Here is a 277,312-nt window from a genome sequence, read left to right as displayed (position 1 = left end):
TATGCTTTTTCTAGGCACTGTGCCACTGCAGGCTGTCTCTCTCGAGGCCAAGCCTACAAGAAATCGTATTTTTCATGCTCTTCTTCCAGCCCCAAAACAGCCACTGGGAATTAAGGGACCTCAAGCACCTCAGGTTCTGGTGCATGTTGACTGGGAAATGGGTTCCTCCAATTTAGCCTGGTACTAAAAATATAGGAATCTATATATTTTCCTTGAAATAACACTGCAAACCTTCTTTGCAAATGTCTTTAACAAAGTTTTCCAAAGAAAAGTCTTTGGGAACATTTATTTTTGCATTTTCTATTGCCTTTTTCATGCATATGCATAGCTAGTTTACATGAGCAGAGGTTTTTGAGGGGAAAAAATAAAATAGACAACTTCCAGAGAGAATTCCTGTGGCAGTAACCTAGCAAGCTGATAAATCCTGCCCCTCCATAGCATGTTTTTCCAATGTTATCACTGCTACTACTGTATTACTGGCCAATGACCAGCAACAAACATGTGATTGCATCCAAATAAATAGCACTTCACTCATGCCCAAACTGGACCTTCCTGCACCAACATCATCCTGTGCTCTAATCATATCAGCATTTGTTCTCCATTCCCACAGTAGTCATGAGAATATTAATCATTTCTAACACTTACTACATCTATTGCTAGCTCCAGACATGGAGGAAAGCAGGTATCTTGTACAGCTTTTGGGAAATCAGTGGCTAGTGAGATGATATTGGCAATATCTGAGCAAAAAGCTTTTCTGTACAGAACTTCTCATTTTCTATCACTCCAAATATGACTATATAACAGAAGGTGCAAACCTCAGTCTGGTTTAATTAACAGTTACAAGGTTTTATACTGGGTGTAGCATATTTGGAATGGCTGCACTTTGGAAAAAAAAAAGCCTGGTAATAGGAAAGTGTTATTGATCTCATGGAAAGAAAGACTGCACAACCCTAAGGACTACTGCAGGCATGTCTGATAATATTATATCAAATATACATCCAATGTAGAGGGAACAAAAAAGGGTAGCTAGGAGCAAGGTATATGAAATTGTTAAGTTTGTCTGTGGAACCAAATCACCACATTATTTCTGTAATTAGCAGGCTTATTTATGGAAATCAATATCACATCCATGAAGTTTTACACTACCTTGACTTTTAATGTAATTGTTCCAGTTCTTCAGCAAGCTGAGGAGATTCTATGTGACTATTTCAACAGTACTGTCCAGGCTTACCCGAGACAAAAATTTTATGTGAAGTCAAGTCAATCCAGCTTTGCATCACACTGTCCTGCTTAGCAAAGAGCTGACCCAGCAACATAGGTTGGGCTAAGGCAGTATTTTCAGGCCTATCCCTATCACTTGGAAAGGACAGATTATCCTTAGGACTCAGGGAGAATAATTCCAGAAGCAAGCTCTTTCCCCTCTAGCAAGATGTACAAGGTGAGGATAACCCAAACAAGAGCACAACTTTACTGCAGAAAAAATGTCATGAAAACAAATATCTGGAGCCACTCAGAGGGCAGAGGTACCTGGAAGGAGATGGTTTAAACACAGGAAGCCTCTTCAGCTCTCACCTACCCAGGATGAAGTCTTTCACCCCAGAAGCAGCTAAGAACTGGCACAATTTGTGCAAGGATATTTGAGCATCCTTGTTGTGACAGACAGCACCTGCATACCAAAAGGAAAGAGGACTCCAAGTACTATTTGGCTTTGGGGCTCCAGAAGATGAATGAACAACTCATATAAAGGAAAGAACTGCTTGCAGATATTCCACTTGTGTCAGTCAGATTCTCACTCAACACACTGCCATCCAAACTGTAAAAGGCTGAAGCCATTCTGAAGATGTGTCTTGTACTCAGACTGTCTCTTGAACAAGGAACAGAACCTGATGCTCATTCAGCTTCCCAATGCCCATAACAAGGCAAGCCTATTGCTACCAGAGACTACAGCAGCAAAGCTATGAAGCCCAGAAAAGCTCTCAAACAGCTTTCTAGAAATTTACATCAGGCACATCACTTGCAGAGTTGTCCTCTTTTGCCATGCAACACAAAATCAGGACTAAATTTCACTCTCTAGGTGGGTAGATAGCCACAAGATAACATGTGGAGCTCAAAAACACACTCCACCCCTGTGCAACAAATAATCTGGGAAGGGCAGCAGAGTTTTCCTTGATTTAATTCTTACCAAAAGTCTGATTCCTTTCTATGGCCTCTACACTGGTTATCCAGTTAAATCTTTTTCACTTTCCTAGGTGCTCAGAGGCTCATCTTCAGTGTTATGTAAAATAACAAACTGGATGCTAGATAATAATTATGCTGTTATTATGTGAAAGCTTTTATTTTTCACTCAGCATCCAGAGGTGAGAACCAAGAGAAAATTCTCCTGCTGGAGCCCACAAAACAACAGAAAATTCTTACCAGGAAAGCACCTTGTGCAGGCAGTGAAAGCAGAAAAGATGAGAACAAACAAGGAGCAGAAATTGCCCAAGGTCATGTGAATGTTGCCCATTCATGTGAATGAAAGGTTTGCAGCTACATCTTGGGGCCACCACCTAAGTGGAAATTGTAAGTTCAAGAGTCTGCTATTGCCATCCTTTACAAACCCTGACGATTGCCACTCTTATTTCTAGGGGTTCTGATTCCTTCCTTCAAACACTGAAAAAAACCTCCCTGAGACACCTGGGAAAAGCCCTGTACAACCAAACCTTCCACAGAGAAGCCTCAAAGCTGACAAATTTAACCCAATGGAACCCCACATAACCCACTGTCCTGCACCAGCTCCCACTGCTGACCCAGTCCATCCACACGTGTGGAATAAGCCATAATATTGAACCAGCAGCTGCAAGGGTCACATTAATCAACCTTTATGGTTCCTACCCATTGGCAGAGGCCAATAGAATTTATTCCAGTTCATAAAACAAAATAGGATTGTTCTTCCAAGCCTGCTGTATGCAAGTTGAGATGACCAAGGCTACAGCATGCTGAGAACTTGGAATCTGACTCTTGGAATGTGTGGTGTGCAGCATGAGAGCCTGGAATGTCTCAGCAATTGTCAGAACAAGTGAGTTTTCATCTTCTGAACTAACCCTGCCCAAGGATTTTTATACTCTGCAATTACACAATCCCACTTCTCCTCAGACCCTAGGGATTTGACAGGATTTACATTAAGTTCAAGGAAATACTCTACCCAGAACAACTTGAAGTCCCACACAAACTAATAGGAACCCCAATTCAGACCTTGTCAGGTACATGTTCAGTGAGTCACAAGATTCCTCCCCCTTCCCATCCCCTCCACCAGTGCATGAGATCCTATTTCATTTAACAGTGCAGAACAAAGCCTCCGATCAGCAGGACATCAATTCCTGCTGTCCCCAGAAACTTCCTCCTTTCCTATAAGGAAATCAAAAGCACAAAGTATTTAAGCCTGGGAGGGTGAACTGTGCTCTCAGGGGGAAATATTCAAGGCTTTCTGTAACATACAGAGACCCAGACAAAGGTTTTGTTTTCCCTGCAACACAGCCTTGTGTCAGACAGAAGGTGACAGATCCATGAGCTCTTTTCAGTGGAATTCTGACACCAACTTCAAGAAGTGCAATCCTACCTGTATGTCAGCAGAAGGCTGCCAAGTGCTTCTGCATGACTCCATTTCATTAGGGGTGTCTATATCTGCCTGTCACTCAGCATCTCACCTGTTAAAATGTGTGACTTCCCAAGGAAACTTTGTCCTGTTTGTACTGGGGCTGCTCCAAAATTAGGTTGGGTTTGCTGGAGTGTTGTTTTTGAAGTTAGGATAATTTAAAGAAATATTAAAATCCTACCTTGAGTTGGTGGCACTGAGGCTGCATGACTTATGTCAGTAACACCAAGTTATACCCAAGTCTGAGCTGTGAGCCATGGAGTTATAAAGAAGAGCTTTCTGCTGATAATCTTCATATATTCCAGAAGATCATCTTCTTGACAGTGAGTGAATTCCTGGCTCAAGAAGATTATTTTCCATCAGCTCTGAAGGGCTCAGGTTACAGATCTACTCTGACAAGCAGCACAGCACAGTGGGACCAGATCTACAGAGGAAAAAAGGTGATGCTAAAAACCAAATATTTCCATCATGCACATTTCTGAGAGATTCCCCTTGAGACCAAACCTAGCTGCTCCCACAGATCAACACATCCATTGGTCTCTGGAGCACATTAGATGCAAACCTAATTTGTATTCTGCAGTTCAGTTTCATCCAAAAGAAATCCAGGCTACTTACTCCAAGGCTGCCCCAAAACACAAGCAAGGGAACTCTAAGTGAGGAGAGCTGGGAGGAATTTCAAACCCACATTGTTAATCCACACTAAAATGCCAATGGAGTGAGAACATTTGCTGTCCCTAATGCAAACTCCTACAAAATGTGCTGCCTACCTGAGATTTGGATGCCAATTCTTGCAAGAAGCAAAACAAGTAGACACCTAACAGGGTTCCTGAGCCCCCAAGGGAGGCACAGGTCTTGGCACTCCTAGCAAATATTCTTTTGGGTTACAGTAACTCAGTTTCTAGCAGAGGACATCCTGTTTCAGCTGACTGACAGCCAGGGAGATTGTGAAAATGGAGAGACCTGAGCAGGTTTGGTTGTAGGAGGTGCTGAATCACAACCATCTCTCACAGATGATTCACAAATGCAGAACAAATTCTTCGAGGCAAAGATGCTGCAGTTAGTGTTTTGGGATTGAAATATATCTCCCAGCAATGCAGTTGTCCCAGCAATGTCTTCACAAAGCAAAAATATCATTCCACAAGGTGCTCAAGTAGACAAGACTCTCAAGTTAAGGTTAAAATTAAATCTCAGCCCAACATGGAAAATTTGACACATGCTTCCGATAGGGAACAGGATCTCTAGAGGTCCAAAGCTTGGATATAGTCCAGAAAATCTTCCCAGAGGGAAACCTTTTTCTCATTATTCTCCTTGCTGTGAAGCATTTCCCCTGGGAGATGCTCTGCACAAAGCTCCAAGTCAGTTCTCAACTGAAACAGGCTCCCAGTGACAGCATCCTGGGGCAGGGAGAGCTCAGCACCCACATGCAGACAGCCCTCTCCCTGGGTAAAGCCACTCCAGTTTAATTTTTGGCAATTCATGGCATGGAAAGCCTCTGCAAAGTGTTAGAAGCCCATGGCTCTTGTCATGGTCCATTGTGAGAGAAAAGCATCTGCTCCAGAAATCCTTGTGCTGCCAATATTTAGACAGCAAGATTGGGCCCTACAAGTGTATTCTTTTATGAAAATATTTAGCTATGCAGGTATATAAATGATGAAAAATCTCCTCTGTTAAGAGATTCAATGAAGAGTTTTACATTAATAAAGCCTCAGGCTTTTACTGGTGTAAGTGGGAACTCCTAGCATGCATTTGAATAAGAAAGTGCAGAAAGAATAAGAATAAATCTTTGAAGAGGAGCAGCACAGTATGCTATAAAGCTTTTGATAAACTATGAAATCCAGCTTTTTTACATCCAGCTAGTACAGTGACATTTGAACTGACCTTAAAGGCTCTCTGAGACCAGCTAATCCAGCAAAGCCACCAACAGCTGCCTTCTCTAAGGAAATCTATAGACCTTTGCACGATAAGGAAACAGCCCTCAATAACCACTCTGGTCATGGGGAAAATGCATCTGCAGACTTCCCAAAGCATCCATTGGCCTCAGCTCATCTCACACACTCTCCTAGAAGGCCCTATTTAGGGCATCCCCAGTTCTTACCCAGGTTCACACACAGACTTCATTTTACAGATTGGGAATTGATTAGGAGAGGTGACAAAATAGGACTCCACTAAATACACCCATCCAACAGACACCAGATTCCATCAAGTCCCCAAGCCCAGTTCAGACTGACCAAGAGCTGAGCCTGTATATTGCCAAATCAATGCCTCATCTATTATTTCCAGCTTTACCCCAAAACTTTCCCATACTCCAGAAATCCCAATGAGTTGAAATTTAAATAGGAATATCAGGCTGCCATGGAGCTAACAAGGAAAAATCTTCCTGTTAAGAGATTCTGGAAAAACTACATGAACAAACACTCTGGTAAGTTATGTTGAAGCCCACAGATAGTAACAGAAACACGAGTACAGGGTCAAGTCATGAGACTGCTATTTATCAGAGCCTGGAAGGTCATTTTGCATCATAACCAGGCTGGCTAAAGTGATTGTCTGCTCTCTTCCCTTAAAACATGTTCTAAGGGATCATGAGACTATTCATTTATCAGTCCTTCACTGACTGATCACCAGCTTCAACACTGGGGTTCATCTCCCACCCCTCTCCCTGGCCAGGGGTGCCAGGGTCTTCACTTTCATGGCACAGGGATTTTTATCCCCTCACCCTCATGCCAGCAACAGCCTTCACTGGGAGCTAAGCTTTAGCTGGCCTCAGCTGGAGCCTTTTTCCTGCCTGATATTTATCTCCTTGATATATTTAAAGACAAACACATCCCCTCTTGGCCTTTGTTTTACCACGCCAAGCAACCAAGCCAACCTCTTCTGCTCTCCTCTCATCAAGCTCTCTATTTCCCTTATCACACTACCAAGCTTTCTTTCCACCAGTTTGTTCTGCTTGGACATGGCTCACCAGAACTGTACACAATATTCCTGAAGAGATCAATTTAGGTCCTGGTTAAGCAGCATTTATGCACCCTGGCTGACACACTCTACTTGGCTCTACTTCCAGCAGGCTTCTCCATTCCCATTTTTTTCACTTCTACCCCTCCTGTGCCTCCTGAATTCCAAGCCAGGAGCTGCTAATTCCACACACAAGGCAGAGTCTCTGGGGAGCAAAGTGATGCTCTCAGGTGAGGCAGGATCCATCCCACATTCCCTGCCCTGCAACAGCTCTACAAGACATGGGAGGCAGTGTCCTATCCCAGCTGATATTTCCCAGTCTTTGAGATCAGTCTGGCCAAATTTGGTCAAGTTTTACCCATCCACGAGCTTTGACACAGCATTTGCAACCAGATTTTTTAACCTTTTCCTCCTCCAATCATAGAAATATAGTTAAAAATGTGCTCTACCTGCCCCATCTATAACATTTCTAGAGTTTCTTACCCAGAAAACTATTTCTTTGACAAGATTTCTTCCCTTTGTTGTTATTTTTAATTGGAATTCCTCATTTTTTTATTACAACTGGAGCTGATATTATTCATCAGCATAAATTTTAAATAAAATGCTGAAGAATCATTCTAAAATGCCTATTAAGTAAGAAGCATTCTGCAGGCTTTGCTTCTGGCACTGGACAGTCAGAGCATGTTGAATTCACATCCTATTTGCAAATTGATATTTCAGATGAAAGATTTCAGGGGAAGCAGTTGCCTGCAAGCCTGAAAAATCAGACATGGGAGTGTAGATTATCTGTGTTTCATATTCTAATCCATGCAGCACACCTAATTGGGAAAAAATATGTATTTGTTATTAACATTTATTTTAAACAGTAGCCCTTACATAAGTTCAAGTTCACAGGTGAGCAGCTGCTCCAAAATTGGATAATTTTACCCTAGCTTCATCTTCAAAAGATATTTTGGGTTTGACAAAAGGGAGCCTAATGAAAAGGTTCAGTGCCCTTCAAATCAGAGTTAAAAAAAAAAAAAACCACAAATCAGGACTTTTAGATTATACAATTAAAGATTAAAAAACTGAAAAAACTGCACATATTGTGCAAAAATTGCCATGTTCTACCATTATAATCTCAATGCAACACTTCTCCCATTAAGAAACATATTATTTGAACTATACAAATCCTTGATAAAAATACCTATTTATAAACTCAAGAGATACTGAGAAGCATCCAGAACTATTCTATGCTTCTCATTAACAGAATTTGACAATACTGCATGGCACCCTGTCATATTAAAATAAATTAAAAGACAACAAACAAGCCCCCACCAAACAATACCACAGAGCTTCAAATCAATAACACCTATTTACAGGTCTGTAATTCAGATTTTATTCTTTCTGGAGGAAGATGCAAGGTCACAGAGGGAATTTCATCATGAATGAAGGAAAAAAAAAAAAAAAGGCTTTTAAATGAAGCACTGTTTCAGTGAAGAACATCCAGAGTCCCAGTTTGGAAAGCACATTTTTCCCATTGCAGTGAAATCAAATGTGAACTGAAATGAATGCAGCAGGGCAGACAGTAACATTGTGCTTGTTAAACACTGACATCTACAGTCGTGTCTTGGGAAAAAAATTATCTCTGGAGTAGGAACCAAGAGAGTCACCAGGAGTCTTTGGAAAGCACTGCCCATATTCACACTCAGCTGCCTCGTTTGTCATTAATTGGGGCAAAACTTACAGATTAGGGACTCTGCCATGACAAAGCTGCCACAATTAATACACATTAAGAAGAATAAAAGGGCAGACAGACACAGAACCACCCCTGCTGTCAGGAAGCAGAAAAACAAACACAGAATTCAAACCCAGGCCCATAGCTTGTTTGTTCAGTGCTCCTTGAACAGCCAAAATTTCCACTGAAGTTCACTCTGTGCTGACCCTCTGGCAAGAGAAGGAAACACCTTGCTGTTTCTACTGCTCCCAATGGGCAGTGGTTTGGTTTGGTTTTCAATTAATATATTCAAATAATTATATATTTCAAGCAATTTCAATTATTTGGCCAGTTAATGTAATTGAAAGGGAAAAAGTTTGACAACTTATAGAATACCCAAATCACATACTGCCAACAAATACTGGGTGGTGGTTAGAAGTTTAACAACATTTCAAGATAAAAAATAAAAACTAAACATTTACAGCCAAAGTGAATATTTAAATTTTATTCTTAGCACTATCTTGGCCTTCAATCTTCTTCAGGTGAAACCAGACACCCAGATCTGCACAAACCTTTCCCAGTTGCTTGCCTCTTGTTCTAACTGCTACAGAACCACCCCTTAACTTTTGAAAACTATGAGAAAAAAATAAAGTTCTAAGAAGTCCAGGGCAACAGCTACCCCCAGGCTGTGTTCATCTCCTGCAGTACCTTCACTCCACCATCAGTTCAGAGAATCATAGAAAGATCATAGAGGGGTTGGAAGAGACCTTAAAAGGACCCAAAGCAGGGTCCCAAGCTGTGCCCCATCACCCAACTGGAAGGATCACACACCTCAAACTCCCTTCTGCAAAACACCACCCTGTACTGCTGCTCATCCATGAGCTGCTTGCACTCCAGACATCTCCTCATCCCTTCAGTATAAGATTGATTTTATCAGTCAGTGCCCTCTCACACCAAAGGGATCAGCTACATGAAGTATAGTTTAAAGGTTCAGAGATCCCCATCCTTCAAAGTGACCTGATCTCACTTTGTTATGTTGTCTTCAATGCTCTCCTGAAAAGTGTCATAGAATGGCTTGGAAGGAACCTTAGAGATGATCCAGTTCCAACCCCCCTGCATGGGCAGGGACACCTCCCATCAGCCCAGGCTGCTCCAAGCCCCATCCAACCTGGCCTTGAACACTGCCAGGGATGAGGGAGCCACAATTTCCCTTGACAAACTGTGCCAGGGTCTCACCACCTTCACACTAAAGAATTTCTTCCTAATATCTAATCTAAATCTACCCTCTTTCATCTTAAAACCACTCCCCTCCATCCCATCATCACACATACTTATGACAAGTCCCTCTCCAGTCTGAATGCTCCCAATCCTTAGCAGCAGGGATCCAGCCAAACCAATGCCAGCACACACAGCAGGGACCAGGCAAGAGATCCCTGCCTGTAAACAGAGGGATATGATCACAAACAAAATATTCCAGCAGGGAAAGGGAACAAAACTCACCCCATGCATTAATCTGTATTTCCCACCTGAAAAGGATAAAGCTGTCATTTTCATGAGAAACCTCAACAAAAGAGATTGTAAAATAAGCATGAAAGCCAGAAGAAAAAAATGAATGGATGAACTAAGACAATTGAGTAAATTATAGTTCCAAGTGGCCTCTTACCATGAAGAGCTTAAGCCCTTAACTTCTGCTGAATTGGAGGGCACTCATCTACTCTCAGGTAATATTTGCCTCATTAAGGAAGGCTCTATTAAAAATTCAGCCCTCAGACCCTCAGCTTTGTTTTGTCTGCTAGTCAGAGGGGTTTTATTACCTTCATTTCCTCTCTGTTGGTGGACTGGATTTTCCAGACTACAGCAGCCAGGAAATCATCTTTTAAGCAGTCTCTTTTCATGCATGTAATCCCAGGCTACTCTACTGATGCTGTTGCACATTGCCCTTCTGATCACCAATTAGGGCAACTATTGCTCTCTGGGCAATTTGCACTCTCTTTAGTGGAGCAAATCATTCAGGCCAACCAACATCCAAAATATCTAAAGTGTTTCACCTTAGAGGCAGCTCTTTATTAAAACAGACTCCTGAGCTGGAGCCATCATTCAGGAGCAGAGATGAAGCACATGTGGATGATAGACACCCCTAGAGATTCACCTCTGCTCCACAGCAAGCAGGTTTCATTATCTGCCCCAAATATATTCATCAGTCTTCCTCTAACAAATCCTACAAGATGCATCAGCTGTGTCAGCCTCCCCATATTGGTTCCTTCAGTGTGCTCCTGGGGGTTACACTGTCACTCAGGCAACAGAAAAACCAAAATGCATAAGAAGGCTATCAGCATTTGTAATACTTTAGAAGAAACACATCAGACTTGGTCCCAGAAACCAAGTCCTAGGAAGAGTTACTAGGCAGTGCCTTGCTCAGGATATCTGTCCAAGAAGCACTCTCTGCCTGCACCTAAGTTAGGCAGCACATAAATCCAACACAAGGGTCTCATCTGTGGAGCCAAACTCATAACATATGTGGCAAAAACCAAGCCAGCCACCATATTAACACAATAACATCATCTGCCAGCAGGTGGATAACACTTCTATTAAGACTCAACAATATATCTCACATCCCACTGTTATTCTAGTAGTGTTTATTAAATCTGCAGCTCAACAACACTGACAAATAAATAAAATCCATCATTGCCTGGATGCTGTAGGATACATCAAGCCCAAATGTACCTACTGCAGTTATTCTGAAACAAAAGAGGGAAACAAGGATACAAGTGGAGCTCTAAGGCTGCCCAAGCCCTTCTCACTCTCCCTGGGAAGATGCCCCAGGGCTGGCTGGAGGAGCTGCCTGCAACAGGCACAAGTGCTAGAGCTCACCTCAACAAAAGCAACAATAACCCCCAAAATTTTGCTGACATGGGAGTCATAAGGTGGCCTAGTATAAGGGGAAAAAAAAAAAAAAAAAGACCAATTATTTTTAACAGTGCCATAAAAAGCCTATTCTTTTAATATACTCACATGGATCATTAATAGCTTCTGTATCTCAATTAAGCATTTAGTGTCAGTAAACCAATGCCACGATAATGGAAACTCAGCTGCTGATTTTTATGTGTATTTAAAAGACAGTAGCAGGCACATTTGGCTAGAATACTCCTTATTGCTACTATTACCATGATTGCTCAATAGACTCAAATGACATCTTTGAGGATGCATCAGATTTTAGCTTCCAGTGACTACAAGGGCAAGGGGTTAATCCTGGGACACAGGCAACCTGCCAGGCAGGCCTGAGCATCTTTCCTGACTCCAGTCACCAAACCTTCCTCACCACCTCCAAGCTCATTTTGCCCTTCCCTTTGTTCTATTCCCTCCTCACTGGTTGCCTTCTACACACCAGAGCTTTTCCTCTCTCCCCGTTGCCCTGGTTTGGGTCAGGACAGAAGTCATTTTCTGTCTTGTCCTTTTGCTGTCAGCTAAATCTCTAAGTGGCTGCACTTGCTGAAATGAACAGGAAGTTTCTCAGTCAGTGGCTGCTCCTGGGACTGATAAAGCTCCATGTTTCTGATTACAGCTACAGAATGGTCTGCAGAGCCAAGGGCACTGCTCAGCTCTGAGAAACACCTTAGGGTCTGAAAAGAAAAAGGGAGTAAAGGGATCACACCTACAACCCCCCTGTAGAGAGGAGCAGACAAGACAGGTGAGGAAAACTGACCAGAATACCCCATCCCATACACATCATACTCAGGGCAAATTTGAGGGGTCACAAGGAGAAACCCCTTCCTTCTTCACCCTTGGCACAGGGAAGATTCCATCCACTTTTCTGCCTCTGGTCCCAATCCCTGCCAGCCTGAATCTGGGTGTTCCTGCCCAGCCTGGGAGTTTCCCAGGGCTGCCCTGCAGCCTTGATGCTGATTGAGCATTACTTTGGGGGAAAAAAGGAGGAATGTGGTATCAATTTTGTGTATATTTGTACATATTTAGTAATTTTTCATCATTACTGCTTCATTGAAACTGTGTAGTTCAGTTTCCAACCTGTCTCTCTCCCTTATTGTCTCTCCTTTCTCTATCAATGGGAATTAATAGAGAGCATCTCTCATTTGGTTAATTGCCAGCCCAGCCTTAAACCATCTACTAAGAAAGTTCACTGACATTTTCCTTGGTTTCTCTTCATACTGCTATCTTATATAAATAAAACTCTTTTCACAACAGCCCTCACAGTAATGCAAAAGTAATAAAGTTTTGCTGTATAGATACATCAAATCCAATTAAATGTCATGCAGCTCTAACATTTTACAAGCATTAGTTTTTTAAAGTATGATTTGGAAATTTGTTATGAGCAGCCTTGCATCCCCAAATTCACCAAATGTTCCTGGAATATGTAATGACACAGACATTCATTTTAGCATCCATTTGAAAGATGTCTCCATCCCTTATATTTGAGCATGTTCCTTAATTTAATCGTGGCATGGATGAGATTTCTCAGACTATATACACACCAAAACACCTTTCTTTAGTTCAGAGGACTGACCACATCACCACCCAGACTGAATGACATCAGAAAACTGTAGTTTATGAAATAGAAGTCAGACAGAAATACAAAGACTCCTAAAACTCCTCCTCAAGCCCCATCCACCAATATGTTCTTTTTCTCAATGTCATTACTGAAGACTCAAAAAGTGTAAAAGTACTGCACAGTTCTAAGGTTATTGATTTTATGATTCTGCTTAGATTCTGAGCCATAATCAGGTCCTAAGTTTGTTATGAGCTGCAGCCATATCATCCAAAACCTGTGCAATACTGTAACCAATTTTAAGTATCTTTATTAAATATAACATGCAATATAACAAGCCTTGGCAGTAAAGAGACTGTACTACTCAAAATGCCTGTATTCCACAATACATACCAATTAATTTCTGTTATAAAATCCATTGACTGCTCTTCCCCATTTCACCATTTTGAGACCTTTAATCAACATTTTTCCTTGGATAATACATTGAATAAATTGCTACAAAACTGATGGTAAGAAGAAAATGAAGATATTAGAAATCCACTTGCAGCTCTCATAAAATAACACAAGACATTGACTCCCTCTCTCCCCTGGCAGAAGGACACCTCTCTCTCTAATCTGATGAATCAATTATTTATTTCTTTAAAATGCAGACGTTCCATTGCTTAGAGATTCATATCAACAAACTGCATAAATGCCAACTTCAGTGCCAACTGGCTACCAAATCACAAGATGGAATTATGCTTGAGTTCCCCCTTTAAAGCTATAAATCCATAACAAGCATTTTACATGCAGAGACACTCCCTGTTTTCCTCATTGCTCCTAAAATCCCAGTGCCTATCATTTGTTCTTTTGTTTATGGGCTTTTTAAATAATTCAGACTTTCAGCATGGAAGTGAATGTTCCCTCAACAATGCAGTGTGGGCTTCCCTCATTTTTTCTGCCATTTTATAATAATCAAGAGCCTGAAAAAGCCCTTTAAAAACTGAATATCCTACATTGTTCAGGTTGTCCATCAATCAGCAGCCTTTGCTTTCTGCCCCAAATGCTGGTAGGGATGGATGGAGCACAGAGCAGGGGACATGAGGAGGAGGTTTCTGACCTGAAGCTCGTGGATCAGTTCCCTGGAACCAAAATGGGAAAGCCTGAGAGTACAAGAGAAACCAGAGATTTCTAAGGTGAATTGTTTGGACATTAGACTTAGCACCCTGTAAAGCATGACCCAGTCTGTGCTCCTAAGAGTATGTGTGAAATATTCCCTTTTTTTTTCTGCAAAGGAGCCAAGCTTGTGTGCACACAGGACTATAGATGGTCCATGTACAATATTATGCCAATATTCAGAGAATTAGGAAGGCAGTCACAAAATTAGGGAGGAAAGCAGAGGGTAAGCTACTATCTGAAGACACCAAGTCATACTTCTCCCCATCCAAGTGCACTCAGCCAAGCAGTTTCACTCTACTGGAAGACTGACTTTTCTGGGAAGTCCTAAGCAGTGTAACATCCTCAGGTAAGACAACTTTTATCCCCTCCTCTAGCCAGCTTCTACTGCCTCTGTCTTCTCACTTCCTTCCAGTGATAGAAAGCAGCAGCTCTGGGCTTTTCAGGAGCATAGAGATCAGTGGAATGATTTGTATTGGAAGGGATTGTAAAGATCATCCATCACTACGTGTCTGTGTCAAAAGTCCCTCCCCAGCTTTTCTGTACCCCCTTCAGGCACTGGAAGGTGCTCCAAGGTCTCCCTGGAGCCTTCTCTGCTCCAGACTGAAGAACCCCAACTTTCTCAGCATGTTTTCATAGGAGAGATGCTCCTGACATCTTTGGGGCACTTCTGAACAGCTTTGAATCCTCAATCCTCATTTTGGGGGCTCCAGAACTGGACAGCAGGTGGGGTCTCAAGAGTAGAGTAGATTGATCACTGTGATCCACACAGGGAAAAAGTGAGAAATGCCCAAAAATTTTAAAAAAAGCAAAACTTACTCAAAACAGATTGGAAAAATATAAGAAAAACCAATATCACAACTAACATAGGATCCAGGGGAGTCAACCTCTACACTCTGAACAAATTTCCAGATGTACAAGGAGGCCAGGAAATGCTGTTACATTCTTGACTGATTTAATTGGTATGCACAGAGAAACCCCAAGACAAACTACAAGCAAACTTCTAATTGCCCTGATTACATATCTCTACAAGAAGCTTTCAGAGTAATATACAGCAGTTTTCCTTTATTTATTTCTGACACTGCAGAACACATGGACAATCCCTTTTTAAAACCTCCTCTAAAGAAGCTATTATCAGAAGGAATAATAAAAACAGGGGGTGGAAAAAACAGTGATTTATTCAGTACCTTGAAGTACACCCCATCTGCTTTAATGCCTCCATTTTGGTTTGTTTATGAAGGCTTAGATTTTTTTTTTAAAAATTGCCCAACAGTTTTAATGACAAAAATAGCAATTTATGATGTAATTTCTTGATGCCATAACGTAGCAGTGCAGATCTTTGTTTTTCAATAGATAAAAAAAATTGTTCTCTCACTAAACAGGCTCACAAGCAATTGTTCTCTCACTAAAGCAGGGCTTGCTGCACAAACATTATCCTCCAGCTTGAGCTGAATTTCTTTCACTACTGTTGACATAAATATCAACTTAATCAATAGGTTATACTCAGCTGTCAAAGCCTTTCCTCAACTTATATTTTAGCATGCTCCTCAACAGCTAGGGAGGAAGGAAAAATGAGCTAAATGAACATAAAGCCCAATGTTCCATGAAACCTCTCTTGCAGCCTGCAAAGCTGAACTTCTGTCCCAGCTGCTCCCCATGCTGGTGGAGAAAGGAGAGGTCCTTTCATCATATTCCCACATTTTTCCAAAGGCAGGAGACCACATCATTCCTCCAGCTCTTCTGCACTAAAGAAACTCTGGAGCACTGAAGAGGGCTTGCTTCACCTCTGGCTCAAGAGCTCTGTCTGCATGAAATAATTCATGCATGAGGACCAGAAGAGGTACATAGAAAACATACTGAAATCTTAGTTTTCAAAACTTTTATCAGGCTTCACCAAGGTGTTTCCCATTTGCCAAGCATCCTACACCTCAAACCCAGATGCAGGGTGCTAAGAATCAGCCCCTGCTGCTTTGGGAATTTACCAGCACAGGGTCTGACAGCTCCTCTTACTGATAAGATTGGGAAGACTCCTATTTCTTCCAGAGATCTTCATATTGAATCATGTCTCTTAATTGCAGTCTGCAATTAAATCCTGTATATTGCAGGCTGCACTATCTAGCCAATTTAATCAGTTTTCATTAAATACAATCACTTTTGCCACTTTAACAGACTCACCAGTGAAATACAGCCTGGTACAGGCTGACCATGTGGGAGTAAGTAAAAAAGCTAAACAAGACCTGGATCAATATGCAGATTCTGACCCCAGCTCAGGAAAGCAAAGCTGCACAGCCCTGGTGCACATGGAAAGCCAGATGGAAACTCCTGCTCCATCCCAGCTTCTGTGGGATTTGGAAAAGTACATTTAGGCCATGGATGGTTTTCCCAAATGGTACCCTGGTATTTATTAGATCTTCCAGGCAAACCTCAGAGGGCTGCTGACTCCCAAAGCCACTGGCAAGGAAACACAAGCTCCTGGGACATTTTTAATTCCTCCTGGGTACTGAGCTGCCTGTCTAAATACAGAGAGTCCTTAGTTTCTCCATCTTGATTCTTTACCATTGCAATGAAAAAAAAATATATAAATAGAGAGAAAAACTGAACTAGAAACTCTACAGGCATAAGTCTGCCACACATTTATTTGGCATAAATTTGGTCCAACAGATTTGCTGCCTCAAAGCTTGAAATAAACTAAAAACAAAGCTGCAGATTCAAAGCTTCACACTTCATCTTTGGAAGCCTGTGGCAGTTCTGGAGAATAGCTGTGAAAGCTACAAATGGCAATAATACATTTTTAATAAAATTACTGTTTTAAATCATTTGCTTTTAACGTTCTTTTGGCAAGTCTCAGAGGAAACCAAAAGCCATTTTGTGGCAGCCTCCTCATTCTTATATATTATGAAGAATCTCAAAGATCAGTCCAGCTATAAATACTTGTTATGAATGGTGTTTGGTATGGAGGACAATATGGTAAAATAATGCCTGGAGGAATGAAAATTTACTGAGGTTTTGATATAATGCTGACAGGGAGAGGCCAAGTGCATTATTTCTGCATCAACGTAACTTCTGTACAAGAACAGTATTTTACACTGTGATTGCTTGAAAAAATAGGCTATATTTCTTTTCTTATATTTGTCTGCATTTTTTCCCTACAACCACACGCTGAAATTGCTGTAAATCTTATTTGCTCAGGGCAACATTAACCATTTCATTTATTTGGGTGACATGCTTCTAAGCACACACTATTTTTTCCACATTATTTCCCAATTTTCCAGAAAACTCTGCATATTAGGTTGGTTTTAGCTAATTAAGGGACAAGGGGAAGAAATCAGGAGCTCTCAGCACAGCTCTTATGCTCATGACCCCCGAAGAGATGAAGAGCTGCACAGTACAGAAGATCAATACAGCCCTCAACTGCAGTCACAAATTCTGCATGCCATGTAGAACCTTTTGCAGCAAATTGCCAGCTGCAAACAGACAGGTTGTTATGCAGCACACACACAAGGCACAAGCAGGAATCCTTGTCCTTCAAGAGGCACTGAGTGGGGTGAAAAAAAAAAATAAATTACATAGACACACTGCTTGAGTTCACCAGCTCAGCAGTGCTGTGATTCCCAACTCTCTGTTCCAGCAGCAAACACTGACAGGCAACATGCAGAGAGCTCCAGCTTGGCCATCACTGAAGAGCTGCAGCAACAAATCCTTTTGGAAAAATTTCCAAACACAAAAGCCATTAAGGGACAGCGGGTCAGGACAGCAGAGAACACAAGGATGCACAACACCAACCCAAAAGCAGCAGCACCCTGCACACTCCAGCTGCACAGCAGAAAGCAGCTGAGCTCAAGCCAATTCTCCTTTTGCCCTCTCTCAGTGCAGGAGCCCCAGGTAACCTCAGAAAGCTTTCCTCTTGCCATCTTTCCACACAGGAGGCCTTCCCTGGCTGTGGGCATTGAGCATCACCTCATTTTCTCAGTTCCTCTTGCACTAATGCTGGAGCACACAGAGGTGAAGGACACGCAGCAGGTTCCAGGAACACTTTTAGAGCTATGGGTTTCCTGAAAAAATGACTGACAGGCTAGCTGGGAAGATGCAAAACTACCTGGACAGCCATAGAGGCAATTGTCACAGTACAGAGCTGGCTGCAGCCTGGTGCTGTGCTGCTGGGGAGCACTGGAGTTTGTGTTTGCAAAGGTTTGTTACAGCTCCAACTCTATTCCAAGCAGGGAGAATAAACAGGGTTTTGCAAAATTGCTGCATCTTGCATTTTAGTCACCAGTTCATTCCACTGTTTTCAGTCAGTCTCTGAGTCCAGGAGAAGCACAGCTCCTTCAGACAACTCCAAAGTACCCCTCTTTGCTCAGGAAAAAGGTTTTAATACACAGAGCCCTGTGGCACCCAGAGCCCAGGCACTGTTGTATGGAATTCCCAAAGGGAAATGGGCACAGACGTGCCAGAGCAGGGCACATGTGGAGCTCAAGAACCATCACCACCACCTCAGCATCCACTTTGGACCAGCACCAACACAGTGCTTTTCCTCCTGGCACAGTGTGGAGTGGGGCATTTCTGTCATCTGTCTTTTCAGCACCTGCACAGCAATGCCAGAAGTGATTGCTGCCCTGGTCACCCTCCCTGCATGCTGGCACTGACACAGGAGCCAATAAAATAAATTAGGAGAAGCAAGATGGATTGCTTTGTTTGATCAAATTATGAAAACAGTAGCTGAAGGGAACACAGGAGCTGCAATATCTTGAGTTTCATCAAATATCCACTACGGTGCCTCACAAAAATCACCAAAAAGTCTGAATCAAATTGGTTGGGACAGAGGCACTGTTGGATGGGCTGAAAGTTAACCAGAAATCATAAGCAGAGAGCAATGCTGGGCAGCAGTGTTTTGAACAAGAGCATCACCTGTGCTCCCCCAGGGATTCCCATGAGACTCCATTTTATGCCACATTTCTACCAAAGCATCTGGAAAAATAAATAAGTAGGATGTTAAATTTGGGAGGAGTAATTGCACAGAACAAAGAGGAGCCCGTTGGAAGTGGAAGCATGACCATGCAACCACTTACAATAAAACAAACCCACAGGATTTTTAAATGGTAGGAAAACATCATCACAAGGGAAATGGTAAAGCAGGAAAAGCAAGAGATGCCTTGCCACTTGTCCATATGTCTGAGTAACAGAACCATGACTTGAAGATGTTTTCCAAGCAAGTTTCCATTCTCCTGAGCAGACTAGATCAGATCACAGGGGACTTGATAGTTCTTCATCAAACATACCAGCACTTGGCAAGAGATGGACATCTGAATGCTAGACAGATCTCAGTAAAGTGAAAAGCTTTAAAGAAATATCTCTATTGCATCCTGGGAGGTTTTTATTAATTATTACCCAGTGACTTTCTCTGAGCAGCAAGGAAGGCAGAATTCAACAAAACCTGATGCTTACAAACATTTTGGTCAGCTGTCAGTATAGCTCAGGTCTTGCACATCAGAGGAATCTTCAGTCACAGCCTATGATCTCTTGCACAGCCAACCTCACAGCTGATTAAGTTGCTAGATAAAACAATTAGATTTCATTATTTTCCTTTATCAACTGCAAGAAAACACTCCACACTATACAGTAACAAGCCTTACTGTTAATCCTCAGTCACACCTACAAGGTACCAGATGTAGAGATTAAAGTAATTCCTACCTTCTGCTCTAAGGAAAGTGTCCAAGTGTACAAAGATGCCCTGCAACCTCTCCCTGGCAGGGTTTGGCTGCTCAAGGCTTGTTCTGACCTGGCACAAGGATAACCTGGGGTCCAACTGCTGGGAAGAGTGACAGGGGGCAAGACACAGGGAAGGGACCTCTCCTCCTTGGTTTATAAGCCCAGGGAGCTGAGCACTGCCTGGCTCACCATGGGCCTTGGCTCCCAACTGTCTTTGCAGAGCAATCTGCTCCCCAACACCTAACAACTTTGCCCAGCATCAGGGGAAGGCATCTGATACTCAGAGTTATGCTAAGTAACCTCCACCCAGGTGTAACTAGCCTGCATTATTGCCAGTAAAAACTCCCTAAAGCCATCCTTAGCAGCTGAAGTTGGGCAGAAGACAGTTAAAGCCATGAGGGATATGCTGGGTATTACTGTCAATATTCTGGGCACACTGCCTGCCTCACCCCCATCCACGGATGCTGAGCACCCAAGGAGGCAGCAGTGCAGTGACCCTTTCCTCCCCAACCTGGGAAATCTGCAAGTGCTGAGAATCCACTGCTCCACAAGCCATGGGGAGGATGGAACATTCTCCTTGCTACTCCCCAAGAGAGGAAAAGAACAAAAAATGGTCCCTGCAGGCTGTGGTCACTGAATTATACTGAAGTTTTGAAAAAAGTTTACGCTACTGTCACTTTACTGACCAGAAGATATTAGCTGACAGCAGAGGAAATCTAGCCAGGCACACTACCTCCAACACACTAAAAGGTTTAATCATCAGCTACTACCCTAAACACAGGTTTATGAAAATCCCAGTCTTGTGATCAGCGGCACCAAGTCCAACTGATGCCACTGGTAACATCTCTCAGAGACTGATTAAAGTCAGTGCTACTTAAGGTCTTATTTAAATTGCCTCTAAAACTTTCTCAGCAAGTTTGTAAACCCCACCAAGCTGACACCAGTGCCTGAAATTCTGATCAGATAGTTGCATTTTTTTTTCAGCTGTGCAGGGGATCAAACACCAAAGAAAGGGCCAAATGGGGGCAGAAGATTTATCCTTGCAGATATTCAAGTGTAAAAAACTCTGACCAGTGTGACCTAGGGCAGCCTTGTTTCAAACAGGGCATTTCTGAACAGAGGACCCCCAAGAGGTCTCTGCCAACATAAGTTATTTTACAGCAACATTTGTTAAGATATCAACCATGGGATCTGTGCTTTTGTACACCCTCTATGCAATATCACTACAACAGGGTTTGGAAACTGAACATCCTGAAAAACACCCCATCTTCAGCTTCCTTTTTTGTTACAGCGTTCAGCTTCTGACACAAACTAAATTAGATTTTTCTCAGTACTAAAAGGTGCAATGAACAGACTGTCTGATGCTTAAAGAAACTTCCTCAAGCCAGGTTGCTTCTCTTTGACAGCAATTGTGCCAGTGACATGTTTTGAGCTCAGCAGACACTATAGAGGTTCTCCTCAGAAGCAGGCACAAATATTAAGTCAGCTATTTGACAGATTAAAAAGCAAAACAATGCACAATAAAACTCCTGATGGCCAGTGTGAGGAATTACTTCACTAAAAGTACATTTTCCCCCTGTGTCCTGAAGGCTCTAGAGATGATCTGCCCATGGGTTTTGTAAGCAGACTCATTCTCTGCCTGCCATCCTTTGCCTACACCAGCTCCTTCTGTTGTGATAAATTGTTACCTGTAGATCCTCTAAATCAGCAGGAAAGGAAAAAAAAAAAACAAACAATGAATCTCTAACCTCTCTTGATGGCAATACTCTTAGAAAAGAACAAAATACAAAAACATCCATTTTACCCATAGTGCAATGGGCAATGCTGGAATAAATAAATTATAATTGCTTAAATTATTGATGTCTATCATTTAGGAATCTTCTTGTTCAGCAAGAGATGTTTTCCTCCTTCAGCTATTTACAACACACAGGTAAAGGGCAATATAATTGCAGCTGTATTTGGGCAAGAGTTCTGTACCCAAATGAGTATTCTGCTGAGAGCTGTTGGCCCTGCCAGCAAAAAGTAATTAGAAGTTCAGCAAGATCTGACTGTTCAAAAGCCTTACTTTAAAGGAAGCTTTCAGACTATTAACATGATACCAGCTTTCAAAATACAGAAAGGTTTCCTTGCTTATAAAGTAGCAGCTTTACACTCCTCAACAATCCAAGACCTGCAAAGTATTTTCCTGGTTAGTTGACATATTTCTTTATAAGTATTCTTGGTACTAATGATTCTATTAAAGCAAATAAGTACTTCAAAAGCACTAAATAAATTTATTCTATGTAATGGACCATTTCTCTTTAAGGATGAGGTTCTATGGAAATACAGAACCTTCCTTTTTGATAGAAAAATAGCATGCTTCTCAGGATCTTACAGCTTAAGTAGTTATCAAAAAAAAGAAATAGGGCTCAGCTAATTACAATCCCCTGTTCTTTCAGCACAGGACTGAAAGAAAATTTGAAAGAAAAAAAAACTGCAGCCACAACATGTCTCAGCAGCCTCGCCCTATTTCAGTGTTGTTCTGCCTCATGAAAATGTGTGATATCAAAATCACATTCCCAGGATCCCTATAAAAGGCCCATTCCCTAAACACTGAGCCCTTCATGAGCTTCAGCTGAAGCACAACCCAGTTGTCACCCACACTGGAACCAGTGGCACTACCCAACAGAGAGCCCAGAAGAACAATAACACCACCACTCCCTCCCCATGAGGTTTCTGGTTGTCTGATGTTCTGGATTCTCTGTTTTTGGGATTCCAGCTCCATGGGTAATCCATGGGCTTTTCCCAAGAACACAACAGGAGCCTCTTAAGGCTGGCAGCTTGAAGTGGGTTGTGCACAGAAAGCCCAGCTCCCCAAAGGGCTTTCTCCTTCAGCATCTCCTTCAGGGATGCACCTTCCCACATACCCCTGAAATTTTTGACCAAAAAGAAGTGTCTTTGAGCCACTATCTCTGTTTTAGGTTGTTTTGTTTTCCTTCTCTGTGCTAAATCAATACCTTTCCCCCAGCTGTCATTGCTTCCTACAATAGGTTTTCTACTGACACACACAAGCTGCTGAATTCACCAAGAAATAGTAATTAGAGACTCACTGAGAACATGCTGTAAGGAAGCCTAGCTGGCTCCAGGTTCCACTACAAAGAGAGTTCAGATCCCTCCTTGGCAGAGGAAACTCAAGGACACTGCTCCAAAGAGGGGGCTCTGGCACCAGCCCACCTGGGGCAAAGGAAAGCAATGCTTCCATCCTACAAACAGGCAGATCTACTCCAGGTGGAGTAGTTACACCAACAACAACCAGACAGAAGCACAGTACGCAGGGTATACCAGCAGAGAAAAACAAGAACACAGCCCTTCCCATCTTTCCACCCCCCCCATCCCAATTTATTACTATTTTATGTAACTTTGGAGTCCCATTTGCTCCCTCTCCCAATGTTCCCAAATCCCAAAGGAAAAGCATCATACTCACTCTTCTCTCAGCAGCAAGCTGTTCCTCTCTCCAAAGGACACAGAACACAACCCCCATTGTACCCACCCAGAAAATGGGTCAAACCTTCCTGAATACAGGAAGGAAATAATATTAATCCCCCCATAACAACAGTTGCCCCTTCTGCAGGGTGATAGAGAGCCTACACTCCTGCATAGGCCCTAAAAAATACCCACTAACTAGTATGTAAGTACTAACTAGTAGTCCCAGACAAGATAAGCAGAGGGAGAGATCCTTTGGAGAAGGATATCCCTGCAGCCCAAGCTGAGCCCTCTGCCACAGGTGTGATTTATATTCCTAAACAAGAGAATTTAAGGCACCTGTGGCACTTCAGTAACAAAGCCCAAATTAAGAGATTAATTTAGTTATAAGGATTTCAACTTTGGACTTGCAGGTCCAAAAAGTAGTAGCTTGTCCTACATCTGCCTACTTGGGGATCTAAGCCTAGTAAATTCAGAAAGAAAGGAATAAACCCTTGCTAGGTACAACTCTTCCCCTTCATTTTTTTAACTACTATTTATTTAGGGCTTGGTGTAAATGTAGGGGAAAGCCCAGCCCCCCAAGGAATACCCACCATGTGCCTTGTCCCACATGCAGTGACCTTGCCAACTTGACACCAGCAATTTTCAATCAGAGCTGATGGATTAATGAAGGCTGATGTGAACCAGCTGCACTCTGTCAGAGCCCCTGCTCTGATCTTCACGCTGCACTAACTTTCCATTTTCACTGATTTTGCTGGGGTGCAGCTGTTAAGACAGCAAAGTCCTCTTTGTCTCCCTTCTGCCACACACAAAAAAGGGGCAATTTTCTCTAATACTACTAAGGTGGGTTTTTTACAATAGTGAGAAGACTGGCATGACCCAGTTTTTTGTCAGCTGTTTGTGTGTGCACATGTCCTCATCAGTTCAGGCTTCAGAAACTGACCTTAAATTTTACAGTCAGCAGAACCCAGGCAACAGGAGGACAGGATTACACCACAAACTTGCAGCCATAGAAGATTATTCAGAAGTTTTCTAGGTTTTTCTCTGCAATTCAGAGCTTACTGCCGTACAGGGAAAAAAATCAGTACTGTCTCCAGTCCCTATCATGTCCCATCATAGTTGTCATATAAATGCATCTCAAGAAAAGCACCTTTTGTGGAGGCTTGTACATCCTTAAACTAAAAGCTAGTGTTGGATGGTTTATTGTTCAGGTCCCAGCATATACAAGCACACAAACACAAGCAGCTGTTTGCCTGTTGGTACCATTTTTAGAAGAACAGTCATTGACAGACTGCTCCAGGCACACTTTTGTGCAAAAGCTACCAGACCCAGGGAGGTGGAAGGGCAGTGAAATGATGTGAACCCACCTGGAAATCCAAGATCCAGGATGGGAGAGGCTGGCATCCCAGCCACTGGGCCACAGGCTATGGCCACTACCTGCACTTCCATCCCAGGACAGGGAACTGGGACCCTGCCATCAGCAGAGGGGGACAGATGGAAGTCATCATCAGCTGTCCCTCCTTGTCCCTCAGCAGACCATCCACCACTAGACAACTCCTCTTGCTGCCATGCTGGCTCTTTTTATTATGCTTTCATCTCTTACCCTGGGCTTCACACACACCAGAACATTGGGAATTACAATCCAGCCTCTCCTTCAACTGGTTGCTTCTGCCCACACAAGTATATCTGAGACACAGTTGAAGGTTCATCAGATAAAAAAGCTCACTAAATGATAAACTCCACCAGCTGAACTTGAATGATGGAGCACCACTGCTCAGCTCTGACAGCTCCTGCCTTTGTCGCTCAGGCACAGGTCAGAGTATAAAGAAATGGGGTTTCCCATCCAACCCCCCCAACATTCCCTCTGATGAGAGGACTGTGATGTGTAGTCTCTTCTAGCACCCACCCTGCTGTTTGTTGTCTCATTTGACCAGAGGAGAAACCCTTCATTGCCATCAGCCAAGTCTCCAGGATAGGCTTTTGAACTAACTCATCATGGGAGAAACACCTCCAGTTCATTTCTCTCCAGTAATTATTATTTCAGGCTGACTGCAGAATTGAGGCACTGGTTTCATGCAGTTCATGGGTTGAATACTAACTTCCCAAACATAAAGAGCAGAGACATTTTTAACTTTATACATGAGTTTAGCTTTTAGGACACAACATAGCAGTTTCCAGAGTAAAAAATAATACCACTTTACCAAGCCTGTGCTCTATCCCAGTTTGGCATTTGGGTCTAGTGCTGAAAGCCAACACCTGAGCAAATGCTGGAATCCCAGCAGCCATGTGAATTCAGAGAAGTCACTAAATCATGCTGTGCCTCCACCTTCTCAGAGGAATAATGTACAGCTACTGGGCTAATGCAATGCTGATTTCATTAGAATTCACAAACTGCTTTCTGCCCAGCAGAGGAAACTATTAGGGAAATACTAAGAATCTCTCCTGCTGGGCTTCTCTTCTAAACCAGCTCTTTTCATAAGTTATGTCCTAACAAGCAGGCAAAAATCTATTTGAACCCCCTTAATCAAGAAAGCAAACCTCCTCATTTGCCAAACACAGGTTTGCAATGATGTGGGAAGGAGGCAGAAGCAGCACATACCTGAATGAACAGTGCCATGGTCAAGAGATAACAGCACTATTAATATATCCTCTTGGAACTGACAGTTTTGCAGCCATACAAACAGTTGTAAAATCATAAGTGGGGCTCATTAAACATTTTCTTTAATTCTCTTGAATTCAATTAAGAAGAAGCATAAAGAATGCTGCAGTAACTCAAGGGAGAAAAGGGACAGTGGTGCTTAAGTGCACTAAATACACTCTGGAGTATTCATCCAAATGATCCCATGGACCTCAGGTACCCTGAGGAGGCTTTTAGTGGACTGCTGGACAGCTGTAAATCTGACCAGGAGACCCTTTACCTGCTTCAGACAAAAAAATCTGAGCCAGTAAAGATAAAAAAGCACGTGCTCCTCAGTAACTGATGTTAGCACTCAGAAATGGTTTAGGATGGATTAGGAAGGGAGCAGCAAAACTGAGAGAGGAACAGAGCAGTCCATAAAATGCTTGGCATTACAACACAGGTTACCTGAAGGAAAGCACAGGGAAAACACCTGGATCTGTGTTGGTAACCCAATGTCAAGTCAGGGTAAAACATATTCCACTGTCAGTCTGTAACATAAAAATCGTTCTAACTCTTGCCATAGCATTGACACATCAGCAAATTCATATCAGTTTCATATCCTGACTTAGTTTCTTGTTTTCTTCTTCTTTTTCCTTTTTTTTTTAAATTAGAACAGCTTTATCTTTCCAATTATAATTTTTCAGCATCCCCCATCAGCATTCCAACTCCCATTATTTTGATGATGTTGACAATGGGAAATACACAACCAATCCCATGGTTTATTTACTTCTAGACTCCATGAAAACCAGCCACACACACTGACCCAGGGGCAAATGATTTTGCTATAAATATTATCAAGTCCAGTGCCTCCAAGTCATTTCTGCTGCTACAGACAGTCAAGAGATTATACCTACATTAGTATTAGTAGAGACAAAAAACATTAGTTCAAGAGTTAAAGGTCCAGTTCCAGTCTCAAAAATCACAGTCACAGATTTATTTGAATTGGAAGGGTCCTCCTGAGGTCCTGCTCAGAACAGGTTGCTCCTCAGCTGAAGCTTGAACATAAAGATGCCAAACCTGTCCAGGCAGCATTGTAACAGAAGAAGTTTTCCTTATAATTAAACAGAAAATCTTATGTTCCAGCTTGCACCCATTGCCTCTCATCCCATCCCTCTGCACCTATAAGAAGAGTTGGGTTCTGTCTCCTCCATGTTCTTCCACCAAGCAATTGGTCCCACCAGAACCTTCTGTTCCCACAAGCATTTCAGCTACAGAACAGCTGTAAGACTGCCAGCACTTTTTAAACTTGAACCCACAGAAAGAGGGTGGTTGTCCCATTGTTCTGGTTACTATTGTAAACATGAGTACCCATTCCATTCCAAAAGGACCACATTGGGTGGATCTTTCTCTGTGTGACCTGCAAGACAGAGCCCTTTCATTTCAGCAGTGGCTGAGATTGGATTAGGTTAAACAAATGCAAAGCACTTGGATCTTTTTCTAAAGCAAATTAAGGATCCAATATATTTTATTAGATGTGGGAAATATGGGATATTGCTCTAGGATAAAAGCTATATTGCTTCGGTGATGCTGCTACAGTTAAGGTGCTCAGAATTTCTATCAGCACCTTCCAATATCTTTAAAGTTCCAACATGTTGGAGTTTTAATTATCTTCTTGCTATTTTACTGTTGTTCATGTGCTACCCATATCTCTGTATTAAGTCACAGAACAGAGATGTGACATGGGCAAATACTACTGATGGGAGATGCTGGCGAAAAAAAAATCACTTTAGTTACATTAATAAGCTTTCCCCTTAAGGCAACCTCAGCCTCAGCTGCTGCAGTCTTAATTTCAAATTTGTTTGGAATCTGGTTTGATTTTCTGTCTCCTGCTAAATATAATTCTCTTCTGGGCTCTGTTTTATGCACTGATTTTTGCAATTGCATCCATATTACATTGGGACCCAAATCCACAGTTGTTCAATTCAGGCTACACAGAAAAGTTTAGAGCCCTTTGTTTTTAATTAGAGGAATACTTTCCCTCTTTGAATAAGGATGGGACTCAGACTAGTCACAGCACCATTTGTTACCCCAATCAGGGATATAGATTGGTGAAACTTACAGATTCATGAAGTAATCAAACTGTAATTTTAGCTGGCTGGGCTATCAGCTCTGCACTGAGACAGAATCTCCTAAAAACCTCTTCCACACAGACCTCATCTCCAACGTGGCACGTGATGACTTTTTCCTGTTAAATAATCACAAGTGGGCCTGACATTTTTATTTCAAGTAGTGTGTTTATTAATGATTTTTATGGCTACTATATTAGTTTTAGCATGTATTCATCTCAAAAATATCCTCAGAGAGCAGGAAGATCATTGCCACCACACAGACATGGTTTCTATTCCTGGCAAGTCATTTAGGGCTTTCTGGAAAATGCAGGCAGTGAGAGGGGCAAAGTCTCCTACTCTGAGCTCAGTAACTCCCCTGCTGGAGCCTGAACCTGGGTCAGGACAGCACCAAACTTATGCCCCAACTTATCAGGTTGTATCCTCTCTTTTCAGAACATCCATTTCAGAACAGATCTGTGAAACATTTTGACTCCCTCCCCCTGAAAAATGGATGTTGGCTAGCTACAGAAGTCACCACTTTTTGGGTTTTTTGGGCATTTTCTAGATCTGTGTTGTGTTTATTGCATCCTCTTAAGTATTTCTGTTCATTTTCCCATTTCTTCTAACACCATGGATACTACAGCAACTGGGCAATAATCCCTCACACTGACTCCGAGATTTCATCAGCTCAGCACGTGCCCAATGAGCCAGAGCAATGCAAATGGAGGGGCCAGAGCTCAGCATGCAAATCCCCCTTGCAAGACCACTCCACCTTGCAGGATGGACACAACTCCCCATCTTTGGGTCCCCACTTTCAGCCTGAGGCCACTGTGCCATCTCCTCCCTCTATGCTGGGCTGACTGTACCAACAACACAGCCCTGGCACCTCCTAAGTAAATTTGCTTTGCTCTGCAAGTGCAGAAGAGCTTCTGCAGGTGAGGAAAACGTGGTGGGCTTGCTGCAGAGCTGGAGGGGTGCAGAGAGGCAGAAACTCTGTGGCTTCCTCCCAGCACACAGAATGGTGACTGCAAATGTCCTCCTACAGCCAAAGAGATACAGAGCCAAGGCAGAGAGAAGGAGCAGGATGGGACTGACAGAACCCATTTGATCTGAGAACAGAGGTCACAGAGGGACAGCTCAGCCACCACAGCCTGAGCAATCTGTCCTAAAAATCAGAGGTATGTATGTAGCACATCAGCATCCAAGGACACAGAGGCACCCAGCAGGCAAGGGAGCTCTCCTGTTAGCAACATGCTTCCTGATGCCAGTCAACATGAGAGCTCCTAAGATGAAAATCCAATTTTAATCCCTTTGCTGAATGAGTTCACCCAAGTTCAGAAGGGAGCTCTCTATCATTGTTACAGATCTCATCTCCTGAGGGCAGTAAATCAGCAGAGGTATTGCCACTAAACCATGGGAGAAATGGGTGGATGGGGTCTGAGCTGGTTTTCTAACCACAGCTTTGACTCACCTCTTTTTCTCCAGACTGTCTCATCTGTCAAGCTTTCTGAACTGGTACCATGTCAATGCCTACCTGAGCCATTAAGCTTCCACTATTCCTCAGTCAGCTTGAAGTAGCACTCAAGCCCCTACACTAAAAACTGTCACCACATGGAGAGAATAGATAGGTTTAAGTTTAATGCTCAGTACTGCTCACAGTCATTTATGTTAATAGACACTTTTGTTTCTTGGAATTAATCTTCTTCTGGGATTTCTTTCTTGTGGCATAAATCAGGAGAAATTACTCCCCTTACAATTTAGAATCCTCTTCTTTCTCAGATACTAAGAGCAGAGAAAGACAATCACAAGCCATCAAATTACCATATCCTAATGAGTAACCATTTGTCAGCTGAGCCAGAGTGACTATTTCCTTGCATGTAGCAGGTAAACATCAGGAAGACTTGAGGAAAGTGATTAAAACTGTAATTCTTAATTCTGCATTTTCACTGCTGACCACTTACAGCCACTCACCTTCAAACCTCCATCAGCTGCAATCTCTCCTCCTTACTCCACATTTCCATTTCAGCCTTTTCCAACTCTCCCAACACAGGCAGCTCCACCATTCCCTGCTGAATTTCCCTCTGACCTCTGAATGCTGGAGAGAGATGGATTCCTCAGCACTTTCTGGACCACTGGCACAGGGAAGTGACAAGGCTTGGCTGGTGTCCTAGGAAGCCAGAGGAAGGACAGCTCTCTTATGTCTGCAAGAGACATTTTGACATTTTTTGATGCCTCCTTTTCCTCCCATCTGAATTGAGTGTAACTTCACAAAACATCCTGAGATCCTTGGTGAGAAAATAAGACATGTAATGCACCAGGAGACAGAGATGCCTAAATGTGACAACTTGGATGTCTGGCATGAGGGAATGGCAGCATCTGTACATTTGAAACCTCAGCTACTAAAAGAAAACAAAATCATCCTCTCCTGTCCAATAAAGGGCCAAGGCTTCAAAAGAAATAGTTTTAGCAATTCCATGTGCAATGTTAGCTCAGATACAGGAGTTGAATCCATATGGCATATTAATGATTCCCAGCAGGGAAACAATTTCAGGAGCTATTCATTTAAGTAATAGTTTTTATTCCATCTAAATACTGGAAGGAAGAAAGGCTCCTACACACCCAGTGAAACAAATGAGGAAATGGCATAGTATGAAAATCAGAAACTAGGAAACAGACTTTCAAGGGATAGAAGGTACTATTTTTATTTTTTCTATTCCAGCTTTGGATGAAGGGGCACATCCAGAGCCTGCTTTGGTTTTCCACAAGGTATCCAAAGATAGAGAGTGATAATGATCAGAGGGCTGGAGCCCCTATTAGGACAGGCTGAAGAAGTTGGGGTTGTTCAAGTCTTGAGAAACTCAGTCCTGTCTAGATTTCTTTCTGATTTGAGTAATTTCTTAGAATTGTTATGTTATTTTATTTTATTTTTTTTAGCAATTGCCTTGCAGGAACCCTGGGTGTAAGTCTGGAGGGACCTCACTGAATCCAAGAGTTCTTGAAACTCTGATGTAATCTCACTCACAAGAGCTGCAAATTCAGGCTGTAAAGCAGCAAGGCAGCTTGTTCCCAGTGCTCTATGGATGCAGCTTTTCAACATAGTGCCCTGATGCTTAAGTGGTTCTGCTGCATTTTTAGCAAGTTTTATGTAATGGTTCCTCTCTTCACTGCTCCACCTGCAAAGTGCTTCAAAAGAGTCTCTGTTACGACTGCCATAGTAAACCTGCTGACTCCATAAGACAAATTCAAAGTAATTCCAGGTCAAACCTTTAATCAAAGAGACCTCTCTAAGCTTCTTCTCACCCTTATTAAAGAGATTTACAAAACCATGAAGGAGGTTGGAGAGTTAATGATGTGCCATTTAAAAAGGCTCCATTAAGATTTGGGTATTTTTATCTTTTAGGAAAAAAGCATTTGCAGATTATAACTCCAAGGAGACAATTACAAGAGCATTCTGAGTCTTTTCACTTGATCTATAAGGGGGAGAAATGGCACATCAGAATGTAGGAAAGAAAATACACTGCCTAAGCCTTTTTCTTGAATAGGATCCTAACTAGCCACGTTGCAGCTGCAGTGAAGTGTCTTATGTTCCTGTGATTTATTACTATAAGGGCCACATCATCTGCCAAAGTGGGCTTGTAAGAAATTAAATGGTTTCCAAAGGAAACATTACAATAAGACAGATTTTAGATTTGCATTTTTACCCTGATTAGTGTCTGAGAGGCTCCTTTGAAAACCTTTGTATCAAACACAAATATCAAATTATTGCCAAGTGCAGTTTGAATTTGGGAAGGCTTCAGGAAGGAAGCCCAGTTACCCACAGAAAGGGATGAAGAGGCTGTTTTCAGGAGGGAGAATGCAGAACAGAACTGGCAGAAAGGAAGTGGCAGCCCTCCAACATGCTGTGCCTTGGACCAAATTGCTTTCTGTCTAACATGATGAGTTGTTCACAGGCCTGAGTTATTCCCTTTCCCTTTTAGCTCAACCTTTAGACACTAAGCTTCAATCAAATGTTAGTAACAAATTAGGGGCTTGATCCCACACTCCAAATTCCCTTTCACTTCACATTGAGGAGGAGGGGGTGGTATTAAGGTCTGTACTAATGTTGGTCGTGGTGGTGTTCCTGAGGGACTTCCAACAAGAAAAACACCAGAGAAGAAAACTCTCACAATTAGCCAGATACAGAAAATTTGGGCTCAGAGCAGAAAAAGAAGCAGCAGTATTTCCTTTGATTGCAATAGCATCTGTGAACCTCAGTCAGACTTTCAAGATGTTTGTTTGCACACGAGCATTTCTGCCAACTCGTATTGACATCTCTATTTCAAAGGGAAAGAAATTCAACCTCACAGAGTATTTGGTCACAGTTGTAAGCACTGCTGGCCTGATCTAAGTCAGGGAAACTGAGTACAACTGTAAAGAAGTCCAAATTCTTCCCTCAGAAAGACTTGGGGAACACAAAGTTCAAGTCTGCTGCATTTTTTTAATTTGTCATTAAAGCCTGGAAAGAGGCAAAACAAAACACAAATACATGGGAAAGGAAAAATATGCAATAAACAGATTAGCAAACTGTAACCAGAGGAAGTTTTATGGAGTTTCTATAAGGTATTATTTCTGATTTTGAATTTTCAGTAGCAGTTTTAACCAACAGGAGCTCCCTATAAACCATGGGTACCTCCCTCCACATTCAAGGAGCACAAGTTACAGCATCTCAGTACCTCAGGACCTCAGCCCATTTGCTTCAGCACCAACCTACACAAGGATGTTCCTTCTATAAAATGTTCAGTCTTCAGCCTGCTTCCTTTTCTCAAACAAGCACCTAAACTACTGCAAAGTTCCTTAAGGAGTCAGGATCACATTTAATGAAGCCCATCATATTTGGTTTAGAACTAGAAAATGTCAGGATCAACTGATAGGAATCACTCTAAGTGCATGACATACTTCTCTTCCTATGAATTATTTCAAGAATCTCATTTCAATGGCCACATTCCAAAGGCTTTTCCTCACGCAGAGAAGCCAGGTAATACTTCAGAACCCACTGAAAATATTTCTGACTGCTTCTTTGACAGATGCTCAAGACACTCTGTTGACAGGAGATTTTTAACTGCTTAGGAGTAATAATTAAAACTGATTCAGCACTGAGAATCTTCTGACTTTCTTCTGATCAGAAAAAATAATGTTCAACTATGAGATGCCTGTATCATTAAAATTCTACTCCAGAGAACTGCTGTTAAGTGGTAATTTTGCTCTTCAAATTAGGAGAGAGGATAATAATTGAATCCAAAGATCTAGTTATGTATTTTGGTGGGATTGTTTTGCAGTAGGAAGAATGACTTGAGCAGAAATCCATTAAAATTTTTAGTATTCCCATGCTAGTCTGATCCTAAGCTTTTCCATTAAGTAGTACAGTCATAATGGCATTAAACCACTTAAGCAGCAAAAACAGCACATAATTATCACTTTCAATTCAATCTTTTAGTGTGTGAAAAGATACTGTACATCACTAACAACTCACATTCCTAAAGAGATTTTTCTATTCCTTCACAGCAGCTTCACAGCCTCTTGTATTGATTTAACTGACCCAAACATGTATAATTTTTTTCCTCAGAAAAATTCCTCCAAATACTGAGACAGCAAAATTAAGCTCAGATGACAGAAGGCATAACAGTCAGCTACTGTTTGATTCCACCTTAAGGTCAATGTTTAGGTATGAGTGGGAACTGGGACAACATTATCCCTGTATCAGCAAATCAACATTGGAAACTACAAGTGTGCTCTTAGAGTTATGAGCACATTAGGTACTGCACACAGTAAAAAAATAAAAAAAGAGTGCCACATAGTGAGTATAAAGTACAAGGAAGCTCTATAGGAATGCAGGGAGAATAAAGAAGATTATGAAGTACATAGCATCCCCTCCCTTGCCTCTCAACAGACCCCTGGTATTTACTCCCTGGGAATATCTGGAATTCCCAATTCCCTTGGGAATGAGGACGTGTGACATCTGTGCCTGCTGCCCCACAGAGTGACCCTGGTTTTCTCCCTGCCATCAAGGGACTGCTGGGAGGTTCAGATAGCGTGAACAGAACCAGTATTTTCTTCACACCACTGGCACCTTCGATGCCAGCACTGTAAGGAGCAACGCTCAGGGACAGGGAACCCCAGGGGTCTTTCTCCTGGTGCCCTCTCCCATACCATGAAGCCTCTGGCACACTGGAGATATCACACAGCACTAAGGAGCAGTGGCATCTTTGCTTTTTTTTTTTTATGTGAAAGGGAGCCATAAAGGGCAATAAAAGGGCAATAAAAGCAGGGGTGCTGTGTTGACTGCAGTGCCTGCCCTGAAGGCTGCAGCACAGGATCTGCAGTAACAGGATGTGCCGGTCAGAAATCTAAACACAGCCCCACTGTTGACAAACCAAAGGAAAGAAACCAGCCCTGGCCAAGCTGAGCCCCTGTAAGACAACATGACACTGTCAACATCTCTTTGAAAAAGGCCAAAATCTGACACGATTGACTGATCTCAAATGCAGCAATCTCAGACCCTCGGTGCTCTCCTCCTCTGCCTGCAGGCTTTGCTACACCCTGCTCACAGGCACTCAGTGTCACCACTGCCACATCCCTGCTTCCCCAGAGAGCAGAAAGTCCTCCATCTGATCACAGTGACAGCAGCCCCTCCTACACAGATCAACCCTGTCCTGGGGCCTCAGCCAGCAGGTCAGCATGAAGCAGTTCATTCCTCACCCCAGGACCAGGCAGATGATGTTGGTGTTACATTATGCTCTGTGATTATGCTAAATCACAGAGCTCCACTTGCAGTGCTGGGCCCTGGTCTGCTGCTCTAACCCAGTTAACAATCCCAATTCCTTACAAACAGGCCCTGGGCTGCTGCTCTAACCCAGTTAACAATCCCAGTTCCTTACAAACACTTATCTAGCAGGAGGGTTTTTTTGCTCGGGGGTCTCCTGTTCCAACATCAGTATAAGCAAGCAAATGTCTGCTTGTAGAATCTGACCTTTCAGAAGTTCACCTGGCTTGGCAAAATGAAGGGATGTCAACATTTGGTACAGGAAAGCATCCCATGGAAGCCACTGGCATTCAGGCCTGTTAAAGGCTCTGCTATTTCCATTTGTCCTCTTCCTCCTGCTCTCTCAGTGGGCTAACATCAGCAGAACTTCACAGGTCTTTCCATCTAGTAGCAGGAACTACTTATTCACCATAACCTCTTTTACAATAAATACCATGCCAGAAAGTTTTGCATATCCCAAGGTCACAGGTAACCAAACTGAGGCAAGGTCTAAGGAAGATTTTCTCAGGCACTGGACCAGAGTTCCTGCAAACCAAAACACAAACCTAGCCCCATGCTCAGGCTCCACAAACTGCCTGTAAATCATGTCAAGACAGCACCCAAAAAGCAAGTCTCCCCTTATGGCTTGCCTGTGTGCCACCAGGCTGTCTTTGTCACTGCTGCTGGCAATGGTACTTCTTACCCATTTAATCTGAGTCTGAAAGCCAGTACTTGAGATCACAATTTTCTGCAGAGGCCTTTTTTCAAAATAATCTCAGACTGACAAAAGCAAGGACCCTCAAGATGCAGCAAAATCACTTGATTGTTTCATGCATTTTATTTTAAAGGCTATTAAGAACCCATTCTTTCTGATAGAATTCTATTTTCATCTCCACTTTTTTTTTTTTCATTTGGGAGATTGAAAAATAAGATTTCTGTATCTCTGCTTTTTTTTTTTTTCCCGACTGTTTCTATTTGATCAATGATTACTCTTTTTTTCCTGTGTTTCTAAGAGATTTGATATTAAAATGTCTGGCTCCTATTCTCTTTCTGTTGTATTTGTGCATCAGAGCTGCTCACAGTGATGTCAGCTCAGCTCTGGGCATTGTTTCTTGCTAGTTCAATTCCAGCTGAATTGCAGGAGCTAGCAAGTCATTAGCATTCACTTGATTGATTTAGCACAGCCAGATAATAAGATGGGGTTTGCATTCAGCTACACGCTATTAAAAACTGAAGATATTATAAAGCAGTCCAAAGTTGGTAAGTTCTTTTTGGAGTCACACAACTTTTGCTTCTCATATATCTTCCTGTGCTTGAGGGCATCATTTAAATAATGGCTATTTTAATTCCAAGCCCTTCTTTGACAGTGCTTGTGGATGAAAGGGGAGAGAAAAGTGATTTAAAAGTATTGTTCAACACAGTAAAGTAATTTAACATATTTCAAGGCTAAAAGATCATATTATGCATTATCTCCTACAAAATGTGGGCTCTACAATTTTATCTTGTAGTTCCAGCATTTTGTTCAACAACAGGAGAGAACCCTTTTTCAGAGGTAAATACTGGAACCTGAGTTTTGAAATTAGTATTAAATTAAAATTCAGATTATGGTTTGGTGAGCACTTCTGCCACTCCTTTAGTACCCTCAGATGGGTCCCATCTGATCCCATAGACTTGTGCACATCCATGCAGCACAACAGGGCACTGATCATTTCCTCCTGGACTACGGGGGCTCCATTCTGCTCCCCATCTTGGTCATCCAGTTCAGGGAGCTGTACCCTCAGGGTACCCTCAGGGAGCAGTTGGCTTGGATGAAAAGGCAGAGGCAAAATGAGCGCTCAGCAGTTTGGCCTTTTCCACATCATCAGTCACAAGTTTCCCTCCCAGGTGAAGTGGAGGGGGGAGATTCTCCCTGGCTCTTCTTTTTTGCTATTTACATATTTATAAAAACTCTTTCTATTATCTTTAATGATACTGGCCAGATTTATTTCAAGTTCTCTAATTTTCTTTCTACATATCTTTGCAGTAACTTTCCAAGTTGCCTGCCCTTCCTTCCATAACTGATACATTTTCCTTTTTTTCCTGTGTTCTGCCCAAAGCTCCTTGTTCAGCCAGGCTGCTCTTGTACCACTCTGGCTCCTTTTAAAGTGCACAGGTACAGTTTGTAATGCCAGTTACTAGATGTGTAACTGAGCAGTAACCATTGGGCTCTTCAGAAAAGCCCTCTTCCCGCCCCACCTGTGCTGGCTTCAATGGGAGTTCAAGATAAGAGCTTGTAACTTTCAGCCCATAACCATGTTTGATCCACTCTTCTGATGGAGCCAGATGGACAAACAGAACTTGTGTGTTTTCCAGTAGCCTCAGCTTTATAAATATACAGCTGCTGTGACAACAAAGTCAACTGTCCCACTTCAACCATACCTCTGCATTTCTCATTATCTCAACAGTATCTTTTGATTAGGGGTTCTTCCTATAAGGCAAACAGCTTAACTGGTGTTTGAACTGCTCAGACACACCTGCAATGCCTCACCTCTACCTTCTGTAACCCCTCTTGAATGTCACTGCCCTGCTCCAGCCCACACTTGTGCAACAGGGACAGCTGAGTCTCCTTCCAGCAGAGGGGACAGACGTGTGTGATCATTAGCAAGCAGTCACTGTACAAGATGAGGATGCTTGTGTCAGCTGAAACATTCCTATCAAATATGTTTTGATAATAGCCAATCTCTCAGGGACATTTTGGACCACACAATGAGACCATAATGTTTGATGTCTTTCCTTAGAGGCAAGAAAGCATCAGAAGGAAAAGGCAGCTGCAGGCAGGAGGGAAAGACAAACAGAGCTCAGCAGGGGATCAGCTGCCTGTCAAGACAAGCAACAAGCAGTGGAGCTCCAGCTCTGTCAGCCCTTTAAATCCTGGCACAGGTCTGTGGGCTTTAAAAGCTGATATTGTTTGAGGGTCTAGGAGAGATACTATGAATGTTCAGGAGCACGAGATGAAGCTACAGCTAAGGAACATCTCAGTGAACTGTGGGTCTGTACTCAGAGCTGAAATCTGGCCAAAACCCTGGCCAATAAATACATGACTCGTGTTTTAGTACAGAGCTAATGCACAGCTATTTGTGGTGACTTAATGAGGAGCCAGATCTTCTGGTTCATTCCTACCATGTGAGTCAGCATCTCCCTTGGTTTTCCTCATTCAGCTTTCATCTTAGGGCTGGCCCTTTCTTAGTTGTGACATTTGACTTGTTCCCAGCCCAACACAGAATGACTTCACTTATCTCCTGCAGTTCTTGAAAACAGCTCCTTGTCGTAATTTGAGATTAATAGTTTACAGGAGCACATGTGTCCAAATGAGCTCTGAAATAGTTCCAGAACAGTTTAAAATGTCTGTTGTGAGATGTTATGTATCACTCTGCCATTTTAGTCCTTTTAACACCAAGCAACAGTTGAAAGCAACACAGAAGCCAGCAAAGTCTCTTCAGCATTATAGTGCACTTTACATGCTGCTTAAACTTTCTCTTCATTGATCTGCTGCTGGATAAAGGCAATGTTGAAAATATATTAAACTGACAGACAAGATCTGTAGCTACATTAGTCATTCTGTCAGAGCCTTCAGAAGAACCTCACTGAAGTCAAGCAGGAAAACAATTTGGTGAAGCATCACCAGAAGCAGTGAGTCGCAACACATCCCAATCTTTCTGAAGTACATGAGCAACCAACTGCTGAAGTTCTGAAAGCCACAACTGATCCTGCAAATAGGACAAACTTTAAACTGACCTCCAATCTCTGATAAGTGGTAACAACCTCAGTGTCCACCCATTACACATTAAAAGCAGCCAGGTGGGAAAAGAAGGATGAGTGAAGTTCCCCTAGTAAAGCAACAGCACTGCTCAAACACCAAAAGTGACAACATTTTCTATCACAGTGTGCAATTAGGGTTTAGTTCCACAGAACGGAGCCGTTCTGGACATACACTGATCCAACCAAAAACCACTGGTTTATAACATTTTTACCTGAACCACAGGCACTGGTTCCCAAGCAGTCCATGTTCTTACAGATCTTTTTGCCGAAAGTAACACCACGAAGCTTTGATGTCCACAGCCCAGACAACTGAGGCATCCTGGGAACCAAACCAGATGGCAGAGAATTCAGAGCAGCTGTAAATTGATTCAAACAAAGCCCATTAAGTTCAGCCAATCAGGTCATAGCTAACAGTATAGCAGAAACCTACATAGGAGTTTATCCTAACCACTATGTGGGCCTAAGAATACACTATTATCAGCTAATCAAGAAATAAAGCAGGCAAAAACTTTTTTTTTTTCCCCAAGAAGCTGGTAGAACAAGGGAGCAAGCTATTGTTCAGTGATACTCTGTCTCTTGAGAAATGATGTGTAGAAAGACATACTTCTTTCCATCTGGAGCTCAGGAATAGTCATCACTACAGGAATGAAAAATTTATGTTAGTAGGAAAATGTATACTCTTTAAATACTCTTTAAATATTAGCTAATCTTGCATGTATGTGATCGTGCTGTACACCCTGCCAAGGGAAAGGAAAACAAGTGATAGGTACAATGCTTCCAGCACAGTTTATCCTATTGGTTTGGGAATTCAGGGCAGTGTGGCCAGTCGGAGCTAAACTGAAGAAGTGTGGATGATTGGGCAGTGAGGTGGATCAGGAGTGGAAGGATGGAATCCAGAGAGTTGTAGTCAATGGGATGGAGTCCAGTTGGAAGTCTGTGTCTAGTGGAGTCCCTCAAGGGTCAGTACTGGGACCAGTACTATTCAATATATTTATTGATGGCCTGGATGAGGGAGTAGAGTGCACTATTAGCAAGTTTGCTGATGACACAAAATTGGGTGGAGTGGCTGACACCCCAGAAGGCTGTGCTGCCATTCAGAGGGACCTGGGCAGGCTGGAGAGTCAGGCAGGGAGAAATTTAATGTATTACAACAAGGCCAAGTGTAAAGTCTCACATCTGGGAAAGAAAAGCCCCAGGTACCAGTATAGGCTGGGGACTGAGCTGTTGAAGAGCAGCACAGGGGTAAGGGACCTGGGGGTGCTGGTGGCTGGAAGGATGACCATGAGCCAACAACGTGTCCTTGTGGCCAAGATGGCCAGTGGCATCCTGGGGGGCATCAGAAGGGGTGTGAGTAGGTCAGGAGAGTTTCTCCTCCCCTCTACTCTGCCCTGGTGAGGCCACATCTGGAATACTGTGTCCAGTTCTGGACCCCTCAGTTAAAGGACAGGGAACTGCTTGAAAGAGTCCGGCACAGAGCAACTGAGGTGATGAAGGGAGTGGAACATCTCCGTTGTGAGGAGAGGCTGAGAGATGGGTCTCTTCAGCTTGGAGGAGAATGAGGGGTCACCTCATCAATATTGATAAATATTTAAGGGGCGAGTGCCAGGAGGACAGAATAAAGCTCTTCTCAGGGATAATTAACAATAGGACAAGGGGCAGTGGTTATAAACTGGAGCACAGGTGGATCTGTATAAATATTAGGAAGAATTTTTTCACTGTGAGGGTGACAGGGCCCTGGCACAGGCTGCCCAGGGAGGGTGTGGAATCTCCTTCCCTGGAGATATGGAAAGCTCACCTGGATGTGTTCCTGTGGGACCTGCTGGAGGTGACCCTGCTTTGCCAGGTGGGGTTGGACTCAATCTTTCAAGGTCCCTTCCAACCCCAACTTTCCACGATTCTTTTGCCGTCAGTCAGTTTGATTCTGGACAAGATTTAAGGCCAATTTCCTTTGCCATCCCATTCTTACACCTTCTGATTTAAAAGCAGCGAGTTTGTGCCAGAAGCGTAAACTGCTTTCCTGGCTAATCGCCTAAATTCGTTCGCAAAGAAGGAAACGGAGATCAATACACTCAACCGGGAGCTACCCAGCCCGGTACGCGTCGGGGCAGCAGCGGAGCGGGGCCGGGCAGCCCCCTGCAGCCATCCCTTCCCCTCAGCTCCATCCGGCAGAACCCACACAGCTCCGGGCTGTCCCGGGGGCTCTGCCGGGGTTAAGCAGCCGGGAGCAGCCGTTCCCCGTCAGGCGGCAGCCCCCCTGCGGTGTCCGCCTGAGCCCCCGCTGCTCCGGGAAACCGCCGCACCGGGAGCCGGAGGCGGCCCGGGCCTTGCGAGGCTCCTGCCCCTCACCCGCCTCACGGCAGGAGCCCCCCCGGAGCCCTCCCGCCTCGAGGGGACCCCCCACCCGCGGTGAGGGGCAGCGCCGGGAAGATGAAGCGCTGAGGGAGGCTGTGGCGGGGCGGGGGTCGGTGAGGGCAGTGCGGGGTGGGTAAGGGCAGTGCGGGGTGGGTGAGGGCAGTGCGGGGTGGGTGAGGGCAGTGCAGGGTGGGTGAGGGCAGTGCGGGGTGGGTGAGGGCAGTGCGGGGTGAGTGAGGGGAGTGCGGGGTGGGTGAGGGCAGTGAGGGGTGGGTGAGGGCAGTGCGGGGTGGGTGAGGGCAGTGCGGGGTGGGTGAGGGCAGTGAGGGGTGGGTGAGGGCAGTGCGGGGTGAGTGAGGGGAGTGCGGGGTGGGTGAGGGCAGTGCGGGGTGGGTGAGGGCAGTGCGGGGTGGGTGAGGGCAGTGCGGGGTGGGTGAGGGCAGTGAGGGGTGGGTGAGGGCAGTGCGGGGTGAGTGAGGGGAGTGCGGGGTGGGTGAGGGCAGTGCAGCGTGGGTGTGAGCAGAGCGGGGTGGGTGGGGGCATTGCGGGGTGGGTGTGAACAGTGCGGGGTGGGTGTGAACAGTGCGGGGTGGGTGTGAAAAGAGCGGTGTGGGTGAGGGCAGTGCGGAGTGGGTGAGGGCAGTGCAGGGTGGGTGTGAGCAGAGCGGGGTGGGTGGGGGCATTGCGGGGTGGGTGTTAACAGTGCGGGGTGGGTGTGAACAGTGCGGGGTGGGTGAGGGCAGTGCGGAGTGGGTGAGGGCAGTGCAGGGTGGGTGTGAGCAGAGCGGGGTGGGTGGGGGCATTGCGGGGTGGGTGAGGGCAGTGCGGGGTGGGGGTGAGGGCAGTGCGGGGTGGGGGGGGCAGTGCGGGGGTCGGTGAGGGCAGTGCGGGGGTCGGTGAGGGCAGTGCGGGCGGCGGGACTCGCGGTGCCGCCCGGTGCGGTGAGGGGCGGCATCCCCGCCATACGGCGTCCGCGCCGGCAGGGGGCGCATCCGCATCATCGAGCGGGCGGTGCCTAGAAGGGCCGGGGTCGTGGTGCTTCCGGCGGGGCAGGGCCAGGGCCGGGGCTGGCAGAGCGGGTGTGCGCGGGTTCTGGTGCGAGGCGGTACTGGCGGTACCGGTAAGCGGCGGGCGGGTTCTGACAGCGGGATCGCACAGGGAAAGGGAAGCGGGAGCGGGCCCTGAGGTGATGCTGGGTGCGGGTCACGGTCCAACGGTTGTGGGGCTTCCCTTGTGCCCCGCGTGTCCTGGGGACCGGGCCGGGCCGGGCCGCCTCAGCGGGGATCACGGGCAAGGTCCCGGAGCGTGGCGGGGCCGCGGTGCATGGGGGGCTGCGGGTTGGGGGCTGCGGGGCCGGGGCGGAGCAGAGCCGGGGCGGGGGCCCTGCGGTGGAACGGAGCCGGGGTAGCGGGGTCTGAGCAGCGTTAGCGGTAACGAGAGGGAGCCGGTAACCTCCATCCAACAGTGTCCTGTGTAGGGCCAGGGAACTGCAGCTGGGTGTAGACACCGGGAAATGTGTTAAAACTGGAGTCAGAATCATTCTGGCTGGAAAGAGCTTGAAGATCATCAGGTCCATCAGGCCCAGCACTGCCAAGGCCACCACTAAACGGTGTCTCAGTCAGCACCACCCCAGCACAGCTTTTAAATGTCTCTGGGGATGGTGACTCCACCACCAATGTGTCCCCAGCTTGAGGCCATTTCCTCTTGTCCTGTAGCTTGTTATGTGGGAGCAGAAACTGACACCCCCCTCACTGCAGCCTTCTTTTCAGGTCTCCCCTCAGTCCCCTCTTCTCCAGGCTGACCACCCCTGTGCCCTCAGCTGCTCCTCCTAAGAGTTGTGCTCTAGATCCTTCACCAGCTGCACTGTCCATTTTTGGGGAATCTACAGTAGTAAACCTTTGCCAGTAAGTTCTCACAGCATGTCTCCTTTCTAGGAAAAATGATTTCTGAAGGCAGCTCTTTCATCAAGGGTGTGGTGCTCGGAGGAGCGTTCTGCATGTTGGTGACACTACTGGGACACATTAGGGTGGGCCACGGGACTAAGTCACATCACCACGAGCACCATCACATCCAGGCTCCCAAGAAAGAAGATGTCTTAAACTTTTCAGAAGCTGAACGCTTGGAACTGAGCAGAAGTATCCGGGTTTATTGTATCATCCTCGTGAAACCCAAAGACCTGGGGCACTGGGCTGCAGTGAAAGAGACGTGGAGCAAACACTGTGACAAGGCAGAATTTTACAGCTCTGAAAAAGTCAAAGTGTTTGATTCTGTAGCCCTCAACACAAACGATATGTGGGTGATGATGAGAAAAGCTTACAAGATAACTTATGAACAGTATAAAGATGAATTCAACTGGTTCTTCCTGGCGTATCCAACAACGTTTGCCATCATTGAAAATCTCAAGTATTTCTTACTGCAAAAAGACCCCTCTCAGCCTTTTTATTTAGGCCACACTGTGAAATCTGGTGACCTTGAGTATGTAGTTGGTGAGGGAGGAATTGTCCTGAGCATTGAATCACTCAGACGACTCTCCCGTGTTTTTGAAGACACCGACAAGTGCCCGGAGCAGGGAGGAATGATTTGGAAACTTGCAGAGGACAAGCAGCTGGCAATCTGCCTGAAGTACACGGGAGCATTTGCTGAAAACGCTGAAGATTCAGAAGGAAAAGATGTCTTTAATACTAAATCAGTCAATGCTCTCATCAAAGAAGCCATGTCCACTCACCCTCAGGAGGTGGTGGATGGCTGCTGCTCGGACATGGCCATCACCTTCAGCGGGCTGGCCCCCAACCACATGCACGTCATGATGTTTGGTGTTTACAGGCTGAGGCCCTACGGCCACTCCTACAACGATGCTCTCGTCTTCCTGCCCCCTGAAGGCTCTGACAACGACTGACAGCCCTGCAGGGGGGACCTGGAACCACGGAGTCAGTGCTCTCTGCGTCACACAGTTGCACTGACAGACTGGCTTTTCATACCTGGTGTTAATGGTGTACAATTGATTTTTTTTATTATTATTTTTTTTTGTTTGGTTTGCACATTGAGGTTTGCTAAAGGTCTCATTTTAAAAGTGGAAGGAGAATTATTTTCTAAATCTTTTATACAGAAATGCTTCTGGCTTTTGACAGTGCTGGAATGAAGTGAAAAAGGAGTTGCTAATGTTTATGATAAAGGGAAACAAAGTTTATATGGGGGGGTTATGTGTAAATATTTATTATTAATGAAAACCCAAATGAACTTTAGTCTATTGTTACAAATATATTTTTGCAAGATTTTGATTCTTTCAATTCCTCCAGGCATTTCTAGAATGTCTTTATATCTTTCTAAGCACCACCAATAAAACAGCTTCAAGTTAGCTTCCTTTGCTGTCCATTTCCTTCACACTGAATTACAGACCAGCTGGAGCTGTGCTGTTCATGCAGCAGCTGTTGTGTCAGGTGGAGCCTCCTCACCCAGGAAGCAATTTGCAGGAAGCAACCTGAAAAAAAAAAAAACAAAAGATGTGGAGAAGTTGCAGCATAGGCCAAAGGTCACTTATAATGTCACTGCCATTTCTAAGCCCAGGAAATGGATAACTGTATTTGAATAACTATTCAGATGGTCACATGCCCTGTCAGCACAAGAGTAATTCTCATTTAAAGCTTCACTTCGTATCTAAGTGTATTAACACAAAGGTTCTGTACGATTTTCCTTCCTGCAAGTGGTGCCAATAGCATTTATATGGAAGAAGTTGGTTACCTGTCAGTCCCTATGTGGTGTAGATGGATTTACAGGTATTTTTAGCAGCAAGATGCAGGAAGAGTGCACTTGCTTGCACTGCCAACCTTTCTCTGAATATTATGCAAAGAATGTCTGTACAGCAAAGCAATCTGCAGCATTCCCCAGTACTTGTGTCATGTTTTTTTATTTTGTTGCTTTTTGGTTTGGGGAAGGTATGTGGTGTTTTACCATCAGTTTTGTACCAGGTCACACTCTGTTGGACTCACAGCAACTGGGAATAATGGACTTTGATGCTTCCTCCATTTAGAACTCACTGACCTGACAATGTTTTTTTTAAAGACTGGAGGGAGGCACCATCACAGCCCTCAGGGGGACTCCAGTGTCCATCAGGGACCTGAGAACATGGTATGTTCTCTCACCTTCCTTTATAGCACCTCATCCTGCTGCTTCAGAGCTGAGAATCCCCACATCTTTTTTGGTTTAAGCATCAGCTCCTTTTGACAGGAGCTGTAAGATGCCTGCTCAGTTTCACTTCTGTTTCAAAAGTTGTGCCTTGTCTCACCTTTTCCACCTTCTCATCCCTCAAGCCACTTTGAGCTCATCTGATAAAACAAAACATGCACATGATAGCTGCCAAAACCTGGATAAACTTGGTATTTTTCACTTGTTTATGAATTAGACTGATTTAACTGGTATTTTCTTTACAGAATAATTCTTCAGAGGTTAGATCCACAGTTAGGAACATGACAAAGCCAGACAAAAAAAAAAAAAAGTTTTTTTATTTCAGTGGCGTTTTTGGTACTAAAAACAATTCTAACCCCACTGCAACAGCAGCAGTCATGGTGCAAGTCAAGGCAGAAGACTGGGAGTTACTAATTCAAACCAGAATAAATCTCATTCATCACCCATTTGAGAGGTACTGGAACACAACAGGAGTAAACAAGATGGAAGGGGAAAAAAGCAAGTCACAGAACTCCAGACTAACTCATTTTATGCAAAAAAAAGAACCACTGAAGCACAAACTGATTCTCCTTAGCACTAACATGAGGTCAGTACATACACAGCAGCCTTTAGGATGTATAAGAACATCCACTGGAGTCCTGAAGGGAAAGCTCTGAGGTTTGAATGGGTGTTTTTCTCCAACACCACTGCAATCACCTTAAGCTTTGTCTTCCTACATTAATAAATAGTTGTAATTTACCCCATCATTTTCAAATATATTTTAAATAAATTAATAAGAGAAAGTTTGAATTAGCATGTATCAGGTAACATATTACATCCCCCATGTCTTAACTTGACTTCAGAATTGGATGGAGACCTCTGCCACTATCTGCTGTAAAGGTCCCAGACCAGGGAAATCAAACATGCAGAACAGCACCAAGACAAGGCACTTGCATATAAAATCACAACGTGCCATTATAAAATGTGCTAGAACAGACCTGCAACATTAATAAATGCTTCCAGAGACACGAGTTAGGAGTGGTGGATCTGAAAGTTTCCATAGTTTATTAAATGATTCCATGGCACAGGCTGTTTTCCATAGGCATAGCTTTGGGTATGCAGTTGTTGAACAGAGTTGAATTATCCAGACAAATACACAGTGCTCTTTAACCCATTCTCTAGGTGTACATACATGTGGCAGTGTGCACAAGCCAAGATCTCTTTTGAAGTTCCACCTCAGGACGTTGCTTCTGGCTAAACAGATAACCATGTTTTGCTGTCGTGCCTTTCTTTAACAGTGATTTTATTTCTGCTCCTAAAGTAAGGCAGCAAACAGGGAGTAGAGGATCAGGCACTGGGCTGGCACACACTCCATTTGGAGCATGCCAACCATTACTATAAACTCCACTATAAGGAGAGTGATATCAAACAGTGTTGGCAGGTAGAAACTTGAACATGTATATATATATTCTTCAGATATGAAATAGCATAAAAGAATCTCTAGTCCACATACCAGTTTAGGTTCATAAATCCTATACAGATAAATGCATATTAAAAAGAGAAAATCCTGAAGTAAAATACTGAAGTTAATGCTGTTAATAAATTAAGTTAAAAAATAAATGTCAAAAAACCTGATTTCTCCACATTCAAGAAACAGGTAGACTAAGATGATGTTAACCAGAAGAAAAAAATCTGAAATGTTTCAGAGGCTTTATAAACCGTATTAATTATATTTCACATACACTTTATATTGCCCTTTTAGAAGAGCATAAAAATGTAAACATTTCTTGGCTTTTTCCTCCTTTTTGTTTGAAATAGTCTACTCCCAGTCAATGCAGGATCTTTCCATCAGACATCTTCAGTCACTGAAGACTTGGGTTTAAGACAAAACAAAAGAGCTGTAACAAAAAGAAATCTAGAAAACTATTGTAGCCTACCAGTACTTTCGCATTCACTTGGTTTATTTAGCGTAGCCACAGAACAAAATAATTTGTACATTCAGTCACATTAAAAACAAGGAATTACAAAGCAGTCCACATTTAATCTAAGTGCATTCCTTTGGAGTAACACGGTTCCTTGTGTTTCACTTGTATGTCTTCATATGCCAAAGGCCATCATTTAAATAGTGGATATTTTCAATACCAATCCCTTTGTTGACCTTCTCACTGCAGGAGGCAAAAGGTGCAGAAGTATTAGCTGGGTTAAATATTAGAGCAGAGCAAAATACAATATTTAAAGTAGAGACCACAGTAGCTGTCAGCTGGAAGGGGAGATGCTATCACACAGAGTCATCATCGACAGCAGGTGCACAGGAAACATTTCTTATTACACGTTGCTGAATGGTGACAATATTTGCCTTCCACATTTTGCCAACAGCCTTCCACAACGTTTAGTGGGAGGCAGTTCTTCAGACAACACTTCTGCTACTTTTCCTAATTTTAGTGTTTCCCTCTCAAAGCAGCACTGCAGTTGTGACTCTCCCACTCCTAGCCCAGGAGTTGGTGTAACGTGGCTGGAATGTGGAATTCAAGTGCACCAATGACACAGTGAAATGCAGGTGAGTGCTTTGCTGCTCACTGCAAGGCATCTACCCACTCAATAAAGAATTCTAAATGCTAAATTTACATGCCAGTGACCTGCAGTGTGTTAGACATACTGTCCTGCTGTATCTTTTGAGCCACATAATCTTTTTTAAAGGGTTGTTTTGTGCAGCTGCATTGGATTTGTGTTCAGCTTTTTTCCAGCATGTTATTCCACAGAGTAAGTTTTGTCACAATAGACAAGCAAATCTCCCCTGGAGAATATAATTTATTGTCTTTATATTTAGTGTTCCATTACTTATACAACTTGCCCAAAAGAAGGAAAATCCTGCTATGTGAATTGCATCAACAGACATGTACCACAATCACACCACGTGACTGAAACAAAGCTGTTTCACAAATTTGTTTTATACAATACATCACAAAACATCGTGTGAACAGTCTGCATGGATCACTTGTGTTTCATTTTCCTCTCTGGTTCATGTTGCTTCTCACAAGAACAGGATACCCAGCTCCAAAATTGCAGAAGTTAGGATTATCTTGGTTTGCAGTGATCACAGCAGGTCACTGCAGAGGGACTGGGACAGAAGCAGCTCTCCACCTGCTCTCTGAGCCTTTTGAAAGCACTTCAAAGAATCCTGAGGAATACAATTCCTCAGCAGCTACAGCCAGGGCAAACCCAGCTTGCTGCAGTCCCACTCTGTAGCATTCCCACCTCTCACCTTAGGATCACAGAGCAACCCAGTACAGAAGGTGATCCTGCTGAGAACTATCCCAAGAGTGAGTGGTTTTCACCAAAATCAGCTTCCTTGCCCACACAAGTGCCAGACAGGGCTGGAACCAAGACAGCCCAAACCTGCTGGGTGCATCTTGCATCCTACTGCAAGACCTTGAAAAACTTCAAGTGCCAAAGTGGTTTAGCTACTTACAGTTCAGCACTGAATGCTAAGAACAACCAGCATGCATTTGCATTTTCTCTTTTCAAAAGAGTTTTCAGCTGATGTTTATTCCCTGAACAGGCTTCTACACAAGAAGCTCAGCTAAGCACATCTAGCAGGAATGCTGCATGTGGGTACAAAGCAGCACCTCCTCCTTTTCCACACAGGAAAGCCCAACTGGTCAGCCAAGAACCAGCTGGACTTTATTCTATGCTATCCCTGCAAACAAAAATCACTTCAATGTTTTCAACCACCTCAAATCCAAATTACAGCTCTTGGCCAGCCCAGGTAGTAAGTACTCTGTACAAGTATTTCTTAGCTCAGCAAGATCTTTAAGTATGGTCAAAGAGCAAGAAATACATTCAGCCATAGCATTAACGTTGTACATCTTAAAATCCATATTCACAGGAAATGACCTATTTTGATTCTATTTGGTAAACAAGTAAGGAAGGTATCCCTGCCTTCCTCTTCCTCCCCTCAGTATTAATCAGCAAAATGAACTCTTAAAAAGCACTGTGCTTGGGTAAACTAAACTGTAACAGGAATGGAGTAAGCTTGATCATGGTACTTATATTCCAAACTAACATAGGAATAACATGGGACAGGTTATATTTCAATTTTTACAACACTTACATGTCCTCAGCTGACATCTTCATTACTCCCACACACAACGCGTGCTGCTTGCCCTCTGCCATTATTGCCTACAAGTTACTGCTAAGGAAAACATTTTTTTATAAACTATTTCAGAAAATTAAAAGCAATATTAGAAAACAGCTTTCCAAAAAAGTCAAAATCTCATGTTGAACTTTTAGCCTTTCAGTAATTCTGAAACTCTGGCTCTTAAAAATAAGCAAAACAATGCACTGCATTTAACACTTGAATCCCAGAGTTTAGAACAAAGAAAGGATTTATCTGCTTGGAACAGAAATTACAGAGAAAATCTTCAGTGCTGCACTGCACTCCACTTCTTCCTTTGTGCCTCAAACTGAGAAACAGTAAGTCTCACCCTTTCTGGAACAAAGCAGTGTTTGTGAGGCCATTTTAAATTCTATGGTACAGAAGAACTGAGACACGTATGTAAAAAGTAGAAATACTGAAATCAGATTTGTCCTTTTTAGAGCTCAGCAACATGTGATGCTAACTGCCCAGCTTTTCCTAAAGCACCTGATAGCAACAGCAGCACAGCTTGGAATTATTAATGTTGTATTGGCTCAGGGTTCCCTCCTCAGTAACATCATTAGCAGGAGGGAACTGGCATACTTATTTTATATTATTTTATATCTGCTTAACTTTAGACACAGAGCAAGTCTCAACTACAGCAAAACCAATTCCAAGCACCTTTCCAATTTTCCTAGGAAGAGGAGCAAATTCTTCTATAACTGAAGGAGATACAAGATTGATTAAAGAGACAGGGGACAAATTACACTGTACTTCATCTGTTTTTACAGTTCTGCACAGAATCAGAAAGGAGCTCCACTTACTAGTTAGATTAATGGGACAGTACCCCACCCAAAAGCAGAGCAGGAATAGTTATATGGTTGGGAACATCACTGTATGTAAAAAAAAAAAAAATTAAATAAATAAAAATCAGAATAATTTTAACCTTGCCAAATGACACCTGAACCTCTGCAGCTCTGTTCATAATAGTTACTCCATGAAACATCAATAAAACCAAAAGTAATTCAGATTATGACCATCTGGAAACACAAAACCAGAAGTTTAACTCCTCTCACAGCAAGCAGCAATTCCCAGAAGGATACAACAACAGTATCAACAGCAGCAGGGTACAGTTTTGCTCCAGGAGACGTCAGGCCAGGGCACATTATATTAGCTCCACTTAGTACAAATTTAATGGCTCCTTTATCAACCTGCTGGTGTGGTAGAATAAAGGGGTCTAGGAGTGGAAAGATAGAGGATTACAATAAATACAGAAAGATGACAACATGAATAATTCATTGTTAAGTCAGTTTAGAGGGAGCAATTATACACAGAGAGCTCTGTGTGTGGAGGAAGGTTAAGAAACAAGGAGCAGAGCTCCTGCTGGGCTGCAGTGTCACAAGTGCTGAGCTGACAGAGCAAATCTTTTTTTCCCTGATCCAAAGGGTCACCCAACACCAGGCCCATGCCTCCTGCTAGCTCAGACACCCAAACATCAAGGAAAAAACTGAACAAGTTCCCCCAGTGAAAGCAACCACCCAAGTGCCCATGGACTCACAGGTCTCAAAAGCAAAGGGTCGAAAATCCCTCAAATGACACATTTCATTCTTACATGAAAAACAAAACAGTTCAATGTTAACAGGACAAAAAAAAAAAAAAAAAAAAAAAACAAAGGCAAGATGGCCAAAATCCAGGAAGGCTGCCAGCTCTGCAAGCCATTCCTCAAGTACACACATTTTTCTGATGCATTTCAAACATCTGAGTGAACAACACTGCTAGGGACACCCAAATCAGAGGAACACAACCATGCAGAAAACAAGGAGGAGAGCAAGAAAAATAATGCAAGAGAGTTAAGTGTAAAAAGTAAAAAGCATGCAGCATCAGGTCTTACAAGAGACAAGTATACATTACATTATTAAATCACAATTAAAAACCATTTCTCTAGTAAGAACTTACAAGTATTGGAAAGATGCAAAGAGGGTTAGAAAGAAGACTTGGAAGAACAAAGACAGGGCCAAACAGCAACTCCAATCTCTGTCCTGGGCAAACCTCTCAAGAATTTTTTTGCAGAGCTCTGCACAATTTAATTCTCAGAAATCTAATTGCAGCTTGCTTAACACGTAGCACTACAATAGTTATGGGGAAAGCAACCCATATAAGCATCTGAAATAGCAAAGCAATAAATGGCAGTTGAGAAGATAGAGTATATCTATCTCCAGGATCTATTCTGGAATATAGATACACATTTAAGTAGTAAGTTCTTTTTTTTAATTTGGTTCTAAAGGAAGAAATCCTGTGGAATCACACACTCAGCACTCTCTCCCCACCACTACTATCCTCAGGAAACTTACATTTATGAAGCAACCTTAGTGTTGGGTAAAAAATCCCTTCTCTTTGTCTGAAGAACAGCAACTCCCCATTCACAGTGAGGATTTCTATATGTTCATGGCTGCAAGATTGAAAAAAAATTATTCCAATAGCTACTTAAGCCCTTTAGAGTTTAAATGAAATATTTTGCTTCACAGTCTGGTCTATCTTGGCATCTGAGAATTAAGACAGACAGCTAGGGAGAAATTATTTTTTTTATGGCTTCTTCAACAACAATGGACTCCTGCACACTTCTTCCCCCTGTAACAGAAAGGGGAAGGAAAAAAATCTACAAACATTCACCTGTTCCTAAGATGCATTTCTTTGGGTTCTTTTAAATGCCACACTAAGAGCAGACATAAAGAAGGAATCAGTAAAAATATACCACCTTCTATTAAAAAAAAAATTAAATCTAGTTAATACAAGAAATGCCCAAAATCATAAAAAATGCAATTCAAGCAAGTTGGAACTTCCATATCCCTGAAGCTGAATGCTTCCTTCCAACACCAGGCTGATCCCAGCAAGTCCCTGAACATTCTGCACACTCACTGATAAGCAGCATTTTTGTTTTCCTCAGGTGCCCCCCTTCCACCCTGTGATCACAGACAAACTTTCTGGTTTAGCCATAACATTCACTGTTATCTATAAGACATTAAATGTTTTCCAAAAACACTAAGTTCATGATTACACCAAAAAAAAAAAGCACATAAAGGAAACAATCCTCACTTTGGAAGCACAGGCTGAGTAAGAAAAAAAGAAACTTACCATCTTACTATTTTGACTGGATCTTTCTTTGGCATGATTTGGTTTAGCCATGGTTCAATAACAGGGAACTGGTCTATCAGTTGATTCTTAATACCTTTAATAACTGAAGTCTTCAGCTGAATGCAGTTTGATACATTCTCCTTTTCATCAAATCTGTCAAGAGAGTGAAAGTAGTTCAGAAATGCACAATTTGCTGCCCCACAGATGCTATATCTCAGCAACACTCTTCAGAAACGTTTATAGATTCCCCATAACACCTTAGCAGACCCACATCTGTCCAACCTTCAAATATCACAAGGTTTAAGTGTGACCCTGAGGACACGGAGCTCAGGGAAGGCAGGGGATCCCACTGGTTGCCTGGCTTTGTCCCTGAACTTTGTTCCCACCCATGAAGGTGTTTGTGGCCCCACAGACACCCCGGCACACGACACCCACCTCATTCTGCATAATTCACACCTACAGCCCTGTTCAGAGGCATTCCTAAGAACCCTTCACCTTTACCACAGGCTTATGAACAGCGCTTTGTACAACCCCAAAGTTCAGACCAGGTGATGACTCAGCTCACATTTTAGCTTTTTTTTTTTATTATTTTATTTTCTATTTAACACTCAAGTGCCCCGCAGCCCACGCCACCGCGCCCCAGGGCCCAGCTGAGGCTGCGGGGCGGCCTGTTCGCGGGATGATCCCGCCCGGGGAGGCCTGGGGGGGGGGGCCTGGGGGGTTAGCGGGGAACGCAGCCTCCCCCTCGCCCTCAGCAGCACGCGGCCGCGCCGCTCCCGCGGCCTCAGCACCGAACCCGGTCCGGCAGGGCCAAACCCCGAGGCAGAACGGACGCAGGGGCCCGTCCCGACCCCCCTTTCCCTCACCCTCATACCCTCCCCCTTCCCCCCCAGCACCGCCCGGGTGGGTGGGTGGGTGTCCCCCCCACTCACTCACTTCTTGAACATCCTGGGGGCGGTGGGCGCCGGGCGGGCGGGGCGTGGGGCCGGGGGCGGCGGCGCGGGCACCCGCGGCCTCGGCGCTCCCTCACACGAGGCTCCGGTACCGGACCCTCCCCTCCGCGCTCCGCCGGAAGCGCCGCGCGCTTTACGGCCTGCCGCGCGCCTCCATGGCAACGGAACGCGCGCAGCGTCCCTCCCCCCCCCCCCCTCCCGGCGCCGAGCCGGGACTACAACTCCAAGGGGGAAGCGCGGAACCGCCGCGCATGCGCGACAGAACCAACCGCGCAGCTCCGGAACCGCGGAGAGCCCATCAGAACCACCGAACCCGCCGGGGCGGGAAGTCACCTTCCGGTAAGGCTTTTTTGGTGCTCTGCGGATAAAGCGCTGCCCGGCATTCACAAGGAGCCGGTGTCCGGCACTCGCAGCCTTGGCGCGGTTTTCCCGGCTAATAGTTTGAGTTTTCTCGGCTAATAGTTGAGTTTTCCCGAAAATAAGGCTTCCCAAAGCAAACCGAAGTGCTGCTAATTACTAACAGCGTTTAAACGCAAAATATGTGCACGGGAAAAAAAATGCCCACCTGGCAAATCAGCACAGCAGGAGCTGCCCCGGCTCCAGGCTCAGAGCAGGACCCTGTGGGCACGACTCGAGAAAATAAAATTAAAAGAAAAAAAAAGGGTGTTTCTGTTCAAGGAGCGGATTCTGGAGAAGTCTAAGGAACCGGGAGCACAGGCTTCAGGGTGGAGAAGCAGAAGAAAAGCGGCTGGCAGGAGAGATCCGAATGGCAGGGAGGGAGATGTTCCGGGAAGCAGAGGAGGTGTTGGGATCGCTTTAGCTTGGCGATGGCTGCAAGGATTGGGAATATTCACTGATAGCAGGAATTTCCCATCCTGATTTTTAACTTTTGGAAGGACAGACAGGCAGGATTTGTCCTTCAGGCACACCGGGCACTGGAGCCAATGGAACCGGGAGGACAGGAACACTCGGTCGGTACCGGGTTTGGTTTTACATTCAAGACAAACTCATCAGCTGTGACACTGTAACAGCTAATTAAAACCTGCCATTAGTGGGTTCCATCAGTCAAAGTCAACTCAAGCTTTTGTAGATGGTATTGTTTATTCAAATGGTGAAATACCAGCCCAGGAACACACTAATAACTTTTAAAGGAACTCCACAGACTGGAGAGCTGGGCTGATTCCAACGGGATGAGGTTCAACACGGCCAAGTGCCGGGTCCTCCACTTTGGCCACAACAACCCCATGGGGAGCTCCAGGCTGGGCACAGAGTGGCAGAAAGGGACCTGGGAGTCTGGATTGACAGGAAGCTGAACATGAGCCAGCAGTGTGCCCAGGTGGCCAAGAAGGCCAATGACATCCTGGCCTGGATCAGGAACAGCGTGGCCAGCAGGTCCAGGGAGGGGATTCTGCCCCTGTACTCAGCCCTGGTGAGGCCACAGCTTGAGTCCTGTGTCCAGTTCTGGGCCCCTCAGTTCAGGAAGGATATCGAGGTCCTGGAGCAGGTCCAAAGGAGGGCAACCAGGCTGGTGAAGGGACTCAAGCACAGACCCTATGAGGAGAGGCTGAGGGAGCTGGGGCTGTTCAGCCTGGAGAAGAGGAGGCTCAGGGGAGACCTCATCACTCTCTCCAACTCCCTGAAAGGAGGTTGGAGCCGGGGGGGGTTGGTCTCTTTTGCCAGACGACTTTCAACAAGACAAGAGGGCACGGTCTTAAGTTGTGCCAGGGGAGGTTTAGGTTGGATATTAGAAAGAATTTCTTTACCGAGAGGGTGATCAGACATTGGAATGGGCTGCCCAGGGAAGTGGTGGATTCTCCATCCCTGGAGATATTTAAAAAGAGACTGGATGTGGCACTCAGTGCCATGGTCTGGTAACTGCAACGGTAGTGGATCAAGGGTTGGACTTGATGATCTCTGAGGTCCCTTCCAACCCAGCCAATTCTATGATTCTATGAACTGTTGTTGCATTAGATAATCATTCAGGCATCTAAAACTCATGGATGTCACCTCCACCCTCTTTGTAGCATGACTAAAAATACTATATTTATAATATATAAGCCATAATATATAAGCTATATAAATAATTGAACTGAAACACAGAGACACTGCTCATGCCCAGGGTAGCAGGTGAGGAGTTTATCACACCCACAAACTATTTATTCAGCACAGGGGGTTTTTTTGTGCCTCTGAGAATAATTTTTATTAAGTAATACTTTGCCAAGTAAACAACCTTTGCAGGTGTGCTCACATCTTTAAAAAATGTAGGGAAAAATTAACCAGACTCCCACCTCACGTGTTAGAAACAGCAGCTAAACTTCAAACCTCAATGACCCCTAACAAAAATGGCACTTTCTACTGAAACCACCCAAACTACTGGGCTCTTGCCAGCCTGAAACAGCAAGGTTAATTCCTATTTTTCAAAAATGGCTTTTGATAGCAGAAAGCTCTTTTGCTACCCCAAAGCACCTGGTCCACTGGCTCCCTTCGGAGCTGAGCTCCTCTCAGATCTGGTCTCAACATCTCAATCTCCTCTTCCAAATGCTTTTTGTTGGTGTAGCTGCCAGCCAACTGCTTGTACAACCACAATTTGCTTGTACAAAGGATTTGGGAAGAAGGTTGTGAGCACCCAGGCTGGAATGTTGTAGTGCAGCCCTCAGTGTTTAGCCTCACCCCCAGAAAGCTGGAAACTTCCACTCTGGTGCAGTGTGACTTCTACAGAACAAAGTTTTAACAGTCTGGTACCTGGACAGGACTGAAAGAGGAAGGGGCACACCCAGCAATGGCTTTACAGCTCCTCTAGCCCCTAAAGAAATCACCCTTCAGGGTCATATGTTGAAAATAAAGGATTTTTACTCCCTCACCCTACGTTTGAGTGAGAAAAGGGCAAAATCCATTGCACCTGGCTTCTCGGGTCCCCAGTACTTTACCTCTCCACTTTATCACGGGTCAGGAGCTGCTTACTCTGTCTGCAGGGCCATAGTCACAGACTCTTCCTACTTCTCCAGGAAATGAGATATTTATTGTCTCTTCTTTTATACATCCATTTGTCTTCACAAACCTGAAATATACAGAAATTTACAACCTCTTACACCTCTTAACCTAATTTGCCTGCAGTGAACAGTTACTGAGAAGAGAGGAAAACTTGACAGCATGATCAGAGTTGTTGTATTTACTTACCAAACCTGTTTGTTTCTGTTACATCCTACTCGGAATGTAACTTTTTAATACTGGGGAAACTATACAACCTGTTCTAAAGCCAGTCAAAAACCAGGCTGGAGCTTTGTGGGGGTTTTTTTTTTCTTAATCTGCAAGAAGAGTTTTTCTAGACATCACCAGCATTAGGTTTCAGGCCTCGGGAGCCGTCTGTCAGTTACTCAGACAGCAAACACGCACCAGAAAAACCTCAGGAAAATCACATTCCTGTCTCCATGAACCACAGGTCCTGTCAGGACAAGTCAAGGGCGTCTTTTCCTACCAAACCCAGGGCTGCCCAGAGCCTTCCCGCAGGCAGGCAGGGGGATTCTCACCTGGAGCCCCCGGAGAATTCCCTGCTGGGGAAAAAAACCCAAAAACCTGGGTGCTGCTTTTGCTTTTCCTGCAGCTGTTTCTCAGCAGCGCTCGATTCCCAGCTCGCGTTTCCTGTCTAAAAAATACACCAAAAAACGACACACGAAGGGACGAAAGGCACCGCTTCGATTTTTGCTTCCTAAAGTTTAAAAGAAACAAAAAAAAAAAAAAAAACCAAAAAAACCCAGCCCTCGGCGTTGGCCCCACGTAAACCCAAACACGTTAAAATCCCACGGAAAAGCGGACACCAGGCGATTGTTTATAGCTAAAAGCAGGGAAAAAAACCAAAGTCCTTTCAGGAGAAGCGGAGAGGCCGCAGCCTCCAGCCCGGGAACGCCTGGAGCCCCCGGGTCCCGCCTCACCCCGGGTCACCCCGGGACGGACGCAGAACTCCGGTTCCGGGCGCGTCCCTGCCCCGCAGCACCGGCACCACCCGGGGAACCCATCGGAGTATCCGAACCGAGCGGACCCGAACAGAGCGGACCCAGACCCTCGCCCCCGGCCCCTCCCGTTCCCGCCACGCGGAGAGCGGCGGCCACGCCCCCTTCCCGCGGGCGGTACCATGAGCGGTACCGGGGGGGGGTGGGAGGGGGAACGGGCAGCGCGCACTCGGGCGTGGGTTTACGCGGGTTTGCGTGAGTGTGCGTGAACCTGCGTGGGTTTGCGTGGGCCCGCAAGCAGCCGCGTTGCACCGCAGCGCTTCCGGGCGTGCGCGCCCCAGCATGCCCCGCGAGCGGATGTGCCGCCATCTTTAGGCTCCCTCTCTGCCGTGTATTGACAATAACAAGCCCCGGGCCGGGCCGTCCCCCCTCGGGAAGAGAGCAGCGGAGGCAGAGAGGGGGGAGGCGGGAGGCCGAGGAGAGAGAGAAAGAGGGGCGGCGGGGGAGAGCGGGAGGCGTGTGGGGCGAGGGGCTGGAGCCGAGGCGTGAGGGAGCCGCGCTCAGCCCTCCCCACTGGTGCTCGGCGGAGGCGAAGCGGCCGGAGCGGGAGGAGAGCGGAAGGAGAAGCGGGGGGAGCGGGGAGCCCCGGGGAGAGGCCGGTGCTGGAGAGAAGAGCTGAAAAGAAGCTGGTGGGTGGCGAAAGGCGGGAGTGAAGACGCTGTGCTGAGGAAAGAGGGGAAGCAGGAGAGCAGAGGCGAAAGGCGAGAAGAGGCAAAGTACTGAAGAAAAGGGAGAGAGCGAATCCTTCGAGAAAGAAGAAAGCGAAGGAGAGGGGACACCGAAGGACTCCACTGATGAGAGAGAGTTGAAGGACCCCCCTCCTCCCCTCCCGAGAGACCCCGAGCAGAGACTGACTCTCGAACTCTCTCTCTTTGCTCCTTGGTCACACCACAAGGATTTGATGCCCCTCAGCCTGTTCACTTCTGTGTGTTCATGTTTCCCACAGGTTTCTCTTCCCCCAACCCCCCAGCTGCAGCCCAGGAGGTCAGACCTGCCACTGATGGTAACACCAGCAGCAGTGCCTCCTGCAAGAAAAGAAAGTTAAATAACAGCAGCAACAGCAACTCTGAAAGAGAAGAATTCGATTCCATCTCTTCCTGTGCCTCTTCTCCTTCCAAAAACACCTCCTCGTCATCTTCCTCCATCATTACCACCTCCTCCTGCTCCTCCTCAGGGGTTGCCTCCTCCAACCATCACCTCCAGAAGAAGCTGCGCTTTGAGGACTCCGTGGATTTTATTGGACTCGATGTGAAGATGGCTGAAGAGTCGTCTTCTTCCTCCTCTCCTGCTGCTTCTTCTCAACAGCAGCACCAACAACAGCTCAAAAATAAAAGCCTTTTAATTTCCTCAGTGGCTGTGGGGCACCATGCAAATGGGCTGACCAAAGCTGCCTCCTCTACTGTTTCCAGTTTCGCCAACAGTAAACCTGGCTCTGCTAAGAAATTAGTGATCAAGAACTTTAAAGGTAACAGGCCATAATTTCTCACAACCCGATGCTCAGCTTAGTGTTTTGTTTTCAAGACTAAAGCTTTCAAATAGCTCCGAGTTTTTACAGGAAATGCTTTCCCGTGGTGAACGCTTCTCTGCTTTGGTAAAGAGGGAATAATGGGGTTTGGTGCATCTTTGCCCAGTTGTGTCGATATCCTGAGCTTACACTTTATTGCTTGGGGTTGTTTTTCCTACTTCTTTCACTCTTGTGTCTTGTGAAGGCCTTAATGTGTATGGTAGACAGAAGGTTTTGCTCTGGAGGTTTGTGAATTGCTTTTCTTCAAGCTTTTAATTTGTTCATCTCGGTTCAGGGCTTAGTAAATATTTTAACCCAGTTTATTGTAAGTCTTTGCATATCATGCATTTTATTTTTTTTTTTTACATTTGGCCTAAATCTATACCTCTTGCCTCTGTCCATGTTGTCTGTTTATAGGTTAATCTGCCTGTGCTTAGTTGTAGATGTTGAAACTAAGGTGATTATCAGGCTATTATCACAGATTTCCTTTCTAGCTTTTCCACTTGCCTTTAAAGCAGGTAGTTCAGATTTTTGCTGAGTGTTTTTCTTGTAATATCCTTCATGTGTTTTTTATTATTTAACTCTTAAATGTCTTTTCTCTGTCATAACATGCTCTCACTTTACAAGCTTACCTTATTTTACCAATAGTCTCAAAAGATGTGTTTGAGACTTGTGAGTATTGCCACCAGAGACCAATGGAAGCAGAGAAAGGAAACTTTTTGGTTGTGGTGCTGTTTCATTTTCTAGTAAACAAAAATACAGATTGGTGTTGGCAGAAAGCTTAGCTTAAAGTTCTGTCCTTTTTAATTTTTGCCCTATAAAGACAGGGAAATTGTGGACTTTTCTTATTCCTGGCTGTCTTCTAAAATAGTCAGATGGCTTTTCTTGAGGTTTTTGTTTTGTTTTGGGGGTTGGGAGGGGTTAAAAGTATTACTGACATGAAAATCAATTTCTAGATATACAGTTGATACAAATGTTCCGTAGAGAGAAAGCAGGATGTAAGGTCTAGGATTGGTTTAGGCACTGGAATATTTTATAGCAATTCATGGTCACGGTGTAACATTTGGCTTTCAAGTACTCCTACTTCTCAAAAATGTTCTCCACCCATCACTTCACCATTTCATTTGATTATTTCAACGTTTCTACATAGTGAGAAATAAGTGCCAATCTTGTGTTGCTTGTATACTGCTTTCTTTGAGGCAAACCAACTTTTCATGTTCCAGAGACTGGTGAGATGTCCTGGGTTGCATGGATCTGTGAATTTCTTTGCTTATGAATTGGTATTTGAATCACTTCCTCCAAAACAATGTCCCAAGACTCTGCCATGCTTTGCATTTATTCTCAGATGCTAAACTCTCTTAACAACCTGAAGATTATTTTCTTAACTTACTGTGATAACAATAACATCCTCTCCAACTTAAATAACTTCCTAAAATCCAGAACCCTGGCAGTTACCTCTGAGCAGTGCACTCAGGAGTTGCTGTTGGGAGCAGCCAAGTCCTTCTTGTCCTTAGTGGACTCTCCAGATTGTCATGATACAGCTTTTATGTCAGGATATTGCTGATATTTGAAGAGGAATGAATGATTTGGAGGGCAGAAAACTCCTGCTCCTCTTTGTTATTTCTAGAGAAATCATAAAACTTTACAATTTAATTTTTTTTTAACCTTTGGCTACATAGAAGTTAATTTTATTGGTGTACAAACTCTGGGCCAGTTTCAGCTGTTGGTGGCATGCATGTGACTTCCTCCCTGGATTTTCTCCTCCCTCCTTCTCCATTTGGGAATGTGCTTATTAGAACACAAGTAATCATTTTAGCTGGTTATGAGAAAACAGATTTTGGGGTTTTTAAATCCTGCTATTCTGAGGCTATGACTTGAGGAAGCTCTCTCAGACTTGTAAATGCAGACACTGCACAGCAGGGGCATCTGGGAAGAAAGGACTGAAAAAAATCATGTAGAGAGTCAAATCTGCAAAACTTGAGCTGTATGAACAGTAAAGGAGAGCTTAATTCTTAACAATCCATGGCCAAACCCAGGGGATACATAACTGGATTACTTTAAAATAGGAAGGTTTTCCTTGTGGCCTTAGAGCCTGTATTATCATTACAATATTTCTGTGCTTGTTTCTTGAGGGTTTTTCCCAAACTATTAATATATAGCATATTAATAACTATTAATATGGAGGAGAATTAATGAGCAGTAAATCTTTAAAAAAGTAAATTAAAAAAAAAAGTTGGACACAACTTATCTTTTAATCCATTATTTTCAGCTTCTATGTTCCCTTTCTTTTAGCTGTGTTGTCCTGGTAGTTAAAAAGAATGTAATGAAGACATAGATCATTCTTGCTGATTTTTAGCCTTTTATCCCTTCCTGAGCTCCTCAGGCAGCATGTTGTGCTTTATGTGAGTTGCACCTCATGGGCTGTAGATGCTGTGATGTGTACGTGGAGAGCAGTGCTGAATTTTTACAGATTTCAAACCTAAATAAGATAACTGCTTTTACACCAGTGCTTCCTTCTTGTCCAAGTATAAATTAAAGTCCAGAGCACCAGCCCATTCCTCTTTCCTCACAAAGCTGCAATTTAATTTCTGTGAAAGGTAAAGGTTTTGACTATTTTTAAATGCTTTCTCAATCTCTGTACCATTTCTTCTAAAGATAAACCCAAATTGCCTGAAAACTACACAGATGAAACCTGGCAAAAACTGAAAGAAGCTGTAGAAGCTATCCAGAACAGTACTTCAATTAAGTACAATCTAGAGGAGCTCTATCAGGTAAGTGCTTTAAGTAAAATCAGTGGGGTAAGTTTTTTGGTTTCCTTGTTGGTTTTCTTTTTGCTTAATAAGCTTTTGGTACAGTGATAAGGATGTGACATTTTGCTTGATAGCTGCATTGAAAAACACCTCATGGAATTGCAGTTTCTCAGATTTTGAAATCAGTGAAGATTTCACAAGGCCTAAAATTCAACCTATTTTTTTCTTTTTTTACTTTCTGAGACATAATCCAACATTATTCTTGCAACAGTTCACAGGAATTAAATAAGGCAAAGAGATGTAGTTCTTTACTGTTTGGGGTTTTATGGTGTACACCTGCTAAAGGAGAGATGTGAAATCCTAAAACATTGGTGTTTGAGTGATTAAAATATGCTGTATATGAAAATATAATCCCTTTTCTGGAGACAATATTTGTTTATGATTGAGGATCTTAAATAATTTAAAACCTGAAACTTTCTATTTGATTTCTTAAAACCAAATAGATTACAATTTTCCCTCATTTGTTGTCTTATTTTCATTTGAGAGCAGTTTTTCCATCACTCAGCATTCTTCCCTCTTCTAACAACAGAGAATCAAAGTTTAATCCCAGCAACAGCTCTGATTGTTTTCTGTAAATGTTTCAGGAAGTGATCAGACTGAACTGCATTTCCTAAGTTGCTTTATAATCTCCACATCTGCTTTTTCAGCTGAATGGGTTGGGGAGACCTTTCCCCCTTCTCACCTTTTCCCTACTGACATCGTGGTACTTGTGGTTTTAGAGGCCTAGCAACTGCACTGCTTAATATTAATAAGCACTTAGACTTTTTACTCTACTTTTAAAGCCTTTGTTACCTGTCTAGTTGCTTGATCTGTTAATCTGTGTGTATATATAGCCTTCTCTCCAACTGTTTTTCCTTTCTTTTTTTCCCTTGGTCTCCCCTTTTCAATAAAAGTAATTTTGGTATGGCTGATTTCTGAGAAAAACTGGAGAGAAAAATCCTGTGTGCACAGAGTTTGGGGACAGATTTAGGGAAATTGCCATTCCTTGTGGAACCAAGAACCTCATGGGACAAGTTCCTCAGTCCAGTGCAGTTTTAAGCTCATTATAGTCTTTTGTTATGTTCAATTACTCTAAAAATAGCTTTCTTTAGCAGTTTGTCATGATAATGTGTAGTATTGTTAAAGTAACAATAGTATTGTTACTCTATCAAAACTTAGTGAAACTAAACAAATTACAGTCCACTGTGTTGGCTGGGATTGTACATTACTTGAGACTGAACAGTAGTGCAAATAACTGTTAATTAAATACTTGAAGGATATCCAGAGCTATTTAATTATACAAAGTTCAGTTGAAAGAAAGCCTTGCTAGTGGTTCCCAGTTACCACTTAGATTTCTGCTCACTTTCAGCACGGGCTTAATTTAACAGTGCATGTGGTCAGAAAAAAAAACCATGTTTGTTTTCTTTAAAATATCAGTTTTAACATTGTAGCAACTTCTATACTTTTCAATGAAATAGATTGCAGTCAATTTTTTTTTTCTTCTTTTAAAAATCCAAAAATAAATTGCTTTAAAATAGGAATCCCTGGTGTTTTTAAATGCTAAAACTAATGTCATTTCTGAACAGCTGCTTGGTAAATGGATCTGATGCCAAACATGGCAGACACCTTTATCCAAGCATAGAGGGGAACTGCAAAAGAATCTGCAGAAGTTCTGTCACACACCTCAAATTAAGAGACTTCTTTTTTTAAATGGAGTTAAACCTCTGGAATTTGGTTTAGCTTTTGCCTGTGTTAGAAAATCTGACTGAGGACTCATTTTGAGCCTTTTTTTCTTGGTGTGACACTAGCTTTGTATTTTCTTTGTTCCTCCTCAGCAAGAGGAATGATGCATGTCTTTTGAGTAGCTGAAGTGCTACAGAATTAGAAGCTTCTCTATTAAGATAATTTTCCTTAGATTAGTACCAAAAAATAGAGATCTAGATCTTTGATACCAGCTCCTACTTTGTTTTTTTGTTAATCAGAGTTAAATACTTCTGGGAAGTTCTGGTTTTCTTTAATCAGGGCTGTGTTCAGTACTTTTTCCCCAGCACACAAACCCAGGTAGAGCTGCTGCAATTAAAAAAAAAACAAAAACACCCACCCCTGCAAGAATGTATGCTTCACAAAAGAGACCTGATGCTTTGCCTTCAGATGTTCTGACCATCTTTGGGTCACAGATTCCCTGATCAGAAAGCTTTATTCCCTTAATTCAGAAAAGGATAAATTGTGATCCCCTGAGGTTCTGGGAATTTTTGATACCATTCTCACTGTGTAACACCAGTAATTACATTTGCAGTAGTAGTGTTTTGCTCCAGAGAACAAATCTGAGGAAAAGCTTTTGTATTTGTGTGTGTAGAAAGTTCAACTGAGCAGAATTCCTAAATTAAAATTACAATATTCCTGTGGGTGTTTGCAGTAAAAATGCAGTTTAGGACTTGATGTTCAAACTTAATTACTAGCAAAGTGCTTAACACTTTGGAATTTGTGATACATGTGCACAGCTTGATAGGGACACTGTGTAAAAGTGTCAATACATTAACTTGTTTCAATAAGAGTTAATGGTATCTGTTTGTCTGCAGTGCAGAGGGTAATTCTTTTAAGGATCTGGAACAGCATGTTTGGATAGTACTTGTTTTGATAGACAGTAGTTATGAAAATGTTGGTGTTTGAGATGGATGAACTGACCAGAAATACATCAAAATGGCCCCTGCTCTCCTAGGCTGGAGGCTGCCTGTGTGATGCAGGTGCCTAACACGTTTTATTCAAAGCATTCATCTTCCCAGTTCTCAGTTTGGCTTCCCCAAAGTAAGTGGGAGAAAAGAAGGAATCAATTGATTGCACTTGCTGAAGGTCTGATAAGGCTCTTCAAGCTTAATGTTTTCCATCCCCTTTTTCTTCTGAAATCAAAGCAGCAGTTGTTGCCTGTTGTGCTGCAGTTTCAGTCTGAGCCTGACCTTGCAGGTGCAGAACTGAGTTGAACCTCCTCTGAATAGTGAACAGCAGAATATGTTTTCCTGTCACAGGATTCTGTTTGGTTGGGGTTTCTGTAGTGCTAAGGCAGAGACTTGAGTTTGTTGCCATTTCCAAATATTAAGATACATACTTAAGTGGTAGTTCTGGCTTTCTTAATAATCATCATTCAGGCCTGTTTTAGTTTTAATTTGCATACTCACTGTCTTGCTACATCTGTTGGTTTCTGACACTTTTGCAGGTTTGGTTTTCTTTTGTTGCTGTGTGGGGTGGTTTTGTTGTGGGGTTTTGGTGGTGGTGTGGGGTTTTTTTAACTCCTCTGTGTCCTAGAGCCTGCATTAGCTTCAGTGCACTTGCTCTGGAAGTTATTTACTGTTATACTGAGAATTATTACTGTTGATATTCTAGGATAAAAGGAGGAGCTCCTTGTTCAGCTGTTTTGATTGCTGCTGTGCTTTTAGTGGTGGCTGCTTACTGTTTGCCTTTGGCTTCTGTTTGGACTGTTGGGAAATACTCTGGGGGACTTCAGTGTGATGGAGATCTGCTTTTTGTACTTCTGAGCTGCATCATCCCTGCATGGTTCCCTGTGGTTGCTGGGAACACACTTTATCTTCCAGTCCTTTTTTCTTTTCTCTCCTATGAGTTGGTTGTACTGTCAACTGAAGTATTTCCCATTAAAAAAACAAACAAACCACAAAACTGAGAGGCATTAGTTGAAAATCATATATATATACCTCCCCTCTCTGGTTTCTACACATGTTTTACAGAAAAATCACATATTATATCTTCACCAATCTACCACAAGTTAAAGCTGTTCAGTTGCTTTCCAAGTCTGGGCAATGAGTTTAAATTTTGGAGAAGTCTTGAGTTACACTTGGGAATGTAAGGATGCTGTTTGTTTGATCAGTCTCCACAACTCATCACCATGAAGTTTGGCTTCTTTCTGTGAAGCACAGTAATGATGCTAACACTTGATTATGGTCTAGAAATCTGCAATTTGTTGCTGTAAACATTTGGAATGTACTCACACTACTAAAAACTCTTCAGGATTTATAACTGAAGTTATTCAGGCAAGAGGTTGATAGATGGAGATCCATGTAAATATGTATATGATGTGGATGTGTTTTAAGGGATGAGGGAAGCTACAAAAAGAGAACAACACTAGCTGTGCTTTTCTGCTAATATCAGTATGACTTGCAGAGCACAGCAGTTAATAAAATCAAGACCTTAAGTGGCTGCTTTGAAGTATGAAAGCCAGCAAGCTGCTGAAGCTTATTAAAGTAACATCCTTGTTCTGAGAGATGCAAGCCCTGCAGTTCAGGAGACATCAGTACTGCTCCTGAAACTGATAAACTGGTCAGGAGATGCCCTACCTTGGGCTATTGCTACCATTGTAGTGCCATATGTAGTGCTTGGTGATTCACATGCAGTTTTTAAGTGTTGCAATTAAAGTGATTTTTCAGTGAGAAGCAGAATTCCATGGTTAGGTTTTATGTTATGTTGTTGTAGGTTTTTTGGGTTTGGTTTGTTTTATTTTGGGGGGGTGGGGTCCTTTTCCTTGTAAAACCACATCAGAATATGAACAGATTTTTTTAGTATCTGTTTCTCTTCACTTCAGGCTGTTGAAAATCTCTGCTCCTACAAGATTTCTGCAAACTTGTACAAACAATTGAGACAGATCTGTGAAGACCACATTAAAGCACAAATCCACCAATTCAGAGAATATCCTTTTTTTAGCTGTTGACAAACCAAAATGTTTTACCTGCCAGTATGTAGTGATGGATTCCTTCAACCTGTTCATGACAGCAGGCCATGGTAATCTGAATTCCCAGTTTTTGCATAAGTTGGTCTGTTTTCATTTTTCATGGGGCCTCAGAAAACCCTACTACTTCTTTTATGGCTGTAATCATCTGAAAAGATTATGAGAAAGTTTCATTGTTACTTAGGAAGCACTTTGCCATCTTACAAAACCTTGTGTTAAACTTGCAGCAAGGTTTTAAAAAGCTGTGGTGTCTGAATCACTTCAGGCTTTTTTATACTCTGCTCCTGCCATGCTCAGGTAAACAGAAGAGTTTTCCAAAAAGTAGTTCTTGTTTTCTTATTGAAACATGCTAGTGGTCTGGCAGCATACAATGTAAGTGGCTCTGGGGATCAAAATGTTTTATTTTCATTAGTTTTGAGTTGCATTGGATAAAGATTCTGTTAGGTGAGTATTATGTGGTACTAAAAGTGTGCAGTGAACTGAATACAAGTTAAATTTCAAGAACAAAGTTTTTCTCTTAAGGTTATTTCATAACAGGAGCTGAAATTGTAGTATCTTTTGGGGAGTAGGTGAGTTTGTTGTGCTCTCTCCTAAGTGTTTTTTAAAAATAATAACGTTGGTTTGTTTCACTGCTAACACTACCTATTAATCATAATTTTCTTAACAATTTCTTCATGGATTCATTGGATAGTGTCCTTTTTCTAAAGAAAATAGACAAATGTTGGCAAGATCACTGCAGACAAATGGTAAGTTTTTTATCCTTTTAAAGAAAACCAGTTGTCTTCTTAGTCTGTGTCTTGCTTAACTTCATTCCTTTACAACATCCTGTGCTTCCAAGATGTTGTCCTAAATTTGTGAGGCTTTGCCATGAATTAAAATCCTATCATGTTTGTTAGAAAACAAGCCTTGAAAATACTTGTACATAGTGTGTTTCTTGACACATTGGTCAGATCTTGGACACCCTACCCCCCCCCCCCCCAACTGTTGTTTGTATGCAAAGCTTTCTCTTTACATCTATCATAAAAGGATGGATTCTTTTACACAGGGAGGTGTTAAATGTCCCAGTGATCATCTCACTGAGACTGGCAGAATATTTCAAATAAATCAACACTGTCCATGAAAGCACTGCCTGAAAGCTGTCAGTGGGATATTTTTGTTGTTTAACATTATTTGTGTTGCTCTTCAATTTCAAGAGTAAAATGATTGTGGCTTTTTTTATTCCTTCTCATAACAGATAATGATTAGAAGTATCTTTTTGTTCTTGGATCGAACTTACGTACTTCAGAATTCAATGCTGCCATCTATTTGGTAAGGGCACAAAGAATAAAATTATTAGGGGGTGTATTTGAATTATTGCCTATATCTGTGATTTTTTGGGGTTCTTTTAAATATAAATTTTATAGTGACCTGTCAAGTAGATGGTGAATGGACACATGCTTGCTGCAAAGGGAGATATCACTTTTGATTGCTGTGGATTTAGTGCTGATTTTTCTACAATAGCTGTGATAGCCAATTGCAGCTAATACCAATCTCCATTTTGCACAGTGAAAGGAAAGGGCCTGTTCAACAACTGAAGTGTGAGGGTTTGAGTTGCTCAGTTACTGGCTCTAACATGCATAGTATTCAATGTTCTGTAAGTATTTTAGGAAGAAAAAGTTGTTAAATAAAAGCAAGTTACTCTCTTTTGGGTTCAAGCACTCCACCACCACCTCCCCAATATTTTAATAATTTTTAGCAAGAGCCTTACAGTGTCTTTGGCTGTAGATGAACCACTTGGAAGGTCCTGGCTCTTCCTAAAAGCACTGAGAGATACACAGTTTCACATTCATGAAAGAATTTAACTGGGTTGCCCAAAACAGAGATCTTTCACATCACTGAGTTCTTATGCTCTGCCTAAGAATCAGAGATCAGAAAATCATGGACAAAAAAGAATATTAACTATGGAATTGGGACCCAGGCTGACATCTTTTTCTTGTGAAGGCTGCTATTCCATTTCCATCATCCTGCTAACCAAATGAAAAATAAAGTTGCTCCAAAAGTTGAGTGATTGCTTAGGAAAAAATAGGTGCCTTGGTCTTTAAAATCTCTAGTGCTGATGCTTTGTTCTGGCTTACTTTAGTGTTTGTGTTTGTTCATCTCAAGTGATTTGGGGGCAGAGGAATGAGGAATTTGAGGAATGCTGATTATTTATTGTCCTCTGTGCACTCTGGATCAAATTTAATTAATAGAGAATATTTGAGGTTGATTCTTACACAGTTTATTGAACTGTCTGTATTTTGTTTCTAGGGACATGGGGCTAGAATTGTTCAGAACTCATATAATCAGTGATCAGAAGGTTCAGAACAAAACCATTGATGGCATTCTGCTGCTGATTGAGAGAGAGAGAAACGGGGAGGCTATTGATAGGAGTTTACTGCGAAGCCTTCTAAGCATGCTCTCTGACTTGCAGGTGAGTCAACTTGTTTCACCTTTAAACCACTAAACAGCCCAGATTCTTATTTCATGCTCAGTAAGCTTTAGCCTGGGTTGTTGTTGCATTGTTTCCCCAGATTTATCAAGACTCTTTCGAGCACAGATTCTTGGAAGAGACAAACCGCCTGTATGCAGCAGAGGGACAGAGGCTTATGCAGGAACGAGAGGTATTTTAAATGTTTAACAATTGTCATTACACCTAATGGTGCAGCCAGGGAGAGGAACTATTTTCCTGCGTTGCTACAGGGCAATAATGTGACCTTGATGTTTTATAGTACTCTGAAAAAGCAAATTCATAAGCAGTTGCCTTCAGTCACCGTGCTAATGATTTCTGCTTAAAACTGGAGATGCTGCTGTCAAACCATTGCTGGCTTTGCTTTTTCCTTTTTTCCTCTCTTGTTTGCTTTTTGGGTTTTTTTCTTTTTTTGGTTGGTTTGTTTGGGGTTTTAACTTACAAACTACTCTGCCATTTTCAGGTTCCAGAATATCTTCACCATGTCAACAAACGCTTGGAAGAAGAAGCAGACAGGATAATCACATATTTAGATCAGAGCACACAGTAAGTGCAGTCTCTCTTTACTTGGTGTGGTTAGCTGTTTGCCTCTTGTTCTGTTGAGAACCATCTTATAGCTACAAGTTATTTCAGTCATTCACTCAAATGCTTTTCACTTCCCACAGTTTCTTGTTTACAGTGAAGCACTGACTTGGCTCACACAGCTAATATCCTTTTCTGCTAAGCCACTAGGTATTTTTGACAGAAATGTTGTTGGGCATTTGATTGGAGAAAAACAGGCTGCCATCCCAGTCCAAGCATCTTTCATGCTGAAATGCAATTAATTGCCTGTCATCCTACCTGAAAAAGACAGGACCTGTGACAGAGAACTCTCAAGCTAAAGGCTCTGAACATTTACCTTAAAATATTTGCCTGTTTTTTATGGGATCTGGGAAACTACTGAATAACATCAGTCCTCAATCTTTTCTACTTAGAGGCAGGATTTCCTCAAATGCAGTCAAGTGGAGCTATGGAGACTACAGCTGGTAGGGTGGGAGAAATGTTCTCCTCACATAAAGCCATGTCTCAGAGAAAATGTAGGTCACTGATAAAACAAAACTCTTTGAGCAAGTGGTATCAGCTTCTTGAAGAGCAGCTTATAGAGGATCTGTCTGAGAGGAAGGTGTTTTGTTGCCACTGTCATACATTTTTGGTTCCTTTCTGTTTCAGCTGTTAAAAACATTCAGCTTGTTTAGTGGCTTCCTTCTTCTGTGCCATTATTAATGGCCAACTCCCTATTTTATTTTAAAACCTCATAACTCATGTAGTGAGATTTTTCTTCTACCTAGTTTGTCTCCCAAAACATGAATCTCCTCTCACAAAGGCAGCAAAAGGTTTATTCCTTGACAAACCTTTGCCCAGTTTCTTCACTGTTGGAATCACTGTCTGTCTGCCTATAGGTCTTGTAGTACAGGCTTATTGTGTGAATTAAATCCTCAGTCAGCAAACAAAAAAAATGATTGCTTACTGAGGAGGAAAAAGGATAAATACCTGTATAATCATTTCAGGTCCTTGGCCACAGATAATTAGAGCACTCCAAATGACAATTGTTGTTACCATAATCTCGAGAAAAAAATAAAAATTAAACCTGTTAATAATGGAAAAAGGAAAAGTAATTCTAAATGTTTTTTCTATAGGAAGCCACTAATTGCTACTGTAGAAAAGCAACTTCTAGGTGAACATTTAACAGCCATTCTTCAGAAAGGTAATCTTGCTTCTTTATAGAAATGTTTCTAATTACTGCTACGGGGCTTTCAGTTCTTGTGCCAAAACAAAGTGAGAGGTTGAGGTGCTGGGGGAGGACACAAACTGCAGCAGTCTTTAACACCTTCTGCTACTCAGTTCATGAAATAGAATTGGCCATTTTGCAAGAGGGCAAGTACCATTCTCCTTGTCAGAGGTAAGGAGATGCAGCAAAGAAAAAGGGGAGACTAGAACAGAGAACTTAAGGTCAGTGTGTTAAATAACATTTTGAAGGCTTTTGAAGATTCAGAGGTAGAGGAGTAGCCTTTGAATTATGGCTGTACCAGAAAGTGGAAACATCACTCACAAAAAGAATTTTGTTTTAAAAATTTAGTACAATTTGAGCAACAAAATACATTGCCTCAGTTCTGCAGTAGTCACTAATGAGTCAGGTGATCCTCTGTTGCTCTGAGGGATAGCCTGGAAATAGGGATGGGTGCAGTAAGAGTTGAAAAATAAAATTATAAAGTTTTAACTAGCCAGATTCTGGGTGAAGCAGGTATATGAGCACCTTCCTGCACATCTGTGAGAAACTCTTCAGTATCAAGTTTGCAATATTTACCCATCTACTTTCTTAGAACTTTGCTGTGGAGCATCAGGCCTTCTCTGCCAGAAAGCTAAAAAAGTGAAAGATTATAAGTATTTCTTGAAGCTACTTGCCTTCAAACATCTCTAAAACTTATTTTACATCTGGAATTGAGACGTGGAGCTCTGTCTTGCCAAGCAACCTGCAGAACAGTCGAGTGTAAAGTGTCCAAATCTTTAGGGAAGAGTAAAGCAGAAGTGAGCAAAGGTGTTGTGATAAGTTCGTTATGTAAAGTACATGTAGCCTAAAATATCCAGTACAATACCAATTTTTTAAGGCTTGAGCCTGCTCAGATAGCCATTCTGTGTCTCACTGTTAAATTAAAGGTATTAGGGTTTAAATAAAGTATTAAATGAAGGTATTAAAAGTATTTAAAATAAAAATAAAAAATAAAAAACCAAACCGCTACTAATTGCTTGATGAAAAATAGCAGCTTTAAAGAGGTTTCTTTCTTGTTCTTTGAATTGTTTAGGTTTTAATTTCTATTGGAATTCTTTCATTGCAGGCTTAAACCACCTTCTGGATGAAAATCGAATTCAAGACCTTTCCCTTCTGTATCAGTTGTTCAGTCGTGTGCGAGGTGGAGTTCAGGTTCTCTTGCAACACTGGATTGAGTACATAAAGGTACTGTTTATAGAACTCTGGAACAGCTGCCATCATTGTACAGATGGGGTCACACACAGATATTTGAGCCATTTCTATAAACTGTTGGGGTTTTTTTAGAATTTAAAGACTGCTCACTGATAAACCTGTTTTTAATGGGCATCTTTTGACCCCAGACTAGTAAAAGTACAGTCACTGTACTAGCCCTAGAGAAGAAAGTACTGACAATTCAGTTGAAGTGCTGAACTCCAAATTAATGTGGAATTTATCTTCCTTATAGTTAGTTATTGGGGACAACTATATTTTTCTATCAGGCATTTAGGTAATGGCCAAACATTTCTGTCTTCTCTCTGATGAAATTTTCTGTCATAAAAAGTGGTAGCTTAAGTTACCAATCAACAGAAGTTCAAGGAGCACTCGAATATCACATAAGATGTTTCATCTTATTGCTCAGTGGAAATGCTGTCACAGAAATCATGGTTTTTGTGAAGGAAGGCTTTGTAATGGCATAGTACTGTTAAATAAAATGAAGTTGAGTGGGAGCTTTGCCTATGTAAAACTGGAGGATATAGGTGTGTAAAGAGAACATGGTAATTTTGTCATGCTTGAGTTGATTTCTTCAGACAAAACTTCTGAATTTGATAATTTATGCATAGATTGGTTTATTTACCAACATACAAGGTGCAGGAATTATCTAGTGAATCCTTTATAATGCTATTGCTTTTATTGTGTTAATGGAACTAATACCAATACCAGAAACAAGACATTTCATAACTAACTTAGGCCTTTAGAAGTCTCATTATTTAAATTTGCTATTCAGGCTAATTGAAAGTTATGTTTTATTTTGCAGGCATTTGGTAGCACCATAGTAATTAATCCTGAAAAAGACAAAACCATGGTCCAAGAACTACTTGATTTTAAAGACAAAGTTGACCATATTATTGACGTTTGTTTTCTCAAGAATGAGAAGTTTGTAAATGCCATGAAAGAAGCCTTTGAAACATTCATTAACAAAAGACCAAATAAGCCAGCTGAACTCATAGGTATTTTTCCCTGGTTTCTTCCCCTGTGAGAATTTGGGTGGGGGACAAGAGGGAGCTGCTGATGCAGCTTGCATGTGGGATATGTGGAATTGTGTGTCAAAAGACATTATTTACAAAGCATTTTCAAACAGAGGCTCCACAGTGAATTACTAAGCAACAAAATTGTTTGGTAGGATAGCATTAAACATGAAGAAGCAGCTCTGTTCATGGGTTCACTGGCCAGGCTGTAGAAAAGTGAGGAACTTCAGAATTTGGGCATATCAGCAACTGGCTGATGTCCAGAGGTGAGGCTACAGCTGATGGGCTTTTTCAGAAGCTCAGGTAACTCTGCCACCAGGATATCTTCACAGAGCTGTTGGGGGCTCTGTGTTAGTACCTGTATTTTAATATCTGAAAGTTGAGAGATCAGGATGTGCTGTAACTCTTGTTATGGGAACTGAGCCTCTCCAGTTTGCAAAGAATATTGTTTACAGATTGTATGTTACAGGCCTGGCTCTCTGAGCTTTGGAACACCTTAATCATTACCCCACACAGTAAATAATACCTGCTTGGCAATCTGTTGTGCTGTTGGGCTTGTGGGGTGATGCTTTCTGCCCTCCTATTTTTAAAATTAATTTACTAACTGTAGTGTGCTTACCAAACCATTTGAAATTAAATCAGAGTAATCTGCTAGAGAAAGTCAGCAGGGGAGTCAACACATTTAAATAACTGGTTTACATATTTTTCTTCTGATATTTTTGTCTCTATTATAGTACTGTAAATCTGTAGCAATAGTGACTTTTTACTTGGTGATCATGATGTGGACCAGGATTTTTTATATATTAATTTTTTTTAAAGTTGTGTATGCAAATCCAGTTAAGATTACAGTTAATTATGCAGCAGTTTCTTATCTGAAAAAAAGGGAGTGGGCTATAATGTTTTTATAACTTTAAAGCTTTTATGAGAATTGATCAAGCTAACTGTGATGGATCTGATTTGAAGGTAATTTCAGGATCCTTTACATTTCCAAAATGTATCACAATTTTAGATTTTAAAATATAAAGTTATTGTTTTGTTGTGATAACAAGCACAAGCTAAACTTTTAATTCCTCAACGCTCTTTTAGCTAAATATGTAGATTCAAAGCTTCGTGCAGGCAACAAAGAAGCTACTGATGAAGAACTTGAAAAAATGCTGGATAAAATTATGATCATATTTAGATTCATATATGGTAAGTATTGAGGGTTCTGTGGGGATACAGTTGTTTAATCAGTAGCATAAAGGTATTTTGAATTATTTTTTTCAGTCACATTTTCAAGTGTTCATTCTGTGTAGATGCATTTTGCTGGTGTAGTGCTGTTTAACTAATTTGTGTGTTAAAATGTAAGTAACAAGACCTGACTTGTAATCTGTGGGAATCTTGATGCAAAGGCCCTTGTTAGCTTCCTGAGCTTGGAGCTGGGCCTCTTGTAGGTAATGTTTCAACCAACAACCAACCAGTGATTTGTGATCATTGTCAAATCTCATCTCTTACAGGAAAAGATGTCTTTGAGGCCTTTTATAAGAAAGATCTAGCAAAGAGACTATTAGTTGGGAAGAGTGCATCAGTAGATGCTGAAAAATCTATGCTTTCCAAACTGAAACATGGTAAGTTTATTTCTTTTAAAAGTAGTCATTTTAACAGGCTTTCCCAGAAGTGCTCTGTGTATTTCCCCTTTTCCATGAGGAAAAAAACCTCATGTGCAAGTTTTGAATGACTTGTGGGTCTTGAAGGGAGTAATTTGCTTTTATTTTTGTAATTATAGCATCAATAGCCAAAAAACAAACCCAGAAGCATAAAGAGCACAGAGGATCTTGGCCTGTGGAATAGTTGAGGTTCCCTGCTGCATAGATCAGTGATGTGCTCAGAAAACTTGAGGATGATTTCTTGTTCATTCTGTGTAAGGTCTGAAATATGAAGCTGCCAGCCAGCAGTTGTCTGGTCTGGTCTTCAGTGTTTCTCAGGATGGAGTCTTTGGGTGGCAAAAGTAAAATTTTTAGAACTTGATCTTGTTCTGCCATTGAGACAGCTTGAAAGGACCCTGGTAGGGATTAGAATTTTCTGAGTCAGTGGAGTCCTACTCATGCTAGGCTGCTCAGTCACATCCACGAGGAAAAACAAGTGGGTTGCAAGAGAGCTGCCACATTAAATCTTGTGTCCCTTCTTGTTTACCTTATTCTGTATCTTAATTAGAATCCAGGCCTTTATGTAAGAAAACATGCTGAAATAGGTCATTTTGTTAATCTTGTTAATATCTTCTCTTTTATAGAATGTGGAGCTGCTTTTACTAGCAAACTTGAAGGAATGTTTAAAGATATGGAGCTTTCAAAAGACATAATGATACAATTTAAACAGGTACTGTGGGAAACCTCCATTTACTTGTTCTTTTAAATGTACTGTTCCTAGAAAGCCTGTGCCCCCTCCTCAGGCTATCTTCAGATGTTGAGCATTTGTATTGCAACTGAGTAAAGTGCAAACACTTTTTGAATTATTCCAGCTGTCTGCAACCTTCTTTTCAGTACAGAGAAAAAGACTTTGTAGATGGTTGCCTACAAAAGGAGTAGACAAATGCTCAGCTGGGAAAACAATACTGAAAGTCAGTCAAGAGTCTGGTTTTTAATTCTGTGCTGTTGGTGCTTTTGAAAATTTTACTCAATTTCTCATGAAGAGCAAAAACCTGAAACAAGAAGGCAATTAAAAACCAGCCCAAACACCCACAGTAATGAAAGAGCTTATAAACATTATAGCTTAATTAACATTGTAAACTTATAAAACATTTTAAGACTAGTTGTAAAACATTTTAACACCACAATATTCTGATGGGCTGGCTTGTAAGTTTTTGCCTGGTGGTTCTCTAATGTTTTGATTACAAGCAAATTTTACCTTTTTTTCCTCCATTCACAGATAGATACAGCTTCACATCAGCCTGCTTACAACACTTCTTTTCTGATTTTTTCCATTATGGAAGTGCCTTTAGAACTCCAGAAAGGTGTTTTTTCTTGTCCTAATTTTATTGTGCATAACAATTTATAGAGCAAAGTCATTGCAAAGTCATTTTTCTTCTGTGCTCTCGTAGTGCCTGTTCTAACTTCTCACTTCTACCTAAATTGTGTTTAGTAAACATGGCTTTATTTCAGTGTACTTTGTTTCTTTCTGCAGTATATGCAAAATCAGAATGTACCTGGCAACATTGAGCTAACAGTGAATATACTGACCATGGGTTATTGGCCAACCTACGTGCCTATGGAGGTCCATCTGCCCCCAGAGGTGAGGAATGTTCATGTGTTACACCAAGCATCAGGCTGTCAGTAATGCTTGCTCCTATCAAGTGCAGGTTGCTTTTAAATAGGCATATAATCTCTAGAAAAAAATCCAGAAGTGTCTTTTTTTAAATAAAATTTGTCTTCCTTTTTTGCAATCTCCCTTCATCTTCCAAGATTTTATTTAAGGCTTTTTTGACTGTGGAGGAGGTAAGGATGCTTTTCAAGTAGAAACTGTGATTGGGGTTTAATTTTTTTTTTTTTTTTTAGATGGTAAAGCTTCAGGAGATTTTCAAGACCTTTTATTTAGGGAAACACAGTGGTAGGAAACTCCAGTGGCAGTCAACACTGGGACACTGTGTGCTAAAAGCAGAATTCAAAGAGGTGAGTGTGTTGCTTCTCTTACCCTCTTGCTTTGCTGATTCCAAGTCTGGGTTTTACCTTAGGGATATACTGGGAAGCTTCTTTGTGCTGTGATGGAAAACCTAGGACTGTTTTTGCAATTACTTTTAACTTTTGACCTCTTGCTATCATTTCTGAGTTGGTAGTTTCTGAAACAGATGTATTAAAGTTGATGATTTATGTATTGGTGGGGGAGAAAAAAAAATTTTAGTTACTGCCTGGGGAAAATACCCAGTGGGTTTAGTTCCATGTTGAAAATGGGACTGATTTCTATAGTAAGATTTTAAAAAATTAGTATTAAAATTAGAAAATAAGATTTTAAAAATATATTTAAAAAAAAGGCAGGCCATGTTCCACTGATTACTTTATCTGACATCATTAAACCTCTTTACAGTAAACTTTTCACTAGTGAAATAAAGAAAAGTTTTGGATTGTACAAAAAAGTGGATTTTAAAGGGTTTCCAATTGTTCCCCTTCAGCATTTCCTCACAGGCACAAATATATTTCAAGAAAGTTTGTCTTGGATTATCAGTTCTATTTTTCAGGAAAATGTTAATGGTAGAACAAGTATTACTGGGCTTGGCTATTTCAAAGATTCTGTAGCTCATAATACCCCGTTTCTTAATATTTTTCTTACACTTAAAGTTCTTTCCAATTACAATTTTAAGCACTCATTGCTTTGAGATTCATCTGCAGTTTGTTGATGCATATATTGGATGATTTTTTGTCACTGGATATAACAGTTTCACCTTCTAACCTTTAGTATCTTTTGTATTTAATAGCAAACACAAGATGACCAGTAATTATTATTCTTTCATATTCCTAAATGAATAAAATAATTGCATCATAATTTACATACAAGAATGACTTGTTCCTTCCTCTCTGTCTCACCTCTACCCCAACCTACCCCCTCTCCAACCCCCCTAAAAAAAAATGACAAAAAAACCTTACTGATTTCTGTTTATTTCCCTTGTGACAGGGCAAAAAAGAACTTCAGGTCTCCTTGTTCCAGACACTGGTGCTGCTAATGTTTAATGAAGGAGAGGAGTTCAGTTTAGAGGAGATAAAGCAAGCCACTGGGATAGGTTGGTATTGAAAACAGCTGATTACTTCCAAGAGTTCTTACTAAAAAAAAAACCCAAACTTAAACAACTTGTTTCTGCTTCAGAGGATGGAGAGCTGAGAAGGACACTTCAATCTCTGGCTTGTGGCAAAGCCAGAGTACTGACTAAAAGCCCCAAAGGCAAAGATGTGGAAGACGGTGATAAATTCACATGTAATGATGATTTCAGACATAAACTCTTCAGGATAAAGATCAACCAAATTCAGATGAAAGAAACGGTATCTTGGTTTTTAATTCTCTGGGGTTTAAATCCATGTGTGTCTTGTTGCCTGCCCATTGACAATGTTTTTTAGCCTGCATTGTAACATACATACTGGTAACTTTTACAAAATTACACGTATCATTTGGGTGAGAGCACTTAATGCCTACCCTGCAGATTTAAATGTTTGCATCCCTACTAACTGGGACATCAGAGATGCAAAATGTCTCTAAATAAGGTTGGTGCAGAGAAGTTCCAGTTAGTGAATGTACTTTTTCACCCTTTATCACTCCCTGAAGCTTTAATGGTTGGTTTGTGAACACAGAACCAAGTTAACAGTGTGTTCCCCCTGACAGCCATCCAGTGTAAAATCTGTGCAAAGATTTAAATTCCTTTTTTAGAGAAAATCTTCAAATTTGCGAAGATTTCTATCAGGTGTTTGACAGCAGATAATTTAGACCAAGATTGGTCTTTAGAGATACAAAGAGCTGTTTTGACAGTTCTGTTGTTTTCATTAGAACTTTTCTAAATGGAACTTTAGGTGGAGGAACAGGCAAGCACTACAGAGAGGGTGTTCCAGGACAGGCAGTACCAGATCGACGCCGCCATCGTACGGATCATGAAGATGCGCAAGACACTGAGTCACAACCTGCTGGTGTCAGAGGTTTACAACCAGCTAAAATTCCCAGTAAAGGTATAGTACTGGGTTTATTTCTTCTAAACTTCATTCCTACCTTTGATATTCCCTGGCCTGTCCTCTGTTAAAACAGTGCTTCTGTCTAAACATGCCTGTTTTTTACTCTTAGGAAGGGCAAATACTCACTTTCAGGGATTTTTTAAAGTGCCAGTTGCATGAATTTATCTGAATGTTACCTTGGGGTTTTAGTAAGTTCATACAACCTATTCCTGAAGGTGTTCAAAACCAGGGGTTGTTAGCACAGTAACTGTGAAGCCAGCTCTCCTTTTGTGCTGTTCATCATGCATTTAAGTGTTCTGGTAATGTGTTCCCAGGGACAAAGTGAAAATGATCCACGTATAAGATGCATTATTGCTTTTTATTCTTAATTTGGTTGATATATTTTATAAAATTAGTAACTAAAAGGCGTACAGGTTTTTTCCCAGGTGTTATTTTAGTTAGTATACAGGTACACACATACTTATGGAATGAAAGTTAGATATTGGGGCATGTCTCAAAGTTTAAAAGCCCACAGTTGCAGTATGAAATGAGCAGCTTGCTTGTCATGTACAAAAGGAAATGGATTTTCCTTGGGTTCAAATAACACAGTGCTTACTGCCAGTGGAAATGTAAAAAAAAAAATAAAAAAGGTGCTGCCATCTCATTCTGATTTGTTGCAATGTTAAGTTCCTCCTCTTAAGTACTGCATAAACTGCAGCTGGGCTTTGCAGGTTTATAAAAGATTTTTTAAATGCTTTTTCTCACTCCTTACCATGAGGCATTTCTATGAAGTTCTTTTACCCAGCAAAATCACAAGGTACCCAAACTGTTGCAGACCTCACTGGCATTGAGGTGAAATGAAACTTGCACCATCTTTTACCAGATGAGGCAGAAATAGAAACAACTTGGTCCATAATGCAGGAATGGCAGAGTAGGATTCCGTTTAAAGAGCAGCAAATATCTTTCCCTGCTATAAAAATCTGTGTTTATCTGCAGGTGACAAGCTGATTTTATAACTTCTTTAGCCAGTTAATACATTGCAGATTTTAGCAGTTTGCATTAAGAGCTGTTGTTTTTTTCTCAAACTGTGATTTCTGTTTCCTCAGCTATCTGAAACAGCATAGATGTTTGCCTTCAGTAAAAGATCTGAGAAACCCTGCAAAGTAATAATGCTGTCATCTGCTTTATTTTACAGCCTGCTGACCTTAAGAAGAGAATAGAATCCTTAATTGACAGGGACTACATGGAAAGAGATAAAGAAAACCCGAATCAGTACAACTATATTGCATAAACATATGTTGGCCTTTGTTTTACTGCACAATTGGTGTCCTACACAGTTGCCAGTGGATAAGCTAGCCTGTTGATCCCATTAATTGACTTTTTATACTACCGATGATTGAATGAAACAGTGTAACAGAAAAGTATAGTAGAGTGGACTTCTTTCAGTGGTTAACATGCCCATTTAAAGAGCACTATTTACATTTTAAGAAGAATGCTGTTGAACTCTTTGCATGTTATTTAGTAAGATGTGCAGAAAACTGAAAGAAAGTTCCTGGTCTTTGTGATTCCATTTGTCTCTGGGTCTGGAGAGGAGTCCCTTGATACATGACAGATGTCGTTCACACCTTTAAATGGAAACAGAAGGTTAATTAATATAAGAAAATAGCCTTTAAAATGCTTAAACTGCATGCAAACTTTTAATTTACTGTACAGGATGCGTTTCAGTTAGTAACATACCATTGGTTTTGGTTGATGCCCACACTTGGATTTTTTCCCTTGAGGGAGGGAAAAAAGGGAATGAGCCAAGTTATTGCTGATCTAATGGAAAATATTCTTGGTTGCAGTTAAGACAAAAATGGTACCAGTGTATAATGATGTATAAAGTTTGCAGTGTGGGCATGTATACTGTATATACAAACACCATTCTTAAATAATTGCTACAACGAAACAAGTTCAGATTAGATTTATATGGCTTGCCTATAAGACTTAGTGCACACCTTTGGGAATTACAAGCATAAAAACAGCCATAATGGAAAAAGTGACAGTTTTTACTAGTCATGGGTAGGAGGCCTTCACCTCTTGGCAGCAATATTCTAGAGAAGAGAATCTATTTACAGATATCTATGAGAAGCCACACTGTTCTTGTGGTAAAGCTGTAAGAACAGAAATTACAAATGGATTTTAAATACTTGTTTTGCTTTGCAACACTCTAAACTTGAACTAACCTCAAGGTTTAGACAGGGCAACTCCTCTAAGACTGCCCTGCTTTGGATTGCTTTAACTTAAAGCTTTAAGAACTCAGCCCTAGATGTGGCAGGCCTCCTAGAACCCAGAAGCCTACCTCTCATACAGAAAGTTAAGTATTGCTACAAGGCATCTAAACTATATTTTCTTAGATGACCAGAGAGCATTCTTTGCATCTTTATAAGACATGGGAGAATAAGTCACTTGAATGTAGAGCTTTGTTTCAACAAAATGCATTTTTTATTGCTATAGCAGCATGTGCCAGGAATATATGGGAAAAAAAGTGACTGCAGAAAAGGCAAATCCTCCACATCAGTTCTTCCTTACCCAGCCAGGCTTTGGACCTGCCATCAGCTGTGTTGCAGAGCACAGTGAAAAACCTCATCCTCTTTCAGGCACTGGTAGTCCTGGGGAATACCAGATACTTCTTGAAAGCAAGATGTTTCTTTCCTTTAATGGCAGTGTAACTTAGCTCTCTATGATCTGTAACTGTTATCACTGTGATCCCTTATTCAGGGGTGTGCATGTGGGTGAGAGGGGGGGAGGGTGTCTTTTGTACTGGACACATCCCATCCTTACTGCTCTTTTGATCTACTGCTTTACTCCCCTATTTTTTCCAGCTGTGTTTTCTCTCAGGCTCTTTATATGCAGTCCTCAGCTGACAGATGGAGCAGATTTTTTTTTTTTCTCCTACATTACTTGCTGTCACCCTTTACTAACCATCAAACAGCTCTTTGTGATCAGCAGAAAATCTGCCTTATCCTTGACACTATTCTAGCATAACCACTGGTAGACATCCAGGACCACCCTTGCCTCTGTGAGAAAAATACTAACATAGAGTTTTCTGGTAAGAAGCTTGAAGACTGCTCCTACAAATCTTTAAATATTAGTTCAAATGGAGATCCACTGGGGAGGAAAGAATGCCCCCCCTAAAAAAAACTTCTGTATTTTGCATTCAGTGTTCTTTTTTCTGTTATGTTTTGTCTGTTTAGCCAATAAAAGATTCCTTTTTGAAAAAGTGTTTTGGAGAAGGAGCATAAAACTTTACTCTATGGGAGACAGGAGATGATGAGTGTCACACTGAGCTGGTTCCAGTCAGTCTGTTGTAGCATATAAATCTAACACCACTATGTCTTTAAAATACCTATTCTGGTAAAATCCTCCCTCATTAGACAAGTGTGTTGTATTCAGTCAAACTAACTGCAGAGGTCTGGAGTTCTGTTTAATTTCTCTCATCCATTTCAGTAACAGAAATGCAGAAACTACTCTATAGAGAAAATGTCCTTAAATCTCATCAGACTTCCACGATCTGAGGCAGACCCTAAGTGGCAATCTAGTTAAAGCAACCCAAAGAATGGACTTTGAGAACCCTGGCTAGGCCAAGACAGGGAGTGAGAGAGGGGAGGGGAGAAGAGAAGGCTGCTTCTTGTATCTTCATGAGTTTTCCCCAAGAACTTGCTCATCTCTTCTGCTAAGGTCTTGCTCATTCCTGGTTTATGACAAAGCTGCAGCCAAGATTTTTTGTCCAGCCGTACAACTCTGCAACTTCTTGCTGGGATCATGTGCCTGCCTATTGAGCCATATATATCTCTGTATGGAAAAAAAAAGTGGGCTTGGACCACAACTCATCTGGCTAGAACACAGCTTGTCTGTTTGGCCACACATTTTTAATCTTGACTCTTGCATGCAGTTTATAGCACCTTGTTCATAAGAAATTGCAGTTTATTCTTAGAAATATATATTTTAGGTTTTTTAATCTTTATACCCATAAATGGACTATTTTTTTGTCTTGGCTGGTTTAAAAAGTGACCATTTTGTTTAAATGCTGTAATTGCAAATGTGTTGTAAACGTTGTTTTGTTCTATAGTTTACACAAAGGTGCCAAAGTAAATAGTTAATAAAAAAAAAAACAAACCTTAGCAAATCGTTAAGTTGCGTTAGCTGTTCTTCAGATTTTGGTCTCTGCTCTTTTTTTTTCCCTTTTTTGTTTTTTTTTTCTTTTTTGTCAGTCTCTCATTTTTCCTAGACATATCATTTGCCCTAATGCTTTCTTAAAAAAAAAAAAAAAAGTGCATCTAAAGAAATGTTCAGATACCAATTTTTAGTGATTTCATATAGTAGAAAGAATTATTTTCTTTGAAACGTTACACTAAAATTGTAAGAGTACAGCAGCATTCAAAAATGTAATATACTTTTTGTACAACAGTTCTTCAGAGTATGTCTGGAGTGAAGGAAAAAACTAACCCTGTTACTTTTCAGAAGCCTCTTCACTTGGCTACCAGAATATGAAATTGTGCTTTTTCACTGCATCAAAAAGTTATAGTTTATGCAGACTTGCAAACAGGGCATGTATCACCCTTGCATCCTTCGATGCAAAAAGCAGCAAAATCTTTTTTATGTTTCATAAGTCTGATATGGGTACAGAGAGTCTTTCTTAAGTTGGTAAATAATGTAAATACATGTCCTTTCAGAGAGTGAGTCTGTTATCTAGGTATTTTGTGTCATTTAATAAATATTAAACAGTTTTGTGTTGATAAACTCTTGTGTGTAAAATGCCTTCTTACTCAAAAGTTCTGTATGTTGGGCTTACTGATGTTTGTTGCTTCTTTAAATTCTTTAGCTTGTGCTTTGATAGCAAAATACCTGTTTGCTACTTAAATATAAGTAGTTCCTTCTTCATTCAGTCATTAAAATCCCTTGAGTTTTCTAAGTGGCTTCCATTCCTGAATTATTATTTTTATTATTAAGTCTTCTACCAGGTTATTGGAGGGGAAGGAGATAAACATCCTCACAAACTCTGAATCAGGATTAGAAGGTAGAGAAGTGCCAGAAATGGTACAAGAACACCCAAGGTGGTGGCTTGTTACTCACAGAGGAGGCTCCTCTCTTGCTGTACAGTTATTCACTGCCTCCCACTATAGTCCAAGTTTTTGTGGCTCTGGTACAGTTACTGAGGAACAAAGGCATCTAAATGCATGGGTTGTTTTTTCTAATAACAATTCATCCTTAAAGAGAATGTTTCCTCCTCCTGTGTTCTCCACAGTCCTACAGAATTTTGCAGTAAAAAAAAAATTAAAAAATAATTAAATCTGACAGTGGAGCAGTAAATACTTCTGAGAGGAAGTGCAGTCTGCATTATCTCATGATAACAAGAGCAACTGGTGCTGAATTTAAGATGGTGGCTTTAGATTTGAGAGGGGGGGATGTCCCTTAAAGAGGCAAGGGGTTGTGGATGTACCTTTTGGTATATAGAAAATAACACCTCAACACTTGAGTTGAGAGACATTGGACTTAGTGCGGAGGATACCTTGTAAAACATGGAGTTAACTGGGAAGAGATACACTGGATGCTGATCAACCTAGAATGGAGCAGGGATTTATTTTTTTTCCTGGTTAAGCAACTGCTTCCTGATACATGATCATCTTTAAAATGACTCCAACATCTTGTCCTGCTGCTGCCAATGGGAAATAAGCATTAGGATATGAGCAAAAGTAAGTTGAAAGTTTTTTTTTTTTTTTAATCACTAAGGCACTGCAGCACATAAACCCCTTTGCTTGAGCTTAGGAAAAGTAGGTCACATCAGCAAATACTGAGTTGTTCTTGTTGCAGATTTTTGTGTCCTGACCACCATAACAGGTCCTGACCTTAGGATCATGCTGAGAATGCCAAGTCTGAAGAAGGTTTCCAATTAGCCTTTTAGTTCTGTGGTTACAGCTCAAGCTGGATGCCTCGGGACCCCCAGCCCAGTCCACACCTCTCAATGACATCTGTTCCACGCAGCACCCCATCCCCAGGTCTCATCTCTTAATTCTGGTCAGAAGTCTCCATTTCTTACCAAGTTTCACCTTCTGAAGTCACCTGATTCTCTTGGAGTTGTCTCCTTTGTCCTTATCTTCATTCCAGTTGTACCTGCTGGATTCAGAGAGCTCTGTGTTAAGCAGCATCAGTTTTACCAGTTTATGCTTGGTCAACCCTTGTGTCCCAAGGCTTCAGTTCCTTTAGCTGCTAACACCACTGATCCTAAATGTTCAGACAAACAGTTAGTCAAATGTTTCCTGTAACACTGGTGATAGTTCTTTTAGCTTAGTCCTTAAAATAATCAGTTGTTTGTCAGCTTGGAACACTTGTATTTTGGAGCTGGAGGAGAATACTACTGTCACTAGGTGCTTCTGTATTTAAATGCTTATGTAATCTTAAATTGTTTTTGCTATAAAATTTTGCCTTTTCAAATAAGTGTTAGTCTAGAGGTCCTGCTCAATCTAATTATTATCAGTATTAAGGAAGTTGCAGTAGCTGCTTTTCCAGTGGCTCCATCATTAGGATGCTTTATACCGTTTAGGCAATTAGAGAGCCAGGCATCAGGCTTGTAATGCTCAGGCCATTGCAGGGCTCAAGGGTTGCTTTGCAAAGCTTAGTCACTGTGACTTTGCAAATAGAGAGGAGTGAGTATGCATGTGAGATTCTGTGGAATGGATTTCTTTTTTGCCATTTGGAGTGCAGGTAATTTCAATACAGTATGAAATAATACAGTGTTGGGTCATACACAAGATGTTCACTTAATACATAGCTTCCTCTTCCAGACCAAACCTCATATGAAATTCTCACTTGTGGTGTCTCTGAAGTGGGAAGTGTATCCGAGAACACTTTGTTACCAACAGATACCATTTTCAAAAGCATTCCTTTAATTATGGCAAGAAAACCTTTCAGTCAGTGCCAGTCTGAGGCTCAAGCTGCTGTTCTGATTTTTCCTAAAGGCTGTGCAGGGCAGCACGCAAACCCAGCTCTGCCAGGTGCCTGCTGGGGAGGAGGCAAAGCTGTCAGGCATGAGATGGGAACAAAGATTACACAACAGCCTCTGCAGAGGCGAGCTGGAACCTCCTCACCGTGCAGGTAAAGCTTGCTGCTAGGTTGGGACCCAGGGAAGGTCAGAACCAGAGAACTGGTTCTGCAGGCAAAGGGCTGCGATTCTGCTGCCTGCAGAAATGGCACCGCCTGCCTCTCCCTTCAGCTGCTTCCTTTTTATTCCTCCAGCAGCAGCTGCTGCTTCAAATCCTGGCTCCAAAAGCACCAAGCAGACGAGTGAAGCCCAAAAAGGCCAAGCAAAACTGTTTAGAGACAGAGTTTTGAGCCTTTAAAGAGCAAAGGTATTTATTTTCGGATCCGGGGAACTCCCAGCTCCCGCTGGACAAAGAGTTCCAAGGGTTAAGGGAAAGGGTTAGGGTATATATACAGTAAAAGGGGAGGTTACATACATATTCATAAGTTTGCAGCATATAGTATTCATGAAAGGCGGAGCCTGGGCGGAGATGTCGGGGGGGGGTCTTTGGATGAAGAAATCTTTATCTCTCCTGTTTTCGATGACTTCATCCTCTTAATTGGACCCTTGCAATTATTTCTCCCTTATCTGCTGGTTGTGGCTGCCTCATCCTGTCTCCGTGCAGATGTTCCCACTCCCCCAGTGCCCAGCTAGCACCTAAATGGCCTTGACAGTGTCTTGTTTTAAGAGCAAGATTTACACTTAATTATCTCCGAGACAGAAGTTAATCCCGTTAGGGTCTTGTATAGGTTACATTGTTCTAGTGGAAAATGCCATGTCTCAGCTGCTTTGTTCACTTCTTTCTCAGTTTAACCCTGAATTTTACTGGTTATGGATACAAAGTCATTAACATATATTACAAGTTTTAATTCTACATAAAGTAAATTGACACAAACAAACAGCCTGGCCTGATCTCCTCTCCTTGCAGGAGTTAGTTCTGTCAGGATCTTTCTCTTTTTCACGAGCAATCTCAAACTGGAGAGCCAAACATTCCCTGGGAGAGTTCCATTGCTTGGGACAGTGGAGTGAACAGGAGTCAGCTCAGGGTTTTCCAGACTTGGTTTCCCACCTGGGTCAGAGCTGGACAGTGTAGATGAGTTACAGACACCATTATTACATGTACCACCTCCTCTGATGTACACTCTGTAACAGGGAAGTGGTATTATTCTTGGTCATGAGGGATCCTGTAGCACTGAACTCCTGCAGTTAAAATATCCAGATATGAAAATGACAGTATAATGGATATTCTCCCTTCTAACCCTGTATTTTTAGATACAGTTTCCTGCTGAAGTGTGACATTTCCTGCTGAAATCTCTCAGAAAAAGTTACAGCCAAAACATCTTTCATAAGAGTTGGGAGTGGGAGGTGCCTTGTGCAAGAGCCACTTTCACAAAGTAACTCTGCTCTGAAGCTGACAGATTTATCTCCAGCAAGTTAGCAATGTAGGCTTGATAGAAACATAAAATTAAGAGTATTGACATTCTTCTACTCTGCTGTTACAAGCCCAAAGAGTATGCTGAGTTGTCAGTCAAACAAGTGTTTTCCACATTGCAGAGCTCTAGATCTGTAAGAACTCTGGCGTGACTCACAAAATGCATCAATCTCATCTCCTGCCACACGTTTGTCCCATCTGCTGTGTGCTCTGGGACACATCACATCCAGCAGGAGCTGGGAATGCTCCAGAGCACCTTCAGGAGCACCACCTGGCCCTGCATCCCACACCACAGAGGATGCCCCCGATGGGACAGCCAAGGACCAGCACCCCGACACCCCCTGCTCCTGCACCCCCTCTCCGCTCCGCAGGCAGCCAGCTCACGATGAGACCATTTTCAGGTAGACGAGCGATGTTTGTGTCACAAGCTTGTCACAGGATGCCACCGCCTGTGCCTTTGCTCCTTCCCACTAGGCTGGGGATGTGTTTTTCCAGCTGTGTCCCACAGAGGGATTCAGAGGGCTTTTGCAGGAAGTTTTGCAGCTCTCTGTTGCAACCTGCTCTCCCATCTCCTCACCTCCCCGCTGAGGTTTCTTTTTCTGGTATTTCACATGATTGCCCCACTCTTGACTCAGCAGTTTCCTGCAGCAGCCTTTAGTGGTTTGGTTTCCTACCATCACCTCCCGCAGAAAGGCAGCAGCTCAGAAACGCTGCCATCTGCTCGGAGCAGGAGTGAACTACAGCGTTACAGCCTTCGCATCGTTTTTCTGGATAACAAACCTTTTTTTTGTTTTTTTGGTTTTTTTTCAGAGCTAGCAAAGCAGAACTGTCGGGAGTCATCCCTGTCCTACTACCGAGCAGGCAGCGGTGGCAGTGCAGATGTCACGCTGGGATGTGACACTGGGATGTCTTCGTTCTGGGGTCCGAATCCCAGCAAATCTTAATTCCCCAGGCTACAAACTGGGGCTGAGTGAGGAGGAAAACACTGGTGAACAGCTGTAACCCTCGCAGTTGTTGACACAGCCCCAAGAAGATCCCTGCGGTTCATACCCAGCTGCCAAGTGAATCTGTGTCCTCCCCGGCCAGCATTAATCTCTTCCTCTTTCCGTCCCTCCCTTGTAAAATGGTGCCAAATCCTTTCTCTGCCTCCTGGAAGGCAACAATTGGTTCTGCTGTAATCTTGTCCCCTGAAAAAAACACAGAAAATGTCCTGGTGTTTAAAGAGACATCTCAAAGAATGAATAAGATTGCATTAGAATAAAGTAGGATTTACTGCATGTCCTTAAGGTATTCTCTCCTTCCTCTTTTTATCACAGGCTGCACCAGAGATGAGAAACATTGTTACTCAGTGCATCATTAAACTGGACACTTTCCTTCTGACCACACATCCATCAATTTTTGCAAGTCCCTGGATTAAGAAAAGTTTGATCACAAACACCATATCCAACCAGCTGAAACTGCTGAAGGATTCTCAAAGATCTAAGCATACAATGGCTATAAAGAACATGATGTGAATGAAAGTCACAGAACAGCCTGTGCATTTGAAATTAGGCAGGAATTTATATTCGTTGGTGAACTAAAGCTTTAAAAAGAAATCAGAAGGGTTTGCATATTTCTTCTCAGTACATGTCAATGTCCTTAACACTACTGACATCAGACTAAGTATAACACAGAGTACAAATGTGCCTTGCAGAATTCTGCCTTACAGAAACATTACAGTCCTCATTTGCACAGCCAGGAATAAACATAAGGAATGTCTTAGAAAACCAGGATCATCTTGCCATCCACCAGTGGCTCCCTAAATCACACCAAATGCAAAATCATTTATCTCTAGTAAGCAGAAGGGTAAGGCATTTTCCCTGCATTGTGGTAACAGTAATTCTCACTTCTATCATTAAAAGAAAACAGCTGATCATGTGAGTTAGATCTTATGTTACTGAGCTCCAACTATCACATAAATCCTACCATTCTTCAGGACTGCCACAGCCAATAAAGAAATCACACATGATAAGATGCAGTGGATATTTGTAGAGGCTGACTCCTACAAGTGACCCCAAACACTTCATTTTTTTTTCCAAGGAAAGCCAGAAGATTTGTTAAACAAGAGAGGAACAGAGTTTCATTTTACTACCACCAGAGCACATTGCTTTTAACAACCTTATCCTTTGACACTATTCTAGCATAACCACTGGTAGACATCCAGAACCACCCTTACCTCTGTGAGAAAAATACTAACAATAGAGTTTTCTGGTAAGAAGCTTGAAGACTGACCTTTCAACACATTCAGATGGATGGAGAATGTGGGCTTTGCTGGGCAAACTTCATCCCATATGTGAATGTGAGGTGCCTGCAGGTGGCACGTGATCCTTGGCTCTCCCCAGGGGCTCCATCCAAGGGCAGAAACACTTTGGGCAACTTTGGTGGTTCCCACGTTGTCCCTGTGGTCAGCCTCGATGTACACAAACCACAGGGATTTCAGCCTCTCTTGTGATAATTCTGTGACACTGAAAAGCCTCTGAAGTCACACAGCTTCATCTTTCTGTTAAGCTGCTCCCAAAGACAGTTTGGCATGGAGTTAACCAAAAGCAGGATTCACTCATACATTCTTTTTCCATAGCCCCAAGGGAGGAGCAGTCCTCTCCTTCATCCTCCCTGATATACCAAGCAAGAAGTAAAACTCTGAATAAAAAGCACACCTGGTAAGATTATGTTTAAATGATTTAATGCCACAAAGATCCTATGAAAGGCAGTTACATGGCAGGGATGGAGATACAGGGAAGGCAAAGACATGAGGTGCAAAGAGAGAAAGAGGCAAATCAGTGCTTCTGATGTTAATGAGGATATTTCTGGTGCAAAACACTATATTTTTTAATTATGCTAAATTATATAAAAATATAAATTATATAAACTCTTCTTCTAACCTCACACCAGTGAGATTAACTGGCAGATTAATTGGCATAAAAGAATCATGGTAACCAGTCTTCCTTTTTATGTTTTCAGATCCCCTCATGATTTCACAGTCTACATCCTATCTGCAAGCAAGAGATACTCAGAACTCTCCACTTGGAACAAGGGGGTGTTTGCACATACCAGTGTTTATACATAAAGCTACGTGTCCTGAAGTAAAGGTGCCAGCTGACACAAAAGGTGACATTGCACCACGCAAACTGCCAGGAACACACCGACCATTTTCTCCTCCTCCAGTTAATTAGAGCCTAATTCAAAAATCTCTCCTCAAACAGTCAAATCCTCTTAATGTAATTTCTCCTAACTCCCTGAGAGATGCCTTTTTAAAAACAGGACTTTGAAATGAAACAGTGAGGCCTGAGGAAATGTAAAAGCCCCAGCAGCGTGACTCTCCCTTGCCTCTGAAATGCCCCGATCTTTGCGGTGGAGCTGAGGGAGATGAAAGACTTGCTGCCTTCAGAATTTGTGGTTTTGTCTCTGCTGCTCTTACTGGACACTCCCCCACAGCCTACAGCAAGAACTGGCTTAGTTATTAAATACAAAGTTTATTTCTTCAGATAGGTTTTCAGTAAACGAAGCACAAAGTCTAAGTAAAAAATACATATATATTTTAAGCATTTTGAAGCTACATGAATTTTGATATTCACAAACAATGATGCTTAGACATGCATTTGCAGGTATGTAGTACACATGGTTAGTCAGTTCTAGGTGCAGTTATGAAGCACAAAAATTAACACATGGAAGCAGTGAACGCGTCTGACCACCCAAGCATCTGTGTGTATGATGCATTGGTTTCAGAGGCCATCCTGACTTGACAGGTTTAGTTACTTTGGAAAAGTAGGGTATTGCAAGTATACATCCAAAAGTATTTAACTGACATTTGATCATAAATTGCACTGTTTAACTTCCACAGGGCTTCTTAACAGCTTTCCTACCAACACCATCTGCACTCCCACTGTCTTACTGTATCGGGTCAATGTGTTTTATTGTCTTCTTCATACCTTTTTCTTCCCCAGTGACTGGGCATGTCTCTTAGTCCCTGATGATTCAAAATACTATTTGCAGGTCTCCCACAGGAATACTCCATTCCGGGAAGGCCTCTCCTCTCTGAGCCTAGAGCTCCTGCCTCCTCCTTCCTGCCATTTTCCTTACTTTCTCCCAGACCCAATCTCTTCTTCCCCAACTCCCTTCTCTTCCCAAGCCTTTCTTTTCATAACTCCTTCCAGCCTCAAACCCACCAGGTTTCTTGTCCACTCCCATCCTCTCCCCCTCACACTCACACACCCCCGTTGGCTTTTTTCTCTCACATTAACACCAGGCAGATGCTTTCCCCAACCTATTTTCTGCCCCATGTTTTGCACTCCAGCATCAGCCAACCCCTTCCCCGTGTTCCAGAGGCCAATACTGGGAAGGTTTCTGCCCGGTCACGGCGGAGCAGCCCCTACAGAACCCGAGTGTTTGGCCCTGGGTGACCTAGGAGGATGTGACAGTGACAGCCGTGTCCTCCTGCAGGGATGGGACAGCTCAGGCCACCCTGTCCCCGGAGCAGATCCTGGGATGGCAACCCCAGAACTCCTGCATCTCCTCACGGCTGCCCCGGGTGTTGAAGTCACCGTAGCCCGTTCCAACCCCTCGCTGTTTATTGTAAATAGTGAACAACACCTTTTTTTTTTTTTTTTTTTTTCAGTCAAAGCCTCTGTACTCATCTCATATGAGTACAAGGGGTAATGGCTTTGACCTGGAAAGGGGAAAGGTAGGTGAGACATGAGGAAGAAATTCCTGACTGTGAGGCTGCCGAGACACAGCCCGGGGAAGCTGTGGCTGCCCCATCCCTGGCAGTGTTCGGGTCCAGGTTGGATGGGGCAGGGAGCAGCCTGGGCTGGTGGGAGGTGTCCCTGCCCATGCAGGGGGGTTGGAACTGGATGAGCTTCGAGGTCTCTTCGACACAGCCCGGTCTGTGACTCCGTCACCCTGCGAACTCACATCTACCCTCAGTTTTCTCTTCCCCAGCCACAGCAGCAGCAGCAGAACCCGCCGAGGGCCGAAGCCGAGACCCTGCTCCTACCGAGCCCCGTGGTAGCCGCACAGGGCAGGGACGGACCGATCCCGATTCCCGATCCCGGCTCGTCCGCACATCCGCCCTCCCTCCCGCCCGCCCGAGGCGCCGCGCCCCGCTCTCGCTGTCCGCGATCCATCGAATCGAGGCCCCGGCGCGGGGATTGGCGGCGTGCGGGCGGCCCCGCCCCGCCCCTCACATGACCGCTGGCCCGGCCGCCACAGCGCCCGCTCGCCTCGCCGCGCCCGCTCGCCCCTCGCTGCCGCCCCGCACACCACCGGCAGCATGAAGCCGCGCACCCTCCTCCTCCTCATCATGATCGCCAGCTCCGGTAAGCGCGCCGGCCTCCGGTACCGGGCGGGTACCGGGCCTGGGATGGGGCGGGGGGGGTGTGTGTGGAAAACAGCCCCCCCTCTTATGCCTCCCCCCCCGTTCCGCCAAGCCCGGTCGCGCACGTGACGCGGCGGTGGGGCGCGCGGGGGTGGGGCGCGCGCTGCCGGGGCCTGCGGCCGCCTCAGCCCCGGGGCGGCTGTCCCCGGGTTGGGCCCCGCTCCGGCCCCGCCGCTGTCCCCACCCCCCCTCGCCGCGCTGCCAGCACTCCGGGAGGGCTGCGGGGGTCCTGGCGGGACCTTGTGGGTGGTTGGTGAGGGGTGGGACAGGCGTGTGGCGGAGGTGAGGGCCTCACGGCCCCGGTTGCCCACCCGAACGGGCCCGCGGGGCCTTTGGCTGCTTGCCCCGGCGGGTCTGGGCAGCGCTGCTCGCCCGCGGCCAGCTCGGAGCTGGGGGGTCAGCGGTCACAAGTGCTGGTCAGAAACTGACTGGGAGGGGGAACTGGGTTAAAAATCCAACGGCTGCAAAAAGTTACCAAAAAAGATAATAATAAAAAAAAAAACGTAAAGGGAATTCAGCATCCGTGTCTTTTGAGGCAGAAATTGTGGAAGCGCCATGAAGGAACCCTGGTCTCATCTCTTAGAGGTCAACTTGTGTTGTAGCACTGAGGAAACACGATAGGAAGACCCTGGTCTACAAGGCATACACTGTTTAAAGGCTGTCTTCGAGCACCTGAGTTTAGTCTGTCACCAGAAAGCTGATGTTTATGTTGGTATTAGTCTTTGTTAGGTCAATAGATGATGAAACATTATCCTAATTTTTATGCAGCAATGAGAACTTCATGGTGTGCTTCCCAGTTTTAATACTTTTTTAGAAACCAAGCTTCTCTCTCAGGACCTGGCAAGGTACTGAAATGAGTCTCTGAAATAATTTTCTGCTTTGTAATGAGCTGTCCTCTGCAGAGGTTCTAGAAAATTAAGTAAAAGCAATGTCTTAATAGCTAGTAATTGTATCTTATAGGTTTTTTCCAGTCCTATGCAGTGGAAATAGAGCTAAAGGATTCCTCTAATGCCACGTGCCTGTATGCAAAATGGATGATGAAATTCTTGATAAAATATGAAACAAACAGTAGTGATTATGTAAGTATTTGGCTGTAACTTTTGAGAACTGTATTTCCTCCTGGGTAAAAGCTTAAGTATTCTCTTTTTTACCTAGGGTGTTTGGTGGTTTTACTTTTGTTGTTGTTGTTGTTGTTTTTACTGAGGCAGGTGTTAAAAGTATTCCTAAACATTCGTTTAAAAACAAAGCATTTGTTTTTAGTTAATAATACCAGTAACTGAAAGTGGCCTGTTGCACTTCCTTGAACGGCATACTGGTCAAACTTTGTGGGTTTTGTCTATCAGTGTATTCATGTTCTTACCCTAAAGAGTAAATCTAAACTGCAGCTCAGCATGGTGAGGATTTACAGCCAAGTTAGATTTGTGCTTGACTCTGGTATGATAATTCTGTAATACCCTAAATTCATAATTCTGTAGAATAACCTAAAACAGTCCCGCTACTCTTGTGCTAGGATCCCTCTAACTCCAGCAGTTTTTTAGCATTGTCATGGGGAGGAACTGCTGCGTCTCAAAACCTTTAAAATCCCCCTTTTCTTCTAGAAAAACACAACCTTGAATGTGCCATCCGTCGTGACACACAATGGAAGTGTCTGTGGCAGTGACAGACGTGCTGCCCTTCTGGCAGTGCAGTTTGGAAACGGTCACTCCTGGAGCAACAGTTTCACCAAGACCAATGCAACTTGGCAGGGTGACGTTGTCACCTTTACCTACAACACCAACGACACTGCTGTGTTTCCTGATGCTAAAAGAAAAGGTAACCTTCAGTGCAGAGTCCTCCTTGCAGGACAGTCACACAAGTGTCAGATCTCACATGTCTTGGCTTGCTTTTACGAAGTTAGCACTACTAATATATCTAAATGACTTCTGTGCCATATCCTGGCTGTTTGTTCATCATAGCTGCCTGCTGGGTAAGGATACAGACTTGTCAGCTTCACTGAACCTGTAATCCCTTTAAGTGGGACAGAAGGGGGGGGTTAACAGCTTTGGTCACTGAGGTGCTGCTAGTGGACAGCAGGCATATGGAAGGTTCATTTTAGCATGCATTACTTGACCTTCCACCTAGCTAAGCAATAAAGTTTTAAGCTTTCTGCGTGCTAATACCTACCTATAATAGGATTTTTTTTCCTTAAATGAAAAGTTAAAGGATTCACCTTTTTAATGGCTTGTCTAGTTCTGGAAGCTTTGTGACTTCTCTGCAGTGCTCTGCACTTGAGGTCAGGACAAGTAGTTAAAGCCTTCAAGAGGGGTTGGGATTGTTTAATTCCTTTCTCTTTCTCTTATAGAATTACATAAAACCTAATGATCCTTATAAATGTTCTTGTAGTTCATAAGGCATGAAAATGTTTGTGCTTTTTTGTAGGACCAATTACTGTTGTTGTAAATGATACTATCAGGCCAGTTCAGCTGGGTAATGTCTTCGTGTGCCACAGTACTGACAGTGTTCAAACAGGAAATGTCACACAGATTTTCTGGAATGTTACTGTGCAGCCTTTTGTTCAGAATGGCACAATTGGTAAAAAAGGTGAGCATTTCAGTTTGTGAACGGGCTTTTTGTTGTATCCTATCTTAGTGTAGGGAATAAAGTCCTGTAATAAAAAATCCACCAGTTCTAAGATGTGCAGTGTTGAATGATGTTTGTGTAAATATCCTATAGCACATCTTTCCTTGTTCCTGGAAAAACAGAGGACTAGAACAGATTAACTTGTATCTAGTAGCATCGATTGTTTCCATGCCAAAGTGGTAATCTAATAATGTGTGTGTTCCAGTAATTGAGGGATTGAAGATAAGCATTTCAGATCTTCTGTTGCTGACTATAAAATTGCAAGTTTTCTAACTTGACTGCCTTCCATTTTCAGTGGTAGCCTCCACTTTTTCAGTTAAATAGCCCCAGGCCTGTTGTCCCATCTCATAGCTCCACTGCCCAAGAGATGAGCACATCATCCAGCAGCATTCCACCTAATAGGATTCCTTACTTTTTCTACAGCAAATGCATATGACACTATTATATCCACTTAACTATCTTTGTCCACATGTTTCACTTCTGTGTGTTGAAGGTAAGTAGTACTGCATGTGCTACATGGATTTAAAACTGTGGGCATTACAGAATTTCTGAGAATAGATGGTAGCTGTAAATTGGAATACTGTGCCATAGTGCCAAGTTCTGACTCAGTGTTGAACAGACTCCCAAGTGAACCTAAATTTCAAGAGAGGAGTTGTTATCTGATTGAACTTACCTCTGGATCATAAAGACAAACAACATTTCAGCACTGAAATGTGTTAATTTTTTAATTTTTTTTCAGAGACTATATGTCAAGCTGATATGCCTACTCCTGGACCTACTGTTCCACCTACTAGTGCCAATGTAACTACTGCCACCACTGTATCACCTGCTCCAACCACTCCTCCCAAGCCTGTGGAGAATCCAGTTACAGGAAACTATTCCCTTAAGAGTGGAAATACAACGTGTCTTCTGGCTACTGTGGGGCTGCAGCTGAATGTTTCCCAAGACAAGGTGCTTCCCTTCTATTTTAGAAGAATAGAAAGGTTCCTGTGGTTACTTGGTGTAAAGTGTGAGTCAGGGTATCTGCTTTGTACACTGCTGGCTGTCTGGAGCTGCTGAGTACTTTCCATAGCACCCCCTGACATCAGAACAGTGTTACGGCATAAGAGTTAACTTCAAAATCTTGCAAGGATTCAGTGTAACTCCTTACTGGGAGTACTAGGAGTATCATGGTGCTGCATCCAGTTGGTGTCCAGTGACCAGTGGTGCCCCCCAGGGATCAGCACTGGGCCCAGTCCTATTCAACATCTTTTTTGATGACCTGGATGAAGGGATTGAGTATACCCTTAGTAAATTCATGGATGACACCAAACTGGGGTAGTGTCGATCTGCCAGAGGGTAGGAAGATGCTGGAGAGGGACCAGGACAGGCTGGGTCAGGGTGCTGAGGCCAATTGTTTGAAGTTCAACAGGACCAGGTGCAGGGTCCAACACTTTGGCCACAGTAACTCCATGCAGAACTACAGACTGGGGGAAGAATGGCTGGAGAGCAGCCTGGCAGAGAGGGAACTGGGAGTACTGGTTGACAATGGTTGAACATGAGCCAGCAGTGTGCCCAGGTGGCCCTAAAGGCCACTGGCTTCCTGGCCTGGATCGGGAACAGTGTGGCCAGCAGAACTAGGGATGTGATTCTCCCATGTACTCAGCACTGGTGAGGCCTCACCTCAAATACTGTGTCCAGTTCTGGGCCCATCAGTTCCAGAAGGATATTGAGGTGCTGGAGTGGGTCCAGAGGAAAGCAATGGATCTGTGAAGGGACCAGAGAAAATCCTACAAGGAGAGGCTGAGGGAGCTGGGGTTGTTTAGCCTGGAGGAGACCCCGGAGTACCTTATCACTCTCTACAACTGCCTGAAGGGAGTTTATAGTCAGGTGGGGGTTGGTCTCTTCTCCCAGGTAATTAGTGAGAGGACAAGAGGGCATGTCCTGAAGCTGCACCAGGGGAGGTTTAGGTTGGATATCAGGAAGCACTTCCTCATGGGGAGGATGATCAGGCATTGGAATGGACTGCTAGAGAAGTGGTGGAGTCACCATCCCTTGAGGTGTTTAAGGAAAGGCTGGATGAGGCACTTAGTGCCATGGTCTAGCTGATGTGGTAGTGTTAGGTGATAGTCTGGACTTGATGATCTCAGAGGTCTTTTCCAGCCTCAGTAATTCTGTGATACTGCAGTCATGAAAAGCCCAGAACTTCCTTAGCTTTTAAGGCTGTTGGTCCCTGCAGAATACTGTCTGTCCCCACAGAGGGAGCCAGAACTGACCTGTTGTATTGGGTCAACAAAATCTGACTTCACTGGGCAATTTGTTAGCTTCTGTCTCACCAGCATGTGTGCTGACCCACGAAGCCTTGGTTCAGTAGTAGCCAGCCTCAGTCTTCTGCTTTCATCTTCATGACAAGATCTTCCAGCCTGACACTGCCTCTGACTGACACAGGGTGTTCCTGTTGGCAGCTGAATGTCCTTGACGTGGTGTGTCTGTGTTTCAGCCTCATCTGATCAACATCAATCCAAAGACAACCAGTGCAGATGGTACCTGTGGCAACACAACAGCTACTCTGAAATTAAATGATGGGAACAGCACGCTGATTGCTTTCATGTTTGCTGTTGTAAGTGACTTCTTTTGTTTTAAACTAAGTTTCCACTCTAACAGTGAATCACTTTATGGTGATCACTCATAGTAAAACCCTTCTGTCACTTGTTGGTGTTAGGCTGTATGAGAAGGAGAAGTGGCTATCTGACAATTGGAGAATTGGGTTAAAGTTGTGGAAAGTGTAAGAGTCATGAATGTGTTTAGCCTTGGGAAAGTGTTATTAAAAATGCAGAGTTGCACACTGACAGTTTGTTCTTGCTTCTTAAACAGAAAAATGAAAGTGCAAGTGTACAAAAATTTTATCTGAAAGAGGTGAACGTTACACTGCTCAACAGTCTGAATGGTTCTGGTAAGAAATAGTATCTTCCTTAAAACAAATACAAGTTTTTATTCAATGTCTCTATAGAATACTTCTGACTTTTTTTCAGTGCTGTTCATGCTTGCTGCTTGCTTCCTACAGAAGTAATAAATAGAAATGGTGGTAAAGGGTTAGCTTAAACAGTAGTGTGGGAACATTCTCTTTTGCTGAAACTTCTGCTAAAGGGGTCTCTGACTTTGTGATAAAGATACATAAATTGAGAGAACTTATTTTGACTAATTTCAGCAACATAATTTTTGAGATGTGAAATACAGTTCTACCAACTTTGAAGTAGGGTTTTTTTCCTAAGTCAGCTGTTTGATTGAAGATGCTGCTCTACCTTTCAACCACTTCTGCTTAATTCCCAGTGGGTAAAAGCACCAGTCTTTCAAAACCTAATGCATATTTTTTTCCAAAGAAAAATGTTTTTTTTCCAAGTTGCTTGTCAAGATTCCTGCAGTTAAAAGGGCACTAAAGCTAAGATGCTCCCAGCTCTGAGATGCTGGGATGAGGGGAGGTACAAGCCTGATGCCATGTCTGTCTGGAGAATGGGTTACTACTAAGTACTGCAAGAACCTCAGTGCCTGACTTCTCTGGTTGAGGCAGATCAGTCACACCTCAGACTCCCTCGGTGTTCAGAGAAGTCAGTGTTAAAAAATTTGTCCTTCTAGATTCAGCTCTTTAGTCTTAACAATTGTATTAGCATTTACTACTGCATTTAAGGTGGGTGTGCACATTTCCTTTTCTTTTTTCCCTTTTGTTTAGTCATTTTCAGTGGAAATAACAACAATTTCAGCCAGTGGGATGCTCTCCTGGGTAACTCTTACATGTGCCGAAACGAGCAAACTCTTGAGGTTAATGAAGATCTGCAAATACATACTTTTAATCTATGGATTCAGCCTTTCCTTGTGAAAGCAAATAAATTCTCTACAGGTAAGTGTTCTTTTTATGTTAGTTCTTGCCATGCCTGCAGAATTGTTACTTGATAAAAGAGCACCAGTGTTGGGCACAAGCACTTACATTTTTGAAGCTCTTGTTACATTTTGCTGAGACTGACCTTCAAGTTCAAGGAAAGATTTGTTCTCACTTAGAAAATGTCTGCTGGGTATGCTGGTTCTTCTTCATCAAACTTGAAGGAGCTAGAAACACCAAAGAGGGGCTTAAGCATTACCTTGCAGATTACATTAGAATTTACCTGACATCGTTGTGACAAACAGCTTTTTGTAGCTTGAATATACAAGAAAACAGGACAGATGGACTTTGATAATTCTGTTAGGTGCTTAGTTTCTTTTTACTGCCACTTCTATTAACGAATGGGTGTGAAATGGGGAAAAATTAATTGGCAGAGGTTCTTTCAGAATCAGTCTTGAATATCCAGACTAAAGAAAGATTGTGAAATGTTGGTTTGCTGCATTATCCTGGTCTTGTCTGGGGGCTGGAATGGCTTCAATGACCTCAATCTTAATCTGTAGTACACCTGATCTTTGTCCTTAATGATAACACTTGCAGCACAGTCTTGTTACACTAGGCAAATAGATTGGGTGCAGCAAAGTTGCAGCAAAGTTCCATCTTCTACAAGTTAGTTATTTAATCTTTCTGTAACAGGTCTCCATTCTGGGTAGGTTCTTGACATCAAATCTAGATTACTTTATTCTAAATGAGTAAAAGCACCAGACTTGCATTAAGCATGAAATAGATAAGCCTGATTCTGTCTTAAAATTAGAATGGTTGCTCCCTTGTCTAGTACAGCACTTGTGCATGTGAAAACTCATGCACCAGGGGCACTTCCTTATGGTTATCAAACTTCTCTAATGATTTTAGTGCTTTATATATGCTGGGTGTCCCCATGAGACCTCTGCAGATCTCTCACTGTCTAAAGATGTAATACTTGAATTTTTAAGACCTTCATATTAAGGAAAACAGATTTTTATACCACGTTTGGCAAGTGTTCTGTCTTTATTTATTCCTTGTTGCAACCTTTTTCTCACCCACAGCCCATGAGTGTTCGCTGGATGATGACAGCATTCTAATCCCCATTGTAGTTGGTGCTGCACTTGCTGGCTTGATTGCCATTATAGTGGTTGCTTACATAATTGGCAGAAGAAAAAGCTATGCTGGATATCAAACTTTGTGAATCTAAAGGTGGTTCCTGTTCTGATTTCACTCTAAACAAAGCAAGTGCAAGTTCTGAAGTCCAAAAAAGACCCAAAACTTAGGAGTAATTAGTAGCCACAGCCAATTGGAGTTGAGAAACAAAGAGAGAAGTTGCTCTCAGATGAAGCAGAACTACATTTTTAGTTTTCCTGCTCTAAGACGACGATGTGGGGCTTCATAGCTGTTTTGAAGATGTGAAATTTTGGATCAATTGCTAGGCTAAGGATTTTATCTTGCAAAAATCCTAAAGCGTTCAGGTTTTACTTCTGCTTTTTACAAATTGTAGCCTGAAACAAGAACGTATTCTAAACTGATGTGCATTGGGCAACTCCCAGTATAGCATGGAATTTGTACTTGCTTCTCTCCTCTGCATACTTTAGTTGTCATAATTGTGGGTTAAGCTGGCAGCATTAGTCACTGTGTTGACTTTGTACAGAACTTCACAAGGATTGTATAGTGCCTGGTAACAACTTTGCTTTTCATGGAACTGAACTTCAGGCTGGTGACTAAGTGATCTTTTGAAGTGGCAGCAGTAACTTACTTAGTTCCAGAGAAGCTGAGTAGTTTACTCCTGCCTTGGTGTAGTTTCAGGAGCCATTCCTATGCCCTCTCTGTACAAACAAAATGGGTAACCTATATTTGTCAAATGGTGGATATATAGGAAGACTTCAGTGCTGCTTCCAAATGCATTAATAAAAATAATAATTTACTGTTAGGCACTGGATTCTTCATCATTTATTATACCTTGGCAATCATCTAAAATACTCAACTGGGGCAGAGTTCTGCTAAATTAATTCAAGCTTTTTCGTTGGCATCGGTTTAAAGGGAAAAACCTTTCTAAGTATTCCAGAACTTTAAAGTGCACTTAACTTTATATATCATACTCTGCACAGAACTGGTCTGTCTTGTTGCTTTGAATGACCATTGTTTAAAGATGCTTTCATTTAATGAGCCAGTATCTGCTGCTGCAGCTTGAGCTGTCTTTAAATCTTCCATCTTGAATGGTTCTCTGCCAATCAAAACTCACATTATAACTGCCTGCCATTGGCATTCTGAATGTTTAATGTACTTTGTGTTGGATTGTTTTGCTGTGTACCATTTACTAATGTTAAGAATGCAAAAGCCAAGTCCGAGATAGACCCACAAACACCTCTTTTTTCCCTTGCTTTATGGAAAGGATAACTAGCTTAAAAAATGCAGTGCAACTGGACTGTTCTCAAACTGCAGCTCTGTAGAGACTAACCCTTGCTGCACGACTTATCTCTGGCCTCCATGTGCTGTAATACATAGATTTTACTGCATGGGAAAAAAAACAGAAAACAACCCAAGTCTTTTAGACTTTTAGGTAAGTGTGGCTTTTTTGCATATGTCATACTATGAGCTGCCTAAAACTCATTATTTAATGAACATAACGTTTTCTCCCCCTTTAAAATGAGTTTAGCCTGCATCAAAGCTGATTTAGTGTTTTACTAGTGTTTTCTAGGGTTGTAGAGATGTCTGTGGCATGTTTGTATACAGATCACACAACACACTTCTTTCAGTCATTTTTTTGGGGTAAAACCAGTTTATTCTTGACACTAGCCAAGGAAGCAAGTATGAGTGGAATATGCTTAACCATAGCTTGTACTCTGCAGCTTGAATTTTGCATCAGTTACTGAAATCCATTTTAATGAAAGTGGGAAACTGCTCTAAGTTTAATTCTGAAACAGTCTTCAAGATTTTCCATTTTAATTAAGAGAAAAAAAAAAGTAGTTCTAATGACTTTCATATTAATATATTCTCAAATGCAGAAGTTGATAAAGATTTTTAGCATTTTTGTGACTGATGTTCAGTGGCACCAGTTATATGTGCATTTCTCTTCAGGAGTAGTTACCACACTGCATTCATCTGGCCTTGTACATTTTTGAAGTGTGCACAGTTTCCAAGAAGATCAGTGCAAACTGCCCCCAAAATTCCAGAATAACAGAAGTATCTTTGCAAAAACCTGCAATTTAATCTTCATTTGCAAATGCATTGGCTCAGTAATTAACGTACTCCTAGACTGATGTGCAGATAACTGGTTCAAAAAACATCCAGTTTCACCTGGACTGCCTGTTCTTATAAAACCACTAGTTTTCCTGTATGTATTGCTCTGTAGGGAACTGTCACCCTGTTCAACATGTGCTCTAAATAATAAAGATTGTTCTATTTCTTAAGGAAACTCGTTCACATTTTTTAACTGATTTGAAAATCAGACATCTTGTACTGTCTTTTTGAAAAGAAAATAAACTAAATGAGGAAGGTCAACTTCAGTCACAGTCTGTGTTTGAGAGTCAGCTGCACAGCTGGTAAAGGTGATCCCTGAAGAGCCCTTTGTCTGTCTGTTCATGTTGGTTTTGCAGCACATTCTGGAGCTTGCTGGGGTGGGATCCAGTAGCAGCAAACAGCTTGGGAACTATTTGAAACACTTTCTAATTATGATAAAGTTCCTTCCAAACTTTTGTTTGTCAATTGTAGCCCCACCCAGACGCGGTGGTTTTGTGACTGATGTTGCTGGCCAGCTGAAATGGGTGCCCAGCACTTGAGTTTCTTCTTGCAGGCAGCCTGGGAGATGAGATTGGGTTCTGCACTGAAGTGCCAGAGCCTCTGAGGAACGGGGTGGTAGCTGCGCCCTCTGCGGTGGGAGCTCTGCTGATCCTGCTCGGTAACTGCTGCTACAAACCTGATTCTGCATCAGGGGAGACACCAACCCCTCACCCCTCCTTCTGGTCTGTCTTGTGAGCTCTGTGTTCACAGACCAAGAGGGGAAAGTGCAGTCTGATCCTACACCCTTTCTGTTTGATTTAGCCTGCACTGCTTGTATATTCATTATGTTAAAGCTGCTTGCTTGCTTCTTACACAAAGTCCAGATGATGTTTGCACCTTTCTGGAGTGTAAGCTGAAGTTGTTTTTTTTAATGTGAAGAAAAACTCAAACAATAAGCTCATTTAAAGAGCTTAATGGTGGAGTTCCTAAGGAGGTAAATGAGTCAAACTGAATTTAAACTACAACAGGACTGCAGGCATCAAATTGCCATCAAATTATCAGTACAAGTCAGGAGTCTGACAGAACTCTGAACAAGGAGGAGCTACTGCTGTCCTGTAATGAGTGTAAAGACTTTTTTCTTTTCATTTTGGTCAAAGCATTACTTTTTTTTTACTCCAGTTCTGTCTCCAGCAGTGTTGTCTCTCCTACAGACTTACAGTGAGTATCCAGACACTGGAAGACTGAACTTTGTGCTGTGCAATGATCATCTCCAGTCATATGCAAACACATGCTTTTCAGGAAAGTGTTTCATGACTTATGAGTCTGTTAGTCGTGGTGTTTGGGCACAGGAACTCCTGATGCTTTATTTTGGGGAGAAGGAGGAGGTCAGGCTTTTGTGGCTGGCTGGCTGACAGATGCCCTGTTGAGGAAAGGCTTAACTGCTTTAAATAATTAGATGGAGATTAGGGTGCTAAATATTTCCACTTAAATGCATTTCTTTTTCAGACTTTTGCCCTTTTTCTAGTTATCTGAAGGCTGTAGCCCAGAGGTGGACAACTTGTACCCATAGCAGCAGGAGCAGCTTTGGGAGGATTAGTTGTCCTTGTACTTAGTGGCTTACTTTGTTGGTTACCAGAAGTACTGTAATGCTCCATGCAAGCAGTTTTAAAATGAGAAAGTTTATTATAAAAGCCCCACAACTAAATCTGAGCTCCAAAGATGGATTGCTTTGCAGTCAGGCAAAGAGTTTGTAAACAAACCTGGTTATGTGTTGTGGTTTATGTTGGAATCTAACAATGCAAAAACAATGCAAAAATGTTCTCCCATCATAATAAATTCATGAATTAAGTGCTTCCAAAACACAACACTTTTGATTTCAGAATATTAAATACTTGCAGTGGCTTTATGAGAATAAAAATAGTTCTGGTCTGGTCTGTGAAAACAGCATTTAATTTGTATGTGCTTGTGGATATTCCATATTCATGTGTATAGTCTGTTGAAGACTGCAGGGGTTTTTTTCATTACTACTGACTGTGCCTTATGTAGAGTTTACTACATATTAAAATTGTGCTCCAGGATACCAAGATTTCTGATCTTTCTGCTTAAAGATGCCATGCTGGTACTCTTCAAAAGAAGCTTTTCCAGCCAAAGTACACTTTTTTCTTTTTTTCCCTTCTTCTCCCTTCTTCTCCCTTCTTCTCCCTTCTTCTCCCTTCTTCTCCCTTCTTCTCCCCTTCTTCTCCCTTCTTCTCCCTTCTTCTCCCTTCTTCTCCCTTCTTCTCCCTTCTTCTCCCTTTCCCTTCTTCTCCCTTCTTCTCCCTTCTTCTCCCTTCTTCTCCTCTTCCTTCTTCTCCCTTCTTCTCCCTTCTTCTCCCTTCTTCTCCCTTCTTCTCCCTTCTTCTCCCTTCTTCTCCCTTCTTCTCCCTTCTTCTTTTCCTTTTCCCTTCTTTTTTTTCTCTTTTTTTCTCTTTTTTTTTTCTTTTTTAATTTTTACATTTACGACAGTGTTCTCTATTGTATAGCATATACCAGTAAACCCACAAAATGTTGGCCTATCACTTGTACCTCATAATTGGAGTTGAAAGGGAAGGTGGCTTTTATACTGGGGCTAAAAATGGGCACAAAAATTCTGGTTATTTTGAATGGGAGACACCTTGAACCCAACATGCTGGGAAAGGTGTTGCTGCTGGAGTCTGCTTGTCATGGCAAGTTACCACCTCCTGCATTTGAAGCCACTTCTGAACTTCTGAGCATTGTAGGGTAACAATACTTGGATAGCTGTGTGATGGCAAACCAGGGAGAGGTGGTTGGAATGTTCCTGGTGTGAAACTTTAAGCCCTTTTTTTAAATGCTGGTAATTCCTTGTGTGTCACACTGTTGTGTTCTGATGGTGTTGCAGCCATCTCCTTCCTTTAAAGAAGAGAGAAAGGGGATTCCTGTCCCTGCCTGCTGGGCACCTTTCACCCTTGGCAAATCCATTAATGTTTAGTATTAATGACCCATTAGCTGGCATCTAGTGGTTAAATTGTGTACATTTATCTTCAGTGAACAAGGATGACTAAACATTGAGTGCAGTTCTCTTTTTTTTAAGATGTTTAAATGCTTTCTCAGCAGTCAGAGTATTGTAAATAATTCACTGTATAAATGGGGATTTTCTTTCCTCTATTTTTCCCTTCCAAATGTTGCTCTACTCAGCAGCAGGTGCTGTCAGAGTGTCTGAGTTGGGTGTTTCCAGGTGCTGAACCTCCCTGTGATGTGTTTTCCTTTTGTCCCAAGGCTTTGTGTCACCCTTCATGAAGGGGCAGTGACAGGATTCAGTGGCCTGAATCTAACTTCAAGCTTAGAGGCTCAAATTGTTTAAATATTCACTGAAAACAGAGGTGACTTTTGATACAACGTTGAGCGTGTGCAGGAACTCTGCTCTGATACAAACTCAAGCAAAAAACTCTCACAAGGAGCTTTGCTGTATTAAAAGCTTGTAAGCCAAACATCCTGCCCATGCTGAGGCAGCACACAGGGACTCTGATACCTCCCTGAACATCTCTTGGCCCTGCACAGGTGAAACTCTGCTCTGTAAAACATGGGAAGGAGGCCAAGCCCTGTTATTTGCTAATCCTTGCACAAGTGTTTGTATCAGCAAGGATTTCATCACAATCTTTACAACCTGTATATTAAAAACCACTGCAATGCTATAGTGCTTTTTTTTTTTCCCTCCTATGCTGATTTTGGTAGGGTCTGCATAGTTCTCAGCTCAACCTGATAAACCTTTTCCTTGTGTGTGGATTGAAAATAAATAGTTACCCACCCAAAGAGAAAGTCCATCTTTTCTGCTCAGTGCTTTTGGCATACGTATCTTGATTATCTCTTGTGTTTTTCAGTAAGTTTCTACCTTGTTGCTTGGTTTGCTGTCTGTTACTCCTCCTCATGTCTAGAACCTAGAGAAGTGCTGGTGACTTTTACAGGTTTGTGAAGTCACTTGCACAAGACAGTACTAAACCTGTGTCTTTTTGTGTGGCTGTTGAAGTCTGGGTGTGATCAGCTGGTGCATGCTCAGACTGCTGTGTTGTCCTCACATTTCTTATCTGAGTGGACTGCTCCCTAGAGGAATATGAAATTAAACTTATAAATCAGCAGTATATTACCAATACAAATTATGTGTGTAATATATATGCCTAAAGAATTCAATCCATGCTTTACTCAATACTGATTTTCCTTGAGATGTATTCTGCAGTTCTCCAAAACCTCTGTATCCCCTTTGCTTGCTTTGGTTTCTAATGCTTGATTTCCTTTACTAATTTATTCTCCCTTGCTTTTTTTGTTTGTTTGTTTTTCTTTCTTCCTTCTGCAGCTGAAGAATGCCCTGCTGATTCTGACCTGAACTTTCTTATTCCCATCGCAGTGGGCATGGCACTTGGCTTCCTTATCATTCTTGTCTTTATATCTTATCTTATTGGAAGAAGAAAAAGTCGTACTGGCTATCAGTCTGTATAACCTAATCCTGTCTCTGTTGCCACCTTCCCTGCTCTTCTCCTTTTCCTAGAGCCCCTGATCCACCCCTTTAAAAAGAATAAGGAATAAACAATAATAGTTTCTATATTTAAGAAATTTTGAAACCCACTTCACGACAGAATAACCTGCCATGAGTCTGAAGATGAGTTGCAGAATTACTTGAAGCTACTGTATGATTTTGGAGAAAATAAGTATTCTGAAGACCACAGAATTGAGTAGTGTGTCCACACGAGAAATGGGAATCTTTTGAGTAATGAAGACATCTCCAAAACTTCATTTCTGTGGTTTCATCTTTTTATACAAGAACGTTTCTAGTTGCATACAGGTTATCTCAGATAGTGCTAAAGCTAAAACCATAATTCAAGGTGTGAATGCTGTGTTGGAGGGGACTGCACCTACTATGGGAAAATTAACATCAAGCTCTGAACAGACTTCTGCTGGGAATTTGGCCTGTGGCTGGTGTCTCTTTTCATTAGCAGCTTGCTCTTGTGAATCAGTCTGAATTTTTGGTTCCTTCTGAATGTAAAGGTAGTACCTGATCTCACTAATAAACTAACAGAATAAGAACATAATCTGATTCTTCAAGTAAATTAATTTGCTCAACATCAGTGTGGAGGTGACTTCTAATGTATGTTAAATAGCTCTGCACTAGCATGGTGTGTTTAATGTCTTTATTCCCTAAAATAAGGCTCAGTTCTGGAGAGCTCTCACTACTCAGAACAGCCAACAGCCCACTAAAGAAAACATACCCTGTGCTGCTTTGTTGGTCTGTGTTTTCCCTTTTGTTCTGAGCCCCATTGTGAAATGAGGGTGGGAGGCTGGAATGCCACTGCCTGCAGTTTGTCTCAGCTTTGATTCTGTGCACAGAGAAACCCCACAGCCTCTCAGCACTGATCCACGGGAGGCTGTCGAATGTTTTTAAAGCTCTCAAAGTCTCTGTAAGAGCACAGGCTGTTCAGAGATTCCTGCAGCTCCTTTGGACAGCTTTCATGGGTTAGCAGGATCACTTAACAGCTGTGAACTAGGAATGTAAGTGTAGATAAAAAAACTAGTCTGTTTTGACAGAACTAATCTGCTTTTCCCCTCCTATTTATTACTGTGTTGTAATTACTGTTGAACAGTATAAGAGCACAAAATTTCTAGTATGAGGAATGCTGATCATGAAGCAGAAACTGCTGTGTATATATAGTAAAGTGACTTCCAAAGAAATTAAAGCACCTGACTTGTTTGAAGAGGCTTTTTTGGATGTTAATGCCATGCCTTTTGCAATTCTATGTCCAAACTGTACCAAAATAGAAGCTCGTGTTCTGCTTCCTTCCCATTGGGTTCATGTTGATAGGATGGAAATAGCCTCTTGCTCTTACAGCCTGTTTGCTCCATCTTGGTAAAAGCCTTTTGCAGGTACTGACCCCTGGTTTCCAACTGAGGGGCAGCTCCAGAACTGCCAGGTCAGCAGCACACCGAGTTTCTGTCCTCTGCTGGTGGTGTTCACTGAGGCTGCTTCAGTATTTAATCTCTTTGTGTGCTGAGCCTCATAGGGAAAGAACTTTCAGTAATTCACATGCACAGTTAACACTGGTGTTTCAGTAACTCACAATAGCTGTATTTCCAGGAAAGAAACATTTCTAAAGTTAGCTGTTTGATAAATACCTGTACATCCAATTATTACTGCTCTGACCAAAGCTTTACCTGCATCTGACAAAACAGTTTTGTACCACAAAGGGGCTCTTGAACCAAGCTGTCTTTTTTTCAGGTGTACAATTAAATGCTGCTGAGTTGGACTCTGTGCTTTGGTTTTGGTTGTCTTTTGTGTGGTACTTTTTCTCTCACAGTATGTGATTTCCCTGCCAGAGTGGTAAATGATGAATTATTTTGAGACTGGCAATTTCTGTGCAGAAGCTGCTTGGCAGAGTGTGTTGCTGCTCTGCTGCCAGCAGATGGATTCCATCTGTGGTTTCATGCTCAGATTGCAGATCAAAGTATTTTGCATCCCTTTTGCTAGGTTATTTTTGTAAAAGATGGAGTTTTCCTAGATCCTGAAATGCATATCATTTATACATACTTATAAAGTAGCATTTAGGGCTTCAATAGGAGTCAAAAGTTGAGCCAGCACTTTCAGGTTTTTTGTAGCATGAAGAGTGGTGTATGCAGTTCTCCAAATCTTGAAATGACTGTACAGATATGCTGAAAGCAGAGGATATGTATTGAAAATAAAGTTAACCATGGTGTTTATAAAGTTTTGGTTTAGTCTAAGTAGACACACACACCACCTCTAAGAGCTTTTTCAACGTGATTGTCAGCGTGCCCAGAGCTGGATGTTGGTGAGGAAACAGAAAGTTCTGCTTCTAATCTGTTCACATGTGTGCATCCCGATTATTTGACTGGATCAAAGCATGGGTCCAGCTTCTGCTGAAGGACCAGCTGCTGCCTCAGTCCTTCCAGCAGGCAGGTAAGGAATAGATACAGATAAAGTGTCCTGTTACTGGCTGGAGAGCTGTTATGCATGAAGGATTTGGTTGCCTTTCAGCATCCTACAGAAATCTAGATGTTTTTAAAAGAGCCAAAGGAACTGGCAGGTAGGGAATTGTTTGTGGGTTTAACTTCTTTCTGATGCCAAAGGAAGAGTCACAACCACAGCAGCATCTTCCTTGGCAGAAGCCACTTCCTGATGAGCAAACGTGCCCTTTCAGACAAGTTGTGGCAGGCAGAGGGATTGTTTTGCCCGTTCTCTCTCAGTGTCATAGGAATAACCACATCTGAGCAAAATCTGTTCCTAAACTACTTCTGGTTCAGGTTTTCAACAGTGCTTGATAAACAGGTTTTTGCCTCAACATGCAGCAGGGTTATTGTGCTGGATTTCTGAACTCTGTCCTGAGGAAGTTACCCAAGTGCTCAAATGTCAAGGATCACTTTTGACACTGCTTTGAAATTCCATCCCTGGCTGGCCAGCCCAGGGAGCTGAAGTGAGAGACTGCATCTCCTACACCAGTGTTTTAGGAATGGTAGCAAAGCATTGATTTTACTGAAGTTGCTTTAATACAAAAGAATGACTGCTTGGAGACCTACATAGATCAGGAAACGATGGCAGATGAAGTACCTGGCTGGGGATGTAGGGCAAACATACCATAATTTCTCTTGTTCAGGCAGTAATTTTAGTAAGTGTGCTTTCCAACTAGTACATTATCCTGAGGTGTCCTGCCCTGCTGTGTTCTCCTGGCTCCTGGCAGGCAGAGCCTCTTTCATCTCTGTCAGACGTGCAGTCCATGTGCTCAGGGGCTGCCCCTGCAGCAGAGGTTGCTCAGGTTATCACCACTGCCCCTGCCAAGGGTTCAGGTGCTGGACAGGTCTTTGAGGGTAATTAATCCAGGACTTCACAAGTGGCAGAACTGACCCCTTCACAAGGATAGGACTGTGTGTTTCCCTGTGGTTTTGTGCAGCCTGACAGCTGGGACCTGGCTGGAAGAGGGAAGAACAGACCTGGAATATTTGAGGGGGGGTCTAATGAGGAAGGAGCCTCCACCTGCCCAGCATGGTGGGGAGAGAGGAGTTCATCTCACTTCTCCCTGCATAATGGATTTGAGCATTCCTGGGGCTGGGAGAAGTACTGGAGTGAGGAGATGGAGAGAGAGATGCATTTGTCTCCCCACTTCAGAAAGGAGCAGTTGGAAAGGTTCAAGGGGAAGTGATTTTTGCTCCAGCACCTTGGGTGTGCTGAACAAGCTGCATAAAACGCTGCAGTCAAGGTGCCCGAGGTGCTGAAGACCCTAGGAGGCATTATGAGGTCTGCCACTTCCACTTTTTAACTGTGCCATTGCAGACATCCAGAATTTTTTGCTGGATTCTTTTGTTTTAACAAGAACAGTGCTAGTCTATTACCCTCCCCAGTTTTTGCCCGAGAAATGCATGTAAAATATGGTAAAGACTGAAATTTAATGCTAGGATTGCACCCCCTGTGCATTCCACAGGGGTCACTCATGAAAGACTTTACAAAAACAGTGCTCAGATACCAGAGGTTTTTTAATCAAAACTGAAATGCTTTTGCAGGGTCTCTGCCCAGAAGATAACATTTAATTTCGCTAGTAATGCTTTACATTAGATTATGAAAAATGTGGCTCCACTCTCCATTGAATTTCATTTGTTGCCTAGCTATGGACAAAAATAAATTAGCAAAAATCTTCACGTGCCTGTTTTTTCCTAGCAGAAAAATTGCTGGCTTAGTGCTTTAAAAAGGAAAAAGCCTCTGATTGACTTAACCTAAGTGCCCAGCATGTGTGGTGGCTACTTTCCAATTCTGAGGATGAAAATGATTCGTCCCAGGAAGCGGTCGCTGTTCAGGTCATTGATGATTCCTTTCCCATTCAGACTGCACTGAATTGGGACTGAAAAATTCCTCTTCACATCTGTGAAGTGCATGGCCACCAGTGGGGAGGTGTAGTTGACCTGAAAAGAAGAGAGATTTAAGTGTAATTTTTTAACGAGGCAGGAAAGCAGGCAGTGACTTCATGGTCAGCAAAAATCATTAGTAAATGATTCCCATTTTCCAGGTGTTTGAGTGTCTGAGTTCCCATGGTTCCATCATGGTCCCACTGGATGCTGAAGCTGAGCCTTCCTTTTGCCTGAGCCTCAGAGGGATGGGATCACACTGGGGTTTTGCACACCAGATAATGGGACTCTCAAATACTTTTCTGCTGTTCTGAAAACTGACCTGGGGCTTGCAATAAGAAATCTGTGGTGTTCCTCAGACCCGTGTGCTCAGAGGACACACAGACAGGGCACATGGGGCTGTCCCTCATCCCCAGCCAGCAGCACTGTGACAACAGGAGCCTGGTGCCTGCCTCATCTTCCATTTCAGCTTTGGTTGTGATGGGGCATTTACTCCTGAGGCCACACAGCCCAAAGCAGTGCTGGTCAGCGTGGTCAGAAATAGCCACTACTGATGAACTGCTCTGCTCTGAGCCACCCAGCCTAAAGTGGTTTTGTCATAGCCTTGACAGAGTCCTCATCCTTCTCTTGTGTCACCTAATCCCTGACTTCCCTAACACCCTGGGAAAATGCTGGTGTTGAAGCCTTTCCTAGGAGCTGGCAAAGCCAAGTCGTAGTCTCCAGATGATAACTGTAATCATGCCCAGTGCTGGCAAAGGGGAACTGGAGTCCCCAAGGATTTCCCAGTTTGTCAGAGACAGAAATAGAGCACTATAATCCCAGTGCCCGTGGCCTCTCTCCTGCCTACATCTGCCCAAAATAGCCAGAAAGCACATCTGCACTCTGTGCAGCAGCTTCTGCCCTCTCCTTCCCAAGGAGACATTGCCAGAGTCCTTACTTACGTGAGTGAACTTGCCATAGTAGGGATAATACATGAGATCAAATGTCCCATTTCCAGGGTAGAAGTCCACTGATCTGAGATCACTCTCATTGCCCTTCTGTGAGCATAAAAATAAAATAAAAACAAAGGTTCACACACAGCACATGGGACACAAAATACATCTCCCTTCAGAGACCTCACCCCCAGCTTTATTGCTCTCTGAAGGCCCAATCCAGCTGCTGCCCAGGCAGTGAGAGCCCTTCCTTCACCCTGGGCATCCAGGGTGCTCCCCAGCACCCAGGGGCCTGCAGAGCAGGTGGGGATGGATGTGAGCAGCTCCTGCCTCCTCCCCCCAGCTCCAGGCTCCAGCACCCAGCCCTGATCTGCTGGAGGAGCAGCAGCACAAGGAGGGTGAGTGCCAGGGTGGGAAGCAGGAGACTGGGGACATTGAGAGCAGAGCAGCCCCTCTTTTCACCCAGAGGCAGTGCCGGATCCTGTGTTTGGGGTCAAAGTGGGGAGAGCTGTTGGTGAAGGGAAACATTTGGCCCCAGACACCCTGTTGCCAAGCTCTGAAATCAGTACCTGCACTTTGCAGTCCACACTCACGGGGACCCCCGCACCAGGGCGGTAGCCTATGATCTGCAAAAACAAAAAGACATCCATGCTGGTATGAAATGGGGTGCCAGGTGAGTGCTGCCTCACTTCTTCAGCCCTTAAGCTCTTCACCTGCCAGTCATACTGCTCAGCACCCATTACATGCTCCTGGAAGCAGGGTCTGCCACCCAGAGCATCCTCAGAGCAGCACAGCCACTTCTACACACACCTCAAACCCCACAGTTCTTTTCCCAGCAGCCAGCACTGAGCCACCATGCTATGAGAGATTTCAAACAAACTCAGTTCTATTAAAATTCTCATTATAGAGGCTGTTTGGGCCTGAGGTGTATCCCTCAAACTCAGTTCTTCCCAAAGTAGGCCTTTCAGGCACTCAGGCTCAACAACTGAAATCCAGCAAGTTTTGTACTTTCTGTCTTTCCTGTTTTCTGGCATGTATGAGCCAGCAGGTTGTGAGCTGTGGGATGCTAGTTCCCTTTCTCCCTGGGCCCGAGCAGTTTCAGTTCCTGCGTGGTCTTTATCACACTGGGATGCACAGAAGGAAGGAATTAAGACATTTCTTTGTATTTCTATTTCTCTGTACCCGGTTCATCTTCAGCAGGATGCAGGGCTGGCCTCTAGAGTAGCCAAAAGTTGGGTCCTCAATGCCAGAGCAGTTCTGCAGCAGTGAGCGTTTGAACTGGCAGGATTTCTTCTCCTCGCTTTCAGCTCCCCCTTGGATGAAATACTGTCCTGGGACACACTCAATATTCTTCTCCTCTTGAACTTTGTCATCGTAAGCTGATGAGAGAGAGAGGGACCAAGAGACTTGTTGGCATGTCTCAAAACCTGACCTTCCTCATGTCAGGGCCATCAGAAAGTCCCACCTGGGCAGGAAAGGCTCCCTCCCACAGAAGGGACCTCACCTTCTGAGCCTCCTTTTCTAGTCAGGGGTCAGGATCTGCACCCCACGAGGAGACCCCTGCCCTATCTTTGTGTATGCAAAGAATTTGCTGACACAACTTGTGGGGTGTCCCAGAACTGACCTGCTAGGAAGTGGTGCATGCTGTCCACATAGGGCTGCCACGTGCTGGGCTGGGAGACGTTGAAGGCAATGGTGAACCCGTTCAAGTATGGTCTGATCATTACTCCTGGAAGAGGAAATGGACCCTGTTGGAGCAGACGTGGGTGGGCTGGCCACAGGCATGGGGTGCCTGGTGCAGGGGATGGCTGGGGGCAAGCGGGCTTGAGGCTGGGGACAGGCAAGAGAACGGCAACACCAGATCCCAAATAAATCCTGTCCTCAACCCACTGATCCGTCACCTCCATTTTGTACCCAGGGAACACCACGTTCATAATAACCCAGAAAACATGGGGGACCTGGAGGGTCTCAGCAGCAGGGAAGAGATGGGCTTGGGGCTGCACAGGGAGGCTGAGGGGTCCCCCCCTGCTCCTGGCCATGAAGACAGCTCTGGGCAGGGAGCAGGGCAAGGGGGGCTTGTGCTTCCCACTGGCATGAAAACATGGAAAATGCTGCTTCTGTCATTTTGAACATTCCCCTGCCAGGACTCCCACAAATAGTAATTCATGAAAGCCACTGTTGATTTTCATTTTATTTTGAAGACATAAGGGAGAGCAACTGAAGGCAATGGGCATCACCGGTGAAATGCCTAAACTTGCTCATTTTGCTTGAGAATAATTAGCCTAATAGTTTGCATAATTAGAATAACAATTATCATCATTACAATGAATGCTTCACATGGGGCTATTCCAGGTGCCTGATCCTCTGGAGAGAAGCTGCAGCACAGTCAGTACCCTGAGGTAAGTGATACACAGGGTGTTATGGAGGGCTGGGTGGTCCTGGGGGTGTACATCCCCAGCAGGGCTTTACCCGAGGTCCCTGCCACCCCATTTTTGGCAGCATTTTGCTGGGTGAGTGCTGGCAGAGGTGCTGGAGGCTGAACAAGGCCACGTACCTGGTGGAGACACACGGTCCCGATACCTGGGGGTGTAGGGGCTCAGCGTGAGCAGCATCACATACAGGCAAAAGGCAAACATTCCTGCCAGGCACGTGTAGAAAATCAAATAAAACAGTAAAACCAGGCCTGCAAAAGAGAGAGGGCACGTTGCCATCAACACAACCAGAGCATGTCCTGCAGGGATGCACAGCCATGGATACTCCTCTGCAGCTCCGAGTCCATCATGGAGGTTGGAGCCCACAGACCCCTCTGCATACAGACCCTGGCATTTTGGGGTGCAGGGCTCTCTGGCATGTTTGGCTGCAGGAATCTCAGCCAGACACACTCCCTGCCCAGCCTCGGGGTGGTGACAGCTGCCATTGGGCTCAGTGCCCCTTCTGCTGTGTGTCCCTTCCCAGAGCTGGGTCAGCACCAGGTCCACGTGTCCCCCTGCCTTGTCATAGCATCATAGAATGGTTTGGGTTGGAAGAAACCTTAAAGATCATCCAGTTCCTCCACCCCTGGATGGGCAGGGACACCTCCCACCACACCAGGTTGCTCAGAGCTGTTTGGCTCTCTCCAGCAGACAGACCCAACCTTGGCTCTTGCCCTTCCCATCCCCTCTTGGCATGGCAATACGTGAGGGCAGCCGGTGGCTTCAGCACACCCAAACCTCCTGTTGTGGGGCTGTGGGGTGATTCTCCTGCCCCAACTCCTGTCTCCTGTGTATCAGGGTCCCCAGTGCTGGGACTGACATGAGCAGCATCTCTGGGGGCTGTGGCACTGCTCCTGACATCCGGGGAAAAGGTTTTGGTTTTCCTCTGGACCGGGGTGATGGCTGAGGATGGCCACGGCCTATGAATAAAACCCGGTGGCTCAGAAAGCAAAGCCAAGCCCTAACCCAAACATTTCCCAGGAGAAATGTGCTGGCAGCTCGGAGGGAGCCCTGGGAACACAGATGTCTGCTCCTGCCCTGCTCCTGCCCTGCTCCTGCTGGGAAGCGCTGCTGAGCTGTGTCCTGCTGTGGGCTGGGGGGAACCATCCCCACTGCTGGTGGCACAGCAGGGACAGACACAGAACCACGGAATAATTTGGGTTGGAAGGGGCCTTTAAAGGTCACCTAGGTCCTTAAAGGACCCTCCTGCAACTAGGGCAGGGTGCTCAGAGCTCCATCCAACCTGACCTTGTGTGCTTCCAGGGATGGGCTTCTACAACCCCTGCCACTGCTTCACCACCATCATTGTAAAAAATTTCTCCCTGATATCTAGCCTAAATCTCATCTCCATCAGTTAAAAACCATTATCCCTTGTCCCATCACTACAGGCTCTGCTAAAAGCCTGTAGTGCTAAAAGGTTTTTTCCCATCTTTCTTTTAAGTCCCCTGTAAGTACTGAAAGGTGGCCATGTGGATTGGGATGAAATGGACAGGGTGCTCAAAACCCTCCCTGGGACACCCCAACCTATCAGCCCCAATAGAAGATGTGGGCCCCATGTCACATCTCAGGGAGCTGTGGGGTGATAGAGATGCCCAGCCCTTCCTGCCCCACAGCTGGGGCACACAGAGGCAAGGAGGGCTGCTCAGCTCTGTGCTGGGCACCCTCCCCAAAAATCCTGCCCTGGCACTCAGGCACTCCTCTCCCACTGACACCAGTGATCCCAAATCCCCCTTCCCAAGAGTTCCTGACTTATCCAGGCAGGAGCTGGGTGCCTGGTGGCAGCAGGGTGCATGGCTGCAGCCCAACCTGAAGCCCCCTGCTTGCCCAGGCTCTTAATTTCTACCCAGTACATGGTTTGGGCAGCCTGAAAACTTTACTTTCATATTCTCAGTAAGTATTAACATCCTGCTGGAGGTGACCCTGCTCTGCCAGAGGGGGTTGGACTAGACAATCTTTTGAGGTCCCTTCCAACCCCTAACTTTCTATGATTCCATGATCCAAACCAAGGACAACTTTCCCAAGGTTTTCTCCTCCTCCTCGCTATCTCTTTATTGCACTGGTTAGAAACAACTGCCCTGAAAATGGGGGACAGGGGTGGTCAGTCCAAGCTACCAAGGATGTTCACAGGCAAATGCATCCAGTGTGAAGAAGAAAAGGCAACAATCCCTGGCAGCAGGGCTTGAGCAAGGACCTACCCCAGCTCTTGGCTGTTCTCCCCAGGCATGTTCTCTCCTCCGGGTTCCACAGGAAGATCTTCATCTCCCCAGCCAGCTCTGCCCAGGTTTTGCTCCCCATCTCTGCCCTGCTCTTGTCCTCTGTTCTGTCAGGATCCTGGACCTTCTCCTCATGCTTATTTTCCTGGAAGAGTTACAGAACACAACCCCCACATGCAAGCTGAACATCTCATTGGCCAAAAATAAATGCAAAAGCACTTAATAGCTGGAAATGTTTCAAATTTCCACTTTCCCATCATCACTCTTGAGTTAAAGAGAGGCAGTTTTGGCTGTTCTGACTCAAGATCTCTCAGATCCCAACATTCATTTTTCCATGACATCTACATCACTGCCATTACACTGAGTACTCTCTCCTTGTCCTGGCAGCTACAGAAACTCATCTTTTCCCACCTGTGTGAGCATGACCAAAGAAAACCTGTGATCTGGGAGGCCTGGGGTTGTTCCCACACTTCTGCAGTGTCTCTGAGCTCAAATAGCACATTTTCTGTGCTATCACAGATGACAGCAGGCAACATTATTCAAGAGGTCACCCAGTTTGTTTTGCTTGGTGTGTGAGCAAGTGTTTGGTCTTTGGTTAAATCCCAGTGTTGTGATTTTTTTTTATTACACTAAGTTCCAGGGAAAAGCCATCTCCCCAGGGGCAAAGCGTGTGCATTTTGCCACGGTGGTGAAAACTCAGTTGTCTGGAGCTCAGGAACACAAATCTGTGCCTGGCCAAGAGTTTTTTGAGGTGAGACACAGCAGCCATCCTTCACCCCCCTTGAAGATGGGCAGGGTCTACATCTCCAAAAGCAGGGAGAGAGGTGGGAGAGGGTGCAGACCTTGCCTTGAGCTCAGGGCAGGGTTGGATGCCACCAGGGAGAAGGGGTGAACCTGGCATCTGTGTGGGTTCATCACTTCCTCAGGCTTCAGTGCAAACACACAGGGCTCAGCCACTCCTGGCTGGGTCAGGGATGTGGCCCTGCAGCTGCAGCAGCAGAATCTCCCCCTCTCTGTGCTGAAATCTCCCCCTGTCTGTGCTGAGGGCCATGGAAACTCACTGGATGTGGGCACCTGTTTGAGCCAGGGCCAACAAGTGAGATACTGACACCCCATGGGTTGCCCCGTGGGAGCTGGGAAGCATCTGGTGGCTTGGCAGAAAGTCTGGCATGGAAACACCTTCAGACCAGGGAGGATTAAACTCCATTCAGACACAGGAATGCTGCAGAATGGTGAGAACAGGGCCAGAGTACTGACTCCAGAGCCCAAATTCATGTTTTGGAGAGCCTGGGCCAGACCCAGGGGGGCGCTGCAAACCATCAGCATCCCACTGATTTCCCCAGTAAAGTCTCTTCTGAGGAAGAACTGCTGCTGGAAAAGTGCCCACAGCCCCTGCACAGCACACACAGTGCTTGGCCCAGGCCCCCCCACCCACCCCAGGCTGGAGCCCTTCCTGAGTCTGCTCCTGCATGGCCAAAGCCCTGTACCACAGGGACGAGGAAAGCAAAGGATTTCAGAGTGGGGAAGCAGCAGCCTGAGCAGGAATCCCCAGCAGGAACAGGTGAGGGCAGGTGCAGGGGCTGCTACTGCCAGGACACCCAGGAAGGAGCAAGTGATGGAAGAAGAGGAGGAGTTCTTCCTCCTCATTAAATCAAAGAGCTACCAGCAGCTGTTCTGGAAACTCTTTCTCAGACTCTCAGAGCAGCTGGAACAGCTCAGAGGGACTCTGCACCAGTGCTTAGTGCTGCTTTGGGAAAAGCCTTTTGGATTTCACACCAGCTGCATCTGGGATTGAGGCAGCACATGGGGTGTGGGCACTGCCCTCCCCAAAAGCCCCCCATGCCAAGGAATGGCACAGCCTCTCACCCAGGAAACCCCACAGATCTGCCCTGCAGAAGGCTTTCACAAGGAGGGAAAATTTCCATGTCTCCTGGCTCCATGCTGTGTATCCAGCACCCAGTGAAGGGTCCCATCCTGCTGGCTGGGTGTACAGGGCTCCTGGGCAGCAGAAGAATGTTGAGGAGCAGGAGGTCCATGTGGGGCAGCTGGACAGGATGGGATGACCTGCCTGGAAGAGGTCCCTGTGCTAGGGAGCTGGGTTAGGTCTGGAATGCAACATCTGGTAAGTGTTTTATCTTTGCTGCCCAGGACCAGAAATGGTCTCAGAGCAGTCCCTTGCACCTGGACAAGGGACAGGAGGAGTGGCAGGAGCTGGGGTAGGAGTGTGCTAGGACCTGTGGTGGGACCTGCTAGGACACTGGGCAGCCCTCAGGGTGCTGCCCCCCGTGGCAGCTGGGGTGTGCAGAGGGTGGTCATGCCCTGTTGTCCCTGTCCCTTCTAACCCCCCCTTGCTGCCCAGGGGCCCACCAGCCAGACCCACTGCTGCCCCTTCCCCTCTCAGTGCCAAATGCTGATGCTAAAGGGACAAAGCAACATTTCCTAAAGCAAAGCAGCTGTATTTATCAGCCACCAGGCAGGTCCAAAAGACTCACCACCTCCCCATGGGGGCTCCTGTGCTGACTCTCTGTGCCGCAGGCGCCGGTGTTCCTGTCCATCCCTAGGTGGGAAAGGCAGAGGATCATGAGCTTTGGCAATGCAGGAGCTGGGGGAGCAGCTCCAGGACCATTGTGGGTGCCATCTTGCCCCAGCCCTCCAGGACCCATAGGCACAGCCCCCTCCCCAGCCCCACGGCACCCCCAGAAAGGCTGAGAAAGTCCATCTGTGCTGAGACCTTTGCCAGTCTGCAAGGAACCCCACAGCTTTCCCTCCACAGCCTGCAGGACCTCAGCGTTTGGGAGCAAATAAAAAAAGAAATTGCTGCCTTATGAGGGGTGAGCTCAAGGCAACAGGATCCTGTCCCAAGCCCCCTGGCATCTGGTGCCCTTGGCAGCACCCTCACAGCATCCTGACCAGTGCCCGAGTCCCCACCAAGTGCTCTCCACTCTGGAGAGACCATGTAGCTGTTAATAAACATTAACAAATCACTAGGGCTTTGGATGGTAGCATGTATCTGCCAATATGTGCTTGTCAGTCACAGTGGGACCCTCCTCAACACTTGCAAAATCTCTTTTGCAGTGATGGGGGTAGTATGAGGGACAGGTCTATATTTATCCCTTTGAATTGAGGCAGCAGCTGGGAGTGTGCAGTGTAGGCTTCCCCAACCTGGCTGTAAGAGCCAGCCACAAAGACAAAATCCATAGGGATACCATGTTGTGACACCCTGAGGACCAGGGAAGATCAGAGTTTCCCCAGGCATTAGGGGTGCGGGGGCATGTGATGGAATTGCAGTGCTGAAAGGGTCTGGGGTGGTGGGAGTTCTGGGGGGCAGCACAGGGAGGAGGCACTGGCATTGGGCCCACCTCAACAAAACCCTGCCTGGAATGGCTTCAGCAATGTGATGGCAGCGTGCAAGGGGTACCCATTCCCAGCTCTCCAGGAACGGTGTGGCTTGTTTTACACCAGCTATTCCAGGAGGAGCTCGGCAGCTCATCCCCTGGGCACATTTCCAATGGGATTGGAGACTCGTCCCTTTGCAGCAGGGTCTGTTGAACAGTGAGGAAAGGCTGCCTTACCCCAGGCTGGGGCTTTGCCCAGAGGCACAGGGACATACATCCCGGGCTGTCCCCTCTCACCCCAAGCAGGTGAGGTTCCATTTTTCCCTTTCCTCTCCTGGGCATGGCTGCGAGCCGCTCTCCGGCTGTGCTGGTGAATGGCAGCAGCGGGAAGGGAAGCGATCTGGCAGCCGGGCTGGACGGGTCTGCCAACACCAGCAGGGCTGGCTCGGTACCGATACCGCCCCCAGCCAGACCCGGCAGGAGGGTCCGCAGGCAGCCATGCTCACAGCTGGGTTTCCCCAGCCAGAATGGGGCTGGAGAGTTGTCTGGAGATGGGATTTGCTCGGCATCTCCCGGGGGCACACGCGTCCTATCACAGCCATCCTGCTGCCCCACAGCCTGGGACCAGGATGGAGTGGAGAAGGGAACTGGGACGGTTTAGTCTGGAGAAGAGGAGGCTCAGGGGAGACCTCATCACTCTATACAACTCCCTGAAAGGAGGTCGGAGCCAGGGGGGGGTCGGGCCCTGCTCCCAGGCAGCTCTCAGTAAGACAACAGGCCATGGGCTTAAGCTCTGCCTGGGGAGGTTTAGGTTGGATATTAGGAAAAAATTCTTTACAGAGAGGGTGATCAGGCATTGGAATGGGCTGCCCAGGGAGAGGGTGGATTCTCTGTCCCTGGAGGTTTTTAAGAAGAGACTGAATGTGGCACTCATGGCCATGGTCTGGGAACCACAGCGGCAGTGGATCAAGGGTTGGATTTGATGATCTCAGAGGTTCCTTTCCTGGATGATTCTGTGATACCTGTCCCCTTCATCACTGGGTTCAGCTGAGCAGGAAGGAGACAGTGCTGGCCCCACTGCCCCCTGGGGCACTGGAAGTGAGCACAGGGCTCCTCTGGTTCATCTGAGGTAAACAAGTGCTGTTTTCTCTGGAGGTGACATGTTCTTTGCCATTAATTGATCTGAGCATTTGTAACCTGCCTGTTGCACTGCCGTCAGCACACTCTGTCTCTTTCCTCCCAGGGGAAGTTGGTAATTAGGCTCTTACCCAATAAAAGTGCGTGTGTGAGTTTTTTTGAAGCAGAGATGGGATTAGTTTCTTTTAACTTGATGAAATATGCTTTGGCTTGAAATAATTACATGATTTGCACTTAGCACCTCTCAGCCCAGGGCATTAAAGTGATTTACAAGCAATTATAAAGCCTGCTGGGAAGATGCTTTTATCCCCATTTTACAGACAATATGGAAAACAGGCTGAAGGGATGCCCTGCTCCTCGGCCAGAGACATGGGGAGCTTGCAGGGTCTCCTGGGAGCACTGCCTGGGTGGGATGGGGCACAGACAGCAACAGCATTGCCACCCCAGCAGGGACCTCACCGCACCGAGAAGTTAAAAATGAGGCAGTGGCCATGGTAGGGAGGGTGTCGCGGAGAGCCACCAGCACTGCCTGGGGCTCAGAGCTGCATGGAGGAGGGTAGCGGGGAGAATGGGGGACAGAAAGGTGCCAGGAGGATATCTGGGGAAGGAAGGGGTGACCCGGAGCTGCGGCTGCTGAGGTGCAAAGAGGAACGATGGGGAAAGAGCAGAGGAGACCCAAAACCACTCACCCCGTTCTGCCCTTCACCCAACACCTCCCCAACGCCTCTATCTCCCCGCTCCCGAAAAAATCCCTCTGGGACACAGCCCCTCGTCTGCTTTGCAGCAGGACGGCCCCAGCCACGATCTCCAGACGCCTGGGGAGGAAGAAGAGGAGGAGGAGGGAGCCGTCATTTCGGAGGATCGCCTCGTCTCCGCAGCCCTCCCCCCGGGACCCGCAGGTACCGCCCCCCGGCCCGGCCCCGATGGTGGGGAGGGGGGTGCGGCCTTCTCCCCGCTCCCCTTCCCCATCGCGCAGGCGCGGCGGGGCCGCTGCCGGGGCCGGTACCGGTACCGGGGCGGCTGCCGGGGCTCTGTCCTCCGCCGTGGCCCGGTGGGCTGCGGGGGGGGGGGCGCGCAGCATGCGGCAGTCCCTGACTCAGCAGCGCCCGGGTGGCGTGGCCCTGCCCGACTCCGTGGGTGAGTGCTGCGTGGGTAAAGGGAAGAGGGGGGTCCGGGAGGATGCGGGGCAGTGAACGAGGGGCGGGGGCACGCGTGGCCATTTTGGGCAGGGGGTCCCCGGGGCCGTGGCCCAGACCGGGCCGGACTCCTCCTCCCAAGGAGGCTGCAGCAACCGAGGTGCCCCCGGACCTGCTCGCCCACCCGCGGTTGCAGACGCAGGGGGTCGGCCCGTTCAACACCCACCCCGGGAGCCCCACTGCGGGGCCGCGGCAGAGACCCCCGGGGGTCCTGTCCCTCCCTGCCCAGGCAGAGCAGCCCCGGCCCCGCTGCATCCTTTGCTCCCGCTCCCCTCGGAGGACTCCCGCACCTCCCCAATTAGGCCGGGGGAGCATCCCTCATCCCGCTCGCTAATTGCGGTTTTCCCACCCATCCAAAAGGGAGATGAGGGCCCCCGCAGCCCCCTCCCCTGGGGCTGCCAGCAGGGACATTAATTAGAGCGGGGTTTGGGTCCCAGCTGGCGCGGTAACGCTGCTTTTGGCAGAGAAATGGAACAAAAGGGAAGAAGGGTTGGTTGCGAGCTGTTTTGCCCCTTGTTCTGTTCTCGGGTAAAAGTTAAAGCTGGTTTCCTGCCACCGCTTCGGGTTTATTCCTCGTTTGTGGCTTTGCCCTGCAAAGAACAAGATGGAGAAATCGGTGCTGTTTCTGTGCCATCTTGTCTGTTTTCTTCGGATAATCAGGCAAAAGGTAAATCGGGGGCAGTGCAAAGAGATGTATTAGTACAAAGTTTTAAAGTAATCTGGAAAAAACCCTGCTCCAGCCGTGTTCTTATGTGTGGCAGTTGTCATGAGGTGATGTTTCTGAGGCTTGCAATAACAATAATCTATGTGAAGCCTGTCCACATTCTGAGGGCCATTTCAGTAAAAGAAATAGGCAGACAAAAATAGCATTAATTTCTTTACATCTTCCTCACAGAGCTGAGCACAGTGTGTCAAACCACCTTGTGTCCTTACATTGAGGTGAACACTGCAAGTTTGGAGGTATCTCATTTGGATAGATTGCAGATCAAATTTTTGGCTAATTAAAATTTTTGCTATCTCCTAAGAGCAGAGAGAGCAAAGCTGTCATAGCTGCACTTCTGTGTGTAAAGCTCTACCAAGCTCTGCAGCAAAGAGGAAAATGATCTAATGGGGAATACTTTCAGCAAAAATTAATGTTGAGGGAGAGGATTTTCCAGGGCAGCTGTTCAGCAGCTATCAGTGGAGATCCTGAGTATGGGTCCATGTGTGCTGAAGCAGCTGCACTCATCTTTACAGAAGTACAAAACCACTTTCTCAGTTATACACGTAATAAAATGTGTTTTTAGAGAAAGGGAAAAAACTGAATTAGTGTTGTGGTACAGAACTGAAGTGGAGGTAATCACTTTATCTCCAATCTCACTTCTCTCTGCAGTATCAAGTTAAGGGATTATGGTTGGTTTCGTCAAGGCTTCGAATAAAAGGATTTTTTTTTCTTTTTTTAAATCTTACGAAGGCTATTGAAAAGCGTTCAGGAGTTTTCTAGTTGGAAATCTTTTGTTTTACTTTTGTTTTGCATGTTGGTGGGTGCCAGTTGCAAGCCAGGGAACAGTGTAGAAACATGGTGGTTCTGAGACAAATTCAGAATCCATAAACAGTGTTTCAGGCAGCTTCCTCCTGTTTTCCTGCAGAAGTGGTATTACAGAACACTCTCATTTTGAAGAAAAGAGCACGTTTTGCAGGTTTCTGACTTTTTGAAGCATCTCTGCTGGGATTGAAGGGATGCTGGGTGGTCTGTGACTGCTGGGCTCTGCAGGGTGGGGTTGTGTGGCACAGGGGCATCTGCACAGCCTGACCTGAAAGATTTTAACCTGGTTTTAGTTAGCTTTTGCTCACTTGCCAGCCAAACTGTAGCAGTAATCAGAAATCTGGTGATCTCCCCTGTGTGTAAGCAAGATGGGTTCATTCTTTCCTTTCAGAGCTAATCTAGGTGAGAAGTAGCAATATTTTGTCCAGTTTTAAAAATTTGATTCAGCTAAACCTTTGGTCCCAGTATTTTTTAATTTTAAGACATGTGACACTTCCATTTAAGTGATTACATTGGAACTGGAGTGTGGCACAAGCTATAGTATTTGGGAGGCAATACATATAATAATGGCCCAATATCTTGATGAATTTTGAATCCTTTAAAAGTTTAGATTTATATTACAGGCTTGTTTGGCAGACTTAGGAGAATAAAAAGATTAACCCCAAATGCAGCCTGCAGCAAACAGGAGCTTTTATATCCATTCTGTGTATATATATATATATATATAAATTAAAAACCAAGGATCACACTGAGTCTTAGGATTCTCTAGCAGTTATTTTATTTTGTTTTAAATTGGTAACTGTCTAGCTGTTCATTCCAACTCAGGACTAGTTGTCAGCCTTCTTGCTCTTAGACCCAGTGGTGGAGTCACAGTCATGTCTGCTGTGACATGAGCAGAGGGTTTGTGGGTGGAGGGCTTTCCTCCCAGAGACACTGATCAGTCAAAAAGGATGTTGCTTTTCTTCACAAACCTCTCTTGCCTTTCACCTCCTTGTGTTGAGCTTTTAAGCCCTGGGTTTAGCACCTGTCCATAATTTCAAGATCATCAGGTTGATGTGGGTGAAATCATCCATACCCATGGCAGCTGTGCCAGCCCAGAGCATGGATTTGGATGAAGAAGGAAGGTGGGCTGGGGTGGAGTGGTTGTGGCAGAGGAAGGGAGATAGTTGGTACTTGTGTGTATTTGTATGGCCAGATCAGTGGAGGTGTTTGGGGTGGAAAGCTCTCTGGCTGTGCTGCAGGTATGTGCAGAGCCTAAAGATGGGCCCCTGGGCACCTGGCTGTACATATTTCAAGGCAGAAAGCTGCCCAGCAAAGCCTGGTGTGCTCCTCTCCAGGAGGAATTTGGACAAGGAGGTTGCACGTGGTTTGGTTGAATCTTTCTGCAGGTGTTCCATCTCACCAGGTACACACTGTCAGGGACCTCCCAGCAAGGTTTGCATTAGGAAATAGACTCGGGGATGGTGGAAGCAGCTCCTGGGACACATCCCTGCCCTTCCCTGAAACACTGTGAAATTCTGGTAGTGTGCATATCACTTTGGAGCCTCTGGGGTGAGAAACACCTTTGCCTGCTCCCATGGAGAGCCCCAGGCTGTGGGGATGGGATGCAGGGTGTCCCCAGCAGCCTCCAGGCAGTGAGGTTGCTACCCTACCAGCAGCTTTCATGGGTGCTGGGTTTTGCCTACATAATGTATGAAATATAACCAAAAGGATTGTTCCACAAAGTGATACAAAGATGGCAAAGCCTGGGGCTAAACAAACACAACTGAAGATTGTTGCTGAGTGCAATGTCACAGCCAGCTTTCCTCTTGGCTGATGGAATCACTATTTTATGCTTAGGTCCATTTGGGAGATCTCTAACTGTATAAGATTTTTTTAAAAAGCCAAAACCAAACATAATCAGGCAGCTGTAAATGAGTTTTCCTAATCCACAAATTCATTATTCAAGAATCTAAAAATATCTGGTCCTTGCTGGAAGCAGAGGATGATACTACAGTGGAGAAGTGGCTGGTACTGGTGATGTCCCATTTACATCAAAAATTGTGCCTGCCTTGTGATAGGATTGCAGCCAAGATTTCCTCCTGAAAACAAGTGGCATACAGTGTGGTTATTTGGCTTGATGTAAGTAGGCAGACCAGAAAATATATGAATGCCTAATGGTAATATTTCTTAGCAGCTCTCTTGCCCCAGGCCAGAGGGGCTGAGAGGCTCTGATGTATCCAAATGAGCTTTGCAAAGTTATGGTTCTTAAGGTTCTCTCTACCTGTGTCTGTCAGATCAGTGATAAGTAAACCTGAATCCACATGCCCAAGTAACCTCTTGGTGTTAGTGAAGGTGAAAAAGTGACAGCCAAGCCCCAAAATATTCTCAAGTTAGCAGAAAGAAAATTTACCACAATGTGGTTGGCGGTGGGAGGAGAAATTTGTGGTACCACAACTGTCCCCAGATGGAATCAGCAAACTCTGTTGTGTGTGTGTGTGTTTTTAGGGTCGTTCAATAGAAGAAAAAGAAATTCTCTCTACGTAACTGTGACTCTCCTCATTGTGTCAGTATTAATTCTAACGGTGGGCCTAGCAGCTACAACAAGAACCCAAAATGTGACTGTTGGAGGTTATTACCCAGGGGTTATTGTAAGTATAGAACTCCTAGGTAGGTCTAGAAAACTTATTGCCTACAAAGTCCCTTGTAATGCTGCAAATGTTACAGAGGGTGATCTTGTCCTGAATATTATGCTCGGCTACTTCATTGCCATTTAATTTATTTGTTTTATTATTTTGCACCTGCTGCTCATTCCCATGCAAAAATCCCATCCAAGTGGCAGCTTCCTCTGAGCTTAGATAGTAATGTGTTCCTGAGCTAGTGGTGAGACAGGTAAACAGACTTATGTCAGGCACAACAACCTCGGAACTTCTTTGCATTCATCACAGTAACCCCCATCAGAAGGAAGGCAAAGAAGGACCAGTGGTGCCAAGAACAGTTGAGAAACCGGGTCCTGAAATAGTGTTCACATGAACTCATGGTCATAAAGTTCCCTTGAAGTCTTTAAGGATTCTGAATGAGGAGAAACACATCAGCAATAGCTGTGGCAGCTTGCCAGGGGAGTGTGCATGTCTAAGTGGCTACCACATCCATTTCCTCTTTTTTTGCTGTCAACAGATGAAAATGGGCAATGACAAAGCTGTAGCTTCAAATGGCTTTCTTTAGACAAGACCATGGGTGCCCAGCCTTCTTGCCAGCAGGTGTATAACCTGCAGAAGCATAAGGGGCAAGTACATCATGGCCCTCCCAGCATGAGCAGAAGTCTAACACGAGCTGGAAAGAAAGTCCTGGTCTGTTCCTGTGTGTGTCTGAGACATCCAAAAGAAACACAAATGGTCTGAGCTGCAGCCAGAATTGGCTGAGTGTGACTGCAGCCCCCCAGCTGAGGCTCCTGCTCTGACAGATGTGGAGTGCTGTGCATTTAGGTTTGGAGCTTCAGAGCTGGAGGCTTAACCCCAGTCCAGAGAGCTAGGGGGAGACTTGTTCCTGCCTGAGTGTGGTTTGATTTGTTTGCCACACATTGCTTATCCCTGGGAGGTTTATACTTCTCTGTGGAGAAGCTCTTCTATGACTTGAAGAAAGCCCCATTGCAGCCATTAGTGAGGAACATTATTACAGACTGTGTTGGGCCTCTCAGGTTTAGAACAGCTTTTCTGTCTTGTCCCAGGAATTCCTGCATTCAGGCTTGATCTTTTATACAGAGAAGACTAGAGGGAAGGTGCTGAGAAAGGCAACAGGCTGGTTTCAGCCTCTCCATGCTTAGGCTGTGCTCTGTCAGCATGAGCTGAACCTCGTGCTTCAGAGCAGGTGATGCAGATGGGCTGAGCTGTTGTCCACGTCCCTGTGACATCTCCTGTGCTATTTCTGCTCCAGGAACGTCAGCATCGCTTATGCTTTTATGAGACTGGGTCTGCTTGAGGAATTAATGAATTCCTGGACTTGGGAAAGGCGTTGAGCAATTTATTCAGAGGCACCTTGACATTTCTTGTGTGTCACCAAATTCCTCCTCTCAGTTTATTAATCTGCTGCGTGGAAATGCGTGGTGACCTCGCCCGTCTCCCTCACAGGAGAACAGCTCAGTGTGCTGCTGGGTGCTTCAGCAGGTGCTTAAAATAACTGATGTTTCGTAACAAGCTGGGATTTCTCCCTTTCCTGTAGAAAAAAGGGCTTGCTGTGGTGCATGAGCTCTCAGTGAATTGTCCCTGAGCAGATGGCTTCCAGATCGCTGAAGAAGCAGCTCCTTGCTGGTCTTGTCATCCAGGACTTCACACAAATGTCGTGTGCATCTCCATCAGGGGGTTCTGTGCATCACCATTAGTCATACCCTGAGTACCCTGAAAGAGTAAGGAAAAGGCAGAGCCAGAAGTCTCTTCATGTGCTGGGTGACATTTCCATCTATGGACCAGACCCAGGCATGGGCTTATCTCATGGGACGTCAGCTGTCTCATTGCTGCCTTTTTCCTCCTTTAACTTGTGTGTCTTGAGCAAACACCTCTTGTGCAAGGAGGAAACATTAAAAAAAGTGGCAATCTGATGCAGGGGATTATATTCTGGGACCTCTGCTCTGGAGGGTGGACAGAACAGGGCACTGTGGAGTCCTTCCACTCATCAATGAGATTTTGTTTGTTGTGGTGTTTTGTTTTGTTTTTTTCCCAAAGAGTGCAGTTCCTCATTGACATCACTGGAGGAGCTGAAGCAAAGGATGCATTCATAGGTCCTGTAGCCAGGCTGCCTTCACTCTCCTCCATGACCACTGACACCTTCACAGCCACATCTGTGAACACTTTGGCTGTGGGAAATCTCCCCACTGGTGGCTGGGTGGCTGTGATGCTCAGCAGACAAGAGTCAGGTGCAGAGGGCAAGCACCCTTATAGACTTATCCATGAGATATTTTTGTTGCCTCCAAGTTATACCAGTTTCCAGCATCTGTGTAAATGACTGATCTTTCTTAGTCCTTGACTGGCAGGGCTCTTCTGAATTGTTTCCTTGTCAAACATGTTGGCCTTTGGCTTTACTCTGGAGAAGCAAGTTCATTTTGCGTCCTGTCCTCCTTTCAGACAGACATTCCAGGGGATCATATTCACCAGCAAGTAGGTGATGCATTTGATGCAGGTTATTAAGCTCTTTTTGTCCCATCCATAGAAAAACAAGTGCTTTTCCCACTAGTGTAGTGAGCTAATTAATGAGAATCCAGTGATTTATTTGGTCTTCGCCTGTTGGATGTACAGACTTGCTCCAATTTCTTCTTTTTGAATCCTCTTAAATTATCTTTAGTATTTCACTTTTTGGTTTGAGGCTGCTCTGAAACACCATGTGAGCATTTCTTTTCAACATGCCTGGATCCATGTCACTGTTAATGCCTGGATCTCCCAGTCTTTGGGCTTGGAACTGAGCTGCAAAACTCCAGTCACTTGGGGAAGGTGGAAAGCAGGTGGTTGCCCAAGATGAGCAAAATAAGCCCAGAAACACTGGCAGATGGGTTTGGGGCAGTTCAATCTTCCTGCTGCTCCAGTGTTAAGCAATACCTGGATTCATTGTCCTGCTTTCCAGCAGGATAGTTTGTCCCTGATAGGGGACAGCAGACTCCGAGAGATGGGGGTGCAGAGCAGGCAGGGGGATGCTGACTGGCAGCCCTGGCTGCCCAAGCACTGTACCCAGTGCTGCTGGGCTTAAGGAGAGCAGGGAAAGATTTGAGCCCTACTTCTCAGCATGTTTGTGACTGCTGATCTCTGCTTGTTAGTGTCAGATTTATTAAAACTTGGCTTTCTATTCGTGGATCCTAAAATATCGATTCCAGGTTCGTTGACTCATTCTTGAACCCCTGCAGCTCATCTCATGCCTTATTCTGCTTCCTGGGGGACTTGGCCAGGTATTTGGCATTCTCACCCAAATCTCTACCACCCTCCTGATCCTGACTGGATTTGTACCTGCTTAATATGATCAGTCCAGCTGTAGGATGTTTCTCATTTTGCTGACCCATGGAAGTGGAGCTGGATGTGCTCAGCACCTATCAAAGCCCTTTCTTGGTGTGACACTGAAGTATTCCTGCATCTCTCCCTGCAGTCTGGTTCCTGGTTGAGGTCCCCGATTCTGACCTGGCTGTGGTGTGCTCTGTCCTAGATACTTCAGTGCAGCTAAATAGCTTCAGGCTATGGAGAAAGGAGGTGGGAAGTCACACTCCTGGCTGACTCCACTGAGCTGAAATAAGAACAGTGTTGTCAGTTGTGGCAGCAAAAAAAAGGTGCTTTTGCTGGAGAAGCTCATTCTGCTGGCTGGGCTGGTGTGAGCTCTTCTGGTAGAAGGCCCTGGTTCATGCATCCTCACCTCTGGAAATGAGGGAGGAGTAGAAGGCAGAAAAATGCTAAATCTCCCCGAGAAAAATTCTCCCTTGTTTCATACTTCACATTACAAAAGCCTGGTCCTGCAGGTGTTAGGGATGTGGTCCTGCTAGGTTTGCACTTGGAGGCTCCTGGGTGTTCACAGTGTTGTTCCAAGGCAGCAATGCAAATCTTCATCCACCAGCATCATTTCTCAGCATCACTGGGGAGGGGATGGAATTCAGAACTCATCCTTTTGGTTTCTGCACACACTTTCAGTGTTATGTAAGGGACGCACTTCATAGTTCCTGCTAGTGAGAGACTCCACTGATTGCTTACTCAAGGAAGGGTGCTCACCCATCTGCAGTATGTTCTTTTGCTGCTTCTGGATTTAATTGTGTTCTGTCTGTATGTACAGTATCTTGGATATTGTCCTGATGTAAATATTAACTCTGTGTTGTTTTTCAGCTTGGTTTTGGGTCATTTCTTGGAATAATTGGATCAAATCTGATAGAAAACAAAAGGCAAATGGTAAGTACATTATAATTATTTAAAAAAAAATACCACAGTAACTCAGATTTTGTATGTAAAGAGTATTATTGGTTTTCCTAATCCTTCTAGGGTGGTGTTGCATGCTTCTTGTGAGCTGGAGATGGTTTCTGGCAGTCCTGGAGAACAAGGCTGTTAACCCTGATTTATTTTTTTCGTTAAAAAACAACAACACAAAAAAATGCCAAGTAAAGCACAAAGTGACTATACACAATCTCATTGAACTCAGTGGGATTTCTTTTTTTAAAGGCTTGAAATTGGGTGTTTGGTGTTTTAGGGATACGCAGTGCTTCACAGACTCACACCCAGAACGTTTTCTGTTGAGCTGTCACAGCATATGATACATAACATGGTAAATAACATAACCATAATAATCTTTTAAAATAAATTCCTAGAGGCTTGAGGCTCTGCAAAAATTGCTTTTGATCACTTTCTACTGTAAGGAAAGGGTAGAGAAGATGGTCATGCAGGGGGTGTGAGAGCCAGCCTGGAGGTGCAAGCCCTTAATGAGCCCAGCAGAAAATCTTTCCTGAGGACAGGAATCCTCAGAGCTCCCTGCTCTCTTATGTGTAGAGAGAGGAAGCCAATCAAGATCTCTACATGACAAAAAACATGGACACTGGGGTGTAACTGAAAAGCAACCAACTTTTCCAGCATTGCTGATTAAGATGTGTGTTGCTGGTCCTTGTTTCTAAACACCTCTTCAAGTAGGAAGGAGAAGCAAGAGCTCTGGCTTGCTGTGAAGCAGCAGTTGGGGACAGAAGATGCTGGCTGGGGCAGAGGTGTGGACCACAGCCTGCTCTGGTTCTCTCCTCACACTGCAAGGAAACTTCTGTGTGCTGGGGCTGAGCAGCCACTGCTTTGGAACATCTCATGTGTCCCATCCCTTGGGAGCAATGTCCAGAAGAGAGGAGGTGGGCAGTGGATGTGCAGAGAGGACAAAGCAGATGAGATGAGATCAGTGCTGCTGATGCAAAACCATCACAGCTGTGGGAGGAGATCTCTCTGTGCAGTAGGGATGGTGCTGGCCCAGATTCCCCTTTGGCAAGCACAGGAGACTTGTGGGGACTTGGCTAGGTCTCTGATGGCCACTAAGGATGCCAGAAATGCTGTTTCACAAAACCCTCACCTTCCTGCCTGTGCCTGCAGGAGCATCTGTAATGCTTGGAAGTGTCAGTACCAGGGCTTAGGGTGGGCTCAGGTGTTTTGAGAGCCTTTAGTAAAAGGTGTGTGTAGATAGAGGTCAAAAGAAGTTGGTACCTGATGTGTTCCCAGCTGGCTGTTGAGCTCAGTCTCCTAGCTTGGTTTCTCTGCTTGCTGTATGTGTCTGCCTAGAGACAGCATGTGGGGAGCTGCAGTCCAGGTCCTGGAGCATCCTCTGGGCATTCCTGCCTCTGCTTGGCTCCCATGGGAGAGCAGCTGTAGTTCCACTCCCATGCCAGACAGTTCCGGACCTGTAGGAGGGTGCAGAGGGTGGAGGGGGGACAGTGATGTCCCTGCAGCCTGTCCTGCTGGCCCAGTGCTGGCTCCCTGCTCTTCCAGGGACAAGTTGGCTCCGGGATGTGATGAGCAGAGTGTGCTGCTGACCAAGGCTAAGGCACGTTTGCCAAGCTGCAGAGGGAGTTAGGAGAAATTCCTGCTTGTCCTAATCCAGAGGCTGGGCTGCCTTGCTCTTTCCTTTGCAAATAGCTTGCTCCCTGCAGAGCAGGAAGGAGAGGATGAAGCAGACCCTGGAGGAGAAGAAAAGCTCCCTTTCCCAGTCAGACAGGGTGCAGGGGAGTTGGTTGGGTTTCCCACCAGGTATTTTTTGTTGTTTTCACCCTGGCTCTGCAAGAGCAACATGTCCTGTTCTTGCTGACCTGGCAAGGTTTCCAAGCTTCTTGCTCATCATGTATTAGCAGCATGTCAGGGGCTGGTTGAGCAATGGTTCTGCCATTCCTGTGTTCTGCCCTGGAGAGACAGCGTGGCTCTGACTTGGCCTCTTGGTTTATTTGGAAGAGCCCTGGGTAGCCTGTGTTTATTCTTTTCATCTCTCTGGGTTTGTGTCCTAACAAGCACACATGACCCAGCTCTGCAGGGACTGCATCACTGCTGCCTGGGCTGGCAGCTGCTGTGTCCCTGAGAGGACATCATGCAGTAGCTGTCACCTATTGTCCCCATGCTTGAGTCACATCTGCTCCTTGCCCAGGAGCACTTTACAGTGGCAGCTTTGTCCATCACATATTCCCATCATACCACTGGCAATGCAGGTTTTGTTTTGTTTTGTTTTTTAATCTTCTGAGGACTTCCCCAGCATCCTAGTTTGCTGTGAGGCAGCCTTGGTGCTGCTTGTTACTCAGCCATGGCAGGAAGAGCAAAAAGCAACTTCTGCTGCTGTGTTTTTTCCACTGAGACTGAGCAGCTGTGCTTCTTCCCTTGGTGTGGTTTCACTGGTTGTGGTAGTGAAGCAGTGTGACTGATGTCATGGGTAATGCAACTTGTGCTCTGGATGTGGTGATGGTGTGAGTGGGGAGGAAATGGTGTTTACAGCTGGCAGAGTCCCAGCTCAGGACCTGGTTTGGAAAATTTGTCACCTGCTGCCACCTGCAAATACTTTGTGGCACAGCATCTAATATTCCACTAGCAGTTTGTTATTAGTGGCTGTGACTTGTTTGTATAGTCCTTGGGTTATTTCAAAGCCTGCTCTATCCACTGCTGCAGTTTTTATTTGCAGTAGGACAGTGCATGTCTTGAATACTTGCCTGATCTAGAGAAACCATTTTATTTTTCTCTCATTTTGAAGATATCTGAAGTAAGCAATTGTACAAGGACCATTCCCACTGTCTCAAATTGAGTTCTCCTGCACCTCCACTCATTGCCCACTGGTCTGCATGTGGCTGCTGCTGGAGGAAGCTCTGTTTTCACTGAGGGAGGTTTAGGTAAAAATAGTGTGATTAACCTACAAATCCTGAGAGGGTTTGAAAAACACATATGGGATCTGTCTGGCTTCTGTTTGTCAAGCCATCTGACTTGCCTGTCTGAGAACTGGATCCTTGAGCAGTGGCAGAAACCAAGGTTTTTGGGCAAACATAGCACCTGGTGCTTTAAAACAAACATCCCTTTGCCAGAAGACCTGGCATGTCTGTCAGCACTGGCCAAACTAACTGCTATTTTTGTATTCCTGCTACTAGTGACCTTTTTTCTAGTGCTCAAAGCTCACAATGGCCAGAGTCACCTTTGTACCTGTGGAGGAGCAGTTTTTAAAGCTGCGAGTGTCTGACACATGAGGGCTGTGATTGCTGAAGTGGAAAACCACCAGGGAAAAACCCATGAAATCACTGTTATTTAAATTGAAATAGTGCTGTTCCCCAAGCCACCTTGCTGTGAACCTGTCTGAGTGCCATGCTTGCCCCCTCTCCAGGGCCCTGTCAGCAGTCCTGATGTGGCTTGGGGAGGGGGATTGGGATGCACATTGGGAGCTCTCTGTGTGTTGAGCTGGTCTGGAGCAGCTGCTTGGGAGTGAGGAGGGGTCGTGTCACCACTCATGCCTGGTTCCCCAAGCTGAGCACTGCTGTTTAAAGTGGTGTAGAGGGAGCAGAGACTTTGCTTCTGATAACCTGAGTGGGATTTGAGTGTTTCTGGTTTGTTTTCTGAATGCTTTTGCCTTAATTTTAAGAATGGGCAGGATGAGGCTATGTCTGACTTCCCCCAGCTCTGACTTGAGCTGAAGGTGGAGATGTCTCTCCTTGCAGGTCTGCCAAACCAAGAGGAGGCCCCATGGGCTGTGCTTGCCACAACCTGGCACCAAGGAGCCCAGCCAGGCTACTGTGAGGTGTACAGCACCAGTGGCACAGGCCGGTCACCTCTCTCCTGCTCTCATGGCTTTGTGCTTGTGCCTGCATGAAAGCAGCCCCACCAGAGGGGCTCACACACAGACACCTCCTGTGTCCTTGCAGCCTGGGAAGCATTCACAGCTCCTGTGAACTGAGCAGCATTCATTCCAGGATAGGGGGGGAGAAGAAAATCCGTTCCTTTCTCTCCAGGAAAGAGTTACAGTTGATCTTTTGAGGTCCCTTCTAACCCCTAACATTCTGTGATACAGACAGCAGCAGCCAGAGGAGGAGGTGTATCCTCAGCCTAAGTTTAGCACTTTGCAGTCATGGAAGAACTTGCATTACAATATCAAATTCCCAGAGAACCAGTCTGGCACAGCACTCCTGACACCCCACAGGAGCAGAGGCTCTGCTCTGAGACACCCATCCCATTGCCTTCAGAGAGAGCAGTTTGTGCAGCCTGGGCAAACAGCTGGGTCATTGATTGCTTGAGGGCTCATTGACTGGGGTTTACATATCCTTGTGGAGAGGGCACGAGGCGTTTGGTGGTGGAAAAGCATCTGATTCTTTGCTTTGTTTTCCTCTTTTCAGCTGGTTGCATCGATTGTCTTCATCAGCTTTGGGGTGATTGCTGCATTCTGCTGTGCCATAGTAGATGGTGTCTTTGCTGCCAGACACATTGTAAGTGCTTCCAAGAAAACACAGGTCCTGCGTTGCTTTGACTCTAGGAAAACAAGTGATGGTGTCTGTAATCCTCTGTCGGACCACATCAACCCTGTTAACATACAGCAATACTGTTTTAAATCATCAGCTGTAGAAAACTGTATCAGGTTTTTTTAAGTGTCTTGAAATTAGCAGCAAGCATTAAAATCTTAAAACTTTACTTTAGTTTTTTGGGTATGCCTTATGTGTTTACTGAATCTCCAAACTATTAAGTTGTAATGTCAATTACAGCTGTTGCCAAGGGACAATATATGAGCAGGTTTTTATTTGAAATGTTAGCAGAGGTAGTTCTTAATTCTGATTGAACCACTGGATGCTGTAGTAGTTTGAAGGCAATTGATAGGTAGCTCATTAAAGTGTTACAGTATGAAAAGGAAGCACTTGCAGTAGGTTCTCAGTTTCCATTCAGTGACTGGAAAAACTACAACCTGCTGCTGTTATAACCAATTGCTACTACAGGGCTATGTGCAAAAGCTTCAATTATTAGGATAGAAATGAAAAAATCCATTATTTCCAATTTTTTAATTTGAATTTATAACTGCAAACAGATTTTTTGCCCTGCAGATCTGCAACTCGGTGACTTCTTTTGAAATTTTTGGCAGAATGGGATTAAAAAGGCATATTGGAGGTTTGTTTGTGATCAGAATGGAAAGGAATTTCAGAAGGTCAGAATGACCCATGAGGTGGAAACTCCCTGTGTCAGCTGGCTCATTACTCTCCTTGTAAAGCCATCTCCTCTTTCCTGCCCCTGAGCATCCCAATGGTAGAGAGCCAGGTGGATGGTGGGATTTGCTGATGGAGCAAAGGGCAGCACTGCTCAGCTGTGTCAGAGGTTTCCATCTGTCTGGATGAAACCAGCAAGTCTTGGCCATCCCCTTGCATGGGCATGGGAAGCATTTGCTTTGGTAAAAAGGTGAAGCTCTTTTGGCTCCTAATCCTGGCTATGTGAGTCTGAGCCCTGCAGGATTTCTCAGGGGTTTTTAGGTGAGAGGTTGGGTGATGGCATCAGCTGGCACCTCCTCCTGGCTGGCCCTGGGGATGTCTGAGGCAGACAGAGCAGTTGGGGTGGGAGCAGAGAGGTCTGGTTTCTGTCTCTTGATGAACAAACATGCTTCTGGCCTCGCTTCACCCCTAAACAGTCCAAAAATGTCACTGCCTTGCTGGAGATGTGCTCCTGCCACACGAGTGTCCCCCTTATCACCTGCTGCTGCCCTGCCACCCTGAGCTTTGCAGCAGACACCCAGAGAGCAGGTCCAGCTGCTCCTGGGAAGGAGCTGGGTGTTGTGTATCCAGCGTTGCTTTTCCTGAGGCGTTGCCCTGGGGACTGGGCTGCCCCAAAGTGAGAGATTAATGTGTGTTTGAAGGCTGAGCCAGGGGTAATCCTCCAGAGATTTCCCACAAGTCACTCAAGAGCCCAGAAAGGCAAAGTTGCCAACAATTTAATTAGAGATATGATTCAGCATGAGTAACCCTTGGAAGCATGTCAGGCAGCCTCTGGGATGTGTCTGGGGAGATGAGGAATGATTGACTCAGTTTGGGATGACCACTCTCACCCAAATGAACACAGCTTAAGAGCCTGCTCCTCTCACCATAGCTGCCACACATACTTGCCCCCAAAGACAGGGGTTCAACATCACCCAGGGCTCAGGGACACTGGGGTGGGTGGGCATGTTGCAGAAGAGCAAGAGCAGGGTCTCTCCAAAGCCTGTCCCCTTTCCCCCCACCTCTTAGCTGCTTTGATTTCCCTGCAGTGCTAAGCCTGGTGCTTTTTTTTCCTTGGCAGGATCTGAGGCCACTGTATGCGGGACGGTGTCAGTACTACTCCAAGAGTACAACCCCACCCGAGGTGAGAGCAGGTCCAGAGGTGCTGTCTGTGTGAAGCTTCAGGTGGAACAACCTGATACCAGGCTGCTGCTATGGTGTCCCAGTCCCCAGGGGTCTGCAAAACCCAGAGGGTGTGGGAGGCTGGGCCTGGGGTGCTGGGAGGACTCTGGGAGTGAATTCTTCCATCCTTGGTATTGCCATGGCAGGGAAGGAGCAGGTGGGGAGGAGGGGATGACAGGTAGGAAAATGCACCCGTTTCTCCAGATCTTCATCTCTGCATTCATTACAGGGGCAGGGTGGTGTGTTAAGAATTGAGACAGCAGTAATTTCTTTGGATGCAGCCAACATGTGCCAGCCTCTGCCATGTATTGTCTTCTCCAAAGAGAATCCCATTGAAGATGGATGTTCCTGCCACATACTGATAGTGTGCATGGACTTCTTTGGCTGCCTTTGCTGTGCACTGAGAGTTTCTAAGATTTACTCACAAGTTCCCAAGCAGTTTTGAACAATCACTTTATTCCAAATCAAAATGCCTGCTTGAGGCCTCTTTTCATCCCAAAGGTTGTCATTGTGTGAGCATGGGTGTTGCTACCCACAGGCAGACAATTAACCCGTTTAGTCAGGTGTTCACCAACATGGGAATCTTGCTTCTCAGTCTATTCAAGCTATTGAATTGAGTAGACTATTGAATCTCTTGCTCTCAGTCTATTCAATCTCAATCTATTTTCAATCCTATTGAAAATTTTTTGATTTGAGTTGCTGTGTGGTGAGGAGTGTGTTAATTCAGCAAGGTCTTGGCTGTTTGTAAGAGCTACATAACTCCCTTCCCAGACAGGCTCATGCTTGTCTCTGGTGAAAGGAAACACTGGCCTGTTGTAGTGCTCTGTGTCTGAAGGTATCACTGAAGTTTGTAGGAGCTGTGCTGCAAGATAAGGAAAGGAAAAATCTGCCTGGGGCTGATCTGGAGATCAGTGCGAACTCTACACGTAGAGCAGGCCAAATAGCAGCAGAAACTGTTGTTTGGTGATGATCCTGCCTTATGGGTTTTATGGGTTTTTTTCTGCATTCACACAGGCAATCTGTCACCCCCAGCGCCGCGCACCCTGCACGCCGAAAATAAAAACCAACACCTGCTTCTGCTGTGACCTGTACAACTGTGGGAAGTGAGTAAGCTAAAAATACCATTGCTGGCCATGGGAATGGTGAGCAATGGTCATGCTGGTCTGCAGGTGCCTGAAGGGCCAGGGTAGGGCAGGAGCAGAGTATGGGTTAAAAACCACTGCTGTGGGAGGGGATCTTAAGCTGTGGTTGCTAGGCACAAGGACTCTCAGGGAAAAGATAAAGAAAGAAAGGAGGTATGAGTTGCACTAAAGCCATTCTAGCTAGGGGTGATCGTGCTGTGGAACAGAAGAAGTGAAGAGTTTCCTTTACTTGTGTGCTTGGTGCCTTCTGCAGTTTTTCCCTCACTGAGTGTCCCTTGTCCTGACAGCTCCCTTCTCTGCTGGCACCGCTTGTTCGCTGGGTTTTAGTTTGGTTTAGAAGATTGAAGATGTAATAACTGGGACACTGTTTCATTCTCCACCCTGCTAACAGAGAAGAGAGTTTGCAGGCTGGTGCCACCTGCACGTTCATAAATCAGTGTCCTCTCTGCCCATGAATATCTTTTCATGGTCACAAGAAGCTGGAAGGTGTACCAGCACTCTGCAAAGATGAGTCAGGAGGGTGGTTACCAATCAAGCACCATTCCAGAGTCATCACACCATTAGGTCTGGCTACTCTGTCTAAGCCAACCTAATTTACAGCATGCATTGCTTATATCATTTGGAGTCTCTAATGTGTGTCAACAAGAAATTAATAAATTGATTTTTTTAGTGCTGGCTCCTGCCTAGGGCTGTTTCAGGCTTAGCATTTCTCTCAGTTGGGCTGGCCCCCACTTAAATCATTGACTGTGGTGGAGGAAGATCAAAAGCTGCTGTTGGGAGAAGGTGATTCCACATGCTGGGAAGGGTAATCCCTGGTTCCTGTAGGACTTGTTTTCTATGGAAGCAGCTGCAGAGGGGTGAAGTGCACTGCTTTCCTTTGACAGCTGACAGAGCACAATCTCTCTTTACTACCTGAAAACAGCTGTACATAGAGAAGTGATTGGGACAGAAAAACTTGTAACCTTTCTGCATCTTTTTTTCTGTTTTTTCTTCCCAGTCAGGTTGGTTCATAGTCCTGCTTCTGACCCATTTTTGCCCTCTGATGAAAGATACCAGGTGTAATCACCTTGGTTTTGCATTGTGCCATACAGGTTTTCTGCACTGAGGAGGTGCTGGGATTTTGGGGGGAATCTCATGAAGAAAGGCACAGATTCTCAGGGCTGGTTAGCTCGCATGTTATGTAAAGGATAAAATTATAGAAAAAGTGACAGCAATCTTGCATCCCTCTTGATAGTGGGAACCCAGCTGTGGCAGCACTGGATGAGCCCCTTCTATTGCTAAGCACATGCTGTACCACTTACCTGTGCAGAGCTGAATGTTCTCAGTGGCTGAGAGCTTTACCCTCTCCTAGGTATCCATAGGAACAAGCTCTTGCAAACAGTGCACAGAGGTTGCATTGTTCAAGGCAGTCATGGTATGTGCTCAGGTTACACAGAGGTTCAGTCTAAGTACAGGTTTTTACAACCTGTGGTTACACTCTGCCATGATTCTGCTTGAAACCCCCCTCTCCTGGCTGCAATGTCTCTGTAGTGGCTACAACAAGGAAAAGAAGAAACAGAAACTGAGGAATGAGGGAAGGTGGAAGGGGGCAGATCCCTGCAGACTTGGCAGCAGAACCTGGATCTGCTGCTCCTTGGCCTTAGACATGTGCCTGTTCTTCCCCATTTCCTCAAAGCCTTTGTGCTGTGTGAGCTTAAACCCATTTGTGAGCTGGGAGATAAGTCATCCATAAGCTCTGAGTATTGTCTGTCTCTGCTAAAGAAGTTATCTGAAGGGGTATTTGCTGTAGCCCAAGTGGAAAGCTGAGCTGAGGGCCAGCCTGTTCCCCCAAGCAGCAGTCAGAGAGGAGTCATCCCTGAGGAATCCTTCCTGCAGACTCCAACCCACACTGCAGGAGCTGTGCTTCCCTTCCCAAAATAATGATCTAAGTGGATATGACCTGAGTTTTCTGTCTGTCTTCTGTGTGTGTGTGTGGAAAAGCTTAAAAATGTGAGCAGAAAGACCTCTCTGCCAGGGTCCCTGGGTCCTGCCAGCCATTGTAGAGCTGCTAAGGGCAGGCAGCTGGAGCAGAGCAGTGAGGTTGGATGTGTGTGGTGACCAAGCCCTGCAGTGCCCTTATCTCTGTGGAGATTTCAGGAAATGAGAGGCAGATTCAAGGTCATTTGGGGACTGGCAGGCCTTGTTGGTCTCAGCAGATCAAGTGGTCCTGCGCTGTTATCATGCAGGGAGATCTCAGATGCCATGAGTATGGGCTCTAGGAGGCTTTATCCTCACTCCCTTGGTAGCTAGGCCCAGGGTATCAGTAAGTTGCAGTATGCATTTTACTGTCTGAAAGAAGTGCTTAGGTTTTATGATGTGTGGTACATTTTTTTATCAGTATTTTGTTTTTTTTCTAATCCAGCAGAGTAGAGATTTCTGGAGGCTACTATGAATACATCGATGTCAGCAGCTGCCAGGACATCATCCACCTTTACCACTTGCTTTGGTCTGCAACAATTCTGAACATAGTGGGGCTGTTCCTAGGGATCATTACAGCAGCTATCCTTGGAGGCTTTAAAGACATGGTAAGATGGTACTGAGATCTCTGTGCATTAAGCAAAACAAATCAGGAAAGCTGCTTTTAAAAAATGATCATGAAAACAGTCTATGCAGCACTGCAGTCAGGATGGAGAGAAGGGCATGAAATAACTCTAAGGAGAAAGTGAAAAAGATTAACTTTTCTGATCTGGTGTTGCCACCTGAACACAGAAAAGGTGATGTTTTGGTGATTGTGGGTATCAGTTGTTAAACTTGGACCCCAGAGTGGCAAGAGTAGACATGTTTTACTGTTGATAACATAATACAACATAAAGCAGAAAATATGCAGTAAGAAAAATACACTTAAATGTAAGAACAATGCACTCAAAGCAGGCAAGTAGAGATAATACAGGGTAATGCCATCAGATCATTACTACATGGGAGGAAGGGTAGTGATAAAGAAAACATTGCATACATTACATTGCATACCAACCTGCAGTTGCTGGGGAGCCCTGGTTGCAGTAAGGATTTGGAGAACCTTTCCCAGCAACTGGGGAAATCCTGTGAGGTGCATCCACCCATAGGGGAGGCATCCAAACTCACTGCAAGAGGGTCCAGCCTAATATGCTACAAAAACCAGCAAGTCAGAATGACTTGCATATTTTGCTGTGTGGAAATATCTGGTGGTTTGCCCCCCGCCCAACACAGACCAGGACTTGGCCAGAGCCCAGGGTGTGGTTGGTAGGGTTTCCTAAAATACTTTCTCCAGAGAGCAAGTCAGCATAAATGATACTTTGTGTGGTTAGTTGCTGGCATCAGCATAAATATTGTTGTAACCCAACACAATACCCACTGGTACAAAGTTGAGGAGTAAAAAAAAAAAGCCAAACAGGATTAATCTATAGGTCAGCTCTGGCTTGGGTCTGTTGTCCAAGCCTGAGCACTTCAGGTGAACAGAACTGGGAGACTGCATTTTCAAGGAGAACCTTCTCAGGTTCTAGGATGAAAAAAATAAGCTCTTTCTTAAAAATTGATCTTCCTTTTCATAGCATTGACCTTCATAAGGAAATGTGTGGCAATTGCTCATGAATCACTGATTTTATAGCACTAGTAGGGTTCTGAACTTTACAGACCATTTAGACAGCTGTGTTAGGCTGAAACTTTTCATCTTGTAGCTTCATGGTGTAGAATCTGAGGTGAACTGGGGACCCAAACCAGGTCTGCAAGTCTGCAAACTTCGGATAGTGAAAAAAGTAATGTTCTAACAACATAAGCTTTAAAATACCCTCACTTAACCAGCCTGCCTTTTGCCTTCAATATGGTTTTGTTCTGCAGAGGGAGAAGTGAACACTCAGCAGATAAATTTGTTGTTTTGGTTTTTTTTTCAGTCTCTTTTGGTTCACTTGGGATAATTCAAATTGAGACACACAGAAAAGAGCATTTGTTGTCCTGGCAATACATTTTTCTTACAAACAGATCTTGGGTCCTGCACTAAGGATGCCTTCTTTCAGAACTCGTAGCTTTCAAACACTCTCTTCATATTCACCAAGATCTTCCCAAAATCAGGACACACATTCCAGCTGGACTTTGTGGCCTTTTGAGATTTGGTCCACCCCAGACACCCTGCAGACCTCTGCAAAAAAAAAAAAGATGTGTAGAACTGTTTGCAAAAAGCAGTATAAGAGGATTTGAAATCGGCTGATCTCAAAATGCACTGAATAGCAGAGTAATAAAAATTAATGGATTCTTTCTCCTACTTGTGAAGATGCACTCCAAATGTTGGGGTTTTTTTGAGTACTGGTGTGCCCTGGGTGATTGCCAGTGGAATCTGAGAGGAAACAATAGGTGGCTGAGGAATGAAATGACCTTTGGATTTACCTCAGAGTGAACTGGATTGCTAATTCAACAGGGTTGAGCTCTAAAGACACACAGTGCTGCTTTAGCTTATTCACTGTCAGCTTTCTGAAATTCTCTTCTTGTTGTTTAAGCAGACTCCTTCCCTCCCTACTCTGAATTGTACGGTGGAAAACGCACACCCTTCAGTGTCCTACTACTCGAGGCCACAAGTGACATCTTACAACACCTACTACCACAGCACTCCTCACCTGCCTCCCTACTCGGCGTATGACTTTCAGGTAGGGAACATTATGGGTTGTTTTCTTGTTGAGCAGCAAGGTTAAATCCAGGCTGTCTGGAGGCCCATCCTCCTGTCATTCACACAGTTTAATTTTCCTGTTCCTGCACAGAATACTGAACCTTTCCTAATAGTCATTGTTTTCCTGAAAGATGTCCTTGAAGAGGAAGCAACACAATCTGCTGCCTGCCTCCCCTGCCCTTCACAGGTAGAGGCCACATTAAAAATGGGCATTGCCTCTGGCACCTTCATTCTTCTGATAGAGGCAAAATGAGGAGGTGTTGAGGTGCTAATTTTTATTAGGCCAACAACTATGTCTGAGAGAAACAGATGAGTTTTTGGTAACAAGCTTTTTGACCTCCTGAAGGCACATACTTACTGAAAAGCTGTTCCCTTGTGGGTTTTTTCTACACACTCCATCTGGTCTAAGAACAGACCCTGAAAACATCACCTCTTGTATAACACATCCCTTACTCTTCTCAGTTATGGAGCTGTGCTGTTGGAAACAGTGATTTCATGTGAATCTTGCTGTCAACATCAGCTTTCACTTGTTGAAGCAAATGAGGACTTTTCCTCCTCAGCTCTTCTGTCAGGTGGATGTTACCACAGTGGTGATGTTAATACATCATACCTTTTCTTTGGAGCCATAAGGGCTGGAGAATTTTTTAATTAAAAAAACTTAAGGTCTCTTAACTAAGCAATGTAGTGTGTGACAGCCACCACCAGCATCAGAGCCATGCATTAGAGGTAACATGAATCTAAGCCTTTCAGGTTTTACTGTTAGTGTCACTAGACAACACTGTTGTCAGGGCTTCCTAGAAGTATTTGAATACTTGCATCAGAATTTCTAGGACTTGTTTGTAGAGATTTGTGACTCATTTTTGTGATCAGTGCAACCTGGGAGAGTTACTTGAGTTGTATAAGTTTTTACAGTTACAAAATGCCAACCTCAGTGCATAGCAAACTGAGCTCTGCTGCTGAGTCCTCAGCTGGCAGAAAGCAGTGTTGAAACTGGGGGTTTGTCTGTATGGCAGCCCCAATACCAGCAGAGAGCTCAGCATGGGGGGGTTCACCCCACTCTTCAACGAGAAGTGTCCTGCTGGGGCTCTGCTGATGCTCAGCTGAGGGATCAGAGTGTCGCTGTCTCAGTGAGTGCAGGTCTTGGTTGGCTTAGGAGCTGGCACAAAGGCTGAGGTGATCTCATAGAGAATAAAATGAGGTTTATCTAAATTTAAAATAGCCAAATCTTGCTTTCAAATGCAGCTCTGAGTCTGAGCCTTGCTTACCTTCCACAGAACTTGAGGGTCTGCATGAAAGCATTAGCTGAAGCCTCTGGCTGTGGACACTCTTGTCTCCAGCCCTGCCCTGTGTCTGTACCACCATGACATCTTGGAGCAGATGGATCAAGCCCATCCTCCCCTGACAAATCCCTTTTGGAAGCTGCACTCCCTCTGGTGCAAGAATTGGCCATGTCAGTGCTTCCCACTCATCCCACACATCTTTCACAGGAAAAAAAAAAAAACCAAAAAAACCAAGAAAACAACACTGCAGAATTTCCCTGAGGAAGCCTGTGGCCCTGCAAGAGCCTGGCTTTCACACACCACTCTAAAATGTCAGACCCAGCTCTCTGGTTTTTGGAGGAGCAGAACCTGATGAGTGCTGCAGCAGCCAGCACTTGTGCCATGGCTCAGGACACTGCACCAGGCTGGTCAGGGTGAGGGAGGCAGCAGGAGCTCACAGGGAGCCATGGCAGGAGGAACGGCCCTGGGCTGGGGGCAGGCAGGTGAGGAAGCCTCAGTCCTGCAGCATTTTGGCTTCTGCAGGCCCTGAGCCACGTTTGGCTCCGTGGGGAGGATGCAGGCAGGCAGCAGCCTCCTCTGCCTTTCACCCTCTGTGGGAAGGGGAATGGGTGCCATGCTCCCAGCCGATACCTTCCCTCACAAAGCCAGGCAGCTGTCAGCCATGGCAGCTCCACCAAGACTCCTGAGGCAGCCGGGCACGGGTGCTTGGTGAGACTGAAAACCCAGGGCTGTGTTTGCTGACCAGTGCCACTACCACCATGGCACCAGCGGGGCCACCCGGATCATGGAATCACAGAATCATCTGGGTTGGAAAGGAACCTCTGAGATCAGCAAGTCCAACCCTTGATCCACTGCCACTGTGGTTCCCAGACCATGGCACTGAGTGCCACATCCAGTCTCTTCTTAAAAACCTCCAGGGATAGAGAATCCACCCCCTCCCTGGGCAGCCCATCCCAATGCCTGATCACCCTCTCTGTAAAAAAATTCTTTCCTAATATCCAACCTAAACCTCCCCTTAAGCCCATGGCCTCTTGTCTTGCTGATAGTTGCCAGGGAGCAGAGCCCAACCCCCCCCGGCTCCAACCTCCTTTCAGGGAGTTGTAGAGAGTGATGTGATGAGGTCTCCCCTGAGCCTCCTCCAGCCTCAACACCCCCAGCTCCCTCAGCCTCTCTCATAGGACTTGTGCTGGATCCCTTCACAACCTCTTTGCCCTTCTCTGGACCTGCTCCAGCACCTCAATCTCCTTCCTGAGCTGAGGGGCCCAGAACTGGACACAGGACTCAAGCTGTGGCCTCACCAGGGCTGAGTACAGGGGCAGAATCCCTTCCCTGGACCTGCTGGCCACGCTGTTCCTGATCCAGGCCAGGATGCCATTGGCCTTCTTGGCCACCTGGGCACACTGCTGGCTCCTGTTCAGCTTCCTGTCAATCCAGACTCCCAGGTCCCTTTCTGCCACTCTGTGCCCAGCCTGGAGCTCCCCATGGGGTGGTTGTGGCCATGTTGAACCTCACCCCATGCTGTGAGCAGTCTCTGTCCCGGGGCTTCCACCTGTCGGGCTTCAGGTGAACCAGGGGGTGATGGAAGAACTGTGGGTGGTGGTTGAGACAGGGATGGTTTGTACAGCTCTCTGTGAGGTCTTCCATGGGCAGGGTGGGCTTTTGCAGTCCATGTATCTGCTTAATAAAACCGTCAGAGGTTGCTCTTAGGTGACCAACTTAAAAAAAAAGACACTATTAGGCAATTACAGTGCCTGTTTCTGGACAGAGCACACCCTGTGCGTGCATCTCCACCAGCGCCCTGCGGCTTGAGGCTTCAGATTTAAGGTGTTTTTTATAACTGCTATTTTGGAGAGCAGAAATTAATCTTTAGGCATGCACAGGTTTCGTTTTTCCACCTTTTCAAGCTTTTTACTTACTGAGTGAATACATTATTTTGTACCGTTAATTTCTGGGGTTTTTTTATTTATGACAAAGACAAAAAGTAGCATAAAAAGAACTTATCTGCAAACTTTTGTTGCTTCTGGCTGATGTGTGAAACCCAAGAGTTGAGAGACACTGAAGTTTTCATTTGTTCAGCTTTTTGAAGGTACAGGTACACAGAAGTGATGAGCAAGAACTTTTAATCATTTGTTTTTGACATTTCCTCTTCAGTTTTAGGTCTAATGGGTCTCATTATGCAAAACTGTTACTTACAGACTTGCCTGGAATGCAACAAGTTTGACCACTTGTATGCATACCTAAGTGAGCCTTGAAATGTAAATTTTGCACTGCTTGGTAATGAAGCATCTCTTTGCTAGAGTCCTTGACCTTAAGTAGTGGTTACATTACAACCCTCTTGTTGTCTCCCTGCAGCATTCCAGCATGTTTCCAGCCTCTACTCCTTCTGGCCTCTCCGATGACCCCCAGTCACTGTCTCCATCTCCCAGCTATATGTGGTCCTCTACTGCACCACCACGTTACTCACCACCATATTTTCCACCTTTTGAAAAGCCACCACCTTATACACCATAAAGAGTGTGGGAAAGAAGAAAAGAAAAAAAAAATGCCATTCAAATAATCGTGAACATTTTGTATTTATATTTTACTGTGGGAGGGGCAGGACGATAGATACAGGTGGTAACTGCAAAGACAAAAACTGGATTGGACTGTTCTTTATTGCAAGACTTATTTCAGAGGTTTAACAATGGAGCATGAGGATGGGAATGTACTGCTGGTGATTTGCAGTGTCAGTGAGTAGTGAGTGACCTAAATTCCAGCTTCCTTGTTTTACCATGAGGTTCATGTAGTCCTTGGTTTTTAATAAAGTGATCCAGCTGATAGATCCTGGTCTGCCTTACTCCATCTTGTGCCAAGCTGAAGTAAAGGTACACAAGACTGAGTTGCTGGAGAGTATCAGTCTGGTTAAGGTGAGGAGGCTTGCAGATGACTTGATGCTTGTTTTGTTTGGTCTTGGGGCTCCAGTTTCTGGGATTTTTTGGGCCACAGGACCTTTCTCAAGTCACGTGTTGGTTACAGCCTACACAAGGGAAAAATCTTGGGGGGAGCCACAACAGTGTCTCAAACTTTATATAACATCATAGGATATATTCATGTATGTCTAGCAAAACATTTGGAATACTGCTTTTAACAGGAAAGCTGGTTTTATTTCAGGATGCTTCTTAAGATAGAAGGTGTAATGTAGTTCTCTCTCTCTCTGAATTCTGTGTAACTAATGCTGAAGTCAAAGTTAGGGAGGTTGCACTGCCTAAATCTTCCTTGTATTCCTATGAAGAACATTAGGAACTGTCCATAAATCACTGAAACAGTGCAATGAAAACATCATTATTATTTTTTTCCCTTCTGTTCAGTTGGGGATTTTTTTTTTAAGCTTGTACTTCTAACTTTTTTAATTAATGGAATCAGCACTCTGAATAAGCACCATTTTAGTAGCTGCATTATGGGCTGTACATAAGGAATATCCACTACTAGTTCTCCAAGGTGTAAGTCTCACATGGATAAATTCATCACCCTGTAATATAGGATGAAACTGATAGGAATTTGCAACTATTGTTGTGACTTGCATTTAATCTTCAGCTGATGACTGTGCTGATTGATCTAGTTTCCAACAGATTTTGCATGCATCCTGCATAACAAAAGAAAGGTCAGCTTTGTTGTGTGACACACTGTCCTGTAAAGTGTGGTTCTACTCCAGGAAGTGATTTCAGATGACAGCACTCAGATCTCAGCTGCTCAACGTGAGTAATCTCAACTGCTTGCTTCAGGGATTAAAATATGGTATTGACATTTTACTCCTTACTTCCTAAAAATTTTATTTCCTTGGCATCAGGTTGTTGGCCCTAGTGCTCAATTTCTACCTTTACTTTCAACTAATATAGATAAAAAAGTACCTAAAAGCTAAATCTGGCTTTCAGAATGTAAAAGTGGAATACATGCAGGGGAGGGCAGAAAAAAAAATCCAGTTGTTTTTTAAACAATGGTACCTCTGCTTCTAATCTAAAAAAAAACCTTAAAATAGTGTCAACCCAGAAAACAAACACTGAAGTCTCTGATATCACTTTTCAAAGTACACCCACACTTTATAATGCCATTTTTAACCCTATGCATTTGCAAAGCCCCTAGGCTAGGCTGCGTGTTAACCTTACCATTTCCACTGTCAAACACTAATCAATGTATTAAAATGCTGAAGGATGACATTGGTTCTCTAGGATCAAGTGTAACCCTTCTCCAGTAAAGAAAAAAAAAATGGCTGGAGGAAGGAATACAACTCATGGGATTTAAAGCAGTAGTGTATACAGAACATACCTTGGTGACATTTTGTTTTACTATAGATTATTGAAGTGCAGCTCCTATAAATTTGCATTCTGGGAATAAATGTATATTCTGAGATGTCATCCATTTTAAGTAACTTTTTCCTGAATTAAATCTTGATAAACAGATCATGGGCAATTTCAAAATAAACAGTACTTCTACTTTTAAAACTCCCCCCAAAACTGGAATCACATGGGCACGTGAATTTAATACCAGAAAATATTTTATTGCTGCATAAAAGCCAATGGTCCTGTCCCACTTCTGACAAATTAATTCCACCATTTGTGCCTGTCAGCTAAATAGGGCTAGAAGGACTAGGGGATACTACAGGATAGGGCTAAGAAACTCCTGAGGGGAACATAACTGATGTGACAGAGAGATAATTAGGAAATGATTGGGTCGTTGGTTTTCAGTTGACAACTACTAAACTTAGGAAATTATCCAAATTCTCTTTTTTTTTTTTCCTTAGGGAACACTTAAGCAAAAATTACATTGCTGCTTTAAATTCTCTATAAAAGGACAAGTCCATTTTAACAGTTAAAAAAATACTGGTGGAATTTTCTGTTGAATTCCCTGTTTCCTTCTGCTTGCGTAAAACTAAACGTTTAATGTAAATGTAACATTCTGCACTGTATTCATCATTTCTTATGAGAATGTCAAGGTTGTGACTCATATGTACCCTTTTATTACTTTACCAAAGTTAAATAAAATTGTGTGACTTTTGTAAACATTTATAAATTGCATTTTACATTTTAGCAACTTTCCTGTTTTACAGGCATCTGTAAAAGTAGTTCAGGAATCCCAGTGTAACAGCATAGATTTAAAAAAAGCAAGCACAAAACAACAACAAAAGTACCAAAATCCCTGTATTTGCTGTATTGGAAGCTGGTGCTTCTACCAAGATTAGCCAAGATTTTTAAGTTCTGTTTTTACAAGTCCCAGATGTCCCCACACTTCAAAATGATACATTTCTGCCCACATGACAGGGTGCTGTGGCTTCAGTCCCTGTAAAGTCATTATTGCTGATTTTTGCTTAAGATAGAGGCAATAATCCAGCCAGTGCAATGTCCATCTCTCCTTTACTTACTTTCATGTTTATTCAGTTATTTTGGGCCTAATTCTGTCCTGATTACTTCAGCTGCTCTTTGATACCAACACAAGTAGGTGGAAGCCCTATGCCAAGAGTTAAAGTGTATGTTGCTGCTTTCAGCTAATAGTAGCACTGCAGTTTTTCGGCTAATTTGCTACATTGGGGGGAAAAAAGAAATAAAAAAGAAATAAAACCAAACAAAACCTCAAACCAACCAAATCTCCAACCTGCCTAAAAACCTAGGCCCCAAATAAAAACACTCCTCCTCCCTTCCCAAAAATCTGGAAAAGGAAGATACAAACTGTTGGTGATCTAACATGTTAGACATGAGAACCTGAGTTGTCATTAGAAAGAAACATGCTTCACCCATCCTTAGAATTCAACTTTTTTATTTTTGCCATAGAAAGCTCTAAGAACTAATCTCAAGTATTGATTAATGAAAAGTAGAACACAACTTTAAAAAGTATGTTAAGGAAAGACTGTACAACTATATACATGATAGATCTGGCAAAAATGATAAATGTTTCATATGGACCAGTTCCTGTGCAATAGCTGTAAAAGTAATTGCTGAGTTTATACAGTCATCATCTTCTTATAAGCTGCATGCCTTACCAGTACAAAATAAATAAGCAGTCAATTTTTAATCTCAGTATTTGTTTAATTCACACACTGGAATGCTATGGTATGAATCTCCAAAGAAATCACACAGTAATGATGCAGCCACCATTATCATATTTTGCAGCAAATCCATTTATGGTTTTTTATGCATATAAATGGCTGTGAGGTTGATACCATACTCTGTTGAAATTTTTAATTTTTATATAGAATGCTTTTTCAGATTCAGTCTTTCTCTTCCACCACCCCAAAGCCAATTTCTTAATATTTACACAAGGTTTGTCATTAAGTTAAACTGGAAGCTAAGGGCTTACAAAAACAAACATAAACAAATATAAGTGCAAAGCCAGAAATCTAAATATATCAAGCTCATGGCCCCATAAAAAGTTTTAAAATAATGGTATTTGTCATGTTTCCAAACCAATAAATACTGGAAGTGAAATAAAAAAAAAATCTTTACATGTCCTCTGGACTATGTGTATCAAAAATCACTTCCAAGGAAAACTCAAGACCCTGAGACACATGCAAGCACGAGTCTTCTAGCAAAAATAGTTACAAAGCCCTAATTTTCCAGTTTTCCTCCAAAAAGAGACCTTTAATAGGCACAGTTTAATTTAAGGTTTTAAATATATCAGCAGCAAATTCTGATAGCCACTATGTTTCATGATTACTGAATGTACACTTTGAAATGGATGCTTAATTCCAGACGTGTCTCCTCAGTAACAAAAATAGCATTGGATTTTTCCTCTCAGAAGGTTTAGGAAGTCTCAGTGTAACAGGCAGCCAGCTACACCAGAGCCACCTCTGCTAACACAGGTGATCAATAGCTGTGTCTCCTGAGGATTATGTTTGACTTCCAAAATGCCATCTCAGAAAACATCCAAGTTGTAACATTTCAATACCCTTTTATATTCAAAAGGGTCTGCAATATGATCTGGAAGTACTCATGGTTATCATGTTCTTGCCCTACAAAAAAGATGTGCTGAGCATTACATGCATAAGGCAAATCCTCCTCTTCCTCCCATCTTGACTCACACAGATTTCTGGCACCCTTCTTTATAGCTCAAGTTGTATTGAACCATTTACCACTGAAATGCCTTTCTGTCTAAAGTACTGGATGTCTAAACCCTTAACCTTGTAGGTCAGAGAATAGAGATGTTTACTTAAAAAGAAGTAAAAAAGTATCTGAACAAAAGAAAAACCTTTCATTTAAGCAATGAAAGATTATGAGATCTTACCAGCACAACACACAACAGTCCTCCTCAGTCATCTCTAGAACTTCAGCAGTTTTTATATCACCATTTACAAAAATTCAACAAATTACTAAATCCAAAATGCTGAACTAGGACTCCAGTAAACAGCTTTTTTATTTGCTCAGATCTGCTGTTTGCTGCTCAGTGCTGGACATCTAATTTGTAAGTGCCTAAATGTGTCCTGATTGCACGGAGAAAAAAAAGGGACAATTAATCCAAAACCAAAATGAGATGACAGCAGCAGAGAAACTGTACTTGGGATTGCTGTGGATGGAGGGTATTTTTTGATTGCTGGTTTAGTTGTCATGCTTCTACATCCTATAAACAGGGTTGGGGGGGTAGCCAAATCCCTCTTTTACTTAAAAGTCTAGCCAAATAGGCAGTCCTTGTGCTAAACCAGTACAGCTCTTAGATTATTCTAGAATTTTGAGAAGTAAATTTCAAAGCCTTAAGCTCAAAAATAAACAGCAGGGTCACCTATAGTAGGTCATATAGAACGTGTCCAGGTGGGCTTTGAATGGCTCCAGGGAAGGAGACTCCACACCCTCCCTGGACAGCCTGTGCCAGTGTCCTATCACCCCCACAGTGAAAGAGATATAATATAATTATATAATATATAATGGCCCAGACACTGAATACTCTTCTCACCACACTGCCAAGTATAAATAAAGTCTGTTCAAGCTAGCCCTAAGTGAGTATCTCTTGTTGGTAAGTCTGTTTGCACAAAGACAGATGAATCAGTGCTTATAAAATCAGAATTGCAATGTTACTTAAAAAATACACTACTCCAAACTACTGGATCAGTTATTCTGGACTCTTGCAGTAATGTGTTGTTCACAAAAATAAGTATGATTTCTGGGACTTTTTTTTTTTTTTTTTACAGTTCCACATTCAAGAGACTACGATGGAAAATCTGTTTCCTTGAGTAACAGCTGAACAGAATGCAGCATAGAAGTGCTAACGTGAAAGAAAGGGTTTACATAGTAAGTATGGGTACAGGAAATACCTCATTTGCTTTAGAAGAGAAATTTCTAGCTCTTCGAAAGAAATTATACCTTTTCAAGCTACAAATCCCCATGTATTGATCAAGATTAACATCCCACAAGACACTGCCTAATCCTTGAAAACTTATTATTCTCTCTTCAAGTAAAGGTTCAGATTAATTGCTTACACAAATCACAGCTGCCAATGATCCACCCAAGTGCTACCATTTGATGAGTTGGTAGAACAAGTTAACCTGCTCAAACTTTAACATTTGCTTTTACAGAGACTTGAACAGTTCATTCAGAACAGCTGCAACACTCCTGCAACACCTCCCTCAGCAGTTAACGCGTTTCAGTAAGATTCCGGTATTACAAACTCAAATTCAGTACTTCCCTCTGAGGGATTTTGTTTTAAAATCGCTTCGTTTCCCTGGGGGATGAAAATGTCATCCCAGGTAATTTGTTTGGATGGAGAGCTGGATGTTGTCCCTTCAGTGCCATCTTTCCCTGAGCCAACACGATAAACAATTCCACCCTCATTTATTACAGGTAAGCTGCTGGAGCGATTGGTGATGTAGGCGTACTGTCTGATCTGCAGAGACCTGCAGGGGTGCAGCCGATACAGCTTGGTGTCTCCAGAAGGGTCTTGGCTATGAACTGATCTCACATGGGAGGCCATAATTTGGTAGTTGATGAAAGATTTGCCACAGGTCAAGCACTGGTACCTCCGCTCGCCGGTGTGGTGAATCTCGTGCTTTGTGCGGTATTCTGCAAGAGGGAAAACTTTGTCACAGTACCGACAGGCGTACTTCTTCTCCCAGGAATGAACATTAAAATGTCTCCGTAGGCTGGTCAGACAGGCGTATGATCTCTTGCACACAATACAGATGTAGTAGACTCTCCCATCTACTATGAGCTCGTAGTGGTCGTCGTGCTTTACTTTCATACGTTTCCTGTTCGAAGACTCGGCGCCACCAGATGTTTTGGGTGTTTCATCAGGTTTGGTTTCACCTTCCTCAGAGCTGCCCTTCACAGGAATGACTATATCGTAGGTATCCTCCCCAATATTTGCATAAACCTTGCAGCCTGTGGAGAGGCCTCCTATTTCGGTCGTTTTATCCAGTGTGATGATTTTCTGCCCCTCTGCTGCATTCTTTGATGCTACACCTGAATTGAATTCCTTGTTTCCACTAAGGACATCTGAAATTTTTATTTTAAAATCTCCAGGTTTACAAAAGGGTTCCTGTGAAAGTGTAACCACCTGTTTTTTCTGCACACCTGATCCTTCAATGCTTGCTGCCTTGGCTGCAGAAGGTGGCTGAGCCAACAAGCCACTGACTGAACCAGGACTGGAGGAGCTAATGATATCGACATCATCTTCTACAACCTCTTCAACATCAACAGCAGTGGTTTGCACTCCAGTTACAGAGCTGTTATCAGGTGGCTGCTGGTTCTCCTCCAGCAAATCAATCGTAGGGGTCACGTGTGTTTGCAGGGAGGCGCCGGCGCTGAGCGACGCGTTCAGCTGAGGCTTGTTGAGCACAATGATGTTGGGAGTCAAATGCTGTGGTGCTGCAGAGACGAGTGGCGTGGCACTCGACTGTGCTGGGTTTGGGTTTAGCTGACTGGCAGACAAAGTGAGGTTTTGAGCTGCTGGGGTGCTGGTCAGATGGGAAGAGCCCCCAATGCCACATGGTTTTTGGTCAGAATCTCCTGCTTGGCTTGGGCAAGGTTGGTTCTGGGTGGCAGCATTTGTATCTTTAGTGCATTCTTTTGGGGGAGCAATCTCTGAGCAAAAAATGACATCATCATCGTCCTCATCATCTGAATCACTCACTGTAATTTTTGTAGTCTCATATTCTATGCCATGCAAGGAGAATGACTGTGTTATAACAGGCATGCCATCTGTCACCTCCTGACTCTCTGGCCTCACCACAGGTACTTGTGTTTCAGCATCCTTCTGACCCAGGGTAGAAGTTGAAGTTTCTGAAGCACCATCTTTGACCTCACTTGGCGTGGTTTTTCCTTCAGGTGGAGGTGTGCCCAGATCAGCTATGAATTTAACACCCAGCTGCTGCCCTGATTTAATCAGTTCATCAAGTAAATCGGACTGAACGCTGATTATTTTGGAACTATAAATATAGTTAAGAATTTCTGCAAAAATTTCTGCTCTTACAAAGCTCAGTTCAACCACTTGCCCAGCCACTGAGAAAAGCTGGTGAAAATATGTGCTTGAGGCTGAAAGGATGTTCCTGTGAGCCCGAAACTTCCGGTCCTCCACGATGACAGTGACATCACAAAAAAGCCCATGACCACGTTGTTCATTCAGAGACTGAAGGAGCACACTAGAATACTGTGTGTCTGTCGCAGAAATCAGCTTTTTCCCCTCCATTCCTGCAAGGAGAAAGCAAAAGGCATAAAAATTAGTAAAAACACTGGCTTACAAATTGGACTGCATGATGGTCCCACATTTACTGCTTATTCCTGCTTTTGAAAAAACAAACTTGAGATACAGTTCTTGAGCTTGTATGCTATGGCACCCATGGTTTCTTATTTATCCCGTCACCTTCTACAAAAGGTATGTGCAATTCTGAATGTACCCTCTACTCTGACACAGGGAGGAACAGAGAAACAACTGTTTATCTGATGCAAGAGCGAGTTAGGTAAATTCAAAAACTGACAAGATGGAAAATTCGGGTCCCTCAAAAGGCTTTAAACACATTTCTTTTTACCTGAGAAAATATTCTGTAAACTTTTATGAGCAAGCCCACCAAAATGCAGTTAATTTATGGGCCAGACAACAAATGCAGTGCGTCTCTGTATTACCAGAAAACTGAAGTTAATGAAAACGTTATTGGCACTTCCCTTCCTTGCCCACCAAGATAAACTGTTTGGTTTTATCCTCCTCTTATGTCTCCAAGGTCGCCTTGTGTTTGAAGCCAAGCTACCAAGGCAGCACGCTAACAAAAAAGCCGATCTGACTGCAAAGTCAAACTAACCCAGCCCTCGGCACTTCCCATTCGATGCCACCCAACAAGACGCGAAAAAACCCCACCACTAAAACCCGCGAGCAGGGAGTTAGAGGCCCAGAGCCCGGGTTCTCCTGGCAGCAGCCAATTTCCCTGCGCCTGGAGGGCAGGACGAGGCCAAAGGCCGAGACCCCCGCACGGCCCAGCGGCGGCCTCTCCGTGCTCCGGGCGGTCACGGCGGTGCACGGAGCCCGTCCCGCTCCCGGCCGAGGCCCGAGCTCGCCTCCCCCGCAGCCCCCGGTGAAGTTTACCATGAAAACGAGCGTTTCCAGCCGGAGACGAACCCGTCGCGGGTGAGGGCACGGTCGCGGGAGATGTTTCGCGGGCCGGGCCGGGCCCCGCCGCGGGCTCCCCAGGCGGGGTGTGAGCGTCCGGGCGGCCCCGCCTCAGCCAGAGGCAGCGCTGACAGGCGTCGGGCCCGGCGAGCGGCCCAGCGGCGGCAACCGGAGCCGGCAACCGGGCGGCCCCTCCGCCGCCTCCGAGCGGCCAGGCCGTGCCCCGCACTTCCTGCTTGAAGCGAGCGGAGCGGAGCCGGCCCCAGCGGCAGCGGGGAGCGGCAGGCAGCCCGCGGATCGGAGGAGGAAGAGGGCCCGCGATACCCGCGCTGCGGCAGCTGTCCCGGTCCCGGTTCCCGTCCCGGTCCCCTCCGCTTCCCCGGCTCGGACACCGCCCCCGCGGCAGGGCCGCCAGAGAGCGCTGCGGGGCTCTGCCCTCCCCCGCGCTCCGCCCGAGCGCTCTCGTCACCCTTCGGCTGAACGGGGCCGAACGGGCTCGGGAACCTTCGGGGCTGAACGGAGCCCGGGGCGGGGCTGTCCTCAGGCCGGGGCCTGGCTTTAGGTCCGGCCCGCACCTCTGGAGCCCGTGACCCCGGCTGTGTGCTCCCCGGCCCCGCTTCCCGCGGTGCCTGGAGCCGAGGTAGCGGTGCAGCGGGCTGAGGGGACTGGAAGCTCCCAGCCCCCCCGAGGGCTGCACCGCTCGGGGGCCGCCCCTGCTGAGGGGCACGGCCGGGCGGCTGCAGGGCCCCGCGTGTGGGCTGGGGCCGAGCTCCGGCGGGGGCCTCGGGAACCCCGGGCCGCACACAGGGGCCTCGCTGCGGCCTTGGCAGCGGCCCCGCGGTGCTTGCCCGAGGTGAAAGCCGCCAGCCAGCCCCCCAGCACTTGCCTGGTGTCTGCCCGCGCTGCGGGGACGCGATGGCCGCGTTACTGCCCGCGGTGGCTCCTTTCTTTCCGGGGGTGACTGCGCTGCTCTGCCGGGCACCCCCGCACAGCAGCGGGCACGGCCGTAACCTGCGTGTCCCTGCTCGCACCGCGGGATCGTGGATCCGGTGTTCCTGGCACCGAGGAGCCCGTGTTCAGCCTCGCCAGGAGCTGTGCAGACATGAAGTCCTTTGACAACAGGCAGCGTTCGACATGAGTGACATGGCCACAGTGCAAACTGCTGCTGTTCGTGAATGCTCAGAGAGCAGCAAGATCATAAAAGGTATTTTTCATCTTCAGTAATCCAGCTGCCCCCCTCCCCCTTTTCCTTTTTTTAATATATATATATATATATATATATTCCTATGGAATCCTGACAGGCTCTTGAATTTTTTTAAGATTCAAAAACTTTGCCAAAAACAAACGTCCTTCTATCAAGTTCAACCGAAACCATTCACAGCCCATAGTCACCACCACAAATTCCTGCAATCCCTCACCACACAGATCAGCAACAAAATGGTTCTGCCTAGGTTGAGGAGCCCTTCCAGCAAGAAAATCACCTGCCATGCTCCCTGTATTTGTATAAGTAGTAGCAGAACTGCCTTTTTGAAGTGTGCCTTCAGATCTGAAATGCAGTTTCTGTTTATTTACAGGTCTTTCCAGAGAGTTGAGTGAAGTAAAACAAAAGGGAAGAAGGAATAACTGTGGAAAACATAGGCTTTCCTTCCTCATACAACCCTTCAATTAAGTTTTCTCCTTTGATGTAAGTTATTTGTTGTTTTTGCACAGGGGTTTATATTAAATGAAAATAACACTGTACTTGTTTTAATTCTTAATGTATAATCCGATGTTCTTTTTTTCTCCTCCAAAAATGTCTGATGGGCCAAATTAATCCATTTGTTGGCTCTTCATCCTTCAGCTTCAAGGAGTTTTTTTCTCCTCATTGCCTATCTGATTTCTAAATAACTAATGGGAAAATTTCTAGATCAAGATGAGCACTGATTTGGAAGGAGTCCTGCTCCTGAAGTTCTCAGAAATCAGGTTTGAACTGCTTAGCCTTAGGCACAGCAGTGCTGGATAATTTAAAAGATGCTGACTAGCTGTGAGAGCTGCCCCATCTCTTTGTCTCATCTCCTTTTTGCAGAAGCTTCTCTCTAGGGCAACCTCTTAGATCAGATATAAAATCTGAGCCTTGCCATGGTTGGGACACAGCTAATGCTCTGACATGCTTAAAAAGCTTTACTGAAGCTGCCACTCAGTCCTCCTGTGCTTGAATGCAGAATTGTCTTGACAAATGTGGGAGACAAAGAAGCTTTCTCTGTAACGAGAAAATGTATTTTATATTAAAATAAATTAAATTTGATAAACAAGACAGTGAATTTCCCCTTAGGGCCTTCAGTAAAATCATAACCCAACAGTTATCCTAACTAAAACTACTGCTGGGGACAGAATGTCCTTCCACAGAGGAATTTCAAATAAAACACCACTGCTTCTGAAGGACTCTGAAATACTAATTTCCACTCTTCGTGCCTTGAGGAATTTTCAGGGAGTATTTTTCCTGCCAGTGCCATTAGGCAAAGCCTCATTTGACTGAACTTAAAAGCCCAGTGCTACTTTTTATGGACCTGAGCAGTCACTGCAGATGCTGTTATGTACTGTACCTACATGCATGGCCTCACCTGTGCCTCATGAGACTTCCAGTCACTTTACAACATCAGGTAGCAGGGGAGCAGTGTGGATGTTTCAGCCACCACTGCCCCTGGGCAGATGTGCCCAGATGTGAGTGGCCAGTGCCCCCCAGGGCTGGTGGCCCTCCCTGCTGAGCGTGGTGGCAGTGAACCCCTGGCTGCCAGCCCCCCAACACACACAGTGACCCCTCCCTCCAGCACACAGACACCCCTCAGGGCCTTACACCCCTCTTCTGGGGCAGCCCCCATGCTGGGGGATCCCGGGGAAGGGCCACAGGGATGGGTCCCTATGATAGGTGTCTGCCCCAGCAGCTTCCATCTCTCACGGGCTGGTGGCACAAAAATCTCCTGTCACTGGTGCTGGCCATGCACTGGACTTTCTCCTGAGGACATCTGACCCCAGCACACTGCAGGGGTGAAGGAACTGGGCAGGCTGTGAGCCCACAGGTATGGGTCAGATCAGGATCACTCCAGCTTTCGGGTTCTTCCCGAGACAAAATCACCGAGCCTCAAGTCCTGCAGCAGGGATTCAGCTGGCAAAGCCCTGGGCCCTGCTGCCTCATTCCAGGGACCCCACAGCCCCTCTCGAGGTGTCCTGATGGGGTTAAACTGGGCAAGCAGCACTCCCAGTACTCAGAACATTCACAAAGCCCCATCAGGGAAGGGTCCCGGTCCCCGTCCCGGTCCCGGTCCCGGACAGAGCCGGGGCAGGGTTACACCACACACACACCGCTGCAAACCTCCGGTAACATCTGTCTGCACACAAGATAATCCACAGTTTAAACGGGCTTCCTCCTCACAGACTGATAGTTTGGGAACCGAAATTGCGTCCCGTGTGTGCAGAAGAGACTGAAATAACTCTGACATCTCTTCCCCACAGCACAGCCCATCCCGGCGGAGGGAGCAGCAGCCCCAGAGCCCCGTTAGTGTCAGGCACAGGTCCCGGGGGTTAAGCGAGCGGGGAGGGAGGGGGGGAGCTCAGGAGGGGGTGCGGGTCCGGTTTTACTGAACCATTTCCATCCTTTTCTCCTCAGACGGCTGCAGCTCCGGGGAACGAGCCGACACCGGGAGCGGCGGACAGAGCCCTTGTTCTTAAGCCCCAACAATCGACCGCGCAGGTGCCCGGGGAGGGGGAACCCCGCGGGCTCCGGTGAGTAACGGGGCAGTAACGGGCCGTGAGCTGTCCGCCGAGCGGTGCTGCTGCGAGGCAGCCTGGACAGCTCCCTCCCGCCGCCTCCCGCTCCGCCTTACCTGGCCCCGCCGCCGCTTGCACGTCCATGCTGCCGGGGGACCGGACCCGTCCGCCGCGGGACCGGGCCGCCGCCGGCAGCACAAAGGGAGCGGCCGCCGGGAACGCCGCCGCCGCGGCGCCGTGTTTCCGCACGGGCGCTTGGAGAGTGCGCCGTGACCCGCCGGCGGGGCCGCCCCGCTTCCGCCCCGCTTCCGCCCGTGCGGCGGGAGGGCGCCGGAAGCCCCGCGCCTCCCGGAAGCGGCTCCGCTGAGCGGCCGCCATGGCGCCGGCGTCGCGTTCGCGCAGCCCGCCGGCTGTCAGCCCCGATCGGCGGGGCCGCAGGTCCCGTTCCCGATCCCGGTCCCGGTCTCGAGAACGCAACGGCCTGAAGCGGACGAGCCACCGGCGGAGCCGCAGCTGGTCCCGTTCCCGTGAGCGCACGCCCGGCGGGCCCCGCTCCGCCCCGCACCACGGGCACTACCACGGCAAGGCCTGGCCCGAGTATTACGAGAAGGAGAAGGAGGAGATCCTGAGGCAGAGGCGAGCGCCGGACCCGCGCTGGGCTCCCCGCACGGCGCCCGTCGTGCTCGGGGGAACCGGGCTGCCGGGGACGGGAGGGTCGGGGGGAGGGCAGGGTCTGTGCCGCGGGGCTGTTCCGGGCCTGCAGCGCGGGGGTTTGGTGCCGGTCTGCCGGGGTGTTTGTGCGGCTGACGGTGGCTGTCGGAAGAGGCACACGGGGGGTGTGTGCGGGGGGTCAGTGCGGTGTTTGCCTTGCAGGAGGCTCAATGAGAGGGAGAGAATCGGGGAGCTGGGAGCACCTGAAGTCTGGGGACTGTCACCAAAGGTTCCTGACCCCGAGTAAGGCACATTCTTTCTGCTTCCCTTCCTGTCCTTACCATTTTGGTTGTGTGTCAGTTGGATTGACAAAGTTTTCTTCTCCCTGCCACTAATTAAGTTATGTCCATTTGGTTCTGAGTCACAGTAACAAGCTCATTACTTCCCTTTTTCCCAAGTATAACCAAATATTCCCAATATGTGCAGGACGTGATTTATTGTGGGTCTGGTGACCTTGGTGTTGTGGTTCTGAAAGCAATTCCCACGCTGCAAATCAGCTGTGGGACAGTTTGTTCTGTGACAAGAATTTCCTCCCAGTCTGCACAAGTGTTTTCATCACGAGTTTACTTCTGGACCTTCTACTAGAAAACAGATTTTTAAGAGAAAACTTTTCTCTTTATTAGTTCTGATGAGCATACACCAGTAGAAGATGAAGAGGCAAAATCCAAGAGCAGTTCTTCAGATTCCAGCTCGGAAGGTATTCTGGTTTGGCTTTGTTTCAAAAATGAGAGGCTGGGGAAGTCTCAGACCTGCTGCTGCACCTTGCAGGGGGTTCACTGACTGACCCGTGGGCATTGCTTTGGGGGTATCAGGAAAAGCACGTGGAGATAGATCATCCCTGTCTGTCAGCTAATGTTATCCTTAAAAACATATTCCAGAGGAAAAAAAGAAAAAGAAGAAGAAAAGAAAGAAGAAAAAGAGGAAGGCATCCAAAAGAAAACACAGGAAACATTCTGAGGACAGCGACAGCGACTCAGAGTCTGAGCAGAACTCCAGTGGTAAGGAAGGAGGGGCTGGGTTTGTACAGACACAGCTCCTGCTGCTCCTCTGGACACAAAGCAGTGCTGAGGGCTTTGCTGCACACTTGAAATGTTCTCAAGTTCCAGAGAGAGCTACAGCATCCACCTGGTGTCTGGCCTCAGGAAGGAGGAATTCTGAGTGTCACATCCAGTGGGCATCAGGTGCCAGTAAGATATTTGGAATGTTCTGGTACTGAGCAAAGCTGCAGGCAGCTTTCTGCTGAAACTTTATCAGTGGTTTTTGGTACCTGAAGAACTCACCTCTGAGAAGCTGTGCTCTGAGACATTCTGGTGGAGGGAGGGAGTAAACTACATAGTAATAGCAAATAATTTCTTTTTTTATAATCTATATGCTTTTCTTTTTTTCAGATGAAGATAAAAAGAAAAGCAAGAAGAAGAAAAAGAAGAACAGAAAGTAAGTTTACAGGTTGTTGTGTGTAATTCTACCTGCTTCTGACCAGAGGGCACCACCACTCTCTTAGCAGGCAGTGAGGAAAGCTGAGAGCTCCTGGAATCAGGGCTACAGATGCTGCCAGATAATCTTAATTTTATGGATTTTCTTTAAATCTACAGAACCATGCAGCATAGAGGACTCACTGCAAACTTAGGGAGGCACTTTGTAATGCCATAAAGGACATAAAAGTGTCTGTATGGTCTTTGTTTACTGCAACCTCTCAGCAGCCAGAGAGCCTTCCCACAGGGGGAGGTTGCCTTGAGCAGCTGGTGACTGGAGTGTGATTCCAAGCACTTTCTTTCATCTGAAAATGTGGTAAATTTAAAGCACGTTGTCTTTGACTTTATCACAGGAAGAAATATAAGAAAAAGAAAAATAAGAAGAGCAGGAAGGAATCCAGTGATTCAAGTAGTGAAGATTCTGATGATGAAACAATTCAAGGGGAAGATCTCTGGATTGAGAGATCAAGTAGGTTCACCTGACCTTAAACTTGTTTTGAAACTTCTTGGTGTCCTTTGCCCTTTGTGTGAATTCTTTCTTAGGTGTCCCTGACTTGTGTAACTGTTCTGATAACAAAGAACAATGGGCACAATATTGATCTTCCTCATTATTTTATTGTTGCAGGAAATACAGAAGCTGATAGTTTGATTGGCCCAGAAGCTCCAAAAACTCATGCCTCTCAGGATGACAGGCCTCTGAAGTGAGTAGCCAGCTCTAAAGTACTTGGATCAACTCAACCAAGCCAGAAGGACCTTTGTTGCCACTTAATCAAAGTAGATTCAACTGGTTATTTCAGATGGTGTTACAAGTGTTAGCCACAGGGAAGAAAAAGTAGGAAAATGCTTAAAAATGCAGCAGTAGCAAGAAGCAGGCAGAGAAGCTGAATGTTTATCTCAGGCTCTCTGCATCAGACTGTCTGAAATCCCTGATTGTTGTTTGTTTTTCAAGCTATGGGCATGCCCTCCTGCCTGGTGAAGGTGCAGCAATGGCAGAGTATGTGAAAGCAGGAAAAAGGATCCCCCGGAGAGGTGAAATTGGTTTGACCAGTGAAGAGATTGCATCATTTGAGAGCTCTGGTTACGTCATGAGTGGCAGCAGGTATGGATTGGCTGATCCTTGTGGCTGAGTGGAATTTCCAGAGCTGCTTCCAAGAGTTGGTTGGTTGGTTGGTTGGTTGGTTGGGAGATTGCTTCCAGGCTCTGGTTGTGAGCACTGAAGGTGCTCTGTGTGCTTGCAGTGATAAATAACAAACTCCTTGTTGCTGTAGATTAGATGGTGAGGGTTTTCTAAGGACACTTTCTCCTCAGGAGCAAAATAATTAATTCCAGTAAATACACTTGTAATTTGTGCTTGAAATGAGGAGGTGCTTGTGTTGGGTGGCTCAGAGGTGGTCTCTGGACAGCAGGGGTGACATGCTAGCTCTTTGCAGGAGACAAATCAAAGTATGAGATGCTGGCTGCACTTTTTTCTCTATGAATCCAACAAGAATTTCACTTCAATTCTGGCAATGCAGCAGCTGACACTCTGGGGCAGGTGAATCCTCCACCTCACTCCCTGAGCACAGACACCCCCAGAGGTCACTTTCTTGCTCTGCAACGCTCCTTCCAGGGGAGGTTTGTGTGCAGCTCAGGCTCCTTAGTGTGGGTATCTTTATTTACAAGCCCCTCCAGACCGTGTGAGGTGTGGGAGGTGGCGGGGGGCTGTGTTGGGTGGGTGTGTTGGGTGGGTGTGGGGGTGTCCCAGCCCTGCCCCATCCTCTGCCCCCCAGGCACCGCCGGATGGAAGCCGTGCGCCTGCGGAAGGAGAACCAGATCTACAGCGCGGATGAGAAGAGAGCTCTGGCATCCTTCAACCAGGAGGAGAGGAGGAAGAGAGAGAATAAGATCCTTGCAAGCTTTCGAGAGATGGTCTACAGAAAGACTAAGGGCAAAGAGGAGAAATAATTTTATATTTCAGCTGCCAAGCAGCTGCAGACCTGTGCCAGAGGGAGCTTGGAAAAAGCCGCAAGTGCTGCGGTGCCTTTGACCCAGCAAGGCCGAACCTGGGGGTGTGCGTTACTTGTATCAAAGAAACAGGGTTACTGTTGTCAGATTTTCCTGAATGATTTGTTGAGCCATCTACAAGATGTCCCTGTAAAGTGAAAGGCTTCAGGGCAGGCAGGAACAGGCTGGGAAGAGGAGACCTGCCAGTGTTGTGTGCTGACTTTGAATTGCACCAGAGGGAAGATTCCATGAGAGGGCTTTGATACCTGATGCTGATAAGTGTGATTTTTCCTTTTATTTTGGCTAAGGAGAGCAGCCTGGCCATCATAAGCAAACCACTAGTAACTAGCAAAAACAAAGCTGCTCCCAAGTTCCTGTTTAAGACCCAAGACTGTCCAGTTAAGTATTTTTTCGTAAGTCTTCTAGATTTATTTTTTGTTCTCAGAACAGTTGAGTTTGGTTTGTGGTTCAAACTAGACTTGTAAATAGGAATGAGTTTGTAATTTAATACAGATGGGCTTCAGTTTCTTTAAGGCAAGCAGATAGCAATTGGGGTGTAAAGTAATAGTGACTGCAGGGTCAGATCTACACCACCATAGCCTGTGGTAAAGAGCTCAGGTTGCTTGCTTCTTTTTCTCCTATGTTATACATAGGTACCAGAGCAGTGGGGAGCAGTGATTGGAACCCCTGGGTATACACAGGTGGTAACAAGGATTTATCTTTCAATTTATTTGAAATTTTTTTCTTTGTCTGTGGAAGTGTTCTAGATTAAAACTTTATTTTAACTCCTGCAGTATTTTAATTTGTTCTGTTTCAGCAGCATTACGTGGCTGTCTTTTGAATTATGCACTCAGAGGCCCACTCCTCTGAAGGTGGTGCTTCTGTGGTGGTTGTCTGAGATTCATCTGCATATTTCCCAACATCCCCCCTTCAGCCTTCTTATTCTCAGATGCTTTTAAAAAAAAAGTGTTTTCCAGAGGAACTTCTCCTTAAGTCTCTGTGTTGTAGTTTCAGCAGCAGAGATGCCTTGTATATTTGTATAAAGAAAATAAAAATCCTATAACATTTGCTCTGGAGTTCTGCAGACTTGGTGTGCACAAGCAGCCCATCCAGCCCAGCTGCCTCTTCCTGTTTACACTCTGGAATTTGGTTCTGTCCTGACACACCCTCCCATTCCTGCAAGGCACCAGCTGCCAGGTCAGGCTGCAGTTGAGTTTGCACAGTTTAATGTATCCACAATGCAGAAATGCTAACGAGGAAGAGCCATTCTTTTCTCATTGTGTCTGATTCTCCACAAAATAACAAGAGAGTCTTGGTGATGGTCAGTTGGAGCTGTTTTGGAGAGCAGATCTTTCCATGAGGATTAGTTTATTTTCTATGATGTCCTTAAGCCACTTTTCTCTAAACCGACACTGTTCTGGCCTGGAGGATGGAATAAAAAGAGGGTGGATGGAAAGAATAATATTGCATCCAAGTTTGGCCAGCAGGCTGTTACTCACAGGGCAAGCCTGTGTGCTGAAAAGACACCTCTACCTGTGTAATCCCAGGAAAAATGCTTTATGGAGACAGCTCATGGGGTGCCTGTCCATCTGTGTGTTGGAGTGAACCTCATGGTAAGTTTTGCATAGCAAGGTTTTGACAGCTTCCTCCACCTCTCTGCTATCACTGCAAGCTTCCTTACATCAATTTCCTTTCTGGTTTTTTGGGTTTGTTTGTTTTTGTTTTTTTTGGCATAGGAAAGCTTGCTAGAAGCTCCCAGGTTGTGTTAGTGGTGGAAGAATAATTACATTTACCTGTGAATCAGCCTGCTGGACTCCAGAGTGAAGAACACCTCCACAGGCGAGGTCTGAGAGAGAGGAGAAACAGGACAGAGTTCACATACAGGACTTCAAAAAGCAGACACTAATTAGGTGAGAGCTGCTCTCTACTTCTTCAAAAATAACCTGAGTGCTTGCACAACATTTCTGATACAGATGAGAATAAAAAAAGCTCCTGTGAGGCTCATGAAGGCTAAGACTCAGAGGGTAGAATTTTAAGCTTGAGCTAAGACAGAAGATTTCTGACCTGTGTCTGCGAGCTGTTGTGGTGGTTTTGGCTGAGTAGGATTGATTTTCTTCGTAGTAGCTGCTCTGGGGCTGTGGTTTGGATTTGTGCTGAGGACAGTGTTGGTAACACGGGGCTGGTTCTGTCACTGCCGAGCAGTGCTGACCCAGAGCCCAGGCCTTTCCTGCTCCTCACACCCCCCCAGCCGGTGGGCCAGGGGTGCACAAGAAGGTGGGATGGGACAGAGCAGGGACAGCTGAGCCCAAGTGACCCAAGGGACATCCCAGCCCATGAGGTGCCATGCTCAGCAATAAAACCAGGGAAGAGGTATTTGGGGGAGACAGTGCTCGGGGACCAGGTTGCTTTGTGGTGGGAAATTGCACTGCTTGTCTTAGTTTTTATGTTTCTCTCTCCTGGTTATATTTTCCTTTGCGTTTCTTTTTAATCATTGAGATATTTTTATCTCAACCCACAAGGTTTCTCACTTTTACACTCCCTAACTTCCATAACTTTCCCCTGCTCAGCCCTTCTTACAGCTGCCCAAAGCAGTTGCTGCTGCTTAGCATGGGAAGCTGTATGAGCAGGAAAGCAGATGTGGGATCCTGCCAGATTCCCTGTAATATTTCTGCCAGTCTTCACAATTTGGAAACCAAACCAGCTTCTGGCTTTGTGCTCTGCTCCCCTCAGCAACTGATTGCTGGTTTCCCCATGTCTACATTTCCTGCTCTGGCCATGCCCAGGCCTCTTCAGCCTCTCTCCTCAGAGCTGGGACTCCTGGCTGGTCTCTCCACTGCTCTGGTGTTTCCCTGCCTCAGGAACTCCCCAGACTCCTGTCCCTTCCAGGGTTGCTGCATGCTGTTTCTGAGTGCTTACAGCAGGTTTAATTTTGGAGATCTCTATAACAAAGTAGATGCTTGCTGTTGCTCGTGGGATGGGTTTCCTGCGTGTTGGCACGCTCCAGCACACTCTGTAGTGATACCTCTTGCTGTCCTTCAGTTCTTCTTCCCGAAGGAATTCTGACCAGTAAAGCCAGCTCTCGTGAACCTCCCATGTCTGCAGGACAGAAAGGTGGCACTGAAATTCCCTCTCTAGCAGAGGTGACTGGAGGGAGGTCCTAAAAAGGAGCTGTGGTGCTGCTCTCCTCTCATTTTTCACACCCCTCAGCAGTGAGGTGTGACCTGACTGAGTGGGTGAAATTGTCACTCACAGAAATCAGTTCCTCAATCTGCTCCTTTCCTCTCTCTACTGTGAAGTCTTCACCTGTGATCCACTGAATATCTTTGGTGACACTCTTGGTTTCTAAAATAGAGAAAATGCTGATAAATCCTTCTGGGAAGACCCTGACACATGCAAATAGAGCAGACACCCTACCTTTCTCTTTGTCCTCCTGCTCTGGAAGATGTTCCTCTGTACTGCTTCTCCCATTTTCCATCAGAATGTGAGGTTTGCTCCTCGCTGGCAGCGTTTTCCACCCCCTCGTCTGTTGTCTTCACCTTCAGAAACACACAAACACACGAGACAGTTGGACCCAGTTGAGAAGCTTCAGGCCCAGCTGGAGAGGGATTCTCCAGAGACAGCAGGAAGAGCTCTGGGCCCATTTCCCTCTCTGACTCCCCTGCTCTCTTCCTGGCCTCTGCTCAGCTCCACTCACTGCCCAGAGCAGCTCCTGTCCCTGTGTCACCTCCCCGGTACCCGGTGATCCCGGGAGTGTTTGTTTGGCGTTGCCATGGCAACGGGCAACGGGAGCGCCGGGCTCCTGGATGCCTCGGGGCTCGGGGAGGGGAAATTCCTCCCGTTCTGGTTTCTTTTTTTTTTTTTTTTTTTTTTTTTCAAACGCCAGCAGCAGAAAGGTCCCTTTGGCCCATAAGGGCCAGTTTGGAGCAGCAGGACCAGTAAAAACCCGTTTGGCTGCAATGGAGCCAGGGGGGTGTACTGGTCCCAGTGAGTGGCAGTTTTAATTCTTCAGCTGAGTTTTGACCACATCTCCCTGGTCACTTCACCCCCTCTCAGGGTTTGTCTTTCTGTAGGCATGAGCACAAGGGACAGGAAATTAGAGAAAACACAAGTACTTGCTTCCTGCAAAATCCTAAAGTTCCCAATAATTTCTCCTCTCCTCCCTTGACTTGGGCATTTGCAGCTCTTCAGTTTTCCTTACAGCACCTGGGGGAATCACTGCACTGCCCACTACCCACCAAATACCTCACGATTTTACCACTTGACTTGGCTCCTGACATCTTCAGTTTCTGCTTTATTCAGTGCTTGCCATCCCATTGCTGCCACTCCCTCCATCTTCTCAGGGGATGTTGCCCCAGTTAGAATATCACCTGTAAACTGGTTTAACCTCACATCTTCAAGTGAGACAGTTCAGCAAGTGCAGCACCAGCAATTGTGGGTTTATTGCCCCCCTCAGAGGCTGCTAAAGGTGTGTTGGATTCCCTCCCAGCTAAAAGCAAACTTCTCTCTATCCTCCTCCTTCCAGGGAGCTGTGGGTGCTTCAGGGAGGCTGAGACCCCACGGGAAGCCTGTGCTGGAGCAGACTCCTGGGAGGAGGAGTCCATCCTGGAGCAGGTTTGCTGGCAGGACTGGTGACCCCACAGGGGAGCCAGGCTGGAGCAGTCTGTTCCTGAAGGACTGCACCCTGTGGGAGGGACCCATGGCTGGAGCAGCTCATGGACTGTTTCCCAAGGGAAGGATCCAGGGCTGGAGCAGGGGAAGAGTGTGAGGAGGAAGGAGCAGCAGAGACAAGGTGAGATGAACAGACCACAACCCCAGCTCCCTCTGCCCCTGGGGCACTGTGAGTGGAGAAAGTAGAAAAAATTGTTAAATGAAGCTGAGCCAGGGAAGAAGGAAGGGAAGTAGCTGCAGATTTGTTTTTATTTCTCATTACCCTACTCTGATTTAACTGGCAACAAGTCCAACTAAGTTCCCCAAGTCAAGCCTGTTCTGATTATGATGGTAATTGCTGAGGAGTGGAGTGGTAAGAGCAGTTCTGGTGGGAACCCAATATCCAGGTGGGGTCAACTCCCTCCCCAGCAACACAGACACAGGAGTTGAATTAAGTGCACATCTTTATTAAAGAGTTAAATCACTTTGTATAGGTATGGGGGGTCTCCCAATGCTGCCACCTCAGTCGATGTTCTCCAGACCCTGAAAAAGAAACAGAATCAGCTGTATCTTTGCCATTCTCACTGCTACCATACAAGATATATTTATATTTATATTTATATTTATATTTATATTTATATTTATATTTATATTTATATTTATAAAGCGCCTATCACCATATTGATAAACATTCTTTGGAACCACTCTGACAGCCCAGGTAAGAACAGGAGTCAGCCTGTTAGTACCTCAGCATTTCTGTTTCCAACCAATTTAAAAAAAAAAGAAGGCATAGCTGAAAATCCTAGAATGTCAGGTTGGAAGGGACCTCAATGATCATCTGGTCCAACCTTTCTAATATTACTGTTTATATGATATGTCTCAGTACCCCATCGAGTTAAGACTTAATATAGGTTTGCTTCTGCAACACCCAAGTCCTAATTAAAAAAGAAAACAAACTAAAATGCACATTCCCAGAGAAGGCAGCTGCGAGCGAGCTCCAAAAAGCCCCCAGATCCCCCAGTCCCCCCAGTTCTCAGCTCAGAGGCTGTGGGAAGCCCTGGCCAGAGCTGGGGGCTGGGAGGAGCAGCCCGTGGCTCCCGATTCCCGTGGCTCCCGATTCCCTGTCCCGGTGAATCCCGGAGCACCTGCCTTGGAGACGTAGTACTTGTTGACCCCCGAGATCCGCCGGTCCCTCTCCATCAGCACCCACTGGAACGGGTACCGGGCGATCCGCTTCTCCTGCGGGCACCACAGAGCGGGGTGACACGGAGCCCGGGAAGGGGCTCCCCGGGAGACACACGGAGCCCGGGAAGGGGCTCCCCGGGACACCTCGGGGGTCGTGAGGGAAGGGTGGGGGGAGCTGATGGGTGCCAAGGGGAAAGGGATCTCAGCAGGAAAGGGTCCTGAGGGCAGGGGGGGCAGAGGGGGAAGGGATGCAGAGGGAAGGGAGCCCAAGATGAAGAAGGGGCTGGGGGGAGAGGTCCGCGGGGGGAAGCGGAGCCCCGAGGTCACCGGGGAGAGGAGGGGGGGGAGAGGCGGGGCCCATGCGTTCCGGTGACCCCGCCCCGCGCTGACCTTGCCGCCGTTGGACAGGCGGTGCATGAAGGTGGTGGAGAGGCCGGGGATGCTGAGGCAGATGCCCATGATGGCCATGCCGGGCAGGATCTCGTACCACATCCCCGCTGCTGCTGCTCCGGGCTCCCTGCCGCTACCACCGCACTGCTCCGCCGCGCTCCCCGGCCTGCCCCGCGCCGCCGGGACACAGGGCATGCCGGGAGCTGTAGTCCGGAAGTCCCGGTGCATGCCGGGAGCTGTAGTCCGGCGGGGCCGGGGCAGGGGGGGCTCGGCCTGGGGCGCGTCTCGTGGCCCCGTGAGGCGCAGTCGCGCGAGAGGCGCGGCGGCCAATGTGCGCGCGGGCCCGGTGGCGCTGTGCCGGGGCCCGGGATGAAGGAGGACAAGGAGAACGCCAGGCCCAAGGAGCGGCGAGGGCCGCCTGCTGCACCGGGAACACCGCTGGGAACTGGGACCGGGACCGGGGCCACCGCCGGCACCGATGGCAGGACCGGCGGCGCCGAGCTCGACCGCCTGGAGCGGCCTAAGGACAAGAAGGAGACGCTCAGCAAGGTGAGGCCTGCGCCATCCCCGGGTAACGGGACTCGCACGGCGGAGAAGGAGATGGAGGAGGAGGAGGAGAAGGGGAGCGGGGGGAGCCGGGGCCGCTGCGGGAAGCGGGAGGCGCGGCCGTGCCCGGTGTGCGGCCGCCCTAACGCCGGTGCCCGCCGCAGGTGGTGATCCGGAGGCTGCCGCCCAGCCTGACGAAGGAGCAGCTGGAGGAGCATCTCCAGCCCCTGCCCGAGCACGACTACTTCGAGTTCTTCGCCAACGACTCCAGGTAGGGCCGCCGGACCCCCCCGTCCCCCCTCTCCCCGTTTCCTCAGCGAGGCCCCGGGAGGCTCCGCCGCTGCCCGGTCAGTCACACTCTGCTCCCGTCTCTCCGCAGCTTGTACCCTCACATGTTCTCCAGAGCCTACATCAACTTCAAAAACCAGGAAGACATCGTCCTCTTCAGGGACCGCTTTGACGGCTACGTTTTCGTGGATCACAAAGGCGAGTGAAGGCGCTCGGCAGCCTCCCCGTCTGTCCCGGTGCCCCGGGGGCAGGGGTGGGGGTGACACTGCCCATCTGATGGGCTCCGGTGCTTCATACCAACGCCAGGCAGTATCCCAAAGGGAAAGGGAATGTCTCATGCTTTGTGGAAAGCAGTGGGGATTGATTCTGTGTGTTTCTCTCTGGTGTTTGTGTGTTGTGGGTGTTGTGAGGTGTGGGAGTGTGTGTTGGGGCAGTTGTGGTATCAGGAAGCAGCTCCTGCCTTGCTGAGGTGCATCCTTGCATTGTCATGCCCAGTGTAAAGTCTGAGAAGTGGAAGTGGGCAGTTGGTTTCACTCTCCAAACTAAATGAAGCTGAGGTTAATGATGCCACCCTCTGCTGCTTCCCTCACCTGTTCTGTGTGCTTCTAACATGGGGACTTTGCTATATTTGCCAGTTTTTAATTCAGATTATTGCTTTTCCCAGCTCACAACTGAGTCATCTTGACTCAGTAAAAAGAGCAGCTTGTTCCTTGCAGTCTTAAGTCATGAAAGTGACTGCTCTCTGGGGACATTACTCTGTAGGAAACAAATATTTTGTTTAATTAATTGGTTAAACATCCCAACGTTTAGACTCCACTTGCCTTTTTTCTAAATACAAGTTGAGTTTTTAGTATATCTCTTTTAATTTTGCATTTTGAAACTACTTGCATTGAGTGGCACTAAAAGCTGTGTCTCAACAATAGACCTTAAATTTACTTATTTATCAAATGCTTTAATAAGAACCTTCCTGTTGGCTTCAGCAGGCACTTGGGAGACTTTATAGCAGCCTTCTAGTACCTGAAGGGCTGCAGGAAAGCTGGAGAGGGACTTTTCCAAGGGCCTGGAGTGATAAGACAAGGGAGAATGGTTTCAGGCTGAAAGAGGAGAGATTCCTGTTAGGTATTAATCAGAAATTCTTCACTGGCAGAAGTTGCCCGGGGAAGCTGTGGCTGCTCCATCCCTGGCAGTGTTCAGGTCCAGGTTGGATGGGGCTTGGAGCAACCTGGGCTGGTGGGAAGTGTCCCTGCCCATGCAGGGGGTTGGAACTGGATGATGCTTCAGGTGCTCTCCAACCCAAACCAGGGATTCCAAGGTTTCACCTTGAACCAAGTGCAGTTTTTGCATTTTGGCCAGCCAGGTGTTCTGTGTGACACAAAGCTCTGTGCTCCTCCTCCTTTAGGAGGGTTGCCTGTCAGGCTGTGGTAACACCTGAATCTTCTCAGTCACAATGTGACAGCACACAGTGTTTGCCAAACCCAGCAGCAAAGTGGGATTTATGCAGCCATAAATGTGGCATTCTTGTCAGGAGAGAACTTTAAAGCCTGCCTGTGCTACACTCTTGTATTTTGCCCAAAATTGAGATTTGCCTCAGTTGCATTTACTTAAAATGTTTTTTTGTGCTTGCACAATGAGTGCAGAGTCTGGAGGCTGAGGATGTTTCATGGTGTGGTGTGGCTGAGCTGGCAGTGACAGGCAGCCTTAATTCTAGGGTTGCCTTCTTGTTGTGAGCCTGCAACAAGGTTATGGCTTTATGAACATAGTGAGAGTATTTAGGTCTTGAATTCTGCTCTCTCTAAAATGTTGTCTTATTAAATGGCTTTCACAATGCAAGAATGTTTTTGTGCTGCCCAAGTAATCCTTCCTGGTACTGCATACACCCTGTGAGGCTTAACTGCCTGCTTTAGACATGGACAACATGCTCTTATTTTGTGTCTGTTCCATCACTGTTTTAATGTATTTTTCCCCTCTCCTCTTAACAGGTCAGGAATATGCTGCCATAGTTGAGTTTGCACCTTTCCAAAAAGCTGCAAAAAAGAAGAGTAAGAAAAAGGATGCCAAAACTGGAACTATTGAAGATGGTATAACAGCTTGCTCCTTTGTTCTGCACGTGTAGGCTTGAAAGTCCTAGAAGTAATTTGAATTGGATGTTTTTACTGTGACACTGTAGTTTATCAATAGAATGTTTGCTTAATTACATGTGAAGCTTATTAGCACTGCTTTGTCAGCTGTAAATCTATTAAATAGGATTGCCCTAAACAAGCATCATGCAGCAGCTCATTTGAGAGCTTATGAAAAGGTGACCCATGAACAGCATGACTTAAATCTCACCCAGACCTCCAGCAGTGAGCAGTGCAAATTCTTTCCTTGCTACAGTATATTTTTTTTTCCCCTTTTTTCTTCCTCCCCTGTAGATCCAGAGTACAAGAAGTTTTTGGAAAGTTACAGTGCAGATGATGAAAAATTAACCTCCACTCCTGAAACTTTGTTGGAGGAAATAGAGGCAAGAAACAAAGAGCTGATTGGTATGGAAATCTGTGTGCTGCACTTACCTTTTCCTAGAGCACTGAGAGATGCATGTGGTCTAATTGGAAGCTTTAATCTCTCAACCTTGAGGAGACTGAATTCTTTTGTCTGTCAGCTTGGTGTTTGTTACACCTTTAGGCTAGTGTTTATCACTGCATTTCATTTTGCTTCTGTGCTCTGTATTCTTCTCTGGGTTTAAGTTTTATGTGATAACCTTCCTTGTGGTTGTAAACTGCTGGTCAGAGGTTTATTAGCCAGACAGGGCTGTGGTGGGGCTGCCTCCCAGGGAGATGCAGAGATGTTTAAGGTGGAATGCTGTGAGCAGTGATGTTTTGTGCAGGCACAAGTTTAAGAGGTCTTGTGGTCAGGTAAAATACCACAAAAATGCTTTGGTTTTAAGCATCTTCCAGGGATTTCTTTCCAAGTGAAAGAATCCAGGAAAAGCCTAATGCAGTCTGAATATCCTGCAACAGATGGGTGCACTGGATGTCAGATTAATGTCCTAAAGAAGTTTATAGAATCCTGATATTTGCCATTGTCCAGAGGTAGCTGGTGGTGGAATACTTGATGCAGTGTGTGAGAGGAGAGGGGCTGGATAATCCTTAAGGCTCCTTCATTTCATTTCATTTCATTTCATTTCATTTCATTTCATTTCATTTCATTTCATTTCATTTCATTTCATTTCATTTCACAGAGGGTTTTATTGTTGGTGTTGCAGTATTAAATAAGGCAAACTGTTTACATTTCTTTTATATATTCCCTAGCTAAAAAGACTACTCCTTTATTGAACTTCTTGAAAAATAAACAGGTAAGACCTCTCTCCAGAACCTTTTCATTGCTTGCAAGTACAGTTTGCTTGTTTATAGCTTGGGTGTGTCTGTTGCTGTGTGTGCACTGATACCTTTCTGCACTTCCTTTTCAAGAAGATGCTTTTGACCCCACTGAGTTGTTAACATTTGGTTCACATATTTCAGACTGCCAGAACTCTGGTGGTGCTCTCTGTGTGCTCTGGGCACAGTCAGGTGTCTCTTGTGGCCCTGCCAAACTTGATTCCATTTTAATGCTTTCATTTTTAATGCAGTTATTACTGAGGTCCTTGGAGGTGGTCATTCTCCTGGCACATAGTACTATTGTAACCTTTAGTGATGGAGAAACTCCCAGATTAGGCAGATTGATTAAGATTAGGGTGATAAAGGCTGAGGCTGGTGTTGGTTTTGGGCCTTTTCAGGCAGTTTGGATCAAGGTTTATGCTTGGGGAAAAAAATGCTGCTGTAACATGTTCAGGTTCACAACAGAACAACCAAGATTATGCTTTTTTTTTTTGTCTTTTATAATAGGAATGGTTTTGAGGTCAGTTATTTGGTGATTAAATACTTTATCACTTTGTGGCCAGGTATCTTGTTAGGCTTAAAGGGATGTTTTCTGGTGTGGAAACACACTGTTTCTCTTTGCTTTTACACATTCAGAGACTGAGAGAAGAAAAAAGAGAGGAGAGGAGGAGGAGGGAACTGGAAAGAAAAAGACAAAGAGAAGAGGAAAGAAGAAAATGGAAAGAGGAGGAGAGAAGAAAGAGAAAAGAAGCAGAAAAACTGAAGAAAGTAGACAGATGCCCAGAAAAAGAAAGAGACAGATCAAAAGAAGAACCAAAGATTAAGGTCTAGAACAGTTCTTTATTATAAACTGTTACAGTCCCTTTCCCCTATTATTTGTATATCAGTCTCTCAAAATGTGCTTTGAGTATTGTGTGAAGAATCTCATGAGCTTGGTGTTAGTAAAATGCCACTTTTTTTGTAATAGTCAATATTAGGCATTGTAAAGGTTTACATGCTGTACTGCTTCATAGGAATATTTAAAGCTTTTGTCATGTGACTGTTGTACATGCTGTGGTTAACAGAACTGTGAATTCACTATGGAATGGAGACTATTTTTAAGCTAAACTGGCCTGTTTTAGGAGAAAAATCCTAGTCTGCTGTGTGAATTATGCTTACTCATACACTCCAGCTTTTAGAAATACTACAGTTTGCAGTAGTTCTACTTCCTTAATGTTTATTTCTTACTGGACTGTGGCTCCTTTGATGCAATTTCGGTGTTGTGCCAGACAATATGTGTTAGAGTGAGCTTTTTAGTTGAGACTTCTGTTTTCTTTGTAGCTACTTAAGAAGCCTGAAAAAGATGAAAAAGACTTGGAGAGAAAAGAAAAATCCAAGAAACTGGAAAAAGAAACTCTGAGGGAGGAAAAAAATGCGAGTAGTGCATCTGCCAAACGATCTGATGGGGAGACAAAAGAAGAGAAGGCAAAAAAGTATTCTAGTACTTGCTATAAATATATCTATGTATATATATCTTGTTTCCTGATGGTACTGAGGCTTAGCCTGCTCTGCCATGAACATGTTTTGAAACTCCTTTCAAATTACTTTTCTGATAGAAGGCCTGGGGTGTGTTCTTTGTGGCAGTGCACATCCCCGTGGTTACAGAAAGCTGTGTATTACCTGGCAGTTCTTCACTGGTGGACAATTTTAATATTTTTTTGCAACTGGCAGTAGGAAGTCTCAAAAGAAGCCCAGGTGTAGGTGACCTGCAGCAGGCTGGGAGCACTGTCCTTGCAATGAGAGAACTCTTAACCCTGGTGAGAGGAGAGGTGCACTCCAGTTAGCAGCCCCTTTCAGCCTGGTGGAAGGTGTAGTTCTCAGCAGCTCCGTGTTCTGTGTAAAGCTCAGTTCTGCCATGTGAGAAATAGAGATGAGACAGAAACTGAGGTGTTTTACAAAGCCCAGGGAGGCTCTGCCAGCTCTGTGAGCAGAAGGGGAGGAAGTGCTAGCAGTCAGTGTCACCTCTGGCTCTGGTGCATGAGTGGGGTTACTGCAGCTTCCCACGAGCTCCCTAGCACCTGCCAGTCTGTCGTCTGCGTGTTGCCAGTTTGCACCAGTTTTACATTGATCTCCCAGCTCTGTCTGATGAATCTTTTGAGCTTAATTTTCAGTTTTGTTTTTATACAGATCGGAAGATGAGTGTGTAAAGGACTACAGGGACCGAGATAGAGATTTTGAAAGAGACAGAGAATATGAGAGAGCACAGAGGGAGAAACTGAGGCGCCAAGAAGAGGAGCGTCGGAGGCAGAGAGAGCGCTTTGAGAAAGAGAAGGTTTTTAGAAGAAAAGAGGAAGAGGTGAAAAAGGAGAGAGACTTACTGAGAGAAAAGGGAAAGAAAAGTGATGTTACAGACTTTACCAGCAGCACGGACAAATCTGAGAAAGTAACCAAAGACGATAAAAAAGAGGATACAATCAAGAGGGATCGTATCAGAAACAAGGTGCTGGATTTCTTTCAGTTCATGTGTTGATTCATAAGGACCAGATTGTGGGTTGTAGGATAAAAGCAGTTCAAGGAAAGAACCCTGTGGTTTCTCTGGTGAAACTTCTCCCTGTTCTGGTAACAAACTCTGCCACTGTTAGAAAGTTTTCCTCTTTGTCCCCTAAACTTTGCTAAACTGTTTGTGGTTTTTTTTTTTTTGGCCCTGTGTAGGAATTAAGCCAAGATACTGTGGGCTACATTGTAAAGACAATTATCCCTCTTCATTTGCTGACTTAGTCCATAAATTGATCTATCTGTATCTATGCTGATGCTGTGCATGCCTGAAAACACATCTCCAAGTGGGAGTGTGTTTGAAAAGGTTCCTCCAAAACAGGGACAGAACTGCTCTGTGCAGAATTATGACAGAAAATCATAGGATGGCTTAGGTTGGCAGAGATCATCTGCTCCAACCTCCCTGCCTTGGGCAGGGACACCTCCTCTGGACAAGGTTACTCAAAGCCTTCTCCAGCCCAGCCTTGGGAAATGTCTCTCATAGGCTCAAGAAATGATGTTTGAGTTTAGTTTTATATATTTTGCAAACAGTTTTTGTAGCCTCAACAGGCAAGTTTTCCACGTCACTTAAGGTCTTAGTGGGCACAAATGAAACTTGGGGTTTTAAGGAAGCTTTGAAGTTGGCCCCTACTCAGAGGGAAGGTGAGCTGGCCTCCTCTCAGGAGGAAGCTCTTAATGAACAATTTGAACTGTGAGCAGAGTTCTTTGTGACCTGAACACGGATGTTGGCTCACAACAGAGACAGCCTTGCTTTGAGACAGCTGAAGTTACATTTTATCTAACTCAGAACACCTCAAAGTTAAAATTTATGCCATTGCTGATGCCATAATAACTGTGACAGTGTTGGGGGGGGGGCTATGAAGGAGTCTAAACAGTTGTGGTTTATTTCAGGACCGTCCAGCAATGCAGCTGTACCAGCCAGGAGCCCGGAGCCGCAGCAGACTGTGTCAGTATGAGGACAGTGCTGCAAAGCCCACAGAGCAGGGAGCTGAGAAGAAACAAGAGAGTGAGAGCAGTAACATGAAGGAGGAGGAGTGAGCAGCATGCAAGCCTTATGTGTTCTGACTGTCTGTGCAGCCAAAGAGCATGTACTAAGCAACCCAGAAGTGCCTTGGAAGCGAAGAAGGAACCAAGGAAGCAGAGGGGGCATGGTGCTGTTGGATGTTTCTGGTTAAAGAACCTCAGTTGTAGATTGGGCATTTGAAATGTGTTCTCATTGTATTTTCAGTTCTTTGAATTTATTTTCCCGGCCTCTTGACTACAACAGAGAAGAGAATCTGTGCAAAGTAGAAAAGACTTTTATGGCCTTCAGTCTGATAACAAATGAGTGGTGTGGTCAGGAGGAGGTGACACCCAGAGCTTTGCTGTAGAGCCACGGGAGCCAGAGTTCAATGCACTTGAGCAAGAGCGAGCTTGGAGCTGCCCAGAGTGGACACAGGTGTTGCAGTGTTGTGTGGTGCTCCTGCCCCAGGCAGTGGTAGCTGAATCCTGTCAGTCTGGCACCAGGCAGGTCAGAGGTGGGGTTGTGGAGGTGCCAGGAGCAGGAGAGGAGTCGCCTGGCACCCCAGAGGTGACCTTAGGGAGGAGAGACCTTTCCTCTCCAGTGGTTCTCTGGATAAAGTAACTAAGTTGGAGTGTATGAATAAGCTGGCTTAAGATTGGAATACTTTTCTGACAAAAATTCTCCTGTAAAGTCTGCCTACGTTGAAATGCTTATTTTTGATGAAATGTAGCTGGTTTCAGCATCCCATTCTTTTCCAGCACTCTCTGAAACATTTCCTAACTGCTGCCCTCTCGGTTACCGCTTCATCTTCCCTCATAACTTGAAGTGTTGTTTTACAGCCCGGAAAGAGCCTTCACCAGTAGCAGCTCCTCCTTAAGCTAGCGAATTTTAGCCATAGGTCTTTTGTACTTCAAACCATTAATAAACTGGCAGAAACTGGTCTGGCCGCGCTGCCTCTCTCAGCCCGCCGCGCCGACAGGGGGCGCTGTGCCCACCGGGCCTGCCTTCCCCCACCCCAGCGTCTCTCTCGCTTCTTCCCCTCGTCCCTTCCGCCTCTTCCGCCGCCGCCATCGCTGGGACTCCGCGCATCTCCGCGCCATGGTGAGATTATCCGCCGCCATCCGCCGCCGGGACGCTGCGTCCCGAGCCCTCTCGCCGCCGCCGGATGGTTTGGGTTTCCCCAGACACGCCGCGGGGCGGGGGAGAGACGGGTAGAGCTTTCCCGGCCCGCTGAGGCCCTGCGGCCCACTCGGCCGCCTCACGGTTTGGGCGGCGGGGGTGGTGCCGGCTCCTCGCTCCCGGGCCGGGGGAGCTGTTACCCGAGGGCTGCCGTGCGGGGCTAATGGGTGCTCTCTCTTCCAGTCGTCCCATAAGACGTTCAAGATCAAACGCTTCCTTGCCAAGAAGCAGAAGCAGAACCGGCCGATCCCGCAATGGATCCGCATGAAAACGGGCAATAAGATCAGGTAACGAGCTGGGCTGCTGCTTTCTGCAGGCGCTGAACCCGGACCGTAGGCGGGAGCTGGTGGTGTAAGAGCGGTTCTGAAGGGCAGTTTAGTGACCCTGAGACCCACACAAGTTGATTAGTGCAGGCACACAGCTCCCTCTGGTACCGTCATTGAGTTACAGACTGGTTTGGGCTGGAAGGGACCCTAAACATCATCTGGTTCCATCTCACCTGCTACAGGCAGGGGCAGCTCTCACCGGGACAGGGTGCTCTGAAGCCCCGTCCAGCCTGTCGGGCTGTTGGGTTTTCAGGAGGGGTTCCTGTGCCACTTCTGCAGGTAGCAGTTCAGTTCCTTCCCATGCTCTGCAAGTATCCACAGGTGTGAGGTGATGCCACGCTGAAACAGGAAGTGTGAACTGTACCTGTGGGCAGCTTTTACCCTGGTAACCTCTCTGCTTCTGTCGTTCCCCTTCTCTCTCTCAGCTCTCCCTCTGCATTCCCGTGTTTCACCGTGCTGAGCAGGGGTGTCTGACAGGCAGAAGAGGGTGCATTAGGGAGCCAGGGGCTTGTTGGGTGTAGGGGAGATCAGAGTGATCACATCAGATCCCTGGCTCATGACTGCAGAATCCGTAGCAGTTCCTTTCTGTTGGTTTTCAAGCATTATACTTAGAAAGATGCAAGGAGAGAATATGGCCAAATACAGAGTAAATGTGTGGCATGCAGAACGTGGTTTGCATCTGAGCCTTCTGCTGGAAAGCTTCAGCCACACTGTGCAGTAGCTTTTTGTCTCATATATCAAGTTTTTAAAGGATTGTTCCAGATCCTTTTTGTCCTAAGTAGTGAGGAGAGGGGCAGTGGCAGTGCCTTGCTCAGGCAGTGAAGCAGCACTGAACAGCCAGGTTCAGTTCTTGTTTCTTCCTAAGAAAAATTGGAGTTGTTTTCCCCAAAGGGTAACCTGTCTGCTTCCAGATGGCCACTTGTTCTGACTTGGCTGAGTTGCAGTACTCTGGAATATTTGTATGATGGGGCAAAATGATGAATTTCTGACTTGTGGCACTTTGGGGTGTGGGTCCTGGGTCTTACCCACCCTGTGAGGTAAAGCAGGCTGCAATTCCTGTGCTTCCTCCTGTGGGAGTGCTGGCATTCCCCTGCTGAGAGCAACCCTGTTAACACTGCTGCTTCACCTGCTCTGTGGTGAAACCCTTTGTGCTTAACATGTACAAACATCTCCTGAGGGAACAGGGAATATGTTTTGCTGGAAGAGGGCTTTTTCAATACAAGGTCTCTGCTTTCATGCTCTGAGCAAAAATGGTACTTCTTGTCTTAGCCCAGGAGCTGTATTCAGGAGGCAGTTTTGGGGATGATGAGAGGATGGACAGTCAGGACAAGATCAGAGGGATTGGACAGTCACATGGCAGCAGGCAGCTCTAGCTCTGACATTTGGATTCTGCTGCAGTGAGATGCTGGTTGGGCAGTGATGGAGGGAATTAAATGGGTGGAAATGCAAAAAAAAAAAATGCACAGCTGATGATTGTGGGAGCCTCTCACCACAGCGTGTCAGTCCTTTACTGCTGAGCTAATTCCAGGGGGTTGCAGTCCCCAAGTGTGTGTGTGCTTTGCTAATTGATGCTGCTCTTGTTTTAGGTACAATTCCAAAAGGAGACACTGGAGAAGGACCAAACTGGGCTTGTGAAGAGAGACCATCACCTGGGAGCTCTAATAACACTTTTGTCTTTCTGTGTCAGATGGGGACACCCCCTACAGCCACCCCCACGCCATTCCTTCTGTAGTGCTGGACTCTGATCCCCAATGTTTGAGGTTCTGTTTGTTTTTTTTTATGAACTAGCCTGGGGTTTTAATGTTAGCTGAGAAAATCTGGAAGTAATTTGCATCTGAGACATGAAGACTGTGTTCTATTAGTGTTCTTTATTGCAGGCATCACCAGGAGTGGTGACAGGGTACAGGCTTACTAATAAAGACAGACCTGAAGGACTTGGTTGAAATTATTTCATATGTATATGGTGGGATAGTAACAAAATAGAAACTGAGGTGACTGTGAATGTCATCTCATCTCATCTGGTGTGGGAAACCTTGCCAGCTCTTTGCAGCTGGAGTAGGCTGGGATTTCCATTTCACTGACTGTAAATCTTTGAGAGCAAAGCAGACCACTTTATTAAAAAAACAGAACTAATTAGAGGAGTGAATTTAAAAGTATTTTATTAGGCAAACTGAAATAGTTTAAACAGGTCTTTTAGAGGCAGGTTTGAAAACTGCTGCTGCTCCTTTCCCCTCTGTGGCACAGCTGGGAGGGATCTGGGCAGCAGGTATCCAAAGGCTCTTCTTGGATGTGGCTGCAGCAAAGCCCATCCTAAGATGGGGTGGGGGGCTCCAAAGTGCTCTGGTTCTGTTCTGGGGGTTCAGCCTGCTATGGTGGGGCAGTTCCTGGGTGGCAGCTTCCTGAGGAAGCTTCAAGCTGCCACACCTGTGCTGCTGCTTTTGATCTTAAATAGATTTCTCTCCTTCATGTTATAATATGTAGCAAATAATGCTGGGCAGCAGCATGTGCATACACACAAATAAAACTCCATAGCAAATAAAAACTCCTTGCTCAGAGGTCAGGGCAGTCTCCTCAGGTCTGCTGGAGGTTTCTGGGAGCACAGGGGAACAAGGCTGGGATTTTTACCAACTTCAGAACACTTCAGCTTCTTTTCTGTCACAAGTTTAAGAGTGATTTCTACTCCCTCATCAGGGGGAAGCAGTAAGTGACTGCCACAGGAAAGCAGCAAACAGCATTGCCAAAGATGTTTCAATGTTTGCCCATGCACTGCAAACACTTTTACCCTGAGGTTTTTTAAATCTCTTCCTTGCTTTTTCAAGCACTAAGGAAACAACAGCTGAGGGTGGGAGCTGCTCTGGAGCCCTGAGAACCACACCACCTCCTGCCTGTCCTCATCACTGCTGCTGCCAGGCAAAGCTGCTCAGAATTACTCTTTACATTCTGCCTGTGAGGACCTGGCTGAGGAAGAAAAATGTAACTTTTTGGACTCTAGAGTGGAAAGAAACAGTTTTCTCTATGGCATTTGTGGGAAAGCTTTCCTAAGGAATAGATTGATGTATTCCTATTAGAAAATCCTATTAGTATTATCTGGTGCTATTTTTATTACATGGAAGCAGCTTCTACCAAGGAGCTGTTTGGAAAAGCACTGGTATGGTTTTTCCCCATTTAACTGAGTCTGCTTTTCAGCTTGGACATAACAGGACAGCACAAAGTAAATGTATAAATTAAAATTGGGTCAAAATCTACCTGCAGCACTTGGACCAGCACAGGTACCTCTGGGTTTGAATGATTTCTGTTGTTTCTCTAGCAGCTTTGCCCCCTCCTTCCATGTGAGAGTTGGGAGGAGGATCAGGGATCTCTGGAAATGGGCTAATACATAACTGAGACATCAACAGAAGCTTTAAGGAAAAATAAAAATACAGTCCATTCATTTTGGTGGATATGTGTTCTGAGCAATAAGCCATTCAAGCTGATTGTACACTTGAGGAATATTTTTATTGAATGTGTCTGTATTTCCAGACCAACTGCCCCTCCACAGGTATGAAATAAACCACCCAAGGCAGAGGGGGGGTCACTGGAAGTGGCATGGTGTTTGGGGACAGGAAGGGTACTGAGATTTGCAGAAAAAAAAGCAGGGTTTTGGTATTTATCCTTCTGAAGGCCTGATCTGCCTCAGAGCAGATGAGAGCTTCAAACCAAAAGATGGGGGGGAAAAGCTGCTTTCGGGGGGGCAGCAAAAGCTGTCACTGTTTCCTTAGGGTGTAAACAGCATCAGGAAAGAAACAGTTCTGAACCCAGCCCTGAGTTTGCTTCCTGTCCCTAGTGACTCAAAAAAGGGCTGTCTGAAGACGTCCAGTAGCAGCTTGTCCTCTACCAGCAAGTAGGAGAGCTATAAATCATTTGCTTTAAAAAAACAGCCAAAAAGCCCAAAACAAACAAAAAAACCCAAACCAAAGCAGATTACAGCTTCAAACCCATAAACCCAAACCCATAATGGGAGTGAAAAAGCTGCCTTTGGGGGGGTTGGGTTTGGTGTCACGAGGAGGCAAGTGCTACAAATAATTCAGTTGTATTTCAGCACAGCATTTCCCAGTTACAATTTTACTTTCCAGTGGAACATTGAAGTCCGGGTTTCCTGGTGGAGCGTGACTAAGCCACAGGTACAAATGCCAAGGAGCCATTCCACTGTTTTCTCTGTGCCTTACTCAGAGGAGGCTGTAAGAGTGATCCCACACCCTCTCTGGCAGTGTGCAGCTGTGACAGGGTGACACAGGGAGGACTGACAGGTCAAAAAGTACTTCGTGTACCCACCTGTCTTATCAACAGCAGTTTGGTTCCCAGAACCACAGTTTGCAGGTGTTTGGACATCAAGTGCTTTTCACGGGGTTTGTGCTGGTGCTGAGCAGTCTTGCTAGAAACCATCCTGCTGTCTCATGGCATGGATGTGGCCAGGGAAGTTCTGGAAGGAGCTGTGTTTCCATAGTTGGTGATCTGCTAGGTTAAAGCATTACAGAACTGGTGTGGATCAGGCATTAAATCCATTCCCAGTGTTTTATACATCTTCACTGCTGACCATCAGTGATTTAAAAGATGTGCAAACTCATGGAGGGGTACACCCAGTCACCTGGACTGGGCGCTATCCAGTCACTGGATTGCTCATCTGGAGGCTCTTTTTCCATGTGTTGTCCACTGCAGACTGGGTTATTCCTGTGTCCCAGCAGCATTTCAGAGAACAATCTGAATATAAACAGGGTCTGCTCTGTGAAACCCCCAGGCTCAAGTTCCCCCAGGGGAGTTACTGGTGTCTCTTAATGCATCAAGGTGCATTCCAGACCCCTGGAAGAGCTGCTGGAAAAAGAAATGCTACTCCCCTCCAAAGTGCTGCTGCTCCGTGCTGGGGAACAGAAACTCTCCAGTTTTTGTCTGAGAGTCACTTCTCAAGTGGGACTGCTATTTAAAGGACTAGAAACTGTCTCATGCTGATGAGAAAGAGGAAGGGGACGTTGTTTTTCTGAAGATACCATGAAACAGGTCTGGCCCTCAAGAATGGGAAAGCAAAAATTGAGATCAGCTGAGCAGAGCTCCATTTGGTGAGCAAAACACAAAGAGGTGAGCAGAGACTTTGCCCTTGTAGTGCAGTTACCAGCAGATACCTGCAGGGTTATGCTGCTGTAAGGATGTTTCTAGAGAGTTTCATTTTTGAGCATGACCTCAGTAGCAGCAAAGATGATCTCACAGCCTTCATACCTTTCCCATGATTTTCAGCAATGAATCATCTTTCCAGAGCTGCTCCATGACTCTAGTCCCTGCAGGAACAACCACATGCCACCTCACTGGATGTCCCTCCTGCCTCCTCCATCTCCAGTGGGACTGAACATCTCGGGGTCCCCCAGACAGGGGTCCCCAGGGAGAGGGATTTGCCTTGCACTTGGAAAGGCTTCTCTGGGCCCAGCCTCCTGGAGAACTTGACAGACCATCTCATTTTACAGAGAAACAGCTTCATCTGTCATAAACAAACAGCAACCCAAAGGAGGCACGTATGGAGGGGGCAGAACCAAGTCACTGTGTTGCTGCTGTGACCCATCTACAGTCACACAAAGTCTGCAGGCAGACCAGGACAAGCAAGCCCCAGTGCATCCAACACCACCTCCCTTGGAGGGTCAGCATCCCCAGTGTTGGAGCAGCAGCTCCCCACAGCAGGACCACCACATCAGCCTCAGCATGGGGCTCTGCTGGGCTGTGGCAAAGAGTCCCCATCCACAGGGGTAAAACCCCTCTGGGTGGGGTTAAAGAAAACTTGCTGTCCCCAGGTAGTGCTCCCAATGGCCATGGTTGCCCCACATGTGCTCAAATCAAGAGCCCCAAGAGACCACAGAAGATCCAGGGTACCCATGGTGCTCCCATGCAGGGGGTTGATCCATGCTTAGCCAGGATTTTGGGCACCAGCCCTCACCAAGTTCCCAGCTCCCTGCAGGCTCTTCTGGCTGCTCTTCAGCTGGGGTTTGCAGGAGAATGGCTCAGGGGAGCTTCAGGACTCTTGGAAGAAAGCGAATGCCTGTCTGACAAAGCCCCGGAGGGTTGACCATCTCCAGGAGTGCTGAGTGTTCCCCCTGGTCCTGGAGGAATCCACACTGTCCTGCCCTGCCCTGGCCTCCCTCGATGACTTACAGTTGTTGTTGGTGTTGTGAGAGCACAACTCTTGCAAGTCCTCCTCCAAGGCCCCCGCCAACTCCTTCAGCTCCCTGGAGGTGTCTGCCCTCAGGTACTGCCAAGCTTTGTGCCCGTTGTGGTCCCTGCAGTTGGTGTCAGCCCCGTAAGCTCCCACCAGCACTTTGATCAGCAGCTCGTGTCCCTGCAGGGCAGCCAGGTGCAAGGGGGTGAGGCCACCGCTGGCCGTGGGGATGTTCACGTTGATGGGATAACCTTTCTTCTGGGCATGAGAGATGACCTGGATGAAGCTCTCATGGTGTCCATGCTTGGCAAGCCAGTGGAGAGCGGTGAAGCCTGTCACAAAGTCTTTCCTGCTCAGCAGGCTGGGATCCAGGTCCAGCAGCCTGATGATGTTGTCCACGTCGCCCTCAGCCACTGTCAGCAGCCACTCGTGCTCCAGGGGGTCCAGGGCAAGGGACAGCACCTCGGGGCTCTGCTCTGGCTTCTGCTCTTGGTGCTGCCCTGCCTGGAGGCTGCTGTTGTTGGATGCCTTCAGAGAGGTGGCAAACCGAATGGTGCTGCCGGGGGTGTTGCTCTGCAGGAGGATTTCCTTCAGCTCCTTTCTCCGGGTACTCCCAGGGCTGATGGAAAGCCTGCCCAGAGTCCTACCCCAGCTCCCCACGGCCTGTCTGTCCCGGATGCTCTTCCCGTCGGTTCCCATCTTCTGCAGCGGATGGAAGCTCTCCCTGCTTCCCGCGGTGGCCGGGCAGAGGAGGGAGCTGCGGGCTGGGCTCCCTGCTCGGGGCCGGGCAGCTTCCAGGAGGGAGACAGCCCGGGTGATGCCAGCTGCCCTCTGTCCCGCCCAGCCCCGCTCCTGTCCCCGCTCCCGCTCCCTCCGGGCCATGCCGGTACCTGCAGCCTGTCCCCCGGTACCGCTCGCTCTCCCCAGCTCTCCCTCCTCGCTTCCGGCGCTGCGTGAAGGAGGAACTGTCCCTGCACTGCGGGAGGGTTGGGTGCTGGATCCCCGGGGCGGTGCAGCGACCTTTGCTCAGGTCACGGCTGCCACCAGCTCCGCGCAGCCACGGACCGTCCGTCCCCTCGGGTCACAGAGGGAGAGCAGCAGAGTGGAAGCCAAAAGGGTGTGCAGTGGGGGGTCCTGGGCAGTCCCATGGTGGTGTTAATGAAAAAATGTAATTAATTCTACTCCTCTCGCTGAATAGAATCAGAGAGTTAAAGAATTAATTGGGTTGGAAGGGACCTTTAAAAGTCATCTCATCCACACTCCCTGTGTGAGCAGGGACATCTTTAACTAGATCAGGTTGCTCAAAGGCCCAACAAGCCTGACCCTCAATGATGGGGTCTCCACCATCTCTCTGGTCAATCTGTTCCAGTGTTTCACCACCCCCACAATGAAGAACTTCTTCCTAACATCCAATCTAAATCTACCTTGCTCTAGTTTAAGACCATTGCCCCTTGTCCTATCACTACAAATCCTCATGAACAGCCCTTCCCCAGCTTTCTTGTAGGTCCTCATTTAGCATTAGTGTTGTTAGCAGCTAAATGAGCTTAAGGACACAAGAGCTGACCAAGCATAAACTAGTAAAACTGATTCTGCTTAACACAGAGCTCTCTGAATCCAGCAGGTACAACCACAATGAAGAAGATAAGGACCAAGCAGACAATTCCAAGAGAATGAAGTGACTTCGGAAGGCAGCCAGCCCAGCAACAGTGAAAAACAGTAAGAAATCAAGAGACATCTGACCAGAATTAGGTGATTTGCCCTGGGGACGGGGTGCTGAGTGGAACAGATATAATAGAGAGGTGTGAAATGAGGTGGGGGTCTGTCCTGAGGCACCCAGCTTGAGCTGTAACCAAAGAAGTAATGACAGACTAATTGGAAACCTACACTTGGACTTGGCATTCTCAACAGCATCCTAGGGCTGGGCCCTGTTACAGTGGGTGTCTGGCGTGTCTAAATCCACAACACTGCTCCTGGGGACTCTTCTGGTCCACTTTGATTCTTCAAATCCAGGATGCCTTGTTGGGGCAGATGCCTTACAGCCTCCCTCCCAAAGCTGCCCCCATTACTGCAATGCTTCTCCAGGGTTCTGTGCTCGGGAAGCCCGAGGTTACTGCCCCAAGGAGCCACTTCACGCTGTGACGCCCATCCCAGGGTGGTGTTTTGGGTCCCTTGCCACCTGATGTTTCAGTGTGACAGCACTTTGCTTTTCCTCTCTTGCTGCGTTTCACTTCCAAGCAAAGGCTCCATGACTGGGACTTGTCCCAGCTCCAGACACCGGGGGTTTGAACCCAAATTTTGATAGGAATCGGGACAAATTCCTCGGACCCCAAAGACCCCAGCCCTGTTTCTCTCAGTGCCTGTGATTCCTTAGACACCCACAGCACCCCTCATGTGCCACCAGGTGGCTTTGCAGCTGAAGCCACACCAGCTCCTTCCAACCCTTTTTCCTTCCCTTCCTTCAGATTTAGCCCTGCTCCGTCCTGCCCGAGGGTGGCCATCAGCTCTCGAAGCAGCTTTGCTTTTTTCCAGACGTTTGAAACATTTTTTCTGGGGCCTGGCGTCATTCCAGAAAACCCAAATGACTGGTGGTGAGAACGTAATTGTCCCCCTGCTCCCTATCTCGGCCCTCCCTGGTTTTGTCACCGGCTGTTGGTGGCTTCTGCGGGCTGGGGGAAGCAGAACACTTGACCCACGCAGCCACGGGATCTTTGGGAACGGTTTCAAACACTTGCGGTGCCAGGAGAGAAACACATGGAGGAAAATGAGGTGCTGCTTTGAGGGAATGAGGGCACTGCTGGTGCAGAGCCCACAGGGCCACCCCGTTTGTGTTAGGGACTGCTCGGGGACTCTCAGACACCCCCGGGGCTTGGCAGCAGGGGGTGCGGGGGCTGCGGTCCGGCCGCTCGGGACCCGCTCATCCCATTCCCCCCCCCCACACCTCCCCTCACACCGCCGCACCCCGCGCCCGCCATACGGTGGCTGCGGCCCCGCCCGCCGCCCGGGCTGCACCATCGCGGGCAGCTGCGGGGGGCGGCGGAGGACGGAGTGGCAGCCCCGCACCTCCCGGAGGGGAGCGGCAGCGGCGGGAGTGGCGGGACGAAGCTGGGCGAGGGATCGGCGGGACGGGACTTGTGGGGTAGAGCGGTGCGGGATGGGGCTGGGACCAGGAGCCCGGCGGGTCTCCCCCCGCGCGGCGTGTCGGTGGGCGCGCCCGGAGCCGCCCGGCCGGCTGAGGCGGGCGCTGTGGCGGGAGGGCAGCGATGGCGGCGGCCGAGGTGGCGCGGCAGGTGAGAGCGGGACTGGGACCGGGTGCTTCCGGGCTCCTGAGGGCCCGGCACGGCCGGGGCGGCGGTCCGGGGAGGGTAGGGTTGGGTCAGGGTGAGTCGGGAGGGGCGCGGGCTGCGGGGACACCGGCCTGGAGCCTTTCGCGGGGCTGCGGAGCTCGGCCCTGGGCGGCGGCCTCACGGTGGGGTCGGAGTTTGGGAGCCGCTCTGAGGGGAGCCGGGCTGACCTGGGGAAGGGGAGGTTTGGGGGTCCTCCCTGATGGCTGCGCGACAGCAGCCTGGCCCGGCGACCTTGGGCCGGCCCCTCCGTCCCTGGGCCCCGCCGCGGGGATACCCGCATCGCATCCCGGAGCCGCCCGTACTGGGGATGCAGCCGCCGGTACCCGTGCCCTGGGCCGCGGCATCCTCGCCAGGGAGGGTGCGGTGGTGGGCGAAGCGTTCCTTGGCATCCCCGTGCCTCCGGAGATGCTTTTCTGCTCCCAGGGAATCCACCGTGCTCGCTGCGGGGAAGGTCTCCGGTCCGGCACCGTGTGCCACGGAGGAGCCCTGAGAGCCCGCACCGAACACGGGCGCTGCATCCCAGCCCCGATGGCATTTTGTCCCCGAGGGCTCCCCCGCGGTGTCGCCAGCTGCCCATGGGCACGTCTGCCGCCGCCGGTATTCGCCTGCCTCCCTAGCCACCTCGTCTGCCTCCCTAGCCACCTTGCCTGCCTTCTTTCCCTAGTGCAGCACAAAGGTCTCTGTGTGCCTGTGGAGAATTATCCAGAAGAGGAGCAGAGGGAGTTGAGCCACCTCTGCGTTTGTTAGAGAAATGCTAAAGAGGCATCTGTAACGCGTTTGCATGCAAAAGGGTTTTTCTTTTTGTCTTTCATGGCCATGCAGTAGTACAGAGTTAATACTTGAGATGAATGCTTGCTGTTCTGTCTTCAGAGCAGGAAGTTTTTAGCATGGACCCAGTCTTGTTGAACAGGTAGATGTAGCCATTCTTTGCCAGTTCATGATGTTACTTTCTCCTGGACATACCCATTGCCATGTAAAATGACTCACTTTCTCCCCTGTCCTTTGAAGAAATTGAGTGTTAGGCTTTCCTAAGATAAGTTTCAGACATCTGTTGGTGGCCTGGAATAAATTATGATACAGCACAGCTTCTCTTTGAAGAGAAGAGGGGAGGCTAGCTGTGAGAAGGACAGGAAATTTGTGTGCTGCAAAGTGAAAATGTCTTTGTCCAGAGAGTTCTGTCAGCCCAGGTCTTGGGCATCCGGTTGTGGCTGTGATCCAAGGAGCTGTCAGCCTGGTGATGCAGAGGTGATAAACATATGTGAGAGCTGGGGCTGGATAGATGGGGGAGTTGGGGTCATCACCCTGCCTCTGTCCCAGTAAACCCTTCATCTAAACCCATGTTTATTGTGGAGAGGGTCAGTGAAACCCCCTCCTCCCTGGGTGGGCAGGGTAGTCCTGTCATGACCAAGCTGAGGCTTCTCTGGAGGATTTAAACATGAGACCCACAGGGGGATGAGTCCACCCTGCTCCCCATGGGTGGAGGATGGGTGCAGGGAACCAGCTTGCCAGGCACTAACTCTCAGTCTTTCTAATACAGGTCAGAAAAATCATTAAGAATGCTGATAGAGATAATGTATTTTTTAATTGCTGGAGGAGGCTTCTCCTGGGAACGTATCCAAACAATGTAGCAATTCTGCAGCCCTTTGACAAGGGCATAAAGAAAATGTAATCTTAAGAGCTGTCAGAACTTGAGATTTTGGAAGCACTTGACCATTTGTGAGTGTTGAAAGGCTGAATGATGCAGTGTGCCTGAAAAGGGTGCTCAGTGGTCAGGAGCTTTGGTGAGACATTTCTTGCTTTCTGTGTTGACTGATTGACATCTATTTCTCTTCCTTCTTTTTTTTTTTTTTCCTTTTTTTTCTTTTTATACTCATCCTAACAATATCAACTGAGCAAAGAAAAGAAATACAGAGCCTTTATCTATACTTCACGTTCTTTCTTTGCATGTATGTCATGGAGGGTCTCAGTACTGTCTGCTGGATAATTTTGTCATTGCATAAGAGAATTATACATTTGTACAAGTGAGAAGTAATTGGTACAAGTGTTGCTCTAATTTGCTGTTTAATCAGAGCCAAATGCAGTCTGGGGAAGTGGATGCCATAACGTTGAGGTCAGGAGAAGGGATCTGGTGTTGTTGGGGCTTAAAGGTGATGTGAAAAACTGCAGTGTAGAAACCTGAATCCAGGTTCTGCCTTGCTTTGTGATTTGGTGTATGACTTTTTGTCCTGGAGTTTTTCAGGTAGAGGAATTAACCCTCTGGGTCATGGCATTATGGAGTTGCAGAGCATTGCTCTGAGTGTTGGCAGTGGTGGTGGAGCTCAGGGAGCTTGTTTTTTTTTTTTTGCTTGAGGGATGTTGGTAGTGTGTATGTTGAGGCTGGTTGGAAATCCTCCAAAGGGTGTCTCCAGGGCCATGTTTGAAGTGATTCTCATCTGGGTAGAGGTGGGAAAATGTGCTGGAAATACAAAATGTCAGCTCTCAGTGTCTTGAACAGGAGCACTCTTTTCAATTAGATGCAGAAGTGTTGTACTGCAGTCTTTGGGAGCCTTTTCTTCTTGTACAGACCTCATTTGGACACTGTGTCCCTTGGGTTCAGAGCTGGAGCATTTTTTATTTGCTGTGCTCAGCCTCAGTATCTCCAAGTGGAGGCTTTTTCTTTGCCATGGTGTCTTTTTTTTTTATTGTTCCTTTAGTCCAGGCCAGCAGAAGTTGTCCTGAATGTGGAGCACTGACGTTTGCAATGAGCAGCACCATGGTGTGTCTCAGGAGGATGCTCTGCTTTGTCTCCACAGAGTGGTAATGGCCTGGTTGGGCTCTGAGGATGCTGGCAGCTGACAGCTCTGTACCTACTTGTCCTGTAAAGCAGATCAAGGCAGATAATGCTCATTCAGCAAGATTTTCCTCCAATTGCTTTTTTAATCCTGAGGATCCTGGAGCGAAGCAAACACCTGGAGTGTAAATCTTGCCTCTTTTACGTAAACTCGTATTTAATGTGCAGTGCTTTGAGGCATGGGGTAATTTAGTACAACATCTTTGTGTTTCCCATCTATTTCTGATAGTTCTCTGTGAGAATTAAGAGTAGAAAGCAATGGTGTCTGTGGTATGGAGAAGCCCTAACAAAAGGTGTGTAAATACTCCCAAGACAGGGGAAAAAAGCAAAATAACCTCTCCAAGTGCCTGCTCATTACTTTCACTCTGCAACGGCCCTGCCTGGTAATGCAGCAAGAGAACATGTTGCTCTTTTCATATTGTTTGTGGCAAACATGCTTTCCTTCCTCCAGAGCAACAACAGCCCATTCTATCCTGGGGGGGGGGGTCACTCCCTGTGTATGGGGGAAAAAAAAAGCATCTGGTGTCTTGGTGCAGTGCCAAAGATCCTGTCTTTATTCCAAGAAGATGCTAACTTTAAAACAGAGAATACAGAGGGACTCTCAGCCATCCAGTACTCACTGATGCTTGTGAAAAAAGCCTTCACACAGGCAATAGTTAGACCTTTTTACCTTGGTACCTCTTTTTATACATTTCAAATTTGACCTAAAAGATTGTTTTTGAGGACAAATAATGGAAGATGGCTCTTGAATGCTTTTTCAAGGAAAAAGCTTTTAAGCTTAGCATATTCTTCAGTTTTCAACAAGGTAATCCAAGTCTACATTTAATGTACAGGCAAGATGATTAGTCACTGTGTTCATATGTTGTTTATGATGGTGCTGTTTATATATAGCAACGTTCTGGATGCAGAGACACCACTTGGTGAGTGAGGACTGGTGAATCTCACTCTTTTTTGGTGGATCAGATAGAAAATGTTTCTCTTCCCTCCACAGGTTTGGTAATTGCTGGCAGCTTTCTTGTGTGTCAAATCCAGTTTGACCTTAAAACATTATTTCTTAGAGTTTTTTTCACCACAACAGACCTCTTGATGCTTTGGCAAAGCAGGGTTTGGATTTTTTGCCAGAGTAGGCAATGTGCTTTGTGCCTGGCTGCTTGATGTGAAGGCTCAGCTGCTGTGACTGGAAATCAGGTTTTGCAGTACTTGTTTCCTGGCCTGTAGCAGATGTGAAGTGTGGTTTAACTGCATTATAAAACCATAGGTGACTAGAAAAAGAAACTACAGGAAATGACTTGCAGGCTGAATTCTCTGTGCTGGTAAATTCCTCCTTCAGCCTAGAGTGGCTTAGCTTCTACCATTTATTTTATTCCATCTGGATCGCACTTATATTTAGTGATGAAGAGAAGATTTGTTCTTAATAAGAGCCTACACTCCTACCCACGCTTCCTGGGGAGAGTAGTGTTCAAACAACCTTCCAATGGTGCAGTTTTAAGGCTGAGTATTAAACATTCACTTGATGTTTCTCCTTCCCTGGGAAAAATCTTGCCTGTGGTTCTCTCTTGCACATTTGTGGACCCTGTCCACCCATCTGTCCTTCACTGGGGGCCATGATGTTCTTGCTGTAGGTGAGACTGCCATGAAATACCCTGGTGCTGGGATTTTATGATGGTGAAAGCAGTTAAGGAGAGTTTAGGTGTGTCATTACAAAATCTGTGTGCCTGATGGTCACCCCTTCTTCTGCTTTAGTTGTTTGTCAATTATTGGGCATCAGAGCTGCAGCCTCAGAAGGCAAAAGCAGAAAGTGGAGTGAGTCCCTTCCTGATGAGCATTTGGAGGCAAGGTGCTTAGGAATTAATGAAGCACCATATTTGGTGAACATCTTGCCAGGAAGAGTCAGACTAATACACAAAATATGGCTAAGGGGAAACATATTTACACATCACAGGGTGGTAAATATGGTTAATGGCTGAAGTGTATTTGGAGCCTCGTATTGGGGGAAAAAAACCTCCACACCAGCAGAACAGTAACAAGGCAAATAATTGTACTCTGACAGGCTGCTGTAATAAATGCATTCCTTGGGGATGTTTTCCTAGCCTAGAATACCAGTGCCATTAACAGAAGAGGGAAAACCAGAAAGCCTGTCCCTATAAACAGGCTTTCAGGATATGTGAAAACATGATGCTGAAAGAGTAAGTTAACAATTATACCCTATAAACCTTTGCCTTTTGGCTGTAGTGTTTCTTGCAAACTGTTGATGTCCCTGAAAGGATGGAGAGGAGTTTTATGTATTTGACACTAAAATATATTTAAAAAAACATCTTAATAAGAAAGGGGAACTTGTTGGTAGACAGAAATTTGTGGGGTTAGCAGCAGCATGATGCCATTTCTGAGGTTGAGCCCCTGCATGTAGTTTATTGCTGTCTGCCTTGTGGGTTTGGAACCCAGAACATCTTGGAACCATGTTGGCCTTTCTGCAGTGGCCAGGTGGAAATTTCTGACCCCTCCTCCAGAAACAAGAGGCTGTGAAGCTCAGAAGGAGAAGGAGCTTGGCCCTTTTTTCTGCTCCCTGGGCCAGTGAGGAGATGTCTGGCCAGGGAGGTTGGGTTCATGGTGTCAGACATGGGAGAGAGCAGGGCATGGGAGCAGCTTCTGATGGAGTTGTTTGGGTGGCTGGGCAGGAGCAGACCATGCCCCCCAGCAGGCAGGTTTGAGGACCTCTGCTCCCACATTCTCCTGATGGAGCTGGATGGTTATGAGCAGCTCAGGTTTGGATGCTTTTTCTCAGCTTTTTTTCTCCTGCTCAGTTCCCAGTTTTGAAAGATGTTCTCCAGAGCTCAGATAGCAACACTCAGAGCTGAGGAAGACCTGCATGTCCTGTTCACCTGCTGCATCTTCCTTGCAGCTTCCGTCTATAATCCCTGATTTTCTGGTGCTAATGGGCATTTTATAGATTGGGATGAACTCTTTTTCACAGTCTGAGACTTCCATCTTCCCAGTGGAAGCTATTGCTGTTTGATTGTGTTTGACTCTTCTCTGCCATTTCTGTGCTACAGCACTTGAGCTTTGCAGAGGCAGCGTGTTTGGGCTGATCAGTTACTACATGTGGGTACTGCTGTTTTCCTAACCATTCCTGACTAGTTTCTATAATTGTGGCTGTAAACATAAAGTACAGGTGACTTACAGATCACATTAAGTGAGTTTTTAGAGTCTCCTAGGCAGAGGCATCATTAATACATTCCTTTCCCCAAGAGACTCTTTTTGGTTTCAGTGTAAGTTGAGACTTGAGCATCTTTATGATTTCTCAAGAAACAAACGTTTTGCTGCCTCATTATTTCAGCAGCTGTGTTTGGGTATGTGTTTTTGCACAATTTAATATTTTTCTGACAGGGCTGCCCTCTAATGCGTGGCAAATGAAACATTCTGTTTGTGCCTTCTGGATTTGTGTTGGGAGAAGAGGGAAGCACACTGACACAATTTACAGTGTACAATTTACAGTTTATGTGCTTGGACAGTGCAGTTGGATCTATTTGGGAGGTTTTTAGGGTTCAAACAGATAACTGGGTTTGGCTTGAAAATAACACAACTATTTCTTTGTGTTTCAGGGTGAAGGCTGTCGTACTGTCCCACTTTCCGGACACGTAGGATTTGACAGTCTGCCTGACCAGCTGGTTAATAAGTCAGTTAATCATGGGTTTTGTTTCAACATCCTGTGTGTGGGTGAGTATTTCCATTTTGGAAAGTTTTCATGTGGAAAAGGGCTTCTCTGCAGCTGGATGTAGCTTGTAGGTGACAGAGTTGACAAGGTAGCTTTGATTTAAATTTCTCCCATTGTTCTCTCTATTTTCAGTAACAAGATTTACTGGTACCCTGGGAAATCCCTGCTGAGGTTATGCAGTATGGCTTTATACCAAGCAGTGAGCCATAGAAATAAAATGCTTAAAATCTCAGGCTCTTATTATGATCTTTATTTTCCTAGTATGTTTCAATTTGATGTTTTTAAGAGAAAATAGGTACTCATGCCAGAGAACTTTGTTCTGAGGTCTTGCTTCGTTAGTTGTTGAATTATTATTACAATTATTTTAACAAAATACCAGTCAAGCCCCTCTTAAATCACTAAAAGCTTTTTTTTTTTCCTCCTCCCTTCTGTGCATACTCAAGTTAAAATAGTGTCTGGCCATGCCTTAGCTGGTCTTATGATTCTCCAAGCTGCCATGTGGTACAGATCTCAGCTGGGGCCTGGTGCTGCAGTGGGACTTGGTGTCTGTCCCTGCAGTGTCTGCCTGTCTGACAGATCTTCCCCACAGTTAGCATCCCAAACTGTCCCTCCTCAGAGGCACTCCTGGGTATCAGAAGTAGTATCTTGTATGGCTTGTGTCTGGTAGTTTGATGAGGAGGATAAGGCAATAAATAAATGTCTGCTAGGATGGCTTGATTGGTTTACTGATGCCAGTGCCTTCTGGGAGCAGGAGGTTATTGTGTGGCCATGGCTACTTGGGGCATCCCAGATGGTCCCAGCAGTGCCTGGTGTGACAGAGGGGAGAGCTGCAGCTCTGGGTGCTCCTGGGGACTCAGCCTAGCTGGGGGTCAGCTCTGCACTCACACAAAGGCTCTCTGTCCCCTCGGTGAGAGATCCAGCTCATGGTATGGACCTGGGGTTTGCCCAGGACAGGGTTAAGTCTGAGAGGAAAGGATTAAATCCCTGCTAAGTGGAGCTGAGAGGAAAACTTTCTCTGACAGTGGTATTCAGGTGAGATGATGATAAACCTTCCAGACAAGTGGAGGTCGTTGCCAGGCTGAGTCTCCAGGGGTGATTTCCACAGAATGTGGATGTGATGTGACCTGGTGAAACACTTGTCCCAAGGATGGAACTCTTACACTATTTGCTTTTGCATTTATTGAGGTGCTGGGGGGGGGTTGAAGTTACAGGTGTAGCAGTAGATGACTTCTGTGGTCGTGTGTTCACTTTGATGTGTGGAGGGTTGAGTGCCTCAGCTTTCCTCTCTGTAGGACAAAAATGGAATGCATGAGTTCCTTGTTGATCTGAATAACAAGGATTTGCCAAGGTCAATGTACGTTAGTTATTAATGCCAGTCTTCTGTGATTAGTAATAAGAAAGACATGGTCTGTCTTGAAATAAATAAACTTTATAGAAAAACCTAATAAGAAGTTAAGAAGAGGATCCACGAATCTTGAGTTGAGGATTGTTGAGGTTGTCTTTTAACAGTTGTCTGGTGCTTCTGTTAACTTCTGGTAACAAAGTTAAACTTATAAACATGAAGAAAGCAAGCAAAAGGTTCTCTCTGTCATTTGTTCTGTTGGGTCTCACTTTTACAGCAGGAGTTTGGGATAAAGGACTAGAAGAACAGGGAACAAATGAGGATGGGAGCCAACAAAATAACAAACAGGTGAACTGATCCCATGTGCCACCAGGAGTAATAGAAAGGCACTTTGTTGCCCCCTGTTTTTCAGCTGTGTGTGGCATCTGTTGGAGAAAAAAAAAATCAGTGATGTTTTTTCTCTGTGCCATACTGGATCTGAGCCACCAATTCCTCCAGCTCCTGGTGGAGGAGGCAGGGAAAGCTTCAGAAATGACTCTCAGCAGCACATCCACAGCAGGGCAATTTTTAGCTCTCCTCAGTCTGAAAGCTGTCTGCCCTGTAGGACTAGAGCCAAAGATAGAGGGAATGAACAAACCTCTCATAAGAAGGTAGGGGTTGTGGATGGTTTCTCTGGTATTTCATTCCTCAGCACAAACATTTTCTTCCTAAAGCTGCCATGATAAAATATTATTTGCCTCTTAGTTCAGTGCAAAGGGTGTAGAAGTATTTAATGGCTGAGACCTTTTGTGCTGATGGCATTTCCCAGTGAGATGGGGAAAAGAAAGAGGAAGAATAGGCTGACATTTTGTAATGTAAATCTTCTCAGTTTTGCCCAGGGTAGGTGATAGTTGCCTTAGAGTATGATGCTATTACAAGTAGTTACCTCCCTCTTCCTTTCTTCTAGGATTTGCAGGGGACTTGTTCTAAGCAGCCTGTTCAGTGCAGTGAGAAATGGCTATTTTGTGGCAGAAATACCATTTCTTTTCCCTGGGGCTGTACCACAACCCCTTGAGGTCTCTTTCTCCAAGTGAGTCCCTTGGCTGTGGGAGCTCTCACTACCTGGGGAAGGGAGGGATGCACAGGGGTCCCCATGTGCAGATCTCTCCATCAGGCAGCTGCCTGTGGGGTGTTGATCTTCATAGCCTGAAAGTTGCCCAGTGGTTGGTTTTGAAGTCACTGGTGCAACCAGCTGAGGAGAAAACAAGTTTTTTCCAAACAAAAAGCCATCTGTCTCCTCAACCTTCTCCTGTCCCTTCACCACTGGTCCCCTGATGGCAGCTGGGGGCTGTGTGAGCCCTCTGAGGTGCTTCAGCATCTCCTGTGAGCCCATGCTGTTCCTCCTGCCCCCACAGCCCAGCCTTTGGTGAATCCTGCAGCATCTCTGTACTCTTGTCAGATGAAAAGAACTGTTTTTTCCTCTCTGTGAGAGAAGGCCTTATCAGGCTGAGCTGCCTCAGGGCTTGTCTCTACAAACCTGCTATGTTGGATTAGCTCCTGTTCCATCACATGAAGGGGTACATGCAGGTCTATCTTCTGTGAGATTGAATTATATGATACTTGGAGCCATGGTTGTTAATCTGGTGAAGGACAGGTGTTGCTCTCCTCAAAGAGCATTCCCATAAAAGCCACTCCATGCCTCTGAACAGGGATATACTCCAAGGGCTCCTCTGTCCTCCCACAGTGTCAGTGGGGAGTGATATGACTGAGGCATCTTAAATCCTGAGTGATGTGGAGAAAAGGGAGTCAGTGAGCAGTTGTTTGTTGTTTCACTTAATGTGTACTAGAGAAAAGCAGATTAAATTGCCAGGCACAAGATAAAGGAGACACAGCTTTTGTGGTGTATACTTCAGCTTGCTGCTGCAGGGTGCTTAGGATGTCAGAATTTCTGTGGAAGAAAGAACCTATGAAGGTGCATTCAGCACAAAGATAGGTGTTTTGGTTTGTGAAGCTGGGGAGTTCCCAAAGAAAGGAGCTTTTGCTGTGGGCAGTTTTTTCTGTTCCTTCACCTTAACTCCTGGCCAGTGTTAGAGAGAAGTATGGTAGCACCTCACCTCCACCTCTCAGCTCCCCTCCTCTCCATCTCCCCAGGGATGGCTGGTGTTGGGTAGCTCATGGGCTGTTGCCTGCACAGTGTGACCTGTTGTTTGTGGTACCAGTGGTGGGATTGTTTGCTCCTTGCAGCTCTGGAGGCCCAGAGAATGTCAGCAACATCGTGCCTGGGCAACACAGGCTGTCCCAGAGCAGAGGATCTCTGTGGAGTAGCTGAAGCGAGCAGAGGGTGCTTGTCCCAGCTCTGCTTTTGCACGTGCTGCAAAATGGGGGTTTGTCAGGGTTTAACACTGGCCCAGCAGTTAACCCAAATGCCAGATGCTCTCTGAATCCCCTCTCCCCTCCCTGATGAAGAAAGGAGAGAGAATAAGGGAGAAAGACTTATGGGTTGGAAACTGAACTACACAGCTTTAATGAAACAAGAATGATAAATAGGAAAAATTACTAAATGTATACAAATATACAGGAAAATTGATACCATGTTCCTCCCCCTTTTCCCCCAACAACTCTCACATCCCCACCGAGGCTGCAGGGCAGCCTTGGGAAAGTCCAGGATGGAATCCTGGGGTCAGCAGCAGTTGGGAGCTGGAGGCAGGAACACACAGATTCAGGCTGGAATGGATCAGGACCACAGGCAGAGGAATGGATGGAATCCTCCCAGGGTGCTGAAGCAAATGGGGACAGGAGAAGAAGGGGAAGCAGGAAGGGGTTTGACCCTCGTGATCCCTCGAATTTATACTGAGTATGATGTGTATGGGATGGAATACTCTGTTTGGTCAGTTTTGGCATCTAACTTGTCCATTTCTCCCTAAAGGAGGGCTGCAGGTGTGACCTCTTTACTCCTTTTCTCCTTCTGGAGGGCAAAATGTTCCTCAGAACTGAGCAGTGTCCCTGGTTCTGCACACCAATCTCTGGCTGTAACTATAAACACCAAATGTGATCAGTCCCAGAAGCAGACACTGACTGAGAAACTTGCTGTTGATTTCAGCAAGTGCAACTACTGACAAGAGACTGAGCTGAAAGCAAAAGTACAAGGCAGAAAATTACCTTTATTCTGGCCCAAACCAGGACAGGATTGATGAACCATTTCCACCAAGCACTGAGGGTGCCACATGCACGTGGAGTTGGAGCAGGGCACATCCCTCAGGAGAGGGAGAGGAGATGCAGGGAGCCCTGCACAGCATCCCTGGTACTGGCAGCTCTCAGGAGTTAAGAGTGGATGGTGCCTTGTGGGTACTGGTGCAGTGCCCAGAGTCTGACTGGTGTGGTGCCTCTTGATGGATTTTGTTTTCCTCCACATCTCTGAATCTTATCAGACTTCATAGCAGAAATCCACCCCATGATGAAAGGCAACTCCAGAGCTTTTCAGTAACTCTCAGAGCTTTCTGGTGCAGAACTCTAACCGTGAAGGTTGCCCTCCCTGCCCCGTCCTCCCCACAGCCCTTTGTCAGCCCTGCTTCAGGAGAGCAGACACTGCTGAGGTGCATCATGCTGGAGTAGGATTTTGGAGCTCAAATCACACATGTGCCCAGAAGTGTGACATCAGGAAATAATCCCCCTGCCAGGGATGTCTCTGACACTGCTGTGTTCTGCGTGGTGATTCTGTCTCCCTTAATCCCCATTCATAATTTTTGCTTTTTGGAGAAGATTCCAGCACTGTCAGCTGGAATGAGCACTTGTCCTTTTCATCAGCCCATCTGTCCCATCTGGACTCCTGTCCTTACAAGAAGCAGTTGGCACCATTTGCATTTTCCATCCAGAAGAAAGTTGCCTCTGTGTCAGCTTGAAACTCCCAGGAGATTCAGAAATCCTCCCTCCTGTCATTTTGCTCTTCAGAGCAGCAGTGCTCCCTACCTCTGGTCATGTTTAACACAGCAAAGCACTTTATGAACCTCTTCATTCTTTTATCATCTCATGTCATTCCATCAGTAGTAATGTTGTGTTTCTTTTATCTGAGGCAGTCATTCTCTCTCCTCCACCCTCCTCTGCCCTGTCAGGCTTTGATGTTGTCCTGTGTTGGTGGGGTTATGTGGGGTTGATCTTCTGGCTGATCTTCTGATTTCTCAAACTTCACATTGGAGACACTGTGTTAGTGTCTGGGTCTTTGGTGTTTTAAACACAAAGTTGTAGGTGTTTGGATGGGCAACTCCCACCTATGGAAAAATGTCTTAGCAGTTTGGATCTTCCCCTTCCAAAAGAAAAACCTAAGCGTGTGAACTCAAAGTTGCCTTGGCTGGCTCCATGTAGCTGACATGAGATGGAGTTTTAAAGCATGTTCTGTCTTTAAAATTTTCCTGCATCTCTCTATGTACTTCTCCTGGCCCCTCTGACAGTTGGAAGTCACTCCTGCTGAAAACAACACATTAGATTGATTTATAGTAGGCAATAACTAGCAGGTTCAGAATGCATTTAAGCAATAGGCTTGGCCTCATGTGGACACTTTTTGCCCTAAAGAAGGGAGGAGGCAGAATCAAGAGGCTGCTTATGGGGTGTTTTGTCTGCCCAGAAGCCTGTGTGATTCATACCTGACCTCCTGTATCCTCTGCTCAGAGGAGGTCCCTGCCCTGGTCACTGCTGCTGCTCCCCTGTCACCCTGTCCTGCAGCCCTGGAGGACTGGGCCACAGATTGCTGGATCCCACCCTCCCTCCTCCTGGGGCTGCCAGGCTGTGAATGCAGGATGGTGGCACAGGAGGGGGTTTGCAGGCTGGAGTGTGGGCTGTGCTCCCCCACCCCAGGGATGCCTTCCCACCAGGATGAGCTCCCCTGACCCAAGACTCCTCTTCCTGGCATCTACAGGCAAGCATCTGGCTCCCCATTCTGTCCCACCCATCCCTTGGCAGGAGCTCTGGAAATGCTGCAGCCTTCTCAGGCTCTTTAGATTTTTGCCTTTTTTTTAATGCTGCTGTTTTCCTGGAATCCCTGAGAAAGACCTGGGTGGGTGGTGCAGGCTGTTAACTCTCAAAATCCCCATCCAAACCGTGTCAATGCTCTGATCTGCTCTGCTTTGTGCATCTTCTCTCTTTGTGGGGCCAATGACACTCCAAAACCCCAACCTGTGAGGTTCCAAGTCAATGAAATGCTTGCTGTGATCAGCCAGGAGCCTTCTGGATGGATCCTCCAGTGACAGGGATAACCTGCTGGGTCCCCACTTATCTTTCTCCCACTGGTGCACTCTGGTCACCTGTGTTGTAGATGTGGCTGATCACTAACAGAGCACAAGAACTGCAGAAACCCCTCCTGGTGCTGAGTCCCTCTTCTCCCCTTTGGGTTGCAAAGAAGATTGGTGCCAAGAGCAGCTGGATTTGTGGCTGTTCTGACTGTAGCTGGCATCAATTGGAGGTGGAGCACAAGCTCTTAGCTGGCTTCTGGGCAGATCTGCAGCTCAGGGTGTGTATTGACTTTCAGATGTTAATGACTCTTGCTGCCTTATGGAAAGATACTTGATATATGATCCTGGCAATCAGAGACTGCTCAGTTCCCAGAGCAGCGGATGTTTGCTCTGCCCTCCCTGTTGTGTACTTCAGCCTTGAGAGAAGTCCTTTCTGGGGCTGAGAAAGAGGAATTTGTCTGTTTGCAGGGAAAATTTGGATGGGGAGGAGTTTCCTCTTGTTGAACTGGCTGCTTCATGTAGGTTTTGGATCTGTCACAGAGCTCTAAGCCTACAAAAATAAGGTCTTTTCTTCTGAGAAAAGTAGGAATATGATGAAGCTAGGAGCTGAGGGCTCAGGGAGGAAGGGGAAAACTGCTTTGGGCAGACATGGTCTCCCCATGGTCCTGGAGCAGGATGGAGGAGCAGCCTTTTCAGCTGGGCTTCAGCCTGCTCCTCAAGTTTCAGCAAAAGCCATTGGGGCAGCTCAGAAATCAGTGTTTGCCCCCAAAACAACAGCCCTCACAGGGCAGCACACCAGACTGCTCATGAGTTTAGTACAAAGTTGGATCCTCAGGGCTGGAAAAGCTGGCACCCTTGTCAGAGTGTGGTAAAGGGAAGCTGCCCTGTGAAATGTTGGAACAGAGGGATTTGTTTTGGTTTTTCTTGGGATGTATCTGAAATTTCAGGCTGGTCTCTGGGATTTGTCTCTTTCTTCCAGACAAGGAAATAGTTCCCCATTGATAGATGGCATCCAAATAGCAGTTCAGTGCTGCAGGACTTTTGGAAGCAGATTTTGGAGTCTTGTGTAACTTGTGTAGGTATGGAAACCAGGTATTACAAAGTCCCCTCCCAGTCTAGAAGGCTGATTCCCCTAACTTAAGCTATTTTGGGTACCAGAAACCAACTACAGCTTGCTGTAGGACTAGGGCCAGCTCTGTGTGTCTGCACAGGAGGCTATTTCAGTGGCTGCTTGTTAGAGACATATTGATCTGGAGGATCTTTTTTTGGAAATGGCAACGAGCCCCGTTCTGCCTCCCACTTTTTAATGAAAACAGCATCTTCTCTATTGTAATTGTGGGTTTATGCAGGATCTGAACGTTGTTTTCCTCATGACCTTTTCACCTCTTTCTTTTCATCTCTCTTTTCTAACGATGTTAATGGCCATTAGACTGTGAAATGTAATTTCCCCAGAATACAGACCTCCCATTGTACATGGCTTTCTGTTTGCCAGATGATCCCTTTGGAGCATGAGATCTGCTTTCATCTGCTACAGTTTCACCCCTGTTAACGTTTGGTAGCTGAAAGGCCAAACCATATTAATATTCAACAGACCATTTCAACTCTCTTTTTCTCCAATAGGGGAAACTGGCCTTGGTAAGTCTACCCTCATGGACACACTTTTCAACACCAAGTTTGAAGGTGACCCAGCATCTCACTCACAGCCTGGGGTCCAGCTGAAATCTAATACCTATGACCTGCAGGAGAGCAATGTCAACCTCAAACTGACCATTGTGAGCACAGTTGGCTTTGGGGATCAGATCAACAAAGAGGACAGGTGAGTAAAGAGGGAGAGAGGTTGTATGGTCACTTGGTTTTCTCATGCAGGGTTTCTCCCCGTGCTCTAGCTGGGCCAGCCTGGGCTGTAAAAGTTTCCTCCTTCCTTCTTATGGGTTGTCCTTGTCATCTTTTTGGAATGGGCAGGTAGAAGAGAGGACAGAGAGTGAGGTGTAGCAGCAGTGCTCCAGCTGTCAAAGCAGCTTTCTCTTTCTATAAGAGCAGTATCTGCCCTGCCTGCATCCTGCCCAAATACATCTGGTAGGGAGAGCAGAGAGCTCCAGGGCATCTTTGCTTCTTGCCTTGTGCTCTGCTGACCAAGCCACTGGTGTGGTCTAGAGACAGTTTGGCTTCATAGGGCTCTTCTGTGTTGCCAGGAGAGCAGGATAAATGTGCAGTGAGATACCTGGAGAGGTATCTCTGGCAGGTCACATCCCAGTGTAGCTGGACCATGGCAGTGAAGGGGTGTGTGATTCCACCAGACTCTCTCCAAGGTGCATCCTCACAGAGGCATTGCAGGTGGGATTTGCTGGGTTGTGAGTCTGTTAGATTTTAATTTTAGTTTTGTTTAAGATGCACCCATGCCCTTTACCTGGTGAGTCTGGCAGGCTGTGTATTTCAGGTGGCTTTGCAAGGGGGTTGCAGGGATTTCCTGCCCCAGAGCACTGGGCAAAGGTGGCACTGACTGGCGAGCTGTCTTCCACCTGCAGGACTCATAGCCCTGTGTAAACCCCAGCAAGGGTTCCACACTGCTGCAAATGAGTCTACATTGTCCTTCCTTTTTAAAGAAGTCTCTCACCTTCACATTGCAAAGCATGAGAGTCTCCTTTCCCTGGAGAGGATGGTGTGTCCCCTGTCCTCTGGTGGCTCTCCAGTTCTGTGTTTTGTCATGCTGCTAGAGTCTGATGTGGGACTACATCTTGTCAGCAGAACAGCTTTGAAATCACTTACATGTGGGGAGATTGAGAGAATTGGTCTTGGGAAGTGCTATCAGCTTGCTTTTTAAAAGCAAGCAAAGGAGCACAGCCTGTTTACCTTTCTGACTACCAGATGTATAACTTTTTTTTTCCTTTGTTTTTTCACCAAAGCTATAAGCCCATTGTTGAGTTCATTGATGCTCAGTTTGAAGCCTACTTGCAAGAAGAACTGAAGATAAAAAGGGTCTTGCACAACTACCATGACACCCGAATCCACGCTTGCTTGTATTTCATTGCTCCGACAGGCCACTCACTGAAATCCCTGGATTTGGTGACAATGAAGAAGCTTGACAGCAAGGTAGGCAGATTTAACTCTCACAGGGCAAGTTCATTGTCCATGTGGCAGAAAGGCTGCCACTTTTCCAGAGCATATCTCCCCACCTTGAGTAACCCTTATGCAAGTGGGTTGACAGATCAGTCCTGTAGGTTTACTGAACCCTTTTAAATTTTTATAAGTTGTACTGCAGACTGGAAAAATTCCCTGGAGCAAAGTTAAGGATTTCTTTCCACTCTGTTTCTTTCTAGGTCAACATCATTCCCATCATTGCCAAATCTGATGCCATTTCCAAGAGTGAGCTGACCAAATTTAAAATTAAAATCACAAGTGAACTGGTCAGTAATGGGGTGCAGATCTACCAGTTCCCAACAGATGATGAATCGGTGGCAGAGATAAATGGGACAATGAATGTAAGTGACTCAGCACCTCCTCCTCTCCCAGAACAGCACTGTCACTGTTGAGATTGGTGGCCTGGATTGGGATGTTTCTTAAATCCACTTTTCTTTTTATTTTGTGTCTCAAACCCAAACGATTTCACAGCACCTCTCTGCTCCTTGCCCTGTGTTTTTTGTACCAAGGAGCTTTCCTCTCCTGGGCTGGCAAAGCTCTGCCTCCATCAGTGTCTCCTCATGCCCTTCCCTTGCCCAGGGACTCCTGTCTGCACTGAGTTGCTCTCTTATTATTGATCAAGTTTCTTAGCTAGGTCCTTGGTCTGGTTTGGCCTTTTGGCCCTGGTGCTCAGAGCAGATGGACAGGGGGATACATGGAGGATGGTTAGAGCAGTGGCTTCCCTTAGGCTACATCCAAGTGCTGATAGGAGAAAGAAAACCCACAAGGGTGGGACCAGAGGCCCATCCAGGGCAGTGGCACTTCCCTAAACATCTGCCTTATCTGATGCTTAACTTCCCCCAGATACCTCCCCAGCATCTTCCCCTGGTCAGTTCAAGGGTTTCTCCAGATTTCTTTCCCATGCATCACCTGATGTCCCCCCACCAGTGAATTCCAGGATCTTGTGGCAAGGAGGTGCAGAGCCTAACCAGCAACATGTGAGGAACAGTGCACAAGTCAGGCCAAGAATGCCTGCAGGTGCTTCTTCTGGCTCTGGTGTTCCCAGCATCATGGGTGCCAGTCTGTGGCTCCTTGAAGATGGAACAAGTTATGCCTTGGCCCCTCATCCAGCACATCCTGACTATGCTTCCATTTTCCAGAAGTCTTTACAGGAGAGCACGTGGGGGAGGTTGCTTGCTAAGCTGCTGTTGATGAAGTACAAGCCTAGGTGACCAATTTTTGTGTTGTCTCTTGATGAAGTATTGATAGTTATTGAGTGGTGAGGAGAAGTTTGCCCAAACCTAAGAGCTGTCAGTGGTAGTTTCCTGGTCAGGGTGGTTTTGTGATGGCTTTCTCAGTGCTTAGTGCTCTCACTGTGTCAGAATACTGCTACTCCTGGAAATGAAGCTGCAGCATCACTCCATCCTCGAGGAACCAGAGGTGTGATGACAAAGGGAGAAATCTTCTGCCCTTGGACCTTCTGAGGGTGGAAGTAAACCTCTACTCATCCTTTCTATCATTTTTATGTCTCCTCGGAGGGAATTGCTGATTTTAGATGTTCTGGGTTGTGTCAGCTGCTGCACAGAGAGATCAGCTCTTTAAATCCTCCATTAAACTGATATAAACTGTAATTACCAGGTTTATGGGAACTAAGCAGGCCAGAATCTGAATCTGATCAAGGCAGTTTTGCAGACCTGGAAAACTTGCATCCAAATACTGATTTTATGAGCAATGTAAGACAAATCTGCTTATGCTTCAGGTCAAGAGATGAGCTTGTGGAGGGATTGAGACCAGTAAAAGAACCACAGTGGGTGGATTTAGATTTATGACTTAAATTGCCAATTTGAGTCATGAGTAAAATCAAGGAATGGGAAACCTTGATATAAATCAGTTGCCATAACCTCTGTGTTTGTACTTCCCTACAGAAAGCTTCCTCAGCTTTGCCTGTTACAGATCAACATCTTTGAAAGATTATCAGTGCAGCTGCACTGACTGCACCTTCTTTGGATTGGTCACTTTTTTTAATTACAGAGAAAATGGCTACTGGTCTTCTGGTTATTTAATGTTTGCCTTTAACCTACATTAATTTTCATTTGAATGAAGAGTAAAATCAGCCTTTAAAATACACAAACAGACTGCTTCATATTCATTTTACTTCATTATATCCACTTGTGCTCTATGCATTAGGATCTTTTTTCCAGAGTATTTTGCCTTCCAAATTGGCTTACTAAACAGAGAAAATATTGTGTTCTCTGGCAGGAATTGACTAACTGAATGATTTAAGATCTGTGCCATCATGATCAGAAACAAAAGTCTTTAACCATGAACAAAAGTGTCAAGTGAAGTATTTAGAAAATAATCAGATTAAAGAAGTCTTCAGAACAAGATGCCTGATTTTCTTTGAGACCAATTTGGCCTTTTTGAGAACCCCACCAAGCATATATTTATAAGTTCAGAGAAAACACTGTCCAAAATTCTTTAGGTCCTTTCCCATCTGGATTTTATTCTTTATTTAAGAAAAACAAGCTCTCCTATTCTTTCAGTTCTCTCTCTGCTTTTCCATTTTGAATGAATTTGTCTTATTACTGAAGAAAATGTTCTCTGTGCACCTGCTGGCTAAATGAAACCACTTGCAGCTACAGGAGCTGTCTCACACTGTGGAAGCTGAAACATCCTTGCTGATGGAAGAAGGAATCACCAGGACTTTGTCCATGGCAAAGATGGCAGCTGAGCAGTTGGTACCAGTGGAGGAGATGACCCAGGGGGAACTGGGCCCATGGGCAGCTGAGGTTCAGGCTGTGCCTCTCTGGCCATAGCACAGGGTTTCTGCCACTGTCTTGGGTTGCTCCTGTCAGTCCCTTGGAAATTCCCTGACTTCACTGTTCTGGAGACCTGGATATGAAGCAAACAATCATTAATAGCTGTGGGAGATGCCCACCGTGGGATGCTCCTCATGGACAGTCTGAAGAAGCCAACAGGGAGGTCTGGAAGCTCTCACCCAGAAGTGGCAGAATGGGAAGAGGAGAGAAGCAGGTAGCGGAGGAGAGCTGTGGAGGAGAGGTTCACCAGTGGGGACCACACTGCCACTGACAAACCTTTGTCTGGGCTGGGGGGGGAGCAGCTGGCCTGAAACCTCAAGCACCACAGAGCTGTGATGGCTTTTCTTCTAGAAACAGCTCTATGGGGTCAGTCTTGTCTTCCATAGCTTGTAGAAGTGAGGCAGCAAATTATTCCTGTGAAATCTGGCTGGGGGAGTTTCCCTCGTGTTGTGTGTTGGAGGCTGTGCAGCTTTGTTTCCTTCCCTTCCAGTGTTCTGGATCTTTTGCCATTAGACAGCCTTCTTCTGAAAATCAGATTCCTTCAACCTGGGAGACCACTTTTCCTTTTCCTGCTGCCTGGCCTGCCCTGCAGGGAGCTTCCCCTGCCCGGAGCAGGCACAGCCCCGTGCTGCCTGGGTCCCTCCGGGTGCTGGCACCTCTGGGTGCCTGCCTGGAGAGGGACCCTGCACGGAGCCTCTGCCTGGCCCAGGATGGCCCCACCACACTGACCATCAGTCCCTCTGACTCTATATGTGTTCCTGTGCAAGAGGAATGGAGAAACACAGTCTGAAAGGGCCATCTCTGTGAGGGCTTGCAGGCAGTTTTGAAATATTTGCAGTGTGACAGTGTGAGCCACACTCTGAAAGCAGAAAACTTGATCTCTGAAGTCTTTTGCTGCACCAGCTGTCCTGAACTTGTCCACTGATCTTCCATAGAGTTGGCTTCCTTTTAATTGCCCTCAGCACACTTTAAAAATTCAAGCTAACAAATGTCACTGCGCAGAGCTCAGCAGAAGGGGTGGGTGCAGGGAGCTGGCAAATTTATTTTTAAGTGCTGAAACCTTGCACTTGACTTCTCTGCAGCTTGGCAGAGTGCAGTGCAGTTCCCAGGAGCAATGAGAGGTGGGGAGAGATTTCATTGCACAACAGAGAGATGCAGCAAAGACAAATAGCAGTGTCCTGGGGGGTTGCTTTGCTGAGTTTAGGGAAGGAGAGAAGTGTCAGGTGAGGTCTTCTAATCCCAGAGAATTGTGAGAAGGATTTCTGTTCCAGCTCTGCTGAGCTTGCACTGGCTGCCTCTGCAGAAGGCAAAAAGTACCATTTCTGCAAAGCAGAAACTTATTTTTGATTTCTGTTTTTTCGAGAAGCAAATAAATCTGTCTTGTTCTTAGCCTCCAGGTACAAGTTTTCTCTCTGAAATGCCTGTCTCAGCTTGGAGAGCCTAACAAGTCACAGCTGAGTCACAGTGATCCCTAGCTGTGGTGTCCTTTGTCCTCTAGGAGTGCAGCCATCTAACAGTAGCTGCACATAGTGTCATCATCATGAGGGTTTTGTAAAGCCATTGGCACTCTTTTGGGTTTCTCAGAACCAGTTTGCATAAAGGAATGCTGTGGGATGTGGGAAAGGGGGTGCTGAGGGCTCAGCACAGCCCCAGGGAAGGCTGAGTCCTTCCCAGACCTCAGGGGCACGGACCCCTTCAGCCCTTCCTCTCCAGCACAAATTGTCTTGTGCTCCAGTATGAGCTGATGGAGTGGTGGTGGGGGTGAAATCAAGAAGTCTCCAAGACCTCTTTCCTTGCTTCTGTGCTTGTGCAGATGTTTCTCCTCAGCCACAGCAAGCCCTGGCACAGCAGTCGGAGCCGCCCTGCACGCTGTTGGAGCTGTCAGTCTGATGCTGGTCTTGCACTGGCTCACCTCACCTGAGACCCTGTGGCTGGGAGGATCAGCCAGGTAGAGGCTGTAGAGTGGTAGCACTAACAAGGTTTCCAAAAAGGACCCTCCCTTCTCCCCCCCTTGTCTTGGGCTAGTGGCCAGTGAGTAGACCCCCTGAGATTAGTGTGTGCATACTGACTGCCCTGCTCAGTGGCTGTGCAGATCCCTGTGATCACAGTGGCTGTGATCAATCCCTGTGAGCTGGCAGATCAGCCAGAGCTCAGAGGGACTAACGTGGCTACCACTGAATGTGTTCCAGGCCCACTTGCCATTTGCAGTGATTGGGAGCACGGAGGAGCTGAAAATAGGAAACAAAATGATGAAAGCTCGCCAGTACCCCTGGGGCACAGTGCAGGGTGAGTTGAGTCTTGGGATTTGCATGGCATGAATGGTGTCACTTCTGCCAGGAGGCAGTGGGCTCTCATGAGGGGAGCAGAAGGGCCTGCTGGCCTTTAAATCCCACTGGGAATTATCCTTTGTGAAATCTGCATGCCAGGCCCATAAGGAGAGTTTTCTCTGCTCGGAAGGGCTGTTAAACCTTCTGGAGGAGCAGACGGGTGGGGGATGTGGAAAGAGACCTTTGTTTCTGCCCCCACCTTACTCCATGTCTCCTTTTTAGTGGAGAATGAGGCTCACTGTGACTTTGTGAAGCTGCGGGAGATGCTGATCCGTGTGAACATGGAGGACCTGCGTGAGCAGACCCACACGCGCCACTATGAGCTGTACCGGAGGTGTAAGCTGGAGGAGATGGGCTTCAAGGACACTGATCCAGACAGCAAACCCTTCAGGTGGGCTCCCTGCAGGAGGCAGATCTCAAGAGAGGTGTTGTTGGAGGCACTCTCTGTGTCTACGTTCGTGTCCTTCAGACAGCAGCTGCAGCAGGAAAACCTGGCAGGTCAGATAAATCCAGGCTTCAGCAAAGGTACTGGGTGACCTAACCCTAACACTGGGTGAGTGAGAGAAGGTGAAACCACAGTGTGCAGGGATTGACTGTGGAGCTGCAAGTATGGGAGTAGAAATATCCATGCTGCAGAGGTGCAGAAATGCCCCTCTGAATTAGTGTTTGTTGCTACCTTGTCTCTTTGAATTGCTCCACGCTCAAAATACAGAACAGGGCAGTGGCTTACAGACCCCAGAAATGGGTGGATAAAGAAGATCCTGGGTACATGTGGGTGGGCGAGTAGCAGATGTGCTGTGAGAAAGGAGTGTTCATGGTGAGGGGCTGATTTCAGGGTCTTGGGGGAAGCAGAGTTTGTCCCAAGCCATATCACTGGACTTGCTTTTCTTTTTAGCTTACAAGAAACTTACGAAGCCAAAAGAAATGAGTTTCTGGGAGAATTGCAGAAAAAAGAAGAGGCAATGAGGCAAATGTTTGTCCAGAGGGTCAAGGAAAAAGAAGCAGAGCTGAAGGAGGCTGAAAAAGAGGTGAAGATTGCAGTACTTGTCTCTTCATAGTTGTGAGTGATGGATCCACTCCCAAGTAGGTAGCTGCTGCCAAAGCACTTTCTGCAGAGTGTGATTTAGGACTTTCTTATCAACAAGTCTAAAGCTTAACTTGGGATCATGGTGACATCTACGTGTTCATCCTGTAGGACAAAACATCACAGTGTTTGTAGTGTACAACTTACTGTGCCACAGAAGTGCCACAGACTTGATTCTGATGAAGAATTGTAGTGTGGCAAAATTCAGTGAGCAAAACAGCCCCTGATATAAGGTTGTTATAATAAAACTTCCTTAGTGTGGTGAAAAATCCATTAATTTGCTGACCTTTAAAGAGAAATACAGCAGAGAGCCCTTGAAATGGATTTCATTTTTTTTACAATTATGCTCTCCCAGTCCTCTGTTTGGGTGTGCAGTGGTGCATCACTAGAACACTGCCTGTTTGTAAGCTGCTGTAGCAGGAGACTGTTGCCTGCCCTTTGTCTATGCAGCATCAGCACGGGGATAGAAATTATGTAGAGACCAACAGTGACTTGCAGGCTGATTTTTCACAGGATGCTTCCATCATTTTTCCTGTGAGCAGAATATCTGGCAGTGCTGGGTCCTGCTCACCTCTCTCCTTTCCCTCTAGCTGCATGAAAAGTTTGATCGCCTGAAGAAGTTGCATCAGGATGAGAAAAAGAAGCTAGAGGATAAGAAGAAATCTCTGGATGATGAAGTAAATGCATTTAAACAGAGGAAGACAGCAGCTGAATTGCTCCAGTCTCAGGCGCAGCAGGCTGGAGGATCTCAAACTCTTAAAAGAGATAAGGAAAGAAAAAAGTAAGTTGCTAACCCAGTGGCATTTGCTTTTCAGTAATGGTTCTCCTTTACTAATTTTCTGGGTGTTCATATCTCTCAGCTGACCTACCCAGTCCTCATCAGGGAGAGGTTTGCAGCCAGATTTAATCCCTAGTGAGGCTGAGCAGTAGCCAGAAGCATTTTACCTTTAGCTGTCATCCTGCAGAGCAGGGATGCTGACCTCCCTCACTGCTTCCTGGCAGCACGGGTGAGGATGAACTCATTTTCATTCCCCAAGATTCCCAGCTCCTCCCTTGGTCTGTCAGGGCTTGTGATGAAGTGGAACAATATTAGCTGCCAAGACCAGGGTGTGGGAAGCAGGGATGTCCCACTGCCTCCAGAGAGGAGTGTGTCCTATCTCAGGCTCTTAATTGTTTAGGTTGGGGAAAAGCTTATGCTGTAGATATTATTCAGGGAGACAAATAGTCTTGAATTCTGGAATCTGCAAAATGAGGGCATGGGTTGTAGCTCCTTGTTTGTGCTAGTACTGCCTAAATCAGCTTTTTGCCCTCCACAGAAACAGTGAGAGACACTGCATGGCTTTAGCAGGAATTCCCTATGCCAGGGACTGGTGTGACAGGATCCAACCCCAGGACCCTGTGGTCTGGGCTCTCTGCAGTGCCTGTGTCAGGCTCTCCTGAGGGTCTGCAGTTGCTCACAAGCAGCAGCTGTAGGGCTGGAGCAGTCCTGGTTCACCCAGGGATGAGCAGTTCCTTCCCTCCTCACTGTGGTGGGTTTCCCAAAATGGAGCAGAGACCAGTGTGTAGATAAACAAGGCTCTGGTTTCTGTACCCCTCTCTACACATCCCTGGGGCAAACCCAGAGTAAATCCTGCCTGCTCTGCTCAGTCCTCAGTAGATGGGAAGTGCTGCTTGGATGAACAATGCAGCGTGTGCCCAGAGAGCCAACAGGACAATTTGTCAGGCAGGGAGCCCTAGACTGTCAAGCTTGGAATCAAATGAGACAGGAGAGTCAAAACCCAATAACCAGAATGAGATCCTGGTTTGGTTGTTTTAGTTTTGAGCTGGAGCTGCTTCAATGTCAGCATTCTTCTGCAATGAGCAATTAGCACTGCCCTTTTCTCACTTGTCCCTTCCTTTTTCCACTGTGTTATTTTGATTTGCTTCTTCCAATTACCTCTGGGGGTGTTTTAATATCTTTTCATGCTGTGGAGCCTGAGACTGACTGGGGACAGGCTTCTCTCCCTAGCCTGGACTGTGTGAGGAATACACAACTGAGTTCTTTCATGCCCTGAGATCAGCTGGGGTCAGGAATGCAGAAGAGGGAGACGACATGCCCTGTAGTATGAGCAATTAGTTGCTGTGGCCCAAGCCACACTCTTGTTCCTAGAAGCAGTTCTGATATCAGAAGGGCTGCTTGACACCAAGCACATTCATATGGGTATTGTCCTTATCAGTTAAGGACTCAGAAGGGCACAGAAAACTCCATGAGACAGATCAGCCCTTGAGTAAGGCTTGGGAAGATGTTTAGAGTGTCTCTCTCTCCTTCAGGAAAATAGCTGTGTTGGAAATTGTGCTGCTTTCCTTATTCTGTAACTTCTCCCGTTGTCCTTAATCATTCATTTCGGTACTTTGATCATACATATCTCCAACAGTCCATGAATTTCACATGAATTTCATTAAGCTGTAGCTTAATTGTATCTTGTTTACTAGCAGCTGGCAGTACACTAGCCTTTTTCTTTCACAGGTGACCCATTTAAACCCAAGCTCTGCAATTTGCACTAATCATGACTTGGTTTCTTTTTTGTTGTTGTTGTTTGTTTTTTTTTACATCATTATCATCATTATTAGCTCTCACATGTGTGCTGTTTTACAGTTAGCTGCTGTTTGGCTGCATGGTGCATGAGGCACATTGTCCTGGTAAGCGTCATAAACTAATATAGACCTCACAGTGGGATAAGTTACAGTTCCTAAAAAAGCAGACCCTCTGCAAGTCCAAAAGCCTCTCAGTCTTATCTCTGTCTTCCCCTGCTTTCACCCTTTCTGTACGTGCTCTGACAGTCTCTCTCTACATATCCAATTGTAGAAAAAGAAAGCAATGGAAGCTTTAAATATTCTGCAAAGTAAAATGCAGAGACTCAGTATTAGGACATAAAATGTGGAAAAATAAGAATTAAGTCCTCTTCCTTTTAAACCTTCCTGGCACTTTGTTGGCTGTGTTTTCTTTATTCCATATCCCAATAAATTATATTCTTTAATCACACAGGCCATGTTGATACTATGGCAACAATTGCCATGGAGATGTGGTGCTGATGACAGAACCCAGCCAGCCTTGAAAATGTCTTTTCCCATTCTCCTCCTTCCCTCCCACCCTTCCAAGTTGTAGTGTTAACTTGTGGTTACAGTGCAGGTGAAGGTAGATGCAAGCCTAGTTTCTCTCCCCACCTTCAGCTACTAACTGATGGTAAAATCTACCAAACCTGGAGCTTTCCTTTGTCCCAAAGCACCAGAGAATCACCAGACTGTGTGTGTGTGTGTGAGCGTGTGTGTAAATGTGTGAGGGGGCATTAAAGAAGCTGCTGCCCAATCACCAAATCAATATTCACCTGGTGACTGATTACACCTGATGGTCTAAAGCCACAGGAGATGATGGGCTAAGCAGTTAGCAGATCATGAAGGCTCTGAAAATAGAGAGGCTTTATGGTATTTTCAGTGGTCAAATGGGTCACCCACAGATTGGCTGTTCAGTTGTAGCAGGCAGGCAGTGACCGACACTCCTGGAGGCCATGCCAAGTGTGCCCACAGTTAGGGAGCAGAGGGCTGGATGCAAGATGTGTCCAGAAAGCCTGCTAGAGCACTTTGCCAGTGCAAATAAGGCCAGCATCTGAGTTTCCAAGGAGTTTTGCCAAGGTGAGGAGGGTTCCCACTGGAGCAGAGCCCTGGAGTGCTGTGAGTTGGCTCCTCTCCCGTTACTGTGACTCTGTCCGGGGTGTCTCTGCCTTCCTGTGGGTCAGGATGTATGGTGGCCACGTGGCCAAGGGCAGGCCTGTGGAACAGATGAAAAGGTCAACAAACCTGGCCATAAGCAAGTATCTGCAGTGCAAGGTGCCAGCAAAATAGATAGTAAAAAAAAAAAAAAAAAAAAAAAAAAAAAAGTAAAATAGAGGTTAATTTCAGCAGAGATGCCCAAGAAGTGCACCTGCCTGGCAGGAGAGAAGCATCCTCATTAGGGTTATTAAATAAATTGCTAATGACAGTGGTCTGTTTATAGCTAGGTTGAGTGCATTTCACTGAGCCTTTTTAATTTGCTGTTGATTCTCTGGTGAGAGGAAAAAGAAAGCTCCCACAGGAATGTCTTGCTGCTTGACAGAGCAGAAATACTTATTATCCAAGGAAAGGGTGTGCAAGTCTCTTGGAGACTGTTGGAACAGCAGCACTTAACTATAAAACAGCCCAAAAACTCAGCCTCAGGTCCATACTTCCCTGCAGACAAAGCTGGGACTTAGATTCTTGCCAGGATACAGTCCAAACTGACTTACAGTCTGCCCTTAAAAAGGGAAAAGCTGATTCCAGGATTCCTTCCCTCTTAGCTCCACCAAAGGAAATGGAAAAGCAAGTAAACATTACCCTAGCAGTGAGAGGCATTTGAATTTCATTTCAATGGGATGTTCCACTTAACAGAAAAGGTTCAGATGGGTCTTGCACTGACTTGGACTGGAGCTTGCAGTCATCTTGAGCAGTCGGGTTGAATGAATGTCTCTGCTGCCAGTGGTAACTGTTAAACAATGGAAAGAACAATTCTGCTTATCAGGCTCTGAATGTCAAAAAATAAGCTCAAAGAGTAACAGTGTTCATTCTGGTGCTGAGTACGAAGGCACAGCTAAAGTGCAGTTAGAGTGAACATGACTGATTTTTGTTGGTTTTGGATTGCTTTTGGCAGTCCTCATAACTGTACACTGTTGTGTGCCAGGCTTTGAATGAAATGGAGTTCTTTGTTCCCACTACACAACTGCAGACAGTGCCTTTTTCAATGGGCATTTGTCCTTGCTAAATTAAATATGTATATATGGGGTACTTTTCCAGAATTCAGAAAAATACTCTCCATATTGAGCCATAAAGTGTTGCAGGGCTCCACTGTTTTGCAAGGATACAAACAAGTCACAGCTGATGAGTCCTGTAGCTTACAAAACTGTGAAAGGATTGTTTGAGAAAATAAATTTGATTCATCCCACTGCTGAGTCCTTGTGTGTGTGTGTGTGTGTCTGCACAGAGCATGTTTTGTAATCAAATTAAACCTTATTAACACTTAGCAACATTTCTTTTTCTCTGTGTGTGTGTTAGGAAACATTTATATTCTTATTTTGTTTAGTTTTTTGTGGTTGGTTGGGTTTTGTTTTGGTTTTGGTTTGGTTTTGGTTTTTTGTCATTAATCCATAAAACCATTAATCTGCCTTTTTCTTTCATTTTCAGTTCGGGTTTCCTGTAGAGCCTTTCCCTTCACACCAGAAGCAAATGCCCCCACATTCGGTTAACCCGCAGCTCTGCCATTGTGCCTCTTTGCTCACCTTCACTCATTGCTCCCTCTGCTCACCCTTTCGTTTTAAGCCAGCAAAGAGTCCCTGCCCTTGGCTGCTCTGGGTTGTGGCTGTTCTGGTGAAGAACTCGGCAATAGCCTACCCGGAGCTGGCAAGAGATGCTCATTGCTGCCCTCTCTGGTGTCCCCTCTGCTCCCTTGCTCGGCTTTGTTTTGTCTCTCCATTTTGCAGGGGGGGCTGCATGGTGGGAGCACAGCAGCTTCGTGTGGTCCTCACCCAGACCCTGCCGTGGGGTGGGATCTGCTGGCTCAAGAGACTGGCTGCCCCCTCCCCGTTTTATTTTGTTGTATCTCACCCTCATCACCCCCCTCCCCTCCCCGTGCTGCCCTGTGTGACTCAGATACTTGTAAAGGACTTTTTCCAAAACTTGACATCCTCACAGGCACGGGGCCTGAGTCCAAACCTCTAGTCCCCAAGGCTTGGGGGGGTTCTCAAACTTGGATCCACGGTTTGCAACTAAGTGTTCTCTGAATGCTGCAGGGGTCAGGAAGGATCTCTTGCCTTGTCTCCCTCTCAGTGTGCTGGCCTGGATGCACATCCTGGATCCAACCTCAGGGAAAGCTGGACACCTTGCTGTACATATCAGTGTTTGTGAAGAAAGACGATGATGTTTCTTTGACTTTCTTCTTTCAGTGATTCCAACAATTTCTGGTTTTAATGGCAAAAAGTGTTACCTTCATATATACACATTTTTTATACTATCTGGCATCTGCAGATGCTGGCAGGTCGCTTTTCATGTTTTCTATTCAGCAGAAGCCTTGTTTTACTGCAAGATTTGCACTAAAAAAAAAAAAAGGAGGGTGTTTTGCTCATGGGGGCCAGGAGTTCCTGCTGGCCAACTGCAGCTGTAGTTTGCCTGCAGGTATCTTCCCTGTGTATTTCTGGATGAGTTTTGGTTTTAAATAAAGATTTGATCAGACAGTGGATTCTGGTTAACATTCACTTCTTTTGTTTTTTGTTTTCTTTGCCCTTCTTTTACAGTAACCCATGGCTCTGTACTGAGTAATTACCCCTGAATACAATGGGCCGGCATGGACCTTCGTTTACTTGTTTAATTGGAGGGTCTAATAAAACGTGACAGCATTTCAGCTGTGGCCTTTCCATGGTGTTTCCCTTGCTCTCTTCTGCATCCTCATTGTGATTCTGTCTGTATTATGTGCTGGCAGTTGTTGCTTTCATTAAACAATGTAATATTAGTCCAAATGAGGTTTTGGATGCTGCAACTTTAAAGCCTACATTTTTTTTTTCCCCTACAATTAATGGATTCCTCTTTCTCCTGGTCCCTCTGCACCCACATAAGTAAGGGATGTGGAAATAAGTTCTGTGAGTTATTTTTGCTGGCAAAATAACAGTGCAGTTTAAATGTATTTACTGGTGATGTTCAAATGACACCCCCACCTCGTTTACTTACTGCCTAGCTGAGAGACTAAAAACTCCTTTTGCTTTCTGCCTGGTGTCATTTTCATGGTATCTATCATTTTTAATGTGCTTTAATTTTTTTTTCCTTTTCCTAATTCATGCTACCTGCAGACTAGCATGTAATCCTTATTTCCATTTCAGACTTGCTTGATGTGACCCTGATCCTTCAGTGACACTGTGTGCAGCCCTTGTTCTGTCTGGGGGGTGAAAGATCAGGGCATGTGCTACCAAAGTTTCAATAAGAAACCTTTTTTCTTTTTTTTTTTTCCTTTTTTTTTGAGATGAGCACACCCCAGATGTAAATGTGATAGGTAATGCTGGGTTTGGTCCAAGCCAGTGCTGATAATTTTACCTGGAGGGTGGTGTGGATGGTGCTGGAGCCTCACACAAGGTGTTGGGCTGAGCTGGTACCGTTGCCCTGGGTCAGAGGAGGGTCTGGCCTCTGTCTCCAGCAATCAGGGCAGTCAGCACTCGTGTTTGTTTGTATTTTCCTCAGGTATTCTGTTTCACAAAAAAATACAGGTATATATCCCACAAAACTCTCTGACAGTTTTGATTTTATTTTTGTTGTTGTTAAGCAAGTTAAAATAATTTGATGATTTACTTCTTCCTGTCCTGTACTGCTCCCCAAACCAGTCGGTACCAGTCAATGATTTCTAGATTATCTGCTGAAATACATTTAATACATTTACTGTGGCTTTTCCTTACCATACTGCAGGTCACTGGCTGCTCTTCCCCACCATTTGCCTTACTAGAATGTTACTTAAGGTTTCACAGTCTTTTTTAAGACTTTAAAGAAAAAAAGGCTTTTACTGGAGTGATTTCTTGGGAGTACTTGGGATATCACAAGGAGGCTCTGTCTCTGTCAGCTGTTTTCATGTTGCATCTCTTTTTTCCTGCTTTTTGAATGTCCTTCTCTTTTTTGCTAACCTTCTGTTTTTTTCTCTTTTTTTTTCCCCTTTTCTCTCTCTGTAGCTTTTTTTTAATCTGTCTTCGCCAGCTGCACTGGGTCTGAGGGAGAAGACTGCCACTTCTAGAAGAGTTGCAGGGTCTCAGGGGAGGGGGGGGGGACAAATCTTCAGTGTTAGTGTTTTGGGAAGAAGCTTTTACTGACTTGCATGGTATCTAAACCTGAAGTGTCTTGTGATCTGTGTGACAAGACAGGGGGACACAGGGAGGGAGCCGACTGTTCACCTGGAAGTTTGAGGAGCCACAGGGATGCTGTTTGGACTAACGATGTAGCGAATACATTTCCCAACATTGTTATGGGTATATTTTATTTTATTTTAATTTTTTTTTCTAATTTTGTCTTTAATAACATGTCGTTGGCTCCCCCGGGGCGTGGAGCCTAAGGAATTATTTTCAATAAGCTGTTGTTGGATTGGTTTTGGAAACTGTGCAGAATCAAAGGAAATACCAGCCTGGTGCAATGTGCTTTGTTGGCAGCCACGAAATATTTAATTTTAACAAAGGAATAAAGTACAAACTGTGTGTTTTCACTCGTGTCCTGTGTCTCACCGCCCCAGCCCCGGGTGGGTGTGGGTCGGGCGGTTCTTTCCCCACCGCACCTGAACTTCGGGTTCTGCCTGACAGTGGCGGGAGGGAGCGGTGAATTTCTGCCTTTAATGTACATTTTAAACAAATGCCTCCGAACCCCGCGGGGTGGAGGCTGAAGGCGCGGGGCTGCCCCAGCGCTCTGCCCGCCGGGGAAGGCAGAACCGAACCGGACCGGACCGGACCTTCCGCGGGCGGCACCCCTATGGCTCCCGGCGGTGCCTTTGGGCCGCTCTGTCCCGGGGCTTTCGCGGGTTCCGGACCGGGACCCGGCAGGGGGCGCGCGGGAGCCGGGCCGGAGGTTCCGGAGGTTCCGCCGGTGCCGGTGTCGCGCCGTCTCGCGCCGTCTCGCGCGCTCGTGACGCGGGGGTCACGTGAGGCGGCGCCGGCCGGGCCGCTCCGCTCGAGCCAAGGGAGCGAACGGCGCCGGGGGGGGGGGGGGAGGGGGGGGGGGTGGCGCGAGGGCCGGTACCAGCGGCACGCGCGGGGCCGGCACCGCCAACCGGACCGGCAGAGGTTCGGGCCGGACCGGCGCTCCCCGGCGGCCCCCAGCGGCCCGCGGCCTGGTCTGCACGTGGGGCCTGGTCCCTTCCCGGCAGGCCCGGGGCCCCTTCCGCCGCCCCTGTGCCGGGCGGGTCGGGACGGCCCAGCCGCTGCTCGCCATGCCGCCGCCCGAACCGGAGGCCGTGCCCGAGTCGGTGCTGGAGCAGTGGCGGCAGTACAACGAGACCGAGCGGCAATGGGAGCTGCGCCGACGCTTCATCCTCCGCCACCTCCACGGCTACCCCGGTGCCGCCATCGATCAGCTCCTCTCGCTCTCCGTCCTCTGGACCAACCACCTCTTCATGGGATGCAGGTGAGAGGACGGGATGGGGGGGGGTGCCGCTACCCGTCGGTTCCGGTTGCACCGGCCCGATCCGCTGGCAGGAGTCGGGGTGGAAGTGAGAAGGCGGCGCCCGGAGCGGGACGGGGCTGCTCGGGCTTCCTCCGACTCCATAAACGTGTGGGGAGGTACTTTGTATTTAAGTGTATTTAAGTATCCTTCTAAAGATAAAGCAGCCCGTACGGTACCTTCAGAGTTCTTCTCTTCCTAAAAGAAACGGGGGGAGTGAATAGGAAGAGTTTTTCTGTCCTCAGGATTTCTGTTCAGGTGCAGAAACCACCACACAGGCACCAGCAAAGCTCTGGAGATCTGCAGGAACGTCACCCCCTCCCTGACCAACACTTTTGATGTTGTGATTATTTTTAAACTGGAGACCAGGCTTTAAAGACAGAAGCAACTGCTTAACAGCTTCAGCAAGTTGTGCAGGGACAGGCGAGCGTGCAAACACTGAAGGGCATGTGGCCTGGCTTGAATAATATCCCATATATATCATATAATGTTAACATCACAAAGCCTCCTTGGGGAATATTTTGTGTTGTATCTACAGAGCCAAGTCAACATCTTTAAATGTAGATCTGTGTGTTTTCTTAGTCTTTTTTGGTCCAGGAATCAAACTAATCTGCTCTGCAAGCCCCAAAAGTGAACATTGTTTTTCAGACAGCTTCAGAGTCTGAATCTGGTGTCATGTATTGAATCTGAGCCTCCCTTTTGGTCTCTTTGGTCCCTTAGCTCATCTTAATGTGTTTATGTGGAGAGCCTTCTTTGTGAGGCTGCTTTTGGGACTCTTACATAGGGTGCTGACAACAAGTGAAGGGTGATGTGACAAGATCTCAAATCCTAAATATTAATGCAGCTTAAGCCTCTAAGTGCACATCCTTCTCCCAGTGACCATCTCTACTTGTAGCTCTCAGAGGAGATGAGAGCAGTAGGCTGGGGTGTGATGCAGTGCAGAGCCAGCAGCAGCAGCAGGGATGTTTCCCCAGAGCTTGTGCTGTGCAGGGGCACAGTGAACACTCCACACTCTTGAAGAGCAATTATAAGTTTTAGTTAAAATTGTCTGAGCAAGGGGGGGAACCCACAGCTTTCTCTGCAATTGCCTTTTGCTGCTTGGGAAGAGTTGGTGTTGCTCCATCAAGTGAATAACTGGAAAGCTTGGGGTTTTTTTGTTGTGTTCTCTCAAGTTGGTTGGTTGGTGTTTGGGTGTTGCTTTTTTTTGTTGTTGTTGTTTTGTTTTAACAATTGCTTGCTAGCTGAAGACAGCATCTTGGTCAGAATAAATACAAATCAGAGTCTTGGCTGTTGAAACCTGAGGGAGTGTTCTGTGGAGGAATTATGTGGACAACATCCAGAAGGTTTAGAAAATGTGGTCTGTAAGGAAGAAGTAACAGGATTCATTTAGTTTAGGGGTGGATTAGAGAAGCTTCCTGTGTTCTCAGACATGGTGAAAGTGGCTGCAGAGTAGGCAAGGGGAGCATCATGCTGTAGAGCTGCTGGGGTGGGGATTTCAGTCACACCAGGGAGGCTTTATTTCAGTGTTGGAGGCCTGGAGCTCCTCTGCCTCCATGTGCAGCCTCCACAAGCTGAGATTTCCAAGGGCAAGTGAGAGGAACATGTTGTGACAGAGTGATTTGCCCTCAGGCAGAAGTCTGAGCTCCAAACATCTCCATCCTTTGGGAATAAGACTGACACACTCATGTCACATCCAGGCTGTTTGTGTGCCCTGCTGGAATAGGGCATCTCCCTGGTGTTGCCATCACATGTAACTTCTAGGAATAGAGATTCCCACCCCTTTCCCTTCTGGCTGCAGGAGGATGAGGGTATCACCACTGTCTGCCTCCCTTTGATGCCTTTTTTAATCCTCTTCCCAAGCAGAGCTCCACTGCCCCCCTGCCAAGGGCTGAGCTCTGCTGAGCACCTGCAGGTGGGGCAGGGGCTGCAGTGTCTGTTGAGAGTTCTTGCCCAGCTAATTTAAATGGATTTAATTTCTGCCTGGCCCTCTGAATCAGGAGGAAGTTTCTTGAGTGAAAAGTGAGTAGATCTCCAGAGCCCTTGAACTGTCATATTTAAAAGCTGGTGCAAGTTATTTTAGCACTAGCTGTTGGGACAGTTGTGGTCTCCTGTCCGTGGGCAGTGACCTGATGCTTTTTGACTTTGTAAGGGTGGGTGCACCATAGCACGGCTGCAAGATTGCTTTTTCTCCTTCCTGAACCACAGCATGAAGCTGTCAGACACTGGTTTCAGGCCATGTTTGTAGGTTCTCCTTGCTCAGAAAGCTGTGGGTTTTTCTCAGTTTTGCAAATGGCCTGGAAACACATGACAGGTCCCCAGAGCAATGGAAAGTTTGGATGGTCAGGGATGTAATGCCAAGAGGAATGAGTCTGTGCAGTGTGTGTCCTGGGAGCATTCTGCAGCAGGAGCAGGGTTTGCATGGTGGTGGTTACAGCCACCTCACCTCTCGTGGGTCAGGGATTGAAAGTGTTTCAGTTACAGCCACCAAGCTCAGACTCAGTTTGGCTTTGTAAAGAGTGGCTGATGAAGACTGAGCCTTTGTCATCTGACATTGGTGACCCAGACAGGACTTCAGTGCCAGGCAGTCCCTCCCTGAAGCTGCCCATGGAGGAGACTCCTTCCACACCTCTGTGTTCCTTTGTGTTCCTAGCTGCTCTGCCAGATGTTACAGAAATTTAAAACACCATCAGTTTGGTGGCTGCACAGTTTGTTCCTCACCAATAGATCCACTTGGAGCCAGGTAGCTTGTTCCCTGCTCTGAGCTGGCTGTGGGGTCAGCACTCCAGCACAGCCAGGGGGAGCATCTCCCTTGCACCAGGAGCTGTGTCTCGGGCAGCTTTAGTTCTTGTTCTGCAGAATAAAAGGTTGTGTGTGCATGTGTGCCCCTGTGGGACCAGTCCTAACCTGTTTTGCTTTTGAATCCACACAGATATGGTGGGCAGGTCATGGAGAAGGTTCTCAAGATGGCTGAAGGCATCGATGTCGGGGAGATGAGGTCGTATGAGCTGGTCCCTGGCAGGAACCAAAAAAGACACCGCTCTCCATCTGACAGTGAGTATTTATCTGCCTGAGTGCCAGGGGAAACCCTGGCCTGCTCTGGTGGGTGGGCATTAGTGGGAGCATGGGGAGGGCAAAACACGAGGGGCTGCCTGCAGAGCCAGCAGGGCAAACTGGAGAGAGGCAACTGTGATGTCCTCTGGGAGACCACAGCCATTTACCCTCCTCTGCCTTCCTGTGAGGTGTATGTAATTCATGCAGAATTCTCTTTTTGCTTAAGAAAGTATAGTTTTTCATTGAAATTACCAGGGAATTGATTTTCCTTAGTGATACTGTTAGGGAGTTGAATCTGTGTCACTAAGTATCTCTCTGCCTTTCTTGTCTGTGGTGAAGGGTGATGTTCTGACCTGAGATGAGATGGTACCTGTTCATGGAGACGTGTAGTTCATCTGATTGATTTTGACTTACAGCCTGGCTGGAGCATTGGTGGGGGTAGTAGAGGGAGGGTTATTTATCTTTTTGGTTTTTCCCTCTCTGCTGGGGCTGAAGGAGTCCTGCATACATCAGCCCAGTCCCATGGGCTCAGGGGTCAATTTTCCAGCTGTAGCTTTTCCAGTGGAGGAAAAGCAGCAGGCAGAGAGTGCTGGCAGTTGGGTGGCTCCATCTGCAGCACCTCTGGAGCTGCCTGGCCTCTCGTGGGAGGGAGGAGTGGGGCAGTGGAGGAGCAGGGCAGTTCATGCATGCAGGTGGAGGCAGTGTCAGGCAGCAGTTCTACTTAAAGCACAAATGGTCAGACAGCACTGGACTCCTCTAGCCTTGGATGTAATCCCTGCCTCTGCCAGTGTGTCTTCCTGTACCTTGACATCCAGAAATCTTGAGCTTTCATGGGCCAGGTACAAAACTGGTAAAAGTACTGCTTTTCTCCCATGATTTTTCTGTCTCAGGCAGCAGGTGAAGGGTTCTCTGTTGCATGTTACACAGACAGCCTGAAGAGCTGTGCTGCTGCTGGGAGCCTTTAGATGCTGCTGCAGTGCAATCATTGAAATACCTAACTGAACTAGAGACATAAGCCTTGCCATAATCCATCAAAACTGAGGACTGAAGGATTTAATACTCATGTGGGAGCTTTGTCACTTGGTTTAAATACAGAGGATCCTTCATGCTTTATGTGAGGTGTTTTTTTTCATCTGTAACAAAGTAGGCTATGATAAATATGCTCTGGGAGTGTGATGTCCAGACAGATGTGTCCCCTGACCTATACTACAGGTGCACACATTGGCACTGGATCAGGCAGCTCATTCCAAGGTGCTGAGGTGGCCTCTTGCTCCTCTGATGAACATGAACCACCTGAGTGATGGGGACTGACTCTGTCACAGGAGCCTTGTGTAACGATCTCTGAGGTGTAACATATTTGCTTATCAGATATTTTGCTTCTCATTTTCTCCAGTAGTCATGGATATCACAATATTCTGCCTCATTTGAATTTCTTCTGGTCAAGAAGAGAGAGGTCTGCCTGCAACCTGCAGCAGAGTCAGAGCTGAGCTTCTGGTCCTGCTCTGCTGTCCTGTATTACTAGCTGTAGTTTGTATTTATTTTAGTAGCTTTGAATGGATTAACTTCAGAAATAACTTGGGCAATCTTGGGGGTCAGAGCAAGTGATTGAGGCCTAAAAATCCATGTATGTAGAGTGTTTTGTGTGGTGGTTGTGGACCTGGAAATGCTTCTGTATGACCTGCACAAGAACAAATGGCCTTGTCAATCCCGAGTGACTTTGGAAGGAAGCTTTTTGATTTGTGGCTGAGAAGTCTGAATGCTGTGTTCAGAGCCTGCAGGCTCCTCCTGGAGATCACTCTATGAAAATGTTGTCTCCCTGTCATTGCACATATGGGTAATCTTGTAATTTTTTTCCACTCTGTAGGTCCAGAGCCAGAAGGGGTTCCTCAGCCACCCAAAAAGATGGTCCCCATGTTCCGGGTCCGACCACGTTTTGAACCCATACACTTTGTCACCAGTGCTGAGAAGGATAACAGGAAGGACAATTCTCTGGATAACCAAGTGCAAGAGGTGAACCAGGAGGCAAAGACAAACAGCATAACACAGCCAGCTGAAAACTGTACAAATTCTTTTGTGAATGCACACGAAGCGGATCCCCAGCTCTCCAGCTCAGCTGGGTTTGGCTTTGTAGGCCAGGCAGCAGCAGCCAAGAAGGCTGTGAATAGTATGGACTCTACCACAAGCAGTGCCATGCAGGTTTCTGTTTCTTCTTCAACTGCCCAGTCAGAGACTTTCCCTCCATCAGCCATAATGCTGAAGCAGAGTTTTATCGAGAAACTGTCAGCAGCTGTCTGGAAAAATCTTTCTAACCCAGATGCAAACATGGGGACTGATAAAATCAACTTTACCTATCTCCTGACACGTTCCATTCAGGCCTGCAAGACAAATCCTGAATATATTTATGTTCCTCTGAAAGAGATTGCCCCTGCTGACCTCCCCAAAAGCAAGAGGCTCCTGACAGACGGCTTCGCCTGCGAGGTGCGGTGCCAGAACATCTACCTGGCCACCGGGTACGCCGGCAGCAAGAACGGATCCCGGGACCGGGCGGCGGAGCAGGCGGTGAAGCTGCTGAAGAAGTCTGTGGAAGTCAGAGTTGTTCAGAGGAAGTTCAAGCACACCTACCACGAGGACCTGGTGGTGTGCGAGGCGGGGCTGAGTCGCCAGGACTTCCCTCCTGCTCTCAAACCCCACGAGGAGTTCGTGGTCGCCAACAGGGACTGTGTCCCCCTGCAGCCCGGTTCTGAAGCTGGGAAAGGTCCCGGCAACACCAACAAACACTGGACGAATTTTGTTCTCACAGAGAACGCCAGCGACGCGATAGGAATTCTGAACAATTCTGCCTCCTACAACAAAATGTCTGTTGAGTATAAATACGAATTCATGCCCAACCGCTTGTGGCGCTGTCAGGTCTACCTGCAGGATCACTGCCTGGCTGAGGGGTTTGGCACTAAAAAGACCAGCAAGCACGCGGCGGCTGAGGAGGCGCTGAAGATCCTGCAGAAGATGCAGACGAATCTGGCAGCCATCAAAGTCACCCAGGTTCAGAAAGTGGGCTGCTCCTCACGGGGCTCCGGAAGGAAAAAGGACCTGAAGGACCTGGTGATCTATGAGAACTCCAGCAACCCCGTGTGCACGCTGAACGACACCGCCCAGTTCAACAAGATGACAGTAGAGTACGTCTTCGAAAGGATGACTGGCACACGGTGGAAATGCAAGGTGCTGCTGGAGGATGAATTCATCGCAGAAGCAGTTGGAGTGAAGAAATCTGTCAAGCATGAGGCAGCAGAGGAAGCCGTGAAAATCCTCAAAAAGACTCAGCCAACTGTAGTTAATAACCTGAAGAAAGGCACCGTTGAAGACGTCATCTCCAGAAATGAGATCCGGGGCCGGTCGGCAGAGGAGGCTTTCAAACAGAAGATCAAAGAAGACAACATTGGGAATCAAATTTTACGGAAGATGGGCTGGACGGGAGGTGGCCTGGGGAAAGCTGGCGAGGGAATCAGAGAGCCCATTTCAGTGAAGGAGCAGTTTAAAAGGGAAGGACTCGGGCTGGATGTAGAGAGGGTGAACAAAATCGCCAAAAGAGATATCGAAGAGATCATTCGAAACTACGCGCGCTCGGATAGCCACATTGACTTGACTTTCTCTAGAGAACTGACCATGGATGAGCGGAAGCAGATCCATCAGATTGCCCAAAAATATGGTCTTAAAAGTAAATCTCACGGGCAGGGGCACAACAGATACTTGGTGGTAAGTAGGAAGCGGCGCAAGGAGGATCTGTTGGACCAGCTGAAGCAAGAAGGCCAGGTTGGGCATTACGAGCTCATCATGCCTCAAGCAAACTGAGGTTTGCCCATTTTACCCAAGACTGAGCTTCCTAGGTATTCAATTAAGGAAAGAGATGCTGCATTTTTCTTTTTGTGGATTATATTAACGTTAAAAGGTCTTCTACTTTGTTAATATAATTTCTAAAATGATGCTAGACATGTAGAACTGACTGAGTTCTATTCAAGTATATTAGCACAGCCCAAAAAGCAGTAGTGCTGTTACTGTATGTGTCTTTGATATTACTTCTTCCTTCACATTTTAATAGTTTTGTAATAGCAAAAACACATGTCCAAGGAGAATGGATTTGACATCATTTAAAATTTCAATACCCTTATTCTTGATTAAGGAAGGAAAAAAAAAAAAAAGCCTTTTTTTTTTTTAAATTAAAATCATAAAAAGCAAAGAAAATGCAGTCTGGAGGAATACAACTGTATGTAAAGTTGGTATCAATGACAATAAAAATAAAGTTTTATTTCTGGAACAAAATGGGATTTGTCACACTTTGTATTAAAAAATGTTTGTAAACTGCATTTATTCTTGAGAAATATATATATATAAGTATATATATATATATATATAGTGAGGTCTTGTCTCTGCTGTGTGTCTGTTTAGAGAGTTGTCTTTAACCAGTCCAACAGGATGGTTTTATTCATAGATTTCTACCTCGAGATTCCTGAGAATTACTGACTGTACCTGACTGACTCCTCACTGTTCAGACCAGGACCCTTCTGGTGCATTTTCACCTTGGAGCACTGCTCACCATGTTGCAAATACCACGAGGAGGTGTGAAATCCAAAAAAATAAAATAAAATATGGAGGTAAGGGCCGAGCCCACGCGTGAAGATGCTCCTGCAGCTTTTGGGGGCTGTTATGTAACTTTATTTTTGTACTTGGAACATAAGCTCTATGCAGAATCAAATCTGTGCCTAATGATCTCTGAGTGCCACGGGGGACTCACCAGCACCGGGCCCTGGTGTGAGCCCCGTGTCCCCCTGCCTGTCACAGCAGCTCTGCCGTCGCCCTGCCCGTCCTGTCCCAGGGGACACGGCGCTGTGTGAGCCTCGTGGGAAGGCTGCTTCGTGCTTGGAAAACAGGGATTGACCTTGGAGAGCTGAGGGTGCCTGGAGGTGTGGGGTGTTTGCTGTCAGCAATGGTTCTTTAGCACAGAGCCAGGCCAAAGGAATCAGTTCTCTGTTCTCCTGTTGGTGTCTCAGGCATAGTTTTGTTTTTCTGCTGCCTGTATTTGTTTGCTTCTCCATCATTTTACATCACCCCTTATTTTTTTTTCCAGCCTCCTGTTCCGTTTTCTTTCCAATACTCTGGGTGCTGAGGAGAGGTGACGGGCAGCTCCTGATGAAGTGGGCTGTGCTGGTGGTGCAATTAGAGGGATTTCTCATCCCCCAGGTGTGACAAGGAAGAGGCTGCTCTGGCAGGTAGGATGGGGCTTGGGTAGAAGAGAGGGAGCAGCTCCTCCTCTGTGACTGGGTGGCTGCAGCTTCTGCCAGCTTGGGCTTCAAAAGCAGCCATGCTGCTGCTGCTGGCTTTGTGGGAAGATGATCTGGCAGTAAATTATCAAAGTCTGTTAGGTTCTGTTGGTTTTGTTGTTTGGGTTTTGTGGAGGGCTTTTTTTTTTTTTTTTTTTTTTTTGGTTTGTTATTTCTGTGCATGCAGTATTCCCTCTCCTGAGTTCTGTGCTCAAGACTGCTGGGCTGGAGCAGATGGTGCTGTAGGAGTGAAGCCTGCAAGCAGGAGCCCAGCTCCCCCTCCCTCACAGGGATGCAGCAGGGCTTCAAAGCCTGAAGGTGCCAAGAAAGGCCCCAAGAGCACCTGTGCATTATTTGGGATGAGAAATGCTGCTTTTGGGGTGAGGGTTTTGGGCTAAATGTACTGGTAGCAGACCAGGGGTGTTCAGCCTGTGCTGGATGCTGATTTTTGGGGTTGGATGGCTGGGTGTGTGTGTTTTGTGTGTGTCCCTGCCAGCCTCTCCCCAGCTCCTGGTTATGGAGCTGAGCTTTCAGGATACCCCCTATCTGGTTTGCTGCTGGTTTCTGGCTGCCTTGAGAAGCTGCTCCAGTGTTTTGTTTTGTTAGTGACTAGAAACATAAACGCAGTGATACAAGTGACATGAGCCTGACCTGGCCCCTGCAGAAAGCTCACCACAGCTTGCATGGGATGAAGTTCCTGTAACTAACTTGTTACCACGGGCTCCTTTTTTTGTCAGCAGGACACAGGGTCACCACATGGTGCTGCACTTCCTGCAGGTGTTCTTCCCTTTCTGCCACCCTGGAGGTTGTTGATCCTGGCCTGGCTTTCCTGCCCTGCACCTCCCTCTTCTGGCTGGAAGTGCGAGTTGGTGATCCCAGCAATCCAGCGGGTCAGGATTTCTGTCCTGCTGCAAACCTACCCCAGCTTGGCACCCCCACAGCCTCCTGCCCTCCCCGTTCAAATAACCACAGCTCTACACCTCTTGCCTATTTATACAATAAGCACTAAGGTTACACTTTATTTACAACTTTTGAAAAATGTACAGTTTCTTACATGGGTTACTTGTGCAAAGTTAAACTTCTCAACTAACAGACCAATGTGCACACAGAAGACACCGGAACAGTGGACAACACGATTGTAGGTTTCATCCCACACTGCTGCTGAAGGTACTGTATCCAAACATACAAACTTTGCCTTAGAAAAAAGTCAGTCTGGACTTACAAATGTTTTTTTTCCAGAGTTGAAAAAAATACTCTCATAAAACTGAAGGGAAACTCAAGCATGCAGCAGTAGCTCACACAAACCACACAGTAATCTACAAAGAGCAGAAACTGCAGAGACTCGAGTGCCTGACCCCTACTTTATTCATTTTTGCCACGAGGCAAAGTTGGATCCCAAGAACTTCTCTTTCTTGGCTAAAGGGGTGGGAGAAAGACACTGAAAGAGTTTAATTCCACCATGGGAACACTTCAGGTTTTACCTCTTCCTTAATGTGGAAGGTCTGATGCTCTACCTGGTTTTGCCTCAGTGACAGGACTACAGGAACTCAGTGATAGAGTCTCTGGAGGCATGTCCTTTAAAATAAAAGAAAAAAACAAAAGAGGGGGTTGTCTCTCACCCTAAGCAAAGGTCTAAGTACCACAACTAGAATGATTTATGTATATCTGTACATAAATCCTGCAAGTGAAGTGCAGAGGTAACTTAGTGTTCCATGGTCTTCTCTATGTTTTAATTGGAATCAATTTAAGAGTTGTTTTGGGTTTTTTCCATGATAAACCAATACAAAAGGGAAAGGAGGTTATTTCTTCACTCAGTACTTACAAACGCAGTGGGGCTAAACCAAAATGACCAGCCTGGACAGATCAGCACTTAGTTAATATCAGTTAAAAAATGTGTATGTATATAAACATCCCTTTTATCAAGCTACACATAAGCATCACTGTGTATAACACAATTACAATTAAAAGCTTAGTGTACACTACAGAAATGCACAATACTGCCCTAAGACTGGAGAGGGACCACAGAAAATGAACTCAGCATCAGTAACTCTTTTGCAAGTAACCCAAGTACAGAACATCTGACTTCAAAGTGGGTGCTTTCTGATGTCCAAGGAGAAGAAGCTTCAGCAAGGGAGGGTGGCAACAGCACAACAGCTATTCTGCTTTCAAAGTAAATGCTAGGAGGAAAAAGATGACTCAGACACTTTTGTTTATTTTCCTCATCAACAGAGTGTTCATTTGCATCATCCTGGGTCAACAGTCACGCCAGCTCTGTTCTACTATTGCAGAAACCCGTTTCTCATATTCCCGCTTATTCTCTTGGTATAGCTGAGCTGCCTGGCTGTTTGCTGGGCTGTTGGGGTTTGGCTCATCCAATAGAGACTGCACAAAGAGAAAAACATTCTTAGGCACTCCAAAGCACGTGGCAGTTTCCAACATACTCCTTCAGCTACCCACACTACTGAGAGTGAAGTTCAGCCAAGCACTGCAACCCCTGGACAGGCCCCTCCTGTCACCAGCTGCTGTCACTCCCCACTTCATTTACAGCTGGGAAATAAACTTCAGCTGTTAACAAGGTACAGCTGCTACACTGGTCATTGGGAGACAAAAAAAAAAGTGTTTCCTGAACGTTTTTTTATCAAAGCATCCTTATGAAATCTGCATTTTCAGGCAGAGCTGCTTTTACCTGTATGGATGTTAGGATGGAGGAGACATCGTAGGTGGGACTCCAGCGATTCTGAAGAATATCCAGACATATACTGCCATCTGCATAGACTAGAAAAGGTTCAAGAACAAAGCCTTAAAACACAACTTGGACAGATACTGTTTTTTTCACAGTATTGCCTGATGCACAAACCTAAAAAAAGTCAATGTCTGACAGAGTTAAATCCAGCACACAAGGCTCTGGGTAGGACTCAGTCCCTGCTTCTTTCACATCAAGCTTCTCTGTGACATTGCAGCTACCACTATGGAAAAACCATGAACAGAGTTTAAGGCAGAAGAATTTAAAATACCCACAAGTGAGCCAAATAAAAAACACAAGCAAAAAGCTGTTTACACACCAGGTTTCTCCAGAAAGTATCTACAACAGTGTGTAGTCACATTTCTCACAGCAGCTTTCCAATAACCCTCCCCTCAGTACACTTCACCCACAAGTGCTCACTTCTCTGCACTTCAAACTTTCCAGTACTGCTGCATAAAGCTAAGACTGGTTTGGAGGTAAGGAATATATCTCCAACCTTTAATTACCAAGGGAAGCAATTAATGAAACAATCCTACTATCATTGGCTATAGTTGGAAAATAGAACCAACTTGAGGTATAGTTGGAACCTATACCACTTGAGGTATATTATTCTCACAGGCATTTTTGTGAATAAAGTGATAAAAGCCAAGTGGATTCAGCAGTGTCACTGTGCTGGGTGTGCACTGTACAGAGACAGCAAGTGCAGAATACTCTTCTGTAAGGTGCAACAGGCAGTTGTGAGAGAAGAATGCCATTAACACCTGAAAGCTAAGAGGCTCCTTTTATTACTCTTTTCATTCCAAGCCTGGGCACTACTCACCCGTTAATCCTTACCAAAACCACAGGGGAATTTTGCTAGCTTATTAAATAGTAGTAAATTTTAAAATAAACAGACCTGTTCCTGTAGCATTATGAAAAGCACCGACTACAAAAACTATGGAAAAAAAAAAAGCAGATTGTGTAAGCACTTACCATTTGGATGAAACATTTTAGAGACAAATCTAACAGTAGGTGGCTTATTTGGATATTCTTCCGTGAATTCTATTGTAAGTTTGAAAGTTCCTGGAGTTGAAAGAGAGAAGTAACCTTTATTCAGAATGAATTTACATAAGGGATGAATAAGTAGCATCCCTCCACGAGCACAAACTGACACTCCAGTGCTCATACACACATGCTGGGTATGGAATAGATTACTCACTCCTACAGAGATTTTTCATATTAAAGAGAGTACTTTGGAGTTAATCATTAAGTCTGAAGTCCTTGACAGTACTGGCACCAGAGTATCTCCTGTGACTGATTTAAACTACCCAAGCCAGAAAGTTTGGTGTAAGGAAATCTTCAAGTTTTCTTTCACAAAGCCTCATCCCAGTGCACTGTAAAGACAGCACAAGTGGGTGTATAACCATCTGTGTAACATGACTTAGTAAGTCCTAGAGACTGAAATAGGCTATCATTACAAGGATCTTACTTATTTCCTGTTTAAAGTGCAAGAAAAAGCATTTTTATCAACAACTGCAAGGTAAGGAGCCCTTATTACAGAAGAGTAGTATTGAAAGCAGCATCCAAATCAGACACTTTAAATAAAAATCTGATCACCTACTTCATACTAACCTGTCATCCTTTAAGAAAGTGTGATTAAGAAGAAACAGAAAACACTGTATTTAAGTCCCACTTAACACCTGCACCAAGAGAAGTTACTTCAGCCCTTCTCAGGCTGTGACAGCCTGGGAAATCTGTCAACCATGCTGCACAAACAGGGGTCCAAGGGACAAAGCACCACTACCAATTCCCATTGGTAACTAAGGAACTCTTCCTCACATTCCACTTCAAAACACAGGAGCTTCTCTTAATCATGTTTGCTTCAGACCAACCAACCTGAGAGGCAGCTTATGAAGTTCCTGAGAATGCCCAGACAGAAATATCTGAAGCATTTTTATATAAATATATTGCTCTCCTGTAAAAAGAATCCAGCTGACAGAAACAGCTGTAACACAGTGCCAGGGCAGACAAGGCATCCTGACACATCAGGGACAGCTTCACCCACCACCACCAACACTCAGTGCCCAAATTAAAACTCAGGGGCTTAGATGGAAAGCTCATCCTTCCTTCCTACTGTGAGGGAGTTTTCCAGCACTAATATAATTAATGTATTCCTTCAGTAAATGTGGCAACAACTGGCAGTCAAAGAACAGATTTTTTCAATCTCTCTTTTTAATTTAAATCAGCAAGGACCAGCAGTATTTCCCAGGGCCTCCTTCCTTTATAAGGAGAAAAACTGTAACTTTGAGTTACAAGTTGCAAGAATTAAAGGTCATTGCTCGGACGTTCCAGTTTGCATATGAAGACAGAGTACAGATGCTTCAGAGCTTTCTGTACAAGACTGGGAAGTCTCAACATCCTAAAAATAAGTTTCTAGATGTTTGTTTTTCATTAGCAGCATAACAACATAAGAGCAGAGAGCCAACAGTCTGCTATCTTTCTGTAAAACAAAAGGAACAAGAGTAATATGTTAAGACTGTTCAAATTAGAGGAAGTCTGCAGTGGGGCTTTCAAGTTTTACTCCAGCTAATCCAAAGGCACAGAGCCAGACCAGAGTTAGTTGGAAAGCCAGCACTGGAAAGTTACTAACAACTTCTGCAAGCTGCAAACATCAGCTCAGGACTACCTTTCCTTCCCTACACACTGACAATCCCAAGCAACCCTTTTGAACTGAATGTGTGGATATTTGACTGTAAATCTTAAGAGATTCTGAGCTCTCCCTGCCCCAGTTCTGGTTCTCAGCAGCCTCCTTATGAGGCTGGGAGGCAGGCACTTTCCTCTGTGGAACAGTGACTAAGCAAGCAATAGGCTGAAAACTGAGGACAAACCATCAAATTGTAGAATTCAACAAGCACATCTGAGAAAATGAATGCTGTTCTAGAACACTGACTGAAGTGGGAGCAGAGGGCACAGGTAACAAGCAGTGGTGAGACAGCTTCCAGCTGGAGTATCTCCCTCCTCCAATTCTGAAGTGGCAACAGCTCTTTGAAAGCAACATCTCCTTAATGAGCCTGATTAAAGGACAAATCCAGAGATCTGATGAACCAAACTCACTCTGAAAGCCCACATTATAAACAGGTATCACAACACACAGTACTGGGGATGAGGCCTTCAGCATCCTGTCCCTCCCATCACTAATTTTAAAGCTTTCAACTGATAATCCATGCAAAACCTGCCCTAGAGAGATGATTTTAAACCATAAACTACCATAGTCACTACTATTGATAGTAGCACCATCACTGATCTTTAGAGAACATTCTCTTTTCTCTCTTGTACTTAATTTACCTTGTTAATCTCTTTCTCCTGTGAGCCTCCCACAGCTACCAAAGAGGCTCCTCCATCATCTGTGGAGTAACCCGTGCCTGAGCAACACCCATGTCCCTGCTGGGCCCTTCTCACCAGTGAGCAAGGGCTAAGAGCAGCCCCCTCAAAGCCACTGCCCATACAGTAGGGATGATCTCTTCCTCTCACACGTGAGGATATAGAGTCCATATTCCATAAGGATATAGAATCCATATTCCATAAGCAAGGAAAAAACCACACAGAAGGCAGCTGCCTCCTGCACAACACAGCAGAGCAGGACACTGTGTTACTTAACTCTCTCCAAGCCAGGAATCCTGCACTAACCACAGTATCACCATCCAGTTCCAGAGAAACAGGTCTGAAGGAGGAGGAGAGGCTGGGTTTCCAGCACTGTGACAGCACTACCACTTTAGATGCCATGCACATTTAGGTTCTCAAAAATACAGTCAAGGGCAGGATAAATATCCCCGGGGTCCTCCTGCAGACACGTGCAATCAAGTGCTCTTAAACCAGAAGATGGAAATTATGCTGCTCATCTAAATTAGCAGTTGCTCCTAGGCCGAGTCAGTCTGTGCAGTGGGTTGTGAAAACACCCTATAAGGTCTGGGGGTGGAGGGGAGGAGGGTTGTTAGCTGCATTATGCTGCACAGCAAGTAAACAAATGTGATTGCACTTAAGGTCTGGAGGTCAGACAAAGCTGAGAAACCTTGGGAGCTGAAACTGGAGAAGGGTCTCACCAGAACGAGGATAAAGAACTGTAATTCTCCTGATGTTCAAGTTACTACACCTCTAGTTCAACAACAAAAATTAATTCACAGGCTGCTTTCCCAATAACTTAAGTTATCTGAAGTCTTACAGCATCACCAGGAAGTGACAGAGCCTAAAAATGAAAATACAAAGGCACTTCTGAAGAGCACTGCCCTGCAAAGGCTTTCCAAGGACTATAGAGCTCCACTCTACCTTTGATTTACAAGGGCCTGCAAAACAAGCCCAAACTAACAGCTCAGTACTGTTAAATTAATTTTACCTACACTAAGCAAAACTGGATCAGAACACCACTGCCATTATCTGAACTGTGCTACTCTGGAAAAGGAAGAATGGAAAAGCAAAGCCCAGACACTTACACATCTGTATCTCTAGGCACCACTTAGTATTTTGTTATCTAGCACGATGCAAGATATGTCTCAGAGAAAAGCAGATAAGCATATCCTGCAACACTTATCTGTTTTCTTGAGTGCATACTGTGAAAACACACACTTGCTATGAAAAGAGCAATCCATCACACACCCAGATTATACTATGGGATCAACCAAAGCAGCAGGGCAGCAGCAGCAGCAGCCTCAAGCATCTGCCTTGACTTCAAACTGCTGTGAGTGCAGCATGTCCTGAGTATCTAAGATAAAGACACTGCTGCCAGAGTGGAAAGCACAAAAATCAATATGCCAGGGCTCTTGAAAGCAGCCTCCCACCTTCTGCAACTGAATAGAAACACAAACTGAATAGAAAAAGCCCTTTTGATATCTCTTAATCCCACACTGACCTGGAAGAGTCTGAACATGGAATCAACCTGTATTTTAGCACACTGCAAGGACATGGCCTTCTGCTCCACACAGTGAATCCCTCAGAGCACCAAGAACCTAAACAGCTCAGTCAACCCACACAGATGTTTAAGGGAGCCCTTCTTTAGGGTTTACAAGAAGAGAGAACAGAATACATTCAGTCTACCTGTTCTATCATGTGATGTTAGAGTTCTGAAGCAGCTACTATAGCAAGTTTCTTAACTGAGCAAATACACTAAAAAAAGTAACTGGAGTCTTCAGAGTTTTCTTAGGTCTGAAATTCTTAAAATCTTCACAGTAAAAAAAAAAAAAAGAATCTGCAATTTTACAGGCATGCCCACAGGTGCTAACTCTGAGGATAGAGAGAGAATAAGCAGTCTGCCAAGTACACAAGAGTTAAGGAATTCTTCATATGCTTTTGACCTGAGTCATGAAGATCTATGATTAATTATAGACTGCACAGCAAGTATCTTTAAAAAATTAAAAATAAATGCTTCACTGGTTTCAGTTAGACAACATTTCACATCTAACAAGTTTTCACAAAATATTCTTTAAGTAAAGCTACAAAAGACAGTAAGACCAGACAGAAACTAAGACACAGGTATGTTACGAGGACCTATTTAGCCAGCTTTTAAAGCTAACAAGTTCTTTTAATCTTTAACCCTGAATGACACCAAGAGTTGCAGAGTGAGGTGCCAAGAAAAAAAAAAACCAACAAAGAATCTCTTCTGAAGTTCCTCACTCAGCCCAGTTCCGACATCAGCTGACTCACTTTAGGACTCCAATCGTAAAATGCTTCCAGCATCAGAAAAAACAGAACTCAAAACAAATTACAATGGTTCTGGCAGGTTTCTGACAGATCTCCAGAATGCAAATGTCTCTAAAAACATGAGCCAGGGTACAACAGAAAAGCCTGGGGACACTTAAAATGGTGCAATAAATTAGGCATAGGGCAGTCAGATTTAGTGATTACAAGCAAGCCCCCATAATTTAATTTTTATGTTTCTGTAATCAACACAACGACTTAAATTTACACCCCTTTCTTGGAGCAGGGTAAGAAGAAAAAAAGAAAATAATTGACATAAGTCCTGGGGGCAGCAGACAGCCGTGTGGTCAGGTAAACACGCACCCGTGCCCCTTCTCCATCCCCAGCCCCACACCTGTTGCAAAGTCCACGGCAGGGGCACACCAAGGCCGGGTCAAACCGCAGCAGCTCACCCCGAGAAACCCAACCACCAGGCCCGCGCACTTACCGTCCTCGAAAGGGGTCCCCTCGGGCCTAGAGGAGGGAAGAAGCAGAGCAGAGCGTTACCCCGAGGCCACCTCAGCACCCCCCAAACCCCCTCCCCAGAGGCTGAGGGGCTGCGGCCCACGCCGCCCCCCGACTCACCCGAAGATGACGGCGTTCCACACCATGATGTTGTTCTCGGAGGGGGCCCCGCTCACCCCGGCCGGGGGATCCTCCTGCAGCCTGGGGAGCACAGGGGGGGCTGAGGCGCCGCCACCTCCGTCCCCCCCCTTCCCCCGGTGCCCCCCGCCCGCCCTTACGCACTTCGCGTAACCCAGGCAGGTAGCTACACGCCCCTGCGCAAACAGCGTAACCCGTAGGCAGCCAGCGAGAACTAGCCCTACGCAATCAGCGGAGCGCGCCCTACCCCGCCGCCATGTTGTGCTGCCCCCCCTCCCCCCCCACCTCCTCCCCCGGTAGAGCCGGGCCCGTCGTCCTCCTCCCGCCCGCTTTCCCCTTCCCCCTCAGCCTGCGGCCTCGGTACCTCTTGAAGTCCCGCATGAGGCGCCTACGGGCCGGAGTGGACATGGCGGGCTCAGGGTTATAGATCACTCATACACTATTAGAGGAAACACGGGGCGCCCAGAGACAGCAGCAGCAGCAGCGAGATCCAACTGAGGCAACGGCGGCGCCGAGGATCGAGAGCGATCGCGGCCTCTACCACTGAGGCGGCTGCGGGGGGGACGCCCTGGGCTGCGCCGACTCCTGCGCCCGCTGCCCGGCGCCCCGGATCGTACCAACGGCCGCGGGGAGAGGGGGCGGAGCCGGATGCCGCGGAGCCCTCAGCCTCTACCACCGGGCGGCGGGGGCGAGAGGCGGCGCCTAAAGCGGGCGGGGGAGCGAGGGCGGTACCAACGTCTGTACCGGGCGGGGGTGTACGGTGGAGGTATTACGTCATCGGTGGGCGGAGCTTGAGCGCAGGCGGGCGGGGTCACACCGGGAGCGGACCGGAGGCGGACGGTCCTGGGGGGGTTCTTGCTGCTTCCCCAGCTACGGCGAGATTTAAGCAGCTGATCCCCACACAGCCCCACAGAGTTGGGTGGGGCAGGGGCAGAACGGTAAAAGTGAGGAATTAGTGGGTTGGTGTGAAGAGAGTTCACACGGGAAAAGCAAAAAAAAAAACGCGAGCGACGCAAAACAAGGAGTTCAGGGGGTGCCCATCAGCAGGCAGGTGTTGAGCCATTCCCAGGAAAGCAGAGCTGCGTCACACCTCAGGGTGACTTGGGGAGACAGACACCATCCCACCGACCTCCCCAGCTTTGTATTGCTGAGCATGGCATCTCATGGGCTGGGATGTCCCTTGGGTCACTTGGGCTCAGCTGTCCCTGATCTGTCCCCTCCCACCTTCTTGTGCACCCCTGGTCACTGGCTGGGGGGTTGTGAGGAGCAGGAAAGGCCTGGGCTCTGGGTCAGCACTGCTCAGCAGTGACAGAACCAGCCCCGTGTTACCAACACTGTCCTCAGCACAAATCCACGGCCCCAGAGCAGCTACCGTGAAGGAGATTAATTCTACTCAGCCTGATACGCCGTACTTTATGCTTCCAAAGAGCTTTTTCCAAGGGAAAACAATATATTTTCTACCTTTTAAAAACTGTCTTTGGGGGTGAATAGTTCTCTGCTGCTGCCCAGAGCAGGCTGGACTGGGTCAGTTTCTCCAGCTGAACCTCACTTAGACCTCCATGTCCTGTAGCCGTGTGGGGAGGTGGCTTCCAAAACAGACACGGGGAGCAGATCCGCTGCCTTCACAAAAGCAGAAAAATAATAGTAAAAACATTGCGTTCACGGCTACACTGAAAATCTTCCGTGTCTGACCTCTCCTGCTCTTACCCAGCCCACCCAGGAAGAAGCGGCTTCAGCTCCTGGTGTTTTTCAGGGAGAAGCTTCGCGCAGTGCCTCGCCACCACCCCCCATCACCGAGCGGTCCCGGTTCTGCAGCCCGGAGCCGCCCGGGACCGCGTGTGGCGGGGAACGGGGCCACCACCTCCCCACTCCCCGTCACGGGAACGGAGGGGGGGCTCCGCCACGGATGTTTTTTTTCGTCAGGAGAAATGACGTCAGACCCACAATTTGCTGACGGAACCTGCATTTAAAGCAAGATCGCCCCACGCTGGGGAGCTGCATTGCCTTCTATGTGTGTGTATCCCCCGCCCCTCTCCCTCACTTCCCTTTTCGGGACAAACCGCCGCCTCTTCTGAACGCGTCAAAAAACAACACCCGGGCGGAACCGACACCGCCCCTGATCCGGGCAGGCGGAGCCGCTGGGCTGCGGGGGCCGGGCCGGCGGGGGGGCAGGACCGGCGGGCGCCATGCCGAAGGTGGTCTCTCGCTCGGTCGTCTGCTCCGATACCCGTGACCGAGAGGAGTACGACGATGGCGAGAAACCGCTCCACGTCTACTACTGCCTGTGCGGGCAGATGGTGCTGGTGCTGGGTGAGCGGTGGGCCGGGGGCAGGAGGGGGTCGGAGGGGTGAGGAGGGCTGAGGGCTGACGGGCTCTGCCTCCCCAGACTGCCAGCTGGAGAAGCTGCCGATGCGGCCCAGGGACCGTGCCCGGGTGATGGACGCTGCCAAGCACGCCCATAAGTTCTGCAACGCGGAAGAGGAGGAATGTGTCTTCCTGCGAAGGTGGGAAGCGGTCGGGCCCCGGCCTCACCCCCCTTCCCTTCCTCTTCCGTTTCCCTTTCCTTTTCCCCTTCCCTTCCCTTCCCTTCCCTTCCCTTCCCTTCCCTTCCCTTCCCCAGTCCCTCCACTGCCCAGGGAAGGAGCTGTCCCGGCCCAGCCTCCTCTCCCGGGTTGTGTCCCAGGGCCGGGCAGCAGCACTCTCATGCTCTCCCTCTCTCTCCAGACCAGAAGGCATCGAGCGGCAGTTCAGGAAGAAATGTGGCAAGTGAGTGAGAGCAGCAGCTTTTCTGTGACTTGTAGAGTCTGTTCCTGAGATAACCCTAAGGATCCAGAGACTGTGTTTCCTTACAGATATCTCTGTTTCTGTTCCCAGGTGTGGGCTGCTGCTCTTTTATCAGCACCAACAGAAAAATGCTCCCGTGACCTTCATTGTTGACGGTGCCGTGGTCAAATTTGGCCAGGGTTTTGGGAAGACAAACATCTATACCCAGAAACAAGAACCTCCCAAAAAGGTAATCAGCTTTGGAAAAGTAAAAAGGTTATCTCTGCTTTTCAAAAAGGTGTTGTAAGATCATTGAATGGCAGGGACAGAGGGGAGAAAAGAGAAAGAAAAGGACCTCTAATCAGCAAATCAGTTTGGTGTTTCCTCCTTGCCTGCCCTAAGTTCTCCTTTGTGGAGGTAATTGCATCTTAGAGTCCTAGCACTGAAGAAAAGCAAAATAAACTTGGAAATCTAGACTGATGTTTAGGATCAGTTACCAGAAAGTTTCCCTTTGTAAGTAGGTCAAATTGGTAGTCTGCAGAGATTCTGGCATATCTGGGTTTGTTTCTCATAAATGACAGCTCTAAGCTCAGAAATCAGCGAGGAGAAATTCTCCTTTGCCACCTGTGGAGTTCAGGTAATCTTGATGACTCACATGAGAATCTGTAAAAGCTTTGGAGGGGGAAGCAATCCCTGGTGTCACAACTGTTGCCAGAGTTTAACAAAATACTCTGTTTCTCCCCCAGGTGATGATGACCAAGCGCACTAAGGACATGGGCAAGTTCAGTTCTGTCACAGTCTCCACCATTGATGAAGAGGAGGAGGAGATTGAAGCGGTGAGTTTAGTCTGCCTGTAGTGTCAGTCACATCTGAACAACAGACACTGATCAGATTGTCCTCCTGTTTGAATGAGGGAATGTCACTTTGGGATTTGCTGTTGCAAAATGCCACTGTGTGTGTTTCAGAGGGAGATTGCAGATTCCTATGCACAGAATGCAAAAGTGATTGAGAAACAGCTGGAACGCAAAGGCATGAGCAAAAGAAGGCTACAGGAACTGGTGAGTGTCTGAGTGGTGCTGAACATGAATTCCTGAGATTTTATGGCTTTGTACACAAAAATTATCTTGCAGATCAGACTACGAGTATACAGAGGTACTGGTATAGTTTTAGGTAACTTGTAGCTCTGTGGGGATGGCTTTTCCTTTACAGGTTTTATAGAGATGTTCTTCTAGTCCTGCTGAACTTAAAATCATGTGCAGTTACCTATAGAGCTACCTGAAGAGCTGCCAGCAGAGCTTTTGCAGAGACTCTCCATGAGCTGTTGGATGAGGAACAAGGGAAAGGGAAACCAGGGCTTTGCCAACCAGAACACCTCAGATGCTGTGCCATCAAGCCTGCTTGGCAGAGCAGATCTTTTGCAGGAGGCATCAGAACAAGCTAAGGCCCTTGTGGAGGACCTGCAAGCTCTGTTGTTAGCTCAGCTGCTACCAGGGAAGGGTCACTTGAATTAATGGAAGCAACATCACAGCTGATGCTGCCTGCTGTGATATAGTAGTAGTGGGGGGGGAGTCAGGGAATGTGCAGCTCTTCCCCAACTATAGAAAGTATGAAATTGTGTCCTGTTAGCTTTGGCTTCTTTATGGTGGTCCTTGTTTTGTACCTCATGGGAGGAGGAAGTCATCAAAAAAACTTGAGCTGCTCTTGCTACTGGTGTGAAAAGCTTTGCAGTGGTCAGACAAGAAGACCAAACCTCATTGAAGGGAAACGTATCCAGACATTATTTAATTCTGTCTTAATTTTCTTAATCAGGCTGAATTGGAAGCCAAGAAAGCCAAGATGAAAGGAACCCTGATTGATAATCAGTTCAAATGAAATGCTGCACATCTGCTAGGCATTTGCAGACAGAAGAAAGCTACAAGGAGCTACTGCGGATCTGTCAAAGCAGAAGTTACAGACAACCTTCCAGGGCAATATGCTGCAACCAGCTTGGAGAATGAGTACCTCTCTATCATAAGTGATACTCTGACACTGATTTTAATAACTCCCGTGGCCCGAGAGACTTCACTGAAACTGCAGTTCTCTACAGACTCAGTGTTAGGAGCAACCTATTCCACACAGAATATTTACTTTTGGGAAAATCTTTGCTGAGTTCCTTGCTGAGATCAGTGTACCTTTAGATACCTGTCTCTTTATTTTGGTAGTTTTCAAATGTGTAAGATTTCATAAGTGTATTGGGACAACAGGTCAGCTGTACAACAAAGAAATTGTTACAAAAGTAAGATCTCTGCCTGTTGTTCATTTTGTTACTTTAAATGTGTCCAAAACAAACAGCAGTCTGAAAGACATGCCATTCCAACAGTCTGGAACAACCTGGATGTGTTCCCTGGTTCAGGGACTGCTGCTTACCCTGCCCAGCAGCCAGGCTGCTAAAGGCATCCCCTGCTGGCTTGGCTGCAGCTCTTACTGAGCACTGGAAGAGCAACAGTTGTACAGAATTACAGTCCCAACAGATACTGCTTCATACAAGAACATGAAGTCCAGCCCTGTTTTAAACTACTGAAAACAAAAACTCCCTGCACATGATACCACTGATGAGTACAAATAGATATTTGGAAGCTGCTGATACGATTGGTGATCATATAAAGGAAATAGCAGCATGTCTGAACTAACCTGTTCTGTGAAACAGTCTCAGTATTTGGAGCTGTAAAATGTGAAGGAGAAGGAAAAATTGTTTTGAGTGCATTGACCACTGAGGACTTGGATAAAGACAGCATTTAAGAATTGGTGTGTAAAGTACCTTTTTGGGGAAGTAATGTTTTATAGTTACAGTGCACTGTAACCCATGTCTGTGTTGCTTGTTTGGGATTAAATACCCTGTTATGAATTTTAATTAAAATCCTATGCTCTTTTTTACACCATAAAATAATAATTATGGAGACTTATAATCAATAAAAATTTTCCATCTGGCTTTATAACCCTGACTGGGAAGACCCAGGTCTTCTTAGCCTAAGGATGTATCCTTCCTTTCTTTGGGAAAATAAGGTGTAAGGGAGGGAGCAAATTCTGCCCCAGAACTGGCAGGCTGGGGTGCATCTGTCTGTGCTGATTAAATGCCAGGATGCCTCAGCACGTGTTCAGGTTAACTCCAGCAGTGCTGATTTTGTTCACTGCTGGTCATCTGCTAATCTGGAGCCTATTTCCTGAAGCCTGTGTCCAGAGGCTCTTCAGTTAAGCAGTTCCAAGGGGGTGTGTAACACTTGGGAAGGGCAGGAACCAGAGAACAACACAAACCCCTTTTCAGAGTGTTGCAGCACAGTCCAGCCAGGGGAGAGCCTTGGGGACCCAAGCTCCAGAGATCTGGAGCTCTAAAAATCAGGAAGTGCCTTCCAAGCAGGAGTCAAAGACCAACATTTGAACACAGGTTTGGAGCCATGTGAGGTCTGCTGGGATGAAGACTTCTTAATCTTCTGTTTTCATAAAGGACAAAGTCTGGTCCTGCCTCAGGTGACACCCAGAACAAGGGTAGTGCCATTTACAGTCAGAGTTAAGGTCAGGAGTGACAAGATGCAGGGCTTCAGCTGATGTGAGGCTGTGAAGGGGCTGCCAGCTGGGACTGGGACCAACTTTGCAGGTTGGTGAGGCACAAAGAAAATATGGTGAGTGCACAGCTCAACACAAGTTGCCCAAAGCAGCAGTTACCCAGTGCCATCAGCTCCCTCAGCTGCACACCCCCAGCCTCGAGGCTGTGTTCAGAGCACAAAACACTCTTGTAACAGCTTTCAGGACACTGTTCCATGCTCAGTCATTGCCTTTCCACTCTTGTCATTAGAGATCTGCCTGGTTTGGCTCAGGACTTGCTCACAGACACATTTGAAAGGGGAGGACCTAAGTTTTTACACCAGCAGTCCCTGAGATACTTGTAGTACACTTAGTGATGCAGTCAATGGCAAACAACTCCCAACACAGCAAATCTGATTCAATTCATTATTAACTGTGTATTTCTTAGCCTAACTAGTTTCAGTTCACAAAAATTTAAATCAAGTTGGGTTATTAATTTCTAGATCTGAAATAGGAACAGGAATCAGAGGCACCTATTTCAAATACTTGATTAAATATCTTATTAGAATAGGTGGCACTAGACATTCTGCAGTTTCCCACACTCTGGTAGCAACTGGGTAATCTGCAGCAGTGTTTGGGGCAAAGAAAAGTCAGATTTTGTGTTACCATAAAAGCCAATATTAGATTCTATAAATCTATAAAATGTGGAGGTAATGCAAAGTAACAAAGTGTGTGAAATAAAAGTGGAGGAGAGGATCTATACAAAAAATGCTACACATGTCCAGACTTACCTCAGTTTGTTTCTTTAGTGTGGTTTGCTGATGTTACCGTGAGTCCCAAAGGTCCACAGGGTGCTGCAACATCAAGGTATTTACAATTATAAAACAAAAATTATGGCCTTTTTTAAAGACTGCAGGACTGGGCTTCGAGGGATGGGGAAGGAAGCCTTGCAGCTCTCTGCTGAGGAGCTCTTATGAACCTGGGTGGCCACAGCATGCTGGGGTTTTTTAGGGGAATTCAAGGCAAGCTTTCCTGGCTTGACAGTCAGAAAAACACTGCTCAGAACCAGACAGTGACAACCAGCAAACATCTGGTGGGATGTCACCTCCCAGGACCTCCTTCATGCTGTGGGTCTTGGCAGCTCCTAAGGGCTGTGTGCCCAAAACTGCTCTTCCCTCCCAGCCTCAAGCAGCTCAGGATAGCACCAGGGTGTGCAGAAATGGGGATGTATCCCTAGGGGCTGTGTCCCCAAGGGCTTTAGCTCTTGCTCTGGCTTTAGCCTGACCCCTCTGCTTTGGACATCCAGTGGGGAAAATTAGTATGAACAGACACCAGTAGATTCAGTCCCACAGGTGGGTTGGGTTCAACACACCCTGCTGGGAACAACTGATTTTACCCTGCATCACCCATAGCATCATTTCTTGCCCTTCTAGAGCATGGAGGATGCTGGGGCCATGTCTGGCCCACAGTGACAAGGACATGGGAGTAAGGGCTCCATCCAAGGCCCAGAGACACAGCTTGGGGTGGCCCAACAACTGCTGAAGGGGAAGGTGGAAGGGATGAGCTGGCACCACACTGACCTTTCAGGATTCAGGTCCTTGACATGGCCTGGTGAGATACAGGCAGTGTGTACTGGAGAAAGCTTCCAGCCAAGCCCATTTCCTCAGTAGCAGGTTTACTCCATGAAACATAACTGGTTTCTGCTGCTTTTCCCCCAGCTGAGGCATCCTGAGCTTTCCTTTCCCATGCTCAGCCCCTGCACTGAGCTGACCCAGAGCTGGGCATAGCTTGGAGGAGGTTTGGCTCCAGTGGCACTCTGGAGGCAGAGATGTTAAAGGAGAAACATGAGGTGGAAATGTGGCCTCACGCAGGCAGAGTGAGCCTGGGGCTGCCTGCCTGCCTACCAAGGTCCACTCTGAGCTTCAGCTCCCTGCCCACACCAGGTGGATGAAGGTTCCCTCCTGCCTGCGTTTGCCTGCTCATCCGTTTCCCTGCCACCCCTGGGACACCCCAGCCACCATGCTCCAGTGTCATTCCCACAGCACAGCCTGGACATGGAGTGAGATGGGAGCTGTCCCCCCGAGTCACTGCCTGGCCCTGCACCCCTCTCCAGCAGAAGGGGCACCTCAGCCATCACACCTCCCTCCCACCACCCAGACCAAGCCCCCGAGCCCCGCACCCATCTCTACTGCTATTAGAACCCCCAGCCCCCCTGGGAAGGGGACATTTGCCCCTGCCAGGCACCCAAACCTCCTGGCCACGGGTGGTCCCTGCAGTCCCTGGCCCGGCCCCGCAGAGCTGGGGGGAGCGAAGGCAGCTCCATCCTGCAGCTCCATCCTGCAACCCCATCCCGCAGCCTCACCCCACAGCCCCATCCCGCAGCACCGCTGCCTACAGGGAGCCAGTACAAACCTCCAGCAGCAGTCATCACCTGCCCTGGCCATGTTCCAAGGCTTTCACGGGATCCCCTGTGCAGCCGGGCTGCGTCAACACCTTCTAATCCCGGGATTTGCGGCCGCCGGGAGAGGGGCCAAGACGAAAGCGGCGTCAGAGGCGCTCGCTCGCCCACCCCTCCCCGCCAGCAAAGGGACGGGATGCACCGGGACGGGGACAGCTCCCGAGGAGAAAACCGTGCTGTACGGTATGCCCAGTACTGCCCCCAAGAGAATCGTGTTTAAAAGGAAAATTTATCCCTGCCCCTGTTGCCCTTGGGGCACTGTGGTCTGGCGGACAAAACACTTGTTCTGGAGGGGCAGCACTCAGCTCGCTGCCTTGTCCCAGTCACCTTCCGGTGCCTTCGTTTCCCCGCAAAAACAAAGCCCTTAATCCCTCTGCAGAGTGCTTCTCTGGCAGGAAAAAGCAGCAGCCGAACCCCCAGACTGGCTTCCCTGGATAAAGCTGCTCCCAGGGGGGGGCAGGAGAAGCCCCGCCTGTTCTCCCTAGCAGCAGAGAGCAGGGAAAACCCTCTGAGGGCTCTGCCCCACGTCCTGTGCACAGGAGCTAAATAAAACAAGCTGTGAAACACATGCTTGTTTCCCAAGTCCCAAAAGCAGCAGACTGTGGGTAGCTACCACCCATTTCCCTTGTTGCCAGCCCTGCACGCTACATCAGGGCAAAATGTTGTAGGTCTAAGAACTTACAAGTCTTGTAAGTTCTTGGGCTTGACCAGCCCAGCTCAGAGCTTTGGTCACCACCACCATATGGAGAATGAAACAATGCACCTACCTCCTTGTGCCAACAGCCTGGCCATGCATCCCCTGCAGAGGAAAGGATGCCCCATCCTCAGCACCAGCAGCATTTCAGAATAGCCCTTGAAATCCAGGAGAGCTTAGCAGCAGGAAGCAGCAAGATCCAAGAGCCTGTCATTAATTAACTGGCATTTGTGCAGCAGGAGAGGGCTCCTGGTTAGGCTGCCCTGTGGTGCAGTCCCCTGCCTGTAACCCCCAGCAGGCTGCCCACAGCTTGGGTGGCACTGCTCCAATTCCCACAGGGAAACTTGGAGCTCCTTTTGATTCCACTGCATCTCAGACTGCAGGATACTGGGGCAGCTGAAAACCATCAGTAACAGCTCTCAGTTCCAACAGCGTGGCATGAGACCACATCCCCCCCCACACACACACACATACACACACACATACATACATACACACACACATACATACATACACACACACATACATACACACACACATACATACATACACACATACATACACACACACATACATACATACACACACACATACATACACACATACATACACACACACACACACACATACACACAGGGACCCACATGTGCCAATGCCAGTCGTGGCAGGACTGTGCTGTACTCTCATGCTTGGCTGCCCCACTTAAATTTCACCAAAAACAACTACTACCCCTTGCAACACTGGGAATAGTTTATGCTTAGGACAGGGGTTGAGATTGCTTCCAGTGATTGAGATCAACCACTTTGAGCAGGCCTGGACAGCCAGAAAAGACCAAAGCCTTGAGGGTAGTGAGGAAAGACACAACGATCTCAAAGGCAGAGAACAAGGAGAGCATCCAATCACCACCTCAGCTCCTCAGACAGCTTCTCTTGAGCAGCTCATAGATCTAGGGAGATGTCTGCATAAAAGCCAAGCCACACAGGTTGCCCCACCTTGCAGTGTTTTCCCCAAATCGCACAAGCAGCATGAAGGAATTTCCCTCTTCCCTCTGAATTTGGAGCTGGGACAAGCATAACACTTCCAGGGGTAAAGGATGAGCCCAGGGATGTGGCTCCCTGCCTGGAAAGCACAGCCCTAGCACAGGAGCTACTACATCCCCACTGCACATCTGCAAGGCAAGGCTAGCCAGGGGCTCTACAGAAAAACAGCAATTACCTGCACTCAGGTTCTCTGGCTGGGTTCTAACATGCCTAAATTCTAAGCCAGAGTACATAATGCCAGCTCTGCTCCCCCAGAGAGCAGCAAATACTCCTTAGATGTTTCTCCAGCCCCCCAGGTGCTCAGTATTGTGGGGAGAAATGTGTTTTGCAGAAGGTTTTTGCCCTTGGCACTTTCAAAACAAAGTTTCATCAACCCTGGGTAGCAGACAGGGCCAGAGGCAGGACTGGTGGCACACAACCTGTGCCTCATCTCTGGTTATCAGGTCTCAGGGAGGCCAGCTGGGTGAGATCTTCTTGCTGCCAGTGCCCATTCCAGCCTCAAGTACTGGCTTCCACTGGGGATTAAACACAACACAGCTTCCCTGGCAGCCTGTTTACCTGCCAAAGGCCACAGGTAGTTAGCAGGTAACAAGATGTGCAGGATGGAGGGGGTTTGTCTTCCTTCCTCTCTACAGCCAATGCAGAGACCCCCCCACTCCCCTCATGCTGCAGCTGCTGCAAGAAGAAATGTGAGACAAGGAAAGAAAGTTGGTTTCAAATTTTTATTTCTTTGTACCCTTTAAGCAGGAATGACCCAAATAGAAACCCTGGTGGTCCCATCAGGAGAATTAATTTGATAAAGACAGGGCAGGCAGTCACCCCTGCCCCATGCCAACCTGTATGAACATCAGCCCTCACAGTTTAGTAACTACAGGTGGTTTCCAACGAGTCCGTTAACGGTCACAGGCTACATATAACAACATGCCAGGTGACAAGAAACAGCTTATGTGTACTTCTTGATTTCATCATACAGGACTAAGACAAAAGCACCACCCATTCCTCGGAGTACATTCGACCATGCACCTTTGAAAAACGCCTTGGAGCCCTCGTCCCTGGCAATCTTCCGCCAGCAGTCAATAGTGCCACTGTACATTATGTCAGCTGCAGGAGACAGACAGCATTAGGAATGGGATGCCCATGACCCCCAACATCCAGGTCAGGAATGGCCTAATGTATCTGCCAGCTTTATAACCTCAAGTACGTCCCATTTCTTGACTTTTTTCCATAATACTTTCTCAAGCATTAGCACATCAGAGGACAAGGCAGCCCTGGATATACCTTGCTGCTGCATTACCCCCAGGAGACACTGGAAAGACCCGTTTGAGAAGGCAGCTACTGTCACTTTGACACCAACATTTCCAGACCCAAAAGCTATTGCAGTCAGTCAGGATATGCCTGCTACCAAGGACGTCTCTTCTAGGCCTAGACACACTAGTTTGCAACATCTTTGCTCAAGTTCTGCCATTCCTGCTTACTGACAGGTCTCTGAGTTGTGCATGTGACATTACAGGCATGCTGCAAAGACTGATCTGTCCATGCCCCCCACCTGACATCTGCTTCTTGCAGACCACTGTTCATAAGAGCTGATGATTTCTACATGGTTTGCTGAAAGCCAACCCACTCTACCTTCATCTCAGCTCCACCACCAACTGTTGGTTCAGGGATGCCTGCCAATCCCTACAGAAGGATGTAGAAACTTACCTCCTTTACGGCCAGACTGCATCATCATGCGACGACGAACCGTGTCAAAAGGGTAGGAGACCAAACCAGCAACAGCAGTGACGCTCTGAGCGATCATCCAGCTGACAATGATGTGGGTGTTCTTTGGGTCTGGAAGCATTCCTGTGGGACAGAGGTTTTTGGTAAGGACTGCAGGTGAGTACCAGCATCTGCCAAAACACACTACAGGCCGGCTGCAGCCCAGGATCTCTCTTTTAGCACTATTTTGGTCAACCTACCCTTTGCGGTGTCATAGATGCCAAAGTAGGCAGCTCTGTAGATGATGATGCCCTGGACGGAGACACTGAAGCCCTGGTACAGACCCTTGAGCCCATCCGAACGGAAGATTTTGACCAGGCAGTCACCGAGCCCGCTGAACTCCCGGTCAGCCCCGGCTTTACCCACGTCTGCTGCCAGGCGGGTTCGGGCAAAGTCAAGGGGGTAGACGAAGCAGAGGGAGGTAGCGCCAGCGGCACCCCCGGACGCCAGGTTACCGGCGAAGTACCGCCAGAACTGGGTTCGCTTGTCCACGCCGCCCAGGAAGACCTGCTTGTACTTATCCTTGAAGGCGAAGTTGAGGGCCTGGGTCGGGAAGTACCGGATCACATTGGCCAGGTTGCCGCGCCAGAAGGAGAGGACGCCCTGCTCCCGGGGGATGCGCACCACGCAGTCGATGATGCCCTTGTACTGCTTATCGGCGGAGATCTGCTTGCTGGCGTGCTGCACCTGCGAGGGGCCGAGAGGCCGCCGTCAGAGCCGATCCCCCGCGACCCCCGGGCCCGCCGCCGGCCCCCCCCCACCTCTCTCCCTGCGGCGACCTTGGGGCGGCCCCGGCCCTGCCGCTCACCTGCAGCAGCAGCTTGACCCTCTCGATGGGGGCGACGGCGGTCTTGGAGATGGCGGCCGCCACCCCGCCGGCGAGGAAATCCTTGAGGAAGGACACGGCCGCATCGGTCATGGCGGGAGGAGGCAGCGGACGAGGCGAACCCAGACGAGGCGGGGGGAAGCGGCGCGGCGGGCGGCTGAAATGGCCGCCTTATATAAGGGCGGCGGGGGGCACGTGGCCGGGGGCGGTCCGCGCCGCCGCGTCCCGCTCGCCCATTGGTTGCGGCAGGAGGGAGGCGTGGCCGCCGCAGCGGATCGGGGACGCCGCGGGAGGCGTCGGGGGGAGCGGGGGGCGATGGGGTCCCGGGGTGGCACACGGAGCCACATTCCCGGTGTCCGGACAGCACCCCCGGGATGGGGTCCCCTCTCCAGGCCCCGCCGCCAGGGTCGGAGCTGTCCGGCTCGGCACCGGGCAGCAGTGGTGGCAGTGATGGGGCCTTCCGATCCCGCATCCTCTCCACGCCACCCGCTGGCATCGCAGGGACAGCCCGCAGGGACAGCCCGCAGGGACAGCGGGGCAGAGCACGGAGGTGGTTTGGGGCGGGACGGGGGAGGCGAAGAGTCTGACGGCTCAGCCTCACCGAACCGCAGCCCCTCCTCCGGTACTCCCGCGGTGCGGTGCGAGTCACGGAGCTCCAAGGACCATCGGGGTTCCCTCCGCCAGCCCCGGCGCTGAACTCAGCTGTGACGGGATGCTCAGCCAGACGCAGTCCCCACCACGGACCCCCCACGGCTGCACCCTCCGTCCAATGTCACCAACCCCATAGCTCTTGCTCTGAACCGGTTCCTCAGGACCACACACCCCTGGATGTGTTCCTGATCCACGTCCGAGGAACTTCGCTGCAGTGCTGTCTCAAAACATTTTAGTGTTGCCTTTTGGGGGCTTTCTCATGCGGAGATGTGATTAGGCAAAGCAGAGGTTTGGTTGATAAAGGCTGGTGATTTATATAGGTTGTAGGAAGACATTACAATACAAAGGTGTTACAAACTTTTGACACTTGACTCTTAGCAGGTGTGAAAAGATGCTCAGACATTCGTATGCACCTATCACTCAATCTTTAAAATCTACTTAGAAATACAACATTAGTAAAAAAAAAAAACAAAAACAGATATACTTGGACAAGGGCACTCTTCAGAAATCTGTTCCTTCCTGACACACTCACAAGTCACATCTCCTTATTCATACAACTCAGATGTCTCAGTATTAATACCTGCATTGTGCAGATAGGGAAACTGAGGCAAAACAGAAACATGTTCACTGGACAGGTTGATTCGAGAGCCAAAAGCACTTACAGCATCAGTGTGATGCACATGCCACCACATCTGGTCTCCACCATTTTTGGTCTCAATGCTTGCATTTCTTCTCTGAGAAGAAACCCAACATGAAGCCCCCCTGCAGCAGACCCGAGCAATCCCATCCAGAGAAATACTGCAAGCTGCAGGGTACACCAACATTGAGTTCTAGGTGCAAGGCTGGCCTTAAAATTACCCCAAATCTTTTTGCAAAGCTCTCTTCACAGTCACAGACTGTTCCTGCAACCTGTCACTGCCTCATCCCACTGTGACCTGGCCAAATCAAGCAGTTTCCAAGATTTCCTTATTTCCACTAAGCAGGGACATAAATGGTACAAAAACACACACAAAACCTCTGTAAACCAACAGGCAAACCCTGTGTGGAGCCCAGGCTGCTGCAGCTGGGGCAGGAGCATGGCTGGCATGCACAGACACTTTTCCCAGGTGCTGGGTCACACACACCATGGCTGGTGGGACATGTCCTGTAGGGCAGAGCCACCTCCCCACATGCACACGGGGTGTAAGGTGTTCTATCAGATGACACCAGGATGGAGCTGCTCCATAGCTGGACCTCTACAAGAAAACCAGAGTACTAAAACAGGTCCTGAAGTATAACAGCAGGATGATCTTTTAGTGCACATTGCTATTCTGATGGTGAGTTCTGAGCAGCACAGTAGGCCTGGGCTGTGCACAGGAATTAAAAAGTAGTTTAATATAAAAATAGAGCTTTAAGAATAACAAAACGTGACAAGGCTCATGGCTCTGAATTATCTAACACATATCAGAACTGTGTTTTTCAGGAAATATTTCAGTTGGAGAACTTTAGGAAAACTGTTTTTCAAAGCCTGAAATAATTCATTCACATGCAGTTACAACATAGGAGAAAGGGGACAATGTTTTCTAGTATGCACGTAAGTTTGCAAGATTGTCATTCCAGTGTATCACAGTTATTTTGCACATTACAGTTCTCTGCTAGCAAAAGCACAGTTGCAGCAGCATATTTTCATCTTTACATCCAAGATTCATACAAAATATTATTCTCAAGTAAGCCTCAAAAACTCAAGAGTGGATTTTGGAGTGTGACTGAACAGAGACTAATTCTTCATCTGCATAATGCCACCTCCACAAAGCATTACTAAAAATAATAATATTTAGCAGAAATTTTTGCATGTTTTATGTATTCTAGTCTGTTTATAATTTTTGGCTGACTCGGTATCTCAGATTATTTTAAAAAATACATTTGAATGTTCTTAACACTTCTGGAGGTACCATTTATACCCTTATCTCAGTTTTCTTGCCTTTCTGCAAGTGGTTTTATCTCAAAATGGCTATTCAGTATTCAAAAGCACCTAGAATAAAGCATTTTCAAGTTCTAGTAACACAGCATTTTCAAACTAGTTGCATCTCTCCTCTTCAAGTAAATGTTTGGTATTCATATTGCTTTATCCACTCAGCAAATGAGAGGCAAATTTATGCATTTCTGGCACTGTATGAAACCCACACGATCTGCTGGTACCTGTAGTTCAGTGTGTCCTTCTTGTGAAGTTCCTAAAGAAAGGCAGTGTGTGTGTCTGCAACAGACACTCTGATGTCAGTTTTCAAGAGTTGATTTCCTTGGCTGAAACTTTTCCCTTGGGAAGCGCCTTAATTCTCTGAGTTCTTGTGGCTGTAAACTCTGATCCACACCAGGAGTTAGCTTGTAATTTAAAGGAGATTCAATATATCCATTTCTGTAGAGACAGACCCTCTTGCAGAACTCAAAGGTGCTAAACATCACGCCAAAGTAGGGAACAATCTGATAAAATAATTTTTAAAAAGCAACATAAGATTAAAAAGCAGTATGACACTCACTAGTAGCATTCTTAGTTTAGATGTTTTAGATAAGGGCACGTTCAGGGCTTCAAATCTGATCTGATCAACTAATTGAGCTGTGCTCACTTATACAGGATCAGTCTCACCCCAAACTATGCACCTGCTGCATGCTAAAAGTAGGGAGTTTATTATTGGTACCTAATTATAACAATATTGTGGGGTACAAGCTCTATGTTAGCCTACAGATCATCATAACTTGTCAAATCCTAAGGAACCTCAGCAAATCCCAGTATGAAATCTGGGCTTTACAGACAGCACAATGACCAAAGAATTTTCTTCCTTCCCCCCTGTAGAATCAGCAGCTCTGGTGCCACGTGCCTTCAAACCAGCCAAGGCAGGGCCAGGCACAGGCAGTGGCAGTCAAATCTCATTGTCAATCATTAGCTGACCTGTAGCACTCCATGTAGGTAATCCTCATTGCAGCACAACAAAATGTATTTATGTAAACTAAATTACCTTCTGTTTAAGCTACCAGACTTTACTACATGTTTTCAGCTCAGCACAGGCTGTTGTAACCAACACACATGGATTAAAGAGCTGGTCGAAAGTACTACCTTTGACTCTGGAGGAAGTGGCTTCTACAAGCACAGATTTCTCTACAAGTTGGTACAAACTACTGGAGCTCAGCTGAGAAGCAGAACTTATTTACCTGTTGGAATCCAATCACCTGCAGCTCCCCATCCATACCCCAGGCTCGTGTGTTAGCAGCACTCCCTTCTCTAAGGACATTCAGATGAACTTGAAAGGAGTGATATGCAGAAGCCACACTTATATTTGGGGAAATCTGACCAAACCAAGGTCTGAAGCTGTATTAGAACATGCCTGAGGTTATACCCATTCTGTCACAGACTCTGTCACCTATAAACTGCCAGTATGTATAGAGGCGTGGCATAAGCTTTATAACCTCAACTGTCTAAAAGTGTCTCTTGATTACTTCAGGGTATTCTTTGGGTTGAAAACCAAACCTCACCTTGAGCAGACTGGGGGTGAGGCCACTCCAAAGCCCAAGCACACCTTTGTTCTTCACAGTTTGTCGGAAGCAGTCAGCCATGCCAGTGAAGTGGACATCAACTGCTCCATAGTGGGGAAGCCAAGGACTCTGGGCCTGTTCAAGAGACATCCAAAGGGATTAAGAACAAGCAATGGAAAACCAAAATAATTTATCTTTAGATAATTATTTTCTCCACTCTGGTACATAAGAAACACTTATTTCCAGGTTTCAACAGACTGATCTGGCTTTTTCCATCAACCCAAGAGGATTGGCTGTTTTGCCTTGAAACACAAACTGAAAAGGGGGGAAATTCTGAAAGGCATGAAAGAAAAAGAAAGTAGTAATCCCACCCTTGTGAAAGCAAACCACCCAAACCAGAGTCACATAACACATCAGCCTCAAACTGAGTAGGAGCAGCACAGCATAACTGAGGAACAGAGACTGACCCAGCCCACCCAGGGCTGTAGAGAAGCAGCTGGTGCCCATGGTCCTAAATCTTTGCTACAAGGTCTCTTGATCCAGACTGGTTGGGAGCATCCTACTGGATTGCAGCTACATTTCCAACTGCTGCATGGACAGTGTCTGTTCACATGGAAGAAGTGTAGTGGGTCATTTTTAACAGCAAAATCCTTCCTTCATTAATCTCCTACTGTGTTAGCACAGACAGGATAATGTGACCTTCAATAATCCCATCCTCACCCATCCTCACACATGCAGCCATGGGTTCATCTTGCAGTGGTGAATCTGGGTTTCACTCAGACACCAGGCAAGTGATGCTTCTCAGTCTGGCATGTGCAGGGACCCCTTGCACAGGCTGATGACTTGCACATGCAAGCTGATCACCACGGGGCAGAAATTTGATAAAAATGGGATTTGTACAGTTAATTGATTGATGACTATGGATATCATTAGCCCCTCATTGACCTGAAACACCATGTACTGTATCATTTTTCCCTCCTTGGCCAGACTGGCTTACAGCTTCTCAGAGCTGCTAAGACTGTGACAAGCTTCTCCTAGACTCATAAGCAGTGATGACATTTTCTGGATGCCTCAGGTATAGCATTTCAAATACTTGGCAAATTAGATGCTGGAAATGGGAACTGATCAAAACTCATTCTCCAGGTGTATCAGACAAGTTGCTAATCAAATAGTTTTAATATTGTTACATGTTCTTGCATTACTGGCAATATTGCTGCCAAAATTCAGAAGCTAACACAAAGTCACCTCACGAACTAACTGCATAGTTTTGTCATCTACAAAAAAATCACTTATCTGTTTTTTCCCTCCTCTCACCTTTTTTTGTGCTTGACTGAAATGCATGTGGAATACTTCTGATGGCAGGTAATGGATAAAAATCACAGTTGCATTTTGACAGGGCTTTTGGGGGGCAACAGCTTCCACCACAGCCTGAATTGTTATATTCTGGATCTCCTTTATCATGTCCTGACTCCTTCACCCCAGGCAAGAGTAGAGCTGATGATTTAATCCATGGTTTACTACAGTTTAAGAAGGGCAGTACAGAAGCATTTGCTTCTCTATGAAGTTTCTCAATAGAGTATTTAATTTGAAAGAGAGGGAGAAAGTGTTTCAACTGTTCTAATTGTTCATCCCCCTTGTGTCTACACTGGCCTTGCTAACACAGAGGGGCTATAGCTGTTTCCATAATTTCTAACCCTGGTGCAAGCTCCCACAGCTTCCTGGCTTAGGACTCAGAGAGGCAGGTGTTGTGGGATTTAACTGCTGTGATTTTACAGTATTACCAGCCCTGCCTCTGCAGGTAGCTCAAGGTAACAGAGTTAGTCTGGTAGCCAAGGGTCAGGCACGTGTTCACTCAGGCTCATTTGCTACAAGGAAATTCAGTGCTCTGCTTGGCTCCTTTACTAAAGGGCATAAAGGTTTAAAAAGCAATAGCTTAGTCCAAAGGTGAGAGAGAAAGAAATAAATTTTCAAGCCTTAATCTGCAGTACTTGAGCAAGTCCTGCACAAAGACTGCCATGCCTGTACTGGAGAAGATGCTGAGTGCTACAACTGAGACTCCAGGGACCAGACTCCAGGATATTAGCACCAGAGATGCTTAGAAGAGCACCCCAGTGACAGAAGTATCATTAAAAATGCAACAGCCATGATAGGTGATCTGGATTCTAAACTCTATTCTGCTTTCTGGACTCTCAGCCAGTTTCCACATGCTTTTTTTGGTACTGGAAGTTATAGGCAGTCAAGCAGTAAAGAGAGAGGTTTCTAAAACACTTCAGGAAAAGGACAGTGCTGTTAACGTGGTGATTCCCTTCCTTTTTAAGTCTCTCTGTGGTAGGCAGGGCATGACCTGCCAGAATTAAAGGCATGAGTTTGACTTAATCCCCTTGCTGTATATATTGCAAAGGCAGATACAGCAAAGGGGTTTGCTTACAGTACCCATTCCTACAACTCCCAGACAGGCCACTGCAGGTTTCAGTAGGATTCTGCACACACCAAATATATCCAGAAAACAGTTAAAAAAGAACAAGTCAGTCAAACACCCAGATTTCTAATTGCCCACAGACAGTGACCTCTTAAGAGATTTACTGGAACATTATTTGCAGTAACATCAGTAACAGCCTTTTTCAAGAATTCAGTCTATGGGGTGAAGTGTGCTTTGCCACAGCCTCTCTGCTTTACAGGAGCAGTATGTGTCTAAGGCCCTACACACAGTATTTAAATAAGAATTGTCCACAGAATCTCAGAATCACCTACTGCCAAAGAAAACCCCAAAACTGTATCAGTGTGTAGTTAAAGCAGTATTTTGAAACACAGCTAAACAAAGCCAAAAGTATTAATAAAAGAAAAAATTAGGAAGATGGTTCATTTAGCACTGTTTTTGAATAAAAAATATCTGTAGGTTTTGGGTGGTTCTGCATCATCCAAGAGCAAGAGTGCAATCACTGTAACTGCCCTGTGGCACTAGAGCCAGAAGTAACCAAACAGATCAAACTGGTTTCTCTACCTTTTTTTTTGCAGAAACCTATTATGACATACAAATCAAACAGCAAAGGGCATACCAAACCCAGACTGGATTTATGAAACAGATGTTTCACATCACACACCTCAAAGCAGCGCTGTGACTTCCTTTCTTTTGACACCCCTCAGCACTGTGGGCTGCTGCATGGAAAATGGAAAACTGTTTATTATGAACATTTTTAAAGGCTTCCTTCTCCCCAGTTACAGCTGTCTCATTCTGCAGAAGGCTGGTGAGGCAGTGCAGCTCCCTGTGCTGGTGGGAGAGCAGTGCCAAGCTGTTAGCCATGGTAGTACTGGGGCTGAATGGCAAATCTTTTTCCCTGGGTTCTCTAAATGATTCAACAACATCAGAGGTAGAATTGGCTCCATTTTCTCTCTCACAAACACAGTCTTTTAGTACCCAAAGGCCACCAAGGTTACTAAAACACTGTGATACATCCCTGAAGCTAGCACTCTGCTCTATTTCAATAGACCCAGGTGAGAGGTATAAACAAACTCCCAACTACCTGCACTCACTTTTTTTTTAAAGTAAACAAAATATTTAAATAAGAGTGAATCACCATTACAAAATTCAAGTTAATTGTTAAAGTGAATTGTTGCCTGAAGACTCTTCAGACACCATTCTCTCCCATTGTCTGCATCATGAGGGAACTGCCAGAACAGCACAGTCACATTTTGGCAACTAAACTCACAGGTCCTCATAAAGATTTCCCCTTTCACAACCTCACCCAGCCCCTCTCCTCCTCCTCCTCCTCTCTTCCTCTTAGGATTGAAGGATGGATGTAGTTCACCACAGCTGCAGTGGGAACCATGCCCACCAAAAGATGGACCATTTGTACCTTCCCACCCACGTGGGGACCAAGCAGAGACCACCAGGTCAGGAGAAGGCAGATGTGGAGGTTAAGCCACCTGAGACTCTGCAGATAAAAAATTCTCACTTAGGCACTTTAGGACATTTTGGTTTGCAACTATCTGAATTTACATGGATCAGAGAATCTGTAGAAATACTTCCCTCTCAACTCATGTAGTTTTTCTCCTTCCCTGTTCATAAAGTATGATGGCACAATGGTCTGCTATTTTTTTTAACAGGCAGAACTTGTTGGCACAGAGTATGAAAGATCAACTAGCAGCAAATAGCTGCCATAGGTGGTATGCTACCTTGATGAGAAATACAGTAAAATTGCTTGTTATTTATATATTTTCAGCAGATTTAGGTCTCCTCCACTTCTGATCAATATACCTATACATAAATAAGCACAGGAAGGCACATTACAGCACGGCTCAAGAGTTCACACGCTTAATCTGGAGGCTAAAATTAGAAGTCTTTGCAGTCTGGGTTAATAAGGACACATGCAACAGGCAGGCGTAACCATAGTTCAAATGAAAATGAAGGATAAAGAGTGCCAGTTTAGTTCAAGACAACATGACCACTGTGGTCAACAGAAATTTCACTCAAGGGAAAGCTGAGTGCTTGAAAGAGCATTTCATTCCATTCATATAAGGTAAGAACTACAACATAAATAAGTGTTAATACTGGGGGAAAGGCATGCCTTCTCCTGGGCTAATCACTCCCTTTTCCTCAAGGACAGCCTTGTTATTGTCTTCCCTGTGTCAGTGGTGTGGTAATGCTGATCTGCCCCTGGGTAAAGTCCACTAAAGGTGTTCAGGCATGTGGGAAGGTAAAAGATGACAAGTTATCAGGAGAGCAATCAGTTCCAGAGCAGCACAGCAGAGCAGCTGACCTCCAGCTACCTGCACTCTAGGAACAAGTTGTCCTTTCCTCTGTAACCTGAACTGGGGCCAAATCATCTGTCTTCCTGAGATCAATGGCACTGAGTGAAAAAAAGGGTTTACTGCTTGCTTAAAAGTTTGACCCTTAGCTTTAAAAACATTATACCCAGGCCTATTGCTCCCTGAGGCTTGATGATTTGCTGCAGAATCCTTCCTTTGCTACTTAGCCTAAGCTTTCCTGCTTTTAACACCTGCAGGATGATGAAATCTTTGATATGGAATACAGAGGTCTTCTTCCTCAAGGCAGTGCAAGCCCCTTACATGGGCATCTCTGGGTGGTTCCAAATACCTCATGGTGGTTCAGCTCAGTACAAAAATGGGAGCACTATTTCCATGCACATAAGCACTAAAAGGACTGCACTTCACATGGTGAACAGCAACACCAGTTCCCACATCTCCTGCTGCCTGAGGAGAAAATAACATTTTACAGGATTAGGGCTTTACACAAGACATACTTCCATTTGCCTTAGGTGGAAAATAAATCGGATAAAAAAGAAGAGAGTGTCCATAGAGTTTAGCTCTCATTTATGGAACATTTTGCATAACTAATCACCTTTTATGTCATGGGCACATCTTTCTAAGCACAGACACATGGATACAAGGCTCTCCTGAATAAGAATACTTATGTTAAGGGGTAACAGTGACAGCTGTCACTCTGAAGACATCACTGTCTCCCTGCTGGGAATGGTGGCTGTAATAAATGTGTGTGCACAGCAGTGTCAGGCCCTGTCAGCTTGTGAGCTTACTGAGTTCAAAGAGGTGGGCTGAGTTAACCCCCCTGACTTGCCCCAAAGCAGATTACAAGAGCTCTGGATCCTACCACACTGATCACAGCTGTGCAGGCTGCTAAGAGGCTGCTGGCCAGGCTCAGGTGGCACTACCAAATCAAGGACTGGGAGTGTGGTGGCCACTTCACATCTGGGAAAATTATTCAGAGAGAACTTTATTCTGCTCTCCCTCAGACTTCCTGCATTTCAAAGGGTACAGTGTGTTTTCCTGCCTTTTTTTTTTTTCTTTTCTTTTCTTTTTTTTTTTAGCAGACCCCTGTGCTGCAGCACTAAGCTACTGCTGAAATCCCCATCAAGTGAGTGTTACACACTTAACACATCACAGCTCCTTGGATGAACAGGGCTAAAGACCACTAGACATAGCACGAGCTGTCACAAGCAGACCTGACTATTAGATCAGACCAGTCCTTCTTCTGACTCACAAGTTATGATTTTTCCCTCTTATACAGTTTTTCCACTGGCACTGCTCAGTGTTTCAGCTTGACAGGCAGTGACTCTTCATGATTCTCTCTTATGGCAGTCTGTGGATATAAGAGAAATGCTGAGGTCTGCTCACATGCACAAAACCTGATCCAGGCCGTTAGAGAAAGCAAAGCCCATGTTACACTCAATAGCTTTTCAGGCATTTATGCCCCCAGAAAAGTGGTATAAATTATCTTGATAGCAACACCAGTGAAATAATAAAAAATGCTGGTTGCTGGAAGCACTTAGGGAAAAAAAAAAAAAAGAAAAAAAAGAAAAAAGAAAGAAAAGAAGGAAGGGATTTTGCCAAAACCCTAATCTGAGGTCTATTACCTATCTGTTAATAATCAGAGGAGTCAGACTGGTCCCAAGTTCAAATACCACCCTGGGGTTGGGGTCCTGGCTGATGCTTGAACCCCAAGCAGAAAGGAGACAGGGAGCCTGAGATCACAGGGAGAAGCAGCAGGAAAAGTAAGAATTCACACTGCAGCCTCCCCCTCAGGAGAAATATTTTTGGAGTTTCATCTCTATCTGTGCACTTGTTTTCATCAAATTTGAAGTTAATCTCTCTGAAACCTCCACTCTATCAAGTTTAGCTGAAGCTGGACAGCAGGATCAAAAAGTACTGGGGTGAAGGACAGACAGCTAGCAAGCATGTAAGCCTTGCTTCCACAAGAAATCAGACTAGAAGTAGTAATATTGCTTCTTATTTGCTTCCCCACTACAGAATTCACCACTCTGTGTGGTCAGATGGCTCCATCTCTGAAAATTTCCAAGGCTCCCATGGTGCTCACTATTAAAGGGTCTCAAAGCACATATACTTTTGAGATGTCGTGTGAACCACATGACCCAAAAAGGATTTCATATTTTTAAACTGGGTCATGACTCCAATAACTTTCATATTCCCAGCTGACCAGAACACAGATTTCACAAACATCAGGGACATCACAGACTGGGACCTCCCAGAGGCTGCCATAACAGCACCAGTGACCATCCAGTGACAGAGCACTGTTTGCAAGTTATTAGTTTTTAAGCAGAGTGAGAGCACTGTCTCCTCATTTCATCAGGGAAATGCCAATTTTCTAACAAACATTTGTAATTTTCTTTTCCAAAGCTTTGTTTATAACTCAGACACTGGGTTCTTGCTTGACTGACTTCTACCATGCAAGGGCCACAGTTAGGGGACTATTTAAAAAAAACAAAAACAACTTAAAGAGCAGTACTACTTTTAAAGAGAGACTTCAGTATGTCCTTTAACTGACTTCAGACTAGAAATCTGCCAACAGTGCACAAGACTGCATTTGCTGTACCTCACAAAGGGAATGACTGCAAAGTTTTCTCCAGGTTTCTATGAACTCATAGCATCTACATCATCTACAACATATTTCACATTTGCAGAGCATCTTGTGTTCCAAAGAACCTGAACAAAACCAAAACAACAACAATAAAAAAACAACCCAAAACCCACTGCAAACTGTCAGGCCTAACTGCCTGACATCTGTCACTGAAAAAGAGGCCACTTCTTGAGTGATGGGTGGCAACAATCTACACTATCCAAGAACAGTGAGCCTGTTTGTTTATGGCAGTGGCAGGAATTCAAAGTCTGGATTTTAAAACAGAAAGATCCCTACTGAACAATGCTCTCCCCAGAGAGAAATCCTTACAACTTGGGGATGCTCTACAGCCAGCACCAAAAATGTGCTGAATCCTGTGGTATGCTAAAAGTATGCTTGTTCTACATCACCAGGTGTTGATGGTAAAGCTATCCCTGAATAGCATTTACTGGCAAAAGGGAGTTTCAGACAAGTTTTAGTGACAGAAATTAAGAGAAATTTTTCCAGAAAAAGGTGGGGCTGGGAGTGAGCTTCTATAACTATGCAAAGTTTGTCCACATAAGCAGGTGAGGAGAAAGTGTAGAGTCAGTGGTGTATCTGTGAAACTACAGGGTCAGCTTTGTGCATTCTGCCTGACAAGACTGAGTCACAGATCAGTCTGGCATGAATGAAGACTCCCAAGTGTCAGCCAGGGGTATCTGAGCCTACCTCAGTGTCATGTGCACACAGGGAAGTGCCAAAACTTGGGTATTAGGTTTGCACTGACCATTTGCATGTTTATAGATCTTCAGTTCTACACAAGATCTGGGATGGGTGCCATTCTAATTATAAACTTCTGTGTGGCACATAGCAGCTCTAAATTCATCCTTCTGAACTGAAATGCCAGAGCTCTGTCCAATAGGCACTTATGAAGGTCATCATAGGAAAGGAGATGATGTGGGGAAGTACAAACATATTACCAGTGCTTCCCTTGAACCAGACTCATTCACAGGCAGGTATTTTCCTGCTTAAAGAAAAAGAAAAAAAATAATAATAATAATAAAAAAAGTAGTATTCTTGGTATTCTTGCACTTGTCTGTAGGCTGAAAGTGCTGTACTTGAATATCACTGAGAAACTGGATCTAACAAAGAGAGATGGTATGGTGGGATAAAGAAAGAAAGCCAAAAATAAAAACTATCAGAAGGATATAAAAATCATTAATTTTTTTGTACAGAAGCTGATATAGTATAAGAGTGAGTCAGGAAAACATTTGAAACAAAACATCTCTTTGAACAACCCTCTGCTTCATTAATCCCCTTCTACAGATGCACAACAAAAGCCATATTTCCACGCTGAAACATGCATACAGTACCTCTTCATTCTCTAACATGCCAATCAGGAGCAAAGTGAAAAAAGGAAGACAAAAAAGTAAAATTAGGACAAGCACAACAAAGAGGACTCACATTTTCAGTAAGACTCACTCATTAATTAACACTTCCTTTACAATAACCATTCAACTATATTTAGTGAACATAGCATCTTTGTAAAAGAAAAAAAAAAAAGGTAAACATGATAATTATAATAGCAGAGGGGGAAGAAACCATGGCTACAGAGCACATCTGACATCATAAATCGTCCCTAGAACACAGAGGAAGAATTGTTCACTGACAGTTGGCTCCTACTCCCCCAGATGTCAGTGACAGAAGCTGATGACATCAGAAGTGTAGGATTCAAATGTGTAATATGAGAAAGGATGAAAGAAAATTATTACAGCAGAGGTTAAAAATAACACTTTATCCTTTTCTAGTCTGTGCAAACAATTCAAGCTTTGCCTAGATGAGGAAAGGGATGGAGCTAATTCTTCTGACTGCCTGGCATGCCAGATGAAGACCTGAACTGGATGCTCTGGTCTCAGGCTTGTACTCCATTTCAGAACCAGAGAAGACAGCCTTGTGTCCTCATTTCTCAGTTTGCAAAGCTCCTGAGACTGCCTTATAACTCCCTAGTTCCTCATCACTAATAGGTTGGATGGAAAACTTCTCTGGCAACACGCTGCCTCCAACTCTCAGATCTGTGGGACAGAAGGAAAGGAAGAGGAATCTGAAACTGAGCTCTGCCATGTGCTGGGTCCCTGTTCATACACCCCACTACCACTCCTGGCTTCCAAACAAGGGCAGCATTGCCCTTCATCTGCTGCAGAACCCACACAGGGCTGGGGGTAGCTGAAGGCTTTGCTGCACCCCTCTTATCTTTTTATCAGCTAGAAAAGTGAGTCACTGAATGGAGGTTGAACAAAATATAACGTTTGAGGGAAGCTGTGGTCAGAAGTATTTGCTCTCCTGTTTTCTGTAAAACATTGAAGTGCCAGGAAGCTTTGTTTTCCTTGTCTTAATTCTCCCTCTTTTAGGTCCCTTTGCATGATACCTTTTCTGGTCCTAGACATTTCTCTCTTCTGACCAGCACCCTGCAAACTGAACAGGCCAGCAAACAAGCACAGAGCAGACCTGATCCCTGCAAGGCTGGACCACACCCTGGTGATAACTGCAAAAACCAAACTTCTTGGTTGATCTTACATGAGTTCCAGTGAGCTACCAGTACCAGCTTGGGTGTGATTTCCAACAGGTCCCTTTTCTGGATAAGCCTCCCAGCTTATGTCATTTCCTGTACCAAAAAAATCACAAGCCTTCACACCTAGGCAGCTCCTTCTTCTGAAACACCTTTGCCTTCAGAATAGATCACTGAACAGTAGGTACTTCTCTAAGCTTGGAAAATCACTATTCAGTTGTTGTAATGCATCAAGGAGGAACAAAACTTCTCTGTGGTTGAGTCTTTTTTCCACCCAAAGTATTTTTAGCATTCCCACTTCCTACATACTTAATCAATAAATCCATTTCCCTTTGTATTTCTAGAAGTGGCCATCAGATGCTTTAAGCATCCCCTTGGTGAGAGAGTACAGCCTAGTGGCAGGAAAATGAAAGCTGGGCCTGTCCCACTTTTCTACTTGCCTGTCAAGACAAAGCTGGACATAGAACTTAACATCACACCAGTGACAGCTGAGAGTTACCTTTGAACTGATTACAGAAACTGAATATTCAAGTAACAGATGTATTAGCAGAAAATATTAAAAGGGAAACAGCACAGCAAATGCTTTAATTTTCTTTATTCTTTAGGGTAACAGTATTGCTGCCAGCCTAAAAATATGAAGAAGAAGACTTGTATGGAGAAATTTTCTTAGACCCACTGATACAACTGGAAAAAACAATCAAGTTCTCATGCTCAAAATCTCTTTCTGAGACATTTTATGAAATACTTGATGAAAGGGCTCAGCTTAAAGCCTGACTTCTGGACACATCAGCTACACAAGATCATAAAAGACTTTACTTGTCTTGCTGAGGTCCTCTGTCACAAGATAGAGAGAGGCCAACAAAGGCTTCTGTGCCACTGGCTCTGAGCCCTGTCTGAAAAAGGGAACCTGGGGAGCAGGGAAATCCACATTTCCACTGACCTTTTGCTAGCCTGTGATCTATCAACCAGATTATCACTCGGGGAGGAGAAGGAAGGGGATCTACATAATGCTGCCACACCAAATGGCTACTTTTTTTATAAGATGACAAAAGCCCTCCATAAATCTGCAGCCTTATGAAAGAACAAACTCGTATGCCACAGCCAGAGGCCCACCAAATGATGACAGCTATTCACTGTTACTCTGTTGATGAAGTTCCAAAGAAAAATCAACATCAACTGAATTTTGTTTGTAAGATGGAAACCATGAGGAGATGATTGTTTTGTTTGTTGTTTTGTTGTGTTTGCTTTTTTTGTTTTGTTTTAATTATTATTACTATACTTTCAGAAAAAAGGATCAGCAAGACAATATAAAATTATATAGAAACTTGATATATTAAGTTTTAGGTTGCTGATGCTGCAGGAAAGCAGCAGCACCAGCAACTGGGAAGTCACTTGTTAACCAGAGGAGTAAGAATGAGGATAGTCCTGACTCTTCAGACTTAATATCTGCTGAGAAAGTTTCTTGTGGTAGTCAGTATGTAGGTCAAGCACAAATGGCAGACACATAGGCTCTGAATATAACATGGATCTCATTGATCCTGCCTGCCACCCAGGGGACTGAATGCCTGTATTTTACAGAAGGTTTGCCAATTCTGAAGTGTGAGAATTTGATGGAATTGCTATGAAAAAGTAAAGAAATAAAGTCAAAGCCTCTGACCCAACCAACCTCAAACAAAGCCTCTGTAGCTTACTGGTAAAAGAAACAGTGACACTGATGATCATCTCGCTAATCTTGTCCCAAACTCTTGAAACAAGCACCTGTAACAAAGAACTAGTAACATGATTGCTCTGTACCTGCATCTTCCTCTTGACAGTCTCAAAGGGAAAAGAAAGTGTCTGTGCCACAGCAGCTGTGACACAGCCATTTATGAAGTTCTGAAGGGGAGTGAAATGAACTATGGGTTCTTGCCAGATTTTGTCCAGATTGATGTAAACCAAGAATGAGCCTGCAGAAAATGGAACAGCACCTAGAAAGCAAACCAGAGAGAAAGTTTATGCCAACACACTGTACACTAAGAAAACAAAACTGCTGATCACATTCCCCAGAAAGATGGGATAAGCTGCTGCCACTTTACACCTCACATTGTTCAAACCAGATCAATATTTTATATTTTGAAGAACTTGACTTTTTAGTCACTGGCTTACCACCAAACACCCAATATTATAGCATCTAGATGTCATGGTCAGAGAACATATTTACATATTGAAATATGCATGTTGGTAACTGCTCCAGTCTCATGACAGGTCAGCTCTTCCTCCAGGTTCTCTCTGCTGACAAGCTCCTCTCTTCAGTCCAACCCAACCACAGCAGCTGTACAGGTAAACAGAGCTGCTTCTTCAGTCAAGCTCATAAGGGCTACTTTTGTCTTTGCTTGTTTTATGCTCTCAGCAATTTTACAGTGGGATTATATATTATTATTTACTATTATGATGTATTTTTAATAATGTCATATTGTGAAGAGGTGACCTCAAAGTTAAATGGCATTTTAAAAATCTACAGAGAGTAAAAAAAATTTTTAAAAAGTCCTTTCCTGCAAGGAATATCTGATCTTCACTTTCCACATCAGTTAGACATTACTGCTCACACTGTTTCTACTGAAAAGCTAGGGAGACACTCTGACACCTAGACAGGACATAGGAACACTGTATGTATATTTACATATATAGATTTTTAGGAATGGTGGAAATCTTGCATCTGATCACAACTGGAGCATCTATAAAAGACAGGAAAGATTATTTAGTGGAAAACCTAACCATACATTAAATGCTATGCACTTGGTTGTAATTTAAAGCACTAACTGGCAGCAGAGGTAACCAATATTGTTGTGCCTTGTATATCCACATGCATTCTACAGAACAAGATTTGCTCTTGTAATCAAGTAAGCAAACGAACACACTACAGAGCTGCAGTGCACAATGTGCAGTTCTGTGATTTAAGCCATTATTATTTTACCTAATATAGCTGGTGAAACGCCACGGTAGAGTGCACGGAGTCCTTCTTGATGATAAATTTTGTAAAAAGCATGAAGAATTCCTCTGTAAGATGGTTCCAGTCGGTTCTGCACTATGAGCCGTGTCTTAATAACATCAGTGGGATAAGTCATGATGGTTGCAACCATCCCAGCCAGACTTCCTGCCAGGATGGCTCTCCAGTGGGAAATATGGCCCAACTCATCAGTGAAAAGTATAACAAGCCTACATTAAACACACAAAAGGGTACTATCAATGACAGTATGAACAAAACACATGAAAAAACAAGGCAGATTATCCCTGATGTAATTGTTCTTCTGCCCATAAGTCCCTTCAGCAGCAGGAGTTGAAATTTTTACATGTATTTCATCCAAGGCCTTACAAGCAGCACAAGAAACTCTGTGAAACAGAACATGTGAATGGGGAAATATAAGAAGAGTCAAAAAAACATGCCTAAGAGCTTAAAGAGCACAGAAATTCCAACGTTATCAGTAACAACTAAACCAGGGATTGGAATATATAAATCTGCAAATATAATTTGCTTTGATTTTGGTGCTACTGAGATAAAGCACTCATTGCTCAGATTATATATTTGTTTGCTTTGCCAGAGACTTTTAAAGTAATTTTTTACTACAGAACCCGCATTTCTATTTCCACCTACAGGATGAAAGGTGCCATGTATGAAAAAAATTCAATTAGAGACATTGGTCAAACCTCCCCAGTCAAAGTTATCATGCAAGAAAAAATACATAGATAACATCATCACAAGTCTTCTGAGAACAACTGAACTTTCCCCTATGCTTATGTTGGGACAGAAAGGTCCACACAGATAATCCTTTTATGTTCAGGCACTATCACACTGAGGAGGTTAAGTCTAACTTTCAAATGTTGAGGTTGAAGCACAGAGCTTCAAAGGGTAACCTACATTTCATGGATTTGTGATGCACAGAAGGACTTTTCTATGTGCACAGGGCACTCACATTAGGGAGAAGTGCCATGGAAGCAACAAGAAACAAGAAGACCTGAAGGGAGAATCTTAGCTGGAGATAAATAATGTTTTACTTTGGAAGTATTAGCTAAACTGCCTAAACAGACAATTCACATTTAAACTATACTGTACTACCATGTCCAGAGGAACATATTTTTCAAATTTTTACAAGTCACTGCTTGCTCAGTTGATGTTTTTTCAAATGAGTGCTCATACTCTACTGCTGACAGAGCCTTGCTTCATGCCCTGCAGCAAGCCCAGAGCAGAGGCCAGCCAAGCATAAGTGAAAGGGCATAAATTTAGCTCTCTCTGTGTCTCAGAGTCTCTAAAGCAACACAGCCTGATTTTCTTGTGTGTGCACAAACGTGTGGGAAGGGTGGTGGGGTGGCTCTAGGCACTACCCAGATAACATTTCAAGCTGCTATGGAAAGACAGGGTCCATGCACAGTGACTGCAGATGCAATCAGCTGAACCCCCCCTTCCTCAGCCAGCTCCCCCCACACTGCCCTGCCAGGGACTGTGCTCAGCTCAGCTCCTTCTGCAGCTGCCATTACTGTTTACTTAAAGTTACCATGCTACATTTCTCTTCTAACGTTTCTTGATTTATACACCATTCTTTCACTTGACAATACATTTAAAAATCCCCAAATAACAGATCAAGAAATACTTGTGTTTCGTTTCCTGATAGCCTACTTCCCCTTGTAATCCAAAAAGAACCCCCTGTGCAAGCCAGAGACAAACTACAGCCTCGCAAAGGGAATACACTGTTTCAAGCTGCCTGAACAATGAAGTTATTTTGCTCAAAATCAACCTCCTTACATTGCTGCAACACACTGGCTCTTCTGAGAACTTTAAATTACATCCAAATCGTCGTTTCTGCTTTCCCACTACCATTATCTCTCCCCTTGTTCGACCACCGTGTGCATTACAAGCAGAAGGACACAACAAGTGTCCAGTTCCCAGTGTCCAGAAGTACCCAGTTCCAGGGTCACTCCAGCTATCCCTTTTTAAAGGGCAGAGCTGGGAGGATGACTCTCAGCTGATAACACCAAACCCCGGGAGGCTGCGCAGCATCAGCCCAGGCTGCCGGACTGGCCGGCACAGGCTGAGCCCATGGGTTCCTCCCCACCCAGTAAGGCTCACGAACTGGGATAACCCAGCGCCCAGCTGGGCGGAAATGTCAAGTGCATAGCGCACACACAGCTGACGAGAAAAAAAAAAAAAAAAAAAAAAAAAAGATGAAAGAAACCCAACCCTCAAGCTGGCAAAACAGGCTGGTGCGTGAGAAGAGTCAGGCCCCCGCTCAAAGGCTGAAAGATGCTGGCAGCTAAAGGGGATCTGAGGTCAGCAGAGCTCAGTCAGCACTGCTCCATGTTGATCCTGCTGCAGTTCTACCTGGATTTCATGACTGTGTTATTAAAATCAAGATCTTAAGCAAATCATGTCCCATGTCGACTTCAAACCCGATCAAATTTGCATAACTGCTGCATGACAGGGTAAAAGATTTGAAGCGTTACTTTCTTATACAGCCAATATAAGTACTTGAAAGCGTATACATTAATAAAATAAATTGGTTGAAAATAAAAACCAAAACCAACAGTAACAAAACAACCCAGATGTCAAGAGTCCCACTCGAAGCTAGCACGGCAACTTCATCTCTGCAGTTGAAGAGATTTAATAACCCTTCATCATCTGAAGAACGCCAATGACTTTACAAGCAGTTGCTGGCACATCGCCGGGCCCTGACAGCAGCTACACGCCGAGCAAACTAAATAAACGAAGTTAATTTACCATCCCGGGGGACATGTCTGAGGGGAGAGGGGACACGCAACCATCCAGCCAGGCTCCCCACTTCCCTCACCTCCTCTCTCCTAACCACAGGAGGGGTCGGAGCCAGAGCCCACCCTCCCCGCCGAACCCCCCCCGGGGCCGGGCTGGCTCTTACCGGCGGGAGGCTGCGAGCTGCAGGGCGCTGTATGGGAAGAGGCGCAGGCAGGCGGTGAGGTTCCCCTTCCAGAGGGCCCGCAGACCCTCGGCTCGGCAGAGGCTGATCCCGGCTCGGCGCAGCCCCCGCCGGCAGTGCCAGGTGCCCACCTGGGCCAGCACCGTCAGCAGCTCCAGCGGGGCCGTCAGGCTGAGGCTCAGCGCTCCCGCCAGTCCGGCGCAGCCCAACTGCTGTAGCGCCGTCACCCGCCCGTCCCGCCGCCAGGTGGCCATGGCCCGGCCAGCCAACCGAACCGGACCGGGCCGGGCCGGACCGGCACGGTTCGGCGGCCCTGCCGCAGCTGGCAGCCGCAGGGCCCAGCCCGGGCCGGCGGGGCGCGGTCAGCACGGGGGGCGGTGCGGGGGAAGGGCCGTGAGGCGGAGCCCGGCAGCGCGGCCCTGTGAGGCGGGACCCGACCCGACCCGACCCGGCCCGGGCCTGTGCGGGCGGGATTTGCATGAAAACACCCCAAACCCGTTAGGTGCGTTCAGGCTGTAACACTGAACCTGTTTGTGACACCGCTGACTCACAGGCAAAAATAAACATGTCCCATATAGTGAATTCTGGTTCCGAGGAGCTGTGTGTGGATGCTGAAAGTGAGGGACGGAGTCAATACCGTTAATGAGATTCAGGAGGTTAATTAGCTCAGGGTTTACTGAGGTGCTACCCGAGACACGGGGAAAATGGTTTGTGGAGGGGAGAGACCTGGGAGTGACCAGGACCTACGGAGTGAGGACACAACAAGAGGGCAGGAGTGGTGATTTGCTCCAAACAGGACTCCTGCTCTGTTTCTTGAAATATAACAAAACAATGACACACAAAACCCAAGAAATAAACAAAACCTCCAAGCTGAAACCTTCCTGTACAGTGCATCCAACAAAACCATACGCAAAGATGCCTGCTGATGCAGGATTCCCAAATTGATAACAGAGGAAAGGACAAAGCTGCCAGGAATTCAGCTATTGCTGGCATTGTATTTCCTTGGTGGAAGGAAAGTTTATCACCAGCAAGGAGAAAAAAACTCAGCTATTTAAAGGAAACATTCAAAACAAGAATAAATAGGTATAAACTTGCTATACGTTAGTACTGCTTGAAAAGGGAAGACTTAAACATAAAAGAGTGATGTTTCTTCTATGAGTTTGCCTTTCTTGCTCGTCTGCACAAGACAAACCTCAACTTAGAATTATTCCAAAGCACCAGATTTTTCCATCCAGTCTTTCCATTTCCATTACTCATTTTTGGTTGAGTTTTTGCATACTTTTTCTGGCTGATAACATTAATCAGCAGATGACCTCAGCCTTCCCTCACACAATCTAATCCATGGGAAAGGGGGTGGTGGGTGGGTGTTTTTATGCTATTTTTTTGTCCTGTAGAAATGGACCTGCCAAAAAAAAAAAAAAAAAGTGATTAATCAGTAAATACATAAATAAATGGATGTCACTAGCAGTATCTAAGATATTAATATTAAGTATTAATATTAAGTATTAATAAAAATTAATACTTGAACCTGCAGTTTCTTTTCACCATTTGCTGCTAGCCCTATCAAGTTTTTGTTTTTGTTTTTTTCCTATTTGGTTTCCTGTATCCAGAAACTATCATTGCAAAAACAACTGGAACAAATGAATCCTCTGAGGGCACTGATTTTCTTTCCTCTCTTTTGTTATACATACAAAAAATGTTTTTATTACACTTGGAGATGCAATTTCACTGAACTGACTTTTTATGCAGCTGAGTCCTTTGTAAGGAGTGAACATGATTTTTATTTCCTGGAAGATTTCTGTATTTCTTTACACTTTGTTTTGCATGGCTGTAGTTAATAAAGAACAGTGTATACCGTGTATACAGCTCTGAATTTTGTCACACACTGGTTTTATCAGTAGAGGTGGTCTAGGAGCTTGCTGTCATTTCCTAAATTAAATTCCATTCTATTCGGGCATGTCAGTACCTAACAATAATATGCTGAAAGTGTCATGGGAAAGTTCTGAGAACAGGGAAGGAGAATGAATGAAGCTGTCAGAGAACCCATTTATGGCCTGTGCCACCCCCATTTTAGAAAAGCTTTAGATTTAGTGCTGCTCTGAGGTGTTCAGTTGTCACTGCAATCCAGAACATTTGCTGGAGACTCCCAGATCAATTTATTCCTTGGTGGTGGAAGGAGAAGCCACTCCAGCAAGCAGCTGGGTTGTAAGCAATGACAGACACTGAAAATTGGGAGATTTGCCTATGATAACCTGCGATGGCTGTGACTGAGCCAGAAATAAAACCTCATACTCCCACTCCTGTGGTTTAATCACAAGCCTGCCTGTCTGTTCTGAGGGATTCACACTGCCAGCTGGCTCTGTGGGTTGTACAGCAGGCTTCAGAAAAAGGAAGCAACCAAGTCTTCTTCAACCTCTGTGTCTGTAACAAAAAGCTCACGGTAGAATTAATGCCTTGGATACACATTCTAATCATAGCTCAGAAATGTTGTAAAGTAGAATTATATTGAGGAGTGTATATTCTGGACTTTCTGTACAAATCATTGTATTTTCTCTGGTCAGACAGCTTGTATTTTGAAAAACTTACAGATAAAATTTATCTGTTGGACTAAGAACTTTTTCTTTTTTTTTTTTTTTTTTAATGGTCTCTAAACAAAACCACCTGAGGTAACAACCCTGCTGGAGATCAAAACTATCATTATACAGGCTGCTTAGAAAGTCCTGACAGGAAAGTTAAAAAAAACCCAAACCAAAACATCACCAGGTACTTTTTAATATTACCTTAAAGAAACTTAAGTTCAACAAGTTTCCTGTGCAGCCAGCCAGAGGATGGCAGTGTTCAAATCCATTACTTAGCTGCTCCTGGCTAGAATGTGGTTGTATAGGTGACGTGCCTCTCAGTAACTGATCACATCAGTATTCAAGGAAAGAAAGTTTCAGCAGTCCACAAATTAGTTTCATGAGTCAAACCTACAAAAGCAGCCATCTGCAATAAACAAGGTTGTATTGCTGCTATTTCTGAAACAAAACTATGAAAGTTTCCAACCTTCCCTAGGAACAGCTCTCTCTGTTCTATCTCAAAATTAAATACAAGATGGAGGTTAGCTTCTCACAGAATCACTTCGGGTGGAAAAGACCTCCAAGATCATCGAGTCCAAGCATAACCTAACACTGATGAGACTTTAAATAAGCCATACCCCTAATTATTATGTCTATACCACTCTTAAATATCCCCAGGGATGGTGATTCCACCACTGCCCTGGGGAGCCTGTTCCAATGTCTGATAACCATTTCAGTGAAGAGAGTCTTCCTACCATCCAATCTAAACCTCCCTTGGTGCACCTTGAGCCCATTACCTCTTGCTCTATCACTTGTAACTTCACTGGACAGATGGATGCCCACCTCTTCACAACCTCCTTTCATGTATTTGTAGAGAGTGGTGAGGTCTCCCTTCAGCCTCCTCTTCTCCAGACTGAACACCCCCAGCTCCCTCAGCTGCTCCTCCTAAGACTTAAAACTCCAAACCCTTCATCAGCTTTCTTGCTCTTCTTTGGACACACTCTAGGAGCTCAATGTCCTTTCTGCAGTGAGGGGCCCAAACCCTCACAGAATACTCGAGGTGTGGCCCCACCAGTGATCAGTACAGGGGTAAAATCACCTCCGTGCTCCTGCTGGCCACGCTGTTCCTGACCCAGGCCAGGATGCCACTGGCCCTCTGGGTCACCTGGGCACACTGCTGGCTCATGTTCAGCCAGATGTCAATCAACACCTCCAGGTCCCTTTTTGCTGGGCAGTCCTTGGATGTGGGAGCGGGGAGCTACCGGCTGAGGGCGCCCGGCTTTGCTGGAGGTGCTGCGGTGCGGTGCGGGTGGATGGGCTCGGTGTCCCGCTCCTTCAGGGACAGCCCGAGCCGCTGGCGCCGCGGCTTCGGCGATGTGGAGCGGCCCGGGCCGTGCCTGCCGGGGTACCGAGGGTTGTGGAGAGGTTCCCGGCAGCTCCGATGGGGCTGTCCGGAGCCCGCAGCCCGGCCTGGCGGGTGTCGGGCGGGTGTCGGTCTCGACTCCCCAGAGTCACCTCCTCGTCCCCTCCCCTGTCCTGCGCGGGGTGGCACCGAGGGTCGCTGGGCTCGGAGGTTTCCTGGCCCGTCGGGTGTACGGTTCAGAGGCGATCCAGCAGCCCAGAGCAGGGCCCGGGGGTGCAGGGGTGGTCGCCCGGTCTCTCACCGGGGCTGGGGCAGCAGAGCGGGTCGTGCCTTACCAATGCCTCCCTTCCTCAGCTCCGGCTGAAGCCGCCCCCCGGGGCTCTCTCCGGCCGGCGGTGCGGTGACCCGGGTGCGGTGACCCAGCTGCGGTGCCCGCTGGTCCCGTCGGGGCTCGGGTGCCTTCCTGCTGGGCAGAGGGACTGCGACCTTGTGGCAGCCGCGTCCCTGGAGGTGATGAGGTCTGCTTGTGGTTTCTTTTATCCCCACCTGAGGACAGGCAGCACCGAAGCGGTGGCGTTGGGAGCGTTTGCTTCAAAATGTCCCCGTTCCTGAGGTATTTGGATGAGCAGCAGCACTTCTGACCACCTCTGCTCTTCAGAGAACAAACTAGTCCCGTCGAAAATCTCTTTAAACCTCATGTTAAAACTTCTCCAAGCGACTTGTTCTGGTAAATGCTTTTCCCTGCATGTGATAACTCTTCCTGCTTCTCTGTGTCAATACACACTCTCGCTGTGTGCTGCTGGGTGCTCTTGCAGACCCATCTCTGCGGGATGAGGATATTTCCTCTGCTTTGAGCTCTCCTCCAGCTCTGCCGGGGCTGCACTGTGCACCAGAGCAGGGAAACCAACTGCCTGAAAAGTAACCTGACAAAATACGGTTTTATTTTTATTTTTCTCCAAGCTAGAGCTCTTCCCTGCCCCAGCTGATGGTGTTGGAGACAGTTGCAATGTTCAGTGAGTGACCAGCTGGGAAACTGGGGATGGTAAGAACTGTTTGAGCAAACGTGAGGGGCATCTTTGGATCAACTTATCCTTGCCACTTGCATTTTGTTCATATAGTCTCTGTGAGTGTTTCAGATTGAGTATTGTCAGGCTGTTAGTCTTTTCCTAAAGTCTAAGTTTGTTTAAGTGCTGATAGAAAGCAGGCTTAAAGGACTTGATGGCTCTGTATGGCACTGACCAAATTAATACTCTGTAAGGGATTGGGATTCATCTGTTTTACACTGGACAGTGTTAGAATACTGCAATAAACATTACTTGGGGGCTGGAGGAAGTGCCTAGCAATGAGTGACCATGAGAAAGATCACAAAAAGCTCAAGCTATATATTTTATTTAAAAAAATGACTGAGAGTCACCTGAATTATAAGTGAGCAAGAAAAAACCCCCTGAGCCCCACAAAGCCACCTAGATGCTAAAAGAATGGGAATCTACTAGAGGAATGCTTACAGAAATATCAGTATCTGGCACTGACTTCCCTTTCAGACAGTAACTGAGTGAGGAATGGAGCAAATGGGAATGCAAAATGGAACAAAATGGAAGCAAAAATATGGGAAGTGGCAGGATTTTGTATCATGGTGTTTTCAAACCAGATCCAGGTGTCTTCCTGGAAGAGATGCTGCAGCCACATACAGTTAGCACAGGCCAAAGCAGGTGATCTGATGGCCTGTTGTGGTCCTGAGCAGCTTGAATCTGTTCTAAATTACTGTATTATTTTACACCCCTGAGACATAGGAAGTTGGTAGGTTTCACAGGAATTCCTCAGCAGAACTGGGATGTGATCACGGAGCTGTAGAGTCCCAGGTCAGTATCTTGGTTCATGTGTGGGGTTTTTTTGCTTGTTTGTTTTTTGGGTTTTTAATTTTTTGTATGTGTGTATGTCAGGGTTATCAGAACACATGATCACAGAATAAAGGCCTACAGGTAGCAAAGGACACCTCAGCCTGCAGTTATCACAGGAAACCCTAGTGCAAGGGCAAACGTGTTCCTGATGTTATAACTCTGGCAGAAGGTCTTAAAGGAAAATTAAACTTTGGTAAAGGGGTTGAATGTCAGATCCCTTGTGATTTATCAGTTGGAACATATAAAACCTAAAGCTAAGATAACAGGGTCGATTCCTGCTGAGCAGCAAGGCAGTGGATCAGCTAGTGAATAATACTGGGCTTTGTATACACTTACATGATGAGAAACACATTTCTGATGCTTGAAGAGCTCCTGGCTATGAGCAAGAGTGGGGAAAAGCAAGGGCAGTAGTTTGCACTGGCAAGTCACTGTAGCTTACTCAGCTCCATGAAGTGACTTTGGGGCTTCCTTTTAGGTGACTTATTGCAATAGCAGGAATAAGGTTGCAGGCACGGTGGTGTCAGGATGTTAGTGAAGAAAGATTTGCAAGAGCAGGATAATATGGGCTGGTTTATCAGTCTGTAAGCCTTGCCTGACAAAGTTGTGGTTGATTCTGAGTGCATTTGGCAGCAGTTCCTTAACAGGAGTGAATCAGTGCTGCAGTCTGTGCTGTAGCTGCTGCTCCAAGAAATTCCTTGTGGTTTTGGTTTGGTTTTTTTTTTTTGGTTGGTTTGTTGTGGGGTTTTTTACTTATTTTTATGAGACTAGCTTTGTCTCAAGTACACACATATTTCTTTGTC

The 277,312-nt window shown here is 45.8% G+C and overlaps 18 protein-coding genes, 1 long non-coding RNA gene and 1 other non-coding gene across 34 annotated transcripts; 11 read left to right on the top strand and 9 right to left on the bottom strand.

Annotated features, from left to right (window-relative positions):
- The first annotated feature begins 40,796 nt into the window (after nt 1-40,796).
- C1GALT1C1 (C1GALT1 specific chaperone 1) lies at nt 40,797-44,196 on the top strand. 2 transcript variants are annotated; one of them, XM_030449042.1, is made up of 2 exons: nt 40,797-40,813; nt 42,694-44,196. In XM_030449042.1, the coding sequence occupies exon 2, from the start codon at nt 42,699-42,701 to the stop codon at nt 43,653-43,655; it is 957 nt and encodes a 318-aa protein (XP_030304902.1). In that variant the 5' UTR covers nt 40,797-40,813; nt 42,694-42,698; the 3' UTR covers nt 43,656-44,196. The 2 variants fall into 2 exon arrangements, with proteins under 2 accessions (XP_030304902.1, XP_030304901.1); XM_030449041.1 differs by lacking the exon at nt 40,797-40,813 and adding an exon at nt 41,785-41,879 and having other exon boundaries at nt 42,694-44,195.
- Nucleotides 44,197-45,956: 1,760 nt separating this feature from the next.
- MCTS1 (MCTS1 re-initiation and release factor) lies at nt 45,957-53,229 on the bottom strand. Its single transcript, XM_030449437.1, has 6 exons — nt 53,124-53,229; nt 52,188-52,340; nt 51,407-51,504; nt 50,159-50,292; nt 49,032-49,099; nt 45,957-47,085 (listed from the first exon to the last, which is right to left on the bottom strand). The coding sequence occupies exons 1-6, from the start codon at nt 53,132-53,134 to the stop codon at nt 47,004-47,006; spliced, it is 546 nt and encodes a 181-aa protein (XP_030305297.1). The 5' UTR covers nt 53,135-53,229; the 3' UTR covers nt 45,957-47,003.
- A 4,350-nt stretch (nt 53,230-57,579) lies between these two features.
- Nucleotides 57,580-83,303, top strand: CUL4B (cullin 4B). The gene is made up of 20 exons (XM_008493631.2): nt 57,580-58,612; nt 61,307-61,422; nt 66,029-66,132; nt 66,849-66,918; nt 67,407-67,480; nt 68,459-68,621; nt 68,722-68,811; nt 69,121-69,203; nt 70,334-70,401; nt 71,531-71,649; nt 72,479-72,671; nt 73,776-73,880; nt 74,186-74,296; nt 74,959-75,044; nt 75,849-75,956; nt 76,220-76,333; nt 77,331-77,436; nt 77,520-77,692; nt 78,215-78,367; nt 79,545-83,303. Exons 1-20 carry the CDS (start codon nt 58,081-58,083, stop codon nt 79,638-79,640), a joined length of 2,664 nt encoding a protein of 887 aa, XP_008491853.1. The 5' UTR covers nt 57,580-58,080; the 3' UTR covers nt 79,641-83,303.
- An 8,466-nt stretch (nt 83,304-91,769) lies between these two features.
- Nucleotides 91,770-102,168, top strand: LAMP2 (lysosomal associated membrane protein 2). The gene is made up of 9 exons (XM_030448849.1): nt 91,770-92,195; nt 93,215-93,333; nt 93,853-94,066; nt 94,673-94,834; nt 95,613-95,824; nt 97,353-97,472; nt 97,727-97,805; nt 98,580-98,747; nt 99,809-102,168. Exons 1-9 carry the CDS (start codon nt 92,150-92,152, stop codon nt 99,946-99,948), a joined length of 1,260 nt encoding a protein of 419 aa, XP_030304709.1. The 5' UTR covers nt 91,770-92,149; the 3' UTR covers nt 99,949-102,168.
- Nucleotides 102,169-110,512: 8,344 nt separating this feature from the next.
- ATP1B4 (ATPase Na+/K+ transporting family member beta 4) lies at nt 110,513-122,015 on the bottom strand. Its single transcript, XM_030449436.1, has 9 exons — nt 121,965-122,015; nt 118,973-119,037; nt 116,463-116,625; nt 114,351-114,479; nt 113,421-113,525; nt 112,979-113,175; nt 112,366-112,422; nt 111,806-111,901; nt 110,513-110,921 (listed from the first exon to the last, which is right to left on the bottom strand). The coding sequence occupies exons 2-9, from the start codon at nt 119,033-119,035 to the stop codon at nt 110,760-110,762; spliced, it is 972 nt and encodes a 323-aa protein (XP_030305296.1). The 5' UTR covers nt 119,036-119,037; nt 121,965-122,015; the 3' UTR covers nt 110,513-110,759.
- TMEM255A (transmembrane protein 255A) lies at nt 121,866-149,648 on the top strand. Of its 4 annotated transcripts, none has more exons than XM_030449432.1 (9): nt 121,866-122,089; nt 126,161-126,303; nt 130,498-130,560; nt 134,982-135,071; nt 136,897-136,959; nt 138,012-138,100; nt 140,541-140,703; nt 142,648-142,791; nt 146,444-149,648. In XM_030449432.1, the coding sequence occupies exons 1-9, from the start codon at nt 121,876-121,878 to the stop codon at nt 146,600-146,602; spliced, it is 1,128 nt and encodes a 375-aa protein (XP_030305292.1). In that variant the 5' UTR covers nt 121,866-121,875; the 3' UTR covers nt 146,603-149,648. The 4 variants fall into 4 exon arrangements, with proteins under 4 accessions (XP_030305292.1, XP_030305294.1, XP_030305293.1 ...); XM_030449434.1 differs by lacking the exons at nt 121,866-122,089; nt 146,444-149,648 and adding exons at nt 122,454-122,815; nt 142,903-143,073 and having other exon boundaries at nt 140,544-140,703; nt 142,645-142,791; XM_030449433.1 differs by lacking the exons at nt 121,866-122,089; nt 146,444-149,648 and adding exons at nt 122,463-122,815; nt 142,903-143,073 and having other exon boundaries at nt 142,645-142,791.
- Nucleotides 149,649-152,237: 2,589 nt separating this feature from the next.
- On the bottom strand, nt 152,238-159,680 carry ZBTB33 (zinc finger and BTB domain containing 33). 2 transcript variants are annotated; one of them, XM_030449429.1, is made up of 2 exons: nt 159,505-159,680; nt 152,238-154,734 (listed from the first exon to the last, which is right to left on the bottom strand). In XM_030449429.1, exons 1-2 carry the CDS (start codon nt 159,530-159,532, stop codon nt 152,693-152,695), a joined length of 2,070 nt encoding a protein of 689 aa, XP_030305289.1. In that variant the 5' UTR covers nt 159,533-159,680; the 3' UTR covers nt 152,238-152,692. The 2 variants fall into 2 exon arrangements, with proteins under 2 accessions (XP_030305289.1, XP_030305290.1); XM_030449430.1 differs by lacking the exon at nt 159,505-159,680 and adding an exon at nt 155,621-156,086.
- A 48-nt stretch (nt 159,681-159,728) lies between these two features.
- NKAP (NFKB activating protein) lies at nt 159,729-164,344 on the top strand. The gene is made up of 9 exons (XM_030449299.1): nt 159,729-160,024; nt 160,262-160,342; nt 160,723-160,796; nt 160,978-161,097; nt 161,488-161,533; nt 161,925-162,040; nt 162,197-162,272; nt 162,521-162,670; nt 163,341-164,344. The coding sequence occupies exons 1-9, from the start codon at nt 159,765-159,767 to the stop codon at nt 163,513-163,515; spliced, it is 1,098 nt and encodes a 365-aa protein (XP_030305159.1). The 5' UTR covers nt 159,729-159,764; the 3' UTR covers nt 163,516-164,344.
- A 999-nt stretch (nt 164,345-165,343) lies between these two features.
- AKAP14 (A-kinase anchoring protein 14) lies at nt 165,344-167,325 on the bottom strand. Its single transcript, XM_030449405.1, has 5 exons — nt 167,290-167,325; nt 167,011-167,090; nt 166,805-166,937; nt 166,471-166,650; nt 165,344-165,400 (listed from the first exon to the last, which is right to left on the bottom strand). The coding sequence occupies exons 1-5, from the start codon at nt 167,323-167,325 to the stop codon at nt 165,344-165,346; spliced, it is 486 nt and encodes a 161-aa protein (XP_030305265.1).
- Nucleotides 167,326-168,647: 1,322 nt separating this feature from the next.
- Nucleotides 168,648-181,237, bottom strand: NDUFA1 (NADH:ubiquinone oxidoreductase subunit A1). Of its 3 annotated transcripts, none has more exons than XM_030449146.1 (4): nt 181,217-181,237; nt 169,777-169,899; nt 169,351-169,440; nt 168,648-168,744 (listed from the first exon to the last, which is right to left on the bottom strand). In XM_030449146.1, exons 2-4 carry the CDS (start codon nt 169,876-169,878, stop codon nt 168,724-168,726), a joined length of 213 nt encoding a protein of 70 aa, XP_030305006.1. In that variant the 5' UTR covers nt 169,879-169,899; nt 181,217-181,237; the 3' UTR covers nt 168,648-168,723. The 3 variants fall into 3 exon arrangements, with proteins under 3 accessions (XP_030305006.1, XP_030305007.1, XP_030305005.1); XM_030449147.1 differs by lacking the exon at nt 181,217-181,237 and adding an exon at nt 176,128-176,132; XM_030449145.1 differs by lacking the exon at nt 181,217-181,237 and having other exon boundaries at nt 169,777-169,976.
- Nucleotides 170,050-178,439, top strand: UPF3B (UPF3B regulator of nonsense mediated mRNA decay). Its single transcript, XM_030449135.1, has 10 exons — nt 170,050-170,325; nt 170,487-170,593; nt 170,702-170,808; nt 172,590-172,688; nt 173,022-173,132; nt 173,898-173,941; nt 174,600-174,788; nt 175,284-175,435; nt 176,130-176,442; nt 177,387-178,439. The coding sequence occupies exons 1-10, from the start codon at nt 170,146-170,148 to the stop codon at nt 177,531-177,533; spliced, it is 1,449 nt and encodes a 482-aa protein (XP_030304995.1). The 5' UTR covers nt 170,050-170,145; the 3' UTR covers nt 177,534-178,439.
- On the top strand, nt 177,539-180,948 carry RPL39 (ribosomal protein L39). Its single transcript, XM_008493635.2, has 4 exons — nt 177,539-177,583; nt 178,381-178,599; nt 178,861-178,964; nt 180,590-180,948. Exons 1-4 carry the CDS (start codon nt 177,539-177,541, stop codon nt 180,636-180,638), a joined length of 417 nt encoding a protein of 138 aa, XP_008491857.2. The 3' UTR covers nt 180,639-180,948.
- On the top strand, nt 180,043-180,170 carry LOC115598232. Its single transcript, XR_003987503.1, has one exon. It is a non-coding gene; the product is annotated as a small nucleolar RNA SNORA69 (small nucleolar RNA).
- Nucleotides 181,238-183,666: 2,429 nt separating the features above from the next.
- SOWAHD (sosondowah ankyrin repeat domain family member D) lies at nt 183,667-186,116 on the bottom strand. Its single transcript, XM_030449144.1, has one exon. The coding sequence runs from the start codon at nt 186,055-186,057 to the stop codon at nt 185,032-185,034; it is 1,026 nt and encodes a 341-aa protein (XP_030305004.1). The 5' UTR covers nt 186,058-186,116; the 3' UTR covers nt 183,667-185,031.
- A 2,262-nt stretch (nt 186,117-188,378) lies between these two features.
- Nucleotides 188,379-219,223, top strand: SEPTIN6 (septin 6). 7 transcript variants are annotated; one of them, XM_030449142.1, is made up of 11 exons: nt 188,379-188,462; nt 194,949-195,063; nt 203,225-203,420; nt 204,508-204,694; nt 204,922-205,083; nt 209,730-209,826; nt 210,090-210,258; nt 210,763-210,895; nt 211,542-211,732; nt 213,587-213,630; nt 217,287-217,918. In XM_030449142.1, the coding sequence occupies exons 1-10, from the start codon at nt 188,436-188,438 to the stop codon at nt 213,588-213,590; spliced, it is 1,281 nt and encodes a 426-aa protein (XP_030305002.1). In that variant the 5' UTR covers nt 188,379-188,435; the 3' UTR covers nt 213,591-213,630; nt 217,287-217,918. The 7 variants fall into 7 exon arrangements, with proteins under 7 accessions (XP_030305002.1, XP_030305000.1, XP_030305003.1 ...); XM_030449140.1 differs by lacking the exon at nt 217,287-217,918 and adding an exon at nt 216,181-216,874; XM_030449143.1 differs by lacking the exon at nt 217,287-217,918 and adding an exon at nt 216,786-216,872.
- Nucleotides 219,224-219,844: 621 nt separating this feature from the next.
- NKRF (NFKB repressing factor) lies at nt 219,845-227,535 on the top strand. Its single transcript, XM_030449200.1, has 3 exons — nt 219,845-220,134; nt 223,100-223,221; nt 225,086-227,535. Exons 1-3 carry the CDS (start codon nt 219,941-219,943, stop codon nt 227,065-227,067), a joined length of 2,298 nt encoding a protein of 765 aa, XP_030305060.1. The 5' UTR covers nt 219,845-219,940; the 3' UTR covers nt 227,068-227,535.
- Nucleotides 227,536-229,516: 1,981 nt separating this feature from the next.
- On the bottom strand, nt 229,517-238,284 carry UBE2A (ubiquitin conjugating enzyme E2 A). Of its 2 annotated transcripts, none has more exons than XM_030448799.1 (6): nt 237,950-238,284; nt 237,568-237,648; nt 237,431-237,456; nt 232,249-232,338; nt 231,220-231,308; nt 229,517-230,915 (listed from the first exon to the last, which is right to left on the bottom strand). In XM_030448799.1, exons 1-6 carry the CDS (start codon nt 237,991-237,993, stop codon nt 230,787-230,789), a joined length of 459 nt encoding a protein of 152 aa, XP_030304659.1. In that variant the 5' UTR covers nt 237,994-238,284; the 3' UTR covers nt 229,517-230,786. The 2 variants fall into 2 exon arrangements, with proteins under 2 accessions (XP_030304659.1, XP_030304660.1); XM_030448800.1 differs by lacking the exon at nt 232,249-232,338 and adding an exon at nt 232,172-232,210 and having other exon boundaries at nt 237,950-238,254.
- Nucleotides 238,285-239,738: 1,454 nt separating this feature from the next.
- C4HXorf56 (chromosome 4 CXorf56 homolog) lies at nt 239,739-243,316 on the top strand. Its single transcript, XM_030448798.1, has 7 exons — nt 239,739-239,895; nt 239,972-240,089; nt 240,310-240,351; nt 240,460-240,598; nt 241,095-241,184; nt 241,314-241,406; nt 242,158-243,316. The coding sequence occupies exons 1-7, from the start codon at nt 239,772-239,774 to the stop codon at nt 242,218-242,220; spliced, it is 669 nt and encodes a 222-aa protein (XP_030304658.1). The 5' UTR covers nt 239,739-239,771; the 3' UTR covers nt 242,221-243,316.
- Nucleotides 243,317-243,401: 85 nt separating this feature from the next.
- Nucleotides 243,402-245,699, bottom strand: LOC115598207. The gene is made up of 3 exons (XR_003987482.1): nt 245,487-245,699; nt 244,698-244,760; nt 243,402-243,971 (listed from the first exon to the last, which is right to left on the bottom strand). It is a non-coding gene; the product is annotated as an uncharacterized LOC115598207 (long non-coding RNA).
- Nucleotides 245,700-248,805: 3,106 nt separating this feature from the next.
- LOC103528396 lies at nt 248,806-270,962 on the bottom strand. Its single transcript, XM_030449404.1, has 10 exons — nt 270,676-270,962; nt 267,726-267,967; nt 266,567-266,739; nt 254,838-254,972; nt 253,595-253,790; nt 250,941-251,384; nt 250,665-250,852; nt 250,057-250,543; nt 249,800-249,940; nt 248,806-249,199 (listed from the first exon to the last, which is right to left on the bottom strand). Exons 1-10 carry the CDS (start codon nt 270,945-270,947, stop codon nt 249,042-249,044), a joined length of 2,436 nt encoding a protein of 811 aa, XP_030305264.1. The 5' UTR covers nt 270,948-270,962; the 3' UTR covers nt 248,806-249,041.
- Between the last annotated feature and the right edge of the window lie 6,350 nt (nt 270,963-277,312).

This window comes from Calypte anna, chromosome 4 (genome assembly GCF_003957555.1).
Source record: "Calypte anna isolate BGI_N300 chromosome 4, bCalAnn1_v1.p, whole genome shotgun sequence".
NCBI lineage: Eukaryota > Metazoa > Chordata > Aves > Apodiformes > Trochilidae > Calypte > Calypte anna.
This window is presented reverse-complemented; position numbering and strand designations above follow the sequence as displayed.

Bases quoted from the DNA above. Each gene is read 5' to 3' on its own strand.
- C1GALT1C1 (XM_030449042.1), top strand. From the start codon at position 42,699: ATGATTTCTGAAGGCAGCTCTTTCATCAAGGGTGTGGTGCTCGGAGGA.
- MCTS1 (XM_030449437.1), bottom strand. The intron at 50,293-51,406 runs GTAAGTTTCCTG...TTCCACTCCTAG, and splicing joins ACTAAGGTTGCTTCATAAAT to ACCCCTTTATTCTACCACAC. The intron at 49,100-50,158 runs GTATCCTTCTGG...AGTAACTTGTAG, and splicing joins CTGCTGTTGATACTGTTGTT to GCAATAATGGCAGAGGGCAA.
- CUL4B (XM_008493631.2), top strand. From the start codon at position 58,081: ATGTTTCCCACAGGTTTCTCTTCCCCCAACCCCCCAGCTGCAGCCCAG. The intron at 66,919-67,406 runs GTAAGTTTTTTA...TTCTCATAACAG, and splicing joins AAGATCACTGCAGACAAATG to ATAATGATTAGAAGTATCTT. The intron at 67,481-68,458 runs GTAAGGGCACAA...TTTTGTTTCTAG, and splicing joins TCAATGCTGCCATCTATTTG to GGACATGGGGCTAGAATTGT.
- LAMP2 (XM_030448849.1), top strand. From the start codon at position 92,150: ATGAAGCCGCGCACCCTCCTCCTCCTCATCATGATCGCCAGCTCCG. The intron at 93,334-93,852 runs GTAAGTATTTGG...CTTTTCTTCTAG, and splicing joins AAACAAACAGTAGTGATTAT to AAAAACACAACCTTGAATGT. The intron at 97,806-98,579 runs GTAAGAAATAGT...CCTTTTGTTTAG, and splicing joins CAACAGTCTGAATGGTTCTG to TCATTTTCAGTGGAAATAAC.
- ATP1B4 (XM_030449436.1), bottom strand. From the start codon at position 119,035: ATGGACAGGAACACCGGCGCCTGCGGCACAGAGAGTCAGCACAGGAGC. The intron at 111,902-112,365 runs GTACTGATTTCA...TTATGCTCACAG, and splicing joins GTGTGGACTGCAAAGTGCAG to AAGGGCAATGAGAGTGATCT. The intron at 110,922-111,805 runs GTAAGTAAGGAC...TCTTCTTTTCAG, and splicing joins ACTATGGCAAGTTCACTCAC to GTCAACTACACCTCCCCACT.
- TMEM255A (XM_030449432.1), top strand. From the start codon at position 121,876: ATGGTGGGGAGGGGGGTGCGGCCTTCTCCCCGCTCCCCTTCCCCATCG. The intron at 136,960-138,011 runs GTGAGAGCAGGT...GCATTCACACAG, and splicing joins AGAGTACAACCCCACCCGAG to GCAATCTGTCACCCCCAGCG. The intron at 140,704-142,647 runs GTAAGATGGTAC...TTGTTTAAGCAG, and splicing joins TTGGAGGCTTTAAAGACATG to ACTCCTTCCCTCCCTACTCT.
- ZBTB33 (XM_030449429.1), bottom strand. From the start codon at position 159,532: ATGGACGTGCAAGCGGCGGCGGGGCCAG. The intron at 154,735-159,504 runs GTAAGGCGGAGC...TTCTCCTTGCAG, and splicing joins GCAAGCGGCGGCGGGGCCAG to GAATGGAGGGGAAAAAGCTG.
- NKAP (XM_030449299.1), top strand. From the start codon at position 159,765: ATGGCGCCGGCGTCGCGTTCGCGCAGCCCGCCGGCTGTCAGCCCCGAT. The intron at 160,025-160,261 runs GCGAGCGCCGGA...TTTGCCTTGCAG, and splicing joins GAGGAGATCCTGAGGCAGAG to GAGGCTCAATGAGAGGGAGA. The intron at 162,041-162,196 runs GTAGGTTCACCT...TTATTGTTGCAG, and splicing joins TCTCTGGATTGAGAGATCAA to GAAATACAGAAGCTGATAGT.
- AKAP14 (XM_030449405.1), bottom strand. From the start codon at position 167,325: ATGGCAACGCCAAACAAACACTCCCGGGATCACCGG. The intron at 167,091-167,289 runs GTACCGGGGAGG...GTGTTTCTGAAG, and splicing joins AACACTCCCGGGATCACCGG to GTGAAGACAACAGACGAGGG. The intron at 165,401-166,470 runs GTAAGCACTCAG...CCTCTCTCTCAG, and splicing joins TCTCCAAAATTAAACCTGCT to ACCTCGCCTGTGGAGGTGTT.
- NDUFA1 (XM_030449145.1), bottom strand. From the start codon at position 169,971: ATGCCCTGTGTCCCGGCGGCGCGGGGCAGGCCGGGGAGCGCGGCGGAG. The intron at 169,441-169,776 runs GTCAGCGCGGGG...TGGTGCCCGCAG, and splicing joins GCCTGTCCAACGGCGGCAAG to GAGAAGCGGATCGCCCGGTA. The intron at 168,745-169,350 runs GCAGGTGCTCCG...TTTCTTTTTCAG, and splicing joins ACAAGTACTACGTCTCCAAG to GGTCTGGAGAACATCGACTG.
- UPF3B (XM_030449135.1), top strand. From the start codon at position 170,146: ATGAAGGAGGACAAGGAGAACGCCAGGCCCAAGGAGCGGCGAGGGCCG. The intron at 173,133-173,897 runs GTATGGAAATCT...TATATTCCCTAG, and splicing joins AAGAAACAAAGAGCTGATTG to CTAAAAAGACTACTCCTTTA. The intron at 175,436-176,129 runs GTATTCTAGTAC...GTTTTTATACAG, and splicing joins AAAGAAGAGAAGGCAAAAAA to ATCGGAAGATGAGTGTGTAA.
- RPL39 (XM_008493635.2), top strand. From the start codon at position 177,539: ATGCAAGCCTTATGTGTTCTGACTGTCTGTGCAGCCAAAGAGCAT. The intron at 177,584-178,380 runs GTACTAAGCAAC...TCCTTAAGCTAG, and splicing joins TCTGTGCAGCCAAAGAGCAT to CGAATTTTAGCCATAGGTCT. The intron at 178,965-180,589 runs GTAACGAGCTGG...CTCTTGTTTTAG, and splicing joins AAAACGGGCAATAAGATCAG to GTACAATTCCAAAAGGAGAC.
- SOWAHD (XM_030449144.1), bottom strand. From the start codon at position 186,057: ATGGCCCGGAGGGAGCGGGAGCGGGGACAGGAGCGGGGCTGGGCGGGA.
- SEPTIN6 (XM_030449136.1), top strand. From the start codon at position 188,436: ATGGCGGCGGCCGAGGTGGCGCGGCAG. The intron at 195,064-203,224 runs GTGAGTATTTCC...TTTCTCCAATAG, and splicing joins TTTCAACATCCTGTGTGTGG to GGGAAACTGGCCTTGGTAAG. The intron at 204,695-204,921 runs GTAGGCAGATTT...GTTTCTTTCTAG, and splicing joins TGAAGAAGCTTGACAGCAAG to GTCAACATCATTCCCATCAT.
- NKRF (XM_030449200.1), top strand. From the start codon at position 219,941: ATGCCGCCGCCCGAACCGGAGGCCGTGCCCGAGTCGGTGCTGGAGCAG. The intron at 220,135-223,099 runs GTGAGAGGACGG...GAATCCACACAG, and splicing joins CACCTCTTCATGGGATGCAG to ATATGGTGGGCAGGTCATGG. The intron at 223,222-225,085 runs GTGAGTATTTAT...TCCACTCTGTAG, and splicing joins ACACCGCTCTCCATCTGACA to GTCCAGAGCCAGAAGGGGTT.
- UBE2A (XM_030448799.1), bottom strand. From the start codon at position 237,993: ATGTCCACTCCGGCCCGTAGGCGCCTCATGCGGGACTTCAAGAG. The intron at 231,309-232,248 runs GTAAGTGCTTAC...AACCTTTTCTAG, and splicing joins TAAAATGTTTCATCCAAATG to TCTATGCAGATGGCAGTATA. The intron at 230,916-231,219 runs GTAAAAGCAGCT...CTCTTTGTGCAG, and splicing joins CCATCCTAACATCCATACAG to TCTCTATTGGATGAGCCAAA.
- C4HXorf56 (XM_030448798.1), top strand. From the start codon at position 239,772: ATGCCGAAGGTGGTCTCTCGCTCGGTCGTCTGCTCCGATACCCGTGAC. The intron at 241,185-241,313 runs GTGAGTTTAGTC...TGTGTGTTTCAG, and splicing joins AGGAGGAGGAGATTGAAGCG to AGGGAGATTGCAGATTCCTA. The intron at 241,407-242,157 runs GTGAGTGTCTGA...TTTCTTAATCAG, and splicing joins AAAGAAGGCTACAGGAACTG to GCTGAATTGGAAGCCAAGAA.
- LOC103528396 (XM_030449404.1), bottom strand. From the start codon at position 270,947: ATGGCCACCTGGCGGCGGGACGGGCGGGTGACGGCGCTACAGCAGTTG. The intron at 254,973-266,566 runs GTACAGAGCAAT...TCTCTTGAACAG, and splicing joins CTGTCAAGAGGAAGATGCAG to GCCCAGAGTCCTTGGCTTCC. The intron at 249,941-250,056 runs GTAGGTTGACCA...TCTGTCCCACAG, and splicing joins CATCTATGACACCGCAAAGG to GAATGCTTCCAGACCCAAAG.